This window comes from Homo sapiens, chromosome 6 (assembly GCF_000001405.40).
Source record: "Homo sapiens chromosome 6, GRCh38.p14 Primary Assembly".
Lineage (NCBI taxonomy): Eukaryota > Metazoa > Chordata > Mammalia > Primates > Hominidae > Homo > Homo sapiens.
Window position 1 is genome coordinate 163852807 of NC_000006.12, and position 288358 is coordinate 164141164.

The 288358-nt window shown below is 41.7% G+C and overlaps 2 long non-coding RNA genes across 2 annotated transcripts, besides 11 other annotated features; both read left to right on the forward strand.

The window, feature by feature from the left end:
* Positions 13010-13510: an enhancer, noted in NCBI's record as "H3K4me1 hESC enhancer chr6:164286848-164287348 (GRCh37/hg19 assembly coordinates)". NCBI's record gives its function as "activates a minimal SCP1, AML or CMV promoter by ChIP-STARR-seq in naive H9 embryonic stem cells {active_cell/tissue: H9 hESC(naive)}" and the evidence as "EXISTENCE:reporter gene assay evidence [ECO:0000049][PMID:30033119]".
* Positions 50694-206160, forward strand: LOC105378102 (uncharacterized). The gene is made up of 6 exons (XR_943213.4): positions 50694-50817; positions 51316-51482; positions 65843-65931; positions 66931-67108; positions 204242-204349; positions 206063-206160. It is a non-coding gene; the product is annotated as an uncharacterized LOC105378102 (long non-coding RNA).
* Positions 87925-88616: an enhancer, noted in NCBI's record as "OCT4-NANOG-H3K27ac hESC enhancer chr6:164361763-164362454 (GRCh37/hg19 assembly coordinates)". NCBI's record gives its function as "activates a minimal SCP1, AML or CMV promoter by ChIP-STARR-seq in naive H9 embryonic stem cells {active_cell/tissue: H9 hESC(naive)}" and the evidence as "EXISTENCE:reporter gene assay evidence [ECO:0000049][PMID:30033119]".
* Positions 90201-90854: an enhancer, noted in NCBI's record as "NANOG-H3K27ac-H3K4me1 hESC enhancer chr6:164364039-164364692 (GRCh37/hg19 assembly coordinates)". NCBI's record gives its function as "activates a minimal SCP1, AML or CMV promoter by ChIP-STARR-seq in primed H9 embryonic stem cells {active_cell/tissue: H9 hESC(primed)}" and the evidence as "EXISTENCE:reporter gene assay evidence [ECO:0000049][PMID:30033119]".
* Positions 91752-92253: an enhancer, noted in NCBI's record as "H3K4me1 hESC enhancer chr6:164365590-164366091 (GRCh37/hg19 assembly coordinates)". NCBI's record gives its function as "activates a minimal SCP1, AML or CMV promoter by ChIP-STARR-seq in primed H9 embryonic stem cells {active_cell/tissue: H9 hESC(primed)}" and the evidence as "EXISTENCE:reporter gene assay evidence [ECO:0000049][PMID:30033119]".
* Positions 92254-92754: an enhancer, noted in NCBI's record as "H3K4me1 hESC enhancer chr6:164366092-164366592 (GRCh37/hg19 assembly coordinates)". NCBI's record gives its function as "activates a minimal SCP1, AML or CMV promoter by ChIP-STARR-seq in primed H9 embryonic stem cells {active_cell/tissue: H9 hESC(primed)}" and the evidence as "EXISTENCE:reporter gene assay evidence [ECO:0000049][PMID:30033119]".
* Positions 99023-99523: an enhancer, noted in NCBI's record as "H3K4me1 hESC enhancer chr6:164372861-164373361 (GRCh37/hg19 assembly coordinates)". NCBI's record gives its function as "activates a minimal SCP1, AML or CMV promoter by ChIP-STARR-seq in primed H9 embryonic stem cells {active_cell/tissue: H9 hESC(primed)}" and the evidence as "EXISTENCE:reporter gene assay evidence [ECO:0000049][PMID:30033119]".
* Positions 107395-108166: an enhancer, noted in NCBI's record as "H3K4me1 hESC enhancer chr6:164381233-164382004 (GRCh37/hg19 assembly coordinates)". NCBI's record gives its function as "activates a minimal SCP1, AML or CMV promoter by ChIP-STARR-seq in primed H9 embryonic stem cells {active_cell/tissue: H9 hESC(primed)}" and the evidence as "EXISTENCE:reporter gene assay evidence [ECO:0000049][PMID:30033119]".
* Positions 108504-112551: an enhancer, noted in NCBI's record as "VISTA enhancer hs1955". NCBI's record gives its function as "enhancer in: heart[5/8]" and the evidence as "EXISTENCE:transgenic organism evidence [ECO:0001131][PMID:17130149]".
* Positions 216046-217245: an enhancer, noted in NCBI's record as "CDK7 strongly-dependent group 2 enhancer chr6:164489884-164491083 (GRCh37/hg19 assembly coordinates)". NCBI's record gives its function as "activates an origin of replication core promoter dependent on BRD2, BRD4, P300/CBP, MED14 and CDK7 cofactors, with strong dependence on CDK7, by STARR-seq in HCT116 cells {active_cell/tissue: HCT116}" and the evidence as "EXISTENCE:reporter gene assay evidence [ECO:0000049][PMID:35650434]".
* Positions 227045-227546: an enhancer, noted in NCBI's record as "H3K4me1 hESC enhancer chr6:164500883-164501384 (GRCh37/hg19 assembly coordinates)". NCBI's record gives its function as "activates a minimal SCP1, AML or CMV promoter by ChIP-STARR-seq in primed H9 embryonic stem cells {active_cell/tissue: H9 hESC(primed)}" and the evidence as "EXISTENCE:reporter gene assay evidence [ECO:0000049][PMID:30033119]".
* LOC105378106 (uncharacterized) lies at positions 233193-234193 on the forward strand. The gene is made up of 2 exons (XR_943218.4): positions 233193-233514; positions 234007-234193. It is a non-coding gene; the product is annotated as an uncharacterized LOC105378106 (long non-coding RNA).
* Positions 255311-255605: an enhancer, noted in NCBI's record as "tiled region #12678; K562 Activating DNase matched - State 6:EnhF". NCBI's record gives its function as "activates a minimal TATA promoter and a strong SV40 promoter by Sharpr-MPRA in K562 cells {active_cell/tissue: K562}" and the evidence as "EXISTENCE:reporter gene assay evidence [ECO:0000049][PMID:27701403]".

The following is a 288358-nucleotide window of genomic DNA, read 5'->3' on the forward strand; positions in this document are numbered from 1 at the left end:
CATGCTGGGTGCATCCTGCAAGGCTTGGGAAGCCAGCTGCTCACTTTGCTCTCATTTTCCACTGTGGGAGATATTGTGGGCTGAGGAAGTCTCTTTCAGCACCAGGCCATGCTGAGTGTGATAGGGGTAAAGTGAAACTACTCTTCTTACCCTTTTTAATGCATTCACTTACCTCAAATTTTTTGTTCCACTGGGGTGCTGGAACCTCTCAGCTAGATTCTGGGACTTTCCGAAGGCATTCTTGTCCATGGATGGTTGCTGAAACCAGTGCTTCTGTGGGGCCATAAGGGCTGGATCCTCCCATGTTGCCATTTTACTAACATTACTAACAATTTCTTAATTATTAAAAGAATATGTCACAGAGCAGAGTTTGGAAAATTTTAAGTGACAGAACTCCATTTTAAAATCAAATACCACATGTTCTCCCTCATAGGTGGGAATTGAACAATGAGAACACTTGGACACAGGGCGGGGAACATCACACACCGGGGCCTGTCGTGGGGTGGGGGGATTGGGGAGGAATAGCATTAGGAGAAATACCTAATGTAAATGACGAGTTAATGGATGCAGCACACCAACATGGCACATGTATACCTATGTAACAAACCTGCACGTTGTACACATGTACCCTAGAACTTAAAGTATAATTTAAAAAAAGTAAATAAAATAAAATAAATATGGATTTTTTGCAATTGAATGAATTGTGTCTACCCCAAGATCATCTGTTGAAGCCCATCCCCCCAATGTGATGGTAATAGGAGATGAGGCCTTTGGAGAGTAATTAGGTTTAGATGATGTCATGAGGGTGGGTCCCCCATGATGGCATTATACTCTCCCTATAGGAAGAGGAAGAGAGACCAGAGCTGTCTCTCTCTTCCTGCCATGTGAGGACACAGTGAGAAGGCAGTCTGTGTCTTCTACAAGCCACGAAGGAAGTCTTCACTGGAACCCAACCATGCTGGCATCCTGACCAGAAACTGGGTGGCTTAAACAACAAAAGTTTATTTTCTGACAGTTTTGGAGGCTAGAAATCCCAGATCGAGATGATATGAGGGTTGGTGTTGGCGATTCCTCTATTTTTGGCTGATAGATGGCCACCTCTTGTTGTGTTCTCACATGACCTCTGTTCTGTGAGTGTGTGGGAGATTGCTCTCTGGTCTTTCTCTTCCTGTAAAGACACCAATCCTATTCAATTAGGGCTTCACCCTATGACCTCAGTTAACCTTCATGCCCTTCCTAAAGACCCCATCTCTAAATATAGTCACATGGGGAGTGAGGGCTTCATATGAACTTTGTGAAGACCCAATTCAGTCCGTAACAGGGGTAAGCAAATATTTAATTCATAGAATTGATGTGACGTTTACATGGTTAATACATAAGAAATGCTTGAAACAGTGCCTTGTAGAGTGTAAGTGCTTAATAATTGTTAGTTGTTTTTATTATTAGAAAATCGTGGCTTTTTTTAAAAAGTCTGATCCATATTGATAGTGCCCAAACTTTGGAAAGAGGTGGATAATTTCATGTGGTTTTACTCAGCACTATCTTAGCAGACAGAGGTCCAAGTTAGTTCCTTCTGTCCTGCAACCTGAGCCTTAACACCCCTGGGACCCTCATGGAAGTGGAGGCCAGTGGAGCTGCTCCACACCTTGAGAGCTGAGTGTGCAATTCTCTGCCTGTCAGTTTTCACTCTTCTAACCAAGAAGGTCTGCTGAACATGATGAGGAGGTGAGTTTCATGTTTGGCTTGTCCCAGTCCAGATCTGCAATTTCAGTTTTGGCAGAACAAGGCTGGTCTAAGACAGCTGGGAGCAAAAAATTCATGCACCAGTTTGGGGGCAGAAGCTGGGTTCCATTAATCTCTGCAGTCTGGGTGACCGTCTCAATGCCTAGGAAAGCAGAGAGTGTGTCAATAAATATTTGTTGAATGAATATATAATGAGTGAATGGTGGTTGAATAGTGCCTTTCTTTTAAAGATTGGTGAGATACAAAGGTTTGTCTGTAGCCTCTTTTCTCCCAAAAAAAAAAGTAAGAATAGAAAAGAAAGAAGGCAGAAAGACAAAAAAGAAAAAGAAAGAAAAGAAGAAAGGGAGAAAAAAGGAAGAAAATAGGAAGGCAAGAAGAAAGGAAAGAAGGAAGAAAAGGAGGAGGGGGAAAAGAGGAAGGGAGGGAGGAACACAGCTGTCTTAGAATTTGGGAGGAACACAGCTGTCTTAGAATTTGGGAGGAACACAGCTGTCTTAGAATTTGCCACTCTGGAACCTGGCTGTCATGGGCTTACACTTGCCTCACTTATCATATATGTCACCCAATTAATTATTTTCTACTTTGACATCCACTCTTGTATGCCCCCTGGGCTGTGCTGAGACTGGCTCCACCCAGATCTTTTTGACAAGGAAGACTGCCTGACTCCAGTTGAAAGGTGTGAGAATATACAATGTAGAAAATTAATCAGCCAAGGCAGGAAAAAAAAAATAGATGGAGAAGGAAAAGCTTCTTTGCTGTTTCCATTAGCATCCTTTCATTCCTCTTTCCTTATGCTTCTCTTGGACTTTTTCTAATTGTAGAACGCTTGGTGCAGAAGAAAACAGCAGTCAGAAGAGTCGACAGAAGAGTGAAGTTGGGTGCTAGTCAGGCCTGGTGATTTATGTGCCCATCTGCACGGGTTTGAATCTCTATTCAGGCACATAGTGAATTGAGGCCAGGTGGCCAAGGCCCTAGGGCAGATTGGGCAGGTAGACTTAAAGCACAGACACAAACTCGCAGACATTTACATATGTGCATGACTTTGAGAAACTTCCTTGGAGGCGGGGTAGAAAGAGTGCATTCTAGAAAGCGAGGGACTCAGGTTCAAGACTAATGCTCTTTTTGTGGCCTTTGCATGTAACATGATTTCTCAGTTTTCTCACCTGAGATAAAAATGTTGATCATCTCCAAGGACACTTGCAGCCCCTATGCTCCATAATTATGCCATGCTATTTTACCCTTCCACTGAAGGAACTTCACCACCCCCAGCAGCCGGGGATGGCAGGCAGGTTGCTAAGCCCCCACCTTCAGCCTTCCTTGGGCTGCAAAGGACCTTGTAGACAGCCCAGGCAATGAAATACTGCTCCCCCAAATAATGCAAGTTAGCAACAAAATCAGGGGAACAAAAACCTATATTGTATGCTAAGGGGCTGAGGTATCTAAAACTAAGAAAAGGGCCTTGAAGAATTGGAAATGGAAGCCCCACAGATCACGGGAGCGAGGAACATTGGGGTTCTGTTCCCATAACAGAGCTCATCCCTCCACACAGCGTGTGTGGGGGCGTTCAGATAACCCCGGCAGGTCAGACCTCCTAGATTACTACTGGCCAGGACCAGAATTTAGACAAGTTGTTGGAACACAGAAAAGCAATTTGGTATTGAAGGGTATTAAAATTACCAGTAGCTTTTAAAAATTCCTCCCCAAAATGAATAATAAAAACATTTTGGCCATTTGGTCATAAATAGAGCAGTTCAATAGCACAAGAAATCACGCCGACAGTGCAGGGAGACATAAAGGCTCTGAATTATGTATTAATATGTCACGTGAGAAGAAAAAGTGCTAAAGAAATAGTGTAAGAAAAATAAATAAAGCCACATTAAAAGTGAACGTGTCCCATTTGGTCAGTTATGTCAAACGTAAAACAACAAAAAGCCCCGTTTGGAAGTTAACATTTTTAATTTCACTGCTGCCTTCTCCATTATAAACTGTACTGAGGTGTGAATAGACCCTGGGCTGAAACATTGATTTTTATGTCTACATTGAATATAAATACATTTTTAAAGAATGTGCAAGGTAGGACATGTATAAAAATATTAAATTGGAACTGACAGTCCTCTTGCCATCATTATTTCCTTCAAGAAAGACCACATTTTACTGGGACCTCTGATCAGCAGGTGCTTGGAGGACCTGACCCCAGGCTCTGATCTAGAATGGACTGTTCTGAATATGCCTAACTTGGGCCTTAATTTTCTTGTCTGTGAGGTTAGTGTTAGGTATATTTTCTTATTTATTATTATTAACGATAGCAACAACACAATTACCGCTCCTGTAAAGAAGTGCATTTATTGAAGTAAATACCCCCATATATTCAGAGACAAAGTCCAAAATACTAGGCTAGGGCTCCACATTTTCTGGAAATTTAGAGCCTGCTTTTTACAACATTGTCTTGAAGAACCACACAAATCTCATACATTTAACTTTGCTGTGTTTGCTTGTGCGTTTGGGTAAATCACTAAAATTTTCTGTTTTGTATTTCAAGGAGAAAATAAATGTCACATGAATAGGAAGAATGCCACATTTTGAAATACAGAGTTCAGTTGCTGTGGGGATGAGAATAAGGGGATTAAGGCCCAGGGGATGCATAGATGAGGGTCTTCATTGCTCCTTAGCCTTGAGCTCCTCTTCCCCACACCCAATCCCTGTTTTTCTTCCCATCTCAGCCAAACTCTGATGTGCAGAGCTAGGAGGAACTAGGAGGGTTTGGCTGATAAGGGCTGTAAATAATGTACACCTCTGCTGTTGTCCATATTATATTGGGGTGACATTCCATCTCCATGTATTGATGGCTTAGATTTCATTATAGATTTCTTTTACACTGGAAGCTTGAGTACTACTCTGGGAAGTTGCTGGTATTGAATATACTACCTTATACTATACTTATGCTAAGCTTTTCTATTCTATCTGCAGGATACTATAATACTGATATGGTGAAAGTTGTAAATGCCATTCACATTTTTGTGAACCTCTATCATTTACCAAGCACATCCACAGGCATTATTATCTTATTTTGATTGGGAAACTTACAGGACTCCAGTGAGGCTGTTGAGGCAGGAATGCTTGAGGAGATTCTTTGTAGCTGAGGTTTACACTTCCACTTAAAAAATAAGCAAACAGGCCAGGTGCAGTGGCTCACACGTGTAACCCCAGCACTTTGGGAGGCTGAGGTGGGCAGATCACCTGAGGTCAGGCATTCGAGACCAGCCTGGCCAACATGATGAAACCCTGTCTCTACTAAAAATACAAAAATTAGCCAGGCATGGTGGTAGGCACCTGCAATTCCAGCTACTCGGGATGCTGAGGCAGGAGAAACGCTTGAACCTGTGAGACAGAGGTTGCAGTGAGTCGAGATCGTGCCATTGCACTCCAGCCTGGGCAACAAGAGTGAAACTCCATCTTAAAAAAAAAAAAAAAAAGGCAAACAGTTGGTATTTACCCCATGTTATTTTGTAGTTATACCAAGGTTAGTAATTTCCATTTCAATTTGTTACAGAGGCATTGATGGACTTCATTTAGGCTTTGAATTCTCATTACCACATAGAATTACTCACGTTCAAGTTAGCTGCATATGGAATAAGGACAAGTGGTTAATCTGAATGGCCAGCCCCCAGTGGACAAGCTGTGCCTCTTTCCTAGGCAATATTCTTAAGGACTAACGATGTTGAGTAGAAAGTATATGAGCTTCACAGGATTGGTTTCAACACCTAGTTTACTTGCTCAAATCCTTGCAATCCACTAGTACATCAGAACAGGGGAAAGTCAACTCAACCTTTGGTCCAGATTGGAATAATCAAAAATACCTACGTTTTAGTTTTGGTTTAAAATCAAGACCCAGAAATACTTGTTGGAGGTAGCAACAGGGCTGTTGAAGGAAGATTAGAATTGGAAGAGGGATATTTAAGTTTTCCCATTATATGTTAGCTTTGAGGCATTGGATAGGTCACCTGACCTCTGTATTAGTCAGTTTTCTTCTCTGTGAAATAGGACAATAAAATCGTCCTGGTTATGAAAACCTTTGTGGTCATGGGTGACAGGATCAAATGAGAAAACACATGTGAAATCCTTCTGTAAAGTATGGCACCTGAAAGAAGTGTTAATTGCTATTACCAAGGCCATGCCAGGGCTGAAGGTGAGAAATATATCAACAAGAGATGCAAACAGGGAAATGAAGTGAGCTCCCTAATGATCTGATACGACAAACACATTGCTTTCATTACCTTTATTTACATTTGACTCATGTGACTGTTACTAAGCCAGCCTTCTTGTTACCTGGCCCATATGGTTTGGCTGTGTCCCCATCCAAATCTCATCTTGAATTCTCATGTGTTGTGGGAGGGACCCACTGGGAGGTAATTGAATCATGGGGGCAGGTCTTTCCCTTGCTGTTCTCATGATAGTGAATAAGTCTCATGAGATCTGATGGTTCTTATATAAGGGGGAGTTTCCCTGCACGAACTCTTTTTGCCTGCCGCCATCCATGTAAGACGTGACTTGCTCCTCCTTGCCTTCTGCCATGATTGTGAGGCCTCACCAGCCATGTGGAACTGTAAGTCCATTAAACCTCTTTCGTTTCTAAATTGCCCAGCCGTGGGTATGTCTTTATCAGCAGTTTGAAAACAGACTAATACACTGGCCAAATCCCTTTTCTCTCTTTTGAGAAACACTGAATGCAAAGCTTTATATTCTTATAAATCTAGTTAAATAAATATATCTTATAAACAAATACACCCACACACATTTACCTGGGCAACTGATTCAATGGATATCACTATTTATTGATATGTTCATATTGCTGGGGTCTTAGGACAAATTCTGAACCACTTGTCATGTTTGCCACTATTTTAACAAACAGGATAAATAGATAAATAATTGAATTGTTCTTTGAAGTATTTTCCTTGGATGAAATGTTATTACCTAGATAGTGCAGAGCCTCCGTGGATTCTTTCAGGCTTATTTATTTATTTTATAATGCCACTGCTACTGCCATAACAGGTGTGTTTGTGAAATAGTAAAATTGCAGTTAGACAAGTAGGTTAAGTAGATAACTGTCTTAGTGTGGCCTCCGAACTATAGCGAATGCTGCAATATCCAACACACCCAAGCAAAATCCAAATTTGTCAAGATGGAGGAAATTGGTAGCAATTGCATCAAATGCTCATTTATTTTTGTATCAAATGTAGTGTTGAGTGTTTTGCCCAAGATAAAGAAAACATCAGTACTAATGACTGACGTTAATCATTCTGTCATCTCTTTGATGCTCTCCTAGAAGAGGGAGAAATGCAAAATAAAATTTGTGCAGTTGTAACAAAAAAGCAAGTGCTTCATCTGAAGTTTTGTTCACCCAAGAAATATCCTGAAAGTTTCATTTAGCTGACTAAAGAGAAAATGTAGTAAATAACTAAAGGAAAATTACTAAGAAATGCTTAAAGAAGGCTTAGGTTAGCTGCTTGGGGACTAGCAAAATAGCAATTAAGTTTATAGAATGAAGGGATTAAAAGTAACGTGAATGAAAAGTAGAAGGAAATGAACTCCGTTCTAATCTCTAAAACTGGCTTAAATAAAATGCTCATTATAGGGTGGGTTTATGAGGCACACCAGAAGCTGCAAGGATTAGGATGCATGGATTTAAAAGCTAGGAATCTACTTTTGACGATGCTGACAAAATGCTATGAGTGGGTTCCTTTCTCGGGTGTCTCTCCAGGCTGTGCAGCAGGAATTCTATTTGAAACCAGGTTACTTTTCAGTTTTGTCATCAGTATTAAGAATTGTTTTCAACTGATGCATTCGTGGGTCAAAAACCACAAAAATCTGCATATATAGCTTATGTTTATTTTTAGAATTCTCTTCATATTAGAAAATTGTACCAAACAGGATACTGCAAAAATCATTCCTGAAATAGTTACTGCAATTTGGGAATGGAAAGTAAATGAATAACCAAATGTACCTCTAATCTTAACTGGAAGGCATTTCCATAATTGACGCTCCCAGAACCTTCTGTGAGTGATGGGCTTGAGAGCTGAGGGATTTGACTTGAAAAGGCTCTGACACTGAATGATTTATGGCCGTGTTCCTCCCTGAGCCAGCGCCCAGTATCTGCTCTGCACAGAACATGACCAGGGCTACAGGGAGCGGAAACCTCATTTAGTTATACAGGAAGCCTAAACGATGCGGCACTTCAAAGATCACTGGGATCTTAATGGGAAGCCGGCACTCCCCAGAGCAGCAAGTGAGGGCAGGAGGCCCCCAGGGAGGTGTTCTGGACCACGGTTTATCTGCTCCCAGGCTGGGGCGCTGCCTCCCAGAGATGGAACTATCTTGACTAAGCCTGGAGAAAGGATCCCCTTATCTGGCAAATGCTATTGCTTTCTGTGTGTAGCTGTTTTGTCGTCTTGAATATTTCATCACTCTGCAATCATCTTCCCTTTGGTTGGCTAAGCACTCTTATTAGGCAAACCCCTTGGTGCTGAAAGATCTGAAGCCTACTCACCACTCTGTAAAATCTTCATTTCTGGTATAGAGAGAAATTTCTGCCTTGTGAGAATATATTGGCCGCATGTGGCATAACTGAAACAACTTCAAAATTGGTGACGATTCTACCACTTCCAGAAATCAGTAATTGAATAGAGAGTAAAGCAATTAGACTAGCAGACACAACTGGATTCAATCATTTGATCATTGGATCATTGATAATTTGGAATATGTATTAAATCCAACACCGTCAGAACCAAGTTCATCTTTGTACAATCTGTAATAAGAGGACTTGCTCAGTGGATAAGCCAAGCTTACCTGGGGAATGGTTAAACGCCAAGGAAAGGAAAGGTTTTGAAGTACTCACGCAGCATCCATTCAGGTAGCAGAGCCTATATGAAATTCTGCTAGTGAATACTTTTTAAACTATGTCAGGATTATTTTGTTATCTAAGAGCTATGAAATTGTTTTTTCTTAAAGTTCGAATTAATGAAGTTTCACTGAATTAATAATAAAATCTATACCAGTTTTAGGCACACTTGTATAATGAACTTAAATAGTTTCTTATACCATCGAGATCAATTTTTAACAAAAAGAATGCATATTTGTCTCTCGTTTAGTCTGTTTTATCAAGGCGAGGCGCATAAATGGGCTCTTCCTCCTGCTGGTTTGCACAGCTCCTCTTTCTCTTCGACACCCCCACGTCCTGGCCAAGCAGATGGGCATCCCACACTTCCAGTCTCATTCCAAGATGCTGTAGGCCACATGGCAATCTTGCATTCTCCTGGCTTATGTGTTCCAGAAGTCTAGACACTTGGCAAAGGCCCTTCAAGTGTGGAAAAGTTACACGGGGGAAACGCCCTGAGTCAGAAATGGCTTCCCTTCTTCAGCTGAGATTTTTGTGGACTGAACTTGTGAGATGCAGCTGAAGTGAAGAAAGCCATGATGTTGGGAGGGTCCAGAGAGAGGCTCAGGGAAGTGTGAGGAGTGTGGGAGCAACAGAATATCCCTCTCCCCCGACCTGCCACCGGCCCTGCATCTGATTCCATAGAAGGAGCAACACTCTGGAGAGGGGATGGAGTGGACACTCTGGATGGAGGGGATGGAGGAGGGAGGAGGCATTGCCGGGAAGCATGTCCCCAGCGTGGCACAGAAACCAGGCACGAACCTGGTGCTTAGGGAGTCCGAGGAAGCAGAGGGAGCCTTCGGCCCTCAGGGGCAGGAAGATGACAATGAAGAGGGCTCAGTGGAGACTCCGGTGGATCAATGACTGAAGTTCACATGGGACAATCGATGGCACAGAAGATGGCCCTTTGGATAGAAAACATTAAAGATAAAAATCTAGCTCCCCACCCAACCCAGAAATAAAAGCTCTTTGCACTATGCGAGCCCTTGAAATCAGGACGCCACATGGGAAGACAGTTGAGGGTTCATTGATTTGTCTAAGCTGTAAAAACTTTAGCTGATATTAAGTTGTAAAAACTGTGATGGTTCTACATAAATATATCTATATTTTATATATATATTTCATATATATGTATTTCCTATTAGTTCTGTCCCCTAACAGAACCCTGACTAATACAGAAACATTCTTTTGAAAAATTACAATTCTTTACATCTGAGTTTTATGGGTTGAGATGCAGAAGTGTTAAAGATGCCTACAGTTGAGTGATTTCAAATAGACTACTGTGTTTCTGCCTTCATAGGAATTAAATTATGTCCCCACAAGTGATATGTTGGAGTCCGGAGACCCCAGAATGTGGTCAGAATGTGACTGTATTTGGAGACAGGGCCTTTGCAGAGGGAATCAGGTTACAATGAAGTCCTAATGAATGATGTGGCGGGGAGTCGGGGTGGGGTGGGGGTGGTATGTGTGTGTGTGTGCTTAATCCAGTGTGACTGGTGTCCTTGTAAAAAACAGAGAAAATTTAGATGATAGGGAAGAGAACCAGAACCGATGCTCCCTCGCAGCCTCAGAAGGAACCAACCCTGCAGACACCTTGATCTTGGACTTTGAGCTTCCAGAGCTGAGACAGTAAATTTCTGTTGTTCCGGCCAGGTTTTCAGGATTCACTGTTTTTCTCTGACTAGGTCACCAAATGAGGACTATTTATTTATTTATTTATTTATTTATTTATTTATTTTCCAGATGGAGTCTCACTCTGTCACCCAGGCTGGAGTGCAGTGGCGCGATCTCCGCTCACTTGCAACCTCTGCCTCCAGGGTTTAAGCGATTCTCCTGCCTCAGCCTCCCGAGTAGCTGGGATTATAGGTGCATGCCGCCACACCTGCCTAAGTTTTTTGTATTTTTGGTAGAAACGGGGTTTCATCGTATTGCCCAGGCTGGTCTCAAATTCCTGAGCTCAGGCAATCCACCCGCCTTGGCCTCCCAAAGTGCTGGGATTACAGGCATGAGCCACTATGCCCGGCTGAGGATGTATGATTTTTTGAATAACTGTCATTCGTCCACTCCACACTCATGGGGAGATAGAAGAGTGTTGCGGTCACAGCAATGGCAGAGCAGTTTTGTGGCTCAGGCTCCTTCCCCAATTTTGGGTTTCCCTGAGAGTCACATGGCTGGGTGATCTAAATCCTCCTGGTCCTGGGGCAGGGGTTTGCCTCTGCCACCCTGCAGGTGCAGGGCCACTGTCCCACTGTGCTGCTGTTGTCTGGCCACCTGCAGTCACAGTGCCGGCATCCAGGACGCCCTCCCCCTCTCGCTTTGACATCAGGAGAGGGGCTGCCTCCAGAGCCTTGGGAGAAGGCCACTCCTACGGCCCAGAGCGGCTGCTTTGTTGTGCCAGCAAGTGTTCCCCAAAAGGCAGGGACAATGGCCTTACTCACCTGTGAAATTCTGTTCTGGACCAGCATTGTCCAACAGGAATATAACGAGAGACATAAATTTAAAGTTTTGTACTAACCACATTAAAAAAGCAAAAGAAAATAGGCGAAATTAATTTTAATAATATATATTTCTTAACTCCATAGATCCAAAACATTATCATTTAAATTTTTAATCAATATAAAGTGTCACTGAAATATTTTCGAGTTCCAGTGTGTGTTTTACACACACAGCACATCTCAATTCAAATAGCCGGGGTTCAGGTGCTCAGTAGCTGCTAGTATGGAGCTAGTGGGCGGTACACAGCCAGTGCATTTCCAGAGCAGGAAGCCACCTCCACGCCTTCTTTCCTCATGGGCACGAGTGGCTGCCCGGGGCACAGTCTAAGCAGTGTGCTTTTGTGCCACACGTGCAATTCCCCTCCAGGAAGCGCTGGGGCAGGCCCCTGCAGCTCTTTTTCCTTCAGCCGAGGTCTTTCCCCGGGACTCAAGCAAACAGCCCCTGGTAAGCGGGTTTCCTCACTACCTGCTTCTGTTTCTCATTCTATTTTTTTCTTTTTTCTTTTTCTTCCTTTTTTTTTTTTTTTTTTTTTTTTTTTTACAAAGTCTCACTCTGTTGCCCAGGCTAGAGTGCAGTGGCACAATCACAGCTTATTGCAGCCACGACCTCCTGGGCTCAAGCAATCCTCCCACCTCAGCCTCCCCAGTACAGGGATAATACAGGCAGCCACTGTCACACACAGCTAATTTTGAAATTTTTTGTAGAGATGGGGTCTCACTATGTTGCCCAGGCTGGTCTCAAACTCCCAGGTTCAAGTGATCCTCTTGTCTCGTCCTCCCAAAGTGCTGGGATTACAGGCATGAGCTATTGCGCCTGGCCTCTTTCTGTATTTTTTTGAGACAGAGTCATGCTCTGTCGCCCTGGCTGGAGTGAGGTGGCATGATTTCAGCTCACTGCAACCTCTGCCTCCCAGGTTCAAGTGATTCTCCTGCCTCAGCTGGAATTACAGGCAGCCACCACCACACCTGGCTAATTTTTTGTATTTTTAATAGAGACGGGGTTTCACCGTGTTGGCCAGGCTGGTCTCAAACTCCTGACTTCAAGTGATCTGTCCGCCTTGGCATCCCAAAGTGCTGGGATTACAGGCATGAACCACTGTGCCTGGCCCCTCTTTCCATTTTTACATGGACTTATTGTGGCTTCCCAGTGAAGTCACTGATAGGACATTATTCTGTAGCCCTGAAAGTATGGTTTCCTGGTGAACTGATTTCCATTTTGTTTAAATAACAGCAGTCTGACTGCCTATTACCTGAGAGAATCAATGAGGAGCAGGAATGTCTGATAAGGTGAGGCACGGTTTGCTTTGACAATCACCGTCCTGTTGCGAATATTTGTTGTATCTCTGTATTTTCCACCTATTTGAAGCTTCATTGTATCTTTCACTCTATCACTCAGGACGGTTCTGTAAATTCATCCTTACATGTGATTTCCTCTCTGGGATAACTCAGTTATTCTGGCTTCTAGTATTTCATTCCCTATTAATGGGGTTGCTTGAACTTTTTGTGGTGTTTCTTCCTAGTTTATTTCTTTGATTTATTGGCACTGTTTAAGTTCCTGTTTCACACTAAATTCTTCTTTCTGATTCCATCTTACATCCTGTCCCCATAATTTCCTTCTCACCAATAAATGCTGACATATGTTAACTACTGAGTCTCCCAAGCTGAACTACAATTCATTCATCCATTCATCAATCAGACTGCTGGGCCAGATTTGTTTCTTCAGTCCTAGTTTTTACCATAGGATGGAGCTTCTCAATCCTGTTTTTTCTTTCTTTTTTTTTTTTTTTTTTTTTTTTTTTTTTTTTTTTTTTTTAGACTGAATTTTAGCTCTATCGCCCAGGCTGGAGTGCAGTGGCATGATCTTGGCTCACTGCATCACTGCAACCTCTGCCTCTGGGGTTCAAGCAATTCTCATGCCTCAGCCTCCCAAGTAGCTGTGACTACAGGTGCCCTCGCCCCGCTAATTTTTGTATTTTTAGTAGAGATGGGGTTTCACCATGTTGGCCAGGCTGGTCTCGAACTCCTGACCTCAAGTGATCCACTCCCTCTGCCTCCCAAAGTGCTGGGGATTACAGGCGTGAACCACCACGCCTGGCCTCAATCCTGTTTTAGCCTTAAATTCTGGTGCACCGGAGATGGTTGGGTCTTGATCGGCTGTGATATGCTGTGCTCATTCTGTGTGGAGAGACCTCAAAGCAGAGAACAGGCACTTGGAGGTTCTGATTTCCTGTGTTGCAGGGAACTCTCTTTTCCTCTTCACACATCCAGGGAGCGGAGGGGACATACATTCCCTGCGTGGCAGCCAGAGTCTGCCCTGGCTCTTCCCTGGAGTCCTGGATGACAGGTTGGCTGGCTTTCTCCTCTCACCGTGGCTGTGGGGTGTGGGCTGCTTCTGCCTGCCTCCTGCTGGGGAGAGCGATGCCTTCCTGAGCTGCTTTCCCGTGTCCCTGAGGCTGCTCTGGGTCAGGAGTCCCTGTGCTCTCCTCTCCATAGGTAGTCAAGGAAGTAACTATGTCCTCGGGTCCAGCCACCTGGGCGACCACACCGTCAACACCATTAGCTGCAGCCTTGCGTTGTAGCCCAGCTCATTCAAGCACAGCTACCTCCAATAAGGAATTTCCCCTGTAGGGAGTGGGCTCCTTTTAATTTTACCTGTCCTCAGGCTGACCCTTTGCTCATTAGAATAGTAAAAAACACACTCCTGTGTGGAGATTTAAGATGCTAATGAGATGGCCGAGTGCCTTGGCTTATGCCTGTAATCCCAGCACTTTGGGAGGCCGAGGTGGGTGGATCACTTAAGGTCAGGAGTTCGAGACCAGCCTGACCAACATGGTGAAACCCCGTCTCTACTGAAAATACAAAAATTAGCCGAGCATGGTGGCCGGTGCCTGCAACCTCAGCTGTTCAGGAGGCTGAGGTAGGAGAATCACTGGAACCCAGGAGGCGGAGGTTGCAGTGAACCGAGATAGCGCCATTGCACTCCGGCCTGGGAGTCTCAGGAGTGAGACTGTCTCAAAAAAAAAAAAAAAAAAAAAAAAAAAAAGACAATCAAAAGATGCTAATGAGACATGCAACTTATGAACAAGCCGGGGCAGCTGCTGTGCCTGTGCAGCCAGAGGATCACCCAGAACATGTTCACCAGCCATGCTGCTTCCCACCTGCTTATGAAGAATCCCGGAGGACCCCCGTGAAGGGAGCCTCCCCTGTTTGCTGTCTCACCTCTCAATCCGCCGCTCCGACTTATTCGGGGTCCTTTCCCTTTTACACTTAGCTATCAGTGTCCTTTCTCCCTTGCAATAAGCTGCCTCCTACCCTTTCTCTACTGCTGTGTCTCTCTGGTTTTAAATGTTTTTAAACGAAGGAGACAAGAACTGAGGACTCTCAATCGCCATCAACAGAATTATTGAAATAGCTGCTTTGGAAAATTGAAACTTGCCAACTCTCAGCACCTTCCTGCCATTCCTCCTGGTGTGAGGGGACCGGCGTGCGTTTTTTGCGGGGAAGTTACCTCCTTCCAGCCCCTCTTCTTTCCCGTCTGAATCTGGGTGGGCCCCCGAGAGCCGCGCCTCTGCCTGTCCTCTCTCATGGGAAGTCTGGGACCCTCAGACCGAAAGACGACGTGCAGCTTCCACCGGGGGCGCCTTCAGGACAGGGGCCTCGGCCTCGTGGGCGCTTTAGACTTTGGTTAAACACGGTAGAAACAGACAGGGCTCCTGACGGGATCAGCAGGACGGTCTGAGGCAACAAAGGCTCCAACACCTTTGAGCTGTAACTACCTGCCACCTACGCTGCTGTGAATACCCAGACGAAGTCTCCAGACAGAACTCCCAGGCGGGAACACGGGGGCAGCTACGTGGTTTTACTCAACCCCATATGCCTTTGCTGTTACGTTTACAAATACTGAGACCAGGCGAGAGAGCTGCGATCGCTTCAGTGGAACATGTGAACAGTAAGACAAATTAAAATTGGTTCCAATTCTAAAAAAAAAGTCATAGGGCTCTTAATACAAATTTATTCTAAAAAACACACCCCCCGGTTTCCTTTCCAGGCGATGGCTGGCTGTGAGCGAGAGGGGCAGGGGCCTGGGTGAGGAGCTGGGGAGGGGTCTGGAGGAGGCACCGGAGGTGTGGGCCAGACCCCCAGAGCAGGGAGGCCACGGGAGGGGCTCAGCGCCACACTAAGAGCAATGAGAAGCGTCACAGTTGAAACAGGAATTTATTCAGTTAAAAATGACGGGAGTGAAATGGAAAAAAAATGTCTTTTAGGAAATGAGTGGGTGCAAGAACACCTCACCCAGAACTGGTCTTCAAAGCAAAATATGATATTGGAGCCTTGGCAAATCTGGTTAATTCTGATATCTGAATACTTGCACAAAGTACCAATTCTGTTAAAAATGACCAAAGAAAGCATTTCTGTTTCAGAGAGAAACAACGTAGATAGTTCCTTTGCATAATCTCTGTCTTCTGCTATTTTCCTCTTTGGGATTTCCTTTATGAGAAAACAAAATTATTTAGTTTCACATCGAACCTACTTATAGATGAGTAATTCTGAGGATGATATTTTGGCATTCATCTTTTTATTGTTACACTATTTCTGATATGAACGACACTTCAAGGTTTACACGTACATGCACAATACCTAGATATTTTTAGCCATATGTATATGACTCTAGATGTATTTAGCCATTAAATTTGGAAACCTGCAGGGCCTGAGGGGCTTCTATAGTTTACTTAGTCTTCTAAAAAAAAAAAAAGTATCACATGTTTTGTTTGAAGTATTTGCTTTCCATTTCTTTTCAGTGAAAATAACTATTTGACAAAAAAGTCATTTCATGTTTATATTTGTATAAAAATTATTAATAATAAAACAAAGGAAAATTTCTCCAGTGTAGTCTACAGGTAGCATTTCATAGGGTGGAAGTAGATGTTTTTCCTCTTTAGATTTTAAAGGGACTCATCTTTAGGCCAGGACAGCTTGAAATTTTGAAGACAACAAACTCTGAAAGTTTTAGCAAATGATAGGTGGAGAAGAAAACTGACATTTCTCACTTTATTTTTAATTAGTTAATTTTTTTGATTAAAGATTAGTTTAAAAATTAATTAATTTTTTTGCGACAAGGTCTGGTTTTGTCACCCAGGCTGGAATGCAGTGGCGCAATCACAGTTCACTACAGCCTCAACCTCCTGGGCTCAGGTGATCCTCCCACCTCAGCCTCCCGGGTAGCTGGGAATACAGGTGTGTGCCACCACGCCTGGCTGATTTTCTGTATTTTTTGTGGAAACAGGGTTTTACCATATTTCCCAGGTTGGTCTCGAATTCCTGGGCTCAAGCAATCTGCCTGCCTTGGCCTCCCAAAGTGCTGGGGTCACAGATGAGAGTCACCACACCCAACTACGTTTATCCCTTTAGGTCAGAGAATAGAAATTGGCAATGAGAAGCCGACAGATTGGACTTCTCCATCATGAGCCTTTTTATTGTCACCTATAACTTGTTCACCTTTGGAGAATTGAAGAAAATAAAATTAATTAGAGCTTTTTTTTTCCAGGATAGAATTTCTTTTTTGATGGTCCACTAATTTACATCCAGTTTTTAAGTTGGTTCTCTTCTCCCCTGAAGGAAACAGACATCTGGTCATGGAGAGGGGATATCTGCCCATGGAAAGGGGTTGAGTTAACCTAATTCTTCCTTTCCCTCCTTCCTGCCTCTATGCCCTGCCCTCCCCTCCCCCAATTTCTCTCTCTACCTGGAGAGGTGAGGTTAAATAGTTACCGTCCTCTTTTCTTTTTTGAGATGGAGTCCCTATGTCACCTAGTCTGGAGTCCAGTGGCGTGATCTCAGCTCACTGCAACCTCTGCCTCCCAGGTTCAAGCGATTCTTGTTCCTCATGCTCCCAAGTAGCTGGGATTATAGGCACCCGCCACCACACCTGGCTAATTTTTGTATTTTTAGTAGAGATGAGGTTTTACCATGTTGGCCAAGCTGGTCTCAAACTCCTGACCTCAAACGATCCACCTGCCTCTGCCTCCCAAAGTGCTGGGTTTGCAGGTGTGAGCCACTGCGCCTGGCCAATAGTTACCATCCTCTTATCCACTACAGAAAGAAATCAGTTCTGGGAAGCAATGAGGGTCTCCTACCACAGCCATGGTCAGATAGGTCACCCTGCCACAGCTGCTGGGACACAGAGCCTGGGGCAGGAAACCAGGTGTCCCCAGGTTGGTCTATGGGACAGTCTGAGAAGAAGTAGAGAAACCATTTTGAACCAGCATTAGTGGTGTGGTCCTGGTGGGGAGTGGCCTGTTGCAAGTGCCACTGTGAGGCGATGGCTGGACTGAGAACCAGATGTCACCTGATGCTTGGGAGATCTTTCAAGGCATATCACAGACTCAGCAGGCAACGCTTCCATGCCTGGGGCAGGTGGGGAATACATTGTCTGCCTTCAGGTGTGTCTTCCACCATTCTTCAGTAACAGATCCTCACATTCATGTGAAAGTGAACCCCTCTCAACAACCCCTCCATGCGATCTCAGTTGGCTCTGACCGTGGTTCCAGAAGGGGCACATGTGACCAGGCTTGAGCTGAGCACACAGCACGTTTTCCCATAATAACTGGCTTGGGGAAGGCATGTAATCTAAACTGATGCAATCACAGTGAATCTCCAGACTTTGGTTCCAGTGATCTCTGGACTCGAACTTGGATAGGTGTAAGAAACTGTAGACACATACTTGTCTCTACAAAAGGCCTACTGTCTGGGCGGGCATGGTGGTTCAAACCTGTAATCCCAGCACTTTGGAAGGCTGAGGTGGGAGGACTGCTTGAATCTGGAAGTTTGAGACCATCCTGGGCAACATCATGAGGCTCCATCTTTACAAAAATAAAATTATCTAGGCGTGATGGCACATGCATGTAGCCCCAGCTACTCTGGAGCCTGAGGTGGGAGGATCACTTGAGCTCAGGAGGTCGAGGCTGCAGTAAGCCATGATGGCGTCACTGCACTCCAGCCTGGGTGGGAGAGCAAGACCCTGTCAAAAAAATAACAACAAAAATAAAAACAAACAAACAACAACAACAACAAATCCAAGACCTACTGTCTGAGAAAGGTTCCCAGAGAGGAAATGGAGCCAAGAGCAAAAGGAAGAGAAAGTGAGTCTTGGTGTATTTAAGCCTCTGGCTCAAGTCATACCCCGAGCTTTTAACTTACATACATACGTGTTTAAACAACATTGGGTTGGATTTTCTGGCGACTGCATCCAAAGAGTATTCATTCATTCAGACTGAACCTTGAACAACACATATTATTGAAGGATTGAAGGCATCATTTTGTGGGGGCTTGTAGAGTATATATAAAGTAAAAGCTTATGGTTCCTATCTCAGGGGGTAGGGTTGCAGTCTAAACGATTGGAACTGATGTACACACGTCAGCCCATCAAATGGTTAACTCACTTTGGCTCCTCTGCTAGCTTTATGGAGATGAAGACTCAATGATTCTTTCCATCTTCTACATCCATCTTGCTGTCTGCAGTGATTGCTTTTGGCAAAGTTTAGGTCCATAAAATGCTTGTTGGCATAAAGCAACAATTTGTGGTAACGTGTTAGAGTAAGTGGCTAATCAGCATTTAACTTCTCTGTAGGAGAATTGATCACAGCAATATCGTTTTATTCTTAGAGCTTTCAACACTTCATGAAATTTTGCCAATGTATACCAAGTTTTTTTTTTTCTAAAATGCAAAGTGTGAGGGAGGCAGACAGGTTATAGGGTGTGATGGGTAAGATCATGGTTCAAATCTTAAGTCTACTCTTTTCTAATGATGAGACTTTGGCAAGAACACTTAATCTCCCTGGGTTTCAGTTTCTTCATATGAAAATGAGGCCAATAATTCTCATCTCACAGATGTAGTTTGTGTAAGGATGAAAGGCTTTCAGGCATGTAGGTCTTTAGCAAAGCATCTCACATGTAGTAATTTCATAAACTGTGGACTAAATTTTGATAGAACTAGGCCAGCTTTGGAATCCTAATGGGGATGGCTTTTAACATTATAAAATATGTCATCAACTGCTTTTTCTTTTTATATAATCTTTTAATAAATCACTTTTAAGTTGGAACAAGATTGCTTATATGGATTTGTCAATTAGGCTTTACTTATTTAAAATGATAAAATAAAACCTTTTAATATGCAAATGTGTGCAGTATAAAACATGTAGAGACAGTTCCCTCAAATACCCACCCCTTTCCCTTTCCATATTTCACATGTAGCAATATTAGTAGTTGGGGTGAATTCACCTTGATATTCTCGGATGAAGTTGAGCGTATGGGTGCTTACATGAGCGTTCAGGTATGTGAGTATGTGTATCTTTCTAAATATGTGGTTTTGCAACTGTGTTTTTCCCCAAATAGTATGTCATGGGCTTTTATAAAAATAGAACAAATATAGGCACATTTAGGTATTTTTATTTTGTTGAAATTTACAACGAAGATGTCATGGCTTCCGGCAGATTCCCACGTTTGCCAGCAGCAGATATATCATCCTGAGAACTTGGATCATCTCTGATGTTGAGCAATTTGCCAACATTCATGACCAGTTAAGTAGATTTAAATGCGTAATTGCCTCATGCTTAGGAATGCGTATTTCAGTTTAAAGATAACGTCTTAACTTCCCAAGAGTAATCTATAAAAGCATACATCTCATATTTCAGATTTTGGAAAACATTCTTTTTCCTTTTGTTTTGCCTGTGTTCAGGAGAACACTAGTCTGTTGCAGGACTTTTTTTCTACTTTTATAAGCCACAGAAATGCATATTAAAAACAAAACAAACAGAAAAAGCAGGATTTCACCTAGAGGTTTAAAATAAAGTTACCATATTACAGACTTGGAAAATGGTAATGAAGAGAAATTTATATTGGTTTCTAGCCAAAATTCTATGTTTAGGAAGATGGGGAAGTGCCAAAATTAGTAATAGCTGATTCAATATTGTAAAATTCTAATTGAAAATAAATACCAAATTTTATACTTCAGAAAATCCTTAGAGTTTTTCTACTCAAACCTGCTCTATTTATGTTGGAAAAATTAAAGAGATCCGAAGAGGTTACATCACTTGCCTAAGAGTCACATGGTTAATTACTGATACAATTAACATTAAAGTCTAGATTTCAAGGATAGTAAGGATGATGGTGATGGCACTATAAATAAATTAGAGGGTCCACTATTACTGTACACTCATCATTGTTCAAGACTTTATATTTTCTTTTCATAGATACTTTGAAAATTTGATCTTATTCTCCTGTATTTTTTTCTTTTTTTTTTTTGAGACAGAGTCTCGCTCTATTGCCAGGCTGGAATGCAGTGGTGCGATTTCTGCTCCCTGCAACCCCCACCTCCTGGGTTCAAGTGATTCTTCTGCCCCAGCCTCCCAAGTAGCTGGGATTACAGGGGTACACCACCATGCCCAGCTACTTTTTGTATTTTTAGTAGTGATAGGGTTTCACCATGTTGGCCAGGATGGTCTCCATCTTTTGACCTTGTGATACACCCGCCTCGGCCTCCTAAAGTGCTGGGATTACAGGCATGAGCCACTACACTTGGCCTTATTCCCCTATTTTCAGAGTAGGAAGCTGATGATCAGATACATATGTCATGTGCAGTGTTACCCGACTAGTGTTGGATTTGAACTGGAGTCTGACTTTCAAACGTGAGCTCCTTTCAGAAAATGCACTTTATATGTGTGTGTAAGAAGGGTGCGGCCGCAGTGTAATACAATATTTTTTCTACTTTATCTTGTTGCTACAGTCGCTATCCACAAATGTGACCATTTCATGTTGTGGTGTGAAGGCTTGCAGCTTTCATGACTCACATGGTCCTCAATTGCATCTAGAACCAAATATTCTGCCATAAGATGAAAACAAACATGTAATTCAGAGATACAGAAGGAAGGAATTTGGATTCAGAAGTAGTATCTTAGAAAATTTAAGATGAACATGTAGTAACTTCACACAAAAGTGTCTGAAATAGAACTCTTTTAGTGAAATACTCCGCAGAGCGGGTTGGGCCCAGAGCTTCCCGGATCAAAATCTCATCTCATCATGCATCCCTGCCTGCTCACCCATTTGCCCTTTCTTCTGCTTTTCTCCACTCCCTTAAGCCTCCATCCCTTCACATTCCCTCCTCCTTTACTCTTAGTAGTTATCACAGAGGAAAGAGGACATGAGAAATAGCTAATCTTGCCACTTTAGGGACAAAATGCCCCCTCCCTTCCTAACAACCGAAGAGAGGTCTTTCTCTAGGGCTGGTCCCCACCTCCTTCTCAGAGATCTCAATCTAACTGTTATGTCTTTGCTTGCCCATATTTTCACAATTTCTTTCTGCAGGATTTAAAGCTGTTCAAGTCTCTTCCATCTTAGAACATAACCCTGCTGCGGACCTGTATTAGTCTCTTCTCACGCTGCTGTAAGAAACTGCCCGAGACTGAGTAATTTATAAAGGAAAGAGGGTTAATTGACTCACAGTTCCCCATGGGTGGGGAGGCCTCAAGGAACTTACAATGGTGGAAGGCACCTCTTCACAGGGCTGCAGGATGGTCAAGGGCCAGCAGGGGAAATGTCAGATGCTTATAAAACCATCAGATTTTGTGAGACTCACTCACTGTCATGAGAACAGCATGGGGGAAACTGCCCCCATGATTCAATCACCTCCCACCAGCTCCCTCCCATGATGCATGGGGATTATGGGAACCACAATTTAAGATGAGATTTGGGTGGGGACACAGTGAAACCATACCAGGACCCAAATCCCCCTCCTGCAGCCCTGTGCCCCTTTCCATCCACAGCAAATCACAGGAGGGGAGGGTGCACACATGCCTTGGCCCTCTCCCTCGCCACTCCATGGCATACTGCAGTCAAGTTTTCATCTCCCTCACAGCCAATCTCCCCAGTTCCACTGAAACTCATCTCTGGAAAGATGCTAGTACAGCCTCCTTCCTGCTAATGCAAACAGTGCTTCTCCATCCTTACTGGATTTCCCTCTTGGCAGCAGTAAACACTGTGCAGCATTTGAATTCTTGAGTCACTCCCTTCTGTCTGCTTCCATTGGGCCACTTTCTTCTGGTTTTCTTCCTGCAAGTGTGGAAGTGCCTCTGGAGTCATTATTTTCTTCCTCTGCCTCACTTCTGGATGCACGCACCATGTGTGCCTGCAGGCCCCTGATACCCGCTCTTTACTTCTTTCTGTCACTCCCATGCCTCAAAGACTGTCTCTACTTTCTGATAACTCCCAAATCCACTGTCTCCCAATTGGCCTCTCTCTTAGAGCAAGGCACCGGAACCTGATGCCCAGTGGATGTCTCTACTTGGAGAATATCCCACAGATTTCCTAAATCAGGACGTCCCCAACTGCTGTTCCTCCAGTTCCCTTCTCAAATGAAGCACCAGGGTCCAGAGCTTCACCCTCTGCAAGGCCAATCAATGTCAATTCCTTAATATCTATAAATCCAGCTCAATTCTCTGTTTCCTTTTTCTCTACTGTAGTTCAGATAGCCATCATCTCTATTTGTTTTCTCATGAGAAAGAAATGTTCAAACCATTTTCATTATAAAAATATAACTTACATACAAGAAAGTATATAAAACAAAAATGTAAGGCCAGGCTGGGCACAGTGGCTGACACTGTAATCCCAGCACTTTGGGATGCCAAGGCAGGCAGATCACCTGAAGTCACGAGTTTGAGACCATCCTGGCCAACATGGTGAAACCCTGTCTCTCCTAAAAATACAAAAATTAGCTGGGTGTAGTGGCACGCACCTGTAATCTCAGCTACTCAGGAGGCTGAGGCAGGAGAATCGCTTGAACCTGGGAGGTGGAGGTTGCATTGAGGCAAGATCACACTACTGCACTCTAGCCTGGGTGACAAGAATGAAACTTCATCTCAAAAAAAAAAAAAAAACTAAGGCCAAATAAATTACCATAAAGTAAGCATGTTTGTAATCGTAACTTAGACCCAGGAACTGAACACTGCCTGAGGCCGTCTCACTGAACCCTTTATTATCTGCCCTTATGTCATTTCCTTCTTTCTGTAGGGTTTGTGTATAGCTTGTGTTTTTCTAACTTCCTGGAACTGGAAGTTTAGCCCACGATGTTTTGCAGTCTTCCTTCTTTTTCCTAGTGTTTGTGCTTTGTAGTTACAAAGGAATTATTTGGAGGTTTTTCTGAATTTATAAAAGATGGAGAATTATCTTTTTTACGACTGGTTTCTAACTTATCTTGTCATGAGAGCCCAAGTGTTGTATGATTTCAATCCTATGAGTTTTTGAGACTTGCTTTATGAGGTGGGATGTGGTCAGTTTTTGCAGATGTTCTCTTTATGCTTGAAAATAATGTGCATTCTGCAGATGTTGAATTCAATAATCTAGATATGTGTCCATTAGGCCAATTTGCTAATTGAGGAGTTCAAACTATATTGCACTGATTTTTCTGGTCTGCTTCTCCTAGTGGGTATTGAAAGAGGTGAGTTACAATCTCCCACTATGCTTGTGGATTTGGCCCCACTGTCATCCCTTATCTAAACACGATTGGTCCATCTGTTCTCCCTGACTCTGCTTGAGCCTCCACATGGAGCTGCATTGTCGTTCTGAAATACAAATGAGTCAGACCATTCCGCAGCTTAATTCCCCTCATTCAGGAAAGAATTCCTTAATGCCCAGGATGTATCAGGCACTGTTCCAGGTCTTAGGGATGTAGTTGTGAACCAAAAAGACAGTGTCTAAGCTGTCACAGAACTTACAAGTGGATACACAATAGAAAGACAGATAGATAGATAGATAGATAGATAGATAGATAGATACATACATACATACATACATACATACATACATACATAGATGGCTTCCTTTGTTGTTAGCAGGGTTAAGTTCTTAAGCTTATAATAAGTATTGGTCCTATTTGTTCCCTAATTACATCCACAGGCTTTTATTCTACTTAACGTCAGTTGTTTAAAGAGAATGACCCACTTTCAGTCCCTCCCAGGCCCTGTGCTGTCTTACCCTGCAGTGTGTGCACGTGTGATTTCCACTGCCCAGTCCACGCTTCCCCATCTTGTTTCCAGGCTCCTTCACACTCATGCTTCACGTCTCAGCTTAGATATTCTTTCACTAAAGAGGCCTTCCTGACCCTGTTGTCCATGTTAAGCACCTTGCTTATGAGCTCATAGAGTCCTCTGTCTTTCTGTACAACACATCACTTTATCTGAGCCCCTCACTAGTTTGTAGACTCTATGCAGTAAGGATTGTGCCTATCTCTTCCATTCTGGAATCCACAAGACACAGCATTGTCAGGAACTATATCTTGAAAGTTTGTTACATGCACATGTAGTTAAGAATGTTTCACTGCAAGGTATTATTGTTTAATATATGCTCTTAATACTTCTTAATTTTTGATATTGGAAAGTGACAGAGTTTGGGGCACATCCGTCCAGGCATTGATTCTGAGAACATTTGGATTTTTTGAGGTAGTCCGCGGATTTCTAGCACGTAGTTAATCTCTTCTTTTTGCAAAAAATCTCCTTCCTCTCCCCACCAATAATGCACATAAATGATCCAATCAAAAGGTCTTCAGAAGGTTACAAAAGGAGTTTGGTGATGGACACCTAAAAAATAAAGCAAAGCAGAAGAATCTTCTGTCATTGTGTTTTTAGAGACTTAGAGACCTTCATTGTTAATGACATTTGCATGTTCATTGTTTCAGATTTCACTAGGGACAATAATAATATGTATCTTAAACATTTAAATAGTCCGTGTGTAAAGGATTGGCTTATCAGCTTTCTGTACTTCAATTCTAGTTATCTTATAAGATAACTAGACTTTTCTAAGTTTCAGGAAATGAGGAAGACACATTTTCCTTCCCCCACCCCTGTAGCTAGAGTTGATGTGCCTCCCAGGTAAGAAGACCCACCCCTGCCTTGGCAGCCCCACCTTGGGTTTCCGCAATGAATGTTCACCATGCACAGCCCTCCCCAGCAGCATCAGTAAGTTCTGGCATGGGGCGGAGTTGGAGACTTCTCTGCCACTCTTCAGTATTCCTGTGAGCTCTGGAGAAACCTGCACACGCAGAGCGTGTGGTCTGGCCTTGGGGATTGTCTTGTCACGTGGCCTCATGCAACCGTGTTATCATGAGCCCTTCTCGTGTTTGCTGGGCTTTCTTTCACACTTTCTCCCGTCTTTTAATTTTATTTTTGACTATTGGAAAATCTGGTAGTATCTCAAAAAGGGCAACTTTGCAGTGAATTAATTTGTTATTTTAGTATCTGTAAGAAGTTAACAGAAATGCAAGTAGGAGGTGTCACTATTTTGCTTATGGTATGGATTTGATGATGCGCAGAAGCAAGTCTGACACTCCCAGGATCTTCACACGTCCACTGCACACCGCCAGCTTGCAGTTTCCACGGACATGCTCTTCAGCATTTGGCATAATTGGGAACAGTAGCCAGCGGGTATCAAATGTCAAGATAAATTGTCTACTGCTGTGTGAGCCCTGACTATGAAATTGATTCGCTATCTTTTGGGGACTGTAGTTTTGTAATAAGAACAATATAAACTTTAAAACCAATACATTTATTAGTTATGCAGGTGCTGTTCAAGTGCAAGATCAACAACTTCGGGCTATTTTGATGGATCTGTTCATTTCTGATGTGGTGAGGACCATTTCCAATGTCTTTAAAGATTAGAATTGTCTGAATCTTTACTCACATTTTTCAGAAACTGTGCCAGTTAGCCTTTGCTATGTAACAACCTACCCTAAAACAGTGCGTTGAAACAACAACTGTTTAGCTCATGGTTCAGTGGGCTGGACATTGGTGCTAGGCTCAGCTTGGCTGATTTTCTAGCTTCAGCTGTATTTAGTTTCAGCTGTGTTTGCCATGCAGCTAACTCTGGGATCAGTTTGGGGCAGCTGGCCTAGGATGGCTTCAGCTGAAATGGCTCATCTCTGCTTTTTGGCATCTCTCATTTTCTAGCAGGCTAGGTTGGGCTTGTTCACATGGTGGCTGGACATGGTGGTTCTAAGAGAATGAGTGAAATCACATAAAGCATCTTGAAGCCTAGAGTTGAAACGAATATGTTGTCATTTCTGTTGATTGTATTGGCCAAAGCAAGTCACAGGGCCAGCTTCAATTTAAGAGAAGGGGAATAGACTCCACTCCCTGACTAAAGGAGCTGCAAAGTCACATTTTAAGGGCATGGAAAAACATTTTTTAAAAGTGGAAAGATACAAGAAGGAGTGAAGGATTTGGATATCTTTGTGATTGACCACAGAGATAAATAAAACAGTTGTAATATGTAGACTTCAAGGTAAAGATGGTAAGTTGAATAAATACATTTGCTTTTGATACCTCCTAAATCCCCACTAAAATGACAAAGCATAAGTGCACAAGGACAGACAGAAAAAGAAAGGGGGGAAATTAACAAATTTTCAAAGCTAGAAACAAATGAGTGAGTGGTAGCAGAAATGAACAAAACTGATTTCTAAGCCAGCAGTAGGGAAAATCAGAAAAATCCATGATTTATAACACAGAATTACCAGCTTTTTAGGATTTAGAGATAGCATGGCCCTCTAATAATGGATACAATGTGGGAGAACAATCAGGAAGTTGAGTTTGAGGTCTGATTCAGAAATGACTGCATTCCTAGATTCCCTCTCCACGACCATGGAAGACTGGAGAGAAAGGGTGTTCTCTGGAAAGGTCACAACAGAGAGTCTTTGGACTTTCAGCAGTGTCAGGCACAGAAGGATCAGATGCCATTGAAAACAACAGGATTAAATAAAAATGAGCATATAGAATGTGTAGAGCCCCAGGACCTTTTCCTCACTTGAGTTCCAGAATAATGGCAGATACCAGACTTGTAAACTCTAGTACAGAAGATCCTTCAGTGGAGAATCAGATCAGCCCCAGAGAAAAGACCAAAAAATACTGACATCAAAGTTCTTCCATGAGCAGACCCAACCACTCACACACTCAAGGCTACCATTCAGTTTTTCACAGCCCACTCTTAAATATAAGCAGACAACCAAGGATTATTAGATATCTTAGGAAGTCTGTAATATGAAAGATAGAGATCAAGATAACAAACAAAACCAATCAAAGAAAACATAAATTCTATAGGGGAAAAATACTTAAAAAGCCACACACACACAAAACCATCATTACTATCTTCTGAGTAATGAAAAAATTGCATACATTCAGGAAGAAGAATGTGCTATTGAAAAAAGATATATAAAAAAACTTTTAGAACTGATAAATGAATTCATTTAAGTTACAGGATAGAAAATCAACATACAAAACTCAGTAGCATTTTCTATGCACAAATAATAAACTAACTGAAAAAGAAATCAAGAAAGCAATCCCATTTACAATAATTACAAAAAAATTTGCTTAGGAATAAATTTAACCAAGGAGATGAAAGATCTCTACAAGGAAAATTATAAAATATGTGGTGAAAAAAATGGATTAAGACACACAAAATGGAAAGACATCCTATGTTCATAAACTGAGAATTTTAATATTGTTAAACATACTACCCACAGTAATCTACAGATTCAAGGCAATCTCTATCAAAATACCAATGGCATTCTTCACAGAAATAGAAAAAAATTCTAAATTTAGTATGGAACCACAAAAAATTCTGAACAGCCAAAGCAATCCTGAACAAAAAGAACAAAGCTGCAGGTACCACATTACCAGATTTCAAAATATAATACAAAGTTTTAGTAACCAAAACAGCATGCTACTGGCATAAAAATAGATACATAGTCCAATGAAACAGAATAGAGACCTCAGAAATTAAACCACATATCTACAGCCAATTGATTTTTGCCAAAGGACCAAGGACATTCATTGGTGAAAGGACAGTCTTTTCAATAAATAGTGCTGAGAAAAATGGGTATCTATTTGCAGAAGAATGAAAATAGAACCTCGCCACTCACCCTTTACAGAAATCGACTCAAAATGGAATAAAAACCTAAATGTAAGCCCCAAAACTGTAAAACTTCTAAAAGAAAACATATATGCACCCAACACTGGCGCACCCAGATAGAAAAAACAAATATTATTATATGTAAAGGGAAAGATAGAATCCAATATAATAATAGTTGGGGACTTCAACACCCCACTCTCAACCTTACATAGATCATCTAGACATAAAATTAACAACAAAAACATTATATTTAAACTGCACATTACCCCAAATGGACCTAACAGACATTTAAAGAACAGTTCATCCAATAGCTACTGAATACACATTCTTCTCATAATTACATGGAACATTCTCCAGGATAGACCATACGTTAGGACAAAAACAAGTCTCAAGAAATTTTTAAAAATCAAAATCGTATCAAGTATCTTCTTGGACCACAGTGGAGTGTAACTAGATGTTAATAACAAGAGGAACTTTGGAAACTGTGCAAACACATGGATGTTAAATAAAATGCTTCCGAATGACCACTGGGTCAAGGAAGAAATTAGGGAGGACATAAAACAATTTCTTGAAATAAAAAAACCCAGCATACCAAAAGCTATGGGATACAGCAATAGCAGTGCTATGAGAGAAGTTTATAGCAGTAAAAACCTGGATCAAAAGAGCAGAAAACTTTCAAATAAAAAATCTTATGATATACCTCAAGGAAATAGAAAAGCAAGAATAAATCCAGCCCAAAATTAGTAGAAAGAAAGAAAGAATAAAGATCAGAGCAGAACTAAACAAAATAGAGACCAAAAATGATACAAAGGATCAATGAAGCAAAAAGTTGTTTTTTTGAAAAAATAAACAAAATCGATAATCTACCTGCTAGAATAGCCAAGAAAAAAAAGACAGAAGGCCCAAATAAAAAAATTAGAAATGAAAAAAGGAGACATTACAGCTGATACCACAGAAATACGAAAGATCAGAGACTATTGTGAATTATATACTCACACTGGAAAACCTAGAGGAAATGGATACGTTTCTGACACATACAACCTACCAAGATTGAATCAAGAAGAAATAGAAAACCTGAACAAACCAATAATGAGTAATGAGATTGAATCAGTAATAAAACATTTCCCAACCAAAAAAAAAGAAGTCCAGGACCAGATACTTTCACTGCCAAACTCTGTGAAACATTCAAAAAAGAACGAATACCAATTATCCCAAAACTACTCCTAACAATTGAAGAGGAGAAAATTCTCCATAATGCATTCTATAAGGCCAGCATTATCCTAATACAAAAGCAGACAAGGAAGCAAGAACAAAAGAAAACTAAAGGCTAAAGTTCCTAATGAGTAGATGGAAAAATCCTTAACAAAATACTAGAAAATCCAATGCAACAGCACATGAAAAAGATAACGCACTATGATGAAATGGGATTTATGCCAGGGCTGCAAGGGTGATTTAACATAGGCAAATCAATAAACGTGATACATCACATCAACAGAATAAAGGACGAAAACCATACAACCATCTCAATAGACCCAAAAAAAGAATTTCATAAAATTTAACATCCCTTTAGGATACAAACTCTCAACAAACTAGGAAGAGAAAGAAGATATCTCAACATAATAAAGGCCATATATGACAAACCCACAGCTAACATCATACTGAATAGGGAAACGCCTTTCTGGTAAGAGCTGGAACAAGACAAGGATATCAAGAATGCCCAGTTTCACCACTCCTATTCAACATATTATTAGAAGTCCTAGCCAGGGCAAGCGGGCAAGAGAAAGAAATAAAAGGTATCCAGATTGGAAAATAGGAAGTGAAATTGTCGCTCTTTGCTGATGACAAGATCTTGTATCTAGAAAACCCAAAGACTCCACCACAATAAACATTCAGCAAAGTTACTGGATACAAAGACAATATACAGAAACCAGTAGCATTTCTGTATACCAATAATGAACTAACTGAGAAAGAAATCAAGAAGGCAATCCCAATTATAATAGCTACCAAAAAATTAACTAGGAACATATCTAACAAGGAGGTGAATGATTTCTATAAGGAAAACTATAAAACACAAATGAAAGATATTGAAGGGGACATAAATAAATGGGAAGACACCTCATGCTTATAGATTGAAAAAATTAATGTCATTAAAATGACTATACTGTTCAAAGCAGTCTACAGATTCAATGAAATCCCTACCAAAATACCAACATCATTTTTCACAGAAATAGAAAAAAAATCCTAAAATTTGTATGGAACCACAAAAAAGCCTGAATAGCCAAAGCAGTCCTGAGCAAAAAGAACAAAGCTGGAGGTATTACACTATCTGACTTCAAAATATATGGCTGTTGTAACCAAAACAGCATGGTATTGATATAAAAACAAACCCATAAACCAATGGAACAGAATGGAAAACCCAAAAATAAATTCACATATTTACAGTCAACTGATTTTTGACAGGGTACCAAGAACATATATTGGGGAAAGGCACCCAATAAAAGGTGTCAGAATAACTGGATATCTACATGGAAAAGAATAAAATGGGACCCCTATCTCTCATTATATTGGAAAAAATCAACTCAAGATGAGTTAAAGACTTAAACATAATACCTGAAACCATAAAACTACTAGAAGGAAACAGGGAAAACAGTTCAAGACATTAGTTTAGGCAAAGATTTTATGGCTAAAACCTCAAAAACACAGACAGCAAAAACAAAAATAGACAAATGGGATTATATTAAACTAAAAAGCTTCTGCACAGCAAAGGAAGCAATCAGTGAGTGAATAGAAACCATACTGAATCAGAGAAAATGTTTGCGAACTATTCATTTGACAAGGAACTAATATCCAAAATATACAAGGAACTCAAACAGTAGAAAAAACAAACAAACAAACAAACAAAACCTCAAAAAACCAAACCAATAATTATTCAAAGAGGGCAAAAGATATGAATATACATGTCTCAGAAGAAGATGTACAAAATGGCCATAGGTATATGAAAAAATGCTCAACATCACTAATCATCAGGGAAATGCAAATCAACACCACAGTGAGATATGATGTTACTCCAGTTAAAATGGCTATTAGGAAAAAGATTAAAAGAGAAAAACAGATGTTGGTGAGGATGTGGAGAAAAGGGAACTCTTGTATACTGTTGGTGGGAATGTAAACTAGCACATCCACTATGGAGAGCAATACAGAGTTTCCTCAAAAAGCTTCAGAGAGAATGATTTGGTAATCCCACTACTTGGCATTTATCCAAAGCAACTGAAGTCAGTATATTGAGACATCTGCACCCTCATGTTTACTGCAGCAGTATTCACAGTAGCCAAGATTTAGAGTCAACCCAAGGGTCCAAAAACAGATAATTGGATTTTAAAATGTGGTATTTATACACAACGGAATACCATTCAGCCTTAAAGAAGTACGAAATCCTGTCATTTGTGACAACACGGATGAAACTGGAGGACCTTATGGTAAGTGAAATAAGGAACAGGAATTTAAAAACTGCATGTTTTCACTGATATGTGGAAGTTAAAAAAAGTTGGTCTCATAGAAGTAAAAAGTAGAGCAGAGGTTACTGGAGGCTGGGAAGGGTAAAGGAAAGGTGAGATAGGAAGAGATTTGTTAAAGGATACAAAATTACAGCTGGATAGGAGGAATGACTTCTAGTGTTCTATACCACTGTACCTTGAGGAGAGTTAACAATAATGTATTACATAGTTGCAAATAGCTAGAAGGAGGATATTGAAGTTCTCAACACAAAGAAATGATAAATGTTGGAGATGATGGGTATGCTAATTACTCTGATCTGATTGCTATACATTGTGTGTACTGAAACATCACTATGTACCACATAAATATGTGCAATTATTATGTGTCAATTTAAAAAGTATACTCAGGAAATGAAAATGTGCTCTTAAAATTAAAATATGATAGTAACAATAAGAAAGTGAATAAGGTGGATGGAAGATAAAGTTGAAGAGCTATCCCAGAAAGTAAAACAAAAGATGAGGTGATGGAAAGTAGGAGAAAAAATATAAGAGAATCAGAAAAACCAGTCGGGGAAGTCAAACATCTTAATAAGAGAGGTTATGGAGAGAAAGCACAGGGAAAACAGAACATAGAAATCATTATTGAAATAAATCAAGAAAATTTCCCAGAACTGATGATAATGAATTTCCATGTTGAAAGGTCAATTTAAGAAAAAACAGAAAACCTCAGCACAGTGAATTAAAGTAGACCCACATTAAATTACATCGTCATGCTATTTTGGAATATTTTGGGCAAAGAAAATATTCTTTAAGCTTCTGAGAGAAATATAGGTGTCATCAAAATGATTAAGAATCAGAAAAACTTTGGACTTCTCAATAGCTGTATCAGATGTTTGAAGACCGTGTAATAATGGCTTCAGAGTTCTGAAGAAAAATGATCTCTAGCCTCATGTTATGCTCAGTTCAATTCTTAATCAAATGTGCATGGAGAAGAAAGACACTTTCACACATGCAGTTTCTCAAAAGGTTTACCTCCCACACAGCCTTTCCCAGGAAGTCACTGGAGGATATGTTCCATCAAAATGAGGAAGAAAACCAAGAAATGAGAAGACTTGGGATAAAGAAAATAATAAATACAATGTAGAAGAGAGGCAAAGTGGATCCCCAGGATGAAGGCATGGGTGATCTCAATATAACATATGTGCAGCTAGCATGAGGTCACAATTCCAAATTGGAGCAGGAAGGGGGAGAACACTTTAAAAAAATGAATATATAATGAAAACATAGCAATACAGACATGTCATTTAGAAATACAGATGTAAATATCAAAAGACAGCAAAAGTGGTTGAGTGGTTTCCTAGGAGACAGGAAAAATGGAGATGGAGAATGCTGCTGTATTTTTAATGAATTTGAGGGCTCCTTGACTCTTTATGTGTATGCACCATGTTTGTGTATAATTTTAATAAAATATAAATCTTTACAAATGTTAAGGACAAATGCATTATCTTTTAGGTATCAGAGTGTATTTGAATAGGGCTGAAGAAGACAAGTAGGTCACAAAATATCCAAATCCATTCCATTGACCTACTCGGAGGAAACAGGACCAATTTAAAAAGTATCAGGAAAGCAATGTCCCAGACCCAAATGTCTCTTCCAGTTAGACTGGGGAGGATAGGTAAAGATGAGCCGAGGTAAACAGACTCGTTTATTTCTGTGTTTTGGTGCAGAGAATTCCATTTATAATTGGCTGAAACCTGAGTCTATCCTTCAGGCTGATTAAGTCAAATCGGGATGTTTGTCAGTGTTCCTTGAGGCCAAATCTGTTTATAATGTAGTATTTCATCTACCCTCTGATGCAATGTCCACTGTGGTAGACCGAAAAGGTTGTTAGTTTCTTGAGAAGAGGTTCCTTGCTAGTATTACAATAACTAGAGACCAAAATATATGGATGTGAAATAAAACTAATATAGCTACCTTTTCAAAAACCTGTAGCTGGCATCTAAGAATATGGGAAACATTACAAGAAAAATAATTTTGAGCACAAATACACAGTTTGAAAAAAAAATTATTTTACTTTTTACTAATAACATGTATTGTTTTCAGTATATATTATTGTTCTTAGTGGTATTACTCAGATATGGACAGACACATTTTCAATCTGAAAATGTTGATGAGTAAGCAAATATTTTTAGCATTTTAAATCATGGGATTTGGTTATATACAACAGTCTGTAAGCTACATATGTTCATGTAGCTATTTTATTTTTAAATCTTGCACATGAGTAATTCATCTTCTGTGAGGAAATTCAAAATAGTAATCAAGCTTGAGCTCAGTCAGCCACATGGCTCTTAGAGAGGGTTGCCATCTCCGTAGGACCTTCCCAGGGTCACCTTCATGGCTGTGGTCTGGGGTCAGACCCTAGGCTTGAAGGCTCAGAAACCTGTCATACTGGCACATAAACAGTTGTCATATTTCAAGGGCAGAGGCCAACTTACCAAACCATGAGAGTAGGTGCAAAATCTAAAGGCCAATGTACAACAAAGAATTAAATAATTCAATGGTAACACTGATATTTTCATGTTGGTAAAGATGGAGTAAGAGGGATCCAATTTTCTCCCATGAAAGAAACTAAAAAACTAGGAAAGATATGTGAAACAATGGTTTTCCAGTACAGGTTGAGCACCCCAAATTTGAAGATCCAAAATCTAAAATGCTCCAGAATCCAAGACTTTTTGAGCACTTATGTGACATTCAAATGTACTGCCCATTGGAGCATTTTGAATTTTAGCTTTTCAAATTAGGAATATTCAGTCTGTAAGTATAATGCAAATATTTCAGAATCTGAAAAAATGTGAAATCCCAAACACTTCTGGTCCTAAGCATTTTGGATAATGGATACTCAACCTGTGTTAGACATTAGGGAGTACAGAACAGTGATTCCTGAGAAAGAGACAACAAACATGAACAGTCCAGTGATTAAATTCTGGTTACTACACAAAGAGAGTTTCCAGGCCACTGCAAAGGGAGAGGAAATCAAGTTGGAGTAGGAAAACTTCCTGTGTTGAGGAAATGAAACCAGGAGTCCAGGTAGACCAAGATAGCTAGAGTTCAAAGAACAGAGGACTGGATAGCAGAAAGTTGCATATAGAGAGTTCCAGAGATCAACAGATGATCCCTGGTCAGTCTTCTACTAAATGCTTGTCAGCATATATGTGTGAGGAAATTATTGAAAGCTGTAAGAATAACCACCTGAACGGACAAAAGGGAACAATTCTCACAGCCCATTTAGGGCTGAGAATAGGGCTGTTCACACCAGGCAGACTGGAAAACCTTAGAATTCACAGGGCATTGAATAGGGTACTCAGAAGGACTAGATTAAAAATGTTCTGTTACTCCCTAACAAAGTATAAAAGCAAGGTTAAAAAGAATCAAACAATTGCCAAATAATTTAAATGCATCTTAGCACAAAGCTCAAGATATTTATAGGAATACAAAAAAAAATACAGCATACAACAAAGTAAAATTTACAAAATCTTTTGGCATCTAATAAAAAGATTACAAGCATGCAGAGAAGCAGGAAAATACAGTCCTCATGGGGGAAAAGGGAAGTAAAACAATCATTCTAATTATTTCACATGTGTTTAGTAGAGGAAAGTTAAGCATGCTAAGTAGAGATATGGGAGATACAAAAAAAGACCCAGATTGAACTTCTTGAAACATACAATGTTGGGAATGATAAATACACTAGGTATGATTTACAGCAAAGTAAACACCACAGGGAAGAAGATTAGCAAACTTAAAGACACAGCAATAGAAACTACTCAAAATGAAACAAAAAGAAAAAACAAAACAGAACAAAACCCCCCCAAAATTAGCAGATCAGTGAGCTGTGAAAATGTGGGACAACTTTTAAGTGTCCTAATACATGTGTAATTTAATTGGCATCTCCCAGTGATGGGATGGGGGCAAAAATATTTGAAGAAGTAGGAATGAGAATTTTCAAATTTGAGTAAAACCATAAGCACACAGATCCAAGAATCTCAATATATTCCAGACAGAAGAAATGTGAAGAAAACTGCATCAAGGCATCATTACTAAACTGTTTAAAATAAGTAATAAAGACACAATTTTAAAAGCAGTTAGAGAGAAAAAAAAGACAATACATAGAGGAACGCTACCAAGAATAACAACAGATTTCTTGCCAGAAACAGTGCAAGCCAGAAGACAGTGGAGGAGTATTTTTAAATTACTGAAAGGAGACAAACAAACAAACAAATCTCTAAATGTCAAATTCTATGCTGAGCAAAATATTTTTCAAAAGCAAGGGCAAAATAAAATATTTTGTAATTAGTCAAAAACTAAAAGAATTAGTCGGCAGCAGACTTGCATTACAAGAAATATGAAGGAAGACCTTTAAGCAAAAGGAAAATGATAGTAGATAAAAATCCATAAACACAAAGATCTGCAGAAAGAGATGAAGAGCACCAGAAATGCTAAACATCTGGGTAAATATAAACGACTTTTTAGATGTTAAATTTTTTTTTAAAGAGAATTAAGTGCTTTAAGTAAATAAATAATAACATATGTATTCAGGTTTAGAAAATGACATGCTGGTAAATGCTTAACAGTTTAATTTCCAGCAAAAAAAAAAAAAGCCTCAATTTGTAGCATTTGCCTAAAATAATTTCAAGTTAACAAACCGAAGGTAAATTTGGGAAGAGATACACACAATTAACTTTCAAGACATGGCAACAAGTGAGTTTATAAAACATGTAGACAAAAATAGAACAAAGACTGGGAGGGGAGAAATGGAAGTATACTATTTGTAAAGTTCTAATACTAAATCTGAATCTGAAGTGGTATAATATTATTTGAATATAGACTGTAATTACATACAGATGTTAACACTAAAGCAACCAATAGATAACAAAACAGAGTTATAGCTAATACACCAACAAAGACTTAAGATTCAATCAGAAAGCAATAAGCCTACATGTTTTTATAGATGAGTTTTTTGTTTGTTTGTTTGTTTGTTTGTTTTGAGATGGAGTCTTGCTCTGTCATCAGGCTGGAGTGCAGTGGCGCGATTTCAGTTCACTGCAACCTCTGCCTCCTGGGTTCAAGTGATTCCCCTGCCTCAGCCTCACAAGTAGCTGGGATATCAGGCACGTGCCACCACGCCTGGCTAATTTTTTGTGTTTTAGTAGAAACGGGGTTTCACCATGTTGGCCAAGATGGTCTTGATCTCTGACCTCATGATCCGCCTGCCTTGGCCTCCCAAAGTGCTGGGATTACAGGTGTGAGCTACTGTGCCCGGCCTTTTATGGATGAGTTTTAAACCATCGAGGAACAGATAATCCTTGAAAAGATAAGAAAACAAATTTACAGGCTGTGGCTAACAGTTGACTTGATACCAATACAAGACAACTAATTTGCTGGGTATATTGGTCATAACTAGTAAAAATGAATATTCATAAACACAGTGGGTAAATATTTCCACTTCTAGCAATTATCATGAATAAATTGTTCCAGATGTGCACAAGAATATCCACTGCACCATTATTTGTAATGGTGAAAAGCTGAAAACAACCTAAAGGCTGCCAACAGGAAGTCAAATAAGTAAAATGGACACACCACTATGCAATATTAAGCAAATGTACTAGAGCTACATGTGTCAACATGGAGACATCTCAGAAATTAACATTGAGAGAAAAAAGCAAATTTTAGTAGAATATATGCCATACAATACTGTGCCTATAGTTTTTAAAATATGTAAATTATTACTATGTGTTTTATAAATATATGCCACACGTAGGTGGTTGTAATATTTAAATATGTTTGGGGATGACAAACATCAAAGTCAGAATAATCATTACCCCTGGAGAGAGAGGGAGGAGGAGAAATGACTTGGCAGAAATTCAAGGAGAGATTCAACTCCATCTGAAACATTTTCTTATCTAAAAAGAAATCTGAAGCAAACATAAGCATGGTCTGATTTGGTAAAGTTCAGTATTGGGATATGGGCGTTTCTTATACTGCATTGTTATTCTAGCACTTTACAATAAAAGCGTTTTAAGCAGTTTGTCCATCATAGGATCTGGCACATCTGAGTTTGCACGATCACTCTCCCCTCTAGGCACAATTCACGGCAACTCCAATTATAATTATGGCAACCAGAGTGCAGCTTGCTGTGCCTAGCTCCCGAGGGAAAGTCGGCTGGTGAGAGGGATCAGATGTTTAATGGCACTAACCTAAGAAAATCTAAGGTTATAGAAAGTCTTGCTGTTGGACTGCAAGTTCTTGAAGCTTATCTTCAACCTTTTAGATATTTTAATATAGTCTATATTTTAGTACTTGATATTTTAATATAATTAGTAAGAGTTGGGAAAAAGTTTGCAATCTACTCGACCTTTCCTTCCTCTCCCTCTCTTCCTTCCCATATTTCTTCCTTTCTTTTATCCTTCTTTCCTTTCTCCCTCCTCCTTCTTCAACTCCTCTTCTTCCTCTATCTCTGTCTTTCTCTTCTACTTATTCATTTGCTAGTATTTTTTTACACAGCTCTCTGTTTTGGTTCATTCCATGTGAATATTCTAAATTTAAATTTCATAGGGAAGCATTTTTTTCTCTTTCTTAGGCTCTGAAGGATGGAAGTAGGTTGTGGTATAGAAGTACTTCCAGGTAATCCCAAACTATGGTAATAGTATATAGCGGATTTTAAACTTTTATTTGATTTTAATTTCAATAAAAATAAATTTTTATTTACAGATTATTGCTCATGTAGAAACCATTGCAGATATAATTGTTTATATAGGTTTCATGCTATTTTTTGCTTATAATTTATTTTTTGAAAAAAGGTGATTTATATCTGACCATAAGTTATCATCATTATAAAGAAATTATAGTGTATTTCATCATAAAACTGCGACTAAATCATCTACTGGGGTTCTTTCAGCTAATGGAAGGCTTTAGGCAGGAACAGACTAAAGTTCTGGTGTTGGCTTTGCCCTACTCTGAATGTGTCGGTTTGGTCAATTACCATTCCTTCCTCTCAGTTTCCTCGTTAGTAAAATGAGAGAAATGGACTTTCGGAGGTTTTGTGAAGACCATATGTCACTTGTTTGGTAGCTCTAGTGTCTAGTGTTTTATTCCATGTGTTGAGCTGCCTCATAGTGAATGAGTTGGAGATACACCAATACATAGGAGTCCCCAGATGTCTTCATTGCAGATGACATTCAGTATTTGGTTGTCAGAATAAATACATAGCATGATCTGGGAGTAAAATGTATTGTTATGGCCATTGTTATGAGGAATTCTGTGGGGAGCTTTAACAGTCTCTGGTGAATTGTTTATTGAAAGATATTTTGACTGGAACTATTTTCTACAGTTTCTACTATCTGCCCTAATACCGAGAGAAACCTATATTATGTTATTTTTAATGTTTCAGACCTCAGGGAAAATGTGGTCAGTCTAAATTGTGAGCTTGGGTTTATGAGAAATAGAAATATGGAATAAGATTAAATGATTCTAAAGTTACTAAAAATTAAGTTCAACTGATTTGGGAAGGTGCTGTAAAATTAAAAATGAAGAAAATGAGGCTAAATGTGGTCTGAGTCAATGTCTAGTATCATTCCTGGTGTCTGAGTGTCAGCAAGAGTCCCCAGATACTGAGGACTGACTGAGATACATTGAATAGATATAATGAACGTATTTTCTAATTTTCTGATAGACAAAGTCAGAGAAATATAGGTCATAGTTATCCCTGTACAGAATCACCTGTGAAGATGACTAATATCCAAATATCCAGCCCTACCTACCCAAGATCTATCAAATCAAAATATCTGGGTAGAGCCTTAGCCAAATGTAGGTTTGACAAGCTCCCTGGTGGTTCTGATGCACTCCGTGTATAGGGGATCCCAGGGCTACCTCCTTCTTCTCCAAAACTCAGAGCAGGGGAGCCTCTCAAACCTCAAATCTTCCCTCTCTCTCCAGAGGTAATGATTATTCTGACTTTGATATTTGTTATCTACAAACATATTGGTTTGGTTTGGGTGCCCTGATTTCTCCCCTAGGCCTTTCTCCAACTGCATTGTAAGGAGGGTTTCCTGGGCAGATCTCCCACAAGACTGCAAGCCCACAGTGCAGGGACCATGTCTTAGTCAACCTTGTCCTGTGACTGCCCAGCAGAGGGGCTGGTGTGTTACAGGTGCTTGGTCAAGGTTTGCTGAATGGATGGTTCCATGAACGCAGTGGGATGCAATGATTGTAAAGTGTGTGACGTAAGCGCAATTGTTACAGAGAATACCACTTTTCATATCTTGTCTACAAATATAGTCTTCCCAGATACGGAATAGTAATGTAGCTTATCCCTTATTAGTATTATTAATATTAAATGTAAATAAGAATACCTACACTATTTTCAAATAAGCATTTTGGATGATTCACTTAACAACCTTGCATATGTTTTAAAAGCTCCCATTTTACAGATGAGAAAACTGAGTAAATGGGAGTTTAAGTCACTCTCCCTCACATTCCCTCCATTAAATCCCGAGTCCAACAATCCAGTGCCAGCCTTGCACCTGTGAATATTTATGCGGGGGCTGCAGAGCGGCCACTTCCTCCATCTGGCAGGACTGTTTTCTGGGAGCTTAGAGAAGCTGAATCATACAGTGAGACAATTTGGTGGAGGCTGGAACAAGGCTTAACTAGAGGCCATCTGCTACAAAGGACTAGAAAGCAAGGAATGGCTCTTAGAGGAATCTGTTTAAGCTGATAGACAGGATTTGGGGAGAAATTCTTGAAATAAATACTGAGAGGAAACCAAACAAGGATTGCATCTCAAGTTGGTGCTCAGGTATCCGTGGAGAGCGCACAGGAGAGTCTCACCTGCAGGGCCAGTAAAGAGGACTCAGAAACTTCATGGGTCAGGTTGCGGCCCGACTGGCCTGACAGTCAACGAGGTGGAAACCGTGACAAATTCAGACGCCAGGGCTTTATCCAGTTGGGTAAGAAATGACCAAGTTCCTTACACTTGTTCACTTTGAAAAGGCACCACCAAGTAGAGAGGTGCCAGAGAGAAGAAAAAAATAGAGGTAACTTTGATGCTAACAGAACGTAGAGTCCCTGTCCATTGGTGGTTTCCCTCGGCTTATTCCACTGCCCACCGCCTGGGGTGACCTAACTCATAATGTTTAAGGGCATGGACTGATTGACGCTCACTTGTAAACTCTATGAGGATTTTTCATTTGTTTTGTCTTTTGCTATATAAAATGCTGTCTTGCTTTTACAAATATTTGTTCAATAGACTGCGGAGTGAGGCAGACCCGTACTTAAATCCCATCTCTGCCACTTACCAGCTGTGATTTTGGACAACTTTGTTCATTTCTCCAAGCCTCAGTTTCTTCATCTATAAAATGGGGACAGTAATGTTACCTGCCTGTTGATTTCAAGGATTAAATACTGAAACTGTAATAAGCTGGAGACAGTTTGTGCTCACTTCAAGAGCCAGTGGTTAAACTGTTGGCAGCTTGGAATTGGCAATGGTGGAAGAATTTACACAACAGAAGTTGGCAAATAAGCATCTTTGCTTTGTCCCACAGAACTGGTTGTTCACCATTTCCCAGAAGACTTCTGAACATTAGGCACTGGAACACAGCACCTGGCACCCAGACCTCCACAAGGGCTAGATCCTGATATTTAACACACAAGATGGCGAGGGAGGGGTGCCTTCCTGGATAAATAGCTTGAATGGGTTGATAAGAAAGCAATTGTGTGTGAAACTGCAGTTAGCATATGCTCATTGAAAGGGAGAACATGCTAAAAGTCCCAGAACTGAACTCTTGGCAGAGATGAAGCTGGTCAAAGGAGAAATTTGAGGATGTTCAGAGTTAACAGGTGTCTGTTCAGTCTTTGTTGACCTGGATGCTAATACTTCGACTGTTTTGGCACAAGATCCCTGCCTTTTTAAAATTTATTTTCTACTAGTTTATGGTCTTCTTGGACTTGCGCTTTTTTTTTTTTTTTTTTTTTTCTGACAGAATGAGGCTGGAGTACAGTGGTGCAATCTCAGCTCACTGCAACCTCTGCTTCCCAGGTTCAAGCGACTCTCCTGCCTCGGCCTCCCAAGTAGCTGGGATTACAGGTGTGCACCACCACACCTGGCTGATTTTTGTATTTTTAGTAGAGATGGGGTTCCACCATTTTGGACAGGCTGGTCTCGAACTCTTGACCTCAGGTGATCCACCTGCCTCGGCCTCCTAAAGTGCTGGGATTACAGGCATGAGCCACCATGCCTGGCTGCACTTTTGATTATTTGCATTGCAAACCACCTTGAATAACTAAAGCTATGAGCAGACATCACTACAGACATTCTTCTCATGGATCTTATGAATGCTGAGTAGCCTATATTAGATTAATTTATTCAAATGCTTACACCATCAATGCCACTTTTTTGTTAACATCTTCAGGTTGATGTCTAATGGAAGGCCTTTCTTCACACAATCTATTTATACTACAATTTGCTTCCAGTAAGTTTCTCTAATTAATGTGGGATTATTATAATGACTACTTCCTAGTACCCATGGGAAAGAAACTATATTTATTATGACCATATGTCCCAGATTTTCTAAGAAGGTTCCAATTTTATAAAATTTTATTCATTTCAATTAAGGAGATTCATTATATGTCAAATAATCATTATCTAATTTTATGCCCCTTAAAGACTCGAATATGAATGAGTTTACATATTATAAAAATAGTATAGTTTCTTAATGCAAAAAGGAAATTAAAAAATCATACAAAGGTAAAACAATTAAATCACATCTGGTCATAAATCTAATAACTCCCATTTATTAAAAAGAAGAAAATTACCCAATATTAAAACTGTCTTGGATGATTCAGGACATGTGGTCACCATACATGGTCTTGGGCAGATGGTGATGGATGGTAATCAATGTGCAGTATATTCATGGAAGAACTACTGTGTAACAATGCCCACAGGATTAAGTTTGATAATCCAGACAGAAAAAGAGCTAAAGCAAATTATTACATGGTTATTCAATTTTAGAAAAGTCAAACTATGTAACTTTTTCATTACAGGAAAGAACCCCCAAAGGATTAATTCTAAAATATGTAAATAATCTACAGGAAATGTGGAGACTGATTAAGAAATCCCCCCCCCCCTTTTTTTTTTCTCTTCTAAGGACAGAAAGGCAGTGAATTCAGAAAACAAAAAGTTGCATATGACTAACTGGATCAAGAACAGAGGCCGTCATGAGTGGGCAATGGTGCTTTCCACAAAAGGAAGATGGTCTAAGCAAAGAGAAAACAAACATGAAGGAAATATAGTGCGTTCTTTAGGTTGAGGGGGAGGAAATTAACATGATTTTGAGCACAGTTATGTTTCAAAGACTGCACTAGGGGCTTTAGATCTATTTTAAAATTTTGATTCTCAACAGTTACTGTTGTCTATACTGAACCCAGAATTTGAATGTAGGTCTATCAGATTTCAAAGCCCTCTCTTTTCAGGATGCCAAACTGACTCCCAGCCACTTGTTGGGCCTCTGGGGCCTCTGCTAAATGCCAGGTTCTTCACAGGCAAGTTCGCAGTCCCAGAAAAACAATTACAGTATTTTTTTTAGACAAGTGTGTTTCATTTATAATATAATATCCCTGTTTTAATTTACGAAAGTTCTTTTCTGTTATCTGAATGTTCCATTATAAGATTTTTCATTTTTATGATAAAATCAATACAACATATGAAGGCAAAATTAAAAAGAAGATAGCAGAGAAAGATGAAACAAATTAATCACATTTGCTTTAGAGTGGTCCTTTTAGCTGGCTGATCTCAATGCTTAATTTAAACCTAGTTTAATAATTTTGACCCAAACTGTGATTCCAAAGAATTAGCTGGGGAGCTTGATATCACTGCAGTTTTGTAAGCCTGGTAACTACAGGTTTCACGGTGGTGACTCTGGAGTGTGGCTTGCAAGCCCGTGCTTACACAAGTTCCCCTGTTCATCTGCCTTAGTCTTAACTCTCTCATCTACAAAATATAAATGAAAAAACAAATCAGACGAGGTTGTTGTGATCCATGAGATGATGGATCTAAAGCATTGATATGGTTTGGCTGTGTCCCCACCCAAATCTCATCTTGAATTGCTCCCATAATTCCCTCGTGTTGTGGGAGGGACCCAGTGGGAGATAATTGAATCATGGAGGCAGTTTCCCCCACACTGTTCTCCTGGTAGTGAGTAAGTCTCGCAAGATCCGATAGTTTTATAAGGGGAAACCCCTTTTGCTTGGCTCTCATCTTTTCTCTTGTCTGCTGCCATGTGAGACGTTCCTTTCACCTTCTGCCATGATTGTGAGGCCTCCCCAGCCACGTGGAACTGTGAGTCCATTAAACCTCTTTCTTTTGTAAATTGCCCAGTCTGGGGTATGTCTTTAATCAGCAGCATGAAAACAGACTAATACAAGCACTTTGGAGGTATTTGGCATACAATATGGGCAACTGTTAGTTGAAGGTACCTTACTTTTTTAAACATGCATCTTTCTTGGCTTTGTGGAAATAGGCCCCTTTTTTGTGTAATTTGTAGTGATAATGCTATCTTCGTCCTTCCAAATCTTTATGTGTCTTGTGTTTTTATTTCTTGAGACCAGTCTCTTTATAAGGCCAGGATGAGCCTCACTTACTCTCGAGCAAGCTGCATGCTGCTTAGGCAATGCTGTGAAGTGAGGAAAACACAGTTTCTGTCCTCAGATGACTTGCTACAAACCCATGGCCTTGGTGAGTGAAAGTCGGGTCAAAATGAATCACCGGTGTTAATGAGCCTCCTTGGCAGAAGCCACAGGCAGAAACAGTGCTCTCCCCAGGATTCTGTGGGATCATTTGCCTTTTGTCCTGGGTGTCAGCCCCAAGTCCTTGTGCCAGAGCTCCGATGAGGGAATCCTTGCTTGGGGCCGTGCATCCTGACACTAACATCCCAGGCGGGTGAGCCCCCGAGGCGGTTGCAGGGATTTGTTCACCTGAAGCTACAGTTAGCTGGTTCTCTCTCTTCTTGAGACTGAAAACAGAATGATCTCCTCTTTTTAAATTTAAATTTTATTAAACAACACGTGTATGTAGTTTAAAAAGTCAAATAAGACTAAAACATTTAAAATGCAGAAGACAACATTCCTTTGACTTTTTCCTTCCGCTGACCAAAGCCCCCACTTGTACTATTTTAGATAATTCTTTCGGTATTTACCTCCACATTCTAAATATTATACAACTCTTTTTATTTTTTTTTAAATGATAATATTTTGACTTTATGGAAATGAAAGATAAACATTTAGCTCTGGCAGAGCTCTCCTGACCCTCTCCAACTCTCCCTTTCCCCATCCTCTTTGTAGATTTAGATCACGATTTTTGAAAGTCAGTGTTTACACTAATGTGATTTGTTCACAGATGATGACAGTTCTGCTCTTGTGCAACATTTGTAGACACAGGGGCACCATGTGATGACCAAGGCAGAGATTTCAGTGAAGCAGCTGCAAGCCAAGGATTGCCAGCCACCTGTAGAAGGTGGTAGAGGCAGGAAGCGTCCTCTTGCACAGGCTTTGGAAGGAGCGTGACCCTGGCGATGCCTTGTTTGTGGACTTGTGGCCTCTAGAACTGTGGGAGGATACATTTCTGTTATTTTAAGTCACCCAGTTTGTGGCTATTGGTTGCAGCAGCACTGGGAAAGTAATGTGGTCCCATCGATTCTACTTTAATTTCTCTCCATATTGATCCCTTTACAATCCAAGTGTAATGGTCTTTGTTAAGGCCCTATTATGTCTTACCTGGATTACTGCAATGGAAATTTTCTTATTTATTCTGGAGTTGGTCCTGCCGTATCTTCCCGCTTGGATATATGACTCTCTCCGTTCATCTATCTTGTGAACTGCTCTGGCTCTCTCATTATTGTTTTAGTGTTCTTGACATCGGTCCATTTTCTGTTGCCAGCTCTCCCCAGTGGCTACGTTCAACAGCGTTTGTGGATATAGCTGATTACTAGACAGTAACCGTGATGGGACACCATCAGGCTCCCTGGGTTTCACCATTACTATTGGAAACCAAAGGTTTTGGATTAGTGATGCTTAGTTCTTTCTCATTCTGACTCCTTAAGACTCTGCTATCTTAAGCGTGCCCTGCTGCCACCATTGGCACTGCCTGTGTCCGTGGGCCACATCTATCTCAGTTGAAGCAGTTGTGAAGGAGCCAGACAGAGCCAGGGGGAGTGTCAGGGGCTGGAGTGAGGACCTGGCAATGCTGGACATGCTGCCTTACCTGCAAAAGGAAGAGACTTAAACCTTGTGATCTCTCCACATCTTCCAAGCTCCAGCCTCAGATGGGAGATGTCGGCACATGAGGTTGGAAACCATCGCCAGCGTTGCCTGAGGCCCTGTCCCGACGCATGCCCTGTGCTGATGCCCTGTCCCGACACATGCCCTGTCCCGACGCATGCCCTGTTCCATTTAATGCAACAATCATCCCACTGGACTGGAGGTTGGCAACTAGGGTAAGCTTGCTGAATTTGCTTTGTGGGTAAGAGTAGCTCCTTTGGGGCAGCAAAAATGCCTGTCATTTACATAATAGGAAAGATATATTTTTAAGCTTTTTGTCTAAATTAAATAATGACGGTGATAGTCAACACTAACTGAGTAATTACTATGTACTGAATAGTGTGCTGCGGGAATTGCTTGCCTTTCCTCAAGTTAATGCTTATCAGGATTGACAAATTCATTCTGCACATATTCCAGACCCCTCTTTTTAGACATGAGGAATACACAAGCAAATAGATAACATGAATTCTCTGATCTCCTGCAGCATTGTAATTATTATCTCCACTTTACAGATGAGCAAACTAAGGTTTAGCAAGCTTAAATGACTTGCCTAAGATCATGCAACCAGTAAACAACAAGAGACAGGAACAAACTCATTTCTCTCTTACTCTAAAACTCATGCTTTTGACACTAGGCCATGAATGTATGTGCATTATCACAAAGCAAGGAACAAGATCTGGAAGTCCATAGAGGCATCTAATCGCTAAGCAAGAGTTTCAAGCGCCCAGTTTCTTTATTCTACAGAGAAATTGCCAAAATGTTTGTGTACAGATTGTAGACATGACTAGCTAATATTAGTGATCAATATTTATAGGTGACTTTCCAATATAGGAGGCAGGGTTATTAGTATTTAGGGGAGGGAGAATTTGCCAGTGCTCTCTGCAGATTTAGTTCCTGGTCAGTCAAGTAGGACAGACGGTTAGAGGACACAGCACTTGCTTTTGAATCCGTGGCTGAGTACTGGAGGAAAAACAGGAATTGCTTTATGGGTCAGGGCAATAATGTCTTGAAATTGCTGGACGTAACCATTATTACGCTTGCTTGTTTCCCCAAAATAAGACATAGAAAGAAGTCTGGGCCGGGCGTGGTGGCTCACGCTTGTAATCCTAGCACTTTGGGAGGCTGAGGCGAACAGGTCACTTGGGGTCAGGAGTTCGAGACCAGCCTGACCAACGTGGTGAAACCCCATCTCTACTAAAAATACAAAAATTAGCTGGTTGCGGTGGTGTGTGCCTGTAATCCCAGCTACTCAGGAGGCTGAGGCAGGAGAATCCCTTGAACCCAGGAGGCGGAGGTTGTAGTGAGCGGAGATCTTGACATTACACTCCAGCCTGGATGATGGAATGAGACTGTGTCTCAAAAAGCAAAAACAAAAACAAAACAAAAACAAAAACAAACAAAAAGAAAAGAAAAGAAAAAAGAAAGTAGACTGAATAGACATTACTCCTTTTTATTTTTTGATAACAAGTTTACACTGGAAATAACAATAGTTACCTTTTTTTTTTTTGGATAACCTTAATTTGTCCTCATTTGAAGCATTAAAATTTATGAAAAGCCTTTTAGTCTAACTATGCAGTCGCCATCTCTTCAACTTCTCACCCCCACCTCCACAAGGGAAAATTCATCTTGCAAAGCTTTTCGAGGAGCGTATATTTCATGTGAATATGCCTTTCCCATTTCGTATGCCTTCCCCCGTAGTTTTACATGACTTCTTTTGGCCACTGTTTCATTAATAGCATTAGGATTTTTATTTTCCTGATCTGAGGGCAGGAGAATTGGACCCATTCTATCTGGTAATTCATCAAACAGTTTCTCTACCACAAAGAACATTTTTTCTTCCCTCTCTCTGGGTTTCTGGCAGCTCATCTCACCCTGCCAGGGGGAGATTGAACACTTTACTCTTTTGAAGAGTTCACATCAGAAGATTTCACCACATGCCTCTAAGATTTCACCTCATGAGAAATTCCCCTTCAAATCTGTGGTTTTGCCTCTTCCCAGGACCTTTTGAATTCCGTAATGGCGTCATGTGCTGGCTGTGCAGTTTGCCCCCTTTGAAGCATTTACAGATGCTTTTAGGAGTCTCTTTAGAAAGAAAATGGTTGGTGGTCATGGTGGGGGAGGGGTTGGAAATCCCTCAGCAGCCAGAAGATGGTCTCTGAATAATTCAGGACACACCGCGGGGCACTGCTAATACCAGCTCTCCCAGGGCCGGGGTAAATATTAACACTCTTATTTCTGGTCTCTGGGGAAAATAACAGTAATAGAAGAGGGTGTCTCTTGGCCACACGTGATTTCAAGTGGGTTAGGCTTTCTCGAAACTCTGGCTGTACATCAGCCTTTCCTGGGGGAATTTAAACCAAGCCCAATGTCCAGGCCCCTCACCAGGCCTGTGGAATGAGAGGTCCTGGTAGTGGGACCAGGTATGGTCGTCTTAGAAGTTTTGCAGCCGGCTCCGATGCACACCCGGCGCTGAGAAGCTGAGAGCCGCTGCTGCAGGCCTGTGCCCAGGCTGGGTCACGCTACGGAGGAGAAGATTTTGGAAAGAAGTAGAAGTCCTCACGGGCAACTCCCTGCCATCCACACCAACCTCCCCTTCTTGTTCTCTCCTTCTCATCTTAAACTTTCGAGAGGAAGAAGGGTTGGTCAAGGGTGAACGTTCCTGGGCATGGTGAGAGGCTGCTCTGTGGTGCCCACTCACACTGAGAGGGACCAGCTGGGGACGCCTGATGGTGCCACTGAGGCTTTGGGGTCCCCTTTCAGAGGGGGGCATCTTAACGCGAGTCTTACGGTCTTTCCTGGGTTCCCATGCTCGGCGGCGGCTCCTCCACAGGCCTGTCTTCCCTTTGTTCTGGAGAATGTTCTGCCTGGGCGGAGCATTCGGTGCGGTTACGTGGGTGCGGTTCTCCAGGGAGAGCGCGGGGGTCTCTTCAGGGTAATGCCAACCTCACCGCCAAATGCAGCTACCTAGCACTTGTGTTTACCTTGGGGAAGCTGCAGTGCTCAGACTCCTCTGCCTGAGATGCAAAAAAAGCATGTTCTGAAAAGAGGAGGAAAAGCCTGGAGAAATGAGGGAGAAAAGTAATATTTCCTACTTTGCTGAGCTGGCACTTAAGTGAAATAAAGGAAACATTTTAAAATAAAAAATCAGGCAGTTTGTGTATTTGGTCACCTCGATTTGACTGTTTAGCTCATGTTTGTTGATCTCTAGATGTTTGTGTCAATTCTGCATAGATTAGTTAAAATCTTCACTAGAGAGCTTCACAAGGCCAGGGAAGAAGGCTGCTGGGGGCTGCCACGCACCGGGGCCTCCTTGTCAGCCTCTTTTTCGGCAAAAAAAAAAAAAAAAAAAGAAAAAAAGTATCCTTGCCGAAAAAAGTATACCACGGCAAAATGTTGTAGTTAAGCACAGGCATTGATGAAAAATTAATCCTTAATGTTTTCTTATTATAAAAGTGACATATGTTGTAGAAAAGTTAGCAAATATTGATAATCCAAATTGATGCCACCCTTTGGTTAAAAATACCTGTGGATTTTGTTTCTCTCCCCACCTACTCACCCTTGCCACAAAAATGGAACTGTTGCATCATGGCCCCACTGCTTTGTAACCTGCTTTTTGTGTGTGTGTGTGTGTGTGTGCTAAAAAGTGCATATATTTTTATTTAATATTATTTTGAAGATTGAATCACATCCCATAAAATTGATGTACTATAATTCATTTACGTGATCCTTAAGTTTGGACATAAAGTTTAGACGTTTAGGTGTTTTATTTTTTTAATTTTTTATGTTTTTTACTTTTTTCCCTGACTTCATTTGTAATGTTCTGCGATGAACATACCTTAACTAAATATCTGGGCCCATCCAATGGTGTACTGGAGATGGTTCGTGAAGCTCCAGGGAAAAAGAAAATGAATTCCCCATTGCTGTGGGTCCCGATTTTCTGTGGTGCACTTTCTTCCACTGTGGTCAGTTGAAACACCAGTGTGAAGGCCCTGAAGGTGGGGCTGGGAAGGGGTGAACATATCAGCTCTTGCAAGCCAGGATAAGCTGGCGCCTGAGTACAGCTGGGACCACCCATGCTAATGTTTTAGGATAAATTCCTAAAAGCGGAATTTCTGGGTCTAAGGGTATGAACATTGTCACATATTTTGTTTTGTTTTGTTTTGTTTTTTGAGATGGAGTTTGGCTCAGGTGATCGGCCCGCCTTGGCCTCCCAAAATGCTGGGATGACAGGTGTGAGTCATTGCGCCCCGCCCATTGTCACATATTTCGTAGGTGTTGTCTAGTTGCCTTTCAGAAATATCAAAATCTATATTCCCATCAGGAGCCTATAAGGATGTTCTCAAGTGTGTAATTTGTCCTGAGATGGAACAGACTGCCTCTCCAGGCCACGAGAGCGCCATCTGTGGGGGTCTTCTCACTTAAGCCTGACGACCAACCGCTTGGCAGTGCATTCCAATATGAAAGCGGTGGTTGGAATCTTCTAGGTGCCTCTTTCAGCTCTGAGATGTTAGGAGAAGTTAAACAAAAAAAACAACAAATGAGATGCCAGAAGGTAACTCATGATAAATGCCAGACATCAAGTGCTGTAAAGGTTCAGAGCAAGAAGAAATTGGTGCGTGGGAACCTGGCTAGGAATTCCTTCCAAAAGGAAGAGAAGGTATTAGCTGGCGTTGGGGTTACTGTGTCTTTATCCATTCCCTTCCCATCACAGAAGCCTGGATTCTTTACATCAGCAACAGACTGGATGGAGGCAGGAGGCAGTGCGGACCAGAGAGAGGAGTTGTTGCCCGCAGGGTGCCCTTTGAAGACTGCCTTTGCCACCATCTGCAGCGCGTGGGGCAAGGTAATTCTCCAGAATGAAATCCCTGCCTGTGTTTCTGGCCAGTTTTTCTCAGTCAGCCCCCACCCGACTACTTTCCCTGCTGCCTCTCTCTTTCATATTAAGACTTTAAACATCCAGATTGTAATTCATCTTTCCACCGTTGCACACAGCACCGGTCTGATGGACAGAAGTGTGTGGTCCCAATTAGATCTGCAGCTCTGATTCCCTGCCTGGGATTAGACTTTTGTGCAATTTGCTTGAGTTTGGACAACTCAAATATCAGATAACATTAAGGTTTACATTCTCTGTAGAAACCTGTCCCAGGAATTCGTTGATGTTTGCAGCATCCGATTACTCTATAGCCAGAGAAGGCCAAGAGTAGAACCTTCTATTTTTCTTGTTGACCTTTGAAAAGTATCATCCTGTGACTTCCTCTGTAAAGCCCATGACCTTCAAGCATCTAAATCTTCAACTTTTCCAAAAATTATGCTGCTTTTTTCCCAATGTTTTCTTTAACAGATATTAGAATGGCATCAGTGTTTGCTTTCACTAAGAGGAAGCGGAGTCCTGGGAGAAAGAGCCGCAGCCTGTGATTGCACAGCCTTCCCTTGATGGTACCTTTACCCTGGCATGTGAGCTATCAGCCGACTGGGGATGCTTTCAAATGAGACAGGAAACAGTTTAGGGTAAGAAATGCTTTTAAAAAATCATTCTCACGCCAGATGAAATCTCAGATCTTGCAATTTTGTTTGTTTTCTCCCTTCTCAGCTGTTTCCCTTTGAAGTCAAAGACTGCTATTTCTTTGTGTGAGTGCAGCTGTGACTAGTCGATCATGGTTTATTTTAAGACAAGAAAAGAAGTGGAGCAAAGAAATACCGATTGTTATTTGTCATCCATTAGCAAAATTCAGATGCACCCAGTCTTGTTCAAATATGCAGATGCAGGTTCCCTACATCGAGACGTTCAGGCTCGGGGTGCCATGCCCAGATGAATGGGGCAGCTTGGAGGCTTCTTGTCAGCCCTTGCTCAGGTCTTCTGACAGCAATGCAGGACGGGAGTTGGCCATTATCTTTTCTTATCCATGTTCATTGTCCCTGCCTGAGTTCAAGGCTTTATTCTTTTGGGTCTGAATGATTGTGGTTGCTTCCTGATAAGTTTTCTCTAGAACCGTATCTCTGGCCAACCATTTCTGCCCATACCATACCCAGACAAACTCTGAAGAGTCATATAAATTATACCACTTATGTGTCTCAAATCTTCAGTGGCTCTCTATTTCCAAGGGGTAAATTCTGAGTCCATTACTTACCATTTACAGTGTTCCTTAGTTAACCACTGTCTTTATTTCCAGCCTTATCTCCCACTTCTCTTTCTGGATCAATCGCTGCCACTAAAATAGTGTGCTCCCAGCTCAACATCATGTTGCCAAGAGCTAGAGCAAAGCCCATGTCCACCACGGAGTCTGTGTTGGGTTGACACCCATGGGAACACTTTTCCTGCCCTGAATTAGATCTTTTCTCGTTTCTATCATGTATAGATTTTTAGAATCGATGGGGATTTTAGCTATTTTTGTCCAATTGTCCAGCTTTACAGATGAGAGAACTAATGTTGGGAGGAAGTGAATTACTCAAAGCAACTGATAATGATGCTGCCGTTTATTGGCTGCTTTTGTATATGCCTGGCAAAGTGCTAAAAACACCTCGCTGAATTACCTCAGCATCCTTATGCTATTAACAAGGAACTTCGGGCACAAAGAGGTTAAGTCACTAGCTGCCGTTTACCAGGATGGTAAGAACCAGAGCCAAGAGTCACGCCTCAGTGGCCTGATGTCACTCACAGCCGTTTCTCTGCACTCCACCTACCCATGAGCCTTGTCATATGTTATTTTGTTCCATTCGTGGATGTTTCTTATTTACCCAACTATATTTGTAAGCTTCTGGATGGCAGAGACCTTACCCTATAAGCCTTTGGACCACAAAGCATGGATTTTTTTTTTTTTTTTAATTTAAAATGGAGTCTTGCTCTGTTGCCCAGGCTGGAGTGCAATGGCGCCATCTCAGCTCAATGCAAGCTCCGCCTCCTGGGTTCAAGGGATTCTTCTGCCTCAGCCTCCCGAGTAGCTGGGATTACAGGCACCCGCTATCACGCCTGGCTAATTTTTGTATTTTTAGTAGAGACAAGGTTTCACCATGTTGGCCAGGCTGGTCTTGGACTCCTGACCTCAGGCGATCTGCCCACCTCAGCCTCTCAAAGTGCTGGGATTACAGGCGTGAGTCATTGCACCTCGCCAGATTTTTAATAAATACGTTTGTCCTGCCTCTAAAAGTCAGGATCCAGAGATGTTGAGGAACATGGTCGTGCTCTGAACGTGCCAGGCCTGTGCGCCATGCTCCTGTGTGGGCAAACAGATGGGCAATCACTCTTTCCCTCATGCACATGGTGTTAGCCTCATCACCTGTCTCTACCTATATCTCAGCATTCTCCTACACACTATTCTTACATGTATCACACATAGCGCTCTGCTAGAATTCTGCTTCCGTTACACACATTTCAAACCTTGTCCCTTAACAAGCACAAGAGGTCAAAGACCTAAATATGCTGCAGATCTGCTTCCACTCCCCGCCCCCAGTATTTCCCAATAGTATAATATCCGTGTGTTCCTTCCACCAACCCTAGCTCCATCTCTAGTCATTCCCAACTTAGTGTATTTTGAATAAATACATGAGTTTAATAAGTTCATAATAAGACTACGAGATTGACAGGAACTAAACAGAACTCTCTCTGCCCTCTGAGACTATACAGTCTGTTAAGAGGTCCTGGGGTCTGAGGAAAACTGGTATTTTTTTTTTGGAGTCTATTCCACATTAGCACAATGTGAAGCAACACACACTGCATCCTGTAGTTCTCATAAATATTTTTATCTTTGATTAATGAATGAGGAAATGAATTCTTTAACGATCTATCGCTCACTCGCTCACACAGCAGCCAAGAGGTGCAACTAGGATTTAAACTCACCTTTGGCTCTAAAATCCATGTTTTGCCTCCTCTTGCCCTCTGCAAGGCTTTCTGATGCCCCCACAATAAAGAGGGCAATGTCCTAAACTGCCTGCTGGTATTGACTGGTGCACTGTCTGCCTTCAGCACTGATGGAGTTTGGAGTTCGAACTCTGGGCTGGGCAAGTCTGGGGGAGGCTGGTGATATTTACAATGAAGTGAGCCTCAAGCTTTCATTTGACCAGTAAAGGAAGTGGTGACCACCTCAATTAAGGACCGGATCAAGAAGAAGTCATACCATTCATCTTGTGATAGACATGTAGGATATTCTGCAAAATGCCAGAGACACCATGTGACTAGGAAGTTTCTGGGAATTTAGCAAAATTCCCATGATGACCTTGTAAATACATAAAGAAGTGAAGATTGATGATAATCCTTCTGGAAGTTTTCATCATTGCACGCTCAATGTGTTGATGAACAGATTGAAAAAGTATTGCTGAGCATATTGAAAGAATAGGAGCAAGGTTTTATCCTGAGCCTTTTATTGTTCAGTGTTTTAATTAAGATCTTGGATGGAATACTGGAAGTTATGCCTAGCTCACTTGATAGGGGCATAGGAATTGGCACTGTTGATCTCTCCTCCTTCTTCAAAGTCTCCCTTCTTGCGGGGCCCATGACACAGTTTTCTTATTTTTCTGAATCTGGTCTTTGTCCATCTCTTTTACGTATTCTTTTTCGTTTGCTTATTCTTTTGTTTGTTTGTTTGTTTTTGTTTTTTGAGATGGAGTCTCTGTTGCCCAGGCTGGAGTGCAGTGGCACGATCTCGGCTCACTGCAAGCTCCACCTCCCAGGTTCACACCACTCTCCTGCCTCAGCCTCCCGAGTAGCTGGGACTACAGGCACCTGCCACCACGCCTGGCTAATTTTTTGTATTTTTAGTACAGATGGGGTTTCACCATGTTAGCCAGGATGGTCTCGATCTCCTGACCTTGTGATCCATCCACCTCGGCCTCCCAAAGTGCTGGGATTACAAGCATAAGCCACCGCACCTGGCCTTGTTTGCCTATTCTTTAGAGGTAACCCAGTTCCTCAAGGTTTCTTCTTGGGCCAGCCTCACCTCCAACTGCATGGGTGATGTCCGTCTGATTCCATGGCTTCAGTCTGCCATCTTCCAAAAGGACAACTCCTGGCTTTCAGACCCAATTGACCACTGATGTTTCTGCCTTCCTGTCCCATACGTATTTCATATTCAATCAGACCCAAACTCAATGCCTTATCTTCCACTATAAACCTCATCCTACTGTAGTCAGTGAATGTACCTCCTTTTTGCCATTTGTCTTTGCCAGAAATCCTGGCCATAGCCTCTGATTTCATTCTCTTTTCCACTGCCACATAGCAAGTCTGTGGTTTCTAACTTCTAAATACTTCCCCAAACATGCCCATCCTTCTCCCATTCCATCGCTATTATCTTAATGCTTTCCACCATTAGTGCTTCACTGAGGTTATGGAAATAGCTTCCAAATGTATGTCTCGTCCCTGAGTGGAACGTTGCCCCCTTTATTGCCTACTCACTGATACAGCCAGAGTGGTCGTTTACAAATGTAAATCTGGTCAGGAGGGCACTGGCCTGATGGAGGCAATTCAGTTGTTCCTGCACCTCTTGACAGCAAGTTTCCGAGAGAACCTGCTCTGCCCTGCACTCTTCAGCCTCTCCCCTCGGATCTCCAAGTCCCTGGACACAACACTCCAGGCAAACTGAATTTTTTTACATCTCAAATAGGGCCTGATTTCTTTCATTTTCTCTCTATACATGTTTTTCCCTTTGCCTGAAATATTCTTTCCTCTACTGGTGTAGCTAATTCCTGCTCATTTTTTTCTTCTCATCTTAGATTTCCTTTTCTTCAAAACATCTGATTCTTCAAGTCTAAATTAGCTAGCTGTTCCTTTTATCTGTTCACCCAGCTGTCACTCATATAGAGGTAGAATGGCTAAAATATGGGGTATCGAAAGATTGATGGAAAAAAATATAACACTTTGGATTTGAATGTTCAAGCGATATGCTGAGGTTTAGCAATGCTCGATATATCTTTTTTTTTTTTTTTTTTGAGACGGAGTCTCACTCTGTCGCCCAGGCTGGAGTGCAGTGGCGCGGTCTCGGCTCACTGCAACCTCCGCCCACCGGGTTCACGCCATTCTCCTGCCTCAGCCTCCTGAGTAGCTGGGACTACAGGCACCGCCACCACGCCCGGCTATTTTTTTGTATTTTTAGTAGAGACGGGGTTTCACTGTGTTAGCCAGGATGGTCTCGATTTCCTGACCTTGTGATCCGCCCGCCTCGGCCTCCCAAAGTGCTAGGATTACAGGCGTGAGCCACTGCGCCCGGCCAATGCTCGATATATCTTATAAACAAATAAAATAAACCACGTTAACCTGTGTGGGAGATCCGCCTGATTGCATCTCTCATTGGTGAAGGTGAGTCCCGCCAGGGACTCTCAGAATGCTCCTAGGAAACCTTCACACAGACTTTTTGGCAGATTACACATCTCTCACCCTCTCTAAAGTTTTCCTGGCTTGATTGAACAGATTTTCATTAAAGCAAGCCAGAATCCAGCCCCAGCATTTAACTGCGCTGCTGCAGGGAGTCATGCATTCTTTTGTAACGTGACTACAACTTTGATTCCCCACTTTCTTCCTAAGATTTGTTGTTGTTTAATTACATGAATTTCAAGGGTGTGACCCTGACATTTGGGAAGAAAATTAAAAATTTTTTTAAAAAGATGGTAAATGCAGCTGACAGCTCATTTGTCAATGCCAGTTCTACTGCCTACTCCTAACTGGTATGTGAAGAGCTTTACGAATCCAATTTGTAGCTTACGGCTAGTGTTAGAAGCAGTGAAACTTCATGGTTTTAGTTTGTGAAAATATTACCAGGCTATTGCCTATTTTCTTCTTTAGATGTTGTTTTTAGCTGTTCCAATGTTTTCATTTCTCTGCTTGAGTAACATCTAAAAAGACATGTATATAAAATCATATTATATTGAAGAGTATACTGAGCTATGTAAACCATCTTATAATAACTAAAACAACATAACACTAGCACACTGTAGGTTCTCAATAAATGTCTATTGAATTCCATTGAATAACGCTAGTTACTATATTTACTTATTTTAACTACAGAGAACTGCCTTTTTTTTTTGTTTACCAGTATTTCTAATATGCTTTTGGTAGGATTTCCTTTCAATGTATATTAATAGTTTTCCTTTATGACATTATGCATGATGGACATTGTCCTGAAGAATATAAAACTATATACTAGGAGGAAATAAAATGGAAGTTTTAAAGAAAATCATCATTTTACCTAGTTCAGCTAGTTAAATCCTGAGAGGAGAGTATTTAATTTTTTATTTCATTGTTCTTATGTCTCAGCTGAGTCTTAAATAATCATGGAGAAAACACACTGTACTGTTTTATTAAGAAATAAATAGCTATTCTCTAAGCAGGAGGATAACATAGTAAAATGTAATATTCTATTGCTGAGATAAAGAAATGAATAACGCTGCATAATGAAGCAGAGAAGGCTACTTTATAGAACAGCAATGAAGTGTGGCCGACCTCGGGCAGTCTTGATGGGTAGGGCCAGAAGGATGCACACCCGAATAGAGGTACTAGTGAAGAGCAAAATGACACTGCGAGGAAACAGTGCATGCATGCTCTGTGTCTTCTGTTCACTTATGGAAATAGATCCGTTTTTAAATCATGAGTGTAATGAATAACTGAGAAACATCATAATTGAGAAACAAAAATAATTCTGACTTCACATTCAGAGGGAGAAATAAACTTTGAGTTTAAGGTAATTAGTTTCCTTATAAAGCCTAAAGGTGTCAAGTATTTTTGGGGGGCTGTGACAAGTCCTAAAATCTTAATGTTTATGTTACCACAAGTGTCTTATTCCATCTGAATGGGCCCTTTGGTTAAATCTTTTACCAAATTTGAGAAATTTTCAGTCATTATTCTTCAGTTATTTTCTTCTGCCTCACTCTCTTTTCTCTCCTTCTGAGACTCCAATTGTACATAAATATGTATATGATTGTCCAACAGATCTTTCAGGCTCTGATTATGTTTCTTCAATTAATTTTCTCTCAGTTCTTTAGATTGAATAATTTCGTCTTTTTCTGCTGCTGTCTCTTCTTCCTCTTTGTCTTCTTTTTCCTCTTCCTGTTCCTCCTCCCCTTTTTCTCCTTCTTCCTCTTCTTCCTTCTTTCTTCCTCTTCTTCCTTCTTTCTTCATCTTCATCTTCGTCTCACTCTGCCATCCAGGCTGGAGTGCAATGGCACAATCCTAGGTCACTGCATCCTTGAACTCCTGGGCTCAAGTGATCCTCCCATTTCAGTCTCCTGAAAAGGTGGGACTACAGGCACCATGATGGGCTAAATCTTCTTTAATTGTTTGTAGAGATGGGGTCTTTCTTTGTTGCCCAAGCTGGTCTTGAACTCCTGGGCTCAAGTGATCGTCCTTCTTTGGCCTCCCGAAACGCTGGGATTACAGGCTTGAGCCACTGCACCTGCCCTAGGTTGAATAATTTCTATCTATCTTCAGGTGTAATGAATCTTCTACCATTTCTAATCTACTATTAAACCAGGCCCATATGATTTTAATTTTATAGTTTTCAGCTCTAGAATTTGCTTTATTTAACAATTTTTATTTCTCTTCTGAGATTGCATCTGTTTTCATGATGATAATATTTTCCTTTGAGTTCCTGAATGTATATTTATTTGATAGCTGCTTTAAAATCTTGTCTGCTAATTGCAACATCTAGGTTATAATCTGGAGTCATTTTTTTGACTGCCCTTTCTCTTGAGTTCTGGTCAATTTTCCTGTTCTATGTCTAGTGATTTTTAATTGTATTTGGGACATAATAATACAGAGAGTATGGGCACTGTCCTGTCCCTCTGAAGAGTATTGAATTTTGTTCTCACAATCTGGGCTCAAGCTCCAAATTCCATCTCCCCTGCAGTGGGCACAAGCTGAAGTCTCTATTATTTATGCCTCCAGCTGCTGTTTTCTCATGGGGATCACTGGGATCTGTGATCAATGAATGCACAAAGTGTGAATACAGAATTTAGGAGTCAAGGTTACCCCCTCTGCATCCCTCTCCCTTCCAGGATTCCCTCCCATACTTGCAGCTACTCCCCAATCCATCTGCTGTGTTCTCTGCCCTTTTTAGTGAGTAAGGCTGTGGCTTCTGCTGCTCAAAATGCAGGGGTTGGGAGTACCCTCAGGCAAAAAGCAGCAAGCTCTGGAATCTCACCTGTTGACGTTTCCATCGTTCGAGGCTGGCCTCCAATCCAGTTTTTACCTGCCATGTGGTCATTTTCAGTGCCTTAGTTTAAAAAAAAAAAAAAATGTGTCGGCCGGGCGCAGTGGCTCACGCCTGTAATCCCAGCACTTTGGGAGGCCAAGGTGGGCGGATCACGAGGTCAGGAGATTGAGACCATCCTGGCTAACACGGTGAAACCCTGTCTCTACTAAAAATACAAAAAATTAGCCGGGCGTGGTGGTGGGCACCTGTAGTCCCAGCCACTCGGGAGGCTGAGGCAGGAGAATGGTGTGAACCTGGGAGGCGGAGCTTGCAGTGAGCTGAGATCACGCCACTGTACTCCAGCCTGGGTGACAGAGTGAGACTCCGTCTCAAAAAAAAAAAATTGTTTCTATCTTTTCTAATTCTTTTTGTGGGAGGGTAGTCTGACCACGCCATCCACCATTACTCCCCTTTCGTTAAATTCAGTGACTCAAAATGGTACCATAATTTGGATAGACTGTTGGAAAGTGGTCAGTTTTAAAGATGTGTTTAATTTATACACAGAACTAACAAAGGTGAGAGGGTTATAGCAGAGAAGAGACAGTGCAAAGCGACTAATCTAGTGTTTTTTAAAATAGACTTTTAAAATGGCAAAACCCAAGATATTTAAAGTATTTATGTAATCACTTAAAAATGTATTAAAGAAATATTTGTAGAAAACATATGTAAAATTTACAGTATGGATAATTTAAGATGAGTCAGATGTGAAAGACTTCTCAAGGAACTCAAATTCAGAAGAAATGGGAAGAGATGCCCAAAGTGGTGAAGGTGAATAAAGCTGGAGAACAGATAGGATGTTGTTTGAATCCTTCCCTTAAGAATGTCCTTTGTCACTGAAATAGCATGTGTCTTGAGACCTGGTCTCAATGAAAGTCACCAGGGAATAGTTAAACAGCAAAATGCTAGGTAGCTGTATTCTAGGGGAAAATGAAAAGGGAGGTAAAGGTAACTGAAACAGGAAATATTATAGAAGTTATAATTTCTACACAACATGGAATTCTTTAGATTCAATTAAGAAGTCCTCTGCTGCTTTATAAAGCACCAGAAGTTTCAGCACTGGTGGGTGGAGGTAAGATAAATGCTCCAAATTGAGGAGAAAGCACCGTAGTCTTCGGAGGCAAATATTCCAGGAAACAAATCTCCTGAAATGCGTGGGTAAGATGTGACCTTTGGGCAGCTATGCCCAGGAAGGCTGACAATTCTCTGAATACAGAGAAGAAACCATCCAGGCAGATGAATATGGAGTGGGACTTAGCGGTGTGAGGCAGAGCTAGGCAGGAAGAAATGGAACGCCCAGTCCAGCCTGGGTCAGAAATCACTCAGAAGACACCCACGCTGCAAGTTGCATCAAGCCTCTGGTGAATGGGCATTTGACATTTATGCACGAACTGTGAAAGCTAGATAGGTAGAGAGATAGACATATACGCATATAGATAGCTACACATGCATACATATAAAATGGGACTTCACTGTTCAGAATAATGTACGTAGTTATCATTTCCTCTGTCAGGGCAATGTTTCCCAGTTATTTTGCTGTCTTTTTTACAAATAAGCCTTTCTAAATTTTGTTACTGAATTAGAACTCAAAGAAAAAGTTATTTCAATATTTTGGCCCTAGAATGGACAAGCCGGTTTGGCAGCATCTTTTACAGACTCCTGCCTCAATCAAACACATGCCACAGGTGTGCAACAAGGTGTAATGGAAATCAATTATGGTACAATGAAGAGTGGAGAAACTTTATCTGTAAACTCTTATGAACTCAGTTTAAATCAGAAAACACTGTAATTGAGTATGGATAGGAACTTTGTTTCTGTCCTGTTCTATATGGCAATAAGTCTGGTGGGCGATGAACCTGTCACAATACATTTAAAATGGCAATGAATATGTGATGTCTTTGCACAAAAGAGAGCAACTTCAAGAAATAAGATATTCTATATGGTTATAACTTGCAAATGAATAAACAGGCTTTCATCTCTGTGACCTTGTGCATTTAGTATGTGTGTGGGCATTCATGGGTTGAATGTTTGGGTGGCAATAATTTTACATGGAATGAATGAAGCCATATTATTTGTTTCCCTCCATCTATCAGTCAAGCATTAGTCTTCTCTGGACCAAGGTGTCCATCATCATCCTCACAGCTTCTGTTGGGATGCCATGTGATTCCTAACACCAGCCTCTACTTTGGTTCTGGAATACACTGGTTTCTTCCAGATCATTATGTGGTTTCCTCTCCTTTCCCAGAACTCACATGCAGTCAATCTGAATTTTAGAATTATTTAATATTAAGCAAAGTAAAAATCAGCTGGAGAAATTACAGGTTATAAGAATTTTTCAGTCTAATACTCTATTTTAGCAAACTTTTATTGATGCATGATGTACAGAAAAGTGCACAGATCACAACTACACAGCTCAGTGAATGCACAAAGTGAATACATCTTGTTCACCAAGCCCAATCCCAGGAAGAAAATGCTGCCAGTGCTACTGAAGTTCCCCTTGTTCCTCTCTCGATCATTGTCATCACCCTAAAGGTAATTACTATTCTGACTTCTAAAGCCAAAGATTAATTTTGTCTGTCAGTGAACTTCATATAAATGGAATCATGTGGGGTGTACTATTTTTGTTCATGTTCTTTCTCTTCATGTTGTGAGACTCATTCACGCTATTGCATGTAGCTGTAGGCTGTTTTTGCTGTGAAGTGTTTCATTTTATGGATATACCAAAATCTGTTTTTCTCTTGTATATATTTGAGTTGTATTCTCATTTTTGGCTATCATAAATGGTGCTGCTGTGAACAACCTTGTACAGGTCTTTGGATGCACAAAAGTACACATTTGTCTAGATACAGAGGAGTGTCATTTCTGGGTGACAAGAGATGCATATGTTCAGACTTACTAGATACTGCCAGTTTTCCAAAGTTGTTGTACAAATATACACTCACACCAGCAATTTATGAGAATTACAATTGTTCCACTTCTGTGTCAACTCTTGGTATAGTCAGTCTTTTTAATTTTAGCTTCTCTGGTGGTCATATAGTAGTATCTTTTTTTGTTGTTGTTTGTTTGCTTTCTTTTGGTATGAGACAGGGTCTTGCTTTATCATCCATAGAGTTCAGTGGCGCAATCACAGCTCACTGCAGCCTCAACTTCCTGGGCTCAAGCAATCCTACCGCATCAGCCCTTCAAGTAGCTGGGACTACAGGTGCACCACCACGCTGTCTAATTTTTGTATTTTTTGTAGAGATGGGGTTTCACTATTTTGCCCAGGCTGGTCTTGAATTCCTGAGCTCAGGTGATCCACCTGCCTCTGCCTCCCAAAGTGCTGGGATTACAGGCGTGAGGCGCTGCGCCTGGCCTTATCTTGTAGTTTTAATCTGCATTTCTTTGATTACTAAGTGACTAAGGAATTTTGTATACTTATGGGCCGTTTCGATGTCCTCTTTTGCAAAGGGTTTAGCCTGCTTTTCTGTTCGGTTGTCTCTTTCTTGTTGACTTTTGTGGGTTATCTACGTTTAGATGGAAGTGCATGATGACAAGGGATTCAGTGCAGCCTTGGATTAGAACTTGCCCAAAGTCCTTGCTTGTTCTTGAGGACTCACTGGAGGTTTCTTATGATGGCAGTTTAAGCCTCTGTCTTCTACGTTCGGTGAGATTCCCTGGCAGGACCAGACCGAGAATGAGGTGACAGAGGAGACTCTCTATGGCATGTGTCTTTCTTGCCTTCCTACTTGCCTTGAACAGATGGGAAGAAGTTGGTGTTAACCTGTGTGCTTAGTTAAGAATGTCGGTGCCAATAACCCCATGAAACTAGCTACCACTTGGTGACACTCACCAAATGTCCTGCATTGGGGCTGAAATTGCAGGAAAATAAAAATCTTTCATGTCCCACAGAGAGTTGGAGGATCCCAGAAGTTAAAGAACAAGTTCAATGTCAACTTGTCTAAATAAAATTTGCCCTCAATAGCACCCCTGACAGATGGTGGCCCCAGCTCTGCCCATCAATTCCAGTGACAGGAAACCCAACTCTGTAATATTCAAGGCAAACTGACCCACTATTGGCCAGCTCTGATGATGAGAAAATTCTTGTCTACATTCATATATGTAATGTGCCTCTCTGTTACTTCCACTGCTGATCTTAGATCTTTTCTCTGGAGGCAGAAGGGAGCAAAGGCACTTGCTCCCTTGCTTATGAGAGTTCTTTAAATATTTGAAGACATTCACTACGTCATGAGGTCACCTCTTAATTTTTCCTTTAGACTAAACATAAAAAACTAACCTCCTTGAAATAGACATCAGAAAAGCACCCTAGTCACAGAATACACTAAAATCAAAGATGAGTAATTTATTAAAGTATTTATTTTCTGATTCGAGAACATATATCATTTTCCCTTTTGTTTATTTTTCCTTTTATTAAACAGTAATTACCAAGTGGATCCCAGTAGGCTCATTAAAATGTTTAAATTTCATTATTACAGGTAATACCCCTCATTTTGTAGGCCGGTTTCTTCTTGCCTGCCAACACCTGCTGTTACCTTTTATTCTGATGATTGTTAACGGAATAATTCTGCGGTGGGGATCTTTTCAGTGTGTGACCCTGGTGAATAGCAAAGCCCTGTTCGAATTTTCCTTCTGTGTGTTGTTCATAATTCAAGGTAATCTCCAAAATGGTTGTAATGTGTCTTTTCTCATTTACATGAGAAACTGTCATTCAAAATTTTGTTTCCTGGAACTGGAGAAATTTCACAGAGCTGTTCTGAACATACACTGCACTGTACGTTTGTACCTTTGAAAGCAGGGGAGAAAAAGGAGACAGAGATTTGTTGATTCATAAAAATAAAGGAACACTCTGGCCCATTTGGGCAGTTCTTTTTTAGTCTTAGAATTTACTGTGCATATGCATTTATTCATTCAGTAATCAATAAATATTTATGAAGGGCCTACATTACATCAGGAGCTCTGCTGAAATATTGAGGATACATTAGTGAAAGCTGCCCTCCTTGAGTTTAGCTGCTGGTTGGGGAGACTGGTAAACATATAGGGATTTTTGATCCCTTGCAATGTGCAGAATGGAAGGAGCTCAATAAATAGTAACCATGATCACTGCTAATGTTACTACTACTACTGCTGCCACTATTGCTACTGTGATGCTACCGTTACTACTTCTATTATTACTCCATTTCTATTTTAGCCCTGCTACCCAGCAACTATAAAAGGCCCTGGGCCGGGTATGGTGGCTCACGCCTGTAATCCCAGCACTTTGGGAGGCCAAGGCAGGTGGATCACGAGGTCAGGAGATCGAGACCATCCTGGCTAACACGGTGAACCCTGTCTCTACTAAAAATACAGAAAATTAATTTGGCATGGTGGCATGCGGTAGTCCCAGCTATTCAGGAGCCTGAGACAGGAGAATTGCTTGAACCCAGGAGGTGGAGGTTGTAGTGAACCGAGATCGCGCCACTGCACTTCAGCCTGGGTGACAGAGTGAGACTCTGTCTCAACAACAAAAGACCCTGGAAAAATTACTGAATTTACTTGGGCCTTTTCTAACCCCATAAAACTAGAGAAAACTGACTAGGTACCTGTTTCTATCTGCAAGATGGCAGTAAGTGTGTTACCAAAACAAACAAACAAAAATGGTGGAGTAGATCAGTGTACAGATATTTTGGGGAATGCTATTTTAAGCAAAGTTTGCTTATTGAAGATTTCCCTGTAGTGTGTTAACATGCATTGTGGATCTCCAAGAACATGCACCAAATTTGTTTGGCTGCCAAATATATTTTTTTTCCCGGTATCTCTCTGTGTTAACAAAAACCAGTTTCTCGGAAATAACATCTCTTGTTCTGGGGAATGGATCTTTTCCCTCTCAATAAAGAACTACATAATTTTCTAAGTATTTTGCATCTTGAATGTTCTGTGACTCTACTATGTCTTAAGGTCTTCTGATATTAGGGTAACAATACATTTCAGTGTGTGTGAGATAAATAATTAACAGTGCTCCCTTAAAAAATATTTCCCACTTCAAATAATAAACTACATGGTCACCTTACCTAATACGGTGATCTTAACTCATTCTCATAGATATTTCTTGGCATATTGCTTCAGTTGCCCACAGAGTTTCTTGACACAAAATACCCATTAAATATTGAATAATAGGAACATCTTCCCTCTCCTAACATCATCTCCTCTTAACAAATTACCACCAATTTCCTTTGAATGATTCTCTGTTAAGTAGAGAACAACGAATAGACTTATACTTCCTTAGCTGTGAGCAGAGCAGGGTCTATGGCACATCTGCTGGGCACCTCACCTGCAATAGAGCTGTGACATATTCACAAGTCTGGGGCATGATCTTTGCCTTCAAGGTATTACTTAAGATCTATTATTGCCTTCAAGATATTTCTTAAAACCTATTAAATCTATTGGGTGGAGTTGTGTATTTGGCAAGATAGTTTATAATGTAGAAAATGTATAAATTAACCAACAATCCCCATAATTGTTTATTATATTTATCATACATCTCTGCCTTAGGGGCAATATATGTATTATTTAGCCCGTGGAGCAATAGTCTGAATAAAAGCATGTGTGTTGGATGAGGGCTGATTGGCTCCTGAGTTTCCATATTTGTGACATCAATTCGATATTAACTTACTCCGTTTTTTTTTCACCCTTTTCACCCCTCATCTTTCCTCTTGTTTCTAGTGACAATGAGAAACTCTGGTCTCAGTGGGATGGAAATAGAGCCTGGAAGAAATGGGAAACTTTAATATCTGGATGGATTCCTTAAACAGGTAACAGAAACTATAGCCTGAAAGCCAAACTGATTTTGATTGACAAGAACCGGACTTTAAGGGGGAAATAATAAAATACATTCTTAGGGACTAAAGAAGATGGGGCTTGACTATGAAGAACTAAGCTTAGAACACTATGCACGAGATTTGTACCAAACACATTAAAGGAAAAAGAAAATCTAGACGACATCATAATTTCCCCGCCACGCAAAAAAGAAATGTGAAGGTAGAATTCGGCTGATTTGAGAATGCTGGGGGAAGACGGAAATGTGCGTGCTCTGCATGCCCCAGAAATCTTCACACCTTTTACTCCTTATCCACTGAATGCTAGGGAAGAAGAAGAAGATGGAACAGATACTTCGAGGGGATCCAGCAGCAGGAAGGTTGCACCTCACTCTCCGGGGTAAAGCCTGGGAAGGCTAATGGGCTTTTAGGGAAACTATGTTCAGCATGGCCCTGGCACCATGGAGCTTCTAGTCTGGACAGGAAATTTGAGGAGCTTTCTCTCTGGGGTTGGTGGTAGCCACGTGAATTTTACCATTCCCAGCATGGTCCAAGAAATACATCCAGAAGTTCTGGAACATCCTCCTCTCTACAGGGGGACTAAAAATATACTGAGAAGCCCAGCGGATTGGGAGTTGCCTGGGGTTAGGACCAGAAGTGAGAGATTTGATGAGGTCCCAGAGAAAAAGACCCGGCAGCCGGGCAGGTCAGATGAAACCTCCGCAGGTGCCACAGTTCAACATCTACGGTTCCGGAGGGCACGTGGCAGGGAGGGGAGGAGGGGCAGCGGAGGCCGGAGGGCACAGGGGTCAGAAGCCCCTGCTCTGATGCCAGGATAGTACGCGTCTCGTTGGACACAAGATGAGAGATTGGAGCAAATGACAAGAAAAAGAGAAGGGGAGAATTTTGAGTCAAGACTGTTTATTTAAGGGAGACGTGTTTAAATTGCAAGCGATTGCAATTGTGGAACTGACGATTTTAAACAAATTTTCCCAGCATCCCCCTGAAGTAAAAGCTTGAAAAATAAAGTCCACCTGGGTGGTGACTGTCAAGACAGGCCCTGCCCCGTGGGCACTGGCTGAGGAATTTGGTGTATTCCACACATGCCGGAGTTTCCAAGGAGGAAACGTGTTTGAAGTCCAAAGAACAAGGACGGCCTCTGCTTGCTAATCAGGTAAATATTCATCCGAAAAAGCAAGATTTTGTTATAGATTGTAAACAGAAGTTTGACCTGCTCTAGCTTCCTAAGAATGAAGTGTTTCTATGTGCCTATTTCTCTAGGGTTTGTAGCTTAATGAGGTCTTGCCTTGGAACCTGATGAACATATCACTTCCTTTGAACTCTGTGGGTAAATGGAATCCTCTGACAGTCCATCTGTTTTCTATTTCGGTTTTCTGCCTCTTGGTTTCAAAGCACACGTTCCCCGTGACCTGTTACCTGTTGCTGAACCTTGTTCCAGTGCACAGCGGCCTCTCGCGCATCCCCACCCACCCGTCGGGTTGGGAACTGGTCAAAACCATCATCCTTCCGTTTTGCCATCATGGCATTGACGGGTATTTAGGGTTTGGAGTTCGTTGAATTTAAACTGATACACCTACAGCCATAACTGGCTTTAAGAATTAATTCTTCTATTGAAAAGTAAGCGTAAATTGGATTGTTTATAAATTAAATCGCTTAAATTTATCCTAAAGCGGCCTGAGGAAAGAAATCTACTTGTCAGTGCTTTTGAAAAAGTAACAGATTACTTTATGGATTGTTAATTACCATTTATTCATTGATTCCGTCAAGCACCTTTTTTTGTGTAGGGCACTGTGCTAGGTGCTTAACTTATCTTTGCTCTAAATTCATTTTGCCAAGTATGGAGTTTGCACTAAGATATCCTTGTTGCTGTCCTCTGTATAGTGATAGAGGGGTCCCATCTAAAGGATGACCAGAGAAAATGTACAAATATATATTTTAAAGAAGGTGATAGTCTTCCCTTTGCGCGCTTTAAAATCCCTACCTCGTTATTTTTTGTATTTCACCTCTACTCCAAAGATCCCTGAATTGCTGGAAGCAGTACAAACTTGGCCAAGTCAGTTACATGACCAGGCAGTGAGCGTGGATTTTTGTGCCAGCTTCCATAGGTGGGCCTGCTCTCAGAGGTGGGATCACTTCCTGTTCTCAGAGGTGGGATCACTTCCTGCTCTCAGAGGGAGGATCACTTCCACCTCACATTCTTTCTTTGGCAAGAATTTGAAAGCTGAAAAAGAACAATGGCATTTTGGCCCGTCACAAATTTCAGCAGGGTGGATTATTTCTTATTAAGCTGTTGGAATTTTGTTTTTTCATTCAGTGAACATTAGTACCTACACTGTGTCAAACACTGTTAGATGTTGTAGATACACAGATATACCTGAGAATAAGACTGTCTTCAAAGGGTTCATGGCTGATGGTAGGAAACAAACACATGAATAACTCGTTAAATGCACCATTTATTTATTTATTCAACAACTCTTTATTAATGCTTATATGTTAGATAAATATTTTATTAGAGATTATTTACAAAGTGCTTGGTGGAGAGAAATGAGAGACTTCACTTGTCATGCAGAGGTGGGATGGGAACTGCAGAGAGCTATTAGGATCAGCTTTTAGAGAAGAAGATAATTGAATTGAGCCTTGAAATCAGGTGGGGAAAGGACTACAAGCATCAGCATCGAGGTTTGGCAGGTGAACATGGATAACGAGGATAAATAATGTACAACCGTGTCTTAGGCTAAAATCAAATTCCTGCTCAGGAATTAGGGGCATAAGCAAATAAGCAGGGGGGATCTTTATTTCTGTAGGGGCTGCTTTGCCAGAAACCTCGAATACTACGTCTAGCAGATTCAGCTTTTATTAATCACTCACTCACTATTTGGAATCAGCCACTTTTTTTTTTTTTTTTTTTTTTTTTGAGACGGAGTCTCGCTCTGTCGCCCATGCTGGAGTGCAGTGGTGTGATCTTGGCTCACCACAACCTCCGCCTCCTAGGTTCAAATGATTCTCCTGCCTCAGCCTCCCGAGTAGCTGGGACTACAGGCGCATGCTACCATGCCCAGCTTTGGAATAAGCCATTTCTAGTCATTAAAGAGGGGTATTCATCAGCTTTGATTGGCAGTTTTGCCAGGTTCTGCCAGTTCCCTAGTGCCCATCAGATACTCACAGTGCACTTAGAATAAAGACTCCACTGCTGTATTAGTCAGTTTTCACGCTGCTGATAAAGACATACCTGAGACTGGGTAGTTTATAAAGAAAAAGAGGTTTAATGGACTCACAGTTCCACGTGGCTGGGGAGGCCTCACAATCATGGCAGAAGATGAAAGGCATGTCTTACATGGCGGCAGGCAAGAGAGAATGAGAACGAAGTGAAAGGGTTTCCCCTTATAAAACCATCAGATCTTGTGAGACTTATTCACTACCATGAGAACAGTATGGGGGAAAATGCCCCCATGATTCAATTATCTCCCACTGGGACCCTCCCACAACCCGTGGGAATTATGGGAGCTACAATTCAAGACGAGATTTGGGTGGGGACACAGCCAAACCAAATCAGCTGCCCAGACTCTTTTGCCACTCTCGGTGGTCATCTGATGAAGCTCTCGCCAGTGAATTTGGGTCTTCCAGGAAGGTGCGTTCTGAGATCTGACCTACGGGGAGGTGTTCCCCTTGGGTTCTCCGTGTCCTCTTCACTGATTTTTTAGCCACTGGGCACAGGAAGCACAGTGCCTGGAATCCACAAAAGACTTTTAGGGGCTCTGAAAAAGTTTTCATTCTTTTTAAAATCAGAAGGAAAAAAATGAATAAAGAAAATGTTTTACCATAATATTAATATGCCTGTCTATACCAATATAGCCGTAAAATATCATTTTTAATATTTACCTGAGGATTCATGAAGGCAAAAGTGCCCAGGGCTAGCAAAAGTCAGAATGCAGCTCTAGTTGGAGCAACCCTTTGAGGAGAACAGAGCGAGTAGGCGGGGCCACCATGCAGCACTCAGCAGCTCACCTGCAGATGTCAAGTGTGTGCTGCGTACACCCCCATGTGTTTCAGCTGCTGTATGAGGGTTTCTGTTGTATGCAGCTATTTGAAATTTCTAATGAACACAGCCATTCCCCCCCAACTGACCCCTGCCCAGCTTCTAAGTGACTGAATGGAAATGGTAGCAAGGGAGCTTCCCTGACTGTGCACACACCCCAGCACCTCTCACGGGATTGGCTGAAGAGCTTTGCTATTTCAGGTTGGGTCAACAGGATATTGCACTCCAGGATTTTTTATTTAAATTTTTTTTCAGTGTATCTCTCTAGTGTAGGGCTATGGCCCAAAAGTGGGCTTAGTAGTATTGCACCTATGCACAAATCAATTCCAAACAACATTTTGGAAGTTTTAGATGTTTTCTCACTTCAAAATCACCCAGCAGAGGAAACTGCCTCTTTTCCTATGGACGATCTACTTAAGGAACAAGTGTTTTTCTCCTCGATAGGCCCTAGCGTCCTTTCCTCAGTCTCCCGCTTCATTTTTAAAGCCAACGCTGGGCTCTTATTCTGCCCTGCACCCTCATATCCCGTTGGCACCTGGCTCAAGTGGAAAAAGCCCCTAGTCCGCACGTAATCTCACTTAAAGAGAAGTAACAAAATTCATCTGAGCTGACTTCTTCGGAAACCGGTGATTTCCACCTCTTTTTAAGCTCCTTCCAGTGCCTGCCATGGCTGGCGTTAATAAGAACGCCGGCCCCTCATTTCAGAACTTTCTCTGGTTTCCTGATTTGGATATGAATGAGATGACAGTAATAAGAGGCCACCGAGATCGCAGACTCATTGAAACACGTTCTTTAGTTGAAGTGGAGAAAGGCTTGGAGAGGCGCCTTCTGAAAGAGCGTCGGTCCTCCTCGGCATCTTGTAATTTATCTACATCATCTTAAAGGGTGTTTGAGAAAAGTTTGGTGGATCATAAAGAATCAGTAGAAACATTCAGAGTAACAGAGCATTTCTCTCTCTGTCCTTCTGTCTCAGTTTCTGCCTCTCTCTTTCTTCTAAGCTTAGCATCAACAAGAGTAGGCCAGATTGAGCCTGTCTTGTGTTCACTTACTGAAGCAGTTTCTGTACCGCGCTGGTTCTCAGTGTATCAGTGAAAGCTAAAATATCACCTTGCAACATTTTGGCTTCAAGCCTCGATCACGACAAATCTGAGAGCAGAGAAAGGTTACTTGGTAAAAGAACTATGCTTGAGCAAAGGGAGCCTGATTATTGCAGAGAAAATGAAAGAAAAACATACTAAAGTAGGTCTCAAATGGAAATGGAGTGAAGGAGAAATGAGCCTTCATTTGTGAAGCAAAACGAAGAGACAGAATTAGTTACCTCAAGGTGTAAACTGTGGACCAGATGAATCAGAAGCACAGAAATATTCAAGGGCATGTGCAAAGATGGGAGGGTGACGTGTCGCACGGCGCACACACACAGCAGAATGTGGGTCGAACGTGCCCGGCGGGCTGCAGGCCCAGGAAACCCCCACATTCCCGGCCTGAATTCAGTCCAGAGGAGGCTGGCTGGTGTTTGCTGTTGCATCATGCCTGCAGGAGAGCAAACGAGTCTTCTTTATCTTTTTCTCCTTCCCCTCCTCTTTTCCCCTTTCCTCTCTGTTTCTTCCTCTTCCTCTTCCTTCTCTACTTCTTCCTCCTCCCATTACTCCTCCTCTCCACTCTTTTCTATATCTCCTCGTTTCCTTTAGAGGCTGATCAGTGGCGTTACGCTGAAGAAGGCCTGCTCTGGTGTTGCTCTGTCGGCTTTATTGATATGTACTTAAATCTTACTTTTATTATATCCTAGGGTGGTAGAAGGTACTCAATTATATCCATGAGGTTTCTGCAGCTGTTACATAATTGTTACACGCCCCATCACGCTTTATTGCCAGACAATTGACTGCTTTGGGAGCTGTACCTGTAAGGTATTTAAAAAGTAAGAAATAATGTTATTAATGGTTTCTTGGTAAGAGGCTCAACATCATTTCAAAACAAACTTTGGGCCTTTGTTTTATTTTTTTTCCAACGGAACTGCAGCATCTCTGAGTCTTGTGCAGCTGGCCAATGTGATGGCATTTATAGTGAAGGGTCCATGAATGCTTCATGACGGTGCCTCTCTCCCACTGGTGAATTATGTACATTTATGTGGCGTTAAAGCCCTCAAATGGCCCCGTGGAGGCGTGGATCTCAGGGAGTTGAGGCTGCCTGAAAACGCCTTGCAGGTGGCCTCAGCCAACCCATGGGGCGAGATGTTCCTTTCCCTTTCCAAAGCACACAGCGAAGTAAAAACCAAATACCAATGCGGTTTATGTCCCCTCAAAATTCCTATGTTGAAATCCTTCCCTCAAGGGGATGGTATTAGGAGGTGGGGCCTTTGGGAGCCGCTTAGGTTGTGAGGATGAAGTGAAGCCACCTTAGAAAAGAGGCCCAGGACACGGTGGCTCACACCTGTAATCCCGGTGCTTTGGGAGGCCGAGGCGGGCGGATCACGAGGTCGGGAGTTCAAGACCATCCTGGCCAACATGGTGAACCCTGTCTCTACTAAAAAAAATACAAAAATTAGCTGGGCATGGCGGCACGTGCCTGTAATCCCAGCTACTCGGGAGACTGAGGCAGGAGAATTGCTTGAGCAGGGACCCAGCAGGCAGAGATTGCAGTGAGCCGATATCATGCCACTGCACTCCAGCCTGGGCTACAGAGCAAGACTCCATCTCAAAAAAAAAAAAAAAGAAAAGAAAAGAGGCCCAGGAGAGACCCTCACCCCTCCTGCTAGAGTGAGAAGATAGCTGTCTATGCGTGAACAGCAGGCAAACTGCAGGTGCCTTGGACTTGGACTTCTCAGCCTCCAGAATGGTGAGAAATAAATTTCTGTAGTTATAAACTACCCAGAGTGTGCTGTCTTGTTATACCAGCCTGAAGGGACTAAGACAACCAATCACAACAATGGAGAGCAAAGCAACACCCTTCCTGGGAACATGACGGGGTGTTTCCAATTGTGATGACTAGATTGCAGTTTAAAAGTATATGAATTGAGCCCTCATTTGTGCTTTTATAGTTCTTTATATAGATTTTGACCATTAAACTTATAATCACTTCGTTTGTTTACTTTAAATAGTTTTGGGTTGCCCTTTCTTTATAGCCACCGTGAGCTCTTGGGGTGAAGGATAAGGCCCGAGAGCCACAGTGCTGAAAAGCATGACAAGTACAGGCTCTGGCAGATCCAAGGGCAACTCCAGCTGGTCTGCAGAGTGGCTGTGTGACTTTGGGCAAATTATAGGCCTCTCTGAGACTCTGTCTTTTTCTGTGCAAAATCAGGCCAGTGCCTACTGCATTTGTCTGTGGTAAAGATTCAATAATAGATTTAAACTGCCTACCTCAGAACCCGAAACCAAGTAGGTGCTCAAGAATGGTTAGCTGCGTTAAATTGAATTAAATGCATAATTTGCTTTATTTGGACACAGGCCATTACCAGTTAAATGATTCTAACAACACCAACATAAGATATCAAAACTAAAAATCTTTTCCCTAGAAATAATGTTTCACTTCATCCTGCATTTGAAAATCCTTTATTTTATCCTGTAAGAAATTCTCTCAGAAACCTAATTTATCTAGAATTTCAAGGGCCAAGCTTAATTTCTGTAACCATATAGTTTCGTTCTGCCATAATTATATGTCTTTTAAGAAACATTCCATGAGTTGTCCTTGTAGCCCAAATGTATCCGTTTTTGTTAACTCTGGAAAGTGCAAGTCTAGGGTATTTCACTTTTGGAAACAGGACTTGATACAATGAGCCATGAAGATTTGACATGCTGGGGTTGTGTCTCCTAAGAGAAAATCAACTCTGTAATGTGGTTCCAGACCGAGACGGGAATCACAGCGTGTCCCCTTGAGCTGACAGCATTGTGAGGGGGAGTGTGGGGAGTCAGGAAGGGTTCACCATTAGGCTAGGAGGGGTGGGTTGTTCTCCTGAGAATGGGGCTGCAATGTTTTTGGAAATAAGTGGGCCCCTTGGGCTTGTCTCCTTGGTTTTGTCCAGGCTCAGTGGAGCACTGTTGGCTGGGAGGAAACATGGCCTTCGATGTTGCCCACTTGGCAGTTTCCACCATTGTTGACTCACTTAGGCTGATGGCAGCTGCCTCTGCTGGGAAGGAAGCGTTTTTCCCACAACATATTAAATGCGGCACTGGAGGATGGCTGGCTGGTCCAGGGGCCGGATCTGGCTCTGTTGCTCACAATGATTCTGTTTGGCAAGCGTTTTTAAAAAGCCTTGGTAAGTTCCAGATGGTGACCACTTGCCTCATTTATCCTCCATTTGAAAAATTTCAAAAACTATTCATTTGTTTGCATACCAAGGCAGTACAGAATCTTCTACAGTGGCACTTCGATGGTAAGAATTGGGGTTTTTTTCCTGTGATTCTTTCCTCCGTGTTGTGGTTTATTTAGCAGTGATTGGCTTCTTTGTCTGCTTTTAGAATTGGGTATATGTTTGGATCAGCTGTATGCATTAGGACCCATTGTATGCATTAGTATCAGCTGAATACATTAGGGTCAGTCATATGTATTAGGACCAGCTATATGCATTATGGTCAGCTATATGCCTCAAGGTCTGCTATCTGCATCAGGGTCAGCTATATGCACCAGTTATGTGCATTGAAAACAGTTATATGCGTTACAGTCAGCTCTGTGCATCAAAGTCAGCTGTATGCATCAGGGTCAGGTACATGCATCAGGGTCAGCTCCATGCATCAGGGTCAGCTCCATGCATCAAGGTCAGATATATGCATCAGGGTTGGCTGTGTGCGTCAAAGTCAGCTATATGCATCAGGTTCAGGTATATGCATCAGGGTTAGTATATGCATTAAGGTCAGCTATATGCATCAGGTCAGCTATATGCATTGGGATCAGCTATATGTATCAGGTCGGCTAAATGCATCAGGATGAGCTATATGCATCAGGATCAGTTATATGTACCAGGGTCAGCTATATATGCATCAGGTCAGCTATACGTGTCAGGGTCAACTATATGCATAGGCTCAGCTATATGCATCAGCGTCAGCTATATGCATCAGGGTCGGCTATATGCATCAGGTCAGCTATATGCATCAGGTCAGCTATATGCATTAGGGTCAGCTATATGCATCAGGGTCAGCTATATGCATCGGGTCAACTATATGCATGGGGTCAGCTATATGCATCAGGTCAGCTGTACACCTTAGGGCCATTTATGCACATGAAGGCCAGTGATCTGCATGTCCCTGCTCTTTAATCTGGCAGCTCTTCCCCAGCCAATGATCTATCAATGCCTACCTGAAAAGTGACACCTTCTGTGGGGCAATTTATAATCCCTGCTGCTTTGCTCGATAGTTTGAAACAAAGCTACATATAGGACTTATTTGCATGAAACACATAATGTGGGTGGCCCAACTTTGGGTATTCCTCCCCACCACCTCCACTGAAAGGCCCTAAATCCACATTTGTCACACGCCCACCTGCTATGAGAATACAATTAAATACCAAATTCTATTCAAGTTTATTCTTTTAAAAGCCCCAGAAAAGCTTTAAAACCAGACACCAACAAAGCCAATAAAAAGAAAAGAAAGTTTTATAGTAAACCAGGGAAAAGTATAAAAGAAAAAATATAAAAGAAAAAAATAGGTAAGCAGCATGTTGAAAAGACAGGAAGTCTTTCCAGAAAAGTAAATCAATGTAGAAAAAGGAGTCATTCAGAAAACGTTGACGTATCATAAGAGAAAAATAGTAGGTAAAGAATTAAATTGACAAAAAGTCAATAAGAAATGTGAAAAAAAATCGGTATAAAGCAGCTCACACACAATGCAGAATTGGAGGTTTCCATTGCTAAAGAAGCCTTGCTCTGACTGAACAGCAGCCCAAAATCAAGGCCAGGGGTTCCTATGCTTCCAGGATGCCAAATGCTCCCCTAGGAATGTGATCATTCAGATTGGGTTCTAAAGCTGAAGGGCTTTACTGCTTTTCTAATTTACTAGAAATACACAAATACAACTAAGGAAAGTGAGAGAGAGATCGCTTTTTGAAGGCAAATTCCTTTTCTCTCATCCCTAGCTCTGCTGGCCAGAGCACAGGTTGAATCTCAAGAGGACCCTGAACTCTAGCAGGAGAGCCTAGAGCAGGTCTCTGAGTTTCTTACAGAGCCGTATGGAGCTGCTACTGTTTCCAAAGGGGTTTCAGTTCTCTCCAAGCATCCTGACTATATGACCACGAGCTACTGCTTAACAAACAGCTGCGGTGGGCTTGGAAGGCATGGGTTCCTGATGCAGGCCTCTAGAAGGTTCCAGTGAGGTCCTGATGGGCCCCCTACAGCATCCTCATGGTCATGCTGTGTTCTTGTCTCGAGCAAGGAACCACTGCCATTATGGCAGGGGGCACCACTTATGACATTTGCAAACCCATTAGCATTGCTGTAGTTTATAAAAGCCTGATGGCAGTGGGAAAAGAAAAGGTTACAGGGAAGCTATAAAGGAAAGAAGAAAATTAAGGAGAGCTTTCTCCTTTCACTTCTTGCTTTTGTGGCTTTTGCCCTTCCCTGCACTCTGGAATTACCATTGTTGGCAAAAGTGATTGGTTGAGTTCTTGAATATAAACATGGCTGGACTTCTCTTTATATTTGTGGAGGAATTCCCAATGCCTGGAATTTGTAATATGAGTTTTTGATTTATAATCAGAATTTGAGGGATAAGTCTAAGAAATGACTATAGGAATTGATTATGGATGAGTAGTATTTGTCAAGTTTACAGATTTAGTCAGGAAATGCTCATTAAGTTTCTATTCTACTCCAGGTTTAGGTATTGGGAATGGAGCACAGAAAGAGGCAGACAAGTGCCCAGTACTAGTAGAGCTTCTATTCCAGTGGGGAGAAGTCAACAGTCAAGATAGAAGTCAGGGTAATGCAAGTTGTAGGCCATCAGAACTGCAAGAGACACCAGCTGTCTGTAATGCAATAGAGTGCTGCGGTGGCCATGTGAGTCTGACTAAAATAAGGAGAAGGAGTCAACAGTAAGAACGGGGAGAGCTGCTGAGAAGGCTTCAGGTGGGAATGGATTTATTCTGCTTGAGCAAAAGAAAGCAGGCCGGGTAGGCTAGAGTGTAGGCTAAGACAGAGGGACATATGACATGAGCTCCAGAGGGAGGCGGAAGCCCCGTAGGGCTCTCCTTTAAAAATAGACTTGCAGATGATGGATAACTAAAGCTGTCACGAAAACCTTGATGTGGAGCTACCAATACTGGGCAATGACTGCCGAGTACAATACCAGGCTCTTTATGTTCATAATTTCTAATCTTCAGGCCAGCCCTGGTAGGCTTTGTAATCCTCATTGTGCAGATGAAGAAACTGATTCTAAGAGGCTTAGTTGTAGGTCATCCAGCTATTAAGTGGCAGAGCTAGGATTTGAATATGGGCCTGCCTTACGTAACACCTTGGCTCAGAACCCTACCCGGGGGCTCTCCAGTCACCTGTGGAGCTGGCTTGACACGGTGCCTGGCTCCTCCAGGGATTCGGATTCTGTAGGTCTGGGGTAGGGCCCAGAGACACATGTATTTTTCAGAATCTCCTCAGGGCATTCAAAAGGTGGCTGCGATTTATAGCAGGACTATAGTTGACTCTGTTATTTTCCAAAAAACTTTAAATAATCAAGCAATCAGTTAAGCAAGCAGACAGACAAAAATGAACAAAACCCCTAAGTCTGGTAGGAGCCAGGGGTGTACTCTTTAAATCCAGGGTCAGACACAGCAAGCATGAGCCTATCTTCCCAGTCTAACCCACCATGGCTCTTAGACACTCAGTAATAAAGTGGTCATTATCCTTTGTTTAAAACTCTCTTTCTCTTTACTGAGGATATCAGGCAATACCACAGACTCGCAGGAGCTGATAAAGGAATGTCAGATTTTTTTTTTAATTGGTTCTTTTTTTTATTATTATACTTTAAGTTCTAGGGTGCATGTGCACAACGTGCTGGTTTGATACATAGGTGTACCTGTGCCTTGTTGGTTTGCCGCACCCATCAACTCATTTACCTTAGGTATTTCTCCTAATGCTATCCCTCCCCGCTCCCCCCACCCCACGACAGGCCCCAGGGTGTGATGTTCCCCGCCCTGTGTCCATGTGTTCTCATTGTTCAATTCCCACCTATGAGTGAGAACATGCACTGTTTGATTTTCTGTCCTTGTGATAGTTTGCTTAGAACGATGGTTTCCAGCTTCATCCATGTCCCTGCAAAGGACATGAACTCATCCTTTTTTATGGCTGCATAGTATTCCATGGTGTATATGTGCCACATTTTCTTAATCCAGTCTATCACTGATGGACATTTGGGTTGGTTCCAAGTCTTTGCTATTGTGAATAGTGCTGCAATAAACATACGTGTGCATGTGTCTTTATAGTAGCATGATTTATAATCCTTTGGGTATATACCCAGTAATGGAATGGCTGGGTCAAATGGTAATTCTAGTTCTAGATCCTTGAGGAATCGCCACACTGTATTCCAGAATGGTTGAACTAATTTACACTCCCACCAACAGTATAAAAGCATTCCTATTTCTCCACAAGGAATGCCAGATTTTGTAGTAATAATAAATTTTTGTGCAGAAATATATATGTGGTACAGTAATAGTGAAATGACAGACAGAAGGGTTTCGGCATGGGCTGCCCATTTTCCCCTGGACCCCATCACATATGCTGCAAATCTTAGACATCTGCAGATATGTGTATGTGAAGCTTGAGCTGCAACCTGTCCATATTGTATTTTATTTTTGTTTTTGCAATTCACTCTCATTTTTATTTGCTCGGCAAACATGTTGTCTCTATTACATAATTGAAGAGCAACCAGAGGTTCCTATTAATGAATAGTTAGCGCTAAGGATCTGTAATCACAGATTCTTACAGGAGATGATGGAAAATGCCAAGCAACTTTAGAAGAGTTTCCTTCAGAAGAGCTGTTTCAGAGCCTGCTGTGTAAGGAGGCTGTGTCTGTTGTTCGGATTAAAGTTTGTGAGAATGAATTTTCTCACTGGTTTGAAGTACTTAATGATATTCACGATATGAAGTAAAATATATACATGTTCACTTTCCTTCAAAAATATATTTGATCTTTTACTGTGTGTAAAATCGTCTCTTAAATATTGGGGAGGGGAAGAGAGATGAATCAGACCTGAATCCTCTTACAAGCAAGATTGTTGTCTGGGAGGAGAATAGAGACAGATAAACCAGCTCTACTGTGAGGAAGAAGGTAGTGGCTGGAGGAAAGCAGAGATTGCACTATCGTAAAAAGCTGAATGAAGGACAGTTACCCAGAGGAGACAATGTTCAAGCTGGGTCTTGAAGGATGTGTGCCAACAGATGTCCCCACTTCCCATGTTCAAAACTGAACTCCTAATCTTGCCTCCTCTTCCCAGCCCTCCACAGCCCTCAGTGCTGACTGCGTCCTTCCTGTAGCTCAGGCTATACACCTGGAGTCCTCTTTCTCAATCCTTCAGCAAATTATATCTGCTACATCTTGAAAATACGTCCTAATGAGGCTCAGATGGAATCATTGTCTTGTCCAAATCGTGTGTCAGTGATGAAGCCAGCATTTGAACCCAAACTGCCTTACTCCAGAACTCATTCTCTGTATTGCTCCCCAAGTGTAACATGGAGGGAGAACATTTATTTTGTGTGTAGAGGCTGATCCCGTATGGAGAGGAGCATTAGCTTCAGACGGTAGATTGGGATCAGATCATGGCGGGATTTAAGCTCTGGGTAGAAGAGCTGGAATTCTATTTCACAAACCACAGAGACGTTTGATAATTTGGGGAGGCAAAGGGTGGAATCCAAATGCTACTTCTGGATGAGTCGTGGCCAGAGTGAGAGGTTGCTTGAAGAGAAGCATCTGGAAGTGGAGGCTCTTCCAAGGGTTGGGATGAGAAGCACTGAGACTCAATGAGCAACGGGACTGGAAAGGAAGCAGTGGAATTGGACATTTCAGAGGTTAATTAAACCTAAGTTTGGAATTTATTGGCTTTGGAGGCAAGGAAGGGATGCTCAATGATCTTTTCCCACTTTCTTTGACACATAATTTACATACAATAAATGCACTGAGATTGAAGTGAACCTGTATGGTTGGAGATAGTGATGTTATTAACAGAACTTTATTTTGGAAGGAAAATGAAGGAGAAGTTCAACTGATTTTGAGGTGCTTACGGGTCATTCTGCTGAAATTATCAAATCAGGCAGATAGAGACATGAGGATGAAGAGGGGTGCCTCAAGATTAAGCATAAGTCACTTAACTTTTACATCAGCAGTATTTCAAATTAAATAATCTGAAATTTCTCCATCAGTAATCCATCACCAGACAATCTGGACAATATGTATTATATAAAAAATATTTTAATTGCAGAATTGAGCTCATCAAGCAGTAAGTTCCAGAAACTATGAATGAAGTAGAAGTCAGATCTAAGACCATGAGCTTAAAGCTGGTATCCTCAAGTGGCTATAGCAAGAGTAGAAAGTTTCAATTAAAAATGTACCCACAAGGGAGGGAGGCCACTACAGAACTTATGTGTCTTAAGTTCTGCACATAAAATAATCTCCTCTAAGTTTTTGTAAGCATAACAGTGCCCTCGAACTACTTATAGGGTTGAAATATATATTACCTATGTGGTCCAGGAGCCCATAAGGCAAAATAATTATTTAAAAAGTGATCCTAGGCTGGTAATACTCCTGGAGCACCTGATAAAATTCAACACAAAAGAGCTATAGTTTTATATCTTCATCCAAGGTTACAAAAGACTCCCTCCGATAAAGTCCAGCTGAAGATGTGTTTCTGCAAGGAACAACTCCAGTATGAACAACAGGCATAGGACAGTGTAATGTTGGTAGAAGGAATAGAAACATAGAAGGATGGAAGAGAATGGAGAGCCCAGCATTAGACTGCAAGATTTCAGAAAACAGCACACAAAATTGGTAGAGAAAAGGATATAAATTCACTAACCATCGTGGAAATCGGTTACTATATTTTAGAAAGGTAGATTATGTCTGTACCTCCCTCTGTACACCAAAATCAATGAAAACAGTACAACTTTCAGAAGATAAGGAGAACATATTTCTGATCTTATAGTAAAAAGTGATCTCTTAAATATGATATACTAAGGACAAACCTTAAAAGATTATGAAAATTAAAACTTCTTTACAATGAGATGACTAAAAGGGCTAAGAACATTGGAAGAAGATATTCGCGAATGCCTAGAATCCACACAGGATTAGCATCCAGAGTTTATGATGAAATCCAACAATTCAACGAAACAAACCAAGTAAAAATTAAACTATATAAACACAATTTAAAAAAAAGATAACCTAAATGGCCAATAATATATGAAAGGATGTTCAACCTTTTGATTTAATGCAGATTAAGGTAATAGTGTGATGTAATTTGAAACCTGGAACTCTGACATGACAAGCTTAGGTATAGGCAGAGCCGTAGGGCACCTCAAACACTGCTGCTGAGAACATTAATTGTTGCATCTTTTGGGGAGCAATTCAGCAAAAGTAGTAATACTGAATATGGTCCTATCTGTGATACCACAATGTCCCTCCTGGGGACATACCCTGGACTTCAGGACTTGGAAAGACTCTTCTACACACAGCAGATAAATCATGGAAGCCACAGGGTATACAGAGATACAAGAAGGCATCAAAGATGGATCTTTGCAGAACCTCTGCCTGAAGGAGACAGAAGGGGCATCTGGAAAGAAAGGAGGAGACCTCAGAACACAGGTCAGGGCTGCCAAAGACAGAGAATGCCAGGAAAGAGGATTGGCCTGTTGTATCCAATACCACTGAGTTTAGGGAGGAGGATGTCTTCAAAGGGTCTGTTGAATTTGTTTGTTGAAAACCATTGAGGAAAATCTTGAAAGAACTCTACGCAGAGTGATGAGGACGATATGACAGGGATTAGCCTATGTGTATTGAGAGGGCGTGGGAGCCTGAGTGGTCGTTTGAGTTAAATGTTGCGCTTAAGAAAAGTAGATGAGTTATTCAGTAAGACTGGTTGTGAGAAGAAGGAGGAAAATCAACTTATTCACTTGTGGATATGTCAGGATCAAAGGAAAGATGGTTTTGTTTTCTGGAGACCTGAGACAAGCTGTTTACAGAGAAGTCGAGAGAATAAAGTTACAAGAGGAACAAGAGTGATAGAGTGGGACCCGTATCTGTAAGATTTGATTTCTGCTGAGAAAAAAATAAAAAGAGGTGTTTTTATATACTTTGAATTGGAATTTGCATACATTGGAAAGTAAGGAAATTTTACAGAATGAAACCCTAAAGGGTGTTCAAGTGCTTAGTAACTGTGATTCCAGGACCAGATGACATGTGAAAATTACGTTGTTTTTAATTGCACTCATCTCAAGATTTTTTTCTTTTGTCTTCTTCTGGATTTTTGTTTGTTTGTTCTTAGTCAGGCAAGGAAATAGTTTCATTTTAAGATCTTGGGAACTGAGGGGTGGAATGCTGTCTGTATTTTCTTCACAAACTTTTGGCAAGAGTTCAGATTTACCTTGTGGAATGTATTATATGCAACTATGGTATTCAGAACAGGACTTTGTTTGTCTTAACAATCCTTTTTTTTTCTTTTACTAGTGGGAGAAAGTCAGGGACAAAATTCAAATTGCATTTCTTTCCATGACATTTTTAAAAAATATAAATGCACCCTGGTGGTCTCTCTTCTGGGTTGGACAGAGCTGGTTTCCTCAGCCCCGGCCTGGCTTCCTGTGTCCCAGCTGCTTCCTGCCCCTGCGTGGCCTATGCATCCCGGATGCTGCTGTGGGTCCTTCTGCCCAGCCTTGGCTGCCCGCATAGCAGAGCCTCTGACTCCCAGCTTAGTGCTCATAACATAAAGGCACTAATAGCCCCAGAGAGCTTGACTTCAAGACCTCTCTCTGAAATCATATTGCAATAGCAGGTCGTCTTGTCCACAGAAGCCTCAAAGTAAACCTCTTCCCGGGGAACATCACACTCTGGGGACTGTTGTGGGGTGGGGGGACGGGGAAGGGATAGCATTAGGAGATATACCTAATGCTAAATGACGAGTTAATGGGTGCAGCACACCAGCATGGCGCATGTATACATATGTAACTAACCTGCACATTGTGCACATGTACCCTAAAACTTAAAGTATAATAATAATAAAATAAAATAAAAAGAAAACCTCTTCCCAGAGCCCCAAGGGGGACATCAGGGTATATGGGGGTGGTGGCAAGAGAGGCCCTGGTTTCTGTGTTATCCTCACCCATCTGAAGTTCTCCGCTCTCTCAGGGTATAGCCTAGAGATTTCTACCTTTGACTCTCTACTCTTATATTTTCTTCTTGATGTTTTCAGTATATCCTAGACCATAACTAAGTAGCAGACTTCTTTTCCTTGTCTCATGTCATTTTTTACAAGTAGTAGAAGCACAGATCTCATCCTAAGTGAAAGGGGGACCATGTCCGAACTCTAGGAGAGAGGGGCACGGATGCGGGTCTTCTGGTCCTGGTTTTTGATGCGCTAAAGGAGGAGATAAAATAGTAGTGCTTCCTCTCCAAACAGTATTTGGTTCATGAGCTCAATATTCAAAATATTGAACAATTCAACAATATTTAGTTATTGTGCTACAGAATCTTATTTTACTATAAAAAGCTGTAAAGCTACAAAGAAAAAAATATTATACAGATTGTTGGTTTTACCCCCTAAATCCATTCTTCTACAAGCCAAAAATAAAAGTCAAAGCATGTCAGCCAACTGATGGGCCCTCCCCTTGGCCAAGGGCATTCCAAAGTTAATCTGAAAAATGAATTCAGGCCACAGTGGGAAGTGGGGGTAAGATATGCCTCATGATCCCTTCCTTTCTTTGGAATTCAGGCATAGCTGACCAGCATTAACATTAAAACAGAAACCTTAAGACTGACAAACAGACTCTTTAAGTCTGATAAGAGACATTTAAAATCTATTTTCTCTGAAGCCTGCTGCAGGGAGGCTTCATTTGTGTGATAAAACCTAGATCTCCTGGACCCCGTATCTTAACTCAGATACTCCCTTCTATTGATTCCAGGTCTTTAGATGAACTCTTTCAACCAATTGCCAATCAGAAAATTGCCACCTATGACCTGGATGCTCCCTGCTTTCAGTTTTCCCATCTTTTCTGACAAAACAAATATAAATTTTACATATATTGATTGATATCTTATGTATTTATTGAGGTCTTATGTGTCTCTGAAATGTATAAAACCAAGTTATAGCCTGACCACCTTGGGCACATGTTCTCAGGATCTCCTGAGAGCTGTTTCACGGGCCATTGGCCACTCATATTTGACTCAGAGTAAATCTTTCAAATATTTTATGGAGTCTAACTCTTTTTGTTGACACTTCTTATCTTGCACTCGTGTTAGAATTTCTACATAGGCATGCTGCTGCCTAGCCAGCCCATGCTTCCAAGATTCCCTTGCAGCTCATTTTGGCCATAAGTCTATGTCCTGGCCAGTGGTGTGTACAGAGAGGGATATGTGGAGCTTCCAGGTGGTGCCTCCTCTTCCCTTCTGCTGTCCAGGATACCAATGTGGGATGAGCCAGCATTGGTGCAGAGCATGGTACGTCATGAACCCCACATATCCGAGAGAGGTCTCAGTCAATTTAGTAAGTTTATTTCACCAAAGTTAAGGATGTGTGCCTGTGACAGCCTCAGGAGGTCCTGGTGACATGTCCCCAAGGTGGTCAGGGCACAGTTTGGTTTTATACATTTTAGGGAGACCTGAGACATCAATATGTTAAGATGTATGGTGGTTGGGCTGGAAAGGCAGGACAACTAGAAGTAGGGAGGGGGCTTCCAGGTCGTAGGTAGATAAGAGACAAATGGATGCATTGTTTTGAGTGTCTGATGAGCCTCTCCAAAGGAAGCAATCAGATATGCATTTATCTCAGTGAGCAGAGGGATGACTTTGAATGGAATGGGAGGCAGGTTTGCCCTAAGCAGTTCCCAGGTTGACTTTTCTCCTTAGCTTAGTGATTTTGGGGTCCCAAGATTTGTTTTCCTTTCACAACCTTACGGAAGACAGAGCAACAAGGCAGGAGGAGGGAGCTGCCCTTCCAGCTGGATGTTCCTCTCATCTCAGTATTTTATGAGAGAGAAATAAACTTCCAACTTATTTAAGCTACTGTCATTTATGGTTTCTGTGATAGTGGCCAAACCTATATTCTAACAAATCTGCATGTTGATAACTTTGAAAACATCACCCTGATTAAATTAAGATGGCGTAGTAACACTGAACTTCACAAAACTTCTCAGGATACAGGCCATGCAGACAAGCTGAATAAATGATTAGTGAACCAGATAAATACATAGGAAACATTCTTAAAACATTAAAGTACTTGCAAATTTAAGGTAATGGTACATGCTTATTTAACTTGGTAATCTGGAAGCTAGCCTTATCCCAAAGCCTTTTTTGTCACGTTATTTTTAGTAAGCATGAATGTGAATGCCTACCCTTACGCTAATCCTGGTTGATTAAATGAGGAAGAACCTATCTGTGGGACAATCAACCCAATCAACCCACAGAGGGACATTAGAAGTAGAGGAAGCTTTTGCTGGTGTGACCATTTGGTGAAAGTTGCCTTTAATATTTGAGTCATACATGATTGCAGCAGCTGTGCATTTGATGTTGATAAAAACAAAATAATCTCAGATTGTTTCAGTGAGGGGTCAAAGTAAAATATTGCCATCTTCTATTTATTAACTTATGGGTGGTAGGTGCAGGAGTTAGGTGTAAAGCAGGGCTTTTTTTCCCCATTTTTTTTAATGGTAAGAGTGAACCTGTTTTTGAGGTCATGGTCACAAAATGTGGATGTCAAATTGTGCTGTCTTTCAAAGGGGTTCTCAGGTGCATCTCCGGAATGTATTGTCAGAAAGCTCTGGGGGCCCCCTGTTCAAGAAGTCTTGCTGCCATACTGCCGCACTGATTAGATGTTTTCCAAGCTTCAAGAAGCTGCTTCTTGAAAGGATTGTTTCCCCAAGGCCCAAGAGGAAATGATTCTCACGGGGTTGGGGCTGTCCTGTCCATGACACGCCTGACGCTGTCAGATCTGAACGAATTCACAGACAGACGGACTTGTCACCATGAACTCTGTGTGCGTCATCACCCAGGGCTCAGGTGCAAGGTTGTCCCCTTCTCGCCTGGCCTCTGTGATCGTCTTAGATAGCAATGTTAACTTGCCCTGTTAGTGGAACGGGAAAGTAAAATATTTTCTTATTTCAAGCCTGTGTCAGTCTATTCTTATACTGCCGTAAAGAACTACCTGAGACTGGGTAATTTATGAAGAAAAGAGGTTGGATTGGCTCACAGTTCCACAGGCTGCACAGAAGCATGGCTAGGGAGGCCTCAGGAAGCTTGACAATGGTGGGAGGCAAAGGGGAAGCAGGCACCTTCTTTCCATGGTGACAGGAGAGAGAGTGTGCGGGGGAAAGTGCCACACACTTTTAAACCATCGGGTCTCATGAGAACTTACTACCATGAGAACAGCAAGGAGGAAGTCCGCCTCCATGACCCAATCACCTCCCACCAGACCCCTCCCCTGCTTACAGTTCGAGATGAGATTTGGGTGGCGACACAGAGCCAGACAAAGTCAAACCCTTTGCATTCCAACCAGTCATCCCTAAGTTTCGCTACATTTATTGTGAAGATTTTAAGGTTGTGGCAGCAAATATAGAGAAGTGGTGTGGCCCACCCCAAATCCACAGGAACGAGCTTGGAAGGTACCATCATGCACTGTGTCTCATGGAGTCCCTCTGTTCTAGGTGAAGTCCGACTTTCCCTGGAAGACCGAGGCCTCTCCCCTTGCACCACAGCCTCACTTTATCATCATCCCTCAGCCTCACAGCGGGTTTTCCAAACCTTAGTCCACCAGGTGCTTTCCAGCCCCCGTCCAAAAGGCTGCTCCCATAGCCCACCCAGCCCACTCACCCCCGGAACTCTTCAGGTCCCACCCAGGCTCCTCAAGGGTGGCTTTTGTGCTCCCCACAGCTGTTACCGATTTCCACTGCACCTTGTGCTTTTACCTTGTATTTTATTATGATTCATTACTTTAATGATTATTGGTTTAATATCTTTGCCTCCATTCGACTGGGAGTTTCAAAAATTGTAGAAACTCCATTTGATGTGTTTTGCTACTGTGTCTCTATTGGTCAGTAGTGACATGACGAGTAGTTTTGAATGAATGCGTGTATGCCTTTTAGAGTCCACTAAACCTAGGATTTCCCTGGGTTTCTTGTGGCTCTATGATGTGCTGGGCATGACTAAAAATTCAAGTTGAGTAAGATAGTCCCTATTCTTAAAGACCATATATTCTTGCATTCTTTAGGTCAGCCTCCTGTTTAGAACCCATTGAACTTTTGAATTTAGAATTCACCTGTTGGGAGGCCTTTTTAATAATGCAGGTGTGGGTGAGGAATGTCTCACCTGGAGAAGCTGCAATTGGCATGTATGGAAGGGAAGCTGAGGAGGTTTAAGGAAAGATGAGGTTTGTTAACTGATGCGGACTTGGAGTTGAAATTAAATGAGCAGAGGTGAGGCCAGAGGGCAAAAACAGAAGAAAGAAGGAAGGAGATGAGGACTTAGGAAAGGAAACAGGATCAGGGAAAGAGGTAGGGGAAGCAACAGAAAATGTCAGCATCATGGAAACACAAAAGCAAAGTGCTTCTGATGTGTAATGGGGGCAACAGAATGAAGACCTTCAGGAACATGGTTTTGTGCACTGGTAGGAGTGGGAGTGAGGCCACAGAGGCTGAGGGAAAAAGAGAGGGAGCAGGCAATGTGACTTCAGGCCACCCACTCAAGATTTTATCCTGAGGGGAAGGAAAGAAGGATGGCTCTGCTAACCTCCAGCTGCCTTCCAATGCCAGGACCTGAGAGTGTGAGACTCCCTGGTGGCAACGATGTTTCTCTGGGATGATTTTTATGATGTGTGACTAGAGAAGGTAAATAGAAGATGCAGTGGAGCCCAGCGAAAACCTTTTTGGGACTTCAAGAGACCTACCCATGTTTCAAGGCAGGGGTGTCAAAGGTGATTGAACCAGAGCGACTCCATCTTGAACGGGGGCTGGGTAAAATCAGGCTGACACCTACTGGGCTGCATTCCCAAGAGATTAAGGCATTCTTAGTCACAGGATGAGATAGGAGGTCAGCACAGGGTACAGGTCACAAAGACCCTGCTGATAAAACAGCATGTGGTAAAGAAGCTGGCTAAAACCCACCAAAACCAAAATGGTGACAAAAGTGACAGCTGGTCGTCCTCACTGCTCATTATACACTAATTATAATGCATTAGCATGCTAAAAGACACTCCCTCTAGCGCCATGACAGTTTACAAATGCCATAGCAATGTCAGGAAGTTACCCTATATGGCCTAAAAAGGGGAGGAACCCTCAGTTCTGGGAATTGCCCAGCCGTTTCCTGGAAAACTCATGAATAATCCACCCCTTGTTTAGCATATAATCAAGAAGTCTATAGTCAAGAAGTATAATCAGTTGAGCAGCCTATGCTGCTGCTCTGCTTATGGAGTAGCCAGTCTTTATTTCCTTTACTTTCTTAATAAACTTGCTTTCACTTTCCTGTATGGACTCATCCCAAATTCTTTCTTGTGGGAGGTCCAAGAACCCTCTCTTGGGGACTGGACTGGGACGCCTTTCCTGTAACCGGGAGAACAGGGCCAGTGCTGGGAACTGGCAGGGCCTGGGGTTGGGGTGTGGGGATGGAAGGTTGAACATAGAACACAGAAGGAAGACCCTGAGGGGACCCAGCGCCCTAGAGCACTCTAAGCCAGGGGAAGCCTTTCTTCCTGGAGACAGAAGGAGGAGGGGCACGCTTCCATTGCTCCCCCTTCAAATCCTCTAGGGAACACACTGGTGCTTTTAACAACAATCATCGTGTGTGCAGCCCTCCCTTAACCTGCCTTCCCACACTAGCATGGAATCCCCACGGAGGTGCGGCTCTCACTGGACAAGCACAGACCAAGGTCTGCAGGAGCAGGGTCAAGGGAGGTGCTCTACAGGGAAAAACGCACCGTCTGTGTCTTTGACAGGGCAGTGGGAAACATTTGGAACTGAAGAATAGCGAAAATGAAGGTTCATTTCCAGTGGGTGTGGGAGAAGCCCTTTACCAGTTACTATCAATTATTGCTAGTTACTGATCTGCTCTGGTCTTCAGAGCATCCTGACTCAATGCCTCTTTCTGGGAAGGACGGGAAGGGAGGGGAGTTGGGGGAGAGGAGGAAAGGGAGGAGAGTATGTAATAGTGACCCAGGAAGTAAAGCAACAAGCCCAGGGTTTGCATCTGCTTCACATTTTGAGAAATAATGTTTTAAGTGGATCTTGAACAATTCTATGGGGGAGGACAGAACAGGTGAGTTGGGAGGATGTCAAAGAATCAACACCGATGCCAATGTCCTAACATCTTTGTGATAAAAAGGCATTATATTCATGAGGGAGGTGAATGAGGGAAGAGATGGATTTAAAAATGATTTCTAGCTTTGATGGACAAATCATATTTCTTATTCACCAAAGCTCTAAATGGCTTTCAATCTTTAATAACTCCTTTCATGCCGTATAGTCCAAGAAACCTTTCAAAATGGTAAGATTGCAGCTCAGTTACACATAAATAGGCTGAACTTTTTTTTACAAGTTTGAATTTAAATGATGAAAATTGACATTTTCATCTTGCAAAAGAAAATGAATTGCAGATCTCCTAAATAAATACTTACAAACAAAATGCAAACGTCTTTGAATCTGAAAGCTTGCCTGTGAATGACAAGGGAGTTTTTGCCTGGGTAGACTTTGAAGCATTCTGTAAACCTTTTAAAGAAAGGAGTGCCTTTGAAACCTCAAAAACTTGTAGTACTAAATATTTTAGTGGTGATTTATGAACAGTGTTAAAAAATATGCCTTTTCTTTCATTAAAAAAAAAGTTCTAACACTTAGCAAAATGATGAGGATTTATGTGTTAAAATGTTTTGCAGGGCAGCTTCTGAGTAATAGATTCATAAATATTTCCCTTTTTAAATTTAAAAGTAAAAATAAATTAGAAAAAAAACACCACCAAATTAAAGGTATTCAGTTAAATAGAGAAGATGAACTTCGGATTTTCACCTGACCTCACAGTGTTTGAACACTGAACTACACCCCCTCATCAAAGGTAGGCAGGAATGACCCTCTAAAAGTTCCTCTCTGTCACCCTCCCTCTAGCGTATATACACGTGCACATGCACCCCAACAGAATACATCAACATTTTGACTATTTACTAAGTTTGCTTTAAAATCATGCTTCTCTCAACACTGACTATTTTCTATTTAGGTTATTACTATTAAAAAAAAATATCTGGCCAGGTACGGTGGCTCACGCCTGTTGATCCCAGCACTTTGGGAGTCTGAGGTGGGTGGATCACCTGAGGTCAGGAGTTCAAGACCAGCCTGACCAATATGGTGAAACCCCATCTGTACTTTAAAAAAAAAAAAAATAGCCAGGTGTCGTGGCATGCGCCTGTAGTTCTAGCTACTCCAGAGGCTGAGACAGGAGAATGGCTTGAACCCAGAAAGCGGAGGTTGCAGTGAGCCGAGATCGGGCCACTGCACTCCAGCCTGGGCGACAGAGGGAGACTGTGTCAAAAAAAAAAAAAAAAATTCCCATGTGCCCAGAGCATTTTAGGCATATGAAAATGTAATTTAAAACTGATACACAATGATTGTGTGTTATGCAGGTAAAGAGTTAAGAAATAGTCCTCATGAGCTGCTTGAAGAGGGGATGAAAAATGAGACAAGAGACGAAAGGATGGCAGGGTCTTTCGGGCAGCGTGGGGGCTCCCCGTTGCTGGGTCCTTTTATGCTTTGTGATTGAATCCAGCCAGACCTCTGAGCACTCCTCTCCTTTTTGCTTGTGTGGCGATGGGGGTTGTTGCTGGGGAGAGGCAGGGGGAGTGAACGAGAAAAAAGAAAAGTTGGCCACACAAATACAATGCCAGAGACTGTGGTCCCAGTTCTATGGGGGAGAGCGAGTGGGAAGTTGCCGGAGCTCCACAAAGCAGCTCTCGTTCCCATGGAAACCGATGTTTAGTGCTGAGTGCCTCGCTTGACTCTGCATAGCCCCCTTCCTCTGTCTTTTTAAATCTCTGTTGGAGATGCATTGTCTTCTTGGGTTTTTTTGTTTGTTTGTTTTGTTTTAATAAAAATAAAGACGATGGAGAAGAAAACACTTTCCGCCTCAAGACATCCCGTGGATAGGCTGATGACACATATCCTGGGTGGGTTTGAAATCTGGCTGGATCTCCCCAGATCTAAGATCTGGTACCTTGTCTTCCAGCCATGTACTGACAGGCCACCAAGAGCTGTGCCAGGCAGAGATTGGCAGACTAATTTGAATACCAATGCTGCTCTCGGCTGGCTTCCAGTTACAAGGCGGGGAGGCCCAGGAGGGCAGGCAGGGTGGGGACAGGGGTGGATTCAACAGAGGCTTCTGGGGGGAGAGGGGGAGTTCTCCCACCATTATGTGCTTCCTTCCTTCTCTTACTCCCATGCCCCTTCTCTGCTGGGTTATTGGCAAGTCTACTTTCTATTCTTCAAGGATTAATGCCTCAGTGCAAGAGGAAAATTGGCAATTAAAAATATCTCAAAGCCTGGGATTTCTGTCGCTTTATCGTTTTCCAGTTAGATTTCATCAGGATGCCACTGCACAGAGAAGTTTAGGGCTTTTGTTGTTGTTTGTCAAAGAGTTTAAAACTATGAGCAGGATGTTTTTATCTTCAGAGAAAAAAGACAGGCAACCTTTTGTGCTAATGGAGCTTAGCTAACATCTATAAGCAGGGAGAATTTCTAAGGGGAAAGTGAGTTACTATAATACTCTCTAACAAAATAATCTGCTTATAAAAAATAAGATACTAGGTTCTTATCAGAACTGCTGAATATAAGTTATTTGGTACTTTTCCATACTTGAAATTTTTAAAAATCAGAGATTATATATACTTATGGAAATTCCTCTCACACCCCTCCAATAAAATATTTTAAATGTAAAAGATGATAAATGTGCATCTCTGCATTGTGAACTATCGTGTTGAAATAATTTCTCAGCTTCTGAGATTCTAATGAAATTCTCCAGGCAGGTTGAAGTGCTGAATCCCCTGGTGGAAGCTCCGGAGGAACCTTCCTCCCGTCCCCGTTGGCGGCTGGCAGGCTGTGGTGGTTTCGGGCAGGGAAGGGCCCCGCAGTGTCCCTCCTGTGGCCACACACACTCCTTTATTGCTCCAGCGCCCACCTGCTGCTTGCACTTGCGATTTGGGTGGCGTGATGCCAGTGACATCAGACAGGCCAGGGTATTGTCCCAGTCTCAGGGAAGATATAAGTTGTCATCATCAGTGAATATTTATTAGGTGTTCATAGGCACAGGACTTCATGCAAGGAGTGATCAGCAGGAGACCAGGAAACACAGAGGAAGCCGGATCATTTTTGGGGTGCAAGGCACCTTGTGCCGGTGATCACTCGTATGCCAGTTTTATTTCTTTGTAAGTGTGAAAAACGTGGCCCCCAATTTCTGCATCATTATTCTAACAAGGTTGGCAAAAGTCCTAGGCCTTTGTTACAGAGCGACAGCTTTTCTCTTTATATGATATTTTTGAGGTTTATTTATGGAAAGCCTTAAACGTTATTTTTTTCATGATTATCCTTTAAACCTAGTGCATTATTACCTGGGAAAACTCAGGGAAGATTTCTTGTTCAGAGCTAAGCAAAATAGTATTTACTGTAAGATGTAATGACGCAGCCCAAGTGGGTTTTTATTTCTAGGCTGGTCATGGTCATAATAGTGACTTTGCCGAGTTTTGAAAACGTATCTGTACAGAAGATTCAAGCTAGAAGAAAACACTAGTTATTGGAGGAAGTCTTTTACTGTGGGCAGCACGGAGGTCACCTTGTCTGTATGCCTGGGAGTTTTCTCCTTGCCCAGCCTATGAAATTAATGGTTTAATAGAGAGGGAAAGTTCAACCTCAAAATGTAAATCTTTAGCCCAGTTAATAGACACACTGGGGCACTGTATTAACTTGCATTTATATTCAAGCGGCGCGGTCACTCTGAAATCCTCCTCTGTGCCGGAAAGCAGCCTCTGCAGGAACTTGAAAGGGCCTAAAGCATGTGGGTTACTGGGTGAACCCCAAATAGTCAAACCAGTCAAACCAGTCTTTCCCAGCTCTAATTATCAGATGGAGCGGAACACTAGGTAAGAAGTGAGAAGCAGTGGAGTGAGGCGCTGGCTCCCTGAGGAGGAGCTGGGGAGGAAAGGGCTCATGGAGGGGCAATATTGCTTTGTCTGTCTGTGGACTGTGGATGGGGATTCTAGCCTTCATCGCCTCCATGTTACACATTCACCTTCCATGGGTTTTCCCATGTGAGCCTTCTAGGGATGAGCTATTACTTACCGTCTTGCATGTTTATTTTCTTCATTTCAAGGGCTTACAGTGCCAGATGCAGAGTTTGACACAGTTCGGTAAATGAAAGAATAAAGACTGTTAATGAGTTCCACTTTCTGTTTTCTGGTAGAATAGTAAGAACAGGCTTTTCATTTATTTCTACTTTTTCTTATTTGGACTTTTAAGTCTTGCCAGGATAGTCAGACTCTCTTTGTGTTTTGAGGTGGGGTTGTGCCGCTGGAGGAAGCTGAGGGGCAATTGTGGAGCAGGCAGTCACTTCGATTCTCTGTGAGTGCAGGAATCAGGGTCCAGGGCAGTTTCACTGCAAGGTGCACGGCCCTGCTGGACTTGTTGCTTAATATCTCAATTTTTTGAGGCCCTGAAATTGTGCAAACCCTTGGATGAATTTTCGTCTCATTCTGCAGCATTATTTCCAACTGCCGCTCCACCATGGCAGCTCTCCCAGGGGCTTTGTTAATGAATATAATTTTACAGCAACAAAAGAAGCTACGAGAACTGAAAGTTCTAGAGGGAAAACAGCACTTTCTTTTTTCCCCAAGTCAAATTTTTGAAGTCGCAGCTGTTTTCTCCTGCAGACCCACAGTCACATGGATCCCTGTTTAGGGAATCCTAGTCTTTTCAGTGGGAGGTTTTGATTTACTCACCTATCAAGACACTAGCTTATGTTCAAGAGCTCAAAGTCCTCATTTTGGATTCTTGTCAGTAGTAATATCACACACCCTTTCCCTGTACATTATCCAGTTCAGAAGTACAGGTGGTGCTTTGAAACTGTCAGGCCACAATAATGAGAAACGAAGAAATGTTACTTGAGCTTTGAAAAACAGGAGTCCATACATGATGGTGGTGTTGGAAGTGTGAACTCCATAGACTCAGCGCTTTTCCTGTCTTACTTTCAGCCTTGCTCCCTCCCTCCATCTGATTCACAGCTGCCTGTCCATTAAGGCACTAAGAGCTCATGGCTGCAGGGTGGACAGTGGCTGGACTTTTCCCCTGGTATTTCTGCTGCCTCCATTAACTGGACATCAATGAATTTGAATAATGGGTTGGTTTGTTATGCAGAAAAATAGATATTCATTCCTAGGAAGTTAGCTCCTTTAGAGGAAGTTTCCACTGGCAAACAGGACCCAAAGGATGAGCAGACTTAACTCACCAAAAATGTCCTCAATTCCAGTTGCCTTGGCTACAGCAGCAGCAGTTCCTTTCGATCATAGCACTCTTACGCCAGTGTGGCATTGCTGACAACTTCACCACCTGCCCCTACACTTCTACACCAGCAGAGACACACCTTCCTCTCCCCTGTGGGCTTCCCTGCTCATGACAAGGCTTGGTCGGTGGATGGTGTATGTACATTTCAGTGAGTGAGAGCAGTGCTTGAAGTATGAATCATTGATTATGTACTGATTCCTTTGCTCATTGGTTTGTATATAAAACATTGATGAGTCCTCTGTAAACTTAAGTAAGATAGGTTCAGCCATGCCAAGGGTTCACAATCCAGCAGGGCTCACAAAAGGATAATTGGTATTAATATAATGATTGCTGTAATGGATATTTATACTCAAGGTTCTATGGGAACATGGAAAAGTGAGCTCTTGAGTTCGTTGTTGGGAGAAACATGGAAAAAAATGATGAAGTGAATTTTACTGTAAAAGTAAAGTGGAGAAAAGTAGAAGTGTTGGTAAGCTTCAGTAGAGGGAGAAGGCAAGGACGCATGATGACTTTATGGGCTCTGGAGACTATGTGCGGGCCACTTTTTCGATAACAAGATTATATTCACAATTACATAATTATTTTATGACTGTTGGTATGAAGATTAATATATCAGTATTGTTTATTGAAACATTTCATTTGACCCCAACATTCATTTTTTTCTTCTGATTTTAAAAGAAATAAAAATATTTTGAAGGCTCCTTAAAGTATTGTGGGCCCTTGGCACTGGCTCTGTATCAGCCCTGGGAGAAGGTAAAGAGAGGGAGAAAGAAGAGGAAGAGAAGAACAAAGTTGTAGAAAGAAGAGAAGAAAAGCAGTCCCGCAAAAGAACAGTGTGAGATGCGTAGAGATTGCAAAAGAAATGATAACACAAGTTCATCAAATAATAAAATAAAAATATGAAAACAGAAGAAAATCAAAAGAAAGTAGAAAAGTGAGATGGAACTGAGAATGGTCACTGAGAACAACAAAATGTAAAATGACGTCAGAAGTTTTTCCTTTGAGTAGAGCCCCGAGAGAGAGGGAGGGCTTGGTCTTTCCCACCACTGCTTGGTAGTAAAGGCCATCCCTGGGGCAGGGGCAGGTAGGGAGAGAGGCCACCCTAGGACAGGAAGATCTGAACTGGGCTGGGCCCAAGGGAGCTTGGCAGGCGAAGACAGTGCCCAGTGACTTAGCCTGCCTTGAGAGGCAGATTTTATGTGCAAACAGAAATGGTCTAGTCTTCCTTCTACAAATGGAGTCCTAACTCAAACCTCAGAAAAGGAAGGAACCATATTAACAAGCATCGCACTTACCATGGATTACATTTACCTGAATCTCATCAGCGCTTTACATTCTGGACTTTTTTTTTTTCTTTCTTGAGACAGAGTCTTGCTCTGTTGCCCAGGCTGGAGTGCAGTGGCATGATCTCAGCTCACTGCAGCCCCTGCCCCCCAGATTCAAGCAATTTTGCTGCCTCAACCTCCCAAGTAGCTGGGACTATAGGCACACCCAGCATGCCAGACTAATTTTTGTATTTTTAGTAGAGACAGGGTTTTACCATGTTGGCCAGGCTGGTCTCGACCTCCTGGCCTCAAATGATCCACCTGCCTCGGCCTCCTAAAGTGCTGGGATTACAGGTGTGAGCCACTGCACCTGACCCATTCTGGACTTTATGACATTTATTTTGCTGTTGTTTCTAAATGCCTATCACAGAACAAGCTTTTCATAGGTATAATACATTTTCATGTACTTATTTATTTTCATATTCACAGTAGTCCTGTGAAGAAGACATCACTCTTCTCACTTTATAAATGAGAAACCAGGCTCAGAGTTTGTAACTGGCCCTAAGTCACATAGTTATGGAATTTCCTGAGGAGGGACTGACTTGACACTAGGGGTGTGTGTGTGTTCACACCTGTGTATGTGTGTTTCACTGGCACTGCCTTTCTGTGTAATGTTAAAAGATAACTGATTCCACATTGACTAGGGTATTCTTACACACTTTTTCCCATTTTTTTCTCATTTGGTTATTTATGCATTCTAAAGTCTGCCTAACATTCCTTTCCTTCTCTTTAATGAAAGCACCACTTTGATCATCTATCATTGGTTTGACCCAGCTGACATCTTAAATACAAAACCATGAGTAAGCTACTCTTCCTTTGATACTTAGGCATAAAATTTGGCATGCCAAATGTTTATGTTTATGAAGTTTTTCTAACACAGCTTGGAATTTTCATGTATCTGTTGATGACATGCAAATTGTTTCCCTTAGCATGCAGAAAATCCAAATGTAATTTAGAAAACGTTTCAGCTGGGCACGGTGGCTCACGCCTGTAATCCCAGCACTTTTAGAGGCTGAGGCGGATGGATCACCTGAGGTCAGGAGTTCAAGACCAGCCTGGCCAACATGTGAAGCCGTGTCTCTACTAAAAAATACAGAAATTAGCTGGGCATTGTGGTGGGCACCTGTAGTCCCAGCTACTCAGGAGGCTGAGGCAGGAGAATCACTTGCACCCGGGAGGTGGAGGTTGCAGTCAGCCAAGGTCACACCACTGCACTCCAGCCTGGGTGAAAGAGAGAGACTCCATCTCAAAAAAAAAAAAAAGAAAAGAAAACATTTCTTAGCAACATCCAAAAATGCACTGAAGGTCGTCACATTCAATGCATAACTTGGCAAGTTTTATTTTTTCCCCATAACATATAATTTTAAAGGAATCTAGTGCTTAGGAAAACTCCTTATGCATTGAGGCAAAGGTAGAGTTTTGCCAAAGATGTTAGCCCTTGGTAAGTTTAAAGCAACGTCCATTGGCTTCAACGTTTCATCCCCAAAGATTGTGCCATAGGTAGTTGCCATGTGCTTGGTTCAAATCAGTGAGAAATTATACAGAGCAGGAGGAAGTTGTGGTTGATTCATGACTCCTGTAGGAAAGCATTTGATTCAAACCATACCCTGTTCTCAGTGGCCAGTAAGAGAGGGAGTTCTACTTCAATCCTATTCTTCCTCAGTCTAGCTTGACTGGTCCACAGGTTGGGTGGTTCCATGGACTAAGATTAATGTAGGAATTCAGTAAATCTTGGCTGCTAGCTGTGGCTCCGTCATTAATTCACCAAGGAAGGCCGGTAAATTAGTCTAGCTTTTATGTGCTAATGTTTTCTCATGTAAAAAATGAGCACAATAACGACGGCTGAGCTATGAATTTTGCAAATAAAAGTTTTTCTAAAGCAAGTCTTGTTGATGTATTATCTTGCTTACTGAAAGGAAGTTGGGTGTTCAAGATTCGAAAATATATATGCATCTCTAAATCTGTCATTTAATGGCATGGCTACTAACTCACGGAGTGATTCTAAGGGTTATGTCTGTGTTTTTAAGTCAAGTCTGCAAAATGGAAAAACATTTGAGACACTTGTAAACCTGTAAAGCTCCATTTATTTAACTATAATAATAAGTACTGCCTGAATCCTTACTGTGCGTAAGCTGCTGGGTACAGAGAGAAATAAGAACTTGTTCCTACCCTCCAAAGACCGCAGTCTAACTGGAAACAAACAGGTAATAACTATAATGCAAATCTAATATACTGTAAACTTTAGTACAATAGGATGTCTTCTAAAGTCTGTAGAACATTTCTGTATAAGTAAAAAGTGTGAGAATTAATTCTACGTGAGACAGCGGATTGAGGAGGTGGCATTTAGAAGGAACCTATGGAAGGTATAAGATATAAGATGGTCTGTAGGGAAGGTGGAGGAGTGCTTCCCAAGGAGACGCAGTGGGCCAGGCACAAGGCTGGGTGTGCATGGCCTGGCCACAGAGCTTCCAAGATGCTAAGGTGGGTGGAGCACAGTAGGGCCTGGGAAGTGGTGAGCCTGGAATGGTGGATTGAGGCAGCTGGTAAGATACCTTTACACTTACATTTACATCTGGAGCCCTCAGAAGTGTTGACATGAGAAGGTAGCATAGTCGGAGTTGCTGTTTCAGGAATATCTGTGTTGGTAGAATGGGAAGGGATGGAAGGGAGCAGTGTTGAGTCAGAGAAGCTGGTTTGGAGGATGCTGGGTTCATGACACTGTTAGCCGCAGGGAATCCACAGGGGTCTGCAGCAACCTCAATTCTTGCCTCCTCAGAAGAATTCCACAGAGGGTCATAGGGCAGAGTGAGAGACCAAGGCAAGTTTGAGAGCAGGAGTGAAAGTTTATTACAACATTTTAGAGCAGGAACGAAAGTAAAGTACACGCAGAAGGGGGTCTAGCGGGGGACTTGAGTGATCAAGTGCCCTGTTTGACCTTTGACTTGGGGTCTTCTACGCTGGCATATGCTTCCGGGGCCTTGCGCGCCTGCTCTCCTGATTGCTCCCTTGGGGTGGTGTCCGCATGTGCAGTGACCTGCCAGCACCTGGGAAAGGAGCACGCACAGTTGTGTTTACGGGAGTTGTGCGCAGGCGCACTTGAGGCATTTTTTTTTTTTTTCCCTTCCCGGTCGAGTGTTCCTGGAGAAAGGTCATAGACCAGTTAAACTCCACCATTTTGCCTCTTAGCACACATGCTTGAGCCCACTCGGCCAACTTCTGAGATCTTATCAGGAAGCTGCTGATCCCCAGTTTCAGGTGTTTCCATCTATTGGAAGACTGCCTTTCCCTGGTGCTGGCTGTGACAAATTATGATTTTAGAGACAGCAACCGCCTGACCATCACCTGCTGGCTGCCTGACATTCCTGGTGGGGGTGGGGGGCTGCCCTCTCCTGCCCTGCTCATGTCTGACTAACCACCTGCTGTAACAATACATCATCACCGTGACAATATCAGAAAACACTGTGAACGGGACCACACTGACCAGGAGATCCAGGTCCCTGTAGTCTAGCCACACACGCCACCGCATCTATATACTCCCTTCCAGCAGCAGCACAGAAAGCCAAAGCCACAGCCCTCTGCCATTTCTGTGACTCCCCAAAGCACTGGGTGGAAAGAACACTATGTAGGCATTATTCTGAGGTCACACGTGTTTACCTTAACCCCAGAATTTGTGCAGATCTTTCTGCCTTTGCTGATTTGCCTGGTGTGACCTGGGGCACAACCCACTCTCATCCGAAGTCATACCAGGGCTCTACGGCGGTCACCATGACTGTAGAAACTACCCCTCAAGAGCATCCACTTCCACACACACGTCGGGTGTATGTTATTATTGATCATATTTTAATTGTTTTCCATTTATTTGAATTTTCAAGATTTTGTGGTCGTGTAGTATTAAAACTTACAACAAAACCTCATCAACCATTAGTTGACAACCTGTTTTTTTTTTTTTTTCTGCAGAATCATTTTTTAACAAATTGCATTTACATAAAACTGTCAGGCATTCAGAAATGTTTAACAAAAAGGAAGCCGCTTCGGCCAGCCCGCAGCTTGTTTTCCACAGACCTGTGGTCAGTGATATTCCCTTGAAGATCTGTTTATCTCATAATGAATCTTTAAAGATGTACTCTTTGTTTTATGTACTTAAAAAAGACGGAGAGAAGAGGCACGTGGGCAAAGCTCCTTGTGTTGGGTTAATTTTTTTTCTGTGTAAATACTGAAAGGAACAGTGTCAGAAAAGTCCATTTCCAGCTTGATCTCATCTTGAGCATTTCTCGCTCCCCAAAGGTAACCTTTCCATCGTGGGTCGCTCTGAAGTGAGTCGACGCGGCAACCATTTGTTTCTTGCTGTTTCCTCTGTATTGTTTTCCTTAATATTTTTTCAGGCTCTTGACAGATGCTGTAGCTAAGTTGTGGTAGTTTGATTCCCTTGTACCATGTTTCATTTGTGACAATTGGTCGCCCGGAATAACATTTGTATTTTTACTGTTGTCCCACATTTTAGTTAAAATAAATAATGGAAACAATGGTGTTTTCCAAATACACTCATCCAATTATCTAATTGTAATGTTCCTCTTTCCTGTTTAAGCATGTCTAGGTTTTTAGTTCTTGATTTGTTTCATTTCCTTTGAAAATATCCTTGATTTATCATTATTTTTACTAATTCCTTTTTGCTTAGATTGTTCTATGCTTCATTTTGTGTTTTTATGGAGTTCATTTTTGCCCTTTTTGATGACTAATTTCTCATTTTCTTGCATTTATTGAGTATAGCACATTGATCATGCAAAATTTTTTAGCTCTTATAGCAATTATATTTTATTCTAAATGACAATGTTAATATTCACCAAATTGGACTATATCTTTACCCTGCAAGTTGAAAAAGAAATGTATCACTTTGGCACCTTTGGAATATTTGCAACTCTTGAGATTTTTTTGAAGCACAAAATGTGTTTGAGAGTACAGGACAGCCTCAGAGGCACAGAGATAAAAATAACCGAATTATTTCCATTCACTCCTCTGTTTGAAGTCATAAAATAAACTGAGAAACAGCATGAATCGTAAAAAGATGAATTGGGAATCTGAAATTCTTTCAGCTTTGTTCATCTAAGATATTCATTGTTTGGAAGTGGTTTATTATAAATTTTTCTGTCATTGGTGACCCTTGGTTAAAACTTAAAAAAAGAAACATATTATCAAGATCTTATTGGTCCAGACTAAGTGTTTGATACTGTATCTTAGAGCCATTATAAATGTCTTTCTCAACAGTACCACTTTTGTTACCCTCATATTCATTATTCAGGATGCCACACATTTAATCACATAAGATCCATAAGAAATTTAAATGCTTTGAAGTTCATATGGCCACATAAGAGCTTTATAACTTATGGGCATAAGAAGAAATTTCATTTTTACATGGCACTAAGAGACAAGAGGATAGAAGCCCATGGAAACAGATGGAGGTGGCTTAGACCCAAGCATCGGTTTTGAGAACACAGGCCAGGGGTTAAGGACAGCTTCTGGAGGCTCCTGCTGTTCTTCTGCCCTCCCCCACCCCATCTAGTCCTCAGCACAGTGCCTCCCTGTCCTTTACTGTAGAAGGGTTCTGATTCAGAGATAATGATGCTGTGAGAACAAATTGGGGGAGAAAAAGGTGAAGTTAAAATTAACTCTGGTAGTATGGGGTGAAAGAGGCAAAAAAAAAAATGCTTGAAGATTTACTGAATATACGTCATCCAGATTCTGCCAAGAGAATGTACAGTGCTAAGTGTTGGGTGTGTTTTTCAGTATTTCTCTGGAGTGCTCTCAGAAAAATCCTCGTAGAAACGACTGAATGAGAGTGTATGGTTTGCTGTAGAAAAGTTATATTTAAGATAGCTAAAACTAATTTTTAAATGAAAGGCAGTTTTGCTTGTGGAGTTTCACAAACATCAAAATGCCTTTTAGATATCTGTCTTAAACGAATCCTAATATGTAACAAAGAGAAGCCATTCCAGCGTGGGGCCAAGGCTTCCTAAACCAAATGATTTTTGTGTTTTAACAAAGTGCCCTGGACTTGGAACCTGGAAGACTGCTTGGAAATTTAGATCTACCTTAACTCACCTTCTCTGGGCCTCTGGAGCCTCTGTTTGTGCCCCGTACTGTGCATAGACCTGCTCCCAAGTGTCATTGGAACATATTTATTCCCAGCTCTGCATCCAGTGACCTCACATTGGTGGCTTGCAGTTGGCCATGTGGGAGCATTTACACCATGGAAATTGGCAAATCCTAGCTATCACGGCTTTATTCTCTCAAAGAGTCAGTAGTGAGGTATTTGCCAACAAACTTCTGTTGCTGGCTGATATTTAGGATACTCTGAAAATTCCATGCTGGTCTGATTCTATGGAGCAATTGTTTGCTTTTAGCTCTTAGTTTCCACTAATTCAGTGACATAAACTCCAGAGAATTACATTTTGTCTCAAAGCCCTCCAGGCGGGGCTTGGTCAGCTATGGGATGGGTGAGTGGCAAGTGGCTCTGTGAATGCGTCTTGGGGCTCCGCCTCTCCCCTTTAGTCAGAGCTCTGTTATTCCACCCCGATCCTCATCATTAGCTGCTAGAAATAGTCACCACATGGTCTGCAGAGCCTTGCTTGCATGAGGTATGCCCAGAGGAATGGACATTCTTCAGCTTCTCTTCCCTGAAGTCACATTTCCAATGAAAAGACTGAGACCCAATCTAAGCGCAAATGCTTGGTATTATCATTTACGTACATTACATTGTATCCCCCTGCAATTCTGCCTCCTGCCAAAACTTTACAGTGTACATCATGTACCCATTCCAATAGTAGCTTTCCTGGGGAAAATGAAAAGTACATAAAAGTACTGGCTATGTGGAAATAACACCTTTATATAACATTGATCCTTAGTAAGATCAAAACATAGGATAAAAGTAATCATGTTCTCAGAAGCAACACATGAGTACATGAAAATCAGTGTGTGGTCTATTTGCTTTTCTCTTTTGGATTATTTATAGAGATAGTTGTGGCATTTCAACAAGAGAATGGCCACGTTTGATTGTCTTACCCATGAGGGGTGTGTTATGTATACACTCTCCTAAGGCTTGGGAGGGAATAAAGTGTTCCTCTCTCCTGCAAATGCCGTAATTTACTAGCCACTTGCACCTGTCATGCTGCACATTTCTCTCCCAGTGGGAATACTACGTATGCCTTCAATAAGCCACCATCCCTGGCAACTAAAGGAAGGGCAGAAAGCTGTGTGTGTCCATTAAGTCTATTTTGCACCTTTGATCTTCTTGCTTGGCCACTTTATTTGTCATCTTTCCAACTCTTCTGGCTAAAGTGGTGCGGCTTTCACCTTAAATCAAGTATTTTCCATTCTTTAGCAATTTAATTTGTAAATCTTTTACAGCACGTTTTTGCTTTGGTTTGATCCCTTCTGGAGAAGGTGGATGTTGGGGATATGGAAGAAAGAGTTTAAGAAAAAATAATCCAGATTATAGGGGTGAACATCATCAAAATACAGCTTCCTCAAAACAATGTGCTTCTCTCATTTGCAGACATTATTTCTGAAGAGTTATATTTGTCCCTTGTTTCAATGGAAGTAGTTTATTTCCATTTATTTTCAACTTTTCTCTCGCATTTTGTATTTTCTGCATTATTTTTGATAGAAAGTGGGCATACTTGAGTTGTCAACCATGTAGGGAAACTTTTAAGTTCTTTTAATATTTTCAACAGGAGCCCTATAATTGGATAATTATTTTTTTAAAATACTTTTTGGCTTGTTCTACTTTTTCCCTTTTGGGCTGTCTTACTATGTTTGAAAATGCACACACGATAAAACCTAATAATAGTAATTCCGTGCACAGATTTTCCTCATGGCAACGTTCTTGAACCATGATCACACTTTCATAATGCGGCGTCCTAGTGGCCAGATGACATTTCTGGCTCGTCACTTGTTGAGCCATCTTAACCTTGAACCAGCTTTGAGTCCTTCACAGTCAGTGCTAGCGGACAGAGCCCCCTGCTGGAAGTTCTGGGCACCTGTATTTCCCCTGGAAACGGAAGGTCACTCCCCAAGGCTGGGAGACCAGGAGGCTGGAATATACCCAATTCGTGAAAAAAATGGACAGAAAGCATTCGACTGACAGCATGAGTCAATAAAACCTCAAATTATTTTTTCAATACACTTCCTTTCCTTTTGAAAGTTTGGGTAAGAAAGGCAAATACCAGATCTCTTTAAACGATCTATTGTTTCTCAAATTAGAATTTCCTAAGAAATGATTCTTTTGGTTAATAAAAGGTATGCCAGCAGTGGGGTGGGTATTATATTTTCTCATTTCAAATTTTGGAAATGGTGGATTAAATACAATTAAACATGATTCTTTGTTGCAGAACTTCTCAGTGCCTTTAATATGAAAAGTGCATTTTGTACAACAGAGTTTTTCCTAAACTTGTTTGACCATGGGCATTTATTTTGTGGCACATTTATTAATGTTTTTGGAAGAGTGCTTCGCAGAATATCAGTTTAGGAAATCCACTGATGTTCTTCACTCATTTTTCTAAGGCTTCTGTTTCAAAGAATACTTCAATTTTATTCTAATTATACCACTGTACATACAACTGCGGGAAGGCTATTTCTTAATATTCTAATGCTGAGAGACACAATGCTTGGCACTTGGATAGTCAGGGAAGTTTTTATTCATTTGAGTCTTGGCTCATTTTTTGTGCTATCTTTATGAATATCTTCGTTTAGACATAGGTTCATCCATATTTTATAAAAATGATTTTTCCTTAGTTTTAATGGACATACTTTAACAGTTAGCAGTGTTTGAAAAGAAGACTTAAGAATTATATGCATCTTAGATTTATAGGCCAATAAAGTATTGATTCTATGTAGGAAAGAGTGAGCTGGTCTCATACAGGTATTTTGGGATCAAGCGCTTCTCATAAAATCAGTGTTTGAAAAGGAAATTATCATATTACTCTTCATATTATAGTGGTTTTGTTACTTTAAAAGTGCTCTTATGGGATCATACACAGGTGCATACTCACTTTATAGGTGTGACTGGGCAATGGAAGTGTTTACTAGAAAATATCTCATGAGAAAACTTAGATTTTCTAGGGTTTCCAGTTTGAAACATTCACAAGGTTCTGATTACTTAAATTACATTTTAATAAACAAATGTTCTGGTCTAATCCAGATCTTGTGATTTCTCTGTAGCTGGTTACTTCTTACTGTATCAACTAAATGTAAGAAACAGTTCTCCGTGTAGAATTCAAGTGTTGTCCTATTTTTTATTAGCTGCTAGAAGAGAGTGCCCCAAGTTTTTCCTCCAGGGCACATGGTTTGATTGGCATACTTTAGCTTTGTTCTCAGGAGCACCATGTCACGTGGATTCTCTCCTATTTAATCAGGCCACTGTAAAACGTGGTACAAAATGGTCAGAATGATTAGGGTCATACAGTGCTTACCGGACTGCTGCCATTTGGTTTATTCATTCTGCTAAGATTCTCAGCTTTAGGAAGAGCTGCTTTACTCAGGAGGAAGAGAAAATTAATTCTCCAATCCTAAGTCTTCCGTCTCAACGCTGCATCCTGAAGTGATTTGTAAAATTCAACTCTAACCCTGCGGATTCTGGGTCAAAACACACCCATCTTCAGTTTCCCTGCAGAAGGACAGAGCCGGAGAGGAACGTGCTGTCTGTCTGTCCTTCTGGGCCTGGTCTCAGCCAAAGCTTCCAGATAGGTGCTTTCAGGATTTCCCAATTGCTTCAAGTAACCTCTTTCAGGACTTTGCAGTCTTACTGTTCAAACCGCTTTCTTTCCCCGAGTCCCTTTAAGAAAATGCAATATGTAGATATTTGATTTAAATAAAATCCACAAACATTGTTAAGCATATTTATTAGATAATTGTTTCTTCCCATTACAGAAATACTCTCTACTCCAAAAACGTATTCAATTCCTTCAAACAGAAAACTTCTGGTGACTTTGAATATGACACATTTCAAAAGAATGGGGAATTCCTGTTAGGCCCCCGGCACTGTGGGCTTCCTCATGCTGCTCTCTTGTTCAATGCAATGCAAGTCCCACCAATCCTGGAATTCTTGCTGATGTCTAGCTCCTGCCTCCTGCTTGCAAGTAGAGTTTCCAGACAAAATACGAACACCCTGGCCATGTTTGGGACATGCTGCTACTAAAAAAGTATTCCCTACTTATCTGAAGTTCAAATTTAACTGGGCATCCTCTGTTGTTATTTACTAAATTTGGCCACCCTAATTCTAATTCACTTGGACTCTGACAAAATGCGCAGGATTTTATAAAAAGACTTTTATTCTGAGTCGAAGAAATGTAACATAAATGGCAATATTCTCTCTCTCTTCTGGGACAGGGTCTTGCTCTGTCTCCCTGGCTGGAGTACAGTGTGCAATCATGCATGGCTCACTGCAGCCTCAACAATCCTGGACTGAGGTGATCCTCCCATCTCAGCCTTTCAGGTAGCTGGGACTGCAGGTGCATACCACCAGGCCAGGCTAAATTTTGTATTTTTTTGCATAGAGACGGAGTTTCACTATGTTGCCCAGGCTGGCCTTGAACTCCTGGGCTCAAGTAATCCTCCCACCTCAGCCTCCCAAAGTGCTGGGATTACAGGTGTGAACTGAGTCCTGCTGGCAATTATTTTTATCGTCAAGAAACCTGATTCTTTTTACTTTAACACTGAGATTGATTCCAACATCACCTTCACAGATACCTGGGACTTTCTCTGGGAAAGTCCACAGCAGCCTTCAGGGGCCCCAATGTGTCCCCTTTAAATCCCAGCGACTGAGCTGTTGCTCGGGGTTCCGCTACTGGCACCCGGCCCACTGAGCAGGACAGCTCCTTCCTGGAATCTCCTGACCCTGAGTGGGAGCCCCTCTGTTCCAGCGAGCTCCAGGCCTGCCTCCTTCACGAGGCCCCCAGCTCGGGCTGGCAGGGACTGCACCTTGGCTGCTCTCTTCCGTGCTCACATGTGGGCACTCACTCCGTGTTGTGCCCCCTCCCTCCACGCGTGTCATCTACCCAACATCGGGAAGCTCGCTGAGGGCTCACTCCCTAGCTTTCTCCTGTTTCCTTGGGATTGCGAGCTATTCTTAGTCAGTGTTTAATAAATGCTTCCTGAATGAATAAAAATGTCATTCCAACAGAAGCTCCAGTCACACGCCCTGGAGATTTAGCACTACAATCTGAAGAACATGTTCAAAACCCATTTTTCTGTAAAATAACAGACCTTACCAATCGCTCTTGTAATAATCCTTATGGAGGAGGAGAATCTTATCAGCTTCCCTTAATTCCACAGAGGTAATCCCTGCAGCCCCAGCTTCATCGTGGCAATTATATCAGTTCTTTGTTGTTCTGTTTTAGATTTGTTTCCTGAATTCTCAGTGAATGCCAGGGATTGATTGAACTGGGTCATTTGTATTTAATCCAGATTCTTTGTCTCTGCAAGGATTGGAGCCTTGGCCCCGGGACATGCTCCTGGGTGCGCTGCGTTTCTCCCAGCCCTGAATCAGGACACTCTGAGCTGCCTTTCCCTGGCTGGCATGGAGGAGCAGGAAGAATCCTGACGCTGGAGTCAGGAAGGCTGGGTTCCAACCCGGCTCCTCTCCGCTCCTGGGCTGAGAGGGTCATAGCACCTTGTGGGGCCACCTGGGGTGTGCTGGGTGCACGGCGGGCCCCTCAGCCATGCCCGTTCCTCGTCCTCCCTCTCTTCTACGTTCCACTCCTTACACACTTGTGTGTAATTTAGCTCTTATTGACAGAATAAAGTAAGGAGGGCTTTATTCTCACGTGCCCAGGAGCTCCATGAGCTTATGCAGTGCAGAAATGAACCACTAAACCACGGTACTTTTTCAGAAAGCAACTTTCTCCTTTTCCTTGATTTTTGGAGACTAAATATGGCAAATGCCTTCTGGTGCCCCTTCCGTGGTGCTCATTAATTAGCCCTGAGGCATTTTCTGTTGGTGATCCCTGTCATCTCCTTTCCCACTCCGTGCAGGCTTTGTCTGAAGACCAGGAGGGAGAAGAAACTTTTGGTGTCTCCAACGTGTGCAGGGCTGGGAGCTGCTGTGGCCTCATTCTTGGGGGTGGTGGGGTGTGAGGAGGATACATAAGCTTCTGGGGCACCTGGCACCAGCCAGTAACCTGGGACTCTCTCACCCTCCGTTTTCAGCTTTGGGGGCTACAAAACCTGCCCAAAGGATGTGCCGTGAGTGCTGCTCTATCATTTCACTGTCACTGGGGATGAAAAGGTGGGAGAAATGATGCAAGGAGTTCTCACTGCCATTCTTTTATTTGCTCTGACATTAAAAAAAAAAAAAAAGGTAGAGCTTGTATTTCTTACATGCCCAACTGTTGTTTTTAAAACTTAGAAATTTGGAAAAGCTTCTGTGACACCTGCATTTTTTTTTTTTTTTTAAGTTGGAGTTTCCCTCTTGTTGCCCAGGCTGGAGTGCAGTGGCACGATCTTGGCTCACTGCAAACTCTGCCTCCCTCGTTCAAGCGATTCTCCTGCCTCAGCCTCCGAAGTATCTGGGATTAAAGGCACGTGCCACCACACCCAGCTAATTTTTGTATTTTTAGTAGAGACGGGGTTTCACTATGTTGGTCAGGCTGGTCTGGAACTCCTAACCTTGTGATCCACCCGTCTTGGCCTCCCAGAGTGCTGGGATTACAGGCATGAGCCACTGCGCCCAGCCTGACAGCTGCATTTTTAAACTGTGCTGGAGACAGTGCACCTCTGTGATGGGGCTGGCAGGGGCTGGGGTTTGCCCAGGCTCAGGGCTGGGGTGCCACCTCCCTTGTCCTGGCGACTGCCCTTCAGGGAATGACTTTCATTGTCCTCATTCTGGAAATGAGGAAATGGAGGCTTAGGAACTATGTCAGTCTTCAATTGCTGTATAACCACCTTCCCAAAATTCAGTGGCTTCAAACAACCACTGTTGATTTTGCCCTAGAGGCTGTGGTCCCCTGGGCGGCACTCTGGGGTGAGGCTGGGCTGATTCAGGCTTCAGGGTCAGGCCAGAATGGCTCCTGCGGGGGTGTAGAGCTCGGTGGATGACAGGGCCACTGGGCCTTTTCCTGCTTCCTCCAGCCTGGTGGCCTTGGCTCCTCCAAATATGGTGAGAGGGTTACCAGGGGAGCACATGGCGGTGAGCAGGTACTCCCCAGATCTCAGCCATGTCACTCCTCATCATCCCAGTGGCCAAAGTGATCCTCTAGCCAACACCAGAGGCAGTGGGAAGGGGAGGTAGTCAGGGAGGTGAAGAAAGGGAGGCAGGGCGGGTGGCCTACAACAGGGAGGTTGAGTAACTTGACTGAAGTAACCCAGCCCAGGTGAGGAGGAACTGGGATTCGAACCCACATGCTTCCTTTGACCACTGAGGCCTGATCACTCAAGTCCTAGGTGGGCAGAGCTCAATACCCGGGGGTTGGACTTGGACAGCTTGGGTTAGACTTTCTGTTGCCAGACTCAGTTCCTTCTCTTCTTGCTCTTAGAGGTGGGTGTTAGGAGCTAGCTGCCTGGTGTGAAGCGCCAATCCTTGAGTGGAAGATGCAGAAAGGTGCAGGGTGTTGCTTCGCTGTAGCTCACCTTGGCCAAATCAGCTTCTAGAGCCCCCGTGCCACTTGTTGGATTGACTATTTAAGTGAGATCCCCGCATCCCCATAAACTCCCTTATAGTCCCCCATCCTGAAGATGGGACTTTGTAGCCCAAATGCAAAGTCAAAGTTTCTAAGTGCCCTGCCCGGCTTTCCTCTTAAGTTGTCCGGATATGCACCACGAGCTAACAACCTCACCGGATTGATTCTGGTGTGGAGAATAGGTTTCTTTAAAGAGGAGCTCTGCGGTGGTGGCTCTGGAGTGCCTGCAATTCCTGCACCTGGTGCCTCTGCCCTTGAAGGGCAGTGTGAAAGCTGGGAGGGCGGGCGTTTCAGCCTCCTTTCTGAAGGATGCAGTTGGGCATCTGATAGGTTACCTTAATTACACCATTTCCTCCTCCCTGTACACACTTCCAAAATCTAATTATAGTACATGTGACACCCTGTGACCAGCCAGAAGCCAGAGATTAATATAAAGTCACAGCAGGACAGTTTGCTCCCTGAAACGGTTTACATGACATTGCAAATATAGTCCTCAAGGATTTGATGCTGATACTTGGATACGTTCATCATCACGTTAGCATGTGAAGCAGGCGGGCTCTATGGGATCCGATTCAGCGCCCGTGGGAGGAACGGCTGGGGTTTATTCCCATTGGCCCATGCCGCTGTCCTTCTGGAATTTGACATTGGTGTCCTTGGAGTTTGGCATCTATTCTGAGGGGCCTTAGCCCTTTAACAATATGTCCCAATTAATTCTGTATTAATTGGGGGGGGGGGGCGCCTGTGGGTCCGTCTATGGGGGGCGCTTGGCCACTCTCCTGGGTGTGCTATCTCTGCCCAGATAAAGGATATTGTGTGCAGGCATTTGAGTTGGGAGCACTTGTTTATCTCTGTTCCTGCAGCTTTATTTAGCCTGGAGCTCCATACCGGGCCCTCACAGCCACACACCTACCAGAAGCACTTGCCCCAGAGTGGGACTCTGAGGGGAGAGGTGGCTGGGGAACGGCTGACTCGGGGCTGCAGAGTTATTTTCCTCCTCAAATCTGGGGCCTTGTTGTACATGTGAGGATTTTTGAAGACCAGCCTCTAAACCTATTACAAATTCTTCAGTGACTAAAATGTCAGCATGTGAACCGTCTTCCCACCCAGCTCGGGCTCTGTCTCTTCATTCAGGGGTGGCTTTAGTTTACCGGGAGATAAGTGGGGGAGCGATGTGAGAGGAATTCAGGAGAGAGGACAATTCCAGCTAAAAACAAACCTCAAGTGACAGTTGTGTAAACGCGCTCGCAAAGTAACATTCAACAGAACAAGCAGGGCGAGCGTCACAGGCCTCTTGTTGGAGAGAGACACAAACCTGGATTCCAAGTGCAAGGGTTTGACTTGGAAGAATGGCAAGGGCTCCCTCAATGTTTAAGAAACTCTAGGAAGCCTCCGCAAAGCCAAGATGCTCTTCAGTGTAAGCCTCTCTCGTCAGGCCCCCCTCCCCCAGAGGCGGATTCTCAGGCTCAGAGCTCTTGAGATCCGTGGCTGACCTCCTGACCATCGTTAATAATGACCGTTGCATGTTTCTAAATTGCTAAGGGAGTACATTTCACGTGTCCCACCATGGACAATAAGAGGGGTGGTGGATATGTTAATAAGTTTGATTTAATCACTCGACATTGTATACTAGACCAAAACATCACATTGAACCCTGTGAATACGTGTAATTATTATTTGTCAATTAAAATAATAATTTTCCAAAGCTGCTCCTGCAGGTGGATGTTTAGTGTGCTTTGAAGGCCAGTTCGGTGGAGCCTGGTTGTGAACCACGCAGGGGCACCCAGCTGGGAGCCAATGAGAAGTTGCTGAAGGGTTTCAGAGCTGCCTGCACAGCAGATGGAGCACAGACAGGGATGGACTAAGCCACCTGTGGGCGCCGGGGCTGTCACTGAGCTCCCCTGGGTGCCACAGTCTTCCTCACGTGCTGGGGACGCTCTTTCCTGCTGGGCTTGGCTGCAGGGACCTCGAGTCTCCCCGTGGGTGAAGCCCCATCTCACCAGGGCAGGGGTTAGGAGACTCTCTCCCAGGAAGCCCACGCCTTCCTCGTACCAATGAAGCACTGCAGGTGCCCCCAGCACAGACCTGCCTCGTCTCATGGATACCCTACCTCGGACATCTGGACAGGCTGTGTGATCTGGGGAGGGACAAGCAGGTCAATTAAAATAAGTTTCAGGGATGTCCTCACAGCCCCCTCAACCGGGATTGTTCTTTTGCAGTAAGAGCATCTGGGGCCTAGATACCAGTGTGGCCCCTCCCCACCACCCCAGCTTTATTAGGGGATCAGGAGGCAAGAAAGGCACACAGGGTCTTGGTTGGTCTCTTAAGTGTAGAAGAATATCACTGCTTATTTTGCAGAAAATCATTCTCCAGAATTAGTCCAAAAGAGTTCACTACAGTTTGTAGCAGGTCATGTCAATGAATGCTATAATAATAGTGACGAGAAAAGAGAGTAACCAGGGTGCCCTCCTGCCCTGGGTTGAGATTTGGGAGTCAGCAGCATCGCGATGGTAGAACATTTATTCCTGGTGACAGCGTCAGAACCAGAAAGAAAACAGCTTGATTTCCAGGTTCCAGGTTGAGCCCGCCAGGCTGGCAGGAAACTCTATTGCTTTCTCAACGAAGGAAATTTGATTCCTAAGTCACTGAGAGAGAGAAAATCAACTCCTTTTATGTCACTTTTATTATATGGTACTCTAATAATTCTGACATCTGTTTCTCTCATTTCTAGATTTTAAGACTTTACTTCGATCTGGGGCCATTAAATATTTGGGACCTTTCTAAGAAACCTTTTTAAAATTAACGAAGCTGTGCATGTGTGTTCTCCACATTGTATTGTATGACCTTAAGACTTGACGTTGCTGGAGGGGAAGGGTTTGTGTTTTGTGAAAACTACAACAGCCATGAGGTTTAATGTTTTTCTTGATCCAAATTGAGGCTTCTCTTCAGAAGTCTCTATATGATCTCAGAAAACTTTTTGCGACTGACCTCAAGGCATCCAAATTATTTTCAATGGAAAGGGCATCCAAGATTTAAAAATACGCTCTAGGCCTGGAAGGACCCTGGAGCCCAGATTGGAAGGGTGGGGTGGTTGAGTGCTGCTGCTGGAAGCTCTCGTAAAAGGGGTGAATGAAGTAAACATCATTAGAATTGCTGGGTGCCAGAGGCGCCTGTGTGACATGTCTGGATGGCTTCACCGAGACACACAACTGATTAGATATTCAAAGTCAGGTGCTAAGAAACCAAGGTCATGCCATACTGCATTTCTCTCAAACAACTGGGCCCAGATAAGTTAAGCAGTGGGTGATACCCCCAGACAGATAAGGTGGCAATTTTTAACAATCTTAAAATATTGTTACAGCAAGGAAGGTCGTGATAAGATCAAAGCATTTGGAATTATGTTAACGGGTGCTGGGATTTCTTTTGCCCTCCCCTCTCCCTGAGCCTCCCCCTTCCTGCCACGTCTGCTTACAAGCACACACATACAAACACCACACACACGGGGCATGGCGTGTTCCAGAACCTGCTGGGATACCGCTAGGCTTTGGAATATGAATGCAGGAAGTGCTCGTGATTTTTTTTTTTTTCCTGTGCTCACAGCAGGTTGATTTATGGCCTGGATTACTGGAAACAGTAATTCTTTGCTCTTTATGATGTTTTGGTGGGGGATGCAGTAGCCTGCAGTCAGAACACCATGATTTCAACTAGGTTTTTACAAAAAGGTCTCTGCAGAAAGGGTGGCTGTGAATTGGTCAGCTTCTGGAACAGAGCAGTTAATAAGACACTAGCACATTAATCATGTGACGGCTATTGGGCTTCGCAGGGACAGGCACTAGCTTTTAAAAACAGCAATTTAGGTGACTACTGTGTTGAAAGAGGTTGGCTGAACACACTGTTTTTAACCCACAGTTAACAGTTGAATTGTGTGGGTGGTTTTTACGTACACTTTTTCGTGTATCTGGAATTTTTAATAACCCTAATACAATAATCTCTTCTATTACCTTTTATCCTATGTCAATTTCCAGAGCTACAAATGTAATGAGGAGTAAGCCAGTTATCTGCTAATTCTGGAGAAACTGTCAAGAATTATTCTGAAATTATCTGGACAATGCATAAACTCTTCCACTTTACCGGGTGGCCCTGGTAACTCCATAACAAGTATTTTGGGGTGGGGGCAGCCACAAAACCAAAGCCACCACTCACTAATGAAATAAATGACTCTCCTCAGCTGAGTTTAAGAAGTTTGTCCTATGTAGAAACTAAAATCTAGAAGTATATTAGAATTTCTGTTCTTTGGACCAATAAAAATTCATAGTATAAAACTTAAGACATAAAATAACAGTGATTTCATGTATCTGCCAGTAGAAAACCACAGTTATCATTTTGTAAGAAACAAAAACACTACGTTTTCAAATCCAACAGTGATTCACTTTTGTTTCCACTCATTTGTTGCATTTTATTAGTGAAATGAAGTATAAAGGAAGCTGCATTTATCGGGCAATTACAATCTACAAGAGGCTATGAAAATGCAGTGGGAATAAACCACATCTTTTGTTTTGAAGGAGAGAAAAGTATGATAATTAATTAGTGAAGAGAGTGAGTGTTTTGAGGGTATTAAAATTATCGCTGTTAAAACCAGACCTGACTAGGTTCAAATTTTGTTTCCAAATCTCACTAGCTGTTTAATCTTAGGCGAGTTATTCTCCAATCTTTCTGTGCCTCAATTTCCTTGTTGTTAAAATGCATATATTCAGAGACCACAGTTCATGGGATTTTCTTGAGGATTAAGGGAAATTATGACAGTGAGTTCACTAAAAAAAAGCAATGTCTTTTATACAGTGACCTCTCAGAAAGTAAATTTTGGCATATCCATATTATAGATTATGATGCATTAATTTAAAATGGTGACACAGTTGTGGATTTAGAGACAAAGAAAAATGTTAATATATTGTTAAGGAGAAAAGGCTGTAAAAGATTTATAAATGTTTTATGCATTTGTGCAAATTACTAACAAAATGTTCTAAGAGGAGTTATAAAACAATAAATGTTTTAGTTGTCTCTCAGATTGGCACAGGTGCAAAAATAAAGTTCATACTCACTGCAGGCCGTGGGTGAGTATTAGACACACTCCTGCACCATTAGTGGAAGAGTAAATTAGTGTATCCTTTTGGGAGAGTAACTACATATATCTATCAAATGTTTCTCTATTTGGCCTATCAATTCTACTTCTTCAAATTTGTGCTGAGCAAATAATCATTGATATGTGAAAAGATTTATCTGTCAATAGAATCTATATTGCAATAAACATATATTATAGGCACATGCAATAACATAGAAAATCTCAAAATCCTAAAATTTGGTGAGAGAAGCCCAGCAAAAGAATGCATGTTCCATAATAAAAATGACTGAATAATTTCATAAAATTCAAAAACAGTCAAAATTAATTTAAAGTATTGGACATCAGGAGAGTAGTTATCTTTGGAGGGGTGAGAGGAGATATTGATGGAGAAAGGGCTAAAGGAATATCTGGAAACTGGGAACTTTCGATTTCCTGATCTAAGTACAGTAGCGCTTACACAGGGGTGCTAACTCGGTACTAATTCCTTGAACTGTGATAAGATGTACGCACAGTCTGTATTCTGTGTACGTTGCTATGTTGTTTATGTGAAAAAAGAATTAACCACTAATCACTGTGGGCTGCCTCAGTAAACTTTTATATCCATATTTTTATTAGCATGCATTAAATTATTAAAGTTATCAATGTGAAAATTTCTAAGTTTACTACTTTTAAATTTATCCCTATGGAAAATCCTAATGACGCAGTCAGGAGAAAACAGGGTACGCGGTAATATATATGATCTCACTGTATTATAAAAATAACAAGCTCCTTATATTTCTGTGTAGACATAGGCACTAACAAACTCTAGACAGCTATAAAAACAGAGACTGTTGGCCGGGCACAGTGGCTCATGTCTGTAATCCCAGCACTTTGGGAGGCCGAGGCGGGTGGATTGCCTGAGGTCAGGAGTTCAAGACCAGTCTGGCTAAGATGGTGAAATCCCATCTCTACTAAAAATACAAAAAAATTAGCGGGGCGTGGTGGTATGCGCCTGTAATCCCAGCTACTCGGGAGGCTGAGGCAGGGAAACTGCTTGAACCAGGGAGGTGAAGGTTGCAGTGAGCTGAGATCATGCTACTGCACTGCAGCGAGCAAGACTCTGACTCAAAAAAAAAAAAATAAAAACAAACAAACAAACAAAACCACACACCAGAGATTGTCTTCACATAATAGAAGCATAGATATTTTTAAAAAATTTTTTAGTATTATCTGGATGTTTTGCAAAGATCATAATACTGCCCTTCTGTAGATGATGGTAGCTACCTCTATAATTCTTCCGTGTGTTGCCCTTGCCTTTGTAGAAATGGAAAAGCTTCACCTCCATTCTCTTAGGATCATGGCTGAGTCCGAGAATAACGTTGACATAAGATGCTTTAACAGGAGAAAAGCCTAATGCAAGTTTGGACGCAGTGTTTCACACCTGTAATCCCAGCAATTTGGGAGGTGGAGGCAGGCGGATCATTTGAGGTCAGGAGTTTGAGACCAGCCTGGCCAACATGGTGAAACCCTGTCTCTGCTAAAAATACAAAAAAAATTACCGCGGCATGGTGGTTTGTGCCTGTAGTCCCAGCTACTTGGGAAGCTGAGGTGGGAGGGTCTCCTGAGCCTGGGAGGTTGAGGCTGCAGTGAGCTGAGATCATGATGCCTCTGCACTCCAGCCTGGGTGACAAAGCCAGACTGTCTCAAAAAAGAAAAAAAAAAAAGAAGACCCAAAAAGTAGTTAGAGTCATTACTTTTATACTGAATTGAACAAAGAGTAGTAACTTTTAAGAAAGCAACTATTGTGCAGGGAGGCTTAACAGATAAGAATGATGCTAACAAGGCCCTCTCAGTTATGACTTCTTGTCCTTGAGGATAAGGCTGTTGCCTCTTTCTAGCACAGGGAGGGCTCCTTTCACTTGGGAATTGCATCTTCTGCTTTTAAGAAACAGCATGAAGGTCAAAGTAATCTTTTTTGCATCTACTGCATTTTGAGTGCCCTTAACTTCGGTAGTCAAAGTGCCAGAAGAGCGTATTTTGGCTCCTTCACCCCCACCCCCAACATGGGCACCAAAGAAATCTTTCCAGCCCCAAGTCAGGTGGCTGCTCTCTCATGTGAAGCCATTTGGGGGCTTCCCGCTGCACCCAGAAGATCCCTGCAGACCTGTCTGCACCCCCTGACTCTCATCTCTCCTGTGCCTCGGGACCCCTGGCCTTGGGCTCTTCTCTCCTTGCCATCTTCCTGCCTTCTAGTACCTGCTTCTGCACAGGCGTTCTGCCCTCCTCATTTGCTCCCTTGCTTTCTTGCGGCCTCAGGTCAAATATCATGATTCTCACCTAATGCCTGCTCTTCTTTTCCTCTAAGACAATGATGAACATTTATACTTTTGTCTTTAGTTTGGGGTTAACTTTTTTTTTTTTCTTTTGAGACAGGGTCTCTCACTCTGTCCCTCAGGCTGGAGTGCAGTGGCGTGATCTCAGCTCACTGCAATCTCCGCTTCCCAGGCTTAAGCAACTGTCCTGCCTCAGCCTCCTGAGTAGCTGGAATTACAGGCACCCGCCACCATGCCGAGCTAATTTTTGTATTTTTAGTAGAGACAGTGTTTCACCATGTTGGCCAGGCTGGTCTCGAACTCGTGACCTCAAGTGATCCACAAGCCTTGGCCAAGGTGCTGGAATTACAGGCATGAGCCACCATGCCTGGCCTGGGGTTAACTTTTTAAATGTTTGTCTCACCTGCGCCTCTTTCTTCAGACTGCATTGCACGAGGGTGGGGCTGTATCTGCCTTGTTCATCTTCATAACCCTAGAGCCTCATTCCTGCTAGTTCCCAATAAATACACTGAACAAACGGAACCCCAAAAGGCACTTATGAAAATAACCAGCAGCTTATTGAAATTAAAACCTAAACTCAAGATTGTAATAGGAAAAGAATGAAATGAACTAATTGTCATTAAATAATAGCAAAATAAATTGTTAAAATGATATTCTTGAAGAATTTTTTATGACATGAAAATTGATTTGGGATATATTATTAAATGAAGAAAGAGAGTTACAAAAGTATGTGGCAATCTGAGTTAATTTTGTAAAAAAAAAATCGAATAATTTATGTAGGTGCAGAGAGGGGTCTGGAAATAAAGGCACACAAAACCTTCACAGTAGCTGTCTCCATGCAGTGAGGTAATAGAAGCCTTTTACTTTTTTTTTTGAAAAAAATTGCTTGTCTTTATTTTCTCAAACATGCATTGCTATAGTAATGAAAAAATAATGAATGTTATTTTTAATTAAAAAATACTAAAGCAAACTAGCTTTCTCTGTGTTTAAACAGTATGGAGCTATACTCCATTTAGAAAGGATGTTTATTTCACAGCCTCTGTTGTGGGGAAGTATGTAAGGTAATTTGGAACTCAGTTTCCAGCGGGACCTGTCGAGGTGGAAGTCCTACACCTTGCAGCAGCATCAGAGCACCTTCCAGACACCCTCCCCCTGGCCCCTACACGCCTGACTGGAAACATAATCCTGGCTCCATAAGGTGTGGGCTTATTTTATTTCTCAGAGCATAGTTCAGCCCATTTCTGAGAAGATGCTGCACACAATTCCATTGTCTGGATGCTCTAGTAATGTGCCTGTTACTGGCTATCACTTGAGGACTAAGCAATTGTGAGCACTTGCCACCACCCAGCTGGTGGGGACACTGGAATACCTGGGGAAGAGGAGTGCACAGGCACCCTGCCACATCCTCCCCTCCTGATGCCCAGGTGTGCCCCAGCCAGTCTCAGGTCCCCTGGGGCCCAAGGCATAGCAGGGCAGTAACGCCTCTGAGTAATGCGGGTCTCATGCCGTGTCCTGAAGGAACACACCTGAGATACGGCCGACTGGAGTGCGTTGCACATTTGCTTCTTTTTAGTCACCAGGAAGGAGTAAATTATGAGGGAGGGTCGGAGTTCTGCAGAGCACCGAGGGCCACATGGGGAAGGCGTTCTTGTTTCTAGAGGCCGCTTTAACCAGACCCACTTGGGGGCCCCGTGGCGATTTATTTCCATACATCGCGGCAGGCTCACCTTCAAAGGAGTTTTATGATGTTGAAACAACCAGTCTGACAAAAAGACATTGTAATCTGTGGACTACTTTTTGTCACTTTAACCAATTACAATTTTATGTAGCTAGATCTTCATCAGTAATTTTCTTAGAGTTTGAAAGACAAAATGCCACATCCGTTTACCGGGCCTCGTTTTATGCCGTGATTCTCTTGCTGTCTTCGAAGGCACTGTCATCATTCTGTCTTCTAGATGATCTTAGAATTCATGTAATTGTCGGGGGCTTCCCCAAACATAGTGGCTGGCAGTGAGTTGCCATAGCTGACACATTCCGGGAATCCTCATTAGCTGGGAAAGGTGGACGATGTTTGTCTTCCACATTCCAGTGCCGGGGAGAAAGCTCCTTTTCAGAGAGAGCGGACCTGGCATGCTTGCACCGCAGCCACGTCACCCCGGGCCGTTCAACAAAGCAAGCGGCCCGTGCACCGGGGTCCAGGCTGATCACCGGCGGCCGGCCGCCTGGAAGGGGGCGCTGGGCCAGTCTCTGTGGGCTTGGGTGTGGTCAGCCTGTCCCCAGCTCCTGGGTTCGGAAGGTATTTTGGAATTTTGGTGATAGCTGAACTGCTTCTTACCAGCTGGGAGAGGGATCTGAGGGCGTGCTGAGGAAGACCCGATGGAGAGCTCCGCTCACAGCGATGCCATTAGGTTCTCACCGCCGCCACCAGACGCAGTGGAACACAGTGAGCTTCGAGAACTCCAAACGTCTTTCTTTTTTCCTTTTAATCTATAAAATGGGAAGCGTTGCGTTCACGAGTCCATAAACGAATTTCTAGCGCTCCCTGGAGTTTGTTTAGACAGCACATTGCATGTTCGCAGTATTTGTCCTTCTCTTCCGGATTGGGTTCTGTTCGGTTGTCCTTGGTGTGTATTTCAGCGACATGGTTTTGAAGCCGCTTGTCTTCCCAGCACATTCACAATCGTGATGCCATCGGAGCCCAGGGCCTTGTCCGCACGTGGCAGCACAGCACGGCAGAGGCTGCAGGGCTGAAGCCTGCGCAGCGGCGCTGGTGTCCGAAGGCGCAGGGGAAGGGCAGCCCCTCTGGCAGCCGCCGCACAGGCCGTCCCGGGGCAGCAGGACCCGAGCAGAGACCACGAGGCCAACGCCAGCAGCTCGGGAACTCACCGAGACGAGACTTAGATGCCAAGGGTTGGTAAAGAGTGTCAACGCCCAGACCGTGGAACCATTCCTGTTTTAACTATAGATGTAAAAGTCTAAATTAAGAATTGGCAACTAATGTCCAGCCATGAGTCCCCCGCATTACATACTTCTAAATACATAATTTTAGGACTGTAAAGTGATTCACTATTAGGATGTCTCCACGTAATTCCGTGTATCGTCCCATTTAAGAAGAAAACATATGCTCGTATCAATAAATGTTAAAGACATTTGATAAAACTTAGCAGATATTCCAAATAACATATCTAAGCAAATCAGGATAAGGGGAAATAATTTAAATTTGAAATAAATAACTTGTACAAAAGACACCGCAGATGTTATTCTACATGGTGAAATGCTAAACTCACTTCTACTAAAACTGGGAACCAGACAGGGATATTTACTGTCATTACCATTATTTGATATTTTTAAAGGTAAGAAAAGAAAATAATCATTAAAATACTTGGAAAGAAGAGATAAAATTATCCTTTTTGCTAATGACGTAAGAACCTATCTATAAAATCAAAAAATACTCTAATTAAAAAGAAACTATTATAACTAATAAAATAATTTGGTAAAGCAATTAGATATGGCATATGTAGAAATCAAGTTTTCTCTCTGCTAGTAATAACTAACTAGAAATGAGAATAAGAAAAAACATTATTCCATTAAAAAATAACAGCAATTAATATACTCAAATTCATTTAATCAGAAAGATATGGGACCTTTCTGAGGAAATTCCAGAAATCTATAGAAGGATATAAAATAAGATCTCAACAAATGGAAAGATATATTATTTTTAATATAAAATTAAATATCATAAAGATGTCAGTTCTGTCAAAGTTAACATATTCATTTATGCAATTCCAATTAAAATTTTTTCCCCTCAAAATAATGATCTCAAAGTAGAAGAATGAAATTATCACTAAGGAGTGTGGTGAAACGTGCTAGCCTTACCAGACATTGAAACATACTTTAGAGCCACTGAAATCAAAACCGTATGGTACTGGTATAGGGAAAGATTGACATTTAAGTGAAAAAAATATTGAAATCCTAGAAATAGAAGCTTGACAAAGGAGTACTTAAATTCAGTGAGAAAGGGATACACTTTGTAGTAAACGTGCTGGTACAACTGGCTCTCTGCTAAAATAAAATTTGCTTGGATTCTATCTGACATGACACGAAGAGTACTAAATGGATTGATTATTTAAAGGCAAAAATTTATTGTAAAACAAAATTAGAGTGGTGATATGATAGATTTAAGGTGGCAGGGTCTTTATAAGCAAGGCGGTAAATCCAGGAGCCATAAAAGAAGTGATAAACATTTCTAATTAAAAATACTATTATTAATTTAACAAGAGCATTTTAAAATGAAATACTTTTCATCAGGCAAAGTTATCACACACATACTCAACTGACAAAAGACTGAGGAAAAACATTGTACTCCAGGGGAGTTAAATGATTCAGTTAAAAGGGAGAGAAAGAGTTAAACTTTACAAACAGTGTATATTTGCACATTGATAACAATAGTGTAAGCAAACCAAGAGAACATATGCAAAAAGTACCAATAAATACAGATCAGCAAGTCCACATGGCCTATAAACATATGGAAAAGATATTCAACCTCTGTCTCAAGAGAAATTCAAAGTGATGGATTTCACAACATACCTATCACTGTGGAAAATAAAAAAAGCTGGCCAAGATGTAAGAAAACGGCACTCTCACAAATTTTTAGTGGAAATGTGAATTGTTTCATCCTTCTTGGAAAGCAATTTGGAACCTTCTATAAACATTTAAACTACTCGTCTATATCCTTGACATAGCAATGCCAATTTTAGGAACCTATTTTACAGAAATAAAATATCAGACTCTAAGTATATAAGAGTCTTCCTTGCAGTACTATTCATACTTACTAATATCAAACCCAAAGTAGGTACCCATTAATACAAAAATGGTTAAATAAAATATGATACACTTATACAATGGAATATTACACAGTTACCCAATAACTTGGAGAGAATCACACTATGAACTGTTAAGTGAGAAAGTTAACACTGGGAGAAGCTTACTAATACACAATATAATTTTTCTGAAGGAAACTGTAGTGGGTTGAATTATGGTCCCCAAAAGATATGTTCAAGTCCCAAGTCCCAGTAACTGTGAATGTGACCTGATTTGGAAATGGCATCTTTGCAGATATACGTAAGGATCTCGAAATGAGGTCAACCTGAATTTTGGGTGGGGCATAAATCCAATTACTAGTGTCTTCTTAACTGAAAGTAGGAGGAGGCTTGGAACACAGATATATGGAGAAAGAAGGCCATGAGAAGATGAAGATGGAGGCAGAGGTTGGAGTGACGGATCTGCAAAGACCGCCTAGGGTTGCTGGCCAATGTCAGAATCTAAAAGAAAGGCATGGGAACAAACTTTCCTCAGAGCTCCCAGAAGGAACCAACCTTACCAAAACCTTGATTCCAGACCTCTGGCCTTCTTCACTGTGAGAATACATTTCTGTTCTCTTAAGCTACGTAGTTTGTTGAAATTTGTTGCAGCACCCTTACAGAAACTAAGCCCAACACCCTATTTGTATATGTGATCATCTATGCAGATATACGGATGATAGACAGGTGGAAAATGGATGGAAGAAGGCACCCGCCAGGTTGTTAACCTCAGACATCTGTGCCAGTGGGAAGCTGGACAAGGGATGCTGCTGGAGGAGAGGGATGGAGGGAAGGGAACATCTGGCAAGGGCAAGCATCAAAGGACAAACTAAGAGCTGAGCCCCAGATATGGGATCCGTGCAAGATCTAGAACTGAGCCAGAACTACCTCCTTGAACATAATAGCCAAAAGGGATATAGCTAGTTCTTTAGAGTAAAGGAAATAGAAGTTGACACAGTAACCTCTGTGCATTCTTTCTTTTGGTAGTAGATTGATACGCAGAGTAAAATGTATAAGATTCTCATTGAAAACATTCTTGTGTCTTAGATACATTTGTGCACTTCTGTCTTAGATACATTTCATGTCTCTATGTATCATATCTCCATCTGTCTGTCTTCCTAACTTCCAGACAATTCCTGAGATTATTTACCCATTTGCAGAGACAAATGAGGTGATCCAGCCCCTGCATTTCTTTTTTTTTTTTTTTTGTATTTGAAGATCTGCTGGTAATTTCTTTTTTTTTATTATTATACTTTAAGTTTTAGGGTACATGTGCACAATGTGCAGGTTTGTTACATATGTATACATGTGCCATGTTGGTGTGGTGCACCCATTAACTCGTCATTTACATTAGGTATATCTCATAATGCTATCCCTCCCCCTTCCCTCCACCCCACAACAGGCCCCGGTGTGTGATGTTCCCCTTCCTGTGTCCATGTGTTCTCATTGTTCAATTTCCACCTGTGAGTGAGAACATGCAGTGTTTGGTTTTTTGTTCTTGTGATAGTTTGCTGAGAATGATGGTTTCCAGCTTCATGCATGTCCCTACAAAGGACATGAACTCATCATTTTTTATGACTGCATAGTATTCCATGGTGTACGTGTGCCACATTTTCTTAATCCAGTCTATCATTGTTGGACATTTGGGTTGGTTCCAAGTCTTTGCTATTGTGAATAGTGCTGCAATAAACATACCTGTGCATGTGTCTTTATAGCAGCATGATTTATAATCCTTTGGGTATATACCCAGTAATGGGATGGCTGGGTCAAATGGTATTTCTAGTTCTAGATCCCTGAGGAATCGCCACACTGACTTCCACAATGGTTGAACTAGTTTACAGTCCCACCAACAGTGTAAAAGTGTTCCTATTTCTCCACATCCTCTCCAGCACCTGTTGTTTCCTGACTTTTTAATGATTGCCATTCTAACTGGTGTGAGATGGTATCTCATTGTGGTTTTGATTTGCATTTCTCTGATGGCCAGTGATGATGAGCATTTTTTCATGTGTCTTTTGGCTGCATAAATGTCTTCTTTTGAGAAGTGTCTGTTCATATCTTCACCCACTTGTTGATGGGGTTGTTTATTTTTTTCTTGTAAATTTGTCTGAGTTCATTGTAGATTCTGGATATTAGCCCTTTGTTGGATGAGTAGATTGCAGAAATTTTCTCCCATTTTGTAGGTTGCCTGTTCACTCTGATGATAGTTTCTTTTGCTGTGCAGAAGCTCTTGAGTTGAATTAGATCCCATTTGTCAATTTTGGCTTTTGTTGCCATTGCTTTTGGTGTTTTAGACATGAAGTCCTTGCCCATGCCTATGTCCTGAATGGTATTGCCTAGGTTTTCTTCTAGGGTTTTTATGGTTTTAGGTCTAACATTTAAGTCTTTAATCCATCTTGAATTAATTTTTGTATAAGGTGTAAGGAAGGGATCCAGTTTCAGCTTTCTACATATGTCTAGCCAGTTTTCCCAGCACCATTTATTAAATAGGGAATCGTTTCCCCATTTCTTGTTTTTGTCAGGTTTGTCAAAGATCAGATGGTTGTAGATATGCAGCATTATTTCTGAGGGCTCTGTTCTGTTCCACTGGTCTATATCTCTGTTTTGGTACCAGTACCATGCTGTTTTGGTTACTGTAGCCTTGTAGTATAGTTTGGAGTCAGGTAGCGTGATGCCTCCAGCTTTGTTCTTTTGGCTTAGGATTGTCCTGGCAATGCGGGCTCTTTTTTGGTTCCATATGAACTTTAAAGTAGTTTTTTTCCAATTCTATGAAGAAAGTCATTGGTAGCTTGGTGGGGGTGGCATTGAATGTATAAATTACCTTGGGCAGTATCAGCCACTGCATTTCTTAACAGAGGAAGACAGAAAGTTGAGGACAACAGAAAAGCCAGCTACAAAACAATCACAAACCTAGAAGAAATCTTCAAGAATCTTGTATCTGTATTTTTTTTTTCTGCTTCTAAAGATAACCTTGGCTGCAAAGTGTCAGGGGCTCTGCTCTGTTAATAATGTACTCCTGGGAAGCTTCCTCTGCACACCCTCACACTGGTGGTGCAGGTGGGCCCTAGGTGAGATGGTCACACTGCACTTCCTGCCATTTGGAGCTCCTCTCTTCCCTCTGAACCCAGGACTCCCTCATGAAACCCAGTGCTCCTTGCTTCTCGCCTGTTAAATAAGTAGGACAGACTCTAAACCAGGGCTCTGAAATGCAAATGACCCGCAAGGTGATGGGAACGGGGGTGGATCGAAGCAACATATTACCGGACATGTGAAGATACATGTCAATTTCACCTGGCCTCTGAAGGACCCGGGAACTGGGACAAAGAGGAACATTTCTTGCTGGGTTTCTTGCCGGGTTTCTTGCCACAAGGGAATGGGATACCGTGTTGCCTGGGTTTTCAAGAAAAGGGGAAATTTGAATGTTTGTGTGATGTCTCTCAATGTATAACTACTGACAACTATTTCAAAATTTTAAAAGTCCTGTGTGGGTTACAATCAAAAGATGTCGAGGACAGGAGTTTTTCTAAGGTCACCTGTTTGTCACCTCTGAAATATGAAGATATTTTTATTCATTTCTTGCTAAGTGACTTCTTAAGATCTCTTATAAACTAATTCACACCAAGCTATTACCTGCTTAGTGTCTGGCTGCTTTCAGGGTTCCTTGCATCTTGGCAACTAATCCTTTTTGTTCTCAAATTTCCCAATCTTTTCAGAGTGAGGGAAGTTCCTCAAAGAAATAACATTCATTTTTATATTTTTGTCTTATAAAGTGAAAATTCCTTTTATTTTTAACTCCAAAGACATATTTCAGAGTCCCACAAGGTAATAATTATTCTGCAAGTACCTTTTGAGTAAAAAAATACAGAATATCAAAAGTCTATTAAAAATAATAGCAGTATGTTTAAATAAATTTATATTTTAGTAATTTCAACATTATGCTTTTTAAAGTTTATCAAGCTTTAGCTTCCAGCTTAGATAAGGTAACAAGGACTGAATTTACCCTTTTGTCTGAAACAACCAATAAAACCAGACAAAGTATATGTAACAATAGGTTTCAAATCACTGGGCATCAGGCAGCAAAGGACAGAGATCCCTGAGAGGTAGAAACAATTAAGATGAGTCCCACAATTGATTTTCAAAAGACACTATAAAGAGAATGAGTGCATGGGCCACAGACGGGGGCAGGGGAAACCATATCAGATCCAAGCAAGGCTTGTATCTGAAAAAAGGTTCATACCTACAATATATTAAGGACTACCAAAACTCAATAATAGGAAGACAAATAATCCAATTTAAAAATGGAAAAAATATTTGAATAGATACTTTGTCAAAGAAAATACAGAGATAGCAAGTAAGCACATAAAAGATACTCAGTGGCATTAGTGGTTAGAGAAAAATTAAATCCATAATAAGCTATACATTTTCACTCTACATCTAGTGAAAATGGCTAAAATTAACAACTGACATTATCAAGTGTTGGCAAGTATGTGGAGGAACTAGAGCTCTCCAGTCAGCTGGAGGGAATGTGAAATGGTGCAACAACATTGGAAAAAATTTTGCAGTTTCTTAAAAAGTTAAACACACGGCCAGGCATGGTGGCTCATTCCTGTAATCCCAGCACTTTGGGAGGCTGAGATGGATGGGTCACGAGGTCAGGAGATCAAGACCATCCTGGCTAACACAGTGAAACCCCATCTCTACTAAAAAAAATACAAAAAAAAAAAAAAAATTAGCCAGGAGTGGTGGCGGGTGCCTGTAGTCCCAGCTACTTGGGAGGCTGAGGCAGGAGAATGCCGTGAAACCAGGAGGCAGAGCTTGCAGTGAGCTGTGATCGTGCCACCGTACTCCAGCCTGGGCGACAGAGCGAGACTCTTGTCTCAAAAAAAAAAAAGTTAAACACATACTTATATGACCCAGACCTTTGACTTATGGGTATTTCTTTAAAAGAAATAAAAGCTTATATTTGTATGAAGATGTATAACAATGTTCATAGGTTTATTTATAATAATACAAAACCAGAAACCAAATTGTGGTACATCTCTACAATAGAATACTTTCAGCAATAAGAAATGAACTAATGATACATGCTATAACATGGATTTCAAATAATTATTCTTTTTTTTTTTTTTTTTTTTTTTTTGAGACAGAGTTTTACTTTGTCACCCAGGCTGTAGTGCAGTGGTGTGATCTTGGCTCACTGCAACCTCCACCCCTGCCAGGTTTAAACAATTCTCGTGCCTCAGCCTCCTGAGTAGCTGAGATTACAGGTGCCCTCCACCATGCCTGGCTAACTTTTGTGTTTTAGTGGAGATGAGGTTCCACTATGTTGGCCAGGCTGGTCTTGAACTCCTGACCTCAAGTGATCCACCCGCCTTGGCCTCCCAAGGTGTTGGGATTACAGGCGTCAGCCACCCCCTGTAATCCCGGGGTCATGTAATTATTCTGAGCAGAAGTCAACCAAAGAAAAACATGATTCCATTTATATAACATTCTAGAAAATGCAAACTAATCTATTGTGAAAGAAAGCAGTTCAGTTGCTTGGAGACAGGAGTGGGAATAGGAAGGGGAGAAGGAGGAGTAAGAGGAAGAGATTGTAAAAGGCGATGTCCCATCCATGATGAATGAATAAACAAGATGTGGTACATACAGACAGTGGATGTTGTTCAGCCTTAAAAAGGAAGGACATTCTGACCCACGTGACAACCTGGATGAAACTTGAAGACATTATGCTAAGTAAAAGAAGGCAGTTACAAAGAGACAAATATTGCACGTGCCTTAGTCGGTTTAGGCTGCTATAACAAAATGCCTTACACTGGGCAATTTGTAAACAACAGGAACTTATTGCACACAGTTCTGGAAGCTGGGAGGTCCAAGATCAAAGTGTGAGTAGATTCAGTGTCTGGTTCAGGCAGGCTCTGTCTTTTTAACGATGGTGCCTTTTTTTTCCCTTTTTTTTTTTTTTCTTGCAAGGGGTGAGACAGAGTCTCGCTCTGTCACCCAGGCTGGAGTGCAGTGGCATGAACACAGCTCACTTGCAGCCTTGACCTCCTGGGCTTGAGCAATCCTCCCATCTCAGCCTCCCAAGTAGCTGGGACCACAGGCAGGTGCCACAATGCCCGGCTAATTTTTGTAGAGACGGAGTCTCGCCATATTGCTCAGGCTGACCTCAAACTCCTGAGCTCAAGCCATCCACTCACCTTAGCCTCCCAGAGTGCTGGGATTACAGGTGTGAGCTGGCCCCAAAGATGATGCCTTCTTGCTGCATCCCCGCATGGTGAAAGAGGGGGATAACCTCCCTCATGCCTCTTTTATCAGGGCACTAAGTGCGTTCATGTGGGTGCAGTCCTCATGACCTCAGTACTTCCCAATAGCCCCATCTTTAATACTTTCACACTGGGGATTGGGTTTCTACATATTAATTTTTTGGGGGACACAAGCATTCAGATCATAGCAGTATGATTCCACTTCTGTGAGGCATCCAGAGGAGTCAAATTCATAGAGTCAGAGAATAGAATGGTAGTTACTAGGGGCTGTGGGAGAGGGGAATGGGGTTTCGTTTAATGGGGACAAAGTTTCAGTTTGGGAAGATAAAGTCCTGTGGTGGATGGTGGTGATGGCTGCTCGACAACGTGAATGCACTGAACGCCGCTGAACTGCATATCCCCAAAATGGCGAAAATGGTAAATTGTGTGGTATGTAGATTTTGCCACAATAAAAAAGGAGCACATGAAGCCACATTTGGGGGTAATGGCAGAGCTGGCTGCACAATTTGTGGGACCCAGCACAGAATGAGAATGCAAGTCCTGTTATTAGAAAATTATTGAGAATTCCAAGATGCTAGCGCAGAGCCTTCACTCAAGCATGGTGCCCGTCTGCATGTGGGCTCCTGGGCAGGTGCTCAGGTCACACATCCTCGAAGCCTGCCTAGCTGGCAGATCCATCCACTGTCTTGGTGACAGTGATGATTTCCTGGGAGTATACATAAGTCAAAACTTCTCAAAGCAGAAACTTGACGTGGATATAGTTTATTGTTTATCAATAAACTCAATACCTCAATACCGCTGTTTAAATAGGAGCAACAAAAAGCCTGTCTTTGGAAAAGAGAGGTGCCTATATGAGTAAGGCAGGCTTTATTCACACTGCTGTTTTTTGTGGATGTGAGTTCATCCCTCTTCTGCTAATTGTTCACTCATCAATAAATTAGGACTCTTTGTTTTGATTGAAAAGAAAAGATTTTGGGAAGGAACCACAGTTAAAAACGTGGGCTTGGTGTGAGAAGATTGCTCCACGAATTTCGAACTCTGTGACCTTGAACAGGTCCAAGATTCTCACCTTCTAAATCAGCTTGACTTCACCGGGCAGCTGGGAAGATTTAATGAGGTAGAAATGCCTAACGTGCCCAACATGGTGCCTGCCATTTGTGCTTCAGGAGTAATTCGTAAGAATGCACCGGTGGATCTTTCCCTGGTGCCGTGAGAGGCTTTTGGATATATTCTTTAAATCTCAGCTGCAGGTGCTCTCCTTAGCATAGCGTAGCGTTTATACCAGACCCTGGTTCCGCCACTAACCAGCTGTGCAATCTTGGAAATCCTACTAATTTCCAGACTTTCAGTTTCCTCATCTGTGCAGCAACTAGAATAATGGTACCTACTGATGTGAGAATGAAATGAAATAATATATGTAAAACATTTAGAGATTGGCACAGAGGTGCTATCTGTGGATTAGCCATTATCCTATTGTCTGTGGATAAATTCTGCTTTGCCCCACACATAGTTTGTTTTTTAGCATAATTTCCCAAATAAACTACTAATGATTCAGAGAATTAGGCCTGTAGATCTCCATTTTCTCAACTTGTTTCACTTTTTAATTAAAAAATTAACTCTATAAAAAAGATCAGACCAACAGGAGATCGAGAACATCCTGGCTAATATGGTGAAACCCCGTCTCTACTAAAAATACAAAAAATTAGCCGGGTGTGGTGACGGGCACCTGTAGTCCCAGCTACTCGGGAGGCTGAGGCAGGAGAATGGCGTGAACCCGGGAGGCAGAGCTTGCAGTGAGCCGAGACCGCACCACTGCATTCCAGCCTGGGCGAGACAGTGAGACTCCATCTCAAAAAAAAAAAAAAAAAAAAAAATCAGACCAAGGTAGTTAAATAATAAAATGCCCAATTGTTTGAATTCTAACAGAAATAATGGAGGGCTTGAAAATAAATGGGTGAATGTTGCATGTTTGATGTTTAATCAATAATAAAGTGTTTATAGGGAGAGGACTGATCCTACAGTTACTTGAAAACGCAGCTAATGAAAGGATTCGTAGAAGCAGAAACAGCTAGAGATTTTATGCTTTTTATTTTTCTGATGCTTTGTTTAGTATAGTTTCTGTAATTCTGATAAAAGTTCTTTTAAAAACTCATTTAAATGTCTCTTTAACAGAGTGGGAGTTGCAAATGCTCTAATAATTTTTACTACTTTCATATTTAAAAATAATATGCCCTCTAAACATTTACATTCAAGATTTGTTTCTCCTCGGATGGGTAAATAATGCATAGTAATTTGCATCTCATGCATAAATCTCACTCTGCTGAATAAAAATATTCCAGAAGGTTCCTTCTCTTCTCTATTTTCCTGCTGATGGTAGTTTAGTTGAATAATATTTCTGGAGAAGTGGGAAAGGGGAGGGGCATTGGCGGTTAGAAAACTAATCTCTTATTACTGCTTTCTTGCAATCAGTGGTAGGGAATTCAGAACTGAATAACGAGACCAGTCTTTTACAAGACGAATACAAATATTTCAAACTTTAATCGTTTCCCAGGTGAACACACTAAATACGTCTTTTGTTAGTGACGTGTAGATGCTGCCTGTGTGGGGATTTATCCAGAATGAATTTGCCCCTCAGGTTCCTTGCAGAACAATAGCAGCACAACTTAAATCAATTCCAATCCTCTGGTGCCCCAGAAATAAGGCAGTCATCCAGCAAGCCCTGGGAGACTGAACGAGCCTCGCTGAGCCCGCTTCCTGGAATCCCAGGTCATCAGTGCTTCACGTCGCTGGGACATTGAGCTACAAGAGGCTCTCCTCGGTTCCGCATTGATCATGTTGTCTGGTTAAACTCTGAGGCTTGTTTTCTACTGTGAATTTCCCGCACCACTGGTTTCTTGTCTACTGATCATTTGCTGGGTCTCAGCCTGGTAAAAAGACATCTCGGGAGAGTCTCACGTCCATCATCAAATGTGACTAAAATATTGCAGTGAGTCATCTGCCCTTGGTACAACAGACTCTTTTCAGCAAATGTCTGGTAATATTTTGAATAAAAGATGCTGCACGAGAATAAATTGCAATGTTCTCTGCTTATGTTGCTATTTACATGCCATCTCCTTCTACCATTAGGAATTTGTCTTATTTACCATTTAGTGTTTTCTTCATATAAAATATGCAAAATCTGGTTTCCTAAAAGCATTTATTCAGTCTTGTTTTCTTCACTCATTCTCTAAAATTAATAAGTGTCCTTTGAGCACCTGCTCTGACTGGCGCTGTGTCAGGAAGTGAGAGGCACAGAGTAGGATCCGGTCTTCAGGAGAACGCTGACTTCTCCAAGGTGCAACACGTAGGTGTCAAACAGCTCAGTAACAGTGGCAGGCAGCACCCAGTGGACTACAAGCTGGTCCATGCTCTGAGACTGACTTGGAAGTGGAGAAATGTGTAGGGAATGGAGTAGTGAGAGAATCATAATAGATACTATGGTTAGAGAATAAAAGCAGAATGATGTCAATAGCAGTTAGCACTGAGCGATTACTAAGTGCCACGTACTGTGCAAAGTACCTTGTGCATCTGAACTTGATGATCCCCATTGAATCTGTGAAGCAGGCATTGCTGTTACCACTCTCTAGATGAGAAGGGGGTTCACGGAGGAGGGTGAGATTGAGCAGAATTTTAGAGAAGTAGAATTCACAGTGGTGGTCAGAAGGCATTTCCTGTGGGGAGCTGTGAACAGCATCAGCAACGAGTTGGCACTGAGAGTGTCTGGGACAATCAGACCAGCCTGGCTAGACAGAGGGGCCCCGTTTGGGGAGTGATGGGAGAGGAGGTTAGGCAGGTGGTAGTTGAGTTGGATGAGTAAGACCTCATGGAGCTGGCTTAGGAACTTGGACTTTATCCTTTTGGCCTAGAGATTTTTGGGAGGTATTTGGGTGGGTACTGACAAAATATAAGGTTACATGCAGCCATCAAATGGTTCCACGGTGTAATACCTCAACTGAAACATTATTTTCACCATTGAATTAATTTTTATTAGGTTCCTGTCAGGGTCTGGGTAGTTTGTAGAGGCAGTAGTAAGTACTCTAGAGTTTACTGTACCTTGGAGTTCCAGTCCAGTTTTCCCAGAAAACTGACCTGGTGGCCCCTCTACCCCTTCACACCCCTCCAACACATGCACAGCTGTGCCTGCACACACACCCACATGTACCACATGCATGCACGCACCCACACATCCTCACACAAACACACCCACACTCACCCCCCCCACACACCCACACTCACCCACACTCATCCACAAGAGCCAAACTGTCTCAAAAAAAAAAAAAAGAAAAAAAAAGAAAAGGGGGGCATATACTGCTTTTCTCTGGACAATACAAAGGACTGGGACTTGGGTAGTGAAAGAGGGAAGTGGCCTTTACCTGTAATTGTTTTTTTTTTTAAAGTGGGGGCTATGTGAATATATTACTAATTTATTTTTTGAAGCGCAGACACAGGAAAGAGTCTAAAAGCAAATAAGAGTAAATGTAATATTTATTAACTCCGGTGGGAACTTGGGTGGCGATCATCAAATTGTAATTTATCAAAAATGTATTTTTATCCAAGGGCTCTGGTGTCGTTAAGAAGTATCTGCGTTTGTTCCATCCAGGGTTAACTGTCTTCTTGGAGGAGGGAGAAAGTCAGGAGAGAGTAAGATTCAGTTTCTGTCTGTTTGAAAGAAGCCTCTCTGAGACTGCATTCAATCAGGAATCACTGTAAATATTGACTCGAGTATTTTTAAAAGGAGTCATATGTTTATGGAGAGGAAATGGCTGGCTGGTATGGATAAGTGCATGTTCTACTTTCTCGGGGCGCTGCGCCCTGGGGGAGCATCACTGAGACAACGTGCCAATTAACAGAACCACTGCCCATAGGTGGACGCCATCCAGTTTTCAGGCAGATGACCAAGGATTAATTGGCTGACCTGTACAGTGAGTCACACAAACCCAAACTTATCAGCTCTTGCGCCTGCTCTCGCTCCATTCTCAGTGTGGGCAGGAACAACCTGCTGTTTGCAGACTTCGATGCCCCTCCGCCCCAGCTAATTAGAGGCGAGCAGGTCACTAGCACTCCAGGCCTCTGTTGCCCAGCAGATTTTACAGTGGATGGATTTGGCCTTGACCTGCTGCGGAAGCTTTAGAAACCCAAGACTCTCCTCTGGTCTGCATTTATTTTCTGTCTCTCTGGATGGCCAAGATACTGCCTGCTCCTTTTGGCCTGAGTTGGATGCCTGTCCAGGGTCTCTTCCACCCCGTGAGGGCCCTGAGCCCTACAGAGTAGGCCTGGCTGCCCCCAAGTTGATGGGGCCAGCTCCCTGCTGTCTTCCTGCCTGGCCCACTACCTGGGGCCTAGGCTTGCTCCTGCTCTTGCTAGTCTTGTGTGGACCTTTCAGCTGATCTGGGTCAGGGCCAGGTGTCCCCTTATCTCTGCCTTATGACCAGCGTTAGAGTGGGGCCCTGACCTTGGATGATTCGCTCTCCTGGACTCCTGATGTGTGACGTACGTAGGGAGGAATCTACCCTGTCCCTGTTTGCCCTGTTCTGTCAGCCTATTTGTCCATTCTCTTGTGTGGTGCTCACCATGGTCATGCCTCACATGAAACAAGCGTGTTACACATTGGACCCTGACTTCCATCTTCTTAGGAGTGAATTGGACAAAACCTGTTCATTACTTACAATCATCACCAGCATTGTCTTTCTGAGTCTGTAGATAGAGAGTAGATGATGTTGGGAGCAGAAGGAGGAAAAGTTACCTTTCCATTACCATGAGAATCTAGTCCTCAGCCTTGCAAACTGGAATGTTACAAAGGGCTGGTGACTGTTACTGGGATTTAGGGTTATGCAGAATCATAAAATAGTAATAAGGCATTTACTTTTTTTTGCTCAAACTTAAAAATAATACCTGTTAAATGGGAAGACAAATGCATATATACATATACATGTTTATAGATTCTATTAAAACTGATTTTCTTAAAACACAGAGTACAGTTAGTACTGTCAGAAGTAAGAGAAAACTTTATATTTCAGAGAAAATATTTTTTTCAGGGAAACTTTAATGCATAATAATTTTTGGTTGAAAGTAACTTCTTGGGGAAGACATTCTAATTCCTAGAGTTAATCATCATCATTACTGCTCTGATTTTTCCAAGGTTTCCAGAGTTTTATTCCTGTAACTCTTATGACTGTGTTGTTAGAATAGATTTTTCCATTTGTAAACAAGATGTACTTTTTGTTTCTTTATTAAGCATTTGGTAAATAATATTTTTAACTTTAAGAGACTGCCCGTCTTGAAAGCCTTACCAACATTTCCATATCATCACCAACAGGCTTGGTCTGTGTCTTCCCTTCCTAATGAAAAACTCTGAGTCTTTTGTTGATTCCTGTTTGATTTGCATGACAAATCCCAGTTGCGGTTCATATATGGTCCTTCTGAAGAACAAAGTATGAAAGGCATTAATTTAAATAAATTTTGGTTTTGTAAAGCATGCTATTTTCATTTTTATTTATTTTTATTCTTATTTATTTATTTTTATTCATTTAATTTTTTAAGATGGGGTCTTGCTCTGTCACCCAGGCTGGAGTGAGTGCAATGGTGCTATCTTGGCTCCCTGCAGCCTCCATCTCTGAGGCTCAATCAGTCCTCCCACCTTAGCCTCCTGAGCAGCTGGGACTACAGGCGCACGCCACCACACCCAGCTAATTTTTGTATTTTTTGTAGAGACTGGATTTTTCCATGTTGCCAAGGCTGGTTTCAAACTCCTGGGCTCAAGCCATCCTCCTGCCTTAACCTCCCAAGTACTGGGATTACAGGTGTGAGCCACTGTGCCAGACCAAGCATGATATTTTTAAATTGGAATACTTTGTGTGAGTTATGCACAAATGAGGGCTTTACAAAAACAATACTTGCAACACACCAGGTATTACCTATGAGATGCTTAATGCATCATCTTATTAGTGCAGTGTGAAGTTAAGGGTGCAGGTTTGATCTTTCTGCTGACAGATGAACAACAGCAGGACATGGATTTCCAAGCACTGACAGAAACACTGATGCTTGATTAAGCAAACTCCATCGAGCATTATTTCTCTGTTTTCTAGAAAAGCAACTTTCGGCCGGGCGCCGTGGCTCACACCTGTAATCCCAGCACTTTGGGAGGAGGAGGCGGGCGGATCACGAGGTCAGGAGATCCAGACCATCCTGGCTAACACGGTGAAACCCCGTCTCTACTAAAAATACAAAAAATTAGCCGGGCGTGGTGGCAGGCGCCTGTAGTCCCAGCTACTCGGGAGGCTGAGGCAGGAGAATGGCATGAACCTGGGAGGCAGAGCTTGCAGTGAGCCGAGATTGCGCCACTGCACTCCAGCCTGGGTGACAGAGCGAGACTCCGCCTAAAAAAAAAAAAAAAAAAAAAAAAGCAACTTTCTAGGGAACTGATACAACTTCCTTTTTCTCTGTCAACCACAGCAGCTTATTCTGATGATACAGAGAACACTATATATTTTCAATGGGTCTATCTTCTATTTTTGTATGGTTTAGCTGCAACTCATGTTTATGAATTTTTGCTTGTTTTCTCTGAATTAGAACCCCAATTTTATTACAAGTGGATTTGAATGGGATTCTATAGTTCCACTGTAGACAGATTCAAAAGAATGTGGCTGAAAGAGAGAGAGGTACACATAGGCTCCCCTTACTCTATTTGCTGTTGATTTCATTGCTTTATGCTCATTTAGCCTGTTTTAAATATGATTCATTAATGCGAGCTGCAACTGAAGTAAGTGCTCTGCTGTGCAAGTTGTTAGCCATGTTCATTGAACAGCGTTAGGTGTTTTCTACCCCAAAGGAAGCTAAATTCTGTCGTTGCCGTGTCTAGCTCTTACTGAGAAAGTTTGCAGACATCCGTGAGCTCCGTAATCAAACTCTCTTCTGTACTCACTGATGGGTAGTAATTACATTTTTGTGGGATGGCAAGATACAACCTGTGAGAACTCAGGTTAATTATATTTTTTCTGCTGTGTTCTCTAATAACACCAGTGTTTTAGTCACCGCAACCTTTTTATGTGAGAGGTCCTTTGAGACTTGAAATTGGCAACAAGAAAATAACCTGTCTTCTTTTCAACAATAATTGTGGAGATCATGTAGAATAAAGGCGTGGCCCAAAAAGGGCAGCCTGGGCCTCGCAGCGACCCTTCCCATAGTGGTCTTATTCTCAGAGAGTCTGCACCGTAGCATCGACGACATTGATAACATGTCCTCATTTAGTTCCCCTTCTTAATGATAATCTGGAAATCTTACATGCCTAAAACCAAGCCTAATGGATTGTCAAGAAGCTGCAATAATGTCATTTTATTCCATTATTATAATTTGTTTTCAGGAGGCATATTTTTAATTATTTGCATGAATAATATCATTATGTATTCATGCCAATACAATTCTGATAATTAATTTACATGATGGAAATTTCTTAATGATTTTGATGTCAGTGTTAATAGCAACATCTGATAGTCAATATACGGATGTTGACATAAATTTGACTTTTAATATATTGTTGCCAACACCAGCAGCAGTATAAAATTACTTCGCAAGGAAAGGAAAAAATCCAGTGGGGAAGAACTTCAATGAAAAAGAAAGCGAACCTTGCCCGGGGTTCATGGGCCCAGAACAAAATCCATGCACTCGGATGTGACAAGTGACTTACTTGGACATAGACTGGTGCAAATGAGCCTGTCAAAAGTTCGTAGCTTCCTATGAAAAGAGATTGCTGTGAAAATATAGTTATCTGCTGGAAGAAGTGACTCTTGCAGCTACTTGTTTTTGTTTTCGTATATTTGTTAAGTCTCTTGAAAAGTTTTTGATGCCTTTTGTGTGCTACTTTTGTATTTTGTCTTTGATTGCTAATTTACATTTTCTAAAAAAACTTTAATGGAAAATGATGTGCCCTTGTTATTTCAATTTACAGAACAAAAAACATTGTGTGTCCAAGAAAATGTCTACTTTCATCTGTTTCAGTCAGTTAAATGGCTGAGGTGCTAAACTCCCTTATGGGAGAATAGACCCTTTTAATTATGTTATCTTCCCCTCAGGTAACCCACGTAGGAGGACTCTACAGAAAAGACACTCTTCAGCTGGGTGTGGTAGCTCATGCCTATAATTCAGTGCTTTGGGAGGCTGAGGCAGGCAGATCGCTTGAGTCCAGGAGTTTGAGACCAGCCTAGGCAATGAGGCAAAACCTCATATCTACAAAAAGTACCTGGGTGTGGTGGTGTGCACCTGTGGTCCCAGGTACTTGGGAGGCTGAGGTGGAAGGATCCCTTGAACCTGGGAGGTGCAGGTTGCAGTGAGCTAAGATTGCACCACTGCACTCTGCCCTGGGCGACAGAGCAAGACCTTGTCTCAGGAAAAAAAAAAAAAAAAAAAAAAAAGACACTCTTTTTACACAGGTGAGGTAATTTTAGTCTCAGAATGTTCATCTTAAAGTTGAGAGCTGTAAACAGCACATAGGACCCCTCCCACTCAGATTCATGTTCACATTCATATTCATGTGTGTGTATATATCTCTATCTAGATGTGTATATGTGTTTGTATTTATATATATTACATATATGTTATATATATCCATATATACACACAGACATCTAGTATCTTTTTTTTTTTTGAGATGGAGTCTCGCTCTGTCGCCAGGCCGGAGTGCAGTGGTGCAATCTTGGCTTACTGCAACCCCTACCTCCCAGGTTCAAGCAATTCTGCCTCAGCTTCCCGAGTAGCTGGGACTACAGGTGCATGCCACCATGCCCAGCTAATTTTTGTATTTTTAGTAGAGAGGGGGTTTCATCATGTTGGCAAAGATGGTCTCGATCTTTTGACCTCATGCTCTGCCCGCCTCGGCCTCCCGAAGTGCTGGGATTACAGGCGTGAGCCACCGCGCCCAGCCCATGTCTAGTTTTAAATCACTGGATTTTACAGGTCTTCTATTTTTCAAGTGGAGCACACTCTAAAATTCTGATTGAGCAGGTCCTCTGTCCTGTCTGATGCACCTGTTTCTAGGGGCTCACGCTTCTCATACAAAGTAAGGCACCTTCTTCCCTAACCCCTAATGTGGCATTTGCACCATGTGAAATGCTCAGGACTATGTAATAGATGAAGCCCCACTGCTTTTGATTCATTTAAAGTCACGAAAGTTTTTTTTATATAAAAATCAATTTTCAAGTACTCAGATCCTTGAATAAGAAGAATGTTGGGAAGTAATGAAAAATGTCAAGGTCAGTTATAATTTTAATTTTCTTTTGGCATTTGGAACGTTGTATTATGGTGGCTCAGCAGATGGAATAAGCCGTCCTGAAGCATTCTGTACAGGAGTTTGGCTATTTAAGGTCATCTTCAATCAAAAAAAGGAGGAAGGGAAGCAGTGTACCCGCAGATCACATATTTCCCTCTGCCCAAATTTGCTGGCATCCCTGCCATTGGCAACAGTGGCGGTGTTATCCAGTAGCTGGGAGCTAACTGATCTCAGCTATTTGTGGTTTGAAAAGTGGTTTTCCTAGAGCAGTAATTAGCATGAGGCAGATACAAAGTATAGTTTATTCTGTTTCTCTCCTCCTGGGGTGAAGCCTGACTGCTTATCAAATGCAGAAAGCCCTCACTCTCACTATCTTCACCTCTCTATGCTCTCATCTTCACCTCTAGAAAAAAACTAGAGAAAAAAGAAGGATGGAACAAAGTTGAAATATACAGAAAGATGAACGAATTCTGTTTAAGCTGCACCATTGAGCTGGTTGTGCAAACTTGACTGTAATAAGTATTTTGAGAGCACACATTTTTATTGGTTGGTTAAAGATACATCACCCCTATGGAGAATTGAAATATGATTTGGTAAGTTTCCGAACAAAAAGTATGCATTATCTGATTTGTCAGAATTTGCTTAAAAAGTATAAAATTACTTCCTATTGGCTTTGTTATAATAGATTTGCTCTTGATCATTTTAAAATAGATTCCTCTGGTTGTTAGGTACTACATAATTCAAGAAAAAAATTTTATGATTGATGCAATAACTTTTCAACACTGTCATACTACATTGTTACTCCTTCACATTACTGATTTCTAATTGCTTTGAAAAATGTATTATGCTTATGAGTATAGTATATAGTTATTTACCACATAAAAGCTTAGAAATATGCTTTGGCTAAATCATGAATTGCATATTACAAGTAACAGTGGACATTGTTGCTTTGGATTTCTACACATATGCTATTTGCAATTGTTTACATATGTTAGAATCCCTTGCATTTAAATAGTTCATTATGTAAATATGTAGAAAATACTTGGATATTTATTTTCATGGAAACTTCTACTTAATCACTGAATTAAGATGATATCTTAATGTTCACTGCTATATTTTATATTCAGTAAATAACCCATAAATATTAAAGCCTAAAAAAATCACATTTAACTTTTGAATGTTAAAAAATAATGCTCCTATTTGGAGTAGATATGATTAGTTCATTCTACTGGACCCTAATACTGATGGTGACAGATATTTGGGTAAGCAGCCTTTGTTTTGCTTACCTTCTGGCTGGGACAGCTCCCATTTTCCATTGGGCAGTGGAGCCTTTGGCAGTAGAGAAGTTAATTGTGACTTTATGGGCTGTGCACTGAGTTTTGTGCCATTTCAGTGTTGGTTCTAGGTTTGGTTTGGCCTCACTCAGTTCCCCAAAGCCAGCAACAGTCCCAGGAAACTAAGCCCAGGAAACTGCCTTGGTTAGCAGGTCATTTCCAATCCTGTACTTAGGCAAGTAGGGTTTATATTGCTCATTCTTCGAGAATTGCCCTCTTTTGTTTCGGATCTATTGACACGCTTAGCCCTACCACAGAATGACATCAGCTTTGGGAAGCCCCGCCCTGACTCAGAATCAGATGGGGCCTGGACAGGTGGTGATCTGGGGGCCATTAGAATCACTGCGGCAAGAGGAAAAGGTCATGTGTTGGGTGCTAGACCCAGACCCAGGAAACTGGGGTTCTCATCCACAATTCGCACAACTCACTCTGCCTCTATTAACCTTGTTCTCTTATTAACAGAACAAGAGCTCCTGAGTTCTTTTAAGTTCTAACATTCTAATATTCTCTAAGTCTTTTGGGTAAACTATGATAATAACAAAAATTAAAAAGTAGAAACCACAGAAAGCAGTGAAAATGGCAGCTCCTATTCTAAGCCTACTCTAGAAAAGATATGTGGAAAAGAAAGGCATGAAGAGACAGTGAGGGAAAGTATAAATGTACTGGTGGCCAAGAAATGTCCCTCTTTCTTGAGGGATATTTTGCTCAGGGGAGTCATAAGCATCATTAGTAGTTTATCAGAGAAGTTCCCTACGTGAGTGAGATGATATATGTAAAACATCTACCTAGCAGATGCCCCCACAATGGTGGTTCTAGTTATGCTCTGTTGTGGGAGAAGATGAGGTAAGTGCCCTACTTTAAAAATGGTAAATCTTCCCCTCCTCTCATGCTTTTTCTTTTTGTCACAGTCTGGCTTCTAGGGTAGACCTACCTGTTCATAGTTGATATTTTCTATGAGAAAATTTCATGCATTATTAAGCATATTTGACATTATATTTATAATAACAAACTAACATTTAACTTTAACTCTCCTGTGTTCTTCATTTGAATATTCCAATTGTCCTGAAACTCAAACACAATGAACAACAATAAACTTGAGTTACAGTGATGACCTCTGGCACCTCATCTGGGTCCCTGTATTGTTTAAGAATTAGGAGAAAGATGTCTCTGAGATCCAGCTAGAAAGTAGGCAGGGAGGGTGCCTTCAAGTATAGACATGTACAGTTAACAGTACAGGGTTATAGAGCCAGAGGGGGTTTTCGGCCCCAAGGAAAGACAAAATGAAAATTAATTTTTATGTCGATTCTTCAAAGACCTGGAACCAGAAATACCATTTGACCCAGTAATCCCATTACTGAATATATCCCAAAGGAACATAAATCATTCTATTGTAAAGATACATGCATGCGTATGTTCATTGCAGCACCATTCACAATAGCAAAGACATGGAATCAACCCAAATGCCTGTCAGTGATAGACTGGATAAAGAAAATGTGGTGCATATACATCATGGAATACTCTGCAGTCATAAAAAGGAACAAGATCATGTCTTTTGCAGGAACACGAATGGAGTTGGAGGCCATTATCCTCAGCACACTAACACAGGAACAGAAAACCAAACACCACATGTTCTCACTTATTAGTGGGAGCTGAACAATGAGAACACATGGGCACAGGGAGGGAAAAAACACATACTGGGGCCTGTCAGAGGGGCAAGGGAAGGGAGAGCATCAGGATAAATAGCTAATGCCTGTGGGGCTTACCTAGGTGAGCCTAGGTGATGGGGTGATAGGTGCAGCAAACCACCATGGCACACGTTTACCTAATGTAACAAACCTGCACGTCCTGTACATGTATCCCGGACCTTAAAATAAAATAAAATTAAAAAAATGCAGTTAGTTTTTAATTGAAGTTTTGATTACTTTAGAAAGCCAGCCACATCTCCAACCCTTCCCAAGTTATCTGTAAAGGGATAGCCGAGGCCATGAGGCACAGGAAAAGTACTAACATGCTTCCCCGCCAGCTCCACATTCTTCAGTTAAAGAACTAAATCTTCAAGTGCCGGGAATCCTTTCCCACAGGGAAAGGATTTGATGACATCAGCTTTGGGAAGTCCAGCCCTGACTCAGAATCAGGTGGGGCCTGGACAGGTGGTGATCTGGGGGCCGTTAGAATCATTGTGGTGAGAGGAAAAGGCCATGTGTCGGATGCTAGACCCAGACCCAGGAAACTGGGGTTCTCATCCACAATGGGATTACCCAGTAATCCCATTACTGAATATCCCAAAGGAATATAAATCATTCTGTTGTAAAGATACATGCAGGCATATGTTTATTGCAGTACTATTCACAATAGCAAAGACATGGAATCAACCCAAATGCCCATCATTAACAGACTGGATAAAGAAAATGTGGTACATAATCCACCAACAGAATCATTTTAGTTGGGCAGAAGTCTCGAACCATCTCATTTCCTTTCCTTTCTCTTGGTCACTCATTGGGTCTCTTCTTGATGTACCAGCAAGCTTCTTGGGAGCATGGCCCACATCTTTGTTTTACCCCCACTTTTGCCATAATCCCTTGCTATTTGGCATTCACTGTCACCATTTCACTGAGTCTCTCTCAAGATACTCACAAATTCCTAATGCCATATCATGTCTTTTCTCCAGACCTCACTTTCTTCTATGACTTGATTGCATCTGACATCTGGAATCACTTAGTCCTTAAATTTCTCTTACCCTTAGCATCTTGACACCATGCAATCCTACCCCTCAATTTCACTGGTTAAATCCTATGCTCCTTTACTGGCTCTTCATCCTCCACACACCTCTGAAATGTAGGGAATCACTCCCCTGCATTTCTTGTTTCCTTACTCCATTACTTATTTTCTCGGTGACCTCCACCAATTCCCAGAGCTTCGACCCTCTCAACTCTATACAGGCAACTCTGTCTGTCTGTCTAGTGTTGCTCTTTCTGCAAAACTCTGAACCCATATTTTAAGCTTCCTACAAGGCAATGATGTATTACTATCATATCAGTTGCTAAGGTGTGTGTGGAAATGACAATCTGACGAAAGGTTTGATGGATATTCTAGCAGAAGTGTATTTAGAGATAACCCAATGTGCTCAGGTTGTTTGGGGACAACCTTCTGAGACGTTGGCTTGGGGCCTCCTCACCTCTGTTTTTCTTGCTTTTTTTATTTTTTCAGACAGGGTCTGGCTTTGCCACCCAGGCAGGAGTGCAGTGGCGCAACTTCAGTTCATTGTAACCTCTGCCTCCTGGGCTCAAGCAATTTTCTTACCTCAACCACCCAAGTAGCTGGGGTTACAGGTACATGTACCACCAAACCCAGCTAATTTTTGTACTTTTATAGAGACAGGGTTTTGCCATATTACCCAGGTTTGTCTCGAACTCCTGGGCTCAAGAGATCCACTCCCCTCGGGCTCCCAAAGTGCTGAGATTATAGGTGTGAGCCACCATGCCTGGATTCACCTCTGGTTTTCTAAGACTCAGGTCTCAGATGGTCTTATTGACTTCTTGGTTGCAGCCTCTATGCAGATGGCTCACAAAGCTGTCTCCAGACACATCTCTTACTTGAGCTCTAGGTCCTAGAAACAGCTGCCTCCTGGATGCCTCATGCCCATATCTTCCTGGAGCTTTAAATTCAATACATTTAAAACAAACTCATAATTTTCCCCCCCAATTTTGTTTCGTCTCAATATTTATGATAGCGGCCTCATACTAATCATAATGGCCCATGTTTGATGCCTGAAATTCATCTGTTTTTACGCTGTCATCTAATTCTACCCAGTACGTGAAACCATTGTCTGCAGTTTTGGGCTTGAGCTCTTTAAGACTCCTCCCAGCTGTTTTGTCTTCCACATTTCCATGCCCCCGTTCTGACATGAGCTGCTGATAGTGGGGTGGACCCCTGCTCAGACTGTTCACTCTTTCTTCCTGCTCGCATGGGAGCAGTGGGCATCCCTACTCATGAATGCTCGGTGTGACCAGGTGACTTCTTAGCCAGTAGGACAGTGGCAGGTCTGACTCAACAGAGACTTGAAATGTGCCCACCCACTTGGGCCTGTGCCTTCTCCAGAAGAGCACACCAGGGCTAACCCACTGATCCTAGGAGGGCAATGTAAGCCACGTGGAAGCCTGGATCAGGCGAGCCCCAGTCAGCCAGCAGATCTGAAGGTGGTCGTTGTTGGCTGCTGGAATGCTGTGGCTGTTTGCTCCCCGCATTACTGCAGCCATAGTGAACCGGCAGAGCCCTGTTTCTGTTCTGATGGTCCATGCTTGTAATTCTGTCTTCCCTCTGTCTCAACTCCAACCTTCCTTCACAATTTGTAGACTACTGACTACTATTCTTTTTTTTTTTCTTTTTTTATGAGACAGAGTCTCACTCTGTTGCCCAGGCTGGAGCGCAATGGCCTGATCTTGGCTTACTGCAACCTCTGCCTCCTGGGTTCAAGCGATTCTCCTGCCTCAGCCTCCCGAGTACCTGAGATTACAGGCACCTGCCACCACACCTAGCTAATTTTTGTATTTTTCGTAGAGATGGAATTTCACCATGTTGGCCAGGCTGATCTTGAACTCCTGACCTCAGGAGATCCTCCCGCCTTGGCCCCCCAAAGTGCTGGGATTATAGACCACTATTCTTAAAGCGCCTTTGTTGTCATAGCCTTCTGTTGCCCAACGGCTGTCAGGGGCTCCCTGTCTCTTATTGGGTTAGTCCCCTCTGCCCCTTCTCAGTGAGGACCCTGCCCCATGGCCCTTCCTCCATTTCAAGGTGCGCTCCCTCTCTCTTCCTGCCTGTACGCTGCCGTCAAACCAGCAGCTTGGCGCACTCAAAATGCACCTGCCCTTTGGTCCCTTGTCTGTCTTCTTGTTGTTTCAGAGCCTCGATGGTCTGGCCTATACTGTTAATCAATTTTAAAACCCTAACTATTTTTCAGGATAAATCCTTGATGCCGTCTCCTCATGAATTCTGTGCCATCCTTTCAACACCAGACATGTTGTGATCTCTTTCTTCTTTCAACATCATTAGTACTTTTTTAAAAAAAAACATTATGCTCGCTTTTTTTTTTTGGTGTACTCGTCTTCCTGTTTCTTCATCACTCCTACCTCACCCTCTCTCCCAAACACTCTTATATGCTTGGCTGTAAGCTCTCTTTCTTTTTATTTTTAGGCAGGACAGGGTCTTCTAATTTTTGCCTTTTCTATAGTTTGAAAATCAGGGCATTATGAAGTAGAATATGACTTTTAATTAAAAGTGAAAAGAGTGAAAAAAAAACAGATTGTATTTGCCTCATTACCTAAAACATCACCTATCATAATGGAATGGAATGTTTGTTTTACGTTATAGGGAAGGCACACTGTATACTGTGAGTCATTCTGTGTCTAGGGTCCTTCACTTTGGGAGGAATGAACAGCTCTATATAGTCACAGGTCTATTTGAAGTCCCAGGGATCCTCAGAGTTGAGGAGAGACAATGCTCAGCCTGGTGGGGCCCAGAAAGACAAGGCTTTGTCTATGCTGCTGTGGCTCTCAGGACCTGGACTATCAAGGGTAGTCTAGACGGATGCATACCCAAGGGATCGGAGCAGCAGTTCCTATAAAATTAGAAACCATCTCAGATCAAATTAGATTCCTGAGAAAATTGTGCCCATTCATTTGATTAATCATTGTTCATTCAGTTTAGAAGTAATGATACATGGTAATTTTAGTCCAGATATTCTGAGATACCAGCAATCGCATGAACACGCTACACTCGTGATGTATTTAACACGGGAGTCTGTCATGCCTTACCGCATTCCTTGGGGCCTCTAAGAGGGAAAGTTTCACCCAGAACTAGGGGCCATGAGTGCATAGGGGGAGCCCCCACTAAAGATGGTGGGTGGTTAGAATAACCAAGTTTCACCTGCAAATCCCTGCAGTATCTAAACCATAGAAACCATCTTTCTGCCTTCTGTGAGCTGGGAAATACGAGCTGTGTGCTCTGGGTGAAAGCCATTTGGGCTGTTAGCAATGTCTGGGAAACTTTTTCTGCATTAGTTGTATCAGGAAGTCAGTAGCTTTTTCCTTTCCAATGACTCACCGAGCATATTTTATCAGACGTATGACTTACCTACAGGGGGACTTAAAATTTTCACCATGCTTTAGGGAATTGTCTGAGTCTTAGAACATTGGAGCAAATGATCCACTTTCTATGAGAGGACATGGAGGTCCTGTTGGCACTATTAATACGAAACCCTTGCCTGTACGGGAGGCGTCCTCTGGCCTCAGCCTCCCCTCCTTCTGCTCGCTGCAGGGGACAGGATACCATCCTGACCTGGGGCCAGGTCTTTCCCTGGAGCTTCATTACATGCGACACCTGATTCTGATATAGGCGTTCTGAAACCAAGGAGGGCTCACCAAATCACTGTGGCATATTCTTATAAGCTATGGAAAAAGACAGGTTTATAGATGAACAGTTTCATAACTCTTCACTGAGTATTCGGCCCATCATGTCAGTTTTGATTATTGTGCAAAAAATAAAAATGCCTGCTTCTATTTTGTAGATTCACCAGCCATGCTCTGGAGCAGAAAACTGTCGAGTGCTTGGATATGTGTGTTTCTATATAGAAATGTTTGGCATGGCTTATTAAATTGTGTCTTTTCTGTAATATACAGTGACTTTAAGTGACTCTTTCTATATATAAACACACACACAAACACCCATATAAACACACACACATAAACAAACACCTAAACACACACACATAAATACACATATAAACACACACACATACATGTACATACAACAGTGTATAAATATGTAACTTTATATTTTTATTATTATTTATAAATAGGAAATGAAGTTACAATCCTTGAAATTATAATGGCAAACACACAAAAGACACAGTTGCTGGCACAGAATTCAATTAACAGATAGCAATCACCCTTGGGTGACTGTGTGAGGTGGAAATATACAGGCATGCTAATAAGTAATATCTTAAAGCCACCACGTTTATCAGCACGCAGTCAGACATGTGCACAAGTGTGGGCAGACAGTGTTGCTCTAGGATATTTAATAAAAACCAGCTCTCTCCATTTAAGCATTTGTGTTTAATCATTCAGCAACGTTTTAAACATCCCGGCTGGCAGGCTCTTCAAATGGAACAGGTTTCGGCAGAAAATGCAAGGAGTTATTTTGCTCTACCTGGTTGAGAAGGGTAGAAGGGGCAGAAATAAGGAGAAGTTGAGGATGTTTTTCCTTGTCGTTTTCTGACCTTCGCACCACTTCAGTGTGCATCTGCTGGGTGAATCACAGCTTCATCTCAGGAAACATACAGAAGGCATTCGTTAATGCAGAACAGCCAGATGACTGACTCTCTGCAAAATAACATTCGCCTCAGTACAGGCTTCGTATTGCTTATAGCTGTATTTTTCTAAGCTCATATTTTAGTTAAAGATGAACATGGGGTGTTTCAAAACTGGGTCAGTTTTCTTTTCTTTTTTATATATTATGTGGAGATATTTCTGTACTAGGTCGAAGACATTCCTTAAGTGCCTTTGAAGATATTTTGTAGTAAGTACCAGCAAAGAGCAAAGAAAGGTTACCTTACAATGGGGAGTGGTATAGCTTTCTAGAAGGAGAATGTGAATTTGTCGAAAGAATGCAAAGCTTCATATTAGACCAAAAGGAAAATTGTCTTATATTGAAATAAATCAGAAGCCATGTTTATGGTTGCCAAGATTAAAATCCTCATCACGCAGAATGGTTCAAGAACAGCATCGACTGGCATCTAGGTCATGCGATTTGCCTGGAGGTGTTATGTTGTGTTTGCTACAAGCAGATGCCTGGGGGAATCTGACTGCTTAGCAGATGGCTTTGAGGGGAGAGTATCTTCTGCATTTGGTTCCTTGAATCAATCAAACCTTCTGTAAAGCTTAGTTCTTCAAAGCATAGAAAGAAGGGAGGGAAGAAAAGATGAGGATAAAAAAATTGCCTCACTGTAGGTATAGCTAAGGGAAGTAGGAATAGATTATACTTCAAGTGTATTTTTCAAGTACCTAGGTCTTTTGGAATATTTCTCCTTTCAGGTTCAAGTTTTATTTTTTCAAAGTAAGAAAAAAAATCAAATACCAAAACTGAGGCTGGTGTAGACTCCAGATGTATAATGAGCAATTGTAATTTTAAGTATAAATGTGGAGATAAAAAAATGGTGCTGTTGGTTTTAGACTGAATAATTATTTGTTGTTTCCAGCCTTGGCTGACTAGAGCCAAATTGGAGTCAAGATTCTGCTACCTGCCTGTGCTGTTCAGTAGCCACTTCCTCACTCCACGGCCTAACTTGTGGTCTTGAGAGATTTTCCTGTCTACAGAGTAACCTCAACATTATCTCTGAAAAAGAATCCTTTCTGAAGGAAGTGGGACATGTCCCTAGGGAGACTGTCAATGTAGAGCCAACACTTGATCCCAACTTCTGTGATTTCTCTTCTGTTAAGTAAATACGGGTGTGTGAGTCCAGGATTCACTTTACTGATGTCTAAAAGGATCAATCATTGCCAGATTTGGAGATAATGGTTTGTGCTTGATCCAAAATTTTAAAATCTCTTAAACCTGCCATTTATGATTCCATGCAAACTAATGTGGGCATTAGGGAAACAACAGTGAGGACTCAGCTGGTGAACCTGGGTGCTTATGTCTTAGATGAGTAGTTGGACATTTTCTAGAAAATGGGCGAGAGTTCCTACAGACTTTTTTGATTTTTCTTAATGTTTCTAAGTTTTAGCTATGTCATGGAGTGTGTACTTCTTATGAGTCTTGTTGCAACACAGCATCTACAAAACTCCTGTGACTCTTGAAAGAAATAACAGCTCACATGGGCTTCTAAGTACTTACAAATGATGGGTTAGGCTGTAGGAAACGTGTAATACAGAACAAGGAAGTGAATGACTACTCTTACTAAAGAATTAGGCTCCATTTTAGGGGAAATAATATTTTCAAATTTAATTTTGCACATAGGAGTGCAATCTTAATATTAAAAAATCATTACCAAAGGCTTCTCTCGCTTGTGATAGGAAATTTTTACCATTATTTTATGTGTCTCTGTATGTGCTTGGCTTGCACTGCTAATACACCATTCTAAATGGATCAGTTCTCGGAGAATTAATTAGAGTTTAAGACATGCACACACCACACCACACACACACACACACACACACACACACAATGAGAAATATTGTAGTTGGTCAAATCAATAATCCATGTATCCAAGTTTTCTGCGCTAGAAGAAGTACCAAGAGATTTTGAAATGTAAAAGAATATGGTTGTTTAAGATGACATCGGTATCAATTTTTTGAGGATTAACTACAGTTACTTATTTTAAAATGCTTGGATGGATAGTAGGATTTGTAGGAAATATAGGAAAATAAAACAGATGTGGTCCTGAACTCCAGGAATCTATAACCTAGCCGAGGTCATAGAATGAACATCCACGGTATTACATCAAGCATTTTGAGACAACGTGTCATTAAGCAGTGACCTGTGTGTACTGGACTCTTAGTCCTGTGACTGCTTAGAACAAGGATCCTGAAGGAGGGTAGGGCGTGGCAAGGCCAAGTGGGCAACGTAGATATTAGGGGTTCATCATACTCCTCCATGAGGAAGTTATATCATGGATTTGTGCAAATTTTACATGACTCTTTTACAAAAATACAACATTTCTCTCTCTTAGGCCATCAGGTTTGCAACTGAAGTGTTTAATTTGACCTAAATTTGCTCACTTCTAAATTTCAAGGGGCATCTCTTCATTTTGTTATGTGTGAATAGAGATTGTTGGATGAATGAATGGCCCACCCCACTCGTATATTTCAATATGTTTTTAGACTTGAGATGTCTCGTCATGCTCTTGATGAGTGTAGCTGGAATAAACAGCATTGCACAGGCAACCTATTGAGGAAGGGTGTAAGCTGGGACTTTTGGCAGTGAGACTTCCAGCTGGGCTTTTTCTGTGGTGTTCTCTCTTGCCTGAGCTCTGGGGTTGGGGTGAAGAGGAAGGGAGGATGCTCTAAATTTGAGCTTAGGGTGTGGAGCTTTATGAAGGTGAGGCAGTTGGGCATCAAGAAGTAAAGGGGAGGTTCTGGAGGCATGAGCAGGGAAAGAATGCTGTCAGTGTTGGGACTCACGGAGGACATGGAGCTGTAGAGACACAAAGGAAAATTGTTGATATAATCCTGATAAAAGGTGATGAGTGCCTGTAATAGAGACAGTGGAGTTGTGGCAAAGAAACATGGAGCTAAATGCAATAAAAGTCATGAACAGAAACTTGAAGAGCTTGATAACTGATTTTGGGGGTGAGGGAGCCAAGGAGTCTGGAACAGGGAAGCCACAGTGTCATGTGCTACAGAGAAGTGGAAGGGGATGAAGCTGAGCAAGCGAGGCAGGATTTGGTCATTCCATGGTCGGTAGTGAATTTTTGAGACAGTCATTTTGGTAAAAGGCTGAGAAGGAAGCAAACAGGTGGTGAGAATGTGGGGGCAGGAGTTTTCTGCTACTTTTCAAAGAAGTTGAAAAAAAAAAGGGAGTTGTAGGATCCAAAGAATTGCCTCCCCTACCTTGCGCTGTTCAGTAGCCACTTCCTCACTCCAAGGCCTAACTTGTGGTCTTGAGAGATTTTCCTGTCTACAAAGTAACCTCAACATTTTGTCTGGAAAAGAATCCTCTCTGAAGGAAGTGGGACATGTCTCTGAGGAGACTGTCAATGCAGAGCCAACACTTGATCCCAACTTCTGTGGTTTTTCTTCTATCAAGTAAATACAGGTGTGTGAGTCCAGGATTCACTTCACTGATGTCTAGAAGGATCAATTGTTGCCAAATTTGGAGACAATGATTTGTGCTTAATCGTGAAGATCCACTCCTCTGTAGCGCATGACACTGTTGCTTCCCTGTTCCAGACTCCTCTGCTCCCTAATCCCCGAAATCAGTAACCAACTTCTTTCAAGTTTATATTCACCAGGAGAATGAAGTGGATTTGTGGCCGGAGAGGAAAGAGGCATAGGGAGGGAAAATACTGAGGAAGAAAGAGCACATGCCATCAATGGAGTGAGGTCTTGGGGACGATGGTTGGGGTTGGGATTTAAGCTGTGGCCAGGAGGAAAAGTCCTTGTTCCTCAAAGTCTGCCCTTGCTGGACTGATAAGTAGGTGGGCTCGTCACTTTCCTCTTGAGCATCCTCTTTCCTGTTCTGTAAATTGGGGGTAATAATGCCTGCTAGCAAAACCATAGTTAAAATGAAATACAAGAGTATATGCAATGTGCTTAGCACAGCGTCCGAATAGCAGGCACATAGCGAGTGATGAGAAGTAGGACGAAGACAATAATGGTGACAATCTCGTACGAGGCCTAGGAGAGCACCTGGGACACTGAGTATACTCAAACCATGCATGGATTCCCATGGAACCAGACAATGGGGACCCTGGCAGGCACGGAGAGCAGCTCAGGCAGGATGTTATCCTGTGTCACACTCGCCGTCCTTTTACACGTAGAGTTAACACAGAATTTTAGCATCCTGGGTTCTAGCCTGCTTTCAAGGAGCAAGAGCTGGAGTTTATGGAGTCAGGGCCTGGCCCTTGAGGAGAAATCATGGCCACGGCTGAGGGTGAGTCCAGGTGCACCCTGATGCGTGGTGTCCATGAATGGAAGAAGAGCTGGGAGCCACAAGTGTGGTCTGAACAAAATTTCAAATTTAAATGGACTGGGCTGAGAGAAGAAGAGCAAGACAAAGGGGCTGCAATGCAAAGGACCCTAGGGAAGTAAGGACAGATAGAGTCACCCCATTATAGGACACCTGGGGCTTGATCCAGAGGAGAGGCGGGGGCTATTCCAGGTGCTGAATCAGACACCCCCACCCTCATGACCACTATCACTGCCCAACTTTTGCCACCTGTGGTTGGCATCAGTGCTTGGAGATGCTGAAACTTGTATTGGGGTAAAAGGTTTCAGAATGACTCTTGCTTCAGGAGCAGTTATATACAACAGAAATGAAGGGAAAGGAAGGGGAGGGGGAGGGAAGGGGGAGGGGGAGGGGGGATGGGGGAGGGAAGGAAGGAAAAGGAAGAGAAAGAAAAGAAAAAAGAAAAAGAAGAGGGAGGGAGGAAGGGGCCCAATTAGGACAGAAACATTTGACCAGCACTTTGGCCATGTGTGGTCATTCCTGCAGATTCCTACTGTCATTGGGAATGGGGGATTTCCTCGGTCCCCAACACGCACTTGTGAGGAAAGTGACCTGCGGCCTGGCTGACTGCCCTCCATGGGCACCCACTCTGCATGTTTGAAAATATGGTGGTCCTTGTCCCCTGAGGCAGTAATGCGTGTGGTACCTCGTGGATTGCTGTACTTTCCTAAAATGCTGAAACTTTTCCTTGGAGAAAATTCCCATGTCTTTCATGTGTCATCAAAGTTAGATGCTTTCCAAGGAAAGTTAGTCCATTTCGAATAAAAAAGGAGCCTTTGCTTGGGTCACACCCTGCATTCTAGCAACCATGCTCCTTTTCCTTTCTCCTTTCCTTTGAACGTGTGTGTCATGCTTGGAAAATTTCCTCTTCATATTTCTGCTAAAAAAAAAAAGTCCAAAACACCTTAATTGCATGGTGGAGAAAGTGTTTTTCAGGAACACTCTTGTTTCCTGCCTACTTCTAGGAGTGAAAACCAAGGTTGATTTACACCCTCCTCTCAGATTAATATTTACCTCCTTGAATTTTGGCAGGAAGTGCAAATGCAAATCTCCCTCTGACTATTACATAGTTTGCATTCAATCAGGAACAAGGTAGCAAAAAACTGTTGCAGGAACCCAAGTTTCTCCCCAAGAAATGATGAGTGACTAAGATAGCACCAGTATAAAAATGCCACAGCTCTTGGATTGGAATGTGGCCTTCTGAAGAACCATCTTGCCTGGTCCTGGCCTGAGGCATGTCAGATAATATCTACCACTGGCCAAGTTTATAGCCATCTTTTCCAATCCACCTCAGAGGCTGTGTCTTATGTCACCCTTTTAAGTTCCCCCAGCAGTTCCTTTCTCCCTCTCCTGTGGCATAACAGCTCCTTGCTTATATCTCTGAAGGCACTTATCCTATGGAATTGGCTGCCAGCTTCTCTGTCTCCATGAGGACCAGGGTTGGCATTTATCAATGTGTTTCTCATTCCTATTATAAAGAGTTAATCTGGCACAGTCATATATTAGTATAGTAAACATGCTTTATGCTTATGTACTGTTGGTGGGAATGTAAATTAGTTCCACCTCTATGGAAAACAGTATGGGGATTTCTCAAAGAACCAAAAATAGAACTACCATTCAACCCAGAAATCCCACTACTGGATATCTGCCCAAAGGAAAATAAAGCATTATATTAAAAAAGGCACCTGCATTTGTATATTTATTGCAACTCTATACACAATAGCAAAGTCATCAAACTAAGTGTCCACCAATGATGGACTAGAAGAAAATGTGATGCATATACCATGGGATACTATGCATCCATAAAAAAGAATGAAATCATGGCCTTTGTGCAACATGGTTGGAGCTGGAGGCCATTATCCTAAGGGAACTAACTCAGAAGCAGATCAAATATCGCATGTTCTCACCTGTAAGAGGCAGTGAAACAATGGATACACGTGGACATGAACATGGAGATAATAGACACTGGGAACTCCAAAAGGGGGGAGGGTGGGAGAGGAGTGAGTGTTGAAAAATTTCCTGTTGGGTACAGTGTTCAACATTTGGGTGATGGGTTCACTAGAGGCCCAGTCCTCCTCATTTCACGAGCAATTCCCATGTAACAAACAAGCACACGTACCCCCGGAATTGAAAATAAAACATTGAAAGAAAGAAATTATCTGACCTACTCTGTTTGACTGTAGGTGGTAAGACTGTAATTCCAGAGAGGGTCCTGCCACATACCCAGAAGGAAGGAATGCTGCTCAGAGAGGCCAAGAAGAATCCGGACAGACAGGCCCTGCTGAGTCCCCACTCAGCCTATCAGCATTAGATCACATCCTTTTTGTCCAAACTTATCTCCACACAGCTGTCCACCCTGTGTTGAACCTAAGCATAAAGATTTGCGGCTTCTCCTGTGTTTTTGGTTCTTCATTCTGAAGGCTCCTACGTCACATCGAACTATGATCAAATACATCTGTATGCTTTTTATCCTAAAAGAATAAAAATAAAAACATGTTTTAATCCTCACTTTATTACCAGATGACACAATTGAATTCTAGAAGTTTAAAACGCCTATCTTCAGGAGTAAGTGGTGAAGTTAGACGTGCATGTTCAGCAGTAATGCAGTTATCCTAAACCAGATATTTTTCACTTTCATACAGAAGTTTTTTAATTGGCCCATTAGAAATTCCTAGAATTATTCTTTCATATTGCCTTCAAAATCTTCATTAAACATTGGCTAATCAGAGAACTAATGAATATTTACTGTCATCAAGCCAAGGTCCAGCCAAGAAGCTTGCAGCTATGGTGCCCCCATTTCTGGTGGATACCTGTGTCCCCATCACCCATGAGCCAGGTACAGCCCTCAGCCTTCTCCCATGATGGTTGAGGGTTGAGGGCTGTACCTGGCTCATGAGTCCAGGAAGGGAGTGAACATTCTGCTGCTACCTAAAGTGTAGTTACTTCCAGCAACCAACATGCCCTCCTTTGGTTCTGCCATCTACCCAGGCCAGAAGATATAGACCCCAGAGTGGGGATTGGCCCTGGGAGATTTGTACAAACATCAGTGAGGTCTCCTGACCCAGAGCTTCTGTGGAGGCAGAGATGCCCAAACCATCTGCAGCATCTGGAGACAGAGTCCAAAACATCCTGCTCACGCTGATCCACTAAAACTAGCCACAAATAGCCCACTCTTAGATATGAGTTCCAATTCAGAGCATTTTAATGGAAAGTTTAATGGACAGTTTAGGTGATGGTGTCATCCATTGTGCTTGAAGTCCCAAGGCTAGTTTCATTTCCTACTCATTTCTTTTCTGTAGAGTCCTTTAAAATGGCCCAGCTTGCCCCAATGAATTTTTTTTTATCACTCCTGGGCCCCAGCATGGTGGAGAGGGCAGGGTTGGTGGCACCTGTGCAGCCCATCACCACCCAATCTTATTCTCAGCTCCTTTGACAGTCAGGGCTTCTACAGTTCCTCAGGAGTGATGTAGAATTGTTCTACCTCGACCTACACCTTCTCCTTTACTGGACTCTCTCAATGTTCAGAATGATACTCAATTTGCAGGGTCCTCTTGGGTTCACAGCAAATGCCAGAGTATGCTCTTTCTCCAACTTTCACCCAGTCTGAACATCCAACCCTTTGGCCATGCATTCAGTCATAAACTCACCCTTACCTAAAATACCCTGACACTGAGTCTTCCCACCCTGCACATTCCTGGCCAGCCTCCTGGTGACTCAACGCCGCATGTCTGTCTTTGGCTGCCGTCTCAGCCACTGCTGTCCTCCTTGAATTGCAAGTGTCCAGAGGGCAGGGACTGGATCCCTGCAGTGCCGTCTGCAATTCTCAGACCTGCCTTCATTACTTCTGGTAACTAACGTGACCTCTGGTTTGGGCTGCCTTTCTTTTTCGCGCTTATGAAAATGCATGCAAAGCACACCTAGCAGGGGGTGCAGACCTACAAGTGGCCTTACTTTCCAGATTGTTCATGTGCCTCCTCAGCACCTAGCATTTCATTATTTCGACTCCACCTTGTTCCACATGGGTTTAAGGCATTGTCTTGGAACATGAATCACAACAATAATGAGTGAGAACAAACTTTCATAGCTTTTGCAGAGCAGAATGACTGGTCTATGACAAGACTTTTTGTAATTGTGCATTTTCATCTTTCAGCTCAATCATCGTTTTTCCTTTTTCTTAATTTTCAAGTCTCATGAGTCTCCAAATCATAGCATCTGCAACCATTTTTCTGTGCAAAGGGCTCCGTGAAGTGCCTAAGCATGGTCTTCTTTAAGCCTCGACATGACCCTGTGATACAGGCAGTAGGTGCTGTTACATCCGTCGTAAAGATGAGAAGCTGAGAATCAGAGAGATTAGTGCTCTTTCCTGAGGTCACAGAGAGCAAGTGGAGGGGAACAGGACTCTTCCTGCTGCATCTTTTGGCCCTTCGCATCCTGCGCTGTCCAGGTGAGAGTCAGCACTCCACAGGTGAGGGACATTGGAATGGAGGTGGCAAGAGTACCCTGCAGAGGTCGGAAAAGCTGAAAACCATCTCACTCAGAAGTTCCAGGACTTGATGGAGTCAGTGAGCCAGAACAAATGCTCAATCATCTCTCGGAGGAAAGATGAGCTGGAATGCCAGTGAGATCTGAGAGATGGTCTTCGGGGGAAGCTGCCTACGTCTTTGTATGGAACCTCCAGCTTTGAAACAGCCTCAGGGAAGAATCTTATAAAAGCTGCAAGCTAAGCACAAGCTTAGAAAGACATGTGGGCACTGGTAGTTGAGTGAGGAGAAATTCTCCACTTTGCTTATCTGGAACTTGTTTTGAATGAGCAAATGGAAATTTGGGGATTTTAAGGCTAGTTTTCTAGGCTTCGTTAATATTTCTCATAAGTCAAATTCTCTGCCATGGTTATTGGGTTTAAGTGAAATTCTAAATTTCTTTACTTTCTTTTTTTTTTTGAAATGGAGTTTCACTCTTGTTGCCCAGGCTGGAATGCAGTGGCACTACCTCAGCTCACTGCAACTTCTGCCTTTTGGGTTCAAGCGATTTTCCTGCCTCAGCCTGCTGAGTAGCTGGGACTGCAGGCCTGCACCACTGTACCCAGCTAATTTTTGTGTTTTTAGTAGAGATGGGGTTTCATCATGTTGGCCAGGCTGGTCTCGAGCTCCTGACCTCAAGCGATCCACCCACCTTGGTCCCCCAAAGTGCTGGGATTACAGGCGTGAGCCACCATGCCCGGCTGAAATTCTAAATTTCTAATGCCCACTGCCTTTCAATGACCCGGATTAAATGGGACTCTCAAAAGAAATGGCTTTTTGTTGAGTATTGCCATCAGAGAACCCGGGTTTCTGCAGTTTCCTTTTATCCTGTGAGAAAGATGCTAGTGATTCTTTACTTTTGAACAAGCATGATTGAATAGCCTGTTTTAGTTACTGTAACAATGCTGTGTAGCAATTGTATTATTTGGAAATAATATGCCATATACAATAATATAATATCAAAGGACAGTAAGGCTCCTGTCTTGGTTTTAGATAAAGAGAAAGCAGATGCTGTTTTATTCTCTTGGTGGATGGTTTAAATTGCCATCAGCGGATCAGTGGTTAATTGATCGTCGATCAGTGGATCAGTGGTTAATTGATCATTGAGGACTTTTGGATCCACTTACTGATAATTACATGAAGTCAATTATTTTTAAGACCTCTTGATTTTCAAATCATGGCCTGTCATTTAGCCTTCCGAACTTTTTATGTGCGGGGAGGGAAGGGGGTAGGTGAGCCAATGTGATATTACTGTCACAATATTACTGCCATTGAATGACAGAACTTTCGTGGTCTCAAGGATATGTCATCCAGAAGTTAAACTCGGCTTTTCATTTGATAAAACACGTATTTATATCCTAGGTTACTTTGCCAATAAAAGTAGCAAATGTGGTGGATAACCCGCCAAGGTACGTTCCAGGTTCCCTGACAAAGTCACATTTCTGTGTTTTACAGAATTTCTACAGTGTATAGCACTGTGGCTTATTCAGGAATGCCGATGGGAAGATAAGAGAAAGGAGGAATGAACAAGAACAGAACTAGGTGGTTTTGTGGATGAAAGCTTTCTATCCCCAGTGAAGATGGGTCCAGCCTCCCCCGGCCCTTTGTTTCCGATGCATTCATGTTGTCTTCTATTCTCAGAGCCTGGCTGCCCTCTGCCAACTGTCTGTAGCCGTGGAGGCCTGCCTTGGGAACACTCCGAAGCTTCCCAGTTCCTGTGTTTGTGATACCACAGTGCTCTGGCCCGCAAAGCCCTGAATGGTGTCTTTGTAACAGCATGCAAGATATTTAAGATGCTAAGGGGGCCACATTACCAAAGAATGCCTTTAAAAAGAGGAAAATTAAATGACCAATAAAGAAGGAATCCTCACAAGTTCCTATTGTATCTTATAAAAGGAAGCACTGATGTATTTAGGTCTAACTCCTCCAGGTCTTCAGGAAGTTGCCAAGCTCTCGCTCCCACCCCTCCCCTTCAATGGGAGCCAAGGCTGAAATCTAAGTCCAAATTAATGAATCTGTTTCTAAGTTGGGGAAGGAGCAAGTGAACCACAGCTGTGAGTCTTGGGTCACTGGGGATTTCTGTTTCAAATGCAGCCAGGATAGAATCTCTGAATTTATTTGATTTGGGAACAGGATAAGAAATTGATAATACCTGATTTGTAGATTAGCCCTGGAGGAGGAAATACTAATTTCAAGTATCATTCATCTTCCTTTTTATCTAGTCTCTTCAAGCTGTAATGAAATTAACCGAGGACTGAGTCCAGCTTGTGGAAGCCTCAGAGGAGTTTGCACATTGAACTGGCAAATTAATCTGTGAACAGCCCACAGTTCAGCATTTATTTAGTCAATATTCAGTGAATAATAAAGGTGGAAAGCACATTTTTTATTTGTCCATTTACTCGTGGAAATATTTTCAATCAAGACTACACCTTGAGATTTATTTCTCATTTCAAAAATCATGAATTTTCCACCTAATTGCAATTTTTTTTCTCCGATGAAAACCTGAGCCATTCAAGTAAATTTATTTACAAGTTAAACTTAGCAGACTGATTTGGAAGGAGAATTAGAGCAGGACTCAGGAGATAAGAAATATGTTCATTTCAGTGGAGAAGTTTATCATGGAATGGCCCCAAAGAGTTGTGTAATTAGTGTAATATGAGATATTATATAATAAACAGATATAAACTATTAAAATTCTGCATAAAATAGAATTTCGGAATCTGGAGATCATTAGGAAATTTCTGCCCTTTGAGTATATTATAAATGGGATGAAATTATTGTATATTATGCCTCTCCACATTCCTGTGAGGCCAATGGGTATTAACAATATATTAATTTATTCGATGAATGGTGAGAATGTATAGTGTCATATTTATTGGATGGAATTTGGACCCAGTCAACTGGGCTTGAATTCTGGCTCTATCACTTATTATCTGTGTGAACTTGAGCAGGTCACTTGAATTCTCTGAGCCTCAGTGTCTTATCTGTGTAGTAGGGAATATAATAAATAAATGATGGGTAATTGTCCAGGTTTAAATGACATAATTGACTAGAACCGTGCCTGGGATATAGAAAGCACTATATAAGGAATTCTTGTTAAAATGATACACCATATTCTGTACTACGCTTTTGAAATAGTAAGACCAAGACATCATTTTCAGGGAACTCATAGTAAGTAAGGAAATATGTAAGCAATTAAAAATAAAAGCAGCATTAAAAATTTTGGCATACAAGTCCAAAAAAAAAAAAAAAAAGGTATGAAGTCAGGGAGAACTGTCTTAGAGAAGGTATATGAAGACGACAGAATTGAAGAGAAAGCCAGCCGTGTGTGCACAGGAAGCAGTGATTGTGTTTGGATTCACACATGTTGAGAAAATAGATAATTAATCAGTGAATATTTGATTCATAAAAAATGACTGAAAGAGTGAATAAACAAATGAATAGAAAACAAAAACAAAAACGAATGAATGGAATTGCAACCAGACATGTATGTGCTCAAGTAAAGGGGGCAGAGGAACTCACTGCTGTGTTCTGGGAGAATTCCTAAGTTTATTGGAGACTTTGTAGGTGTTTTGTTGTTTGTTTTTGGACTTGTATGCCAAAATTTTTAATGCTGCATTATTTTTAATTGCTTACATATTTCCTTAATGTGCTATTATATAAGTTCCTTGAAAATGGTGACTTGGTCTTACTATTTCAAATGCCTAGTACAGAATATGGTATATCATTTTAACGAGAAGAATTCCTGATACGGTGCTTTCTATATCCCAGCACTGTTCTAGTCAATTATGTCATTTAAACCCGGGCAATCAGCCATCACTGATTTATTATTTTCCTTACTACGCAGATAAGAAACTGAGGCTCAGAGAGTTCAAGTGATTTGCTCAAGTTCACACAGATAAGAAGTGATAGTGTAGCAGGACAAACGGCAGACAAAACCCCTCAGACACCGAGTTAAAGAAGGAAGGGCTTTATTCGGCCGGGAGCTTCGGCAAGACTCATGTCTCCAACAACCGAGCTCCCCAAGTGAGCAATTCCTGTCCCTTTTAAGGGCTCACAACTCTAAGGGGGTCCGTGTGAGAGGGTCGTGATCGATTGAGCAAGCAGGGGGTACATGAGTAGGGGCTGCATGCACCAGTAATCAGAAAGGAACAGAACAAGACAGGGATTTTCACAATGCTTTTCCATACAATGTCTGGAATCTATAGATACCATAACCGGTTAGGTCAGGGGTCGATTTTTAACTACCAGGCCCAGGACGCGGCGCCAGGCTGTCTGCCTGTGGATTTCATTTCTGCCTTTTAGTTTTTACTTCTTCTTTCTTTGGAGGCAGAAATTGGGCATAAGACAATATGTGGGGTGGTCTCCTCCCTTAATGGAGCCAGAATTCAAGCCCAGTTGACTGGGTCCAAATTCCATTCAATAAGCATGACACTATACGTTCTCACCATTTATTAAATAAATTAATGAATTGATAATTCATTAATTTAACCATTGAGGTCAATTTAACATTGAAGGTTAATTTAACATTAACCTTCAATCCATCCTAGATCCAATGTTTAGAGCTGGAAGAGACATTAGAGATCATCAGGCATAGCCAAAATAAAAAACTCCAAAAAGTCTAAGATCAAAGACTTTGTGGTTAGAGCTAGAATCTTGGTCTGCTCAATCTGTCAATTCTCATATCATGTGGTCTCTCTGTAAGTTTCTCTACAATGAATGATTCCCATTGGAGAAAGAAGTTGCCGTGGGTCAGGAGGGTTAAAAAATAACCCTTTCCCAGAGAGAGGGAGTCTCTAGGAAATAATTTTCTGAGATAACATGCGTCGTGAATCACTCATAATTCCCTGCTTCGATGAGTAATAAGCAGAGTGTTTCTCCCATGTTCTGTTCTTGGAAATGTATCTTGGAATAACTTACATTCAAGGAAGGATAAAGAGGTTAAACTTTTAGGTTTTAATTCTAATGAGGGACACTGGTTCCCTACTCTGATGGCAAAGCTTGTTGTATACCCTGCGGCATGTTTCAAGAAGCCCTTTGAGTTCTTCTGGTTTATGAGTTGTCTCCAAGGCAGGAGGTAGAGCAGGAGCCCCAGGGTACAGGCTCACCCACACAGCAAAGCAAGAGCTTATCAGAGCTGCCCTCCAGGCTGTTGGGTTTTGTTTGGATGCTGCAATAATTTCTGCTGATGAAAGAGAGTAGACTGCCCTCTGGAGCAGCTGTTTTACTGCCCCTCTAGGAGAATGGGCTCTGGACTTTTCAATTTCCCCAGAGTAGTATAATCCTCCAACAACAGTGAGGTCTGACAGGGTTGCCAAACCTGTATTTTGCCAACAAGGACATTATAAACTAAACCAAGAAGATACGACTATTACCTCATATATATCATTAGAATTTCATAAGACATTTAACATTTCACATGAAAAAAGAGGGAAGAAAGTTAAATTTGGAAAAATAAGACAATGCTTATGACTATATTTAGCTTTATAGAAAACTCTCTACATTGTCATTATTTTTCTCATCTCACCATGAACGAATAAAGATTTTGGCAAGGATCAGTCATGGTTCCCCAAACAGTTTTTGCGTCTGATCTCAGGACCCAAAATTTAAATGCAAGAAGGATGTTGTATTTTCTCAGCCTGACTGTCAATAGTACCAATTCACAGCCAGCAACAACTGTTCACAATGGAAGGACGCCATCATTCCTTCAGACAAACGAATCTCTCTTCTTTCTTTACCTACTTCCCTAAAAACACTTCTGTGTGTTCACAGTATTGCCGAATCTTGGACCCACATCATCCTGCTCTCCTACTGAGGTGTTCTGTTGGCCTCCAGCTGAGGCAGGACAAGTCAGGAAGGTGGTCTTGGGCTGTAACAGCTCCCAGGACCCCCACTTGTAAGTGCTAATCCAGCGCTGAATCTTAGCTGTTCTGCACACTCTTCCCACGTTAGTTCCCAAATGTGCATTTGGCACAAGAATCCCAACAGCCAGTGCAACTGGCTTTCATCAGCAGGTTCACAGCTGTGGGGTTCCCGTTGCCGTCTGCATGTGGTTTTGGAGCGTGACGTGAGCCTGCATAGAGACACATCCATGCTTTCTGTTGTTTCCTTGTGAAGGCAAAGGCAGACCTATGAAATGAAACTATTGTCTTATTCACCTGTAATTATTTTTTTCTTAATTCTCTCTGACTTACCTAAATTGCGTCCTTCACTTTTTACTGGGTTTCTTGATTGGAGGGATATTGATGTTGGGAGAAAAGTGCCTTTTGACAATCTACTGAGCTGCAGCCTTCAGAGACCAAGATCCCAGGATGCTTGCCTCCTGCGGAGGAATTGTTCAGGTCTGCAAGTGTGGCCTTTGTTTGCTTTCAACTCACAGAACACTTGTGTTTGCGTAGGTACAATAGAAGGTGACAGTGATTCGAAATGCATTTTTGAGAGGCAATTACATACAAACAGGGCTTTGATCAGTGACACTATGTCTGTGCTCTTTAGCTTGAGTGACACAATTAGGTGCTTTTTTGTTTGGTTTTGAAGAACCCATTCAAGAACATACTGGAAACATGTGAGCAAGTGGATTTGTTGAAATATACTTATTTTTCAGCCTTTGATTCTTTGAGACAGGCATAGGGTGGAGGCCATAAACCACTTAACATATCAACCAATGTCTACCCTTGTCTTGCACTGTGTTGGGGCCTAGTCAGGAGATGCATAGGTAGTCACATGGTCACTCCTGACTTGGGAAGGGTCGGACCAGGAATGAGCCTCTGTCACAACGCAAACCCACTGCAGCCATGTCCGTGGCTTCTCCCAGACAGCCCTGCTGTATGGCCAAGAAGGCAAATGCAGTGGGCCCTTCTTAGAATGAGAGAAAACTACACTTCTAGGCTGTGCCTGGGTTCATGAAAACAAAATAGAGTCTCTGACTTATGTGATATGTCTCAGGGCATTCAGTTAGTCCTTTTTCTTAATATGTATTTATCCAGCACCTACTATTTACTGAGTGTTGGGGACACAAAGATCAAAGGCAGTCCCTGTCTTTACGTCAAGTCAGAAGATGAGAACAAATGACATAATCTTGTAATACTCAACAGAAATAGCATGTAGGGTACCAAGAAGGCATCAAGGGGGAACTTGGTGAGGTTTGAATGATGAATATACACCAGAAAGGGGAAGAATGTGTGTGTGTGTGTGTGCATGTATGTGTATGTGGGTGAGCCTGCATGTGTGTGCATGCATGTTCATGTGTATGCATGTATGTGTATATGGGTGAGCGTGACTGCATGCGTGTGCATGTATGTGTATGTGGGTGAGCCTGCCTGCATGTGTGTGCATGCACGTGCACATGCATGCATGTGCGTGGACAGGCATGTGTGTCCATGTATGTGTGAGTGTACATGCACATACATGTCTGCATATGTGTGCATGTGTGCACACGTGAGCATGCATGTGTGTATATGCATTAGTGTATTTACATGTGTGTATTTTTGCACAGATGTATTCTTAGTTTGCCTTTCTTCCTTTTTAACTACATTTATACCAATCGTGGTTTGCTTTGTGAGGAGTTTTGTTGTCAGGGTGCATCACCTCTCTGCCCTGACAAAGATCTGAGCACCTCCCAAAGACACGGTTTGCTGCCAGTCTCTCAACGGATGGTTACCTCCCACATAACACACTGTGCATTCCACAGGAACTGGAGGTGGCGTGGCATCATCCTTGCTCTCTCTGGACCCCTATGTGTCTTTCATCCATAAAATAAACAAGCAAAACAAAAGATAAGCCCCCAGCATCTTGGAAGCATGTGCTCCCAGATTGTTCCCAGTGTGGCCTCTCTGTGTTGAAGTTATCTGTTGTTCTCCAGGCAGTGCCAGAGTTCCACTGCCACATCCCTGTCTTTTCTCTGCACCAATACTCTGACCCCCATTCCTGGTAACTTTGCCATCCAGGTAAAGGGTTAGTGAGCCCCTATGTCTGTTTCTCGATTCCCTCATCTCCTGTAGAAGCTCTCCTCCTCCCACTTTTGCTGTCCACTTTCATGACCATTTCCTCATACTTTGTATGACCAATAACCACACTCCCTACAACATATTTAATTAAAGCTTCCCATTCTCTAACCCAGCCTTTTATCTTTCCAGCTCCCTTTGATGGTACTTCAGCACCAATAAGACTTCATGTAAACCCAGGCCTCCAATTCATTTTTTCTCCCCAGCTTTCAATGTCCCTCCCTCCCTGTATCTCCTGTTCCTCTCCTCACCCAGCTTCGATTTCATGGACCATTACTATTGCGACTCCTTTGAATACCTCCTCAGTGCCCTCGTCCCTCTATTTCTCCATTGCACTCTCTAAATAAACGCACAGTTTTAATTAAATCCAACTCTATTAGCTGTGTGCCCATACCAGGCCAGTTGAACGTGGCCTGGGAAAAATTACCTAATTGTGCTGTTGGTGGGAGGAGTGTCTCACCTTAAATTTCTTATCACGAATGCTAAGTGAATCCTCAGCACTGCCTGGCAATACTAGCACACCTCTCAGCTCAACTCACCTTATCTCCCGAATGTCCATTCCATACTTCTTCCTCTCGTTGGGTGCCCAATAGCCCCTCTGTCATTCTCAGTCCCAGCAGAGGACTTTACAACTTTTCTCTGAAAAAATAGAAATAATATATAGGAAAATTCCTCATGTTTTCATCATAAATCTGCCCATCTGTAATAATGCACTGAGAGCTGGTTTTATAACCCACACTTAAAATCCGACCAGTCACACAGGCCCAAATCTTGGTAGCTGTCCTTGATCTCTCTCTTCCTCTCATAGTTCCCATTCCCCCAGCAGACTGAGATCAGAAAATGCTTACACCCCCAAAATCCACTTTGAAGCCCGCTAAGTCCCACCTTCCACACCACACCCAAACCCAGTATCTTTGTGTCTCATCTGAGCCATTGCTATAAACTCTTGACTTAGTTGGCATTGAATTTGCCTACCATAAACTCCAATAAACCAGTGGCTTAAATTATTCTGTGTGAAGCTGATCCTTCACACAGGATAATTCCAGAGGTGGCACATTCCAGACTGCTGTGGAGAGTCTTATGGTTATCAGAGACCCAGGCTTCTGCCACCTTCCTGCTCTGCCATCCTAAAGTCAGCTCACTGCCCCTGATCCCTGTATCTCTCTGGTCATCACTGGACTCTTTTGATCAAGCCAGGAGGTGAAAGGAAGGCAAATACGATTCACGCCACATGCCTGTCTCCCTTGCCAGCAAAGTTCTCAGAAATCCAGAGCAACTTCTGATTACATCCCAATCAGCAACTCCTATCTGAAGAAGGGCAAGTAAATAGTTTCTGAGGTAGCTACATGACCATCCAGGAAAAACATTCCAAACTTCCTTGCTGAGTAAAAGAAAGAGATGTGTTGGCTGGGCAGGTCATCTGCAGTGCTTGCTGAGCCCACGCCTGGCTTCACTGCTTCTGTGATCCACGCCCCAGTCCATCCCCATGCAGCAGCCCACGTGATTTTAAACTGTAAATCAGGGCACATTACTCTCATCTTTAAATTATGAAGTAACTTCCCATCACACTTAAAATGAAATCAAAGGTTCTCACCAAGTCCTTCACGGTTCTTCATGATCAGGTCCCCAAATCAGCTCTGCTTATCCTCTCTTGGGCTCCTTCGTGCTGCTCCTCCCCAGCCACATTGTTTTCTAAACATACCAAGCTCATGTCCACGTCTGATGTCTTTGCACTTACTGGTTTTTCTACCAAGAACCCCGGCCGCCGGATGTTCACATTTCCTTCTCCCTCTCTTTAGTCATGTTCCTGCTAATCTCTTATCTGCTCTAATATCCGTTACCACGACCACCCTGTAATTCCCATCCTCTCCTCCATCATTTCATAGCCCAGCCTCATGGAGGTCCTCCATCTTGCCTAAATTCCAGCAGTGTTTTTATTTGTTTAATAATCATTGTCACCATCTGCACTACCTTCTAGCTCCATGAAGGCAGGGAGTCTGCCTTGTCCACCAATTCCTAGAATGGTGCCAGAGTCTAATAGGGGCTAAAAAATTGTTGAATGAGAGAATTAATGAATTCTAATTTTGAGGCATTGGTTTTGCTTTATTTGTAAAATCTAAAAAGCCTTGTTAAAAGAACATCTCTATAATTTAGAAAAACTTAAAAGATGCTGCTAAAACTTTGCAAACTTCAGCTTAATTAATACATTTTCTTGCAAACGTGAGGTTTAAGATACTAACAGGAGGTTGTCCATGAGCATACTTGAGTATATTGGCTTTCTAGAGGTTATCAGAAACAATAACACTAGTATTTTGAAGTATACTATTGAATGCATATCAATTGAACACATATTGTACATGTTAATTACGAACTGTACATTCCATTTTATTTAGACATATGGCTAGTTTACTTAGGTGATGATATTTAACTATTTTACATTTGCATGAAAGACTTCTTGCAATTTAGAAACCATTGTAATACATTTCTGCTGTTAATGCAGTTTTTAAAAAGTGACTCATTTGAGTATGTAGCCATGGAGATTAAGCAAAATATAACACAGGCAAAAAGTTAAAAAACAAAAAAAAACTCTATTCATCAACAAGAGGCATGCTCTGAGGTTCCTTAGATTACTGAAATCTAACAAATTGGATAGCTTACAAAAATCTGAAAACTAACATCCAGTCGGAGTCGCTAGCAAGTTTATGTAAAGTCATTGACCCGGACCCAAGGGTAGACCTCTTGAACACAATCAATACAGGTGCAATCAGGTAAGAACATTCTACTGTTTTATTAAAGTGCATCTAATTCAAAACTCAATAACCCTCACACATCCTTAATCAGAGACGACATCCTGGGAGGTATTTCCATGAGTGATCTTAAAACTCTGGCTTTTGGTTTGTTAGCAAGACTTTCTGCAAATAAGAATCTCGGAATTCTGTTTCTTTTCGCCTCCACGGAACGCCTGTCACCCTCCTCTCCTTGCCTCCGTGTTTTCGACTGTAGTGAACATGCTGAAGCCGTCCGCCCCTTTCCCTTTACAATGGAAAGGAATTCTCTGGGGTGGGCTTGGAAAAGTGGAGTCATCCTCCTTGGAAAGTAGACACCTGAGAGGGCGCGGTGTCCCTGGGCTTAGCGCTGCGCACAGCCCTCCCCTCCCTCTAGGCCTCTGAACGGCAGCACCTGCGAGAATCCCAACGAAGGACGAAGCCAGGAGGCAGGGATCTTGTTTTCAGAAGGAATATGAACCAAAATATGGTCAGAACAAGAGAATGGCTGGCGCGCAGGCCTGGCACGCGGGATCTTCTTGGCGGTGGCTGCAGCTTTTCGGGGCCTGCCTGGCGCGTTCCGCTGTCATACGTGAGGAGTTGCCATTTGGAAGCATTGAGGGGAACCTGGATTCATCTTCATGTGGTTAACCTGAAGTGTATTGCGAATATGAGGGCTCATATTCAAGGGTACGGATGTGTCTCAGCTGGGCAGGGCACTCGCTAACCCCCAGCTGGGGCGGGAGCAGGGGTACCTGCGGCACCAGAGGTACGTGGGGCCTGGCCCCGGCTGCGCGGCAGCTTCTCCTTTGCAAACAAAAGTCCAGAGCATTCATTCTTAACACTGCCTCCACCGAGAGACGTCTTTGACCTTTTCCAGGGTAAAGGGCAGCAACGCCAACACCTTCTCCCAAAGCACAGCACGTCTCCTTTTTGGCAGGTGATTGATCTGCCTGCTCTACCTTGGACACCGAGCTCTGTCCACGCAGGAGGCTAAGCCCACGGGAACCGAGCGTTTCATCAGGGTCATGCGCCATGGTTAGGAGACTTTCTTTCTTTCTTTTTTTTATTGCACACTTTATTTTCATCTGCATCCAGTTAGCAATATGGTGAGAATTAATATGCATTGGAATTAAAACACTCAGCTCGCTCATTTATACAGCATTTACCAGGAGCCTCTTGTGCTTGGAACACGGCTAGGTGTTCGCCTGGACCCACTGAAAGCATGCCCCCTGCTCCTCAGAGGCACCAAGTTCAGCAGGAGTGAGGCAAGCAGAAAAGAAGTTAACAGAAAAACAGGAGTGCGCTTTGCTGAGGAAGGACAAAAGAAAGAGCATCAGGCCACAGAGGCTGATGCTGATGAATACGTCACACCCAGAGCGTTTTATACACGTAGATTCCAGTGTGAATGGCTATGGTAATGACACCTGCCAGAATTGTGCAGTGAACAACCTGGGCAGCAGTATGTTGTGGTCCAGAGAGTAGTAGAGTTTTCTCTAGAGAAGCTCTGGAATAGCCTCACAACCAAAGGAGGTAAGATGGTAGAACAAATAGAAATTGACCAGGATATGAGGAAGGAAAGAGGTATTGCAGACAGAGCCGACAACAAATGGAGCAGCTCAGAGCCTTGGGAGAGTTCTGTATCAGTTAGTAACTTTGTGCTGTGTGAGCCAGTCCTGTCACAACGTAGCTATGTTATGCTGGTATCTAGGCGGGGAAAGTTGTAACTAGCCCCAGAGTGGTAGAAGGAGATACACTGTTCCACAAAATGAAGAATTTTTTTTACCATAATCCCAGAATTCCTCATAAGGAGCTCATGGTGTTAGGAAGAGTCATGGTATTAAGGGGACTTGGGACTCCTGGGGCAGCTCAAGGACCAGGAGGAACTCACAAAGAATTTGCTTTGCTGCTTGGCAAGGAGAGGGAGAACACACACAGTACATGCACACACACACACACACACGCAGGCACAAATGCACACACACAAACACATGCACACAAACACACAAACGCTCACAAACACGTGCATGCACACACAAATACACACACGCACACACAAATGCACAAACATAAACACACATGCACACACACACATGCACGCACATGCACACACACGCACACACACAAATACACGTGCACCCCCCACTCCCCCCACACAAACACACATGCACACACAAATGCACAAACACACAAACATGCACACACACAAATGCACACACATGCACACAAACACACACACACATGCACACACACAAACACACGTGCACTCCCCCCCCACCACACACACACATATGGTGAGGGGAGGAGACATCGGCCTGGATGGGGGTTAAGAAACAAAGTGTTTACGCTGATTTCTGTGGGGGCGTGGTTTCTGGTTCCTGCCTCTGCCAGGAGGGGAGGGGATGAGTAGCTTATTTTCATGGAATGTAAAAAACTGCTGATTTCTACAGTACGTGGATGTGTGGGAGGAACTGGGGGAGCAGAGAAGGGCGTCAGAGTAGGTCACATTGGACTCCTCTTCAGGGCTATGGCAGGAGCAGAAGTGTGGGATTTATAGATGCGAATTTATAGATGAGAAGGTGGAATTTATAGATGAGAATTTGAGACTCATCTTTCAGAAATAACAGTAGTAATTTTTAAAATGTCTAATACTTATGTAGGCACTATTCTTAGCACCCTGTGTGTACCGATTCCTTTATATTTGCAACAATCTCTTGTAAGGAGGTTCTATTATTACTCCTGTTTTCAAGGCGAGGAAATGGAGGCAGAGATTTCAGATGACTTGCCTGTGGTTACACAGGTGAGAGCTGCAGAGCCGTCTGACACTAGAACTTGTGTTGTTCATTGTGACATTATGTTGGAAGTTGAATATGTCGGAGTAGAAGGGATTTCTGAGAGAACGGAGGAGGAAAAGAAGGAGGAAGAGGAGAATGGAATTTTGGAGAATACCTACATTTGTGCTGCGTTATGGGGCTATGAAGGAAACAGGCCACGGGAGGGAAGAGGGTACCTTTTGGTCTAGAAGGTTCAGCCTTTCTCCTCTATTCCCGCATGCAGCCTGCGATCTAGGGCCAGCCATGACCAAACGCTCGTGCCTCATCTGCTTCCCTCCAGCTCCTCAGACTCGCCCTTCAGGGCGCCTGCTGTTCAGAGCCTGCATGGGAATCCGCATGAGGTCATATTTTGCCTGGAGAGCAGTGGACGCCACAGTGCACCATGGCCAAGATCCATCTCCCAATCCTGACTGCAAGTTTCTCGGAGCCGGAGCACAAATTTGCCATGCATTCTTTTGTTCATTCTTTTATTACTGTGTATTCATTCGCAGGTGATATGCATATGTCTGTGCGGTGGAAGGCTGAAAATGACTTGATTCCTTCTTAGGGCATTTGGAATCTAGTCTGAGAGTCTGGAATATTTGGTTCCTAATGAACCATAGAAATATCGTTGAAATATTTCCCCATTCCACTAATCATTAGGCTGAGGCTGACAAAACCATTACATGTTAAGATTTTTAAATGGTCTCTGTAAATGAAGAAAACACACTCAGAATTCACAGGAGAGAGATATAAGCACAGGACATAAAATGCCCAGAAGTACCAAGGACATTCTAGTTTTAGAATAAAGAGCCCAGTGTCCAAGCATGAGGTGGATCTGCAGTGCCCCTGGGGCTGAGCCAGTGCTCCCCATGCCCCCGAGCTCCCCAAAGAGTTTCCACTGGGTGAAGCTTTGATACCAGGCAGCCTCTCTTCTGATTCTTTGGAGAATTTTTATAGTTTTAATTGCAACTGATTTCTTAGAACTAATAAAGTAGGTTTATGACAATTGTAGTAAAAGTTAATTCACAACTCCTGTCTAATGAGCAAGGTTCTCTCCTCCAGGGGGAATGATTCCTGAATTCTTTTCATCTTTGCAGACACGGCGAGCCTGGGTAGGAACTAGAACTTGTTCGAAGAGCATATTGTCAGGAAGCTGACAGGATTTACCTAGAGAAATGGGAAGCACAGGTGCACAGATTTCGTTTTGTCCTGTGGGGAATTAAAATCTATTTTTAATCGGTGCAGTAGCAGAGGAGAACCCTGTGTGTGCTTACTATGAACAGTGGCAGCTGACGGAAGCCTGGCAGTTGTCATTCCAGTACTGGTTCTTAAAAAATATCAAATCCTCAGCTGAAAAATCTGGACAGAAGAGTAGTAGCAAACATTTATTGAGCACTTACATGCCTGGTACTGTGGGCTTCATTTGCATTATTTTATTCCTTTTCACGTCAATGCTATGAAGGTGCTATTATTATCCATAAGGCAACAAAGGACCTGAAGGATTTAAGCAACTTCCGTAAGTTCTGGAGGCTGTGATAAAAACCTCCATGTGAACACCAGGCTGATACATTCTCTACAACTTCACTCCATCTATCCTCCCTGTGTGGGACTGCCAGACTTACCTAGAACCCCATGAAATCCCCCTTTCTACAACACTGTGCACCCTTCCAGAAACACAACTTTCATCTCTGTGCAGGTCAGACGCAGTCCCCAGCAGGGAGCTTGTCCTATGAATCGGCATTCAATCAATATTGGTCAAATGAATGCATGGGTGGATGGGTGGATGAGAACAGTGTATCTCACTAAATTTTCTACCATGTTAGTCTGTGACCAGAAGCCATCTGGGATGAATGTGCAGGAGTTTGGTCAATAGAGATTTGGGAGAAGCATCTCTACTTACAACAGATGTTAACCTTTCGAGAAAGTATGTGGTTGGTTGCCTGCATATTTGATGAAGCAAATATCGGTGAAGTAGCTAAATCCCAGTTCATTGTGGAGAAACACTCAATTCATAAAATCCTTTTAATTGTGACTGGGAAAGAAGGCAAATTAAGAAGAGTTCAATAGTGTGAACACTTATAATACAAGGCAAAAGAAATATTAAATCAGGGAATATATTAGTAATAAACAAGTTGAATAGAAACATATAATAGACGCTCAATAATGCTTCGTCTAATAAATGTCTGTTGAATTGGATTTAATATGCCCTAATGAAATGGGCTTGTATTTTAGTTTTAGTTCTATGTTCTGGGGTTTTTATTACATGAAAATACGGCATATGATATTTATAAGTACAGGGAAAAGCATAGCCGATCTGAATTATTTCACTATCTTGTCATTCCTGTCCGTAAATTATTCTCTCCTATTTTGAAGACCCCGATTCTCATACTGCAGTTTCTAACACGTGACTATGGTGGTGATGTGTCATTTACTGAGACAAGCAGCCTTCTTTCCTCATGGAAGGACACCCCCATTTTTGGAGAGATCAAACATCTGAGCTCAAGAGCTCAAGAGGACAGCAAACATCTCCTTAAAGTCCTACACAGCTGCAAAGCAAACACTGCTCCATCCTGGGGACGAGGGGAGGGGAGAACACATTGTCCACCTTTAGACTTGCATGTAAGCACGATGGACCCCAGCTTCCTCCTGGGGTGAGCTTGGCTTAGAAACTTCACCCCTCTACTTCTCTTCCCTCCAGGGACACATTAGGGGAAGGCGTGGTGTTGAAGGGGGAATGAAACTACTGACTGCTGCAAAAAGCAAGAGTACTGCCTGGCTCCCAGGAGGGTGTGGGAAATCTGCGTTTCTTATATTAGGATGGTGTGAATCCTGAACATAAAACTCCTATCGTCAAATGTCATTATGTTCTAGTGCTTCATGATAGGTTAATAATATCAGACTGTAAGAATATCCCGTACCAAACTGCGGAGGGAACTCACCCTGAGGAACTAAATGAACTCACATTTGTTTAGTGTCTTGTGGGTATCACGTGTTATGCTAGGCCCTTTCCATGTTTTATTTAATTCTTGAAGGTATCTCATCAGTTAGAATAGCTTTGTCTATGTTTCACATCTGGGAAGGAGAGGTAAAGTTCTCTCTCCAAGATCATATTTACTAAATGAATTCTAAAACCCATGTCCTTTCTCTGTACCTTATTGTCCATAATTATTCCAGAAATAAGGACAGAGATTTGGGATATGTTAAGCAAGTGATCTTTTTGTGAACTGAGCTTTCATTCCTCTTACATCTCCTCTTAAATTTTTGATTATGTATTTAACTCAAGAAATCAGTTTTACTTAGTTACCTTTTGCATACCACTCAAACTCTCTTGCTTCTCTAATATTGCATTTTGGGAGACTTTTCCTGACTTAGCTACCCCGACTCTGCCTACCAAATCCTATCTCTTTTCTTCTTCAAAATTTGATTGGCAATTTACCACCTTTATACAGCTTTCTCAGATTAATTCTACTGTTGAATTTACATATACAACATAAGATAACAATCAGATCTATTGAATATTTATGATTGTTGGCTGGGGTTTCATCAGGATTATTCTCTGTGTTGTGTTTAGTGGTTTATTTCACTTTAATATGAGCTCTGCAAGAGTTCAAGACTGTGCATGCTCATTCCTCTGTCCTAAGTGCCAAGTAGGGGCCTAGCAAATAGATGATACTTGGTACATACCATGGTTTTTAGTTAAATCAGTCAGTGTGGACATCAGGTTTGGGGTTATGTTATCATCTTTAAGTTTTTGTAGCATCTTTTGCATGAAGTTCAAAAGTCTTTCCCCCAGATTATATTCTTTTTTAGCCTGTTTCTCTTACTACTTTTAAGATTAATTACCTTGTCTCCACAATAGCTCTTTGCTGACTGTTTTACTGTCTGCACCATCAGGCTCCATACATCTAGACTATTACTATGGCAGGACTAGGAAAGGCAGCAGTTAGTGAGGCTTAGAATATTCCTGGAAGAAAACATGAATACTTGTTAGGGATAGGAATGTTTCTGAAATAATTAAATGTTTAACTGGAAGGGAAAATGTCTTCCTAGGTTTTTATTCTTTAATGTTAGATAACTCCACGTGGTGTGTGTGCACATGCATGCACATGTGTGTGTGTCGTGCATGTGTCTCTGTGTAGGCACGCACTTACGTGTGTGTGTGAGCTCATATGTGCATTTAGCCTGTGTTGAATGCCTTCTGATGTCTTCTCAATCATCCATCTCTACATTAAAATTTGGCCTCTGTTTTTCTTTTACAATACCTTGTTTTTCTTTCAGTACTCACAGAATAAAGCAAGATAGCAAATTATTTCACATTCCTATAGACATTTCTGTTTAGTATAGTGAATGAATGAATGAGAAGAAATGCTAATATTCTTGAAATACATGCGAATGTATGAGAATAAATGCTTATGTGACACTGAAGTAAAAGCATTCCAAATTGCTCCCTTGTTTCACATGCATAATTACTGGTTTCTTTTAATAAACTGGTGATCATATCATATTCTACAGCCAAATAGGAACTTCTAAAAGATTTTCACACTCATTGGTTATTAAAGTTTCCAAAGATCTAAATACTCATAACATCCTGAGCCTGTGATTTTCAACAACAAGGCTTTAAATTCTTCTGACATTTAACGGAATTTGCTGTGGTGTTAGAACAGTGTTCTACACAAAATGCATTATAGAACATTTGATTTCTCTCTGGAAAAAAAAAAGGTAGCAATAATGAACTCTTGAGAAAGGAAATCCAGTTCAATTGGATTTGAAATATGCATGTTAAAAATAGACTGTGTATCCATGAGCTGTTGGATGATACTTAATCAACAGTAATTGTTGTTCAAGCAAAGCATGCCCTTTCCATCCTGGGCTTAGCACTCCCTTGGATTAGCAGGATGTGCCATGCGCGGGGATTGTGGGGGCCTCACAATTGCTGTACTTCAACCTCTTTTAAGCCATTTGGAGGTAAAGGTCATGCCAAGTGCCACTGAAAAGATAATGTCCTACAGGTTGTCAGTAAAATCTGTGATATGATTTATTACCTGGAATCAAGTGTTAATTGGATGGCAGCTGTCTTTGAATGGATAATCTTTCTCTTTTCTTAATGCTGACAGATCAAGATGGAGATATTAGTTGAAATGAAGGAAGCCTCTTAGTCCTCCATGGATGTCTGAGGTTCGCTAATTGTTCCACCTCTGTTTATTTATTTATTTGTTCATTCTATTTAGGCAATTGCTCATTGAGCTGTCAAAAAGGGAAAAACAATTCCATGCTGAATGGAAAGCAGTCTGCCTTCCTGTCAATCAGGTTCAGTTTGGAAGCCCTTGCTGGAGAAGTGTGTTGCTGTTACTGCATCCAGCCTTTCCAATCTGCAACCTTTTCCCATTTGTCGTCTCCCAGTGCCCATCCACAGATGCCTATTCTTTCTTTTGTCACTTTAAAAAGGCCTGGTTTTGACTGATAGTCTAAATGCACGAAGTTATGGTGTGTATGGATTATTATTTTCCCATTTGTCAGACCTTCCAGAATATCCCTGCCATATCACATACACTCGAGTTGAGTTTGAGTCCAGACTCCCCAACCGGTAAACTTAGCTTATTCATCTGCATGAAGGGATAAATAATATGTTCCCATTGAGTTTTTTTTTTCTTTTTTTTCTTTTTTTTTTTTTTGGAATCTCGCTGTCGCCCAGGCTGGAGTGTAGTGGCACAATCTCAGCTCAATGCAAGCTCTGCTTCCTGGGTTCACACCATTCTCCTGCCTCATCCTCCCGAGTAGCTGGGACTACAGGTGCCCGCCACCACGCCCAGCTAATTTTTTGTATTTTTTTAGTAGAGACAGGGTTTCACCATGTTAGCCAAGATGGTCTCAATCTCCTGACCTCATGATCTGCCCGCCTCAGCCTCCCAAAGTGCTGGGGTTACAGGCGTGAGCCACCACGCCGGGCCCCCATTGGGTTTTTATGGAGATGAAGTGAGGTTATAAATAATTTGAAAATTCATAAATCATAAAGTGCTAATTACAGAAAAATGATGATTGCTAGAGGAATATAGACCTCATGGTATAGATTTAGGTTATCAGTCATCAGCCTGAGGGATGGATGGAGTATTCCATTGAACAGGGAGAAATTCTTGGTGATACCAAAATGAAACCTTGTAGGGCATCATTGCTAAAATTCCTGGCTCTGTGTCAAAACCAACTGCATTGTTTTTATTACATGTTTTTAGGTGCTTAATTTTAGAGAAGATATACCTTACCCTGTGTGTTTATGGTCTGGTATGAATTTGTTCCACAAAATTTATATGCTGAAACTTAATCCCAATGTGGTAGTATTAAGAGGCAGGGCCTTTAGGAGGTGATTAAATCATGAGAGTAAAGCCCTCATGAACGGTATTAGGGCCCTTATTAAAGGGCTTGAAGGAGTAAGTTCACCCCTTCTTGCTCCTCCACCTTCTACCATAAAAAACATAGCATTTGCCCCTCTACCATGTGAGGATGCAGCAATGAGGTGCCATCTGGAAAGCAAAGAGCAGCCCTCACTAGACAATGAGGAACCTCCCAGGACCCTAACCTTGGACTTCCCAGCCTCCAAAACTGTGAGAAATAAATTTATATTGAAACAGACTAAGAAAATAGAAATAATTCAGCTTTCTCTAATATTCAAATTAAATGATTTCTGGAGTCTATCTCATTTACTGTAAGGTTGACTTTCTTTCCCTTAGTGTTCTCCCTCGCTTCTCTGTTCCTCCATCCATCCATCCATCCATCCATCCATCTCTCTCTCTCTGGGGTACTTGGTTAACCCAAGGAGTTGGAACTGGGTACTTAGCACCTAGAGCAGAGAAAACCCGAAGGCTTGCTCACGCCACCAAGAAGTTCAGTTTTCTTCAATTGGAGTTTCTGCTACTGTTGAAATAGGAATGACCTGGTCACTCTAGTTGTCGCACTGTCCACTGCAAGGACACATCTGGTGACCACACACATAGTCCATCCCAGGTTGGACAGTAACTTCTCTGTGTGCCAGGTTTGAAAGGAAGAAGTGGAGTAGGTTGTGTTATGTCTAGTGGGTTCTTTCTACATCTCCACTGGCCTGGGCACCCAGTAATACTTCTGACATTTATTAGATTTGCAATGGTCTCCCAAAGGCATGGCCAAGATTTCAGGATGTCCACATCAGGGAGGTGTCTCAGCCTCAGCCCCACAGTGAACAGTGGCGGCTTCCTGCAGGATGGGTCTGACCCCTATGCCAGAACCCAGCACAAGTCAGCGTTCTCCACCTCTTCCCCAAGGGCTGCTTTTTTCCTCGGGGATCTCCAGTATCCTTTCTGCAAGGTTACATCTGCAGAGGTATTCTGACAAGGCTGAACCTCACAGGAGGAGGTAGGGGCTCCCAGTGGGTTCACTGGGCCTCTATGCAAACATACCTATATTTTCCAGTAATCCTTAAAGTTATGGTTTTTTCTTTGAAATTATGATCTTTTACCAAGTCTTCAACTGCCTTCTTACATCTTCTTCCAAGAAAAATCAAGAAAAGTGATTTCCTAACCCAAAAGGAACATGTTCTTTTTTGTTTTTTTTTTTCCCAAGAATAAAGAATGTATTTTCATGGCCTTACCAGCAGAATTAGAAGAGACTAGTAGATTTTCTTGCTAAGAAATTTGTAAAATTTGACTTCTCTAGGCACTCAGTGATAGTTTTACTAAAAAAAAAAAAAGTGTTTTCCAAATGTTTTATAATTTATAAACATTTTATCTAAAGCCTTGGGACAATGTTTAAGAATATGAACAAATATGTCATGTTTCATTTTCAGAAGTTATAAACAGCAAAATCATAAAAATTAAATGAAAGTTTAGAATTCTCAGATGCAATAAAACTGTTAAATACAATTAGCAAAGTGTTAAACACTATGGAAAATGAGGGAGTTATACAACTAAATGTGAAACTTGTCGATGTATTTTTCACTATGTGGTGATAACATTGTAAATAAAGGATGACTGGCTTTACATGCTAACCAAGAATGGGTTGCCATCATGGGGGTGCAGTTGTTACAGCTTCGCAGAGGAAATCTTCATCATGACTTATGGCTTTGCCCTTATCTTTATTGTCGTTTAGTAAGAACAGCAAGATACCTGGCCCAGTGTACAACGAGTGATTTTAAATGTATGTCTTCCACTATTAAGATACTGCAAAAAATTCTAGGCAAGACCAAATGTACCAAGAGGTTCGATTTAAAATTTTGTTAGTTTTACTTCAAATAAAATAGGAAATAAAAAGAATGTAAACATCTTTATATTTATGTTAATGTAAATATGACTTTATATTACTTACTATCTGAAATCAAAATATACCCAGGTTATTTAATCTCAGAGGCTATTCCTGTATTTTTTTAAAAAATGTATTACGTATGTACGTAATATCTACTTTTAGTATGTATTAAGTCTGCAGTGTAACAAGTAGTGCTTAGTATAGGTGGGAAAAGGTGAATGTGGCACAATCCCACCCTCAAGGAGCTTACACTCTAACAGGGCAATAGACACATAAACCTAACTGTAATACAAAGATAATGCATATGTGCATTTAAGGTCATTGATGATGCACAAAGGCAGCCATGGCCGATGTGGAACAACGGGGCATGGCAGTGTTCCAATAACGTTTTATTTACAAACTGGATTTGGCCTGTGGGCTACCATTTATGGATCCTTTTTCTAGCTTATTACCACACCAATTGGTACAAGTTTCAATCTAAGTAACCTTCAGGCGGGGAGGCAGCATCATTGTCAGTTAAAAAGAAATTGGGTTTGGATTCACACGTTTGGATCTAATTTTACTTCCTATTCTAGCTCCTATCTCACGGGAAAATAAATATGATAATGTATGTCAAAGCAGCATACACGTAGCAGGTATTCAGATAGTGTATGACGTTTACCTTTCATTCAGTGCCATAAAGTTCACTTCTTTTTTAAAAAACAAGGTAAAAACAGTATTTACTTCTTTCTCAGGAATATATAATGAGTCCTTGCTTACCGAATCTTGTGTATTCAAAATCATGTTCAAGTGCCTTCACATTCAGGTTACCTCACTGGTTTTATTTCCCACTGTGGTCCATTTGCAACTTTAAGCCATCAGGCTGGGGTGTTCTTTGTCTTAATGACACTACACCTGTTAATAAAAACGATAGCAGTGGCAACAATAACAATGACTACTGATGGATTCTTATGATCAGACATTGTGCTAAATTGTCCTGAAATCATCTGTGACATGGTTTGGGTCTGTGTCCCCACCAAATCTCAGGTGTTCCTGTAATCCCTAATGTTGGAGGTGGGGCCTGGTGGGAGGGGATTGGACCAGGGGCCTGGTTTCAGTTTCGGATGGATTAACACCCTCCGTCTTGGTATAATGACTGAATTCTCATGAGATCTCCTTGTTTAAAAGCATTTAGCTCTTCCCCCTCCCTCTTGGTTCCGCTTTTGCCATGTAAGACACCTGCTTCCACTTTACATTCCACCTTGAGTAAAAGCTCCCCAAGGCCCCCCAGGAGTAGAAGCCACCATGCTTCCCATACAGCCTGAGGAACCATGAGCCAATGAAACCTCTTGTCTTTTTTTTTTTTATACTTTAAGTTTTAGGGTACATGTGCACAACATGCAGGTTTGTTACATATGTATACATGTGCCATGTTGGTGTGCTGCACCCATTAACTCGTCATTTAACGTTAGGTATATCTCCTAATGCTATCCCTCCCCCCTCCCCCAACCCCACAACAGGCCCCGGTGTGTGATGTTCCCCTTCCTGTGTCCATGTGTTCTTATTGTTCAATTCCCACCTATGAGTGAGAAGATGCGGTGTTTGGTTTTTTGTCCTTGCCATAGTTTGCTGAGAATGGTGGTTTCCAGCTTCATCCATGTCCCTACAAAGGACATGAACTCATCATTTTTTATGGCTGCATAGTATCCCATGGTGTATATGTGCCACATTTTCTTAATCCAGTCTATCATTGTTGGACATTTGGGTTGGTTCCAAGTCTTTGCTATTGTGAATAGTGCTGCAATAAACATACTTGTGCATGTGTCTTTATAGCAGCATGATTTATAATCCTTTGGGTATATACCCAGTAATGGGATGGCTGGGTCAGATGGTATTTCTCGTTCTAGACCCCTGAGGAATCGCCACACTGACTTCCACAGTGGTTAAACTAGTTTACAGTCCCACCAACAGTGTAAAAGTGTTCTTATTTCTGAACATCCTCTCCAGCACCTGTTGTTTCCTGACTTTTTAATGATCGCCATTCTAACTGGTGTGAGATGGTATCTCATTGTGGTTTTGATTTGCATTTCTCTGATGGCCAGTGATGATGAGCATTTTTTCATGTGTCTTTTGGCTGCATAAATGTCTTCTTTTGAGAAGTGTCTGTTCATATCCTTCACCCACTTGTTGATGGGGTTGTTTGTTTTTTTCTTGTAAATTTGTTTGAGTTCATTGTAGATTCTGGATATTAGCCCTTTGTCAGATGAGTAGATTGCAAAAATTTTCTCCCATTCTGTAGGTTGCCTGTTCACTCTGATGGCTGTTTCTTTTGCTTTGCGGAAGCTCTTGAGTTGAATTAGATCCCATTTGTCAATTTTGGCTTTTGTTGCCTTTGCTTTTGGTGTTTTAGACATGAAGTCCTTGCCCACGCCTATGTCCTGAATGGTATTGCCTAGGTTTTCTTCTAGGGTTTTTATGGTTTTAGGTCTGACATTTAAGTCTTTAATCCATCTTGAATTAATTTTTGTATAAGGTGTAAGGAAGGGATCCAGTTTCAGCTTTCTACATATGGCTAGCCAGTTTTCCCAGCACGATTTATTAAATAGGGAATTGTTTCCCCATTTCTTGTTTTTGTCAGGTTTGTCAAAGATCAGATAGTTGTAGATATGGGACATTATTTCTGAGGGCTCTATTCTGTTCCATTGGTCTATATCTCTGTTTTGGTACTAGTACCATGCTGTTTTGGTTACTGTAGCCTTATAGTATAATTTGAAGTCAGGTAGCGTGATGCCTCCAGCTTTGTTCTTTTGGCCTAGGATTGACTTGGCAATGCGGGCTCTTTTTTGGTTCCATATGAACTTTAAAGTAGTTTTTTCCAATTCTGTGAAGAAAGTCATTGGTAGCTTGATGGGGATGGCATTGAATCTATAAATTACCTTGGGCATTATGGCCATTTTCACAATATTGATTCTTCCTACCCATGAGCATGGAATGTTTTTCCATTTGTTTGTATCCTCTTATATTTCAGTGAGCAGTGGTTTGTGGTTCTCCTTGAAGAGGTCCTTCACATCCCTTGTAAGTTGGATTCCTAGGTATTTTATTCTCTTTGAAGCAATTGTGATTGGGAGTTCACTCATGATTTGGCTCTCTGTCTGTTATTGGTGTATAAGAATGCTTGTGATTTTTGCACATTCATTTTGTATCCTGAGACTTTGCTGAAGTTGCTTATCAGCTTAAGGAGATTTTGGGCTGAGACGATGGGGTTTTCTAGATACACAATCACGTCATCTGCAAACAGGGACAATTTGACTTCCTCTTTTCCTAATCGAATACCCTTTATTTCCTTCTCCTGCCTGATTGCCCTGGCCAGAACTTCCAACACTATGTTGAATAGGAGTGGTGAGAGAGGGCGTCCCTGTCTTGTGCCAGTTTTCAAAGGGAATGCTTTCAGTTTTTGCCCATTCAGTATGATATTGGCTGTGGGTTTGTCATAGATAGCTCTTATTATTTTGAGATACATCCCATCAATACCTAATTTATTGAGAGTTTTTAGCATAAAGGGCTGTTGAATTTTGTCAAAGCCTTTTCTGCACCTATTGAGATAATCATGTGGTTTTTATCGTTGGTTCTGTGTATATGCTGGATTACGTTTACTGATTTGCATATGTTGAACCAACGTTGCATCCCAGGGATGAAGCCCACTTGATCATGGTGGATAAGCTTTTTGATGTGCTGCTGGGTTCGTTTTTCTTTATAAATTACCCAGTCTCAGGTATTTCTTTATAGCAACATGAGAATAGACCAATATAATCTTACTAACTACTTGAAACTCCCCATAATAGAAGCATTGTTGTTTTTATTCAAGAGACAATGGAAACAAGGATAACAGAAGTTAGGTTTCCAAAGGTAGATACCAAGTGAGCTGCAGAACTGGTTTTCAAACTCTTTTTGCTTCTCTGTAGCTTTTTAATTTCTCTTCCCTTGGTTTCCCTTATCTCCTTTTCACTCATCCAAATATGATCTAATTATCTTAAAGCTGTACTTTAATAAAACCATTCTGGAATTCTTCAGCTCCCTTTGATTTTCCCCTTCTCTGGCAGCTTACATCATTTGGAGTCATCACTGTATCAGTCTCTGTTTCTGGCATGAAAATGACCATTTTCATCCTCATGGTAGATGGCTCACATAACCCCTCTTTGTGTGTCCTGCTACTTGATGGACGTTATGGCCTTGCTCATTCCAAAGTTATTACTGTGCCCATGCCAGATGCCACGTGATATCAACAAGGAGAAACCAGAAGAGATGAGTTTAAAATGAGAGTGAGAGCAGATTTCTTGGGCATCTAAAGGAGCATAAGTCAAACTAGGATAGAGTGAACTTAATCTTTTTTAGGAGCCAAGAAAAATGATTCCAGACTGAGAGAAATAACCCGGATCCTTCAGAGATCCATGCTAAAGGCAAGAAGGAACCAATAGGAATTGTCCTCAAAGTCTAAACTCTTTATTTTTCTTTTTTTTCTTCCTTCCTTCCTTCCTTCCTTCCTTCCTTCCTTCCTTCCTTCCTTCCCTCTCTGTCTCTTTCTTTTTCTTTTTGAGACAGAGTCTCACTGTGTCGCTCAGGCTGGAGGTCAATGGTGCAATAACAGCTCACTGCAGCCTTGACCTCCGGGGTTCAGCAGATCCTCCCACCTCAGCGTCCCAGTATAGGGACTACAGATCTGCACCACCCTGTCCAGCTAACAGCCCATTTTTAAAATTTTTTGCAGAGATGGGGGAGGGGGGTCTTACTATATTGCCCAGGCTGGTCTTGAATTTCCGGCCTCCAGCTATCCTCCTGCCTCAGCCTCCCAAAGTGCTGGGATGCTAAGTGTGAGCTACTAGGCCAGCTGGATGTTCTTTACATAGGTCTAGTTTATGTAGGTCTAGTTACTTTAGGTAGGTCTAGTTTTTGAAATTGTAGCACACTTACTCCTCCCCAAGCACAGCAACATAGTGGGAAAAAATAAGAATATTTACGGCCTGGAGCTCTGTTGTGATGATTTATCACACTTCTGAGAATGGCCAGAAGAATTAAGGGCCAGGCCTAGAAAGGTGAGCTGGACTCCCAGAGCCACAGTGGTCAGGGTCAGGCATCTTCATCCCTCCACTTGCCCTGTGAGGAGCATTTTGTAATTACTTAGAATGCTGTGTGAGAACATGTAAGATACAAGTTCTTTTCATGTCATCAAAGGTGCCACTATTTTAGAGGTTACCAGGTGTCCAAAAATATAGGATGCACTTAATGCAATCTTTCCGTATAATGTAATCAGGGAGTGTGAGGAGTGTCTTGCTCTATTAAAGAACAGTGAAGCATGGGTCAAGACAGTCAAGCTGTTTTACTGCATCTAACTGTTCAGACTTCAGGAGGCCTTGGGAATCCGTGGTTGGATTTCATGAGTCACAGGTTTTATTACCTGTTCAACAGGTATTTTAAATAGCACTTGTTTTCCCTTTCATGTCAAACAGAAAATGAAATAAGCAGCTTTGAAAATGGTTACTTGGAGAGACAAAGGGAAGTGTCATGATGTCATCCTTTAAATTGGTTCAAAGAGATGCTGAGGGCAAACAGAGCCACTTGTCGGAGTCACAGGGGAGCAATAGAGATGAGGCTGTCGCACGAATGCTGTCCCTTGTAGGACAGAATTCAGATTACAGGGCAAGTACTAGATAGGCTAAGTAGACTGCCATTCGATATCAGGCAGCTGAGCTCTGTGTTTTAACACACTGCCTCTTTTAATGGGGTCCCTGGAGAATGTCTTCATGGCTGACCAAAAGCTAGAGGTAGCACACACTCTCTGGAGGCCTTATTTAATCTCCCTGTGTGATGTAGAGAAATCCATAGGCATTGCCAAGGAAACTACGATATTTGCAAGTTTCTACCAGACAGCAAGATTTCAGAGGAAACTGTTATAATTGGCATTTCTGAATAATGCTGGGGAAGGGAACAATCACCAGGAATGTGGTGAATTTGTCAACGACTCCTATGATATCAAGGCCTGCAGAAAGCTGAGATTTCATTTTTAGTATTGATTAAAAGCTCTACCCAGGCATTATTAAAAGGAAAGGAAATTCTGAGGGAAAAGCTCCTTTTCTCATTGAGAAGTGTTTTAGGATACAGTATTAACATGAAAATGATGATGAGAACAGTAGTAATAATAACAGCTAGAGAATTTATATATATTTTTTCTTTCTTCAAAATTTGATTATGGAAACCACAAGACAGGAAGTTGAATTCCTTTCTGGTAAGAATATATCAAATAGATGTCAAATAGATTTGATGCAGATTATAACAAAAAAGGAAGGGAATGCATATTAATTAAGCACTTACTGTGTGCTCAGTGCAGACAGATGTTTGACCTGCGTTAATGTATTTGATCTCTTTCCTGAATTTGGGATTGTAAAGGGGTTGTCAGAGAGACAGTTATTAGTTAAGATGGACCTCAACATTGAAATATGCTTTTGCCTTTGTGGCTATCCAGGGACCAGTGAAAACAATGCATGTGTCTTCCCTAGCATTGGGTCAAATTCAGCTGTTGCTTCTCACACACCGGACAGGATGCCGTGTAGCCCTCTGGTCTACCTCCTTTGAGACCACTGAGCGTGAGACAAGACTCAAAGTTAAGCAGAGGCCCGATCTGCAGGAAGGAAGCCGCTGGACCGCTGGTATTACAATCATCCCCTTCTGACCATGAACTGGCTTTTGATGAGTGTCGTTAGCCTTTGCTCAGAAGGAAAAAAAAAAGAGGTTTTTTTTTTAAACCATGAACAGACAGAAACATTTTACAGAAGTCCACTTTTGGTAAATGATCTCCTGGATCAGCAAGTAATCTCGACATCTTTCATATCATTTTTATACAAGATAAAGCTGTTTGAAGAGTTTAAGATGAAAATTGGGTGAAGTTCTGCGTTAAGCTTAGTAATGACATATCCAGAGCCACTGCAATCCCTAGATAATGAGGAAATAATAGGAGTGTGGAGGCAGTAAAGGATTCCAAGATTTGTTTCTTGTGTTCTAGAAAAGACTGAGAGCCTTTTAGGGAGATGGATGAGAGCTCACTGTGGGCTTATGGGCTGGCAGGAGCTGAGCCCTCGAGGGAAGCAGACTGGACCCCCTCCATGTGTGAACACAGAGACAGGCTTATTAGCACCAGGGCAGGTGGGTGCCACAGGACGTTTATTTTTTAAATGAAACAGATTAAAATGTTTTCCCAGAAGAACAGACTTCTGAGCTAGGTTTATGGAGAGTGGCTCTGGGTGCAGCCAAAGGGGTTACAGACCCCCTTCCCCCACCCACCACCATGTGCGCCAGGCTGGTTTCGGGGCTCTGACTCCCAGGTAGAGGAGCTTCTATCGGTGGCTGCAGGCCTGGGAGAGGTGGGCAGGGATGGGCCTAACGGTCTAAAGTCGAGGTGTAGAGAAAACCCTGGAAGGGGGGTCTGAAGTGTTCTGCTGGTGACTATGGGCAGGCAGAGATCAGTGGAGCAGTGGGAGGACAGAGATGGGGGCCAGACTCACCTCCATTTCTGGAGAGGTATTCCAAGCATTGAAATTCCTTCCTAATGAAGCTGGTACACCATTACTAACGAGATACTTTATTTTTGGGGGGATAAATGGGGATCAGAAGAGCTCAATACTAAGAAATTCAAAAAGCAAATTTCTTGGTCAACGTGGTGAGACCCCATCTCTACTAAAAATACAAAAATTAGTCGGGCATGGTGGCAGGCGCCTGTATCCCAGCCACTCGGGAGACTGAGGAGAATTGCTTGAACCCTGGAGGTGGAGGTTGCACTGTGCTGAGATCGCGCCATCACACTCCAGCCTGGGTGACAGAGCGAGACTCCATCTTAAAAAAAAAGCAAATTTCTGTGGTAGGTCCAGCTATGTAAATTGTGGGGCCCAATAAAAAAATGAAAATACAGGGCCTGCCTGTTGTTCAAAAAGCAGAAGGAAAGTACCATTACAGGTACTAAAATATGCATTTTTCTGTTTAAAATATTTTATTACTTATAAACATAATACTAACAGTGATACATGAGTAACAGCATGAACTTACAAATTGTGAAAAAATACTTTTGTTTCATAGTTTTACAGAGCATGATAAGTAACAATACTTTGTTAATGTGCTGTTTTGATTGATCATATGATTTTTCCTGCTCTATTTTCTGGAACCTTATTTATTAGATCATTGAAATTTATACTTTTAGTAACCTCATTTTCATTACATATGATTGAGAATGTTATCATTTGCTCTTGGAAAATGCAAGATCACACATAATTTTTTATTTTAATTTTGAGAAGGATCTTTCTGCTGATGCAATTATTACAGTAGCTGTTAAGAATATTTAGTAAGCTTTAACTCCATTGAGATAAAATTTTTGATAAATCATCCCAAAATACAAATTTTAGCATGGAGTTGATGATTATCTTTGAACAATTTTTCTAAAAGGATTTAACTCTTCATACAGATCAGGTTTTTGCAAATCTGAATTTAAGTGTAAATTTGTAAAATAACCATTTTAATGTCATTCTTCTGATATTGTCTGTAATTGGGGGCAGTTGTTTGAGAAATGGATAGTGGCTTCATGACTTGCATGTAATTTAAAATGCCTGTTTGCGGTGGCTCACGCCTGTAATCCCAGCACTTTGGGAGGCCGAGGCGGGCGGATCATGAGGTCAGGAGATTGAGACCATCCTGGCTAACACGGTGAAAGCCTGTCTCTACTAAAAAATAGAAAAAAATTGCCAGGCGTGGTGGTGGGCGTCTGTAGTCCCAGCTACTCGGGAGGCTGAGGCAGGAGAATGGCGTGAACCCAGGAGGCAGAGCTTGCAGTGAGCCGAGATCACGCCACTGCACTCCAGCCTGGGCGACAGAGCGATACTCTGTCTCAAAATAAATAAATAAATAAAAATAAAGAAGAAAACATTTGTCTTCCTTATTCATAACTGGTTTAGCTGAAGCTGCATAGGAAAACAGTGTTCTTTTCCATCAGATGTAAACATATTTAAATTTAATTTCTAAGAAAGATTATTCGTGCTGTATATCTGTAGACATTTGTTTTGCAGTGTTGTGCTAGCTTTCAAAACCAGAGATTCAAAACTCTTTAAAGAGTTTTCAAGCTTCATGGTGATGCCCACGCATGCACTTTTACTTTGTAATAATCTACTGACAGGTCTCGCTGGCTGCGCACTGGTAGTTCCTGTAGCGGAGCTCAGGCTGGAAAGCCAGTGGCAGAGGCTTTGCAAGGACGGGCTCCAGGTAGTGACGGCAACCAGCCCCCTCCACGTGTCCTGGCTCTGTCCTCGCGCAAAGCACCTCTCCTCTCCTGTGGCTGTGGCTGCCGCTATAGCTGCCATCTCTGCCACCAGCCCGGGTGCAGGTCACAGCTCCTCCGCCCGGTGGAGGCCCCGCAACACCGAGCAGCACCAAGGATTGGGTTCTGCTGTCTGCGCATGCGCCTTCACAGGGCTTGCGGGCTTGATCTTGCGCATGCGCAGGCCTCTGCTAGGCTAGGGCCACCTGGTGCTTCCCACCACGTCTTGCAGGCGCCCAGCTCAGTTCTCCTTCACTTGCAAAATTCAAGTTAAAAGATAAGACTAGTTCAAGACAAGGCAGCAGAGCATTCAGCCAAGCATAGGGGCCTGTGCCACTGCATTGATTGCACACCCAAGAAGCCAGCCCTATCAGGCAGGCAGGATCACCTGGGTGTCTGGAATAATTTCCCTTTTTGGAGAAACATATTCTTTAAGATGCAGGTGGAAAGCATGGAGAAGGACATCTGTGGAGGGCTTCCGAGTGGGGAATTATAAAAAGAGCGTCGGAGAGCAACTGAAATGAAGAGACTATGTTCAGATACATGGCCTAGGAGCCACTGATTAGAATTACACCTTTTTTTTTCCATAAACCACAATCACAATGTATTGTCAACACTTTCCACTTTGAGTTTCTTAAAAGAGGAGTTAGAAGTTGAAGATATTTCTAATGCCTTAAAGAAATTGAGCTTTTCCTTCCCTGATATTTCATACTTGCCTTTTCCTTACCTTATTTTAAAGCACCTATTTTTAGTGACTCAGCTTTGTAGTAATTTCTAGAACATTCAATTTGGTTTCTGGTGAGTTGGTTAAATGGAAATTGGTTAAGAAAGATTCCTCCACTGTCTACAGTGGGGGGACACATATTTATCTCCCAATGTCTTTTTATGAAGGTCTGTGCCCAATAACATTCACAGATGATTATTTTTGCTAAACTTAAAAGATGAACAACTGAGTTAAATAGTCCTCTTGTTCTATCTTTGATGATTCAGACATCTTTCCTCTTTCATTCTTTCTCATTCTACTTCGTTAACTTCCCGAATGCTTAGAAGCTCATCTATGGGAGAGTGAGATGCATATGAAATGGCTTTTCTGTTGGAAGAGTGCCCCACTAAGCCTGTGACATCATCCTGTGTGTGTGCCTGATCTGAGGACTTTACATTAAAATAATTTAATTTGGTGATGGTATTACCTGGCATTTGTTTGAGCTGAGTGGATTACAGGCTCTTCTTCTTCTAGCTAGTCTAAATTTTATTCTTGAACCAAACCAGCAGGTGAGTATTTAGAGTGCATTGTTTTAGTTCATAGTTGACTTGTTCCTATGAAATGGTGCTTTGGTGTCATGTCATTGGTACAAATTGATTGACCTCAAAAGAAATACTAGCAAACTATTTTTGCATTTATTATAGAGATTTTTTGGGACATCGTTCAATAAATCCTAAGTGTCTTTTTTATGAGGGTCCAAAATTTAAATCTCTTTATCATCATAGTGTTAGAAAAAAAGTTGTATTTATTTCAAGCAACTATTTCTTTGTATCTTGTCTGCTAGGATACTCAGAGTCACATCTTCTACCACCCTCTTTTTTTTTTGAGATGGAGTCTCACTCTGTTGCCCAGGCTGGAGTGCAGGGGCATGATCTCACCTCACTCCAACCTTTGCCTCCAAGGTTCAAGTGATCCTCCTGCCTCAGCCTCTGAGTAGCTGGGATTACAGGTATATGCCACCATGCCTGGTGAAGTCTACCATCTTATAATGACTGCATAGAAATACAAGGAATGAATACATTGACTTCACTTCTTTTTTTCCCTACTTATGTTTTTTCTTTACTCTGGTTTATGTTTATTTTTAAAAACCTTGCTATTACTTGTGTAATGATATAAATCATGTCAAACCATTGTTGTAATAGAGTGGAATTGAAACACATGAGCACAAACCCTCTGAAGAACTCATAAACCCTTTCATCTACTTACTTCATCTTCATGTGCTTAGTTGAATGATCAAGCATTCCTAAGGAGAGAGGCCTGTTTTCCCTGATGTTGGCAACTACAATTTCTTACAGCCAGATGGTACACATCTCAAAACATGGCCTTTCAAACACTCTGCTCATGAAGCTGAGGGAGAGGAAAGGAAAATTTATTGAGAGAGTCATAGCTTCAATCCACAGAGACAAAAGTATTGGTGTCATCAAATGCTGCACAGCCTAAAACTCTCTGAGGGCCCACGAGTCTGGCCTGGTGCCACAATAAGCCAACCGTTACCGTAGGGGAAATTCAGTGTGTCTGACAACATTTCCCACTCTAGTTCATATGCTCATGGTGTTCTTGGGGCGGCCATCCAGGCCTCAAGCCAAAATGAGGTTTCCCCACTGTGGCCACATCTCTTGATAGAATTCAGAGGTTCTGATAAGGTGCATATCTTCAGTCTGCAGACGTCCTCCCTATGTCACTGTGGTCATGCAAAGTGCTATCAATGTATTATGGTTAACATTTTGTGAAGAAAACTTTTTTGGATCACCTGCTATTACAGGCCCTGCTGAGGCCTGGGCCCAAAGGCTTTGTATTTCAGCATAGCCAGCTTGCTTTAATGCTCTATTTCCCAGCAGTTTCAAACTCACAAAGATGGCCAACAGTGGCAGATGGGACCTGACGCTTGAACTTGGGGAGCTTTCCTCCAACAGGATGAATCCATGGAAGATACCAGGCACATTCTCAAAAGAACAGAAGTTTAGCTGGTGGAAATGAGAGTAGGGTGGATGTAAGTTAAAATTGTTGATAAGTAAATACCCTGATTGGGTATTCCTGTCAGGTGCTGCTGTAAAAAATCTCTTAAAACACTGGGTGAAGTGGATAAATGGATTCCATTTAACAGAGCATTTACTGGGGTCTATTAGCTGACTATTACCTTAATGATTATATTATAGGCGGCAATGGGGCTGTCATCATAAAAGATGAAAATGATCAAGGAGAAAGAAGTATGAGCTCAGAAGAGGATGCAGCAATGTGATGAGACAGAGTTGTGCCTGTTGGCCTCCTTCAGTGAGAAGGCTGCATCTGAAATTATCACTGAAGCAGGAAAAACAGTGTCCTTATTCTTTTTGTTTATCCAAAAATGCAATAGCACACTGATGCATATGGAACCTGGGGCTATGAGAATTGTAAAAATTGACCTGGGATAGTTGTGTTGGGGTTATCAAACAGAATGCTGGTATTGGGAGGATCCTGGGACACATGGAGGTGTTAGATCAATTGGGGACTGTGGACTTCTTGTTTCCAGGTGAACCTTTTGAGGTGGGTGTGAGGGGTTGGTAAAACTTGAACTTGACCTTCCAGTGAGTCCAAATGGCTTTGACAAACATGTGGTGGGCAAGGCCTAAGAACAGAGAGTGAAATAACTAGGGAGCCCCAATGAAGTAGGAGAGTTAGATGTGCTCATGTCTCGGAAAGTAAGATGTCGAGGAGCCTCTAAGCAGGTGGTCCATGGTCTCATGTGGCCAGAGACTCAGAGCAGGGGATGGCATCTTGAAGGAGCAGAGAAAAGCTGAATGGGTCACAGAGACACTGGCAGACAATGAGGATGTGCAAAGTTGCCAATACATGGTGATATGGTTTGGCTCTGTGTCCCCAACCAAATCTCATCTTGTAGCTCCCATAATTCCCACATGTTGGGGGAGGGACCTGGTGAGAGACGATTGAATTATTAGGGTGGGTCTTTCCTGTGTTGTTTTTGTGATAGTGAATGGGTCTCACGAGATCTGATGGTTTTAAAAATGGGAGTTTCCCTGTACAAGCTTCTTCTCTCTTGCCGCCGCCATGTAAGAAGTGCCTTTCACCTTATTATGTTTTTGAGACAGAGTCTCACTCTGTTACCCAGACTATAGTGCAGTGACACAATCATAGTTCACTGCAGCCTCAACCTCCTAGGCTCAAGCGATCCTCCCACCTTAGCCTCCCAAGTAGTTAGGACTACAGGTATAGGCCACCACACCTGGCTAATTATTTTATTTTTTAGTTTTTCATAGATGGGGGTTTTACTTTGTTTGTAATGTTGTTCAGTTCATTCCTGAATGGAATCTTACAGATTGCCTTCCCTTTTTTTTTTTTGCTTTCCTAGAGAGACTTATACCTGTTTTTTACCAACCAAATTTTATAATTTTATGTTATAATAATTTTTATCTTTTCACTTGAATTCATTTGTAAAGAAAAAAGACTTGAAGGAAATGCACTATACTATGTTATTAGTGATTATCCCTGAAGGGTTAGCATGATGGTGGCCTCTCCAGTCTTCTGTATTGTTTAAATTGTCATCATAGAACACTTACTACTTTTATCATCAGATCTAATTGATGAATGCTATTTTTAAATTTTGTCTAAAAGTGACTATTCCTCTAATATCTTTTTTAAAACCATTAAACTTTCAGCTTCCTTCAATGCATGTACATACCCTTGTTGAAAAAAAAAGCTATAAAAAATTAAAAGCCTTCAGAGATTTGTCATTTATTTATACATGGCATTAGTGTCCACATTATACCAGAGATCACATACTCTCAGAATCATTCTGTACAGTGCCTAGTTGACTACCTGTATTCAAATACCAAGGAACAAAGTAAAATAAATTTCTATTCCTTTTTCATTTCTGTTTTCCATAGACAGTTTTATAAAGGTATAAGCAGCTAAGAATATATGTATATTGTGCAAATACATAACATTTTTAGGATATATTTTTGTGTAGTCACCTTACAAGTCTTTAAAGTATTTTTTCCAGCAATCCTGAATCAATTCTGTATGGGAACAAAAAGGAAGGAAAAATTTAGGTAAAGTGCTTTAACTCTTCATATGGTGATGCCTGTAGCTCTGGCCTATTCTATAATCGGGCTGTGTACTACATGTATCTTAGATAGGACTATTTATTGTGTTCCATTGTTGGGGTGCAGTTGGCAGTTTCAGCAGCTATTCAAATGTCTTCATATTAGAAGCATCTCACATGGAGCTCATGAAGGTGGTCCTTTGCCTGGTGTATTAGTCCCTTCTCACATTGCTATAACAAACTACCTGAGACTGGGTAATTTATAAAGAATAGAGGTTTAATTGACTCACAGTTCCTCAGGCTGTACAGGAAGCATGGCTGGGGAGGCCTCAGGAAACTTACAATAGTGGAAGGCAGAGAGGAAGCAGGCATGTGCTACATCACTTGAGCAGGAGGAAGAGAGAGTGAAGGGGGAGGTGCTACACATTTTTGAACAACCAGATCTTGTGTGATCTCACTCACCATCATGGGAACAGCAAAGGGGAAATCCTCCCCATGATCCAGTGACCTCCCACCAGGCCGCTCCTCCAACACTGGGGATTCCAATTCCACCTGAGATCTGGGCAGGGACACACATTCAAACCATATCACCTGGTAAGTAGGAAATATGCTAGTGTTTGACAGTATGACTATAGTGTGCAGAGGGACTTTCAGTCATTAAAATCATGAAGGAGTCTATACCAGAAAGTGTAACTTAAATTTTTTATAATTTGCATTTTAAGAAATTAAATGCCTGGAGAAGAAAAAAAGCAGTTTTCTTCAATATATTAGAGTGATAGTATACTGGAGGTGAAGGGAAGTTAGTTAATATTTAGTCAAATCTCCTTATTTTACGATTTTAAGGAAAAGGTTGAGAGTTAAGCAAATGGAAAAAGATTGCCAAAATTAGCACATGATATAAAACTGAAGAAATTTAGGAAAGTATTCAAAAATTAAAGAAAGTGTTTCTTGAGAAAATTTTTCAGAAAAAGAACAGAAAAAAACATTTTAATATCCTGGTTGGTGCTTTGGTGGGGGGTTATTTAAGAAATCTTTTTATTTCCCAAGATCATAATGATATTCTGTTTTCTTTTCTCTTAGAAACATTGTTTCAAGATTTTATATTTAGGTCCCTGATTTCTCTCAAATTATTACTCTATTTTTGAGACAGAGTCTCACTCTGTTACCCAGACTATAGTACAGTAGCACAATCATAGCTCACTGCAGCCTCAACCTCCTAGGCTCCAGCAATCCTCCCACTTTGGCCCCTCAAGTAGCTAGGACTACAGGTACAGGCCACCACACCTGGCTAATTATTTTATTTTTTAATTGTTTGTAGATGGGGGTCTTACTGTGTTACCCAGGCTGGTCTTGAGTTCCTGACCTCAAGTGGTCTTCCCACCTTGGCCTCCCTAAGTGCTGAGATTACAGGGTGAGCCACCACTCCCAGCCTTAAATTAATTTTTTGTATGGTGTAAAGTAGGGGGATTGCCATTTTATTTTACATTGAATTAATGGATTTCTACTTATTGAAAAGATCATCTCTTCTGTAATGAATTGCAGTGGAGTCTGTTTCATAAATCATGTGATGTATAAATTTGAGACTGTTTTTGACTCCGTTTTGTCTATTACATTGGTCTATTTATCCAGTTTCGCCCCAGCATAGCACTGTATTGTTACAAGGGCTATACATCTCCAGCCTTATTCTTCATTAGCATTGGCTTGGCTATCCTAGTTCCTTCCAATTAATATATAAATTTTAAAATCAGCTTGCCAATTTCTATAAAATAAATATTGTGGAATTCTGATTAGGATTGCATTGAATCTTTGGGTTCAAATATCCAAAGATTTCTATTTATTTGTTATTACTTGCTTTGCACTACAATTATTTATTTGCCATAGTTTGTATGTCATGTGTCTGATATAACTGATCACATATGTGGGTGCATTAACCTGGCCATCCACTTGGACATGTTTAAATTTTTTTTTACTGGCCGTATTGAGGTAGACTTGACAAAAATTATATATATTTAAGGTGTGCAACATAGTGTTTTGATATAGGCATACATTGTGAAATGATTACCATAATTAAGCTAATTATGTATTTGTATATATCTATATCTAGATAACCTTATATAGTTACAACTTTTCGATTGTGTGGTAAGAACACTTTAGATCAACTCTCTTAGCAAATTTCAAGTATGTAGTACAGTATTATTAACTATAGTCACCATGCTGTATATTAGATCTCCAGAATTTATTCTTCCCACCTAACTGAATCTTTGTATTCTTTAAACAACATTGATTTATTCTCCATGAATGTGGTATGTCTTTTTCTCTTATTTAGATAATCATTTCTTTCTCTTAGCTGTGTTTTTGAGGATTTAGTGTTGATGTCATGGACATTTTTATTCAAATTATTTAATTTTTGATGCGATTGTAAATGGTATTTAAAATTTTACTTTCCACATGTTTATGGTTACTATATAGAAATATATACATTTTTGTATAATTGACCTTTTATTCAACAACCTTCTATTCATATCATTTTTATTAAATTGCTCATAGATTCTTTTAACTTTCTACATGTATAAGTTTGCTGGGGTGGTGGGGCCCTCATGGAGAGCCTCTGTTAGGGTAGGGTGGAAGGGAAATGTGGGGTTCGAGCCCCCATCCAGAGTCCCAATTGGAGCACTGCCTAGTGGAGCTGTGAGAAGAAGGCCACCATCCTCCAGACCCCAGAATGGTAGATCCACCAATAGCTTGCATCATGCTCCTGGAAAAGCTGCAGACACTCAACACCAGCTTGTGAAAGCAGCCAGGAGTGGGGCTATACCCTGCAAAGCCACAGGGGCAGAGCTTCTCAAGGCTGTGGGAACCCACCTCTTTCATCAGTGTGACCTGCATGTTAGACATGGAGTCAAAGGAGATCATTTTGGAGCTTTATGATTTGATTGCCCTGCTGGATTTTGGACTTGCACAGGACTTGTAGCCCCTTTGTTTTGGGCAATTTCTCCCATTTGGAATGGCTGTATTTACCCAGTGCCTGTACCCCCATTGTATTTAGGAAGTAGTTAACTTTTTTTACAGGCTCATAGGCAGAAGGGATGTCTCAGATGAGACTTTGGACTGTGGACTTTTGAGTTAATGCTGAAATGAGTTAAGACTTTTGGGGACTGTTGGGAAGGCATGATTGGTTTTGAAATATGAGGATATGATATTTGGGAGGGGCCAGGGGTGGAATGATATGGTTTGGTTGTGTCCCCACCCAAATCTCATCTTGAATTTTATGTGTTGTGGAAGGGACCTGGTGGGAGATAATTGAATCATGGGGGCAGATCTTTCCTGTGCTGTTCTCATGAGAGTGAGTAAGTCTCATAACATCTGATGGCTTTAAGAATGGGAGTTTGCCTGCATAAGCTCTCTCTTTGCCTGCTGCCATCCACGTAAGATGTGACTTGCTTCTCCTTGCTTTCTGCCATGATTGTGAGGCTTCCTCAGCCACGTGGAACTATGAGTTCTCCATTAAACTTCTTTCCTTTGTAAATTACTTAGACTTGGGTATGTCTCTATCAGCAGTGTGCAAACTGACTAATACAAGCATTATGAAAGCTGTTGGGATTTTTTGTAGATAACCTTTATTAGATTACAGAAGTTTCCTTCTATTCCTAGTTTGCTGACTCAAAAAAAAAATAAGAGTTGTTGAATTTTATCAAGTACTTTGATAAGTTGGGCGTAATTTGAAATTAAGAACTTTTGTTGACCAAATGTATCATTGAGATTGTAAAAAGACAAGCCATTGGCAGGGGTCATATATTTACAATGCATGTAGCTGACAAAGACTTACAAGAAAAGACATATAGCCCAAACAAAATGGGAAAAAACAGTTTCAAAGAGCTTCCACTCGGCAAAACAGATAGAATTTGTGCAACAAAAGTTTTTAGAAAGACCTGGTTTTACCCAAAGAACAAAATAAATATCTATGAGCCCATACTGATATCAATAAATTATTAAATAAAAATTAGTGAGAAGGAACAAATATTTCTCACAGAAGAATTACAAATAATATTCTCCCCTCCAGGAGGTTGAGCTTGATTTCGCTTCCCTTGAGTGTGGATTGCACATAGTGACTCACTCCAAAGAAGAGATAATGCAAAAGGAAATTAGCAGTGTGGAACCATATTAACCAAGTGATGAAAGTTTACTCACTAGTGATAAGTCACGTCAATATTAGTTATCCTCTGAAATGACGCAATGAGATGGGCATTTCACCTCTATGGTTCTCTACTGAGAGAGTTACCTTAGAGATCAAGGTAGAGTTTGATCATGCAGGGGCTTTGAAACACAGTAATGATTGCTGGTTTTGTTTGAAAATCAACAGAGAGACATTCAGGAGAAACCAACTGAGATGTTTGCAGGAGCACAGGAAGCAAAGAGAGAGGGCAGAAAGCTCGGTGTTCGGGGCAGGGACCAGCAGCAGGCTAGGACTGAGCAGAGGCAGCAGGGATGGTGTCACACAATCTTCCTCATGCAGGAAAGGTCTCATGCACCCGTACAGATGCCAAGTTTTGTAATCACAGAGGCTAGAAACAAATGCACAGTGAAGTAAAAAAGATCTAAATATGTTGTACAAAATTATTATTTTTTAAATGCCAATTACATATCAATGGAGGCAATATTACTTTAAGATCACGTTTTTCATATGACTGTAATATCCATTACCTCCTAAGTAAGCAATGCTAATATAGAAAGTCATTTTCTCAGTACATACTCTATAATGAAGTGACTCTTAGATGGAATTGCCTCGTTGATTTATTACTGCAACTAGGTGATGAGAAGACTTCCACTGGAAGGCTTTTACAATTTATCAGGTTTTGTTGGTCTAAGGAAGGGTAATTACTTTTCTGGGGTTGATGTGATGTGTGAACCAATACAGGCACTGGGAATATGAGCAATAACCAATCTTCTACTCAGGCAAAATTAAATTGCAATGCATTTACTATATGTAGAATAGACATATACAGTAACAGTTCCAAGGGCTAGTTCCTGAAACATCATAATCTTCAAATTCACAAATGCAATATGATGTATACATTTGTCCTTCCATGCATGTGACAGCCAGGGGCTAGGGGCACTCATTAGTCAAAGGATGTGCTTTCACAACTAGGCTCATATAAAATCGTCCTCTAGAAATTGTAAATCAGTGCATGTCATGACTTTCAAAATGACTCATGAATAATAAAAATCACAAATGCTAACCTTTTAATTCCTAATGTATTTTTAAAATTTGTATGGTGGATCAGACTTCTTTTCTAATCATCAGTCATAAGTTTTTTATATCATTTTGTACTAATAAGACATGAGACTCTTTAGCCTAAAAAACAGAGGACGATGAGGGCACAAAGTAACTGCCTTCAAATATTCAAAATGTCACCATGTGGAAGCTGAAATGGATTTATTGTATAATACTCCAGAAAGTAAAATACACAGCAATAGATAGTGACAATAAGAAAGCAAATTTAGGTCTGTCATAAGAAGGACATCCCTAATAATTATAGTTCAACAATGGGATGGTTGTGTTTTAGGTTTAGGTTTTCTGCAAAGCAATGAACTTCCCATCAATGAGAGAATTCAAATAGAGGCTCAGTTCAACGTCAGAGAGAAGATGGAAGTGATTCCTACATTAGGTGCAGGTTGGACTAGATTACCTAGGAAATGACTTAACAGTCTAAGCATGTGTGTTGGGTGATGTATAATACTGATATATCAAAGTTCTAGGTAAGATTTCTGGCACTTATAAAATTTATTAAATGAATGAATGTCTTTATACATTTTTAGTGATACATTTTGAAAAGTCTTATGTCAGAGAGCATTTCTTAGGGAAAATGAAAGATGTTTCTAAACCTCCTGAGCCCCATGAGCATGAAAGAACTTGTTTCAGTACTGTGTGTTTTCAAATCCCTTTTATCCCATCAACATTAAAAATCATAAGGCTGTTAAGAATTGAGATGGGGTTTAAGATGATGAAGCGAGTTGTAGTGAACAGTTGCTAGTTGGTCTATCTGGGATCCCTCTCCTCTTTTTCTTTTCTGATAAGAGCCCCCTCTTCTCCTTTGTGGAAACTATTTTTTCTCTCATTTTATCTATGTGTTTCTATTCCAATCCTAATTGAAATAAATTGTCATACACAGAATTGAATTGAGAAATGCAATGAAATAGATTGCATTATGTTCCACTGAATGCAATCTATTTTACTGAAGCCCTATTATGTGCCAGGAACTGTGAGTGGGAAGAACTAACAATACAATAGAACCCATGAGAGTCCCTTGTTTTAGTCAGCTTATGGTTAGAGACAAAAAAGACCAAGTAATGGCAATTGAGAGCATGAAAATGCAGATCGGGGGTAGGTACTAGATGCTGAGGGAGCACACAGGGAGGCCCTTGGACCCTCTTGGAGATCAGAGATTCATACAGTTGTGTGGCACAGTTCAGAAAGGCTTATATTCACATGTGTGTCTTGAAATCAAATGTGCCCTGAATAATAATGAAGAGCTAGCCAGATAGACGAGAAGAAAGGATGTTCAAATTGCTTAGGGGCAACATGTCTAAAGCTAAGAGAACATATTTGGGAGGCTTCAGATGTTCTCATTTTCATCTCTCCTGTTGTCTTTGGGTTTCCCTGAGAACTCTTCCTGATTCACGGTTGTTGCCAGAGCACTGTTGGAATGGGGGTGGAGTGGGTGGGAGGGGAAGTGTGCTGTCATCTCATGATTCCATCTAGGTCTCTAGCAGACGTGTCCCCACCTCCAGGTAATATAGGGTGACTCACAGGACGAGTGTCTGGGAGATGCTCTTTCCCAAGGTTGATGAGGCTCAGGTAGACTTTTACCCTGGAGAGCAGGTCTTTGTTGTAGAGAACACTCTGCACGGCAGGCCTTTGTTGTAGAGAATGCTCTGCCATATTTCATAATGGTTACGTTTCCCCTCCCAGGGCCAGAGCCAGGAGGGAACCTTCGGGACTCACGATGAGAACGTGGTGAGGCTCCTGAAGGCAAAATGTGAAAGTGTGGCCCTCCCCTAGGAACACACTCTCCTGACTTTCTCATTCTCAGGCCACTCCATACACAGCCTCTCGTAGCTCATCAAAATTACAATTTTTTTTTTTTGAGACAGTCTCGCCCTGCTGCCCAGGCTGGAGTGCAGTGGCGTGATCTCGGCTCACTGCAACCTCTGCCTCCTGGATTCAAGCAATTATCCTGCCTCAGCCTCCCGAGTAGCTGGGATTACAGGCGCGTGCCACCACGCCTGGCTAGTTTTTATATTTTTAGTAGAGATGGGGTTTCACCATGTTGGCCAGGCTGGTCTTGAACTCCTGACCTCAGATGATCCACCTGCCTCGGCCTCCCAACAAAATTACAATTTAGATGTTCCTACCAGTTTAGGACAAAAGCAGGTTTTGTTCCATGTCAGCAGATCCTGGCTGGAACTCTCTGGATCTGTCTGTTCCTTCAAGTTCTAGGACGGTATAGTTTGCCCTGTGAACTCAGTTTTCTGATGTGTTCAAGAAAATTCACTGATTTTCAGTTTTTTTTTTTAATTGTGTAGATAGCAGTGATGACTTCCAACCTGTTTCCATGTCAGATCTGAAACTGAAAGTATCACAGTGGAATCAAACTAGAAATGTTATCAGGAAAATAATAATAACCTTTGCAAACACTTGGAACCTGAGTAACACCTTTCTAAATCTACAGGTCAAAGAGAGAATCTTGAGGACAAATTTAAAAATATATCAAACTTAATAAAATAAATATAGAACATTTTTCTTCTCTCAGTCAAAGCATTGTTGACAGAAAAATTCACAGCAATTCAGTCATCTAATATCCTACCTCAACAATTCAAAATAAATAGAAAAAAGCCCCAATGCAATCAATAGAAAACAATTACTAATGTTAACAGCATGAATCAATGATATTGAAAACAGAAATAATAGAGAAAATCGATGAAAAAAAAGCTGGCCTTCAGAAATATCAATATAATTGACAAACATCTAGTAAATCTGACAAAGGGAAAAAGAGAAGGCACAAATTGTTTATATCTGAAATAAAACTGGGGATATCACTACCAACCCTGCAGAAATCAACAGGCTAATAATAGAACACTATGAACAGCTTTACACACACAAAACTTAGATGAGTTGAACCAAATCCTTGAAATAACACACACACTATCATAACTCACCCAATATGAAATAGTTACTCTGAATAGGACTATAATTATTAATACAATTGAATACATGATTGAAAAACTCTCCCCAAAAAGAGAGCTGCAAGCTCAGTTGGTTCCACTGAAGAAGAGTTCTACACAGACTCTTCTAGAAAACTGATGAAGAAAGAATACTTTCTAACTAATTTTATAAACCTAATATTACTCTGTGTGATGGTTAATACTGAGTGTCAACTTGACTGCATTGAAGGATGCAAAGAATTGTTCCTGGGTGTGTCTGTGAGGGTGTTGCCAAAGGAGATTAAGATTTAAGTCAGTGGACTGGGAAAGGCAGACTCACCCTCAATCTGGGTGGGCACAATCTAATCAGCCGCCAGCGTGGCCAGAATACAAAGCAGGCAGAAGAACGTGGAAGGACTAGGCAGCTTAGTCTTCTGGCCTCCATCATTCCCCTGTGCTGGATGCTTTCTGCCCTGGAACATCAGACTCCAAGTTCTTCAGCTTTGGGACTCTTGGACCTTTGACCGTAGACTGAAGGCTGCAGTGTTGGCTTCCCTACTTTTGAGATTTTGGGACTTGGGCTGGCTTCCTTGCTCCTCAGCTTGCAGACACAGCCTATTGTGGGACCTCACCTTGTAATTGTGTGAGTCAATACTCCTTAATAAACTCCCCTTTGTATATATATCTATCTTATTATTTCAGTCCCCCTGGAGAACCCTGACTGATACACTCTGCACATTTGTTGAAAATCAATTGACTGTACATGTGTGGGTCTCATTCCATTTCTGTCTTGTTCTATGACCTGTTTGCTATCTTGTTCCCAATGCCACACTGTCCTGAAATCCAGTAGTTTCATTTCATCGATTAGAACCTGCAACCCCATGTTGAACAAAAATGGTGAGAAGGAAATATCTGTGACTTGCTCCTGATCTTCAACCTCTCACCCCTAGGTATGATGCTGTTTATAGTTGTGGGTTTTTGTTTTGTTTTGTAGATGCTGCTTATCCAGCTGAAGACGTTTCCTTCAATTTCTAGTTTGCTGACATTTACTTCATCAGTAATGGTTGTCGGATTTTGTCAAGTGCTTGCTTTTTCTGCATTGATTGGGATGATCATATACTTTTTTTCAGTTTATTAATGTAATAAATTACATTCATTGATTTTTTAAATATTACACCAATCTCATATTACTCAGCTAAATCCGAAGTGGTCATAATGCATTATGCTTTTGATACATTGTTGGATTCAATTTTCTAAAATTGTTAACAATTATTTTTTCATGTATGTCTATGTGTTATATTGGTCTGTAGTTTTCATTTGTTGTAATGTCTTTTTTTAAACAGCTTTGTATTGATCTATATTTGATATATACAAAACTGTACATATTTAATGTATACAATTTGATGAGTTTGGATATATGTATACAACTGTGGAACCACCACAATCAAGGGAAGAGACATATCCAGCACCTCTAGAAACTTCCTCCTCTGCCTTTGTTTTGTTGTTTTTTTGTGGTAAAAACACTTAAAAACTTAAGTGCACAATACAGTGCTGTCAACTTACAGGCACTCTATTGTAGAGCAGATCTCTAGAACTTATTCATGTCACGCAACTGAAACTTTATGTCCATTGAACAACACTCCCCTGTCTGGTTTTAATATGAGGGTAATGGTGGCTTCACTGACTGGGTTGGGAAGTATTCGTTCCTCTGGAATTTTTCTGGGAGAGCTTAAATAAAACTGGTATTATTTCTTCTTTAAAAAATTGGTAGAATTTCACAGTAAGGCAATATGGGCCTGGGGATTTCTTTGTGGAAAGGCTTTCAATTATGAATTCAATTTGTTTAGTAGATAGAGTGCTACTTAGGTTTTCTATTTCTCCTTGTGTGAAGTTTTGATAGTCGCATCTCAAAGAATTTGTCCATTTCATCTAAATTGTCAACTTACTGGAGTGTTTGGATATCCACAGGCCAAAAAAAAAAAAAATGCATCTTGACCTAAACCTTACACTATATACAAAAATTAACTCAAAATAGATCACAGACTTAAATATAAAATGAAAAAATTACAAAGTATTTAGAAAAAAACAGAATCTCCATGATCTAGGGCTAGGTAAAGTATTCTTAGACTTGACACCAAATGGAGTATCCATAAAGGGCAAAATTGGTAAATTTGACTCCATTAAACTAAAGAACTTTTGCTCTTCCAAAGACCTTATTAAGAGGATGAAACATTACAGAAAATATTTTCAGACTGAGAATCTAACAAAGGACTGATCTTAAGAATATATAAGGAACTATTAAAACTCCATAGGAAAGTAAAACAATACAATTAGGACCTAGACATGTCACTGAAGAGGAAATGCAGATAGCAAACACGCATGTAAAAGTATGTTTAACATCACTAGCTATTAGGGAAATGTAAATTAAAACCAAAATCAGATATCTCTGAATGCCTATCAGAATAGCTGAAATTAAAAATAATGACACCACCAAATACTTGCAAGGATGCAGACAAATGGATCACTCCTACATTTCTGATGGTAATGTAAAATGTTTCAGCCACTTTGGAAAAGAATTTGGCAGTTTCTTAAATAACTAAACATACAAGCACCATGTGACCCAACAGTTATCCAAAAAGAATGAAGGTTTATGTTCACATAAAATTTGTACACAAATCTTAATTGTAGCTTTATTCATAACAGCCTCAAATGGGAAACAAATAAGATATTTTTAAATTAGTGAATGTTTAAACAAGCCTTGCTATGTCCAAAACATGGAATACTACTCAACAATGAAAAGGAATAAGCTGTTAATACATGCATGTTAGTATATTGATACATGCAACAACCTTGATGACTCTTCAGAAAATTATGTTGAGAAAATGAAATCAATCTCAAAAAGTTGTATACTATCTAGTACCATTTATAAAACATTCTTGAAATAACAAAATTATCAAAACAGAGAGACACAAGTGTGGTTGCCAGGAGCTAAGGACAGAGGAGAGGGAGAGGGCAGTGAGTGTGGCTTTAAAAGTTCAACATAAGGGATGTTTGTGGTGATGGAAATGTTCTGTATCTTGACTGTATCATTGTCAATATCTGCAAGGTGTTACCACTGGGGGAATTGGGCAAAGGGTATATTGGATCTCCCTGTATTGTTTCTTACAACTGCATGCATATCTACAATTATATACAAATTTAATTAATAGAAACCAAGTCTTGACACATTTGGTGAGAAATAAAAATAGAATGTGTGAAAATATGCTTATTGTTCCAGAGGAACAATAAGGCTTGGTCAGGTAAAATAACCTGTCAAGTCTGGGCCAGAATACATCACTGGCTTTGGGGTACTACTTTAGTTTGAAACTGTTATGAAATTGCCTTCTCCCCTGCCCCTCCATAAGACATGCATTCTGGTGGAAATGTACTTTCCATTTCTTCCTTAAGTTGCACTGAGATAAGCTTGAGGGAGGAGGTTGAAATATGACTGACCTGATTCGTGGCATGAATAGTTTGAGACCCATATGGTTTATTTTAAGGGCATCTCTATTCTTTCTCTTCCCCTGCTGAAAAACAGTCCAACATTAGCCACCCTGCAAATTCTATTTACTTGCCAACCAATGTCTCACTTTTTACGAGACAACTTCCCTCTGAGGTGTGGCCTTATGCTAATGTATAAGAATTTATTTGAAGTCATGGAAAATATTGCTTCTTATATGCCATTCAAAGTGTTAATATGATTAACATGTAAGTGTTCCTTATAGACAACTAATAAAATGATGAATGCAAGTAAGTACTGATGGTATTAGAAGACAATATTTTAGCTTCTTCTCAAGGTGCTTCAAGTATCCTTGAGTTTTAGAGAGAATTTTACCAGGTAGCTTACTGAGGCCCTAATCATAGTATCCTCTAGAATAAAACAGGAATACTTAATTCCTCCTTTCCTGAAAATTGTGAAAATGTGTAATTTCAGAAAAGAAGAAATGCGTGAGGATTGAAATTGGCAACCAATCTTTGAAAGCCTAGTAGACACCCGATGCCTTCAACATGTCTTATATGACCCTTGCCTCCAGCCTGTAAGGTGAGTTTTGTTTTCCCCATGTAGCCTAAACGCACCTACTATAAATCAAAAGTAGAGTTTACATTCCCTTTTTTTTTTAGACGAAGCTTACTAATGTATAAAGTCCCACTGATTTCTTTCTTAGAAGGTAGTTCATAGGCACTCCACCACAAAGTGTCCCTTACGTGTTCCTGAGAGTTCCAGGGAATAAGCAGTGCTCCCTCCCAATCACATTTTCAACAGTTTTGCTCAGCCCACCTTCAGCCACCTTGTCTTGATGTCAAGCTGTGGCCTTTACTGTTGATGATGGTCACTTTCTTGGGTGTGGAAACATGGCTGGCAAGCCTTGCTGATACTTCCATATGAGCCACGGGCTTGCCACTGACGGTCTGTTTTCCAGAGCTCATCCTGCGTTTCTTATGCTCCCCCTGAATTTACCAGGCACCTTTACCTGGGATGCTGGTGGCCCCAGGAATGGGACCCTTCTTAGGCAACACCGTTGTTGCTTTCCTGTAGAGAGGATGGTGCTTTGTTCTGCTGCCAGCTTGTGGCTTGTCATGCGACAGCCAAGGAAGTCCTCCTGCACGACAGAACCATCCCATGCCCTGCTGGCCTCAGGTTCAGCTTAAATACCCCTCCCTCCCTGCCTGCGTTACGGTAGGAGGCCGACTTTCTCCTGGCATGCCTGCTGATTTCCTGCCCCACATTAGATCGCTTCTGGGGTGCCTGACATTCAGAATACTCCTTACTTTCATCAGTCAGGTGATGTTGACCCATGGTTCTATGAGATAATCTCAAAATAATCTAGATTTGGTACGTTCCAGAAATTTGGATTAGTTTGTTTGGTTTGTGGCTGCATAACATACTTACTTGCCCGTTTACCTTGGCACAGGCTTGGAGAGGAGACACTGGAAGCATGAGCTCCTGAGATGACAAAGACTTTACTTTGATTTCACAGTTTAGAGAATCAAGCCATTTCCCTCTGCCTCCTGAGTCACTTTAGTCTGAGCAAGGATAACAAAGTTTAGTGAACCCGAAAGCATATTTAGGAAGCGCTATATTGCGAGGTTGAAGCTGAAAATAAGATTGTTTTATTCAGGGTCAGACCCTATTTACTACAAACCTCATTAATTCTTTGCTTTAGAATAATAAGGGGGCTTGGGCAATGGCCCCACACACATGGGGGTGATCATAGTTGAGGGTTAACAACATGTCTGGGCTTATTCATTTATCTGTTTAGTAATAGCTTTTGTTTCCCCTTATCTAGTTCGCCAATATTAAAAGATAATGGTGACGAATTTATATTTCACTGGATTTAATTTGCTAGATTACTGGTCCCTCAGGACATGTTATAATTGTTATTTTCCAAATAATCGAATGCAAACATCTCAAGATTGTTTAGTTGGGGGCATGGAATTGAAAGTGATCATTTCAAGACAATCTATTTGTAATACAATTTGCAACTACATTATGCCACTTGCTCTAGGAGAACATGGGTAAATTGATTTGCAAGTAAAATATTTGGTAGAATTAATATTAGTGCCATTTTATGTGACTTGTAAAATTCCAGTGTTACTTTAGAGACTGCTTGTGAATGCTAAAATTACTTGTAACTTTTATTAATTAATAGTGAAGCAGAATTGTTGTAGTTGGCTAAAAAATATAGACTTGTTAATTGTGCCCTGTAATTTTTTTTTTTTTTTTTCTGGGATGGACTCTCACTGTGTTGCCCAGGCTGGAGTGCAGTGGTGTGATCTCAGCTCACTGAAACCTCCGCCTCCCGGATTCAAGCAATTCTCTTGCCTCAGCCTCCTGAGTAGCTGGGATTACAGGTACCCTCTATCATGCCCGGGTAATTTAAATACTTTATGGAGCACATATAACTTACGAGAGCAGCATTCTTGCATAAAGTAAACATTAAAACATATCTTCATTTTATGTATTTTATACATGCTTGCCCACGTTGTGTGTTCATGTTTTTATCTTTTTAACCTATTTATATTGGCATTTGAGAATTAGTGTCCTGAATTTGCAAAACTGGAATTTTAATTGAAGTCCAGTTTGTGTAAATCAGATTTACACAGTAGCACTGGCTTCTTGTAATTAGAACGATAAGACTGACATTTTCCTTGGAAAACCACTCATGCTCCATGTTCATCTCTAGTTGCCTATTTTGCTTCTGATAGGGTTTTTACAATTGGAATCCAACATTTGTTCTCATATCACATAAAACTTTGCTTTAGTAAATGCTACACAAAAATTACAAAAAGCCAAAGATGGACTCAGTAGATACTTCCACTTGTATTTAATTTGTGGATGTGTGCAGAGATATGTTATCTCGGGTTTCTAAGGAAAGGCATAGAATCAAACAGAAACCCATGGGAAAATAAGCTTATTCCATGCTGCTGTGAGAAACAAAATGTGCACATAAGTAAATTATGTAGAGTTAAAACATTCCTTGTACTAAGTTAGCATTCAGCATATAAAATAGACCATTATTATTTTACTGATCCCTTTATGTCCCTTTCTGACTGCATTCTCTATAGAGTTATCCATTTTCCTGAGTTTTACATTAATCATTCCTTTGTTTTTCTAATGGTATAATAATCTATGTATATAGAATGAACCACAGTGCTCTAGTTAATTTATTAGTTAATTTATTTTCACTGCTCTTTAGCGTTCCACTTTAAAGATATTTTGCAATTGATTTGTCAGTGCTACTATGGCTAGGTATTCCAAGTCATTACTTCTCTTTGTTATTATGAACGGTGCTACTCTAAACATCCTCATACACCTCCTGGTATACATGAGCAATATTTTCTCTGGGGGTTTGCTTAGTTATAGGTATTCCGATGTCCAGCTTTGCAAGGGAATACCAAAGTGTACTTCAATGCATTTGCACCAGTTTCCCCTGTCACTGGCATGTATTTGTTCTCATTGTTCTACTTCCTTACCAACATTGGATATCACTAGACTTAAATTTTTGCTAATTTGGTAGTAGTAAAGTAGATTTTAAATTGTGGATTTAATTTTCATTTTTCTGATACATACTGTTCTCATGTCATACAAAGCTTTGTTTTAGTAAATGCTACAAAAAATACAAAAAGGTAACAGGGGACTCAACAGATATTTCCATTTGTGTTTAATTTGTGGATATGTGGAGAGATCAGTATGTTATCTTGGATTTCTAAGGAAAGGCATGGAATCAAACGGAAACCCATGGAAAATAAGTTTATTCCATGCTGTTGAGCCTCATTTCAGATTTTTGTGGGCCATTCCTGTGTCTATTTCTGTCTTTTTTTTTTGTTTTCTGTCATTTAAGCCCTCTTTGGGGGCCAATTTTTCCATCGAGTTGTTTGTCTTTTTCTTGTGATTAGTAAACTATATCTATATACACACACGTGTGCACACACACATACTTTGTATACTAATCCTTCATCCATTTTAAGTGGTGAAAATATTGTCTCTCAGTGTGTGGCTTGCCATTTCACTTTATGGTATCTTTTGAGAAATAGAAACTTTTTCGTTTTAATGTAGTTACAATTATCCATCTTGTATAATTATCCATTCTGTTTTTTGGGGTCTTATTTAAGAAATCCTTTCGCTTATAGGTCATAGGATTTTCTTACATTTTTTCTGAAGAGGTTAATAGAAATGTCAATATTTTCCATATGAATACCACTTACTATAGACTTCATTCTTTCCCCACTCATCTGCCATGCACGCTCTGTCATATATCATCTGCATATATGTGGATCTCTTTCTGGGCTCCCTGAATGTTCACCTTGGTCTTAATGTCACACTGTTTTAATTACTACCACTTTACAATACACTTTGGTTACTATTACTTGCTTAAATATTTATAACTTTATTACCATTACTTTATAATAAGCTTTGATATCCAGTAGGGCAATTACTTCTACCTTGTTCTTCAAGAGAGCTTTGGCAATCCTTGGTCATTTATATTTTCTTCTAAATTTTAGAAATAGCTAAATGTTTCTAAATATTTTTATGTTTAGATGTTTGTGAAAAACAGCTGAGAAATGTATTGGAATTAGACTGAATTGATAGAACAGTTTCTGAAGAATTGATATATGTTCAAATTCAAAAATTTGATGTAACTCTCATTTTACTTAGATCTTCTTTAATATCTGCTTTTAAATGTCTTACACATCTTTGGTGAGATATTATTTTAATAGAATGCTTAAAATATTCTAAGTTAATTCTAAGGTTATATATGTTTCTTTTCTATTTAAATGGTGTCTTTAATTATTTAAATAACTCTGTTGTAGAATAGAAACGCAATTATACCTCTGTATATTGATTTTGTATTCATAATTTTGCCAAATTCTCTTATTACTGAGATTGTAATATTTTATCTGTTGACTACTTAAGATTTCTTTATAGATGATCGTATTTTCTAAAAATAATGACAATTTGGTTTATTTTATTCCAGTTTTACATTGTAACATTTTGTTAGTGTACTTTACTACATTTGCTTATTTTGGTCCTGATCTTATGAAAGATACTTGTAACTTTTCACTCATTCAACACATAGTCAGACATGGCTCAGCATATGCCAGTAAAAAACCAGCAAAACAAAAGCCAGCAGAAATCTCATACTTCATAAAGCTTACATTTTACAAAGGTAGGCGTGAAGAGAGAAAATAAGCAATCAGTATAACATGTAACTATATTATATAGCATTCTAGAAGGTGGTGCTTGTCATTGGGGGAACAGTGCAGAGAAAGGTGGCTCAGGTCTGGGGAGATATTGCAAATTTTAAATTAGGTCATTAGGTAGAACAAGGCCACCCAACACAGACACAGAGAAGCCATCCAGGAAGCTCCAACCCTCTAAGTGAGACATGGTTGCGACTCTGAACGTGGTGATCTGGAGGGGCTCAGATCTTGATACTTTCTGAATACACAGTTAATGAGATTTCCTGAGAGTTAGAATGTCAGATGTAAGAGGCAGAGAGGAGTTAAGAATTACTGAACAAAGGAAGGCTGAAGTTGCCAGCTGGCCCACTGAGATGGGGAAGGTTTCAGGTTTGAATAGGAACAACAGGAATTTGGCTATTGACACACTGCTTTTGGATTTGTAGAGGGCTTTTAACAGGTTTAAGAAGTTCCTTTCTGTTCCTCATACTAACACATATATATAGGGCACTTCAGCTCTTCACGTTTAATGCTCAGAATAACTCTATGACTGCTGGCCTGCAGCGGTGTTTTAGATTCTGGTTGTGACCATTCTGTTTTGCTTCTCAGACATCCCAACTGAAGTCTCTTTCCTTTTCCCTCACATAAATCCTTGAGAATTTTCTTTAGTGAGAGACTTCTGGAACAAACTCAATTTTGACTTGTCTGAATGTATCTTTATTTTGCTGTCATTCTTGAAAGATATGGAAGTCTCGATTGACTATTATTTTTCATCAGCACTTTGAAGATATTAATTACATTGCCTTATGGATTCTTTTTTACTGTTGAGAAGTCATCATCCTGTTTCTTCCTGGTGATCTGTCTTTCCTCCTTGGTTCTTTACTATTCTGCAGTTTCACAGCTGTGATTTTTATTTATGTGATTGACATGAATGTTGATTGACATTGGGCTCCTTGGCTGTAAGAATTGGTACATTTCAGCAATTCTGGAAAATGTCCAGCCATTATCACTGTCCTTTGAACATTGATTCTTATCCTTTATATTTATTTTCTCCTTCTGGAACTATAGTTAGACAAATGTTAAAGTGTTCCACTTTCTTTCGGTGGCACAATCTCTCTATCGTATTTCTCCTCTCTTTTTCATCTGTGCTGCATTCTGGATGACTTCTTCAGCTCTGTTTGCCAATTCGCTAATTTTTTCCTTAACTTTCTCCAACCTGATGTTTAATTCATTAACTTATTTTCATATCATTTGTAGAAGATAAAATTATGATGTCATTCTTTTTCAAATTTTCATGTTTCTAAGTAAACTCGTTCTACTTTCTACTATTTCTAGGCTTTTCTTTGCTTAAACATGTGAAATGTAATACATGTGTATTCTGATCATTGCTGTTTTGTAACCCTTACGGACTTCCTTCTGCTATCTCCTGTTATGACTGGCACTCATGCATGCTGTGTTTGTTTCCTTCTGTGTTTTATGCTTGTTTAATTGTCAACTACTCATTTTCTTTGGGATTTCATGCAGGAATATTTTTATTCCTGGGTCCCCTGAACTGGGGACAATTCTGATCTGCTTCTGCTAGTTGCCTGGTGCTCTACCAGACTTTGGGCTACACATATTCCCCGCATGCAAACAGTGCCAAACCTGAGGCCATCAATTCCCTTTTGAAGAGTGGCTTTATTCATTCTCTATCCCAGCTTTATATGGGAAGGCATCCTGTGAGATTCCTCATGTTGGGCAGGCCTAGATTTTATCTCTGGTTTCACATCAAAGCAGAAGCTCAAGGCCTCTAAGGCTTGGATGAAATCCCCAGACAAAAGGCAACTTTTGTTCTGGCAGTTCTTGCTTATTTCCCAGGTTCCTGCTTTCATTTTCATTTGGACCTCTGAGATTCCTTCTGTGCCAACTCAAAAATGCGGTGCAATATTACCGTCTATCTCTCATCTCTCTCTCTTCCAGCATTTTAGTTGTCTCAATAAAGAAGGCAGGGTCACCCACGGTATCTTGTCTGCTAGAAATGCAGCTCCAACTTAACATTTTAATAAAAAAATTTAGAATATCATGGGCATTTAAATATAAAATAGTCATAAGTGATATATTTTGAATATTGGCTTGAAATTTTTCATTGAGATATTTATTTTCATTCTTATACTCACTATAATATTTTATTACTTAAGGACTAGAAACTATAGCCTATAAAGTTCCCAGTTATCATATTTTATATTTCTGATATATATTTTGTTTCTTTTAAAATTATTGAAGAGCCTTAAACTCTAGATTCCAAGAAAAGTTGTTCTATGCTAATATTTCCTAAGGGGTTGAGTTTATGTGTGGGAGAAGGTAAAAACAACTGTTCTTTCAATTATTTCTTTTTGGATTTTGTTCTATAAATGCACATAAATTATGCTTTTTAAACAGCCATGTATACATGGTGATTTTCATAATTGAAGGATTTTTCTAACAGTATCCACTAAGCACTTAATGATGCTGTTTGATGAGAAGAAATATTCTAAGCAAATAGGCTTCACAGAAGTAGAAAAAACACTCCTAAAATTTGTATGAAACTACAAAAGACCCTGAATAGCCAAAGCCATCCTGAAAAATAAGAACAAAGCTGTAGGCACTGCACCACCATCTTTAAAAATATACTACAAAGCACAAAGGAGCCAAGAACATGCAATGAGAAAAGGATAGTCTCTTCAATAAATGGTGTTGAGAAAAATGGATATCCATAATAGAAGAATGAAATGAGACCCTTATCACATACCATATGCAAAAATCAACTCAAAATGTGTGAAAACCTTAAATGCAAGACCTAAAACTATGAAGCTACCAGAAGAAAACATGGGGAGACACTCCCTGACATTAGTCTGGGCAATACTCTTTTGGATATGACCCCAAAAACACAGGCAACAAAAGCAAAAATAGACAAGTGGAATTATATCAAACTAAAAATCTTCTGCATAGCAAGGGAAACAATTAACAGACCAAAGAGACAGCCCATGCATGGGATGGGAGAAAATATTTTTAAACTCTACATCTGACAAAGCGTTAAGATCCAAAACATACAAGGAACTCAACTGAAAAGACAGAAAAAAATAGCCCAACAAAAACATGAGCAAAGGACCTGAATAGACATTTCTCCAAAAAGGACATGCAAATGGCTAACAGGTATATGAAAAAGTCCTCAGCATCACTAATCATCAGGGAAACACAAATTTAAAAACTCAGTGAGATATCACTTTACACCTGTTAGGATGGCTATTATCAAGAAGACAAAAGATAACAAGTGTAGGTGAGAATATGAGAAAAGGGAACCCTTGTGCATTGTTGGTGGGAATACAAATTAGAACAGCCATTATGGACAACAGAACCACCTGTGATCCAGCAATGACACTACTGGGTGTAGAGCCAAAGGGAATGAAGTCAGTATGTGGAAGAGATGTCGGCATTCCTATGTTCATTGCAGCACTAGTCACAATAGCCAAGATATGGAATCAACCTAAGTGTCCATCAATAGAGAAACGGTTAAAAAAAATGTGCTACACTTTCTTACATATATTCATATATTCTTACATGTATTTTTGCTTAAATATAGGAAAACATTTTCTGTATTTTCTTATATATGCACAAGGAAATACTATTCAGCCTTGAAAGAGAAGGAAATTCTGTCATTTGTGACAACGTAAATAAAGCTGACGGATATTATGTTAAGTGAAGTAAGTCAAGCACAGAAAGATAAATGCCATATGATCTCATTCATATGTGAAATCTGAAAAGGTTGAATTTATAGAAGCAGAGAGTATAATGCTGGTTACCAGAGGTTGGGGTGATTTGTAGGGGATGTCACGGAGATGTCGGTCAGAGGGTACAAAAGCTTAGTTAGACAGAAGGAATCAGTTCAGGAGATCTATACAACATGGTGACTATAGTTAATAGTAATATATTGTGTTCTTGAACAATGCTAAGAGAGTAGATGTAAAATGTTCTTATCACGAAAGTCATAATTATGTGAGGTAATGGATGTTAATTATGTAGATTTAGTCACTCCACAATGTATATGTTTCAAAACATCATGTTTTACATGATATATATGATACATATGTACACGATACATATGATATAAAGCCAATAGGTATAATGGAAAAAGTAGTAGGAAGTTTATTTGTTTTATAGGAGAAAAAGTTTTCTTGCTGGAAAACCAAGTGAAGAGAGAGTTTTTAATCCTTCTTTTTAAAGTAAGAAAGATTTAGAAGATAAAAGGAAACAGTTCTTGTAGCTTGGTTAGGGCCAGGGGTACCTCCATGACCCTCTCTGAGTTTTCTCCTGACACACTTCCTTAAGAGATTCAACAGCATGTCCCATATCCAAGGATAAAGTTAGAATAAGAGAGAACTGAGAAGTCCAGAAACATGAAAGCCAATGTCCCTGTGTATTTTTTACCACAGATTGGGATAATATGTCTTTTTGTTACTTCCCTTTCCTTTAAAGAAAACAAATTGAAGGAGGTTGGCTTCCCTAAAAAATGGTTCATATAGAAGGAAATACTGTAGATTTTGGTGCTTGCTGGTGCTTCACTGTTAAAAGGGTAAACGCCTACAAACTCCAAATTCCTGCTTAAGTCAAGGCAGAGACGTTCAGCTCTTCTTCTTTCCCCAAACAAAATTCCAAGCTGTTAAAAGTTTGGAGTGAGGATGATGTCAGGTTTGAGAGAGAGGGTAGGCCAAGGAGAGGGCTGTGAGAGGTGAAAAATTTCCCAAGGGAGGCATCGTGCAAATGTTAAAAGTAAAGCTGGCCCTCTAAGGCTGCACATCTTGGCGGATATCCCAAATCGAGTGTTATTAGGCATCTCCAGAGTGTCTAGCTTTATCTTGAATATGTTAAAAAGTGAGAGAAATAGGAAGTTTATATGACAGCGTTTCTGTTTTTTATTTTGTTTGTTTTACTGAAAATAGGTACTATGGAAAGAGATTATTATTAAGTGGTTCTTAGTATTAAGCGGTTCTCTTCCTTATATTAAAGTAAATGGGGTAAAAGCCAAGCGTTACCAAAGTTTTGGGATGATGTTCCGAATGAAATTCCCAAAACTTTATTAAGTACGCATGCTTTTCAAATTATATAGAAAAGGCAGACTTGAGCTATTCACATAAATCAAGTTTTGATACAGAGAGGGGCTGAGGGCTACTGGTAGTGTTTCAGAGACAGGCTCAGGAAGGGTCGCACATTCACCTAAGTTTACTCAGTCACTGGTGTGCTTCCAATTCCTGATTTTCATCTCACTGCTCCATCCCTGTTCATTAATGTGGAGCACAGGGGAAAGCAGAGATTTGGCCTCTCTGCAGCTGGATACATAAATCAACAGGGTTTGTTAACTCAGCCTGCCCTTGGGGTACAGGAGCAGGCGAAGGGGTTCAGTTTGGCAGTTTTAAACCTCTGAGGGTTACTTGATAACACAGATTACCTTTCTCACTAGGCTGTGTTGGTAAATTTCTTTTTTATTTATGCTATTTCAATAATCATGTTGAAGAGTAATTTATAAAAGGAGTAATTTATATAATTCACCTATAGGCTCCTAAATGTATCATGAAAGCAACATATCCTTTCAAGAAGATATTTCTCCCTAGGGTGCAGGACTGCCCAATTAGGCGTATGAATGCCATCTTTCCAGGCTCTCAACTCCTCAGGGCAGACACTGTTACTGATGGGGCACAGCTTCATTTATCACACTTCTCTGTGTACGTTTATGGTGCCGAATACATGTTAAATAATAATTATGGAGATTTTAATGTCTTTCCCAGAAGCGTCCTCCATGGCCCACAGTGGAAGATGGACTAGTCGCCATTTCATTTTACCACAGTTCTTTGTATTTTGTGCAGACTAGGGATTGTTTAGGTTGGTAATAATCTCAATGTGTTTTGCTTATGCCAACATACATTTTCAAAATTGGTAGAATGCCATTTATAAGACCCAGTGAGTTATTAATAATTTTTTAAGCATGTGGGTCACATGATATGAATTTCTTTTTGTGTTGCTTTGTGGCCCTTAGGTTGATGCACACACACATGCATGCATGTGCATGCACACACACGCATGCATGTGCATGCACACACACTTTATGTGGATATGTATATATGTGCACATATGTAATTTAATTATTTTTAAAAACTAAAGCACAAAGTTACTATAAATTTATTTCAGCACCGTATGCGCATTTGAGCACCAAGATCACAAGAGCAATCCAGTAATAGATAAATAAGTGGGTAAACAAATAAACAAATAAGGGAGAAGGGCGAGGTCTTCCTCACAGTGGCAGGCCATGTGGGAAATGTGGAGACAGTGCTGGAGTTTTGCGTGTGTTAGAATAAAAATTGGATCAGACAAGAATCATCAGTGGATGGCAAATTTAAGAGGAAATTTTGACGAGGAGCTCAAAATATCTCCTCACAATCTGCTTGTTCAGTTCAAAAAATAATGAGGTGGAGAAATTGGACAACACCTTGGTTGAGCGATCAAAATTAACACCATAGATGAGGAAGAGAGGAGCACTGCGTGCTTCCAGGTGTAACTCCCCGGACGCACCGTCACCTCTGCAGTGTTTCAGCTAAGAATGCACTCCCTGAATCCAATCACGATGAAGCAACAGACAAACCCAAAGTGAGGACCTGCCTACTAACAAAAGGGGAGGGGCACGATATTCTTCAACAGTTTCAACGTTGTAAAAGAAAAAGGCTGAGGAAATGTTCTAGATAAAAGGAGACTGAAGATGCGTGACAACTAAATGCAGTATCTGACTCTAGGCTGGATCCTGTCCTGGAGGGAACAGAAGTTATAAAGGACGTTATCGGGCAACTGCAAAATGGAATACAGATGTGGATCAGATACTGTGCTGTATCAACGTGAAAGTGACTCAAGTGGAGAACTCCACTGTGGTTATGGAAAAAGATTTTCCTATTGTTGCATAATACACACTGGAGTATGTAAGGGTAAAATTATACTCTGCAAAATTAATCTACTTTTTGTTTCCATATATATATGTATGTACATCCTTATTTGCTTCATTATTAATACACTTTTGGTCTTCTTCCATATAGATATGAATATCTCATATATATTTCATATTCATACATTTGTATATTCTTATTTTCTTCATTATTAGGCAATCTATTTCCAGTTTATAAAACCTGAGTTAAGTAAATATTTGCCTTTTGAGGAATATAGAAAATATTTCCAGGAATATAAGAAGGATTGTGAGAAAAATAACATTTCTTTTTTAAAAAAGTGCCGCTGCTAAAACTGTACATTTTTTTGACAAAATAAGAGTTTTAAGATATATGTGTATCAAGCTCCCTTCTTCCATTCTCTTTTTTGTATCCTGACATGGAGAAAAATGAGCTGTAACTGGCAAATATCCCAGCGATGGCGCCTACGGGTTTCTGCTCCGTCGAGGTTCCTGGGTCCCAGAGCCCGTGGGTAGGTGGAGGGAAGGCAGCGAGTGAAGCAGATGTTATTTTCAAACCCAGAATGCCAGACCACTGACAATAAACACAGACTCCTCTCTGCCCCTCTTTTCAACCTTCCTGTCTCCCAAGCCTTTGCCAAGGGTTTCTTTATTCTTACCCCTGGCTTTCTCTGTTCCCTAGCATTCTGGTGACTTCATCCGGTGTGTGTAACACAGGCCTTCCATGGTCATGCGAACACAATGAAATGATGTCATTCCCCGGCATCCCTGGCCCAGCGCCCACGGTTTCCGACGATGCTCCAGCCATTCCTGACTGCACAGGATGGGGTAGGCCTTGGCCTCTCGCTGAATGGTTTAATTGAAAGACAGTGGATGCCAACGCATCAGAAGCTTCTTTCCTTTTTGTTCATCCCAATGAAATCTCCCAATTATCTGCAAAAGGAATGTTGAGAGGTTTTGTCGGGGTATGGCCCTGGAGAGGGAACAAGATGACTAGTAGGTTAAAAAGGAGACAGATGAAACTTTTGTGTCTAGAATGAAAAAATTCTGAGCACATTCACAGATGGCTTGTGTATCAAGGAAGTCCCAGTGGCTAGTTACAGCAACTCATGCACTAATGTGAACAGAGCTTTTGATTTCATGGTTTAAAATAAAATGACCCAAATATAATTACTAAAGCTTATTAATGTGTTTGTTCTGGGTCAGTAACCCTTTACTGGCCGCAGGAGCTTTTTACATAAGGGGCATGAGAATTAGAGCTTTCTATTTGGAATACTTTGATTCTTCCATGGAAGCAGGAAGAAATAATCAACAAACTGCTTGTTTTAATAATTGTACCCTATTATGAACCACTTGATATTTAATTTTTAAAGAATTAGCTTAATTTTGCAGAAGAAGTAGTGTCAAAGCAATACCGCACAACTTATCAGCACTCAATACCGGTCAGTTGATATTTTAAAAAGTGGCACCGTAGGGCTAACCTGGTTGTAGTAGAAAGACGAGCAGTTGCAGAAAGAGCTTCTCCTTTGTTGGCAAAAGTACAAAAGACAAAAATAAAAAGCAAGTGTGAAAAGTTGGAAAGAAACATGCCTACGATTTTATTCTTGTACAGAGAAAACAGTTTTTCTTTAATACCTTTCTTTAGAAATTTGTATGAATTTTTAAAATATTTTGAGAACTCAGGTACTAAAAGTAAGGTTTCTTTTCATAGAATAAAATTGTAATGTAAGAAGTTTAGAGAATTTGAAGCATTGAGGAAGTGTGTTTTTTTAATGTAAGATCCTGAAAGCCCATGTCCTACATTAAAAACCTATGCGTTAGTTATTAATAGACTTTAATTTCTTTTTCTTGCTGCCTTTTTCAGGTGTACCCATTACAATATACAAATGGAGAGGGACTCGCTATTGAATTTAGACCTGTAACTGTTGCAGATGAGGTTGTAAAATGCCACGTCCATTGTCATTTTCCTCTTCCAATTCCTATCGTACAATTTGAAATCAATTCTTTGAGACCATGTTTACTTAAAGGCCTATTTAAGATTGCTTGAAAACATATGTGAAGAATGAAATAATCAACATTTAAGCATGACTGTTTTCATGCTACTATCATGAACAGAATAGTTTTTGACCCAAAATATGAATTTTTTGAGACAGAAACCTGAATATGTTTTGTTGGGGGAGAGTCTTAGGAGTGTTTCTGCTGTAGGGACAGTAAATGAGGTCACACTGACAAATATGCTTCTGCTTACTGCATGGATAAAGAGTAAGTCACTTGTCTTCCCCTTATGAGTGGCTCTCTGGGCATATACTCAGAATTGCTATTCCACACGTACTCCAACTGATGTATTCATTTGTACTCATTTACAAGCAACACTGAGCATCTACCTGGGATCCTGGGTACTGGGATGGAGAGAGGAACCCCAGCAGTCCCTACCTTCAAGGGGCTCCCATCCAGGGGAAGAGGAGAGACAACACAGAAATGGTTAAGCTACAAGGCTCCTCTTGAGCCATGTGGGCTGGGTCAGGAGTCCAGGCTGTGCTGTGCTGCTGAGAAAAGCTCTTTCAGCCCTGTGGGGAATCTGTCCATCACCTTGCCTCATTAGCTTGTGCTTCCACCAAAAGACTTAACCTGTTCCACAAGGGTGCTGAACCTAATGACATGTAGTGTGCAGATGTCTTGAATATCATAACAGTTTCTACATAGTATGGATTTTAGTGGATGAGTGAAAGCATAGCTCCTAAGGTATAAATCTCATGCAGTGTTTCCAAAGACAGACTTTCCTCCCAAAGTTCAGGGTACCAGTAGATGAGGGGTGATTGGTAACTTTCAGCCTGGAATAGAACTCAAGAAAATATACTGAAGCTTTTTGCCATATACCATAATATACCACAGCGATAAGTCTGTGAAATAGTGTTGTTTCTAAGGTTCTACTGCGAAAAAGCCTTTCAGTGAAATAAAAGACTGCTTTTCTCCTTTACTGGGTTTGGGCTATTAGACATAGTGCCAACACTTTCCTTTTATTAGAATGAAGTTGATATGCTTGTTTATGAGGTAAAAATGACCTTGTGAAGAATTCTTATGTCATAACCCATAGATTCAGCATCCTGGTCAAGTTTAACAGCCCTGCCAGAAAGTCTAAAGTGAAGAACTAGGAGAGCCTCCAGCAATGCTCTTGGGACTTGCCTTGCCATCAGAATCCCCCAGAGTGCTTGTTAACTATACAGAGTACTGGGCTCCCTCCCCTCCAGACCTATTAAATTTGACTTCCAGGGAAGGGGCCAGTGAATTTGTATTTACTACACTTTTATCTTGGAGATAATTGTAAATTCACATTCAGTTGCAAGAAAGTACAGAGTGGTCCTTTATTCCCTTTACCTGTTTCTCCAGTGGTAACATCTTATATAACTACAGTACAGTATCACAACCAGGAAACTGACCTTGGTGCAACACACTGCCCTTTTCCAGATTTCACCAGTTTCATATGCACACCGTGTGTGTGTGTGTGCATTTAGTTCTATGCAATTTTATCACATTTTGAGATCTGTGTATCTGTCACCACAGACAAGGTACAGAACTGTTCTATTACCACAGGGCTCTCTCCTGGGATCTTTTTATAGCCACTTTCACCTTTCTTTCCCTCCTCTGTCCCTAATCTTGCCAATTGCTAACCCGTTTCCTATCTCTGTTATTTCATCATTTCAAGAATGTGCTATGATGTAATAACACCCTATGTAACTTTTTGGGATTGGCTAATTTCACTTAGCATAACTCTCTGGAGGTTCACCCAAGTCACTGCATGTATTAATAGTTCATTCCTGTATTAGTTCATTCTTACTTTGCTATGAAGACATACCCAAGACTGGGCAATTTATAAAGGAGAGAGGTTTAATTGACTCACAGTTCCACATGGCTTGGGAGGCCTCAGGAAGCTTATAGTCATGGTATAAAGGGAAGCAAACATGTCCTTCTTCACATGGCAGGAGGAGAGAGACGAGTTAAGAGCTGAGGGAAGAAGGAAGCCTCTTATAAAACCATCAGATCTTGTGAGAGCTTACTATCAGGGAGAAACTGCCCCTATGATTCCATTACCTCCCGCCAGATTCCTCCCACCAAATGTGGGAATTATGGGAACTACAATTCAAGATCAGCTTTGGGTGGGGACACAGCCAAACCCTATTAATTCATTTTTATTACCAAGTGATATTCTATGGTATGGTTGTACCACAGTCGGTTTAATTATTCACCTTGAGAAGGATATCTCCAGTGTTTCCAAGTTAGGGCTATGGATGAACATAAGTTGCCATTTATCAAAGATAATTGCACAATGCTATTGCTGGGTCATATGTTAGTTGCATGTTCACCCTTTTAAGAAACTGCCACTCTGATTTCTGGAATGGCTGTGGCATTTTACATTCCCACCAGCAATGTATGTATGAGTTATCTAGTTTCTCTGCCTCCTTGCCAACATTTGGTGTTTTTTCTATTTCTTAATTCTGATAGGTGTCTAGTGATACCTCATTTTGGTTTTAATTTGCATTTCCTGAATGGCTAGTAATATTGAACATCTTTTCAAGTGCATATTTGCCATCTGTATTTTCTCTTCTCTAAAATATCTATTTAGTGAAATATCTTTTGCCAATGGTCTAATTGCATTGTTTATTTTTACTGTTAAGGCTTGAGGGGTCTTTCTGTTCTAGATAGTAGTTCTATGTCAGATATGCAGTTTGTAAATATTTTTACCAGTCTGTAGCATGTCTGGTAATCCTCTTAATGAAGCCTTTCACAGAGCAAGAGTTTTGGTAATCAGGTCCAGTTTATTAAAATTTTCTTTTAGAATGCATGCTTTTGGTGTTAGGTGAGTAACTCTTTTTTTGGTCTTTGGTCCTGGAGATTTTCTCATATTTTTTCAAAGTTTTATAGTTTTTTATTTTATATTTAAAGCTCATCATCTATTATGAGTTACATTTTGTATAAAGTGTGAACTTTAGGTTTAAATTTGTTTTTTTTTTTTTTGCCTGTAATATTTAATTGTTACAGTGTCAGTTACTGAAAAGACTATCCTTCTTCTACTGGTTTTTATCCTTCTTCTATTGACTTCCTATGTTTTCTGCTGCTGTAACAGAATACCACAGACTGGGGAGTTTATAAAGAAAAGAAGTTTATTTGGCTAGCAAATAAACTTTTAGGGGGCTGGGAAGTCCAAGAGCATGTTGCCAGCATCTGGCAAGGGCCTTCTTGCTGCATTATCTCAAGCAGAAGGACGGGAGAGTAAAGAGACAGAGAAGGAAGTGGGCTGAGTTCATCCTTTTTATTAGGAACCCCTCCCATGATAACGAACTCATTCTTGAGGTTAAGGTAATAATCCCTTCTTGAGGGCAGAGCTCTCATGACCTAACCACCTTTTAAAGACGGTGCCTCTTAATACTGTTAAAATGGCAATTAAATTTCAACCTGCGTCTTGGTGGGGACATGCAAATCATAGCAACTGGATTGCTTTCTCTTCTTTTGCCAAAATCAGTTGGTTGTCAAAAATCAGTTGGACATATTCGTGTGTGTCTATTTCTGGGGTCTCTATTCTGTTTCATGGATCCATGTGTCTGGCCCCTGCCACGCCCCACACTGTCTTGATTACTGCAGCTATACAGTAAGCCCTGAAATCTGGTAGAATGATTCCTCCTACTTCATTTGTGTTTGCAAATTTTGCCTTTGCCTTTCCATATAAATTTTAGAATTAGCTTGTCTAGGGTCCGCAAACAGTCCTTCAAGGGAAATTGACAAAAATAGCATTAAAACTATAGGTCAATTTGGAGAGAATTGACATGTTTCCTATTTTGTCTTTCAATCCACACCATAATTTGCGCTTTTATTGATTTATGCCTTCTTTGATTGCTTTTATTAGCATAATTTTCAGCACACAGATCCTGCATATTTTTTAAAGTTTATACCTAAGAATTTAATTTTGTTTGGAGAAAATAGGATTGTATTTTTAATATGGTTTCTACATATTTGTTGTTAGTATATAGAGATGCAACTGATTTTTGTGGGCTGATCTTGCATTGTGCAACCCTACTGAACTCACTGATAATTTCTAATTTCTGACAATTGGTAGATTCATTTGAATTTTCTATATAAACAATTTTTATCTGCAAATAGGGACAACTTAGTTTTTTTCCTTTAAATGTGTATGCTTTTTATTTCTTTTCCTTTAATTATTATATTGGCTAGAACTTCAAATCCTAAGTTGAATAAGTGTCGTGAGGGCAAAGGTCTTGCTCTTCTCTTGATCACAGGGTGAAGTTGTTCAGTCATTTGCCATTAAGTATGATCTCAAATATAGATTTTTTTGTAAATGCTCTTTATCCAATTAAGAAAGTTTCCCTCTATTAGTTTTATGAGATTTTTTTTTCATTTTGTGAATGGGTGTTAGATTTTGTCAGATGCTTTTTTCTGTGTCTATATAATTATGAGAGTTTTCTTCTTTATCCTTTTGATATGATTACATATATTTCTTGATTTTTGAATGTTGAACCAGCCTTGTATACCTGGAATTACACTTGGTCATGGTGTATAATTCTTTTTCTATATTGCTGAATTTGATTTGCTGAATCTGTATTTTTCACACACTCTTTATTTTTTTATTTATTTTTTATTTTTTTGGTAATTTTTATGATCAGGCCAGGTTGGGAAACATTACGGTAAGAAGTCCCAATCTATATTTTGCATTAGAATAAGCTTATTTGTTAGCAAAAGGAGGTTTTCTAGTTTTCAAAATAGAAGATTTTGCTAACTAAGGTCTTCCTTTTATAACAATATTTCTCACAACTATTAGGCATCAGACTTATTCAGGTGGTTTATCAATGGACTTCTACTTGTGTCTAATAAATTCTCAGAACAGTCTGCTGCCAATGGATTAGAGAGAATATTTTCCATTCTGAGGTATTCAGGACTTTTTTTTAGTATTAACCAAGCTTACCATCCAGAGGTCACAACAGAGAAGCAATAAATTAATTGGAAAATTCTAAATTAAACTTTTGGCCTTGATTTGCATAAGTATATTTCTATTAAAGAATTTATGCATTCAAAAATTATTGATTTGTTGGATCTCAAGTAAAAAAAATCACTCTATTGTCTACTGGGAGGATTGTAAAGCTGAATTAAATGTATATCAATCCTCCTTTATTCTTTCATTAAATTGTTTATTCACACAATCAAAAACATATTTGAGCCCCTAGTGTGCCAAGAACTATCATGGACAATGAGATACAGCAGTAAAGGAAATCAACAATGCCCAAGCTCTCATGGGACTTTCCTGGCAGAATAGCGTGCATGCCGGGGTGCATGGTGGCACTGGGAGCTCTTAGCGTGTAGCTGTGAAATGGTGTAGATGTGACCGTTTATAACATCAAGCAGAATTTTAAGCATGATCAGAGGGGTGGTGTTTAGTGATTAGGGAGTTTGGGGGAGGGGACAATTACTTTCCGTTTAGAGTTGAGCTTCATGAGGAAGTTGCCTTTTGAGTTAATCCTTAAAAGATGAGGCACATTTAGATATGCAAAGAGGGAGTGGGTGATGGGAGGACACAGGTACAGCATTCCCGCCTGAAGGGCAACATCAAAGCAAGGTGGAGAATGCAAAAGGTGGGAAAGTATAACTAGTTTCAATAAACTTAATTCACTTAAGTTTAACCAGTTATGCTAGTTCAGTATAACTAGCTCAGTGAAACCAGTTACGCTAGTTCAGTATAACTAGCTCAGTGAAACCAGTTACGCTAGTTCAGTATAACTAGCTCAGTGAAACCAGTTACGCTAGTTCAGTATAACTAGCTCAGTGAAACCAGTTACGCTAGTTCAGTATAACTAGCTCAGTGAAACCAGTTACGCTAGTTCAGTATAACTAGCTCAGTGAAACCAGTTACGCTAGTTCAGTATAACTAGCTCAGTGAAACCAGTTACGCTAGTTCAGTATAACTAGCTCAGTGAAACCAGTTACGCTAGTTCAGTATAACTAGCTCAGTGAAACCAGTTACGCTAGTTCAGTATAACTAGCTCAGTGAAACCAGTTACGCTAGTTCAGTGAAACCAGTTATGCTAGTTCAGTATAAGTAGTTCAGTGAAACCAGTTACGCTAGTTCAGTATAAGTAGTTCAGTGAAACCAGTTATGCTAGTTCAGTCTAACTAGTTTAGTGAAACCAGTTATGCTAGTTCAGTATAACTAGCTTAGTGAAACTAGTTATGCTAGTTCAGTGAAACTAGTTATGCTAGTTCAGTGAAACCAGTTATGCTAGTTCAGTCTAACTAGTTTGGTGAAACCAGTTATGCTAGTTCAGTCTAACTAGTTTAGTGAAACCAGTTATGCTAGTTCAGTCTAACTAGTTTGGTGAAACCAGTTATGCTAGTTCAGTCTAACTAGTTTGGTGAAACCAGTTATGCTAGTTCAGTATAAGTAGTTTGGTGAAACCAGTTATGCTAGTTCAGTATAAGTAGTTTAGTGAAACCAGTTATGCTAGTTCAGTATAAGTAGTTTAGTGAAACTAGTTATGCTAGTTCAGTATAACTAGTTTAATGAAACTAGTTATACTTTCCCATTTGCCTTCACTAGTTATGACACCATAATTTATGACACCATAACTAGTGGGGAAGTATTACCGGGCTTTGTGCGTACCCAAAGAAGAAGAGGCTCAGAAGGAGACAGTTAATGCATTTGATTTTGAATATGCACATATGAAAATGCTTATATATGTAACACACATGTACACACACATATCCACATAACAAAACCAATAAAACTAAAGTGAATCAAGATTGTAAATAAATAAAAATTATGGTTTAGGAAGGAATGAAAATGTAGGTAGATGTAGGTCTCATAAAACAAGAACATCTAGAGCAACACTGAACATGTTTACAGTGTCCCTTTCTGAACATATGGGAAAAAATGACCCTGGTTTCTTCCTGGTCTCAGGGTTTTTGTGAGTGTAGGTGGACAGGGCAGCTGCACCTGATGGAACTGGTGGCTTCCTTGGGAGCTGATCAGGCAAGCCGGCCTAATATATGAGCACACTTCCACAAAAATAAAAGACACATACACAAATAAGTAAACAAGCAAATAAATAAATGTACATTTTAAAATTTGACCATCCTGAAATGTCACATTCTACTTTGATCCCATTATCTCCTACAAAATGAAGTCCAAAGCTTGAGGGACTCCTGATTCCCTTCCACTTCCTTTTCTGGCTTGACACTCCAGTGTCCTCACACAGGAACCCTCACTCCCCTGAAACTGATGGGTTTCGTGTCCTAAAGCATGCTTTCTCCTCTTCTGCTGGCCTTAGCTCAGTCCCTGCCTGGATTCAGGAATGGAGTCCTTTCTTATTTCTCTATCAAATTCCTACTGTTTTGTGAAGGCTCAACTCAAATCCTGTTTGGCATATCTTCAGGTCCAAGTGGGAGATGCCTTCCTCTTTGGGATTCTGATTTTAAGCCGCTGTCTTGTACATTTGCAGCATTTTGAATCTCCTTGTGTCCTGCATCCCTGACAAGGTAATAAGCTGGGGAGGCCAGGCTTGTGCCCCACCCACTTCCTGGAATCCTCTAGACCTGTGTCTTTGCATATCAACATTTGTTCTTCATAACAGCGATCACAATGACAATAATAAGCCTTTCGTCCTTCTCTGCATTATCATTTATGATTGTGGTCTCCTGGCCTTCCCTTGAGTCCCCAGAGAGTTTTCGTGGGTTTGCAAGTGGTATTTTTACCATCATGGTTTCCAAGCTGGAAGTGAGAAAATAGCATGTTCTTCTTAAACACACAAGAGTCTTCCCCTGTGAGATTTAGAAGACCAGAGACGGGAAAGGAAATCCTGTTTTACTACAATTTTTATCAAGTAGAGTAACATTTCACCAGAAAATAATACTAAAAAGTTGACTGTGGATATTTCTGTGTCAATTAAGTTTGCCTGTCTCAGGGGAAGGCTGCTGGCTGCCACTCCACAAGTTTGGATCATTTTAAAAATGCAAACTGAGTGCTAGCACTCACTTTTTGTTTGCTTTAACTTTCCTGAACTAATACACACTATGCTAAGATAATCAGGACCCTAGAAGGCTGTGCCCACAGTTGCTGAGTACTCTCTTGCGTCAGCCCCAGTTGGAAGTTGTCTGATTACATTGTGGCGTCTGGCTAATAGTCTGAACTAATCAAGACAACTCAGAAGGAGGGAGAAGCTCATTAATCTGGTTGTGCTCATTTCTTAATGTCCTGAGCCCTGGAGTGTTTGCTATTTTTGTGTATTCTTGAGTGAGTAAATGAAGAGAGAAGAGAAGAGCTGTCTCTATGATGCTTACGAGGTATTTGATGGGAGGCTGACAGCGGGATGCTTCTGTGACGTATGTGAGGACAGCGACGTTCCCCTATATCAGTTCTGGTCTTCAGGCAGCATTGCATCAGCGGGAGAGTTCTAGGGTGGGGGGAGTCTGTGAAGGATGAAGGGGAAGCAGCCAGGCAAGGCTGGCGTCTGTCAGAGGAGAGAGACGGGGTACTGGGTGGAAGAGCTCAGGTGGCAGCACCACCTAAGAAAGTCTTAGCGGGGCATGGGCGCACCCCCGAGCCAAGGTCCAGCAGTAGAGGATACCTGTGCTTGGCAGAAGTGACCTGGTCCCAGTGCCCAGCTGTGCTCATTCAGTGCCGGGGACAGCCCAGGGGATGCATGGTCTTGGCAAGACGGCTGCAGTGGGAGCCATCTGTCACCTGGGTCCCCATGGCAGGTGCCCTCCATGGCCACACAGAACCCCTCCTGCATGTGTGTGAGGACACCACTCCCAGTGCTTGAGAGCCTCTTTCAGAAGGGAAACACAGAAGAGACAGGATAATGGGACAACCACTGCCTGCCACACATTGGCCTTGGGGACCACCTGAGCCCACCATCCTCTATGGAGCTGCCACTTATTCAGGTCTTAGTGGCTGCACCAGTTTGCTGTGGCTGCCATAATAAAGCCCCACAAGCTGGTGGCTTAAAACAGCAGTGACTCCCTCGCAGTCCTGGAGGCCAGAAGCCTGCAACCAAGGTGTGAGCAGGGCCAGGCTCCCTCAGATGCCTTTGTGGGAGGATCCTCCTTTGGTGGCAGCATCACTCCAGCCTCTTCTGTCTTCTGTCTATGGCTTTGTCTCTCCTCCTCTCATGAGGACACCAGTCATCTTAGATCAGGGCTCATCCTCGAGGCCTCATCTCAACTTCATTCCATCTATAAAGACCCTGTTCCGAGTCAGATAACATCCTCAGGCATCAGGGGTTAGGACACGAATGCATCTTGTTGGGTAACACACTTCAACCCATCACAGGGGCACAACTGGTGGTGTGGGCAGTGTGGGCCCTCAGCTTTCATCCCTTCTCAGGCCAGGGCTGCTGCATATTTCTAGCTGCAGTTGTTTGGGATGGCAGAGGGGCTGCCTGACTCCCGTGTGCATTCTTCCCTGTCCCATTGTGGAAAAGCAGCTCTTTTCCTGCTGGCAAGGCCATGCCCTCACCAAGACGGTGGCTCCAATTCTCACGGCTCGTCCCTGGACACGAGCAGTACGCAGCAACAAGACAGGAGCCACCGCTGTGGCAGAGGGGCTTGGCCCTCCCATCCTGCAGATCCCAGAGCTGCGGAGGCGGGAGGTAGGATCTCCTTCAGTTGGTCAAGAGGAGTGATGTGAGGGGGTCCATGCCTGCTTTCACCCCTTGCTCGCTCCCCAACCCAGGTGTTCCCCCTACCCAGGACTCACTGGCATAAGGAGGGCTCTGATTGAGTGCACACACTATGTCCTTGCAGGCTGTTGTCTCCAAGCTGCTCTGTGACAGTGCCTGAAGCAGGCTGTTCCAGAGCTCTGGGGGGCCGCTGTCGCTGGGTAACGTGGGATGTAACATAACCAATGGATTCCATGGTCATGGGGCTGCCTTCCACCTCCGTAGCTGTGAGGAGAGCCCTCCGGTCAGGTGTAAGTCAGTGTCACTTGGCGCTGGGTGATGCTATGCCGACAAGAAAGGCAAACCCGTGCCCACAGATCCTCATCAGCCAGCTCCTGCCTGAGGGTCCCGTGTGGCTCATCCGGGCTGCATCATTTCAAGACAAGTTTGGCTGTTATCAACTCAGCAGTCAGAGCAGGTGTGAGGGCAGCTCCTCTGGGACCAGCACTCCTTGCTTTGCAGGGAGAGACCTCTGCAGTGAGTTCCCATGGGCAGCATGTCAGCTCTTGCTAGGGAGGGCAGCAAAGACTGCGAGCTTTGAGACTGCAGGGGTTCAGCAGAGCTCAGCTGCTCAGGGCCATTCACCCAGACGTCCCAATCCTATGTTTTAAGATTCTCTAGGTTTTCCCAACCAAGACATCCACCTTAGCATAACCCCTGACTTGACTGAGCACGTAAACATCTCTGGAGCTCTGCAACTCTAGCCTTCAAGCCCTGAGGTGCGTCTTCTGTTCCACTGCAGAAACTCTTAGCAAGCTACCCAAGAGGTCTCCTGGCTCTCACACGCATCCTCTAATTGCCCATCTGCAGGTCATCCTTACAGCTGAATAAAAGCCAGCCAACTCCACTGGGCCCTGCACGTCTTTCATACGTTGGTGTCATCACAAAAGCAAAGATCTTCCCTTCCCCAAGACAGTTCCTCAAGTCCCTGTCAGTGAGACACTCAGTCAGGGGTGCCACCAGGTGCCAGGCACTATGCATGCCCCCCACCTTCCACTCAGCATGTGGTCTTCCTTGTCAGGCATGGGAGGCGGAGGTTGTGGTGAGCCACTGCACTCCAGCCTGGGCAACAAGAGCAAACTCCGTCAAAAAAAAAAAAAAAAAAAAAGCCAGGGAAGGATCTGGAGTACGTGAAGTAAGTATCTCAGAAGAGACGATCTTCCCATGGTGCGGGGGATGGATTCCAGTCAGGCAGGCAGTTTAGAGGCAGTTACAGCCACTGGCGAGGGTCCTGCTGAGGAAATGGGAGGAGTGTGATGGCGGAAATAGAGAACAGTGAGAAAGGAACAGCTGTCCCAGATATTCCAAAGGAAAAAACGACAGAATTCAGTCACTGCATACTAAGGGAAAAGGTGAAAGATGAGTTTAAAATGACTGAGAATTTGCATAGGGTAAAGTTGGAAAATATGTTCCATTGATACAGAGTTGGCCTAAAATTGGCTTCATGACAAAAAACTGTGGGGGTTTGAATTTGTTGGTTCATGTTTCTGAAAAGCCCGAGGGTGGATCAGGCACAGGTTGATTCAGGGACTGAAAAGTTCTTCTGGGCCCGCCCCTTTCCTCTGTTTGTGTTCTTGTGGGCTTTCTTCTGGCCCCAGGTGGAGGGTGACATGCTGCCACTACGTCCACCAGCCCCAGTGCTGACAACAACATAATAGGGCCTGTCCCCAGGAGCTCTCGTGGAAGCCCAGAGAGCCACTCAGACCGGACCAAGTGGGTCCACACGACGGCTGCTCCTGGGCCCATTATGTATTTAGGGAGCCCGCGGACCCCTTTGGATCACATGGGCAAGCCTGGAGGCTGGAACCCCCAACCGAACCCCATGGATTGAGGTGGAGGGAGGCACAGTTCCCCAAAGGAAAATCCGGATACTGTCTCAAGAAGGAAAGGTGATGGGTAGACAAATGAAAAACAAAAACAAAAACAAAAACAAAAAAACAACACCAAAAAAAACATGAACCCAGGAGGCGGAGGTTGCAGTGAGCCGAGATCGTGCCATTGCACTCCAGCCTGGGCAATAAGAGCAAAACTCCATCTCAAAAAAACAAAAACAAAAACAAAACAAAACAAACAAAACAGAAACAAAAAAAACCCCAGCCACCATAGGGAGGGAGAAAGTTGAGCTGATTATTAAGAAAAGAAAATGGTTCACACGGAATGAACTGGGGTGTGGGTGAAGGCATCTTCCGCATGTGGTTAACAACTGATGTGATCCTGGAGAAGCCACACTTTAAGTGGAAGTCCTGTGTTTCAGAATTTCAGCTGAAGCCCTAGAGCTGAAAACAACAGACAATAAAAACTCTCACATTCTAAAGAGGGGAGCCTGTCACAAATGGAGCAGGGAAAGGAAGGTTCCATGAGCATCATCCTGAATACCCTCCCCAAGGAAAATTGGATGTGTGGAGGGGGAATCTCAGCCAGGGAATCTGAAGGTGTGAGTGTGAGCTGAGCATTTTCTCTCTTTTTTCCTATAAGGTATGGAGTCAGGATGTTCTTTCTTTCCAATTCTGTCCAAGCTGAATGCAAGAGGGGAGGGTGGGAAGAGACAGCAAGAGAACATAACCATACAGTGTGGAAATGGCGTCAAGAAGAGACTGGTCTCTCACAATACACTGGAGAGCTTGCTCAACTACAGAATCCTTAGGCCCCTCTAGGGTCCCCCAGAGGAGGGGCAAAGTGGCAGAGTGCATGTGCCAGTCTAAGGCAGTGCCCCAGAGAGGGGGATGCATGGAATTAGGCATTGGTTCCTCAGTCTCACCTCAAGAATGCTTAAGAGGGAGGCTGGCTCATGCAGACAGAGAGGGGGTGATGCGGGGGGCAGGGGGTGGCCTATTCTGATACCTTGTGGGGGTAAGGTTGTGGGGCATCTCTTGGTCAAGTGCAGACTGCAGAAGATGGCTGGTGTGGAGGCCTCTTGAGACACCCTGTCCAAGAGGACCACCTGCCGGAAGGAGGGTCCCAGGCTGGAGGCTACAGCACCCTGCTGGGTAGAGGCAGCACTGGCGAGAGAGGAGTCTGCTGAGAATGCATTTCCTGGACTGGAGATCAGGTGGGACAGACACCGTTGAAGCGGTCTCCAAAAATCCCAGAGGGGCCTCTAAAAGAGCCCCTGTGTATGGCCACCTGACTGCCAAATCAGTGTGCCCCAACCACCAATGACATGACCTCTGGGCAAAACTCCAGGATAATGTGAACCACTCGAGAGACTGAAATTTAGGTCTCAATTGGAGTAGAAATTTTATCATATGAAAACTAAAGACACCTGTAATCCCAGCACTTTGGGAGGCCGAGGTTGGTGGATCACTTGAGGTCAGGAGTTCGAGACCAGCCTGGTCAACATAGTGAAACCCTGTCTCTACTAAAGATACAAAATTAGCCAGGTATGGTGGTGTATGCCTGTAACCCCAGCCACTTGGGAGGCTGAGGCAGGAGAATCGCTTGAACCCAGGAGGCGGAGGTTGCAGTGAGCTGAGATCGTGCCATTGCACTCCAACCTGGGCAACAAGAGTAAAACTCCATCAAAAAGAGAGAGAGAGAGAGAAAACTAAATAAAGAGTCCTAACGTTTAATGACTGGAAAGTAATGGCATCTGCCCCATCCAAGGACTAGGAGTGGGGATCCCACAGCTCATGTGTAGGAGAAGCACAAAGCCTTTTCTGGATAGTGTGCCAGTCAGTGAGTCCAGCCCGCTCAACACCCAGTCACCCTGCACCTGAGTGTGGGACATTCCTGTTACTCTGTGCCCATGAACAATCTCCAGACCCGCCTCAGAGTCCATGTCCTCTCCAGAGCCTGCCTTCGCCTTCCTCTTTGTCTCTTCTTTCCAACTCCTTGGCCTGAGCCATTGCTGCTGGTAGAAATAACATTGCCATTCCCTTCTTGAGGACTGTGTCTTCTGTGATTAGTGTCTAAGTTTTTCAAGGACTCTTGGCCTGGTGCATTTGTGTGTAACCACATGGAGAACATGGAGCTTGGACTATGGCTGATAACACTTTTGGGAAGGAGGTCAAGGACAGGATTAGAGGGCAGTAACCCAGGGCCCAGGAACTAGATGGGGCTCTCATCCATCAGATGCTGATGCTAGCAGGAAGAGCCCTGGGCAGCAGGAGACCGCGATCCATGCCTGCACGCTCAAGTCACCTCACCTGCTGGCCCCGGCTTTCATGGGGGCAGTTGTCTGGATTTTTCAGGAGCTGCTTTCTCAGACTGTTTGCAATCTGCTTTTTGATAGAATGGACACAAAACATATCGGAGACATGACATTCATTTTCTTTCAGGAGTTCAAGGTAATGTTATATTCTCTAGGGGAAGAAGGTACAGTAATGAATGTCTCTTTCTGTTTGTCATCGATTATTTTGAGTTGATTTGACACAGCTGACACCTTCGAGTTTCCACTGAGGCCGTTTAACAATAGGGAGCTCAAGGACCTTGGGTATTCCAGGAAATGTGTCAGCGTGTTTTCTGCTCTCTTTCTACACAGGTCAAAAGTCCTTTTGAGACTTTTCGCTCCTTTCTTCTTCTTCTTCTTTTTGTCTTTCTTTTTGAGAGGCTAGACAGATTTTTGAAAGCTTCCTCTAAACTATGCAATTGGGTACATGTTCAAAAGCGAGACCTTATTTCTTGTGAGAACTTTGTTGCCCTCCCTCTCTTGTCATCCGTCAGAAGCGCAGAGCTTTTTCGGAAGCTTTGACCGTGAAGGATCACAAATTTGTTTCTCAAAGGCCCCTCCGCTGGCTCCTCCGGCCTCACGAGTCCCGTTCCCCGTGTGCTTCTGTCCTTGCCCAGCAGACACCAGCCCCGCGCAGGCCAAACTGGCTCCGTTCCCCCTTTCATTCTTGTCCCTCTTTTCAATCTTTCTCTACTTTTTATGCAAAAAAAAAAAAAAAGTGTACCAGGCCCGGCGTTGCCATGGCAGTCATGGGGCTGCGTGCGGGCCTTCAGTGGATTTGAGCTCTAAACTTGGAAAAAAGTCATAATGCCCTCAAAGAAGCTGGAAGGAGAGAAAGAAAGAGGAGAAAAATAAAACAGGGAAACAGCCTGAGAGGGAGAGATCAGGAGAAAGCAGGGCAAAGCCCCGAAAATACATTCGAGGTGACATCACTGCCTTTCCCACAGAGGCCATTGACTTGGGAGACCGCCCGGCCAGTGGCTGCCCTAAAGCCGGCTCTCCAGGGCCGCGGAGCCTTCGCTCCCTTCCTGAATGCCTTTTTTGTTGGGAAACAGTGGACTGTTTCTGAAGGCCTGCATAAATGACTGAGTAATTCACTGCAGTTGCCAGGAAGTCGGAGCCACTTGTGAGCTAACAATAGTGAACTTTATCTCCCGCCCCATGCTGGAAGTTCCAGCTGTAGGTCCCGAATTCTAATAAGGGCTTTGCTCATGCCTCTGAGGTTATGGTAATATTTTATCCATCTTTCTTCATGAAGACACAGTCGCTGCTGCTATTGACAACCGGAGGCCAGCACTGAGGAGTGACGTGGGCAGGGGGCCAGGGGTGAGGGTGCCTGTGTCGGGGAAGATGGTGAAGAAAATTCAGAGGAAGGAGGAAAGAAAGCGGTGTTCCTATGAGCTCGACATGTTTTCTGTTTAATAGGAGACTCTAAACTGACGTAGAGGAGAGAAGAGAAAGATTTCACTCTGACCCATAAGTGGCTGGAGCGGAAAGATGGCTTCGGACATTTCCCGTGTTTCAGACGCTGCTCCTCCTCCTCCTCCTCCTCCTCAGCAGACGAACCGGCAGCCGAGGCTGATCACGTGCTCAGAATTAGTGTGAGGCTATGAGGTTCCTCTTTGCTCCCCCGTTTGTGGGCAAAGCCGATGTGTATTATTAAGTGATTCTGTATCCAGGTATCAGAGACCCCAATACCTTCTTTACATGATCGTTCTTAGCTAAGGGAAAACTAAGAATTTGCTCACTTCCTGCCTTGTGGGTTCTAAGGACACACCCCAACAAGTTCCTGTGAAGGGGGGCTGGGTCACTGACCCCCTGAGCAACCCCGGAAGGACAATTTCTAGGGCCTGGTTACAGAGATGACAGGTGGCTTAAGAAGTCACTGTGTGCCACGTGCTTTCATGATTATTGTTTCAGTTAATCTGCACGACAACCCTGAGAGATAGTCATATTTTTCCATTTTGGATGTACCCGGCTAGTGTTCATGGTGCCCTGTTGCCTCTGCAGCAGAGCGCCGCATCCTCAGTTACTCAAGTCCCCGTTCAGGTTTCTCATGACCGTGGCTTCTTGTTGAGGGAGAAGTAGAAAAAAATGAGTAAAAAGGGATTGGGGAATCTCGTGGGTGTGGGGGAGGATGGCGCGGGCCTGATTCTCATCTGCCTGCACAGCCTTCCCACGAAAATAAACCAGTGAAACCACCTGTGAGCCACACGTGCAGTTCACAAGATGACAGAGGACACCACAATCTGCAAGATTACTTCAACACAGAGAAGGAGACCAAATTTCAGCTAAGCCCCTGTCACCACCACTGGGAGCTTCTGGGCAAGGGGTCCGCAAGGTTTATGTGACTTTGTGGAAAAAAAAACAAACAAAAACACAGGATGAGGGTGCCTTAGATGAGGCAAAGACCATCTGGCCTCAAAAAGAAAAATCCATTCCTGGATGCTGAAGGACTGGTGATGGATGGCTCAGGCCTTGGTAGTTCAGAGCAACAGCCACCTGGAAGGGACTTTGAACATGAGTCAGGCAGGAAGAGGCAGCCCCAGAGGTGGGCTTCTCCTGGAGAAGATGCACAAAGAAGGAATGGAAACCACCAGGGACATGTCACGAAGGAGAAGGGAGGAACCGAGGGGGACCTACAGAGATGAGAGATGACAGCATAGCAGACCCAGCAAACCATCTCTTTCCCTCCATCATCACTACCACCATCCACCAAGGAAACCAAACCAAAGAAGACAGATGTACCAAAAAGTGCACTCTCATGTTAGAAATCACACCCATGAAATGAACAGGAAGAGAAAATGTGGACCACATTCACAGGAAACTGTAATAAGAAAATAGAAAATGTGAACCAACAGATAGAAGCTGTGAAAAAAAAATCAAGCATGAAACAGAAGAAAATTGTCACAGAAGTATCAAAACTGAATTAAATAGACACAAAAAAGAATTTGAAGATAAGGAAATACTTTAGATCGAAAATTTAAAAATAAAAATAGAGGCAGGAAACAGAACAAAAAAATAAAACAAGAGTTAAGGAAATGCAAGGACAGAAAAGAGAGTAAAATGTTAGAATCTTAAAGGAAATGAAGGCTAAATTACCAAAGATGACCAAAGAAGAATAGACTCAAATAAAAGCTTAATAAGGGTCATGGAAAAATTAAGAAACACAATCAAGAGGATAACATAAAGATATAAAGAAGATGGATAAAAAGAGTGAAAGAGAAAATGGTTGAAATGTTGGAGAAGAAAGATGCAACATTTGTGCTGGTTACTTTTATGTTTCAACTTGGTGAGGCTGTAGAAACCAGTCACTTAAACACTAACCCAGGTTTTGCTGTGAAGGTGTTTTGTAGATGTAGGTTAACATCTATAATCAATTGACTTTAAAGTAAAGAAAGTAACTCTGGATAAGGTGGTGAGCCTCACCTAATCAGTTGAGGAAGTAAGAGAAAAACCTGAGGTTTCCCAGAAAAGAATAAATTGTGCCTCAAGTTTGCAGCATCAACTCTTGGTGAGTTCCCGGCAGTTGGTCTGCTTTGCACATTTTTCTCATGCCAGCGTCACAATCGTGCAATCTACTTCCTTCAAACAAATTTTCATGTATCCTATTGTTTATCTTTTCTCTGGAGAACCCTAATACAATATGTGTATGAGTGTGCATGTGTGTGTGTGTGTGTATGATTGAAATCTCTGAAGAAAAAAAAAACAACGTGGTAGAGCTAATATTTAAAATTATAATTCAAGAAATAAAAAAATAAAACACTGTATTAAAAAATCTGAGTTACATTTAAAGCAGCAATAATAGAAAATTTATGCCCTAGCATCCATGTCAATAAAAATAAAAGAATGAGAAAAAAGACTTGCAATCCTAAGTAAAAAAAAAGAAAGAAAACAACAAAGAAAAACAAAAGATTTAATAATAATAATAGAGAAATGTGATAAAAACAGAAAAAGACTGCATTAAATAACTTTTGAAATAATAATGAACAAAAAACTCTAGGTAATTTAATAAAAAAAAGGGGGCAAAACTTTAAAAAATAAAATATAACAAGGAGTAAAATGACTATCCACTCAGGAAAAAAAAACCTTTAAAAATTTTAGACTACTTTTATGCCAATACATTTATAAAGACTGATGAAGTGGGTAATTTCTGCAGTCAAATGTTTTACCTCTGAGCTATACTGCAAGCTGTGAAGTGGGTAATGTATTAATAAAATATAGTTTACCAAAATTCACCTTAGTAAACTGAAAGCTTGATCAATTTCCATAGAAGACATAGAAAAATATATTAAGCACTGCTCTTTAATAAAACACCATACCAAACAGTTTCAGAGGGGAGTGCTTCGACACCTTTAGAGACTCACTGGCCCCACTACATACCTTGTTTTAAAATATAGAAAATGAAGAGGAACTTTCCAGTTCCTTTTATGAAGAATGGATGACATTGATAGCTGAGCTTAATAAAAACAGCACAACAAAGGAAGTTAGAGATCAATTTCACTATTCATACTGATTTAAAACTGCAAAATAATTCACCATGACCATGAGTAATTTTATATCAGAATTCAAAAACAGTTCAATATTAGGAAATCTTATTAGTATATTTTACCACACAATGAAATCTAAGGAGAAAAATGATATAACTATCTCCAGATATGCAAAAAATAGCCTTTGACAAAATTTAACTTCATTTATAATAGAATCTCTAGAAAAAAGTCAAAATGCAAATCCCTAATATGACAAAATGTATTATTTTCATAAAAGATTAAGAAAGAAAGAAATTATTAAGATTCTGAAATTAGGATTGAGATATGCACATATATATTCCTATATATACATATATTTTATGTAATATTTTTTATATATATCTCTCTCCCAATCCTAATTCCAGAATCATTCCAATTAGGAAACACTAGAAATATTCCAGTTAAGGTTAGAAACAAGGCAAGGATTCCTATTATCATCATGTAACTAGATTACAGAATCGAAGGCAAAATAATTGGTGAAAATAAATAAACTATCTTTTTCAAGTGACATGATAGTATACCTGGAGAATCCCAGAGAATTAATGATAAAACAAACTTAAGTGAAAACATTAAGCAATTAGCAGAATATAAAATTAACATGCAATAATCAATAGCCTTTATATACATAAATAACCAACTAAAAGATAAATAATAAAGTCACAATTACAATAGTAATAAAGGATAAACTACATAGAAGTATAAAAGTATTACTTAAAACCTATCTCAGGAAAACCATAAAACATCCCAGAAAGCCCCAATAGGAGACGATGATGTTTCAGTATTATAAACATAACAATCCTTCCCATGTTAATTTCCAAATATTATGCATTCTCAGTTACACACACACCCACACACTCACGAAGCGAAACAAGTTGATACTCAAGTTCACAAAAAAACCTTGAAAAGGAAGAGGTAGTGTGTGTTAAGACTATAAGGTGGAAGGAGTGTGAGAATTGAGAAATTCCCTATTGGGTACCGTGGCTCATTACCTGGGTGCTGAAATAATCTGTACACTAAACATGCAATTTAACTCTGTAACACGCTTGTGCACATGCCCCCTGAGCCTAAAAGTTGGAAATTAAAATAAGAGATACTCTAAACCTTCTATAATTAAAGCAGCATGGACATATTTCCAAAAGGACGAGCAAATGGCGTAGAACAAATGGTGCGTATGAGTGTAATATGGAGGCACATATCCAATCACTGGGGCAAAAATGGACTTTCACAGAAATAAAATAAGTGATATCAGAGTAACTGGACAGTTATTGAGAAAAGATGAAATTAGATTCATTTCTATCCTTCATGTAAGAAAGGATTTCTAACAATTCAAAATCCAGGTGTCATAAATGAAAAGATTGATGTTTGCTTACATTAAAACAAACTATTTGCATGGAAAAAAGCACCATATACTAGGTCAACAGGCAAATGACGAACTGGGAAAGAGCACAGATGAGGGCTATGTACCTATTATACAAAGAACTTGGGTATATTGGGGAAAAAGGACAAAAAGTCTTATAGAAAAGTGGAACAAGTCATTCATGAATAGAAAATCCACAGAATAGATATTAAAATGGCACTTCCATGTTAAAGAGGTTTAACTTCGCTCATAATAGGAGAAATGCAGCTTAAAACTGTACAGAAGGGTCAGGCCAGGTGGCTCACGCGTGTAATCCCAGCACTTTGGGAGGCCGAGGCGGGTGGATCACGAGGTCAGGAGATCGAGACCATCCTGGCTTACATGGTGAAACCCCGTCTCTACTAAAATACAAAAAAAAATTAGCCGGGCGTGGTGGCGGGCGTCTGTAGTCCCAGCTACTCGGGAGGCTGAGGCAGGAGAATGGCGTGAACCCGGGAGGCGGAGCTTGCGGTGAGCCGAGATCGCACCACTGCACCCCAGCCTGGGCCACAGAGCGAGACCCCGTCTCAAAAACCACCACCACCACCACCGCCAACAACAAAAACTACAGAAGGACCATTTCTCACCCATCCGTTGGGAGAAAATATGGAAGCTTGACAATTCACGCTGCTGACAAAACTGTCTGGTAACATGCACTGCTAGCTGGAATTTAAAATGGTTGGTGCAAAAGTAATTGCGGGTTTTGCCTTTACTTTTAACGTAAAACAGTAATTGCAGTTTTGCCATTACTTTTTTTTTTTTTTTTTTTTTTTTTTTTTTTTTTTTGAGACGGAGTCTCGCTCCGTCGCCCAGGCTGGAGTGCAGTGGCGCGATCTGGGCTCACTGCAAGCTCCGCCTTCCGGGTTCACGCCATTCTCCTGCCTCAGCCTCCCGAGTAGCTGGGACTACAGGTGCCCGCCACCACGCCTGCCTATTGTCATTACGTTTAATGGCGAAAACCACAATTACTTTTGCATCGATCTAATACAATTCCTATGGAGGGGAATTTGGCAGTTCTAAAAACAACTACATATGCATTTGTTCTTCAACCCAGAAATCACACTTCCAGAAATTTACTCTGAAAATATATTTCAAATAATACAAAAAGAAGGCATATGATTATTCACTGCAGCCATATTCACATTATAAAATTTAGCAACTACCTAAATGTCTATACAGTACTCCCTTCTTATGGATGGTTTCATTGTCTGCATTTTCAGTTATCCATGGTCAATAGTGATCCAAAGATATTAAATGGAAAATTCCAGAAATAATCCTTACGTTTTATTTGTGCTCCATTTTGAGTTGCTGATGAAATCATGCACTCTCCTGCTTCGTCCTACCCGGCAGGTGAATTATCCCTTTGTCCAGCGTCTGCACACTGTTTAAGCTACCTGCTAGCCACTTAGTAGCCATCTCTATTATCAGACCGACTGTCGTGGTGTCTCAGTGCTTGTGTTCTAGTAACCCCTATTTTACTTAATAATGGTCCCAAAGCGCAAGAGTAGTGATGCTTGCCAATTCAGACTAGAACGAATCTTCTATCCAGGAAATTGTTAATTGTTATAATTGTTCTGTTTTATAATTATTGTTAATCTCTTCTTGTGCTTAATTTATAAACTAAAGTTTGTCATAGGTATGCATGTATAGGAAAAAACATAGTGTGTATATAATCGGGTACTATCCACGGTTTCAGGCATCCACTGGGAGTCTTGAAATGAATCCCCTGAGGATAAGGGGAGGTACCGTACATAAGAGATGGATTTTATAAACTATGCTATATCTACACAATGGAGTGATGTGAACTGGGAAAAAATGATAGACCTCTAAGAATGGAGAAGGGATTATTTCCTTTTGTTTTGTTAGTGAAAACACAAAGTGTAAGAAAGAAGAGATAATAAGTGACATCAATCTGATGATCTGTGCGAGCATTAAAATGTCACGGGTAAGCCGGAGAACAATGAAGTTTGTTACCTATATTGAGAGGGACAAGTAGGGCTGAAGAGATACAGGAAGAGACTACCTTTTTGTATAGTTGAGATTTGAAGGTATGTTAATATTCTTCGTATTCAAAAAATTAAAATGGAAACAAGAATAATGAGGAAATAGAATTGAAACGGAAGCAAATTAATGCAACTGCTTTTAAGACGAATAACACAATGGTTGGGGAGAAGATAGTCAAGTAACTTATGAATAAAATGTTGACTATATACCTAAACTCTTTTCAATAGTTTACTTTTTGTGGTGGTATAGGCAAATCAATTCTAAAACTGTTTTAGATCTATTATGGGATTGACCAAATAAGTAATTGGATTGATGTTAAACCATGCTTGTTACAGTGAAAAAATCAATAATATGTTTATTCTGTAATATTATGTATGATATGAAGAAAGTATATATTATCTATCTATCTATATCTATCTATTGATCTATCACCTACTGTATGATGGCCTTGCTACCAAAGAATCCAGCAGAAGTATTAATTCATTATAGTCTACATCTTAGGAGCAGAGCAGCTCTGTAGAACTCTACCTGCTGCCTTGAGAAGTACATTGATTTCATCAATTTTACTGATGCTGATTCACTTTTGAATTGAAAGGCTTGATTTGCTGATATGTTTTTAGAATCTTAGACTTTTAGAGATGAAATTTCTTGTTCACTCTTTTCTAAAATGTTGGGAAGGATTATCTGTTCCTGAAAATTTAATAGTAACCAAAGCTTTATGTCTCCATCTACCTGGAATGTCATTGCAGTGTAAAAAAAAAAGACAACCAAGTGTCTCTTTTCAGGATCACTTATGATCCTGAACAGTGGAGAAGTTTCAACCAAGACAAACACCTTCTTTACATTTGGTGCAAGGCTACAACTCTAGAGCAGGACAAAAGACAGAATTAACATGACCATGCTTTAAGAGACATACTTTCAGGATAACTGCAAACTAATCAAGAAGTGATTCTTTAACAGTTAAATCAACTTCAGAAATCCAGGTGAATGAGGAACTGTGAATACATAGCTCTCCACACTCCCTATTGAATTTCAGTGAAGACGGCCAATGTGTGAAACTAAAGAAGGGTTAAACTTTGAAATCCCTTCAGATTGAAGTAGTAACTGATTCATTTCCCTCTCATAAAAATAGAAAGACCAGTGAATAATGACCACACCAAGGGGGAATCCTTTTTCTTTTTCCCTCATCACTTATCTTTCAATGCCCACTCTAGCCCATCACATTTTGAGGCTTTTACTGGTGTGTGTGTGTGTGTGTGTGTGTGTGTGTGTGTGAAATGGCACATGGGTGTTCATGGCATGTGGTCAACAGCACAGAATGGACAGGTGGCTGATGCTCCATCCACAGTATCGTCAGACCCAAGGTCAAATTCCACTCTATCCATAGCGTTTTCTGCAGAATTTCTTTTTCTAAATTGGAGCACTTACCTAACAGAGAGATCCAAATAATTTTTAATTTGGAAATCCCAGCCATGCTTATACATTAACATATATGATGCTTCATACAATGTATGCCCATGACCACATTAGTACATATACCAAAATTTTTCAGAATATGCTGGCCTTTTTGTTACTGCTAATTTTTCTTTTAAATTTGACGCAGATCATCACATCTGTCTTGGAGACTCCTTACACCAATATAAATGAACATATTTATGTTCACTTATTTAACAGCAAGGAATAAAGTTCTTCAGAGTAGAATGGGAAAAAAAAAAAAAACAGTAAAATTTACAAACTCTACCAAGAAGCACATCTTGCTTTGTGTCTCTTGTGGGAGGGATTATTAACAAGAAAATGCTATTAAAATTGGTTGGTTTTACCCACAAGGTAATATTATACTAGCTTTTGTTGTTTTGCTGCTTTATCTATGTTTTTTTCTTCTTGGATAGTCTAGAGTTTTGCCTCCTATTATCAGTTTTTTTTTTTTACTTTCTCCATCTGCTTTCAAGATTTCGTATCTTTTTAGTCTTCTTTTTTGTTTTTAAAGAGCTTGGCTGATTTTCTCTTTTGTTTATCTTTCTGCCTTTGAATTCAGTCATAGAAACTGACTGAGCTTCTATGAGTTCTTACTAATAGCTATGCTAATCATAAAAAAAGTTTAGCATTTTCAATTCTGCTTTCTTCCTCAGGAAAATCTTTCTCTAGAATTACTGATACTATGAGGTTGCAAAAATAGCAGCCTTGGAATATATACGTGTGTGCATGTGTGTGTGCATACACACACAATTTATATACATTTAATCTCTTGGTCTTGGCCTATTTCAGATGATAGTGGACTTAGTACTAAAATGGCCAACAGATAGTCCTTGAAGAAGAAAGAACAGAATTGAGGAAGAGACTCAGAGTGTCATAAACTGGAAATTTGGTTGTTGGCAGTTGATGGAGGCAAGCTCTACAAAGTGGGTTTATCGAATGGAAAAAGGATGAAATGAAGAATAGAGAAAAACTATACGTTATTCTGATTGACTTAAATTTACATGAATGTAGATTCAAAATATTTGTAATTTGTGATCGTCCATAAGTTAGGATAAATTCAGAGCCTCAGCAGAGTTTCAGCACATGAGAAAATATGCTCTCATCTGTTCTGAAAGTGGTTTCGTCTGTGCCCAAGACCATGTGGAGACCAGAACTGAATCACTTGGCCATGGCCTCAGGGTGCAGGACCGTGTGACCTCATTGTGCATTGAGCTGGAATTCCTGACCTGTTGGGGTCTGATCTTAGTCATGTGTTCATCCATTTATCAAATAAGATTACTCAATAGACATCAATTCCATGCCTTTTATGTACCATGCACTTCCTGATTGCAGGCTTGGAAAAGGTGGCAGATCTTAGAGATAATTCAAAAAGTAGAAAAGACAGTGCTTGATAGTTTATTGGATGTGGGAGTGAAGGAGGGGGAAGGCTTGAGGATGACTCTGGCTCACCAGGAGATAAATAGGTGGGTGATGATGCCATGCAGGGAGATGGACACAGCAGAGTGGAGGACATCATGAGTTTGGTTTTCAGCCTGCCAAGTGTGAGATGCTGGTGGTATTTCTAATGGGGAATTCTAGTAGGCGTTTAGACATACTGAGCTGAAGCTCTGCATAGAAAAATAGCAGCCATGAGCAAATAAAGAGTAATTAAAGCCAAAAGTGTGTATACATCTCCAAAAGCAAGAAAAGAAAAGGTTCAGATGAAACCCTCCAGGAAAGCAAAAAAAAAAAATGTTCTCCCTCCTCCCCAGAAAGAAATAAATAGATGGTGAAAGCAAATCCTGTTGATGAAGGTGAGAAAAAAGTAGGAGGACAACCAGGAGATCATGGTGTTCAGGAAAACCAGGGAAGAAGGCATCCAAAGAATAAAAGAGTGGGCAACAGTGCAAAATGTTCTAGAGGGACCAAATAAGTGCAGGCCTGGAAAGGATCACTTGAAGGCCTTGGCTGTCATGGGTGATCTTGTCACAAAGGCAGATCCTGAGGGTCAGGTTCAGAGAGGCAGGAAGTTGGTAAACGGTAATAACTGGACCCAGAAAGCATAAATGACTCTTTTGAGAAGTGTTCCTTCTCAAAAGCAACACTTTTGAGAAGGGTAGCTGTATTAGTCTGTTCTCACGCTGCTAATAAAGACATACCCAAGACGGGGTAATTTATAAAGAAAAGAGGTTTAATTGACTCACAGTTTAGCCCAGCTGAGGAAGCCTCAGGAAACTTATGATCATGGTAGAAGGGGAAGCAAACACATCCTTCTTCACATGGTGGCAGGGAAGAGAAGAATGAGTGCCCAGCAAAGGGGGAAGCCCCTTATAAAACCATCAGCTCTTGTGAGATCTGACTCACTATCATGAGAACAGGATGGGGAAACTGCCCCCATATTTTAATTGTCTCCGCCTGGTCCCTCCCACGATATATGGGAATTACAGGAACTACAATTCAAGACGAGATTTGTGTGGGGAAACAGCCAAACCATATCAGTAGCCAAGCAATATCATATTAATTAGAGGGGATTTTGGAATCCAGGGAGGCTGGAGTTTCTGTTGTTGCGTTTTTTTTTTTTGTTTTTTTGTTTTTTTTTTTCACAGTCATGGAGGCTAGAACTGAAGAAATCAAGGTGTCAGCAGGGTTGTGAAGAAGGACTGGCTCCAGGCCCCTCTCTCTGGCTTGCAGATGACTGTCTTCAGGCTCACATAGCATTCTCCAACTTTCTCCTTTTTTTTTTTTTTTCTTGAGACGGAGTCTCGCTCTGTCACCCAGGCTAGAGTGCAGTGGTATGATCGTGGCTCACTGCAAGCTCTGCCTCTTGGGTTCATGCCATTCTCCTGCCTCAGCTTCCCGAGTAGCTGGGACTGCAGGCGCCCACCACCACGCCCGGCTAATTTTTTGTATTTTTAGCAGAGTCGGGGTTTCACCATGTTAGCCAGGATGGTCTCGATCTCCTGACCTCCTAATCCGCCCGCCTCAGCCTCCCAAAGTGCTGGGATTACAGGCATGAGCCACCGCGCCCGGCCTGTTGCTGCTGTTTTGTTTTCTTGTTTTAGATTTTAGAAAGTGGGCTGAAATCCTTCTGCAGGATGGTCAGCTCCAGAAGCCATGTGTTTTATCCACCAACACATCCTCATCAACCTCAGTGCCTGGCACAGAGCTGGTGGTCAATGAATATTTGTTGTGTGTGTGGATATGCAAATGAACACAAGCAAAGCAGGGCAGATGCATAGGAGAAAGGGGTCACTGATGAACGCTCTAGCATGGTGGGTCCTGGTCTGCTCTACTCTGAGTTGGTCCGTGCTGGTCAGTATGGAAACCTCCAGTTACGTTCTAGTCAAGGAGGCCCTGAGGGAATGTCTTCCAGCCCTGTATTCATTAGGCAGGCATTCACGAGGATGATCTTCAAATAACTGACACTTACTGTTCACTCACTAACACAAATTCCTGCAAGTTGGATTTTAGCTTCCTTTATAGATCTCTTGCTGTTTCATATCCTGCATAAACTTTTATTTTCTACTTTACTTGGATAATGTCCTATATCATTCTGCCCTACCTCTCTTTCTCTAATCAAACTGACATCTGGTCCCTTGTTCTCAATTACTTTACTGTAAAGAGAAAAGTCTCCATGGGCGACACTCCGGGAGTCTAGAAACCGTGGTGAGTTCCTTTGACTCACTCTTGCCCCCTTCTGCTGGTTTCTCTGTACCTGCAGGCCTCTGGGCTGGCCTTGTGCTGTTGCATGGTATGGTTAGGCTCTGAGGCTTTTATAAGCACAGGTTCTTCTAGAATTCAGCCTGTCACATATTTGCAGAGTCTCTGTTGATAGAATTGTAGGAAGGGAAACTTGGAAGTTTAGGCATCTATTTCCTATGGGCTTCTAAGCTCAGCTTTGGACCCCACGCTGGGCCTGATGGTTCCCCACTTTCAACTCTAGGAATCTCTTTCTGGCAGACTTCCTCACAACTCCTGCACACTTCCTGCTCCCTCAACAGGAAGCACTGCAAATGAGCTGTCCTCGCGTTCTTTCCGAGTTTCTGCTTCCCTCTAGAATAAGGAAATGCTATTACGCATAGCAGTTGGAAATTAAACAAAAGGAAATGAGCCTAACCAAACAATAATTATCCATCACATACTCACACACACCACACACGGGGAGGTGGGACTGGGGGTTGCAAACGCACACAGCTTTAATGATCATAAAATAGAACCAGGACTACTTGGACTAAAGTGAGTCCAACTTTTCCAGAAGGCAGTATGATGTAAGAATATAGGCTGTGTGTGAGTCATGCTTTGATAATTCAGCTGAGTGACTTTGGACAAGTTATTTGAACTTTCTGAGTCTCAGATGCCTCATATATTTAACGGAGATACCATATGCTCATTGAAGGGATTAAGTGAACGAACTCCTTAAAAGCTCAGCTCGGTGGCTGGCACATCAGCAAAATGCTTATCATTCAGAATAATAATTATTAATTACCCTACTTTGTCTATAGGAAATGGTGATGCTTTAAGTTTATAGAAAATTTATCCTGAGAATATAAAAGGTCATGCTATTTGAAGCAACACTATAGAGAAGACCATGAAGAACAGAATCTGTGTTGAGTTATTGATCTACACATTATACTGGGGAGTGCAATGGATCGTATCAATAACCGTTTGATTCAACTCAGCATATTTTCAGCAACTTCAAGTATACCATTCTGATAGAATTGAGGGCAAAGGTTTTCTCTCTCTCTAATTTATCCAAATATAAAAAACTCTGGGCTTTTTCCATGCAACACAAACACTGGGGTTTTAAATTACATTTTTCAACTCTGATCTAGATATTTGGCACTGTGTAGACAGAGCCTGGAAACTCCTCAAAGGAGTGCAAAACAAGACAAACAGCTTAGCACGAGGATGGATGTTGTGTTTGTCTAGCGCCTGTGACAATGACACTAATCCAAAGTCCACACCCAAGGGAATGTGCATCAACACACTTGAAAATGTAGCTGCGAGCTGCATCGGTCCTATGTGGAGCTGCTGAGCCAGGGGACATGCTGTAAGCGAGCTCAGCATGACAGGAACGGCAGTCACAAACCCTTATCTTCAGCCGAGTTCACACCCTTGAGAACACCGTGAGCAAGGACAGCTGATGTGAAGCAAGAAGGCTGACGTCACTGTTGAGTGTGGAGCACAAGATGTACATATAGAATAAAAATAACTACTTGCTGGCCTGTTTATTCATGCACCCAAAAGCCCTTCAGACTTGGTTGACATTTCATGCTAAATAACGGTAATGACGAATGGAAGTTCTGCCATTTTCCTGTCATTTTTGTTTTGTTCTTCCTCTTTCCCTCTCATTTCCCCTTCCCCATTTTTAAAGCTCTGAATAACAGCCAGACATAAAAAGCCAACTTGAGGCTCATCGGGGTGATCTGCGTCAGTCATCCCCCACCCCTGGACTGTGTGAACGCAGAGGCCGACTCTCTGAGTGAGGCTTCCAGGTGCTGCAAAACGCTCCATTCATAGGGACACTGAGTGTAAAAAGAAAGCTGCCCATGGGTAAAAGGAACACAAAACACAATGAGAGAGTGATCGTTCTCAGAGTGACACTGGGGCCTCTGCGGGAAAGCTAGGCAACACAGTGCAGATGAAAGAAAGGCAGAAAAAACATTTTGGCCAGAGCAGATGCGAAACCGTTAGAGTGAAAAGAACAGGCTCGCTCTTGACTCGCTGGGGCAGATCTCGCCGCAGGGCAGCAGGCGGTGCTGGTCCAGATACTCTGGGGAGTCTGCGCGGTGTGCCCGGAGCCCCTGGGCGAACACGGGGCACGTTGCTGAGAAGCAGTATTTTGTGTCTCTCATTCATTCCCAGTTAATCTCTTAAGTTTTCTTCAGCAACAGAACTTATTTGTAATGCCATGTGCTCTATTGTCTCTTGGGGATAAATAATTAATTTCTACTAGGCTACACCTTGGCTTTAAAATAATTCGTGAAAATCTCAAGGGAAGTCATCAATTTAGAGAGGAAATCAAAATTGGGAAACTTGATTAACCTTATTTCAGGGAGTGTGGGATCATATGAACAAACTGCATAATTTTTTGTAACTTTTGAAACTCTCTTTTTCTATATTCCTTCATTGCTATCTAAGCATGCTGCGTACATATTTTTATCTCTAATATACTTACATTTCTATGTGTGTATTAATTTCACAGATTTGATTCCTATGTTGTTGTCTATTATTTACATATGTATACATTCATACTCTAACTCAGTTTGGTAGACCTGAAAAATAAGCCCAGTATGCTTTAACTAGAACATGAGATGGTCAACAAACAAGTCCTATATTCATTCCAATTCCTTCCTTCTCCTGTGGTCCCAGACCCCCTTCACCCCCAGCCTGGACCACTGCAATGGCCTCCTACGGGCTCCTGCTCAGTCCACGTGCCCCCTGCTCCCTGGTCTCCACACACAGCTACAGTGGTGTTTAAAAAAATGTCACAAATCATGACATTCCCTTACTTTAAACCTCCAATGAAAGGAAACCTACGGATCAAAAGAGACTTATGCCAAATACCCACTAGTTGTAATATATGAACTTTATTAAGATCCTGATTCAAGCAAACTGAAGCAAAAATTATACACACATCAACCTTTAAACACTGACACAATATTGGATCATGTTAATTTGTTGTTCTTAAAATATTCTTCAATGTTCCCGCGTGATACATGCAGAATTATTTATGGGTGAAATGAAACCATATTTGGAGTTTGCATTAAAATCTGGGTGGGCTGGGGAGGACTGGGTGGGATGTGGATGAAAGAGGAGGTTCAGGAGTGGTTGATTGTGGGAGCTTGGCAATGCCTCTTGGTTACTTGTGGTACCATTCGATATACCTTCGAGTATGTTTAGCATCAATTGTGTTTTTAAAACCAGAAATATATGACAAAACAGAGCCCTCCGCAGACTTACAACTGAACTTTGGCTCATCCCAGGCCTGCGGACTGGACTCTCTCCTCCACCTGCAGGCTCCTCTCCTCCACCTGTAGGCTCCCCTCCTCCACCTGCAGGTCCCTCTCCTCCACCTGCAGGCCCCCCTTCTCCACCTGCAGGCCCCCCTTCTCTACCTGCAGGCCCCCCTCCTCCACCTGCAGGCCACCCTCCTCCATCTGCAGCCCCCCTCCTCCATCTGCAGCCCCCCTCCTCCACCTGCAGGACCCCCTCCTCCACCTGCAGGCCACCCTCCTCCATCTGCAGCCCCCCTCCTCCACCTGCAGGCCCCCTCCTCCACCTGCAGGCCCCCCTCCTCCACATGCAGGGTCCCCTCCTCCACCTGGAGGCCCCCCTCCTCCACATGCAGGTCCCCCTCCTCCACATGCAGGCTCCCCTCCTCCACCTGCAGGCTCCCCTCCTCCACCTGCAGGCCCCCCTCCTCCACCTGCAGGTCCCCCTCCTCCACCTGCAGGCTCCCCTCCTCCACCTGCAGGCTCCCCTCCTCCACCTGCAGGCTCCCCTCCTCCACCTGCAGGCTCCCCTCCTCCACCTGCAGGTCCCTCTTCTCCACCTGCAGGCTCCCCTCCTCCACCTGCAGGCTCCTCTCCTCCACCTGCAGGCTCCTCTCCTCCACCTGCAGGCTCTTCTCCTCCACCTGCAGGCTCCTCTCCTCCACCTGCAGGCTCCTCTCCTCCACCTGCAGGCTCTTCTTCTCCACCTGCAGGCTCCCCTCCTCCACCTGCAGGCTCTTCTCCTCCACCTGCAGGCTCCCCTCCTCCACCTGCAGGCTCCCCTCCTCCACCTGCAGGCTCTTCTCCTCCACATGCAGGCTCTCCTGCACCCCAGGTCACTACCTTGGTTTCCTTGGGTTCCTCCAGCACTTGCTGCACATCCTGGCCAGGAGTCTCAGTATCTGTTCTTCCCTCAGCCAGGTCCTTCACATCACTGGGGCCTCAAGTCAAAGGCCATCTCCCAAGACGCTTTCCCTGGGAAGTCACCAGGTTTTGTCTCTAGCTGCCCTGCTTTGTCCCCTTCCTATGCATTGTTTTTTTTTTTTTTCTGGTTTATGACAGCCTTCCTGCAGAGGACAATGGCTCCTGGGCAGCTGCGACCTGCCCTGAATTTCCATTCCTTTACCCCAGAATCTACTATAAAATAGAGCCTGGTGCATTCAATAAATATTTGTTGAATGAATAAATAAATGTTATAATCCCCAGTGACAAAGCAAAATCCATTATTATGTGTGTTAAATCTTTCCTTTTCTATGTTTTCAGAATTAGATTGATAGGAACAGAAAGAAAGGGTTGATTGTTTTCTTATACTCCTTCTCTCTTGCTCTCTCTCTCTCTCTCTGAAAATTACAACGGGAGAAAAAAATAAGAGGAAACTAAATGTGCACTGTTTCTTCTAAGAACATACTCCAATTAGTGGCAATACTGTGAAAAGTAGGCAAATGGAGAAAAATTCTTTCCTCCCCCTAAACAATCTTCCACTTTTCCCACTTTTCTCTCTCCTTGATTCTCTGTGTAAGGAGCTGGTATAACCATGATTCAGAAAACTCCAACCCAGCTGCAAATGAACTAATCATTTGTTAGGAAATAGACCTTAAATAATGAAAATAGACTTTCCCCCTTCCAACTTCAAAAGTATTTCACTGTTTTTCTCTTCTTCTTCCAACTCCATAATCCTCTGCTCCAGCAATGGCCCCTCCCCCTCCTCCCCAGGTGGTCTCTTTGTATTAATGCAGGGTCATAGCGAAGCAGTTGCTTCTGATATTCTACCAAATTCCATTAAAAATGAAACATATATGTTACTCCGATTTTATGTCTTGTCAGTCAGAAGCATGGGACACATTTTGCCGAAGGGGAAAGAGCCATGGAAGCCAAGGGGTTAAACTCATTTTTAATTTGCCCACAGATGGATGCACCCAGCTTTTCCTTTATCTGAGAAGCCTACATCCATAGGACTGCAATAACAAATATCCAGGAAGCTGCATTCACTGTGAAATTTAACAAAGGGAATTAGCCACAGTATGTGAACAGTAACTTTAAATAGCAGAAGCGACAAAGAGAACTGTGGCTGATAAATGAAAACTAGTAATTACAATATTAGTACCCTTTCCACATTAAGTTTCTAAGCCACATTAAAAGGTTGCTCACAATTCCACTTTTCCTTTCTCTCATCAAAATAGAGCAAAATAAAATATAATAGAGACAAATTGCCAGCATAAAATATTCTTACACATAATGCAATTTCTAACTGTAACAATTAATTTTAAAATATTTTTTAAAAACTTAAAAATATTTTTATAAAGATTATTTTACCAGGCCAGCCCCAAGGGAAGACGCGAAACAAACCTCATTTTTCTCAGCCTTCATCCAGGAGGAATGGACTGTAGACTTTCTCTTTAATATTTAATCTAAACTTTATTAATTTTTTTTAAAATAAAAAGATTCTGTGTCTAATTTATGCTCACCTCCAGGACTGCTCTAAAGCATGGCTCATGTGATGTAAGGCCTACATAAAAGGCCGTATTATCTGGAGCTTTCTTTATTATCATTTTAGTTTAGCCATATTTTTCTTTCTTAGCTTTAAAAAGCATTGATCTGAAACAAGCCCTCGCACTGAAACCGTCTACACTGCAAGAACGCTATGGAAAGGAAAGCAGAAAAATAGCAGGGCTTCTATTCTCTGAAGACCCATCACCAGGAGCTGCAGGCTACCATCATTCCACTTCCCACCATTCAGCTGATGAGAAAGTGAAAAGCGTGCCCCAAGAATGGTTTTCCATATCAACAGCCTTCAGAATGAGATGCACTGGGCCTGTCTCATCTAGTCCTCTGTAGTTGATTCTTCTCACCTGATGAACTGTTTTCATTCTTGGCTGAACATTTTAAGAAGGCCAAAAATAGACACATGGGTATCCTAGCATAATAAGTGAAATGAAAACCAATAGGAAGCTGCAGATGCTTAGAAAACTAATCACTTAATGGACACATAGTGGACCTTTAATCCTTTGAAGGCCTGTCAAGGAGATGAAGTAGACTTATTCTGTGTGATTCTAGAAGGGTAGAACTAAGATCAACAGGTGGAAGTTGCATGATGAAATATTATAACCCAACATAAGAATTTTCTCGCAATTAGACTCGTTTAAAAAATAAATCGATCTCCTTGCAAAGTAGGCAACTCCTGATCCCTGGCAGGGCCCCAGAGTCATGGACTGATGCCACTGTCCGGTGTACTACTGACTACTGAAAAGTTTGGTGCCTTACCATGTGGCAGAGATTGCTACTTGTCCACAGAAATTCAGCCTTTCCCAACCACAGAAAACACTTGTCCCTAAGAAATGGCTGCTGAGCTGGCGACCCCACTTCTCAGCCTCGTTTCCATACCTCTGGGGTCTTGTGAGACGTTCTCACCATGAGAATGTGAGCAGAAGCCATATTGTCATATCTAAGCCATAGTTGTTAGGGAGCCGGTGGCCATCTTCACCCTCTCCTCCTCCATCTGCGGTTTGGATGCTGACGACTTGGAGTCACAGGAAGGAAGGAGGCTCAGGCCTTGAAAGCTGCTCATAGACCAAGAACACGTGCACTAGATGGATATATAAGCCAGAGTTAAGCCAGTGTAATCTGGGGATTTATTTATTTTTTACAGCAGCCACCATTATCCTAATAATGTCTTCTTCCAAATGTAAAGAGAGTGTTGATTCTCAGTAAATATGTGTTATTTCTGAAATTTATGAATTACATAGGAATTCTAGAAATTTCTCTCTTCAGGCATTGCCACTAGGACAAATGGTCAGGAATCTGACTTGTTTTAGTCCTAGTTAAGAGCCCCTGTCGTGGATAGTCTAAGCCAAACCTTCCCAAACAGCTAAAATGGAAGCTGTAATTCAGCAGGCACATAGTTCCTTACTTCACACGCCCTCTGAGTCATTTTTAGACCTTGGGCACCATATAGACCTTGAGCAGCTTGGGGGACACTGGATCTTGAATTGTTTCCTAATTACTTTAATTTTTATTGAAAAAAAATGGGGCCACAGGCAACAAAAGGGATCCTAATTGGGACTAGGATGGTAATTCCGCTATTGGGCGAGAGACAAGTATATTAACCAGAAACCAAGACTCTTCCTGAAGGACAACTGAGAACATTTGCCTCCTCAGACTTGCCAAGGCATGACAGGTGTGGTCTGTGAAACTGGGTTTCTTCCATGCGCACCTCATTCTTTTTTTCCTTTTTAAAGGACATTTAATTTCCATGTAACTGTGACGGCTGGAGTCACCCTTAGCACCAAAACAGCACGGGTGGTGAAGGTGCCACCTCAATTAAACATTCATATCTTTATACCATGCTCTGTGGCCATTAGGAATTATGTATTGAAATTGTTTGGGTTGAAAATATGGGTCATCTTTTGTAGAGCAGGGGGCCTGAGGCAACAAGAGGTTAATCCTTTGTCAGGGGCTGTGTCAACCCACGGCAAAACCTGGTTCAGAAGCCGACGTGTTTATTTCCCTTTGCCGCACTCAGTTGGACTCAGAGAATGTTACTGCTAAAAGATCAAACCTTTATCTCAAGCCAGATTCCTGCAGCGGGAGGGGAGGGGATGAACAACCAGCTTGTTTTTCTGTTGTGTGCTTAGTCTAATCTATACATTCACACGGATCCGTATTTAGAACATGTCTGGTAATAGATTTTTACGTCCAGAATAGCATATGCAGTTCTTTATGAAGATACCGAGAAGGAGCAGGGATATTTTTCCTCCGAGTTCTTATCAGGGGCTCTAGTTCTCGCTGTTCCTCTGGATCAGGTGGGGAAGAACCTGGCTGCTGTGGAAGTTGATGCTGTCTGTCAGGGATGCAAAGCGTTGGAGTCTTTCTCATGGTTGCCGGGCGGGGTTTGGCGGGGAGGCGGTCTGTCATCGGCAGGCAGAAGTAGAACTCGTTTGGGGCCGTGGTGAGTCGATGCTGTCGATTTGGTTTTGAGTTGAGGTTTAGTTTTTCTTTGACTACATAGATGGCTATCCTGGATCATGAAGCCTTCAGAAGTGGAGTCGGCACTTTTCCCTTATGGGAAGCGTGAGTGGTGCAGGGGCTGAGGAGCTGAACTCTGTGACCCCTGGGGTCCTTCTTGTGCTAACATTCTGCGAGCTAGGACTCCAAACTGCACTCATCATGCTGCCCCGGCCAGAGGCACTGCTAATTTCGATGAGTATAATTAAAAGATTCCCTCCATTGAGAGCCGCCTGCTTCTTGGAGAAGCCCAGCACTGGAGCTTTGTGATTCTCCAGTGGCCGGCCCAGGTGTGGCAAAATTATTAAGCCAACGTCACCAACTACCCTGCTGCCACCACGTGGGTCTCTCACCTAAATACCTACCTCCACTTCTTTGAGAACGGCCCTGGTGGTTCTGGCGGCCCGTGGGGCCCCTCCCTGGGTGCTCGGCCACGTGTGGCTCTGTGTGGCTGCCCTGCATCGGGGCTGCGGGGTCCAGGAGGAGTCGGTGCCTCCGGACATGTCCCTCTCCGCTGTGTCTGAGGATGCTGCAGGGGTGGCTGTGCTGTGTGTGAACGTGCAAACGTGCGACTACAGCTGTTGTGGGGGCTCCTCAGTCCTTCCTCGGATCTGGGGGCCCTAAGACATGTGGACACCCGTGCCCCTGGCTCCCTCTAGTGGTGCGTGGACCCCATCCTGAATTTTGCTTCCTAAGCCCTGGTGTGGCTGAGGTCTGGAGTCTCTCTTAAGTTCCAGGGGCCCTGGGAGCATCCTGACAGGTACCAGTGTCTTATCCCAAAGGCACCGTGCACCAGGGAGGCCTGCAAGCCCTGGAGAAGGGGTTTTGCTCTTCTCTGCCTTCAGGTTCAATTTCCTGCCAGTGCCCTGACCCCAGGCTTCTGCCTTGAAGACTGCATTTGGGGTTTCTTGGCTTTGCTGGCCTGCCTGGCAGCCCAAGGTAAAGGGGCAGACAACTCCTGCACCGGGGCTGGAGCCGCACCGGAGCACCCCCACCCCCAGCTCTTGTCTTTCATGTCCCAGAAATTGTTTTGCAAATTTTCATCCCTACAATTCTCAAACGACCCTGAGAAACACCACCACCACCGATGAAATAAACCGAAACAGCAACCACAGTCTCAAAATTGAAGAAGGCATATCGGGGCATTTGACTGACCTGACTTTTGCTGAGAATTACGAATTCCTTCATTTTACATTTTTGCTTAAATTCTATTTCTGTAATCAAAGAAATAGGGATTTTCTGATATTTCTAAAACAGCACTTACGGGTTGTTTGTTAGGTTAAGTGGACTCGCACCTGGGAAGGAGCACAGTGGGGTGGCTAAGAGCGTGAGCTGTTGATCTAGTCTACCTGCGCTCAGGGGCTGGCCCTGCTGTTGACTTCTCATGTGGTTCTCAGCAAGTTATTAAACATGTGCTCCTCAGTGTCTTCATCTGAAAAATGTACCTGCCTGAGATCTCCTGGGAGGGTTAACTGAGATATTACCTGGAACTGCCATTACCTGACATTCAATAAATGTTAGCTATTATTATTAGAATGAAGACAGCACCCAAAAACGTACACTTCCGTGAACTCTTGCTTCAACATGTTTGTGCTTCAAGATCTCGCCAAAGTCAAACTAATTTGGCTTTGGAGATTTAGAAAAAGGTGGTGTGGTCTTGCTGGGACCTGATTCGCCAAGCACCAACTCACCGTGTGTTTGTGGCTGATGCAATGGCTGGAAATAAGAGGCTGTAGAGAACTGAATGCCTGCAGAGTGGAGTCATGGGATGGACTTTATTTGTAGACGGCTGATTAAATTCTGACCCAAGTTAACTTGGGATGGCTTTTAAGTGGCCTGTGTGGATGCATTTTGGGCTCAAGCCCAGCTCTTAGAGAACAGGTGTCCACCAAGAATGTTGGCACTGGTCTTGGAAGCTTTTGTGGGAGACAAAGCCTGGGATTAATCCAAGGGTCCTTAGATCCCCCACCTTGGGGAAAGGCCCACTGGGCAGTGGTCTCAGACCTAAAAGTGGGGACACTGGCTATAAATGGTGGGGTGGAGAAAAACACACAATGATGGTTTCCAAAGCTTGTCAGTTGCCAATGTTTTAGAAAAGTAAAATGTAATGGTGAGGAGCTGGGGAGTCAATGCTTCCAATAGTAGTGGTGACACTGAATTTGGTGCTTGTGATGACATGTTGAATATTCAGCTCACCCGTCAAACCACATCTCTTGAAGCCTGAAGTCCCAGGGATCAGAGCTGATAAGTCTGAGCAGCTTTCCTGAGTCACTCAGTCCTGGGACCCAGCAGCGAGCACATGTTTCCCGTTGCCTGTCCTGACCCTCGCTTCTGTTGGGACCTATACCTGCTTTATCACTGAATGCTGAGATGACATATTTTTCCCATGTTGTAAACACACCAACATGTATTTTTCCAGGAGCCTAATTGTAAAGAGCAGTCAGACTTGGAGGAAATGGTTACTAAATTTGTCTGAATCGGAAATGCACCTCCTTTAGTGGATATGAGATGGAACGTCGCAGTTGCTTCCTAAAGGTCTCCTTTTCATCATCCTCCTGACCTTTTATAAAAGAAAGAAGCAAAGAGAAGAATGAAAAATGCACGAGTCACTGTTTTACTTCTTTCAACTCCCATCGCTGATGTTGACATGGACCAACAGAGATTTGAAATAAAGCCAGTGTAGCGGGAGGAGTGGTGAACTCCAGAATTTTGGGACTAATCCCCACCATCAAAGGCTGGGCTGTGTGGTACAAGAAAAGCAGGATGTCAGTGAGAATCCGGCATTGATCTCCCCCGTCTACAAACATGAATCAAGACGAAGTTTGCCCCTGCACCCCACCTCACCCTCCCTCTCAACAGGGCCATGCACTTGCTTCTCCTTCCAGAGGAGGGGCGTCCCCGTGCTGCTGGAAGAAGCACTTGGAACACTTTCTCTTTTGCTTCTCTTTTTTTGGGAGGTTGTTGTTTTTGTGGTTGCCATTGACTTCGAGTGTGGCTGGGGGTGAGTTGCCCAATAGTTGTGGTACGTCTCAGACACTCTGTCACCCAAATATGGAACTGTGGCAGCAGAAACACCTTATGAAAATAGCATGAAAATGTGTAATGTGCCATAAATAAACAGAAAGAGACCGCCAGGAAGCTGTGCTAATCACCGCTTTGATGTCGCCTGAATTACTGTATTTTTTAAGGGCCTCGTGTTTCTGCTTGTTTGTTGCGACTCAGCTGCCACTGCTCTATGAAAGGTTGGATCCAGTTTTCCAGCTCTTCTCCCCTTTGCAGTGACAGCTGTTGTCCCTTGACTCATAGGAAAGCGATTTCTCCACCCTTCCCTGACTCCCAGCCCTTTCCTGGCAGGACTCCTGCGAACCTTACTCTTCGTCCCTGCCCTGAGGTGGCCGAGGGTGAGGACGGCCGCTTGGCCTGAGTCCATGCGCTCCCAAAGTTCCTGTGTCATTTGCCAGCCGGTCCCAGGACTCTGCAGCAACGTCCTATTTTTAATCTCTGGTAACCTGGCCTTCTCTTATTTGGCCATGTCATGTCGGGAAATGGAAGTTTGGCTTGACTTATGTAGCAAAGAGCTTGTAGGAGCACAAGCCCCTCGCTGAGCAGAGCTTGCAGGAAGAAAGCCCCAGATCCTTCAGTTTTGGGTTGCCAGGGCTTTCTGGCTTTGCCTACACCTGGCAGTCACTCAAAAAAAGTCCCAATCCTGAATTGCTTCTCATAAGTCTACATGTTCTTAGGTTTGATAAGAGCTCAAGGCTGCTCTCCTTGATTTTAAGATTCTATGATGTCACAAAGCGCAGGTGAATGCCAGACACTGTTTCCTTTCTGTAACTACCCAGGTAACCACTTGCACAAGTGACCTGTGGGCAGCCCTGGTGCAAGTTCCGTCCATGCCCGGGGCAATCCCGGCTCCACTGCTGGGTCCAGGAACGCCCTCTTGTGGTTGGAAGAGCTTTGACCGACTTTATTTTTTTTAAAAAAGAATTACATTATTAAACATTTTCTCAATTTTTGTGTTTTATCTAGTCTTGGGAGTGAAAAATGCTAGTTTTTAGTTGAGGATAAGTAGGGGGGAGAGAAATTAGAGGTAGTTTTACCATCATCATCATTGCTGTATTCAAGCCCCAGTCCACCGAGCTTGTCCTTCCAGCCTGGACATTGAAGACGTCTCTTTAATGGTCTCTTTGCCTTCTGGATTCTGTGCCCTCACCTGCGTCAAAATTAAACTAAATTTTCTTGAAACACTTTGTTTGTTTTTGTCCCTGCTTTGTTCAGAAAATGTGAAAAGCTGCCCTCTGGATAATTTAAAGGCTGAACCCTTCATAGGCTCTAGGTTCTTCTAGAGTCTTCGTAAACCCAGTTCGTCCTCTCCCAGGAGCGTCTCTGTCCATCTCACCACGAGGTCCTCATCGTGGCCCTTTGTGGAGGCTTCCACTTTAATCCCTCGAAGTTTGCAATTCATGTGTTTTTGCATCTTTTATCTTATGAAAACAATGATCTATCTCCCTATCTAGATGATCGCTCATGGGAAGGGGCCAACTCTTCACTTTTTCTTCCTCTTTGGTTCATATCAACGGCAGCAGCAATGGTGATAATGATACATGTGGCTCTTTCACTACCCACCAGGCACTGGAGAAACTCTGTGTGAGCATCAGTTTACCTAATCTCACAGAACACTGTGGCGTCCACATTATTAGTCCCATGTGACAGCTGGAGCAGCAGAGGTGTAGACAGGTCCTGGAGGTTGTCCTGGTTGTAAGTGAGTAGGAGAGGAGGCCAGTGCGGCATGCAGGACTGCGCTCCTGACCGTGTTGTCTGTCTTACAAAAGACCCTGTGATATGAGTTTGTTTCGACAGTCATAATCGCAAACATAACGATGAAACGTTAAAGTTGTCTGCTTTCAGACACGAATATAGAAAAAGATTTGGAAAAATAAAGCTTATTTAAAAATATTATACATTATTGAATATACAAGAAAATATATGACAAATGCAAATTAAGTTCTATCTCTCTGATGCACTCTCGTGGGTAGATAAATGATCATTACATCTTACGAAGCTGCTGCCTCTGAGTGGCAGAGAGCCCAACCAAAGGGGCTTCAACAGCAAGGAAACTGGCCACCCTCACTTGGTGGGCTTTGGGATTTACTCAACTGACAGCTCCATCTCCAACAGCATGCGGCGCTCGGGCCCATCTTTCCACTGGTGGCTGCTGGCGAACTAAGATGTAGGTTTGAGACCCACGTTTGGGCAGACAATGTTGAGAGGAGGAGCAGACAGTGGCTCGCAGAAGCTCTTCCAGAGCAGCTGGAAAAGACCTTCTCAGGATTCTCCAGTGGAGCTCACCCTTGTCCCCACCTATCCTCAAGAACCCCGCACAGTCGGGCTTAAATAGGGATGTTTAAAGAGGGTTCCCTCAATGGCAGCAACAACTGGGACACTGCTAAAAAGGAGGGAGGGAGGTTTGCGGTACAGGGATGACACTCCTGGCGTGGCATGTTAGAACTCAGGGTATGCTTTTGTTTCTTCACTTGTGTTTCTCACTTGGCCTTCTTCACTTGGGATGAATGTACTGTGGGATGGCAAGTTCACATTTCTCTCTCTGTAAGAGAAAGAGTTGGTATCTCACTTCAGAGGGACTACCAGTGTGTAAGAAGTCAGCCGGAAGCCATGCACGGGGCCCAGCCAGCATCAGCTCCTTTCTGCCTGTTTCTGACTCCTGACTGCACCCCTCTCCTTCGTCATGGAGCCAGACCATGCCTGTTGAGCACTTGCCCTGTGTCTCTGTTCTAAGTGTGGGGACACAGTGGCAAGACAGACTGGCCAGGTGCTCACTCTCAGCTCAGCTGTGGAGCTGGGGAGCTCACAGCTCAGAGAGGGAAAAGGGCTGTGGACTAAAGAACAAAAGGGTCACTATGAATGGTGGTGTTCAGACTTACACATTTCAAGATGGCTCCAGGAGAGCATCAAATCAAGCTCAGGGCCCTTCTGAGTGTGGGCCTCATGCAGCTGTGTTGACTTTGCACCCGTGGCAACACCTCTGGTCAGGACACCTGTCCAAGGAGGTGACATTTGGATTAGATCATAGTGAGAGCTGGGATAGAACATTCCAGCAAAGTCCTAGTGGGGTGAGCATCCTGACTTGTGAAGGACCCAGTGAGAAGGGGCAGCTAGGGCAGGTGGTGCAAGTAAGAGCAGAAGAGGGGGCAGGTGCCTGGGATGGTGGGGGCTTTGGGGTGCTTCCCCAGGTTCAACACCACATGGTTCAGGATGACAGCTGCATGGATTGTATTCTCTGCTGATGGGGGGCTGATATGGTTTGCTGTGTCCCCACCAAATCTCATCTGGAATTGTAGTTCCCATAATCCCCATGTGTCATGGGAGGGACTCTGTGGAAGGTAATTGAATCATGGGGGCTGTTACCCCCATGCTGCTATTCTCGTGATAGTAAGTCAGTTCTCACGAGATCTGATGGTTTTATAAGGGGCTTTCCTCCCCTTTGCTCAGCACTTCTCCTTCCCGCCACCATGTGAAGAAAGTTGTGTTTGTTTCCCCTTCAGCCATGATTGTGAGGCCTCCCAGCCATGTGGAACCATGAATCCTTTAAACCTCTTTTTCTTTATAAATTACCCAGTCTGGGGTATGTCTTTATTAGCAGCATGAGAACTGACTAATACAAGGGCTTAAGCAGAGGCGTGTCCTGATCCAACGTATGTCCCCTAGAAGATCCCTTGGAGCAAAAATGCTTTCTGGGTAGGATGATGACGATTGGTTCAGAGGCTGGTCCAGTTGCTCAGAAAAAGAATTATCTAGCATAAAACTGAACAAGAGTTTTTATATATACTGAAGAATGTTTCCATACATGGGCTGATATTTATCATATTTATTAAAATATAGATTATACCATGGTACTTGCATGGACTTTGCACACCTACGTAAGGTTGATATGGTTTGACTGTCCCCACCCAAATCTCATCTTGTACCTCCCATAATTCCCACGTGTTGTAGGAGGGACCCAGTGGGAGACGATTGAATCATGGGGGCAGGTCTTTCCCGTGCTGTTCTTGTGATAGTGAATGGGTCTCATGAGATCTGATGGTTTTAAAAGTGGGAGTTTCTCTGCAGAAGATCTCTCTTTTTTGCCTGACTCCATCCACCTAAGATGTGACTTGCTCCTCCTTGCCTTCCACCATTGTTGTGAGGCCTCCCCAGCCATGTGGAACCGTAAGTCCAATTAAACCTCTTTCTTTTGTAAATTGCCCAGTCTCGGATATGTCTTTATCAGCAGCATGAAAACAGACTAACACAAAGGTTCTATACTGACAAGTGTGTGAAACATGACATTACACAGCTAATGCTTATTTAAATCTGAAAACCAATGGAAATATTCTGTCTCAGGATAACTCAACTTCATCGAGGTATATCCATCCTGCCTCCTCCAGTTTGACAGGGCCTTGGTTGAATGTCACTTCTGGGTCTGCTTCTCGCCAACTGGGACACTGGACCCCAGCTGGTGGATCCTCCCCAGTCCCCATCAATGCCTCCCTCCAGGCAATGCTGTGTTGGTCCTTGTTTCTGGCAAGACCTCTCACCACAAAAGTACTGAAGCTCCACCCAAGACTGGAGCTATTTTTGTGTGTTTTTCTTCCCCCAAGCGGTGTGCCTCTGGGGTGCCAGGGACTGTGCATGCGTGCTTAGGTGTCTAGGGAGGGTGCTTGCCATTCCCTGGGCCCTCCCCTCTGTGCATTTTGGCCAATGAAAGAACAAAGGAGCAGCAGCCAGTTACAGGAAGGAATGTGGATTTTGACCTGATCCTAGGGTCAGGTCCCGCGTCTGCAGACTTCTTGCTGTTTGATCTTAATCTCTCTACATCTCAGGCTCACCATTTGTAAATGGGGAGATAACAGTGGCTCCTCTGCATATTAATCTGCCAAGGCTGTCATGACAAGTTCCACAGCCTAGTGGCTTAAACAACAGAAATTAATTTTCTCACAGTCCTGGAGGCTGTAAGTCCAAGATCCAAGTGTCAGCAGGGCTGGTTTCCTCCACGGCCTCTCTGTTTGCCTGCAGGTGGCTTCACGTGGTCCTTCCTCTGTACATGTCTGATTTCCTCTTCTTGGGTTTCATCCCCACTGCCCCTCCACTGGGTAACTTTGTGCCATGAATGAGCGTGCAGGCCTCCTACTTATTTTTGCCAAATGTAGAAATGAGAAACTGGAAGAGTCCTTGGAGTCCAGGGGAAAAACAGAGGGTTTTTCCATTCTGACAACATTGCTTCCTCCCACCGTGGAGGACATGTTGGGATGGTTTAGGTGATAAAAGAACTAGTAATGGAAGAACTGGTTATACCTTCAAGTAGAATTGAAATTTAACCTTTATAAAGAGTATTTGTGAGGCAGGAGGATTGCTTGAGTCTGGGAGTTTGAGGCTGCAGTGAGCTATGATCATGCTCCATCGTGGGCAATAGATCATGATCATACTCCATCGTGGGCAATAGAGTGAGACTCTGTCTGTAAGAAATAAAAAATAAAATGAAAAAGATGAGTATTTGAAATTGATCACCTTCTTTAGAAATGAAGAGTGATTCTTTAGTTGACAGAGATTTATTAAGTCCTAATATTCAAGGCACTGGAGAGCCCAAAACAAAACAGAAAACAAAATCCCTGCCTTCTTGGAGCTTTGACTGGGGGAGAGAGATCATCAATAAATAAAAAACGCAGTGTGCCAAATGGTGGTGAGTGCTAGGCAGGAGGATGAGGTGGGAGGATGGGGATGGGGTGGTGGCTTTATTGAATAGGACGGTCCTGGGGGCCTTTCCAGGGTCTCCATGGAGACTGGGGGTTAGGGCAAGCTACTTGGATATTTCCAACGAGAGATTCCGGGCAGCCCAAAGGGCAGCAGTGGCCACAGACACAGCTTAGTCAGATGTAAATTGCTTCTGCTTCTGGATTAAACCTTACGTGTTTATTTATATCTGTGACAAGTAACAAAGAAGTAAATTTCTTTTACAGGTTTAGTATCCCTTGTCTGAAATGCTGGGGACGAGAAGTATTTCAGGTTTTGATTTATTTTTTAATCTTGGAATATCTGCCTTATTCTTGCCAGTTGAGCATTCCTAATCTGAAAATATGAAATCCAAAATGCTCTTTTGAGCATGACCTTTGAGTGTCATGTTGGTGCTCAAAAAGTTTGGGATTTTGGAGCGTTTCAGATTTCAGATTTTTTGATTAGGGACGCTCAACCCGTACCTGCAGGTCAGCAAGTTTTCAGGCCACATTGTGAATTGTTCTCTGAGCCTTTTTCATCTGAGCTTCTAACTTTGAAATGTGACTTTTGTTTATCAGTATTGTGCCTGACAGGAGAATTTCTAGCTTCTAGGGTTTTCCCCTCTTTGATTAAACTACTTGTTAATGGGGCTAAATATCTTCTTGTGATGAGAACACGTGAATTCAGAATCTGTTACTAGAGCTATGGGTATGAGAAGTATAAAATATGCCAGTCTTGCAGAAAAATATCAAGATACAGAATTTCCTTAATTTTGATTGCCTCTCTCCACATCATGCAATAACAACTGTATTTGCAAAATGCAAAGGGAAGATCAGGAGTTTCTCTCTCTCTTTTTCTTCTGTCTCTGTGCTTCCCCTCTTTCCCTATTATTTTCCGGAACCAATTTTTCATGTGCAAAAAACTCAAGTGAACATTTTTTTTTTCTGAAAGGAATTCTAAAATGTCTAGTGGCATCCTTTTATCCTCCTAAAATATGTAGAGTGTATTTATTAGTTTTATTGAGGTAAAATTGATATTAAAAAGTTACATCCCTTTAATGTATATATCCTGACGAGTTTGGACATAAGCACATTCCTATGATACCATTACCACAATCAAGACACTAAACATACCCATCACCTCCAAAAATTTCCTTGTGCTCTTTTGTGTGTGTGGCTTTTTTTACATTTTTGTGTGTGATAAGAACAGTTAAGATTTATCCTTTTAAAGCTCACAATACTATATTGTTAATTACAGTGTTTTTCTGTACAATAGATCTCTAGAAATTATTCATTTTGCATAACATAAACCTTGTATGCATTGAGCAAAAAGTCCGTTTCCCCCTAGTCCCAGCCTTTGACGCCACAATTCTATTCTCTGCTTCTATGAGTTTGACTATTTTAGATACCTCATATAAAATATAATACTGTGATAAGTGAAATTATACAGTATTTGTCTTTTGTAGAGTTTGTTTTTTGAAAAGGTTATAGCAATTAGACATCCTGCTAAATTTCCCCACTCCACTTCAATTATCATGTGATTCTCTGGCTTACATCTGCTCACAGATGCATCCATGCACTCAAGATGAGAGATACTCTTTGCTCTTTTTCTTATCTACTAAAGATCCTTGCTTCACACACTGCATATGGTAAACCCTCAGTAGGTATTTGTGAATTGTATTTGAACTTACTCTCAAATCCAGATAGTAGAAAACAGTGCTCAAGTCACTGTGAAGGCAGAACCTCAACTTCCCCGGTACTTACCATAGGGCTTTGTGTACAGCAGGTAATCTTAGCCACCAGTAAAATTGCGTTATCTCAGCTTAGAGTTAAATCTCTATTTAAGATGTCTAAAGGCTACTTGAGGGTCTGTAATTACCTGGAAGTGCTGAAGGGCTCAAGAGCTCAATTTTCTTTTCAACTTTCATTTTGAAATTTTGAGACCCTTTTGAATGTTGGTATTTTGTGAGCTATCACTGAGGGGCCTGTCTAGATAACATGATGAGTTCTCCCACGGCTGATCTGGTGGCAGTATTTTCCTAGGCACTGATTAAAAGCCCTCATTATGGATAAACTTAAAGTTACAATGTTTTGTGGGCCGGAGAAAGATAAACTGTTAGACAGAATTTGTTGAAGAAAAAAAAAAACATCAAATTGTAGGGATGAATACAATTTAGAAAAAAAGGAGTCAGTGACAAGATATTTTATATCTGGTTGGAAGTTGAAAGGAGAATTTAAAATCCAAAGAAGTCCCCAAGGTACCCATTAATAGCCAATTTCATGTGTTTGATTCTTGCAAAGTGTAGATATTATGCTACAGAGTCTCCTAAAATTAAGGAGATATGGCTGAAAAATCTCACATTTGATTTATACATTCTTCAGTTTTTCTGGATTTTAAGTCTTGAAGCTTTTCTGTTATTTATTTATTTTTTTGCTTGCATTGGTATCAGGAGAGAGATTTGCCTACATTTTAACTTGTGAGAATGTTATTTTTTCCCTAGCCAGAAAACAAACAAAATAGTAAGATATCCTTGTTTTTCTACCTCCAAAAATCCTTGGTTGAATTCTCTTTCTCCCCTTATTCACAATTCATTTTATCAAAGAAAGATAAACCTGGGGAAAATGCTCCCAGGAGACCTCTCTTACCTACGTCTGTGTAAAGAATCTGAGCTCAGGACCTGAAAAAGCTTCTCATGAGGCCAGATGGCCATTTTCCTTTTGTTCTCTCTTGAATCTCCTCTCTTTTAAGTCCTCTGTCTTTTTCTGTTGGGTTCCCGTTTCTGTGCTGAGAATTTTCCCTCTTCTCCAGTGCTTTTTCCCCTCAGGCACCTGCTCCGTTTCCCTTCTCAGGGGAAAATATCAAATGGAAGACAGGCCCCAAATCCATTTGCCAATTTCACTCTTTCATGTATCTCAGCAGATCAACTTTTCTCAGAAATTCCACATCTTTTCCATCCTGGAAACTGGAACATGTATGTGTTCATTTTATTTGAATATAGGGAATAATAATTTTCAAAACCCTTATCCAAGTTGGGACCCTACATTTTTTATTGATTCCTTAAGTTTTGGTCAAAGTTCCCTTTTCTGTTCAGAACGTCCCTCCTTCTATGACTGATTCAAAATGCTCAGGATAGAAGACCTCAGAAGCAAGCATCACAGAAGCTGAAGCTGTCAGACTAAACGATAGAGAAAACATACTCTTAAAAAAAATTCAAATTGGAAATTGAGGAGGCTCTGGTATTGCCTATTCTATTTTGTTTATGTTTTTGGTATGTAAAGATGCAAATTCAAGTCTAGGCTCTGCCACTTAATAGCCACAAGGCCATGAAGAGCTGGTTATTCACACTGAGCCCCTGTGCCTCAGCTGTGCATTGGAATAATAATGTCTGCTCACCTGGATATGATCCGGGTCAAGGAGTGGATGCATGTGAGAGCAGCTGTGAAGTGCAACAGATATTCTGTGTGCGAACACCATTATTGGCATTGCTATTACCATTGAATTGTAGAGATGTTTATTCCACCAATATGCCAAAAATAGATTTATTTGTTAAAAATTACTTTTCCCCTGTTCATCATTATTCCTTTATGTTTTTAAACAAATTTTGTTTGTGTATGTATGGACCTACTTTATGCCACGTACTGTGATGGGTGTTAGAGACCAGAAAAAAAAAAATCCTGACAAAAAAACACAAACACAAAAAACCTACAAACGTTTGACCTGCCTGGGTGAACAACACGACCTAGTGCAAGAGACAGATGTGTAAACAGATGGTTATTACAAAGTATGATAAGTCTAAGAGCAAAAAGTGGAAGACTGTATATTTACTCTGGTGTCTCAGCATCACCTGGAAGAAACAGGATTTCCTTCCACAAAGGTAAAGGCCCGTGGTCATTATAGGATGCATAATTTTAAGTGTCATATTTGTGACATGGGGATGCCTTTGAGTATGCGGATAACTTTGGGGTTCTAAACTATTCTTCTACTTTAACCTGAATTTTTCATTTTTAAGAAACACTTATTGAGCACTATATACGTGCCCAACACTGCAGCAGCTGCTTGGAAAACAAGTACAGAACTTTCTTCCTTTAATTAATTACGCTCTTCTAGAGGAATTGCACTCATGAAACAACTAACAGGTTTGGGACAATATCAAGTAAAATAGTAGTTCTGGCTTGTTTTCTAGACCTAGTACTGGACAGCAAAAGAGCTGGACAAACCACGGGGGTAAAGAGTGTGTAGAAAGCTCAGAACCAAACAACCAACATGGGCTGATGTTTTGGAATATTACTGTTTAATAAAATAACAGCAACTACTACTCCTCCTACTACCACCACCATGACCATTGAAATTTAATGGCAACCTCTGCATTGCATTCTTTAGACAAACATTCTCTAGCCCTCATGATGATCCTCCAGGCTTTATCCTCATTTTACATGGGAGGAAACAGACTCAGAGAGTTAGGTGCGCACACAGCTCACCCAGCTAACATGCTGCACAGCTGGTAGGAATTTGAACCAGGATACTTCCAGCTTCACAGCTTCCTTCATTCCAGTGCACATGAGTGCAGCTGAAGTCTACGGAGAGCAGATGAACACTCTCGTAGCTGAGTGTGTTGGGACAGGGGATGTGGGGTAGGGGAGGCAATGGGGAGAAAGTGAAGGGAGTGAAGCTGAGCCGCAGATGAGAACTCTGAAGCCAGCAGAGGAGGAGGTGATGTCTTTAAACATTGTTTTCCTGGACTTTAGAGGCATTGACAGGGATTTCCCATGTGACTTCATAACTGATTTAAAGTGTCCAATCACTTGGATGAAGACTTAGAAGAAGACTTAGAAGATGTGTTTATCAAAACTACAGAGATACTGCAATTTCAGCATAAGAGTTAGGATGTCCAAACAGCTCAAAAATGTGGAAAATGTGCTGACCCTAACAAGATGAATTTAATAGAATGAATGTAAAAGCATGTGCTTATGTTAAAATAAATCCAACTGCAAAAACACAGGAGAGACATAGCTAAATAGTAAGATGTGTGACAGAGTTTGAAAGATCTTGCCAGCCCCAACCCTGATATGAACTGTGAGTGTGATGGGGTAGCACACAGCAATGCTGCATTCGCTCGCATTGATAGATGGACGAGGCACGGGACAGGGTTGCATGGGATATTCCAAGGTCAAGTATATGCAGAAGTAAGTTCCTGGGATGAAAGAGTATGGCACATGGGAAAGGTAATAGCTGGGGCCTTGAGTCTGAACAAGAGAAGACTAAGTGGGGAGATGAGAGCTGCCCTGAAACACTTCCAGGACCACCATAGGGGAGAGGGAGGGAAATCGTTGAGAGAGCTCTAGAGGGCAGGACTGCTTTCAGTGGGGGGAAATGATAGAGAATTGATTTCAATTCATTCCAGGGAAGAAGAATGTTCTCACAATTACAGCTGTCCAGTGACTGAATGGGCTGCCTCACAGTGTACTAATGAGTACCATGGCCTACCTGAAAAAATTTAATTACCAGGAAGTGCTCAAGTGTTCAATTTTGGTTCTAATCCCCTTTTAAGAACTTAAAAATAGTATTGAGCCATGTTGTCTGCAATATTATTAGATAACAGTGCCTTTCTTACATTATGTGATTGGTTTTCATATTACTTTTTAAGTTATTTTCTTCCTTAGAGGCAGAAACAATGTTCTTTCTGTTGATTTATGCATAATTGTACTGAATATTTCCCCTGGAGGAACATGAGCATTTATGTGTGTTTACATCTTGAAAAAAGTAGGGTCATTGCTAAATGCTTCCTTCTTGTCATGAAAGTTGACATTGAGAGTGGAGATGACGAGATTCTCTAACATGTATCTGCTGCTGCACTGTGGTTTTCTGTTGACTTGTATGTCTCCATCACCTGATGGTAATTTTTGTGTGGATGGACAGTAGCTTTGTCTTAACATCCTTTATAGTCCCAAACATTGGGCCATAGTAATTATTCAATTAATGAATAAATGATTTACTAGAGACATTCAGGTAGAATATAAATAAATAAGTAAATAAACAAATAAACCTGGGATGTTGTAAACTGATTTGTATCCCAGGCCAAAGTTTAGTCTCAGACCATAAGGCATTCTCACCTCTAAGATTGTGTGGTTATGTCCTCAGCTCCATTCTAGATGCTTGCGTGTGACGGGGATTCCAAGGAAAATAGAGATGTTTGTGGAAGGGGCAACAGAGCAAACAAAGAGTGGGGCAGCGCTAGAGAGGACTTTGTGGAAGATGTGAGCAGTGAGCTGGGTAAAACAAGTGTAGAATTTGGGCTGGCAGAGAGTACTGGGGAAGCCAAAATAGCTTAAGTGGATTGCATGGAATTAGAAAGGAGCGGGTTACATGTCCATAAAAAGCTGTGGCTTCTAGAGCAATCCACTTAGGACCAGTGCTGAAAGATCTGGATTACAGTGGGGCCAGGGAGGGAGTGGGATTGAAGCTGGAGGAGAAAATCCAATGGATGTTGCCAGGGCTCCCAAGAGTACTAGAAACTGACATATCCATTTTGAAAAAAGAAACTGGTTTTCATGCACACTGCATTATCCATATGGAGAAAGTAGTGTGGTTTGCAGAGTGAAGAAATACATAATTAAAATAGGTAAATATATGAGGCTGTCTGTTCTGATTTAGAATTGTGCGTTGAGCACTAAATCAGAAACAAATCTCCCTTCCTACTTGACCCTCACCCCACTTTGGCTGTACCTGAGGACAAGAATGAGTCCAAGCTTTCTAAATATTTAGCATCCGAGCATGCCAATGATGGCAGATGATTTGAGAATGTCCACTCCACTTCCCTCAGGAAAAAAAAGGCTGAGTGTCTGTTGTTAACTAGAAGTGGAGGGACGACTCAAATCGAAACCTCTCTACTGCTCTGTCACGGCCTTCTCCACACCCATCAATAAAACTGCTGCCCCTAAACCCTGAAGCTGGCTGAGTCAAATGGTAAGTGAACCCCAGCTGTATTAGTCCATTTTTACATTGCTGATAAAGACATACTTGAGACTGGGTAATTTATAAAGAAAAGTAAGTTTCATGGGCTCACAGTTCCACGGGGCTGGGGAGGCCTCACCATCACGGCAGAAGGCAAAAGGCATGTCTTACATGGCAGCAGGCAAGAGAGAATGAGAGCCAGGCAAAAGGAGAAACCCTTATGAAACCATCAGATCTTGTGAGACTCATTCACTACCATGAGAACAGTATGGGGGAAACCACCCCCACGATTCAATTATCTCCCACCAGGTGCCTCCCACAACACGTGAGAATTATGGGAGCTGCAATTCAACATGAGATTTGGGTGGGGACACAGCCGAACCATATCACCAGCCTTCCAGTAATCTGTGTGATGTACATGTAGGAGACAGAACTGCAAAAAGACAGGCTCATGGCTGTATAGCGCGTGCAGCACAGGGTGGCAGAGAAGGGCCTGGTGAGAGAGGCAGGAGGCTGCTGGAGGGAGCCCAGGGGGCTGCTGACTGGCCAGGACCGTGCTTGGCACCCGATAGGCCTTAGCTCGCTTCAGCCTCAGACCAGCCTCTGAGGTGGAGCTGACCCCGCCTCAAAGTGTGGAAATGCAGGTCAAAGGAGTGGAGTCACTTGGCCAGGGCCACACAGCTACGAAGTAGCAGAGCTGCATCCCCAGCCAGGAGCAGTGGTGAGGGCCACGCCATGTGCTCTGTCCCCGTGAGCTTCTCGGTGGTGATGTGGGGTGTGGGTATGGACGTTTGTGTGCTGTGGTGGTTATTTGAGTCTGAATGGTGTCCCCTCAAATCTGCATGCTAATCCCCTAACCCTCAGTACCTCAGAACGGGTCCTTATTTGGAGAAGGGATTTCTGCAGAGGAAAGCAAGTTCAAATGAAGTCAGTGGGGTGGGCCCTAATCCAATAGGACTGGGGTTCTCTTAGAAAGGAGAAAGCTGGCCGGGCGCGGTGGCTCACGCCTGTAATCCCAGCACTTTGAGAGGCCAAGGCGGGCGGATCACAAGGTCAGGAGATCGAGACCATCTGGCTAACATGGTGAAACCCCACCTCTACCGAAAATACAAAAAAAAAAAAAAAGAAAAGAAAAATTAGCCGGGCGTGGTGGCAGGCACCTGCAGTCCCAGCTACTCGGGAGAATGAGGCAGGAGAATGGCATGAACCCGGGAGGCGGAGCTTGCAGTGAGCTGAGATCGTGCCATTGCACTCCAGCCTAGGCGACAGAGCGAGACTCCATCTCAAGAGAAAAAAAAAAAAAAAAAAAAAAGGAGAAAGTTGGAGAATGCCAGGTGAGCCTGAAGACAGTCATCTGCAAGCCAAAAAGAGGGGCGTGGAGCCAGTCCTTCTTCACAACCCTGCTGACACCTTGATTTCTTCGGTTCTAGCCTCCATGACTGTGAGACAATTAGTTTCTGTCATTTAAGCCACTCAGCCTGTGGTAATTTGTAACGGCAAACTAATATCGTGGTGTTATGATTAGTTTTTATTGGCCTTCTTTATTGAAAAACGTTTTTCTAAGTTCCACATAAAGCTAAGTAATGTGAAGCTTTCTTTTTCTTATGGTGGTAAAATATATATGTAACATAAAATTTGGCGTCTTAACCATTTTTAAGTGTACATTCTGTGGCATTAAGTGCATTTGCAATGGTGTTCAACCATCGCCACTATACATTTCCCAAACTTTCTATCACCCCAAACAGAAACTCTAGGGCGGAGCTTTCTAAACCCACCTGCAAAGTTTGTTTATGCTTAAGCTACCTATTTCTGCCTATCTCTGATGGTGCCTGTAGGAAATAGGTTTATGCCTATCCCAAGTACCACTATTGTTAGCTGGCAACCAAAATCAACAGCACATAAAGAATGATGCTAGCTATTAATTCCCTGAACTGGTTCCTGTACGGTCTCATCCACTATCCTCTCCCTGTCCCCGAGCTCAAGCCCTCGCACCTGCTCCAGACGGCTCCTCCCCTCCAGGCAGGCTCCTGCAGCAGGGCCTCTGCTCTGGCTGGAGCGGTCTCCTTGGATCACACACAGTGTGTCTTCAGTTCTTCATGGTTTCAGTTCACACATCACTCCTCAGAGACACCTTTCCTGATGACCCACCTCAAATGCCATGTGCCCACTCATACTCTGCTTCTTTTTCTTCCTTTTTTTTTCTTTTTGTGGCAGAGTCTCACTCCATTCCCCAGGCTATAGTGCAGTTATGTGATCTTGACTCACTGTAGCCTCGACCTCCCCAGGCTCAGATGATCCTCCCACCTCAGTCTCCCAAGTAGCTGGGACCACAGGTGTGTGCCATCAAACCTGGCCAATTTTTTTTTTTTTTTTTTTTTTTTTTTTTTGTAGCAAAGGAGTTTTGCTATGTGGCCCAGGCTGGTCTTGAACTCCTGAGCTCAAGCGATCCACCTTCCTTGGCCTCCCAAAGTGCTGGGATTAAAAGCATGAGCCACCATGACTGCTTTTTAAAAATAACAATGACCACCACCTGACACCATAGTCTGTCTCCATTTGCCACGTCTTCCTCAGTAGAATAAGACAGGGACTTTGCTGGCTGCTATCTCTTCTCCTTCAGAAGAGCACTTGGCCCCTCATAGGCATTCCATAGATATTTGTTGAATGAATGTGCTTTTTGCATATTGATTCCTACATTTGATACATTCTCAGGAGGGACATTTGGCCTATGCTTGGGAGAGGGGAGCCTCAGCTGACTTTTCATAATCACGATTCCAGCTCCCTGCCAGACCCCACCTTTCAGCATCCACACTACATGGACTTTGTCCTTTGGGAGCCACTCACCCTATGGATGGCCCTCTGGGTGGTGTTTGTCAAGACAACTCAAGCCTTGGGCGGCCCATTCCTTGCTCTGGGCGAAGGGCGCCCTCCCCTCTCCCCGCATGCTGTTTCTTAGTTGGTGGCTCCAGAGTACTCCTCACCCCAGATGTGGTCAATCCCAGGGTGCCCAAGTGTGAGGTTCACTCAGGGCTTCCCAAGGACCCTTCACTGGGTGTAAGGAGGTGAGAGGAGCAGGGCATAATTCTCTCTAAAGAAGTTCTCACTTTCCCATCTGCCTTGACCAAACTTTGAGCCTTGGGATGAGGGGTGGTTGTTAGGTCTTTGGAGTAGTGTATGTTGGGAGAGAGGCTCACTCCTTAAAACATTCTTGAAACGTGGTCTACCCCTTTCTTTAGAATGTGTTGACACTTGACACTCTTGTTCTAAACCTTGGGACCTCAGAGGACACTATGACCCCAGAAAAATTTCCTTTTACCACCCCATTGTACTTTCCCTATCTTCACTCAGCCTTTTTTTCTTCACTGTTTACATCTATCCCTCTGTATCTACACCACAGCTGCGGCACTGATCCACTTGTGCAGCATCCTCAGTGAGTCACTTCCTTGTCATACCCACCTTGCAAATATAAATGAGCCTCAAATCAATCCAGCTGTCCACCTCATCCAATCTTCCGTGGTGCTGGGCACAGCTGGGGACAATTGCATCATCTCAGAGGCTAGTACCGCTAAACCTTATGCGGAATCCACAACCTGGTCAACTTTGTATATAATTTCCCGTGGTGACTTTTTAATGTTGTACTATTTTGTTATTTCCAGAACTATTTTATTTTTATTGATACACAATAGTTGTACATATTTATGGGGTACAAGTGATATTTTGATATACACATTCAGTGTGTAATGATCAAATCAGAGTAATTGGGATCTCCATCACTTCAAACCTTTATCTTTTCTTTATGTTGGAAACATTCTAATTTTTCTCTTCTATCTATTTTGAACTGTTACTGTTAACTGTAGTCATACTATTATACTATCTAACTCTGTTTTTCTTCCCACTAATCAATCTCTTTTCATTCCCCACCTTCCTCCCTTGGCTCCTCTCTTCCCTTTTCAGTCTCTGGTAACCACCAATCAACTCTCTACCTCCATGAGAATGACTTTTTTAGCTCCCACATATGAGTGAGTACATGCGATATATGTCTTTCTGTGCCTCTCTTATTTCACTTAAGGTAACGACAAATGACAAGATTTTGTTATTTTTATGGCTGAATAATATTCCATTGTGTATATTTACTGCATCTTTTTTATCCATCTGTTGATGGACACTTAAGTTAATCTATATTTTGGCTATTGTGAATAGTGCTGCAAAAAACATAGGAGTGTAGATGTATTTTTGATGGATTGATTTCCAAATAGGCTTTTGCTCCATCTCCCAGGCACAGTGGTTCAATCACAGCTCACTGTAGCCTTGAACTCCTGGGCTCAAGTGATCCTCCTCCTTTAGCCTCCTGAATACGTAGCACTACAGGTGAGTGCCACCACACTGGGCTATTTTATCTTATTATTATTATTTGTAGAGACAGTGTCTTGCTATGTTGCCCAGCTTTGTTGCCTTGCTTTGATCTAATTGCTTATCAGAGCTCCACCTCCTAATATCATCTTTGTTGCAATATGCATCTTGGTTGCAACATATGAATTTTAGGAGGGCACAAACATTCAGTCTATGGTCTCAAACTCCTTGCCTCAAATGATCCCCCTCCTCAGCTTTTTGCTGCTTTTATACCACTGCCATGCTATTTTGGTGATGATGGCTTTGGCTGTTGAAGGTCTTTTGTGATTCCATACACATATTGGGATTGCTTTCTCTATTTCTATAAAGAATGTCATTGGTATTTTTATAGGAATTGCACTGAATCTATATATCACTTTGAGTAGTATTGACATTTTAACAATATTAAATCTTCCAATCCATGAACGTGGGATATTTTTCCATTTCTAATGTCCTCTTACATTTATTTCATCAATGTTTTACAGTTTTTCCTATAGAGATTTTTTACTTCTTTGGTTAAATTTATTTATAGGTATTTTATATATTTTCATAGCTATTATTAATGCAATTGCTTTATTTTTTTTTCAGTTTGTTTGCTATTGGTGTATATAAATGTTACTGATTTTTGTGTGCTGATTTTGTATCCTGCAACTTTACTGATTTTATTAGTTCCAATAGTTTTTTGTGTAGTCCTTAGGTTTTTCTAAATATAAAATTATGCCATCTGTGAACAAGCATAATTTGACTGTTTTCTTTCCAATTTGAATGCCCTTTCTTTCTTTCTCTTGCCTAATGCTCTGGCTAGGACTTCCAGTACTACATTAAATAAAAGTGGTGAAAGTGGGCACTCTTATCTTGTTCTAGATCTTAAAAGAAGGGCATTCAATTTTTCCCCATTCAGTATGTTAGCTGTGGGTTTGTCATATATGGCTTTTATTGTTTGAAGTATGTTCCTTCTATATCCAGTTTGTTGAGTTTCTATCATAAAGGGATGTTAAATTTTGTTAATGCTTTTTCCACATCTATTGAAATGATCATATAGTGTTTGTCTGTGATTCTGTTAATGTAATGTATCACTTTTATTGCATTGGATATGTCAAACTATTCTAACATCCCTGGATGAATTCCACTTAATTATGGTGAATGATTTTTTAAAATGTGCTGTATTCATTTTGCCAGCAGCTATTTTAAATCTTCAGTGCCTTCTTTAAAGCATCATCATACATAAAAAACTTGACACCCCACCCCTGCCTCTGCCTCTGCAACTGATCAATGCTCTGACCAGGACCGTTCAGATCATTTGTGGAGCCCATTGCAAATTGAAAACTGATTCCCTTGTTTAAAAATCAGAAAAAAGTGCCAGGGAAAGTAATAAAACATAAAGCCTGTTTCTTTTCTTTTTGTAGTCTCTCAACTTGTTATGATTTTAAAAAATTTAATGATATTCTAAGTAAACTAAATAAAATTTTTAATTATTCATGTGAATTTTCTTGTTCATCTTTATATTGTACAACCACAATGTTAAATATAAGAGGATTTAACTTGTATGCAGAATCACAGAAATTACGTGTCTTATTTTTTTCAGGGCTTTTACAACAAAATGCCAAAAACTGAGTGGCTTATAAACAATAGAAATTTATTTCTCATGGTTCTGGAGGCTGGAAGTCTAAGACCAAGGTGCTGGCAGAATTGGGGTCTGGTGAGGGTTGTTTCCTGGTTCATAAACGGTGCCTTCTCAATCTAACCTCACATGGTAGAAGTGGTGACAGGTCTCTGTTGGGCCTCTGTAGTAAGATGCCAATCCCATTCATAAGGGCTCTGCCTCTGTGATCTAATTGCCTATCAAAGCCCCCACCTCCTAATATCATCTTTGTTGCAATGTGCATCTTGGTTGCAACGTATGAATTTTAGTGGGACACAAACATTCAGTCTATATCACCACATATTTGTATTTCATAGCTCACACATACATATTTCATAGTGTATTCACACATATGTATTTCATAGCTCACACAGACATATACATTTCATAGCTCACTCATACCTATGCATTTCAGAGCTCACGCATACATTTGTATTTTAGAGCTCACACATACATATTTATTTTGTAGCTCACACATACATATGTATTTCATAGCTCACTCATACATATGTGTCTCATAGCTCACACATACATATGTATCTCATAGCTCACCCATACATATGTATCTCATAGCTCACACATACATATGTATTTCATTCTTAGCAGAGCAGGGGAAACACTGCACCAACTACTCAGTTGATTTGACCTCACTCCTTGACACCCATTCATTCTACCAACACTCTCTAGCTTTGGTTTACTGATGAGAAAGAAAGACCTGAAAGGAAAACGGACTGCAGATTCCTCTGTCTTTCCTGTCCTTCTTTGTCGTCACTTTCAGCACATGTAGTCGTGTAATACAGGGAAGTAACTCGAGTCAGTAGAGCTCTGATAGGGCTCTTGGTTGTCCTTTTTGTTATAATGACATTATCTTCTTTCTGTGTTTGAAGCATGTTCTGGAAGGAAAGAAAAGCGTGGCCTCTGGGGGCTGTCTGTGTGTGGACGTTGTAACCTTAACTCATACATGGTGAGTGCACTGGAATTCTCTGCTCATGGGGCATCAAGAATGCCCTGTGTTCATAAAGCAGCAGGGAGCAACTGTGGTGGGACATGCGTATTGCACATATCTCCTCTGTTCACCAGCATGCTTCCTCGTTTCATTATACTCCACGTACAGACCACAAGGTTGTAGATAAAACTATCAAGGATTTCAAGATGGTGAAGGCAGAGCATTAAACAACATGCCAGTTCCTTCTGGGCTTCTGGACTCATGTGGCTACAAAGGTGATGGACCTGTGATGCTCTCCTGGCCCCCAACAAACACAATTGTATATGGGCTTCCATGTTCTTGCATAGATTTCATCTGGGTTTTTAACTGGCATCATCACCACACTCTATAAGCTTGCTCAAATCTTCCCCAGGCAATGGCAATAACAATCACCACAAGTAAATCTGTAGCTTCTTATCTCTGCTTCACCCCACAGCCAGGCACCTCACAATGCTCCTCAGTCACTCTGCTCAATCCTGTAACTCTTACGTTCTCTCTTGAAAATATCTGACATACTTTGAGGATAGAGGAAAACAGGCAAAGTCTCTGCTCTTTTTTGGGTCACTGTCTCATTCCTGCAAAGTCACACCAGCCGGTTCTAGCACTCATCATGATGTTCACAGTAGGCGGGAGCACCAGGGAGCCAGTGTGGAAATGTTCTCAACGAGAGGTGAGATATTCTTTTATTCTGAGGGTGTCACTCAAGTTCTCAAACTTGAAATGTCTGCAGCACATCAAGGACAGGCACTGGCTGCATTTACAGAATGGGAGATGCAGGTTAAAAAGTAAAACAATGACAGCGTGTGGGTATCTGGATTTTAGAACATAATAAAAATCATGAGCCTACTTGGCATCTGAAAGGGATAATTAGTTACCCTCTTATCTGTCTATTTTTCACCTGTTAAACTGGTATTTTGAATCCGTTGCCCTTGCACTGGAGCCCCTTGGAGTCACGCATCTCCAAATCAAAGAGTCCCTCAAACTTCATGCCCCAGGGAAGTGGAGCTTTATCCCTCAGGGAATCCAGTTTCACAGCTCAGCCTCCACAGACTCCCAGGTAAATTAGAAAGTGTCCTTTGGGGAGAAGGCGAAGGTGCCTGTGGATCTGCAGGAGCTCCGGTCAGGTTTTCTTGGTGCTGTGCCAGCCCAGCTGAAAGGCATTGGAGCCAAATCTCGGGGAAGTGTCTGTAGGGCCACTGGGTCCTGACAGAGCCTCCAGGCAAACAGGGTCTGAGTCCAGCAGCTTTGACCTCACCTGCCCACATACCCAGGGAGCAGCCACAGGCAGATCAGGAAACTCCTGGAGGGCCAGAGGGGCCAGAGGCAGCACCGTGCCTCCTGTGGGCCTGAGTGTCATCTTCCCTGTCAGGCCCACACTCTTCTTCCCCAGGCTCCTCTCTCCTTCTTGGAAAGGAGGTGGGGGTAGTGTCTGACTTTGGAGGAGATGCAGTGGCACCTTAACTGGGGCACTGGATAAATTCATTGGAGAGGTGGCTGCATGGGGATGCTAAGAACTTTCATGACAAAGAACATCAGTGGGCACCAAGCCAAGCCCTGCAGACTGTGATCTGCCAGTCACATGGGCATATTGTGCCACCCACACTGAGCAGCTGAGCCAGCTGGCCCTCTGTTGCCATGGCAGGAGCTTCCTACCACCACTGCTCACACTTTCTCCAGGGCTCCTCATCTCTCTTCACCTGAGGACACTCTCCACACTGCCAGCTCAGCACACACATGCACCCTTGACAAGCCGATCTCTTGGTGACTCCAAAGGTGGAAGGGAAATCCGTAGCACTGACCTTGGTTGGGACCAGACAGCTGGAAAATCTACACCTCTCATCAGAAAAACAAATTTAACTCACATTGATTTTCTATTTCAAAAATTTCTCATGTCCCAAAAGCATATTACAGGATGGTCTTTCTTTTGGATTCTTCACAGCCCAGTCCTAGGTCCGATCAGCACTCCATTTTCTCCTCTGCCAGGCTATTCCCACTCAAGTTAGCATTCACTTTGTTTGAGAATACTTGATCCAATTGCATTGCACAATAATTGAAGAGAATATACATTTTTCTAACATTTTCTCATTAACTCACTTCTTTGCAAGGCTAAGGGTTGAGATAACTGAATTTCCATCTTGCTCATGTTTAGATTTTAATCCATATCTTTTGTTTAATTCTATGGATTAATGGGTGTCTAACATGGGGGTTCTATAGGCCTCAAATTCTCGGCATTTAGATAATTTGCTTGTTTGGGTGTGTGTGGTCTGTTTAACCAGTCTAAGATTCTTAATCATATTGGAATTCTTCTGCCTCCAACTCAAAGGATCTTATTAGCAAAAACCAAAAACTTCTTCCTTTCTGCAGCCACTGGCAAACTAGTTTCTGCAAAAATTTTAGTAAGTCAGCCCTCTCCACTTGCTTTTAAAATCTAAAATAATGTTAATACCAAAGATTGTCATAGGAGATAGGGTATTAAAGGAATATAAAACTAAATGCTGTAGCCACAGGCAGCTCACATATTTCTGTTAAGACAGCCACATTGTTTTGTGTTCATTGTGTGGCTAATTCTAAGATAATTAATGTATTTCCAAATTTGGTGATTGTGATGGTTAATACTGAGTGTCAACTTGATTGGATTGAAGGATACAAAGAATTGATTCTGGGTGTGTCTGTGAGGGTGTTGCCAAAGGAGATTAACATTTGAGTCAGTGGGCTGGGAAAGGCAGATCCACCCTTAACTGGGGTGGGCACAATCTAATCGGCTGCCAGTGAGGCTAGAATATAAGCAGGCAGACCTTGTGATCATGTGAGTTAATACTTAAAAAACTCCTTTATATATATATATATATATATCTATATCTATATCTACATATATATATATATATATATATATATATATATCTATTCCATTAGTTCTGTCCCTCTAGAGAACCCTGACTAATACAAAGATTTACATATATTTCTGTTTAATGTTTATAGTTCCAAAGGCAAAAGATGATTTATTAATTATACCTTAAGTCTTTTCCTCTTGAACCTTTGTGACCCTTCACCTAATAAACAGAGGAATCCTTGCCTAAGATGGGAAGTGAGGTGTGGACAATGAGTTGAAGGAGGTCTAACCAGGAGTCTCTGCTCTTCCTTCATTCATGGCTCATAGATCTGTGGCTTTGGGCAATGCTTTTGATCACCTTGGCTTTCCCTAATCTGCCAGAACAATGGGCTTTGATCTTTAGGGTCTCTTCTCATTAGAAGTGACTCTGAGACTCTTAGCCCAGGAGTGTAGATCATTACACTTTAACGTTTGATGTCATGGGAAATATTAGGCCTCTATGCATCTATGCTGGGGAATGCTCTAATAGCTTGGTGTCTATATGTTGATTCCACAGGGCATAGACTTCTTTTTTTTTTTTGTTTGTACATAAGGAGTTTAATTCTCCATTGAAGACAAGCATTTCTAAGCTGGTGTTTAGAACTTTAGATACAGCTTAACTGAACATTCTGGAGGTAGATTGGGGCAGCTTCATGAGTGTCCAATATGTGTCACAGCACAAACTCCCTACTTCCCCCCACTTCTCAGATGGGGGCCACACTTGGTTTAATGCTCAGTTGTTGCTGAAATTCTTAATAATTTTAGCTTTGAACTTGCATTTTGTGCATGGGCAGAGGAGGTGTAAGCAATGTGTGGTCCTCCATGCCTGGCTGCCCATGTGCATACAGCATTTGTGTTGTGTCATAAGAATTCCCTTGGACCCATGATGTGTGTGAAGTTTAAGGCAAGCCTGTTGAGTCTATGAATGTATTAAGGGCACTGGCAGCCCCAGAGGCCAAGCTTTCCTTTTGAACTAGAACTTGCTTCGAACACAGAGGTGGCAGTGGTATCCTAAGAGACACAACAGCCATGGGACCCCGTCATACCCTTTCTTACTCCTGTCCCCATCATGTCCTTTGTTACTCATGTTTATTCCTGTATTAACCAACCCGTTAAGCTCCAAATGATGACATAGGAGGATTGGGTGATCCGTGGTTCCTTTTTCTTTCTGCCCTTCCTTATTCACCAGTGAGACACTGTTGGTAGAATGTGCACTTATCAAGACCTGAAATAAAAGCAATTGAGTTAGTTTTGTGTACTGTTTCCACAGCTCCAGTAAGAACAAAATACATGGTCATGTTCATGATACTGAATGCCAGTGTGTAATTTCAGTGATTCTGCCTACAAACTAGATGTTCTTAGAGTTTCATTTAAAACTGGCTGGTGTGATATAGAGATGAATGGTGAAATTTATGCTAATAATTAAAACATATGAATATGTATGTACTTATCATGTTGTTGAAAAGAAGTACAGTAAACACCATGCCTATTCAAAAGAGAGATGAGAGAGGAAAGGAAAAAGGTTTATGTCTTGGTACCTTTCACAGCTCTTTTGTTCTTTTCACCTTGCATTGGGTCTTATCACAAGTTGTGTAGCCAGTTCCCTGGGAAATATTGGCTGCTCTCTGGGAAGCCAAGTTATGAGTCATCAATGTTGACCACGGTTAAGTCCACAGTTGCTCCATGTTTAACTCTCAGTGTATAACACAGAGAGAGGGCAGATATTCGACAGATGGGCTGTATAAACACAAGCAGGGCCACTGGAGAGGCTCCTAAGACAGAGCAGGAAACCTGGAGTTGAGACCCAGGTCTGCTAGTCTTGTTGGCTTAAGGGTTGGGACCTTGGCCTTTTCCTTGGTGAATTTTCCCACCTGTAAATTGAGATTGGATCATGAAGGTCATTGTCAATTCTAAGAGAGCCAACGTTAGAACTCAGTGGGTGGCGAGAGCATGAAACACTGGGAAGTAGCTCCCCACCCCCAAGCCACCCTAATCAAACAGAGGACCTTGGTAAACATGGTGTACTCATTATGCAGATGTATGACAAGGAGGGTTCCCTTTTGTATCCTTAGGACTAGATTGCGCCTCTAGACTCCCTCCTGTGTAGAATTTCTCAAGTATCCACTTGTCCATCACTGTCTTTCTGGTTTGGACACAGGAGGGTGGAGACTACACGCGAATATGTTACTTTCTACATTGATTATCTAATCACTGGGTCCAGAAGTCTCTAACTGAAAACTCACACGCACACACCATGCCTTGGACATTAGTGAGGTTCAGTCTTCTTGTTCTGGGACAGATGCGTTCCACACACAGCTCTGCTATTGTTTTTCTCTTTCAAGAGATCTACACTTTGGGGAGAAAGATGAGCTTTTGGTACAACCCCACGCTTTTGAAAGAAGAGTATTCTGCCCCGTGGAGGACTATGAGCAACTGTGCCCCTACACCACTTTCCTTCTCAAGCTCAACTGTGTTTGCTGCCTTCGAAACACAGAGGTCAATATTTATGCTTTACACAAGTGTCCACTTAGCAATTTCTAGCATACCCATGAATTAATAGATAAACTTGTGAAGAACTCAAGAAAAAAGGAATTAGTTTGTTGATGTAAATTGTTACTCAGCTGGAAGTCCAGACAAAATAATCACACAGTTTTACTTGTTGACAGTTGCATTTCCTTAAATCAATCATTTCCGTAATTTTTCTACAGTAGACTGTGACGATTGGTTTGTTAGAGCCCCAGCTAATTCTATCTTATTACTAATATTGCTGGGTTCCTTTTTTAAAAAATGGTATAATCTTCTGAAATAGGAACATTAACTGACCTCCAATAGAAAAGAAACCCTCCTCCATGGTAGCATCTTCTTAATTGAAAAGTGCTTTTTCAATGCAATGAAAGAAATAAAAGAAACACTGCCTTCTATTCATTTAGCCTCACATAAAGATCTAACACAAATGAGTTGTTTTCCTTAAGTCTGAGATTCTCAAGGTAAGTGCTGAGAAAACACGGAGGAGGAAGCTCACTGATGTGAAAATTGACCCAGGCAGGTAAGGACGTTGCAGCTATTGGATAGGAAAGGTATGTAAGTGTGGCTTCGCCTAGGTCCTGTCTGCAGAGTCACTGAAGCGGGAGCCAGGGGAACCAGCCCCTCACTGACTCCCATGGTGGCGTGGTTTGGAATCCTTGAGACCTCAGGTCCACGGAGGGAAGAGTACCCTCATTTATTTCCTGGGAAAACTACATCCCAATGAACTCTGTCACATCGTCATTTTTTTTTTTTTTTCCGACCAAGTCTCACTCTGTCACCAGGCTGGAGTGCAGTGGCACAATCTTGGCCCACTGCAACCTCTGTCTCTGGGATTCAAGTGATTCTCCTGCCTCAGCCTCCCGAGTAGCTGGGACTACAGGCGCCCGCCACCCCGCCCGGCTAATTTTTGCATTTTTAGCAGAGATGGGGTTTCACCATGTTGGCCAGGCTGGTCTTGATCTCTTGACCTTGTGATCTGCCTCCCTCAGCATCGCAAAGTGCTGGGATTACAGGCGTGAGCCACCTTGCCCAGCCGTTTTCTTAAGACTAATCTGAGATCTTCTCTCCTCTATGTCCTGGGAGGCTCCTCCCCTGTGTTTTGAGCTCCGATGACCACTCTCCCTCTGCACGCTGTGCCGTGCTCCTGCCTTGCCTGGCTTTGGCTCCACTTCTGGTACATGCACACTTTCCTTCTCCTGTGTTTGCAAGAAGCACCGATGGGTGCACAGCTGCTTTGTCTCTTTCTCCTTCTTCGGCATGAGTTTAGGATTAATATCTGTTTTATTAGAGCAAGCCAGGGCTTCTGTTGGAGAGATGAGCCCCCACCCCACCCCTTGCTTGACGTGGTGAATGTAGGCACATTTACTTATGCCACAAGGAAATATGGCCACCTTTATGATTTTGAGGAGAGGTTGCACACGGTAATGTGACTTTGCTGCTATGGAACAAATGGTAACCTTTCTGGGGAGAAGGGGAGAGGAGGCTCATATAACAGGGTCCTCTGCCCACAGCTCACTGCCTTTCACCCTCTGTCTCCCACGTGCATCTTCTGCAGGCTCTGCCGCTATTTATTCTTGTCTGATGCTCAGCCTATCTCCCTCTGATGAATGTTCATAATGAGGAGACTTCACACAGGAATAATTTATTTAATAAGTTGTTACTGGAAAACATTGTTTGATGCTGAAAGACCTAAAATGCAGGAAATTATCTGCTTGATTTATGAAAACTATGAATACTGTGATTTAATCATGCTGGCAGAGTAACTGTCCATTGTATTTGAATACCAGTAGATAAATGCCCAAAGAACTCAGGGCTTACTCAGTCCTTAATACACCATAAACGTAAGGCTGACACCCTCTTCTCGTCTCTTCCTTGACTTTCAGAAATATTTTTGTAGATATTTTTTCAGGATAGAAGATATTGAAGAATATACTCTGTCTAAGGTGAGGTGAGAGAAAATAACTGGAACATTTATTGCTAACTTTTAAAAAGGAAACATGACTAGTTTCTACTCAGGTCTCCCTGAAGACGTTGAAAAGATGTTTGCCAACTGAACAATTTTCCAAGGTAGTTTATATACATGCAACTCTATTCCTGTGTGTAAGAGTGAAGGCAATGGATATTAACACTTCTTTTTTCACACTTCTCTCTTTCTTTTTCCTTTCCTGTAATTTTTCAACCACCTAATAAAAAAACCGATAACAGGTGCTTTTATTGAGAAGTACCACTGCTTTACTAGAATGTATTTTAGCCAGGAAATAAATTTTAAATAAGAGCGAAACACTGACAAATTTAGAAAGTAAGACTAGCTAGAATTAATTGAGACTACCAAGAGCTTCCAGGGGCATCACGATGGTGTTAGGGCTCTGGTGAAGAAAATGCTTCAAGATCTGTAACGGCAAGAGACCAGTTGAGGTCTAGGCCCCTACCAGACCGCTGTAATTGGCATAGTATTATGATGCTGTGATTGTATAGTATTGCTTGGGCAAAATGGCTTCACTCCTTCATTCAGCACATTTGAATTCTCCATACTTTCTGCTGTGAGAATTCACATAGTCAGTTTTCAGAATGAATAAAATATGAATTCTTTCTTTTGAAGCTTTCCTAATTTTCATATTTTAAGGTATTAATCTAAATAAAAATGTTCTGGTGTTGTACTTTGTGCCTTAATAAGAGGTATTTTTTCATGATGATAAAACACACACTGGCCGGGCGCGGTGGCTTACGCCTGTAATCCCAGCACTTTGGGAGGCCGAGGCGGGCGGATCACGAGGTCAGGAGATCGAGACCATCCCGGCTAAAACGGTGAAACCCCGTCTCTACTAAAAATACAAAAAATTAGCCGGGCGTAGTGGCGGGCGCCTGTAGTCCCAGCTACTTGGGAGGCTGAGGCAGGAGAATGGCGTGAACCCGGGAGGCGGAGCTTGCAGTGAGCCGAGATCCCGCCACTGCACTCCAGCCTGGGCGACAGAGCGAGACTCCGTCTCAAAAAAAAAAACAAAAAAAAAAAAACTAAGCTTTATTGCTTGGAGTCCAGTAAAAGTTCTGTAACATTTAAAAATGTGTAATTCAAAATAGTTTCTTTGAAACAAGATCTTTCAAAAATTTTATAGTTATAAATAAATGCTAATTAATGCCCCTCCCTTTCTAGAACTGTTATTTAAAAATTTATGTGTATTATTTACGTTCATATTTCTATCCTTTTATTAAATAGCTATTAACAATTATAGCATTACATATTTAAATATGTACATAGCTTCATGTATTAAACATAACACTCAGAAAATGAACATGCTTGTTGAAACTATAACACATTGAATAATTTATTAATTTGTTAATTGTATCTCCTGGCTATAAACATTAGCTATTGTTTCAAAGGCTGCCACCTATAGACATCTACAATTCTTAAGAGAAATGTCTGTGGCTTTACGTATGCGCTGCCCAATATAGTAGATATAGATTAACTATCTCGAATCCAAACATCTGAAACCCAAAATGCTTCAAAATCCAAAAGCTTTTTCAATGCTGACAGGATGCTCAAAACAAAAAATGCTACTTGGAGATTTTGAATTTCAGATTTTTGAATTTGGGATGCTCAATCAGTAAGTATATGATGCAAATATTCCAAAATCTAAAAAAATCCAAAATCTGAAACACTTTTGGTCTCAAGCATTTTGGGTAAGGGATACTCAACCCGGATCAGCCACATGTGGCTATGAAATGCTTGCGATGTCACTAGTCCAAATTAAGATGTTTTGTTAGTGTAAAATACACACTGATTTTAAAAACTTGGTATAAATAAATAATGTAAAAGACATCAACAATTTTTACATTGATCATGCGTTGAAATGATAACCTTTGGATATATTGGGTTAAATAAGATATATTATTACTATTAATTTGATTTTTTACTAACTTTTTAACGTGGCTACTTAAAATTTAAAATTACGTTTGTTCCCCACATTGCGTCTCAATGGGACAGTGCTTCTTCGGCTCCTGCTAGGACCTTGAGCCCACCTGCTTCTCTGCATTCCTCCCTGATGAGCTTCTCCATATTGCTCCTTCCAGGGGAGTTTCTGACACCCGCATGATTGGCTGCTACTGTGTTGTGAATTCAGAGATTTCACGATGCTGATGGCATTCTAGAGGTTGGAAGGTCTCCAGTTCTCAATCATCTCAGAAAACGGACCATCTGTGATTGGTAGCCATGGCCAGGTTGAATAATCCTGATTGTGAAGCCACCCTGTGTAACTTTATATTGGGTTTGTGATTAGTGAGCATTTGCATTTATTAAAAGTGGGCACGCTTAGGGAATTCTTGGGGTTTAATTCCAATAATATTTCAACTCACATTTATTGCGAACAGTGGTTTTAATTAAAAGTCTCCGGCACTTGTGTGTAGGCCTCCTTATCATGAGAGATTGCCTGTGCAGGAACAAAAGAAAGTTCTGCTATTGTTTACAAATGGAATGTGCCTGGTGGAGCTAGAGCTTCTAACCATAGCATTCTGGAAATTAGTCACATATTGCTGTGTATTATGTTTATTACTTAGGATCTTTATGGGTGTTCTTAAAAAGAGACAGCTTCTTGCATCCAGTTTCTTAGAGTCTGGGTAGTAACTTGGGAAAAAAACTGAATTTTATGTATAGTGATATCTTCCTCAAAATTGCTGTCACTCAGTGTTTATTCTAAAAAGTGTTTAGTTTTGACTAATTGATATGCTGGTGAAGGCTGGGCATGGTGGCTCATGCCTGTAATCTCAGCACTTTGGGAGGCCAAGGCGGGAACATCACTTGAGGTCAAGAGTTTGAGACCAGCCCAGACAACAGAGTGAAACCCCATCTCTACTAAAATTACGGAAATTAGGTGGGCGTGGTGGCGGGTGCCTGTAATCCAGCTACTTAGGAGGCTGAAGCAGGAGAATCGCTTGAACTGGGGAGGTAGAGGTTGCAGTGAGCTGAGATTGTACCACTGCATTCCAGCCTGGGTGACAGAGCAAGACTCCACCTGAAAAATAATAATAATAATAAAAACAAAAAATAAAAAATTAAAAAATTAAAAAATATGTATTTTTTTCTTTCTCTCAATTTATTTAACACTTGTTGATTCTTGCAACTTTATCTTTGAGATTTTATGCTCATTTAACCCTCTTTTGGGAGCTTTGTTGCTTTGTTCAGCATTATGTATTTTTATTTCCTGAAAGCAATGCACTTTGTGAAATGAATTGCAAACTGTAAAATAAATGTAGCTTAATAAATAAAACTATATGTACTATTTATGTGGAGGAAAAAAGATTGACCGTAAGAGACAAGCACTCTAATACCACTCATTCTTTATGCCTTTTTAGTCTAGCATTACAAGAAACTTTCAAAAAGATAAAACAGTGGCTAAATACAAAAGGATATATTTTAATTGAAATGTATTTCCAATTGTTAATATTCTCATGAGGGAGAATACTTTCTCTTTGGGGCCTTGTTTCATTTTATAAGTGCAAAAATTTAAAAAAAAATGGATTGGGGGCTTCCACTTCTGCTACAGACGTAAGGCTTATAGTATTCCACAATTTCCACTGACAAGTAGAAAAACTAGATAAAACACCAAACCATTTGTTTGAAGGTTTAATATGATGTCAACATAAAAAAATCAATTATATATATATATATGCATATATATGTGTATGTGTATGTGTGTGTGTGTGTATGTGTATCAGTAACACTGAAAAGTGTTCAATGATACTATTTAAGGTGCATCCAAAAAATCAAAGGGCTGTTTTTAAATCTAGAGAAACATACGTAAGAGCTCTACACTGAAAGTCACAAAACATTATTCAGAGAAATTAACTACCTAAGTAAATGAAAAACTATGCCATTCTCATGGATTTGAAGATCCAATATTATGAAGCTGTCAGTTCTGTAGATAGATATCTGTAGATTCTGGCTTTGTCTGATAAAAAGCATGTGACTCATATGGAAGCATGTAGCTCCCTACACCTAGAGGCTGGTGGTGAGGACCCTGTAAGTAGGCCCAGTATTTTATTCAGAACATAAATTTGCCTCTACTACAATGTCTTACAAGAATTGTAGTTCTGTGCTGTGAAACACACAAGAAAGAACCAAAGTACAGGGTTACCCACTTTCTGAGTGTTAATAATATGGCTGCCTGATTGAGGGGCTTTAATGAGTCCCTACTCATCTTAATAAATCCAAAGGTAAGATTCTTTTAATGCTAACATTAGTCCGTGGCATAATACACTTTGAAGCAATAATATGGCTAATACTTAATGCAGTACTTATTATGTTCCAGGCACTATCCTACGTACCTTCACTATATCAACTCATTTAATCCTCTCTGGATCCTACAAGGTTGGTAACAACACTACTGCCATTTCATAGGAGAGGAAACTGAGGCATGGAGAGGTTGTCACTTGTATAACATCACCCACTGGTAATCTGGGCAGTTTGGTTCTAAATTCTGTATTATTTACCCCTGTACCCTGGTGCCTCTTCTTGATTGGAATTTTTAATAGCCATTATTTTCAACAAAAACAAAAACAAAGCCTTCTATTTTCAAGGATTTTTGTCCCAGTATGTTGGCTTAAAAAGTTTTCTTGACAGTAAGTGTCTTGTAAACTAGAGGACTACTCAAAACCTTTCACATTCCATTATTGTAAAAACTGTGTCTTTAATATATGCAGAATCTTAGTAAGGAGGATGGGCAAAGTAAAATCAAATCAGACTGAATGAAATTGTCCAGACTCAAGTTAAATACAATCTCCCATTATGACACTTGAAACTGGACTTTTTCTGACAAGACTGTTCTGCCTGGAACTGCATGAAGGCTGGGTTTTGAGGATGTCCCATTGGCCACGATAGACCTGGAGCCTCATCACTGAGCCTGGAGAGTCCATCCTTTTGCATCTTAGAAGTCTGATGAATGGGTCGGGTGCGGTGGCTCATGCCTGTAATCCCAGCACTTTGGGAGGCCGAGGCAGGTGGATCACCTGAGGTCAGGAGTTC